Genomic DNA, 288,358 nt, shown 5'->3' with positions numbered 1-288,358 from the left:
ACAAAAAAATATGATTTTAAATAGTATTCTGGCAATCTATTTCCTTTCTGTCAAAAACTGCAGTCTCTTTTAAGATGTGCCAATATTTTATTTCCTGCTAGCATCATCAGAGCTATATTAATAGCTATATTAATATCAGCCATGCCCCAATAAACAGAGCCAAGCCTCCAGCATGTCATTAGTAATTGCTCATTGACTACAGACATGTAAACTGCAGTAAGTCAGGCTGATATATTGCAATTCAGCCAACATGTCTTGAAAGCTAACATGTCTGCAGCATTCCCACTAGAATCTATGTATATAGAAATTAAAGCAGGGTGGGTTGACAAACAAGTGTATCAGCTGATACTCATTCATGTGCTTTCCCCATGGGGCAACATTTTCACAAAATACACAAAAGTATGCAATTTTAGTTAGATATGTGCATTTTAGTCGTCCTTCTTAGCTAAATGTTAATTGCAGTTTAGAAACATTGGGTTCTGTGACTTTTCATAGACGGTAGGTCTATTTAAATGGACCACACAAATAAATGAAACACATCAGTAAATGAAGAATGCACCAGGCAGTTAAAGCAAGTAATATACTATATTGTTAGGTTTCAAAAAGACCTCCAATATTTCTGATGCTAATCACCAAGAATCAAATGTAAAAGTGAACATAAAGCAGTGTGTTGGTTAATTGTATCTTCTGCATGAACATCAGTTCAATACAAAGGGAAGGGAACAGGAGTGCAATTCTGAATTCACTACGTTTCAGTCTAACACATAATGGCATTTTCTGAACTGGGCTGAACAATGAAAAATATGGTCCAAGCTTGAGGTTTCGTTTTAAATTCAGAAAAGTAGAAAATAAAAAAACACAGTATTTTCTCATGTTGTGTGTTGCAGTAGAACCCAGTGCCACACAATTTTTTTATTCATTAAAACTGGAGAATAACATCACTGGTGATGATGCTGATAGCAACCAATCAGCAATTCGATTTGAACATTCACCTACAAATAAGAAAACAAAAGCAAAGATCTGATTGGTTGCTATAAGTTACATCACCTGTGAAATTTGTCTCCAGTGTTACTAAATATGCCTCTTAGTGTCAAACAATTGCATTTTAGTTTGAGCAGCCACTTTACCTGAATTTCTGCCGTCATGTTCTCTATTTGACTTTGCTGATTATCTATGACCTATTGAAATCAAAAAAAGAAAGATTATGCCATATTATTCTCATTTCCAACCATATTATTCCTATTTCTCACTGACAGTAGCAGTCAGATTCTATTACTGCAAAGGACAGGGTGCACAGATACATTCTGGTCGGCTGAAAAAATACTGGCAGAGAAAATTCCATGTGTACAATGAGCTTAAGGGTGGTGGCACATGGGGAGTTTAGTCGGCAAATACAAGATTCCTCTGCGCTCAACCCATTATCAATATATTTAAGACAGCGACATTTTGTGCATACTGCTACTGAAAAATGCCTTACCCTTTAAACAAAACAGGGATTGTTTGTCCATATATTGCACTATATAAAAGCTGGCCAACTACGTCAAAGTATATTGCAATATATATGTCGCTGTCTTAAATATATTGATAATGGGTTGAGTGCAGAGGAATCTTGTATTTGTCTATGTTTTTTGTGGTCACACCCTCATTGCACCCCCGCCTAATGATTTTAAAAACTAGTGGTGAGCACAACTTTCCCCTGTTTGTTATAGTTATACAGGAGCAGTGACCAGCTCCATGTTGTAGCTCCCACCCCCTCCAACTACAGTCAGGTGATCCCACTGGTGTCTAATAAAAGGGCAGCCAAGTTTGGGAGTTTTACTTTGAAAGCAGCTAGTAAGTTGCAGGTAAAACGTATTCGTCCCTTTTATAAAATGTATAATGAAACCATAGAATTCTTAATGAATCAGATGAAAATTGAGCATAGGACTGGCCAGATATGGGATGACTTTGACGTAGTTGGCCATCTTAAATATATTGCAATATATGGACAAACAATCCCTGTTTTGTTTAAAGGGTAAGGCATTTTTCAGTAGCAGTATGCACAAAATGTCGCTGTCTTAAATATATTGATAATGGGTTGAGTGCAGAGGAATCTTGTATTTGTCTATGTTTTTTGTGGTCACACCCTCATTGCACCCCCGCCTAATGATTTTAAAAACTAGTGGTGAGCACAACTTTCCCCTGTTTGTTAGAGTTTAGTCGGCAAGCAACAAATCTATGTTACTGCGTGCGACTAATCTCCCCGAAATGGCTTCCTGCCTAAAGAATGCGAATTGCCAGCGGGAAGGCATTTGGGGTAATTAGTCGCCCGCAGGAGAGAAGATTTGTCACTTGGCGACTAATCTCTCCATTGTACACCCTAAGAATGTAGGGTTGGAATATAACAGCACATTGGGGAAACAAGGAGTGTTTTCAACAGAGCTAAATAAATGTCTACTATGCCATTCATTAAATCATAAAAACTGATTTTATGCAAAACATTTCTTTAATCATGTCCCTTTAAGCCATTCTCATACTTTTGGATATGTTTTTCAGAGGGGGCATGAAAGCAACCATGGGGAGCACAGAACCAGCTCAACTAGGGGAGGGGTCAAAAAGTGAAAATCACAAGCTGCACAACGTGGCTCAACTGTGTTATGTATTACAGAGGTCCACCACCAAAATCGCCAGATTTTTGGATAATGAAAGAATGTAATTTGAAGCAACTTTCTAATACACATTCATTAAAAACTTAATAGTTTTAAAGTTATTTGTAAACCTAATTGCTAGTGAAAGAAATATTTGTTTATCCCTGTGTGTTATCGGAGTCTGACTCTTAAAACAGTGTAACAGGGGTAAGTTTTCCAACTTTTTTATCAGCTTTAAGGCTATGACACACAGAGCTCTTTCCCATAGGTGACAATACCTAAAAATGCCTTATCATCCGTCAGTATTGGATCGCTACATGTAAAAGTGTGTTACATATAACAATGCCAATGCCGAGGGATGGCAAAGTATTTTTAGGTGCTTTGTCACCTATGGGACAGGCAAATTCACACTGGAGACAAATCGCTCTGTGTCATTGCCCTTAATCACCTGGCTTGCAACATTGTTTTAGGCATTATTTACAGAGAATGTACATAACAGACATCTGCTACTTTCAGTTGAAATTATAAGTGCAAATCATTTTAAAACCACTGAAAATGTATAATGAATGTATAATGAATGTATAGTAGAATAAAATATATTTTTTCTTTCACTGAATGGAGATGTCCTTCAGTATGATGTAGACCTTGATATACAGAGATAATTTGCAATTGGTCTTCAGTTTTTATTTATTTATTTTTCCAGTTAAAGAACATTTTTACCCAACAGGTGCCCTTTAAGTTGTTTGTTCAGCAGCTCTCCATTTTGGTATCTCAGCAGCAATCTGGTTGCTAGTGTCTTATTTACCCAGCAAGGGCCTGTCCTAATAGCAGTATCGCTGTGTGCCAGTGTTTTTCTCACTATCCCTGATTGGTTTAGAGGTAACCGATTCCTCTCTCACTGGTCACCAGGGAGCTCCTATTCCGGAGGGCCAGGGTATGCGAGGAAGACTTTTCATTTCTACTTAATTACCCTAGCAACCAGACAGTGGTTTAAATTAGAGACTGGAATATGAATGGGAGAAGGTCTAAATCGTAAGATGTGTAATAATAATGAACAATAAAATTGCAGCCTCAGAAAGCAATAGTATTTTTTGGCTTCCAGGGTCAGTGATCCCCCTTTGAAAGCTAGAAAGAAGCAGGCAAAGAAAAGTTACTAGGAATAGGACGTTCTACAAAATACTAAAAATTAACATATACGTGAACCACCCCCTTAAAGGTAAAATAGATATGTTGGGAAAAATAAAAAAAAAATCTAATATAGTTAGTTAGCCAAAAATATCATCTATAAAGGCTGGAGTTACTGGATGTGTAATATAACAGAACTCAACTTCCTGCTTTGTAGCTCTCTAACTCTGAGTTAGTCAGCAACTTTAAGGGGGGTCACATGGGACATAACCTTTCAGTGAGTTTGCAATTGATCCTTAGCATGCAAGTCACATTCAAAAGCAACAGATATGACCCATGTGCCCCCCCCCCAAGTCAATGATTGATTACTGCTTGGTGACCAATTAGTGGAAACCAAGAGAGCTGCAAAGCAGGAAGTAGTGTTCTGTTATGTTAGACATCCAGTCACTGCAGCCTTTATATATTACATTTCTGAATAACGAATTATTTTGGAAATGTATTTTATTTTGCACAGCCTATCGATTTATCCAGTTTTTATACTGACCAATTGCTTTAATAACTAAGTGGTTATGTTACACGTGGAGTTTTTAGCCACTGATGTTGATATGGTCTCTCGTGTGCAGTAATTGACAAGAATGGCATCTGCCTGGAGTTAAGCACACAGGGTAGAGTTTGACAATAAAAGTGTGCATTTTCTGACCAGTTTGTCTAGTGGAGATACACCATGTGTAACATAGCCCAAAGCTATGGCTCATCCAGCTTTGTGTCATTGCAACTGCTATATCTGTTGAGCTGTGTGCTGTGACTAAGCCATATGGCACAGTCCTCCTTAGATACCACAACATGCAATGTCAGAAACACAGTGACAGCTCAGATTTCTCAATACATATCACTGCCAATTTAGAGAAACTTTGATTCCCACTTTAGGAAAGCAACAGAAAATGAAAGAGAGAGAGAACTAAATAGCAGGCAGTGAAAAAAATTAATGGTTAAGAAAAAGGGAAAAAAACAAAAGATGAAAATTATCAAGAGGATAAGATTAGAGGATAAGGCCATGAGATGGGGAAAGCAGAGCAGACGAGGATGCAAAAATATTTGAGAATGCGTAAGTCGGATAACCTGAATAAAGAGAGGAAAGAAAAAACAAAAAACAAAAACATTAGAACTAAAAAACTGAGGAGATATACAGATAGCAAAACAGAAAGAGGACATCAGAATGGTTCATGAGACAATGTGAATGGTGCACAGAGAACAGAGGGGATTCATTTGGTTTTTAGAGAATCAAGAACTCTCAGCAGTATACATTTTATTCTCCCTTTATTCTTTTCCCATGCACCCTTCTCTCTTCACCCTTATTGTTCCCTTCCCTATATTCCCTTTTTCCTTTCTCTTTCTGAGACCAAAAGAGCATTTGCTAATATTATCACTGCTTTTGTTTGTGGCTAGATTTGTATGTATGTGTCATGTGCTGGGGGCCTAGATAAATGACAAAGAGAAGTTTGAGAAAAAGGTTGGAAACTGCTTTAAGATGCCAGCTCCAGACAGGTCCAGGCAGACAACTACCTACAGTTATATAGATGTTGACAGCAGATAAAAAGCATTCACAGTTCGAAGAACAAGTAAATGTAAAAGTCAGCAAGAGAGGTGCGCTAATTAACCTTATAACTCCTTAAACACAGGCACCTAAAATGAAAAGAAACTACACATAGAGTAGTACGTTCGGCTCTTCCTAGAAATAACTTTGATGTTAGAACTACTCACAATCGTGATCCTCAAACAAGAGCGTGTAGAGTATTCTTTTTAAGCAGGGTATATACGATGTTGTAGCGTGCGATGTTTCTGAAGGAAAAGAGACGCTACAGATGGTGAAGAATCGTTAGAGATCCGACTTAGACCCTGCGGGTCCTAAGGACTTACCAGACTGCCGTCAGAAGAGAGCGTTGGAAGACAGATCGCTCGATGCCAACGTGTTTCCCAGGCGCTGTTAAGACACCGTTCCCTGAGTTCAGGCAGCCTTGCTCACCCGCTGCGCGTCCGCAAACTCTGCTGTTTCTCGTCCCACAGTCAGTCAGCTCGCCTCCGGTGCCGTGCCGTTATAAATCTATAACAAACTTTTATTTCATTAATACAAGGGCCTTTGTATTAATGAAATAAAAGTTTGTTATAGATTTAATCCCCTTTCCAATCACTTATTTAACCTTCGCACGGCACCGGAGGCGAGCTGACTGACTGTGGGACGAGAAACAGCAGAGTTTGCGGACGCGCAGCGGGTGAGCAAGGCTGCCTGAACTCAGGGAACGGTGTCTTAACAGCGCCTGGGAAACACGTTGGCATCGAGCGATCTCTTTGCGAGTCTTCCAACGCTCTCTTCTGACGGCAGTCTGGACGGCAGTTTCTTTTCATTTTAGGTGCCTGTGTTTAAGGAGTTATAAGGTTAATTAGCGCACCTCTCTTGCTGACTTTTATTACTCACAGTGGAAGTGTGGATCCACTATTTTTTGGTGCTGCTTTCCCTGACCCTACTATTCGTGCAACAGCGCAGCCTTCACTCAATTTTCTTTGTTCAAGTAAATGTAAAGATCTGGCAATTCATATTCATCTATTTTTTATACTTTCAAACAAATGCCTGGTTGCTATGGTCTGTTAGTCTGGCAAACAGGTAACAGTGACAAATAGCAGAACGGCTGACCAAAGTGATGGGCAAATATAGTTTATAATTCTGAATGTTACAGTTTCTTTTGCTTGTTTCTTATATTAGACTGTAACAACTGCCCTTTACTGTTACAATGGATACTTGCTGCCTTTGATTTTTAGAGTTTTCTGCAAAGAACCAATACTGGGGGCGGGGACTTACACACATCAGATTCCTAAAAAACACTTGAATTGTGTCATCCCTAACCTGGCCAAACCCAACCCTGCCCACTACGCAGGGATGATTTATATACCCATGCCTGACTGTCACTCTCTAATGTCACAAAGGGGGAAGGGAGGGCATACATAAATAATAGACAAAATGTTCACTGGAACTATGTAGATATCATAGAAGTAGAATCAGATTGTAATGTCAGAAAAGTGCCCCAGTACATTTATTTCTAGATTAATTTCCAGAGTTTTGTGCTAACCTTATTAGCTCGCTCGTTCTGCTCTCTGAGACGGTCATTTTCATTCTGTATCTGTGCGGTATCCAACATTGGGAGTCGTACACCATCCTCAAGACATTTCTGTACTTTTTGCTGCAAGCTGGTGAGAGGCAGAAAACAACTATATTCATCTTCTAACCAAGGTCAACAACTGTTTATGCAGAATTTATGAATTTGCCAATTTATGGTGACAGCAATCTAATTCATGACGATTCCCTGACTATATATATTATAGTGCTAAATATATTAAGTATATATTTATATAGCATATATTAAGTGCTAAATATTTGTTGCCATACATTATATGTTGCTCTATAGAAGTACATAATACACATTAAAACTAACAAAAAGTACAAAATATCACACAGAACCAGCCAGAGTGTGCTGATGAGTAGGGAGTGGTGAAGTTTACTGTTTCACCAGTGGCAAAGATTTTCTCATACACATTTTTTGCACCAGAATATACAGCATTATTAGAATTTCTTCATGCTTTTTTTTGACCAAAAAAGAGGAAATAATCACCCAACTGATTCCAGTGCATTTGATACAAGAAAAAATATCCTTTAATATTTAAAGGGATCCTGTCATTGGAAAACATGTTTTTTTCAAAATGCATCAGTTAATAGTGCTATTCCAGCAGAAATCCATTTCTCAAAAGAGCAAACAGATTTTTTTATATTCAATTTTGAAATCTGACATGCGGCTAGACATTTTGTCAATTTCCCAGCTGCCCCTTGTCATGTGACTTGTGCCTGCACTTTAGGAGAGAAATGCTTTCTGGCAGGCAGCTGTTTTTCCTTCTCAATGTAACTGAATGTGTCTCAGTGAGACATGGGTTTTTACTATTGAGTGTTGTTCTTAGATCTACCAGGCAGCTGTTATCTTGTGTTAGGGAGCTGCTATTTGGTTACCTTCCCATTGTTCTTTTGTTTGGCTGCTGGGGGGGAAAAGGGAGGGGGGTGATATCACTCCAACTTGCAGTACAGCAGTAAAGAGTGATTGAAGTTTATCAGAGCACAAGTCAGAATACATAAAAATCTGTTTGCTCTTTTGAGAAATGGATTTCAGTGCAGAATTTGGCTGGGGCAGCACTATTAACTGATTCATTTTGAAAAAAAATTATATTTCCCATGACAGTATCCCTTTAACATTTGGAAAATTTAGCAATTTTGAAATTTTTTTTGCTTAAAGGAGAACTAAACCCCTTCGGCGCTAAAATCCCTCCCCCCTCCCCTGTGTTGCCCCCCTTCCTCCTCCCCCCAGGCCTACCTCCCCCATCCTGGCAAATGCTCCTAAATTGCTACTTACCCCTCAGCGCAGGTCCTGTCCATGGAGTTCACAGGCGCCATTTTCTCCCGTGCGGTCTTCTTTCTGGATTGCCCGGCGTTTGGCGGCGCAAGCAAAGTAGGAGCATTTGCCGGTTCAGCTCTACTGCACATGCAACGAAAGTCATAAAGTTTGCGAGAAAAGAAATCGGAAAACTTTGTGACTTTCAGCAAAGTTCGCAATCCAGGAAGAAGACCGCACAGGAGAAGATGCCGTCTATGAACTACATGGACAGGACCTGCGCCGAGGGGTAAGTAGCAACTTAGGGGCATTTGCCCAGGGTGGGGGAGGTAGGCCAGGGGGGAGGAGGGAGGGGGGGGCAACACAGGGGAGACTTCTCCTTTAAGTACTAGGGGCAGTTTCTACTACTGATGAAAATCCAGAGTGTAATCACAAAAATATGTAAAGAATTACAATATGAGTAAATTCATAGGATATGGTCATCACATAATCAACTATTTTTTTTTTTTACTATTTAAAAATTTATCTGTTGTTATACTACAGGTATGGGATCCATTATCTGCAAACCCACTATCCAGAAAGCTCTGAATTACAGAAAGGCTGTCTCCCATAGATTCCATTATAATCAAATAATCCAAATTTTTTAAAATTATTTCCTTTTTCTCTGTAACAAATTGGAAGCAAAACCAGCCTATTGGGTTTAATTTATGTTTACATGATTTTTTTGAAGATCTAAACTACGGAAATATCCGTTATCCGGGAAACTCCAGGTCCCGAGCATTCTGGATAACAGGTCCCATACCTGTAGTTGAAATAGTGGTTTGAACCGAGATATTCTTATACATAGATTTAAGATTTTGCTTGCCCACCTCAGCCAATAATTCCAAGATCTCTAATTGTTATTTATAATATATTACATGCATCTAAATTTAGTATGTTGTTTAATGAAAATTAACCTTCAAGATAACAGATTGTGTGTCACCTTGTGATACAGATGCGATCATCATTAATGTATATCTAAGATCGTGCTCATAAACAAAACATGACTTCTGCCATGTGAATTGCATCTGAACAATTACAAGTACATAACACCCTTTTCTACAGTTATGACTACAGGATACAAAAAGATTCTGCTTATGTCTTGTCCATACCTCTGAACAGTCATCACCAGATCTTTCTCCCTTTGCTTCTGGCACTCTGTCTGGGCTTCTTTTTCTTGACACTGAGTCCTTGACTCACTGAGGAGCTTCTCGAGGTTCTTCGTGGTTTCTTTTAACTGTTTGTTCTCTTCTTCAACTACCTGCAGCTTTAAATGTAAACATTGTGGTTATTGGATAATGACATTGCACTGTGTAAATACAACAGAATTCATATCTGTTTTCAGGTATAAAATGGCAAAGAATGATAACACATAGGAAGGTTAGTTTAGACAGTTAGGTCGCGTCTGACTCAACCACTGGCCTATCTGAGAAGTCTGAAGACATTGGGGGTCATTTATCAACACTGGGCAAATTTGCCCATGGGCAGTATCCCATGGCAACCAATCAGATTGCTGCATTCATTGTCCTACTTGCTGGTTTCAAAAAGCTAATTACTGATTGGTTGCTATAGCTAACTGCCCATGGGCAAATTTGCCCAGTGTTGATAAATGAGCCCCACTGCCTAATCTAGAAGTCTTGTGAATTCACAAAACAAAATTGTTTTGGAGAAAGACGTTTTATGCTCCCTTGCTATGAAAAAAATTCATTCCATATGCTCAATTTAAATGATATAGGCCAAAAGATTATTTAAACAACATGGTTCTGACGAATCCCCTTCCCAGCATTCATATACTAGTTATACACTGAACAAGATAGAACAATTGTACAATAGAACACAACCAAACTGCACTTAGAACTCACATAAAGAAATCAATTATTTTGTTAAAGGGGACCCATCACCCAAAAGAATTATTCAAAATCCTATTTTATCACATTAGTCAAGCAAAATGAACTTTAATTACACTATATAAATTATTTGAATCTTGGTTCCCTCAGTCTGGGAATTCATAATTATAGCAAGCAGGAGGAGCCATTTTGTGGACACTGTTATTAAGACAAGTCTTGCATCATCTCAGAATCTTGTAGTTGCACCAGAATGGGGGACCTGATGTCCATCCCCTGGCACTGGTTACACAATTCAACAGTGAAGAGTACTGGGGAATGTGTGGAGAGCAGTGACATCTAGTAAGCGCTGAATGGAAAGTGAAAGTATGAGCTTACAACAGCTATAAATGCTTTAATAAAAAATAGAAATTGGATTTCATGTTTAATTTGAAAAGGACTTTTATTATACAGCTTTTTGTGTCTGGGTGACAGGTCCACTTTAAAATACTCCTAAATATTAATTAATGAATAACTGCAGACATTCTTAAAATTTCTAAGAAAAAAATAAATACTGAGTGTGTGGCATTTTTCTACAAAACTGTATCTAGTACCAGTTTACGTTATACCTTATTAAACTGCTCTCTGGGCTTTTTATAGAATGACTTACCCGCTGACTCTGTTTCTGTACATCATCGAGGGTAGGCAGGTCAGCCAAATATTTCTCTAGGGTCTCGATTCTTCTCTGCTTCTCTCGGTTTAGTTCACTCTCTTTCTGGCATTTTTTTCTTAGGCTGTTGATATACTTATCCCTTGTTTTAATCTAAAAAAGTGAATATTAATAAATGAATAAACCATCATACAAGTATGCAAAGTATTCAATGTATTTATTTTGGAATTAGCAGCCAGAATTCTCTGGGTTGAACAGGAGATTGGGGGCTTTAGCTGTATATGAAGGACTAGTTCTCTAACAGGCAACATCACATTTCTCACCCCTTGGGATGGAAGCCTTTCTATCCCAAGGGGTAAGAAATGTGACTGACAGACTGACAGAAGCTGCCAACAAAGGCTCCAAGTAAGATTATTTTACTGAATACTTGACTGGCCTGAATACATGAGAAAAAAGCTGAAATCAACCTTTCCTTTTAACCAACAATAGAATCCAAGAAATAGCAGCAGTATTTGTAAATGATCAAGAGACTTTCTTTTTACAGGTACATCTTTTCTTTGTGTAATCAAGTGCAGCCATCAAGCTCAGAGTTCTATAGGAAATCATTTTAATCAAGACCACAAAAGAACAGGCAATTTTATACCCGGAGTTCAGAAATATTACTTCCTGAAAAATCAGATTTTTTTTCGCAAGTTAGAAAATCAAGTCCAAGCACTGAAAGTGCCTGTGACTGTCTGAGGGTCTATATATTTCCTGCTGTCCATTGCTTTGGCAAGAAGCAGCATTGTATAATGTAGAAATGAAAGTAAAAATTCATAAGCCTCTTTACCTTCTCCTCAAGCTTCTTGATATCTTCACTGGTTTTACTGGTGCTCTGGTTCAGAAGCTCATGATGCTGAACAATTTCTGTCTGTGCACAAGCAAGTTTCCTCTCTGTATCTTCTTGATCTGTAAAATGTAGCCTTGTTCTTTCTTGGGAAGGGTGATGTACAAATTTACCATTTTCCTTCAAGATAGATAAGGAAAGATAAGGAAAACATTATTTACATTTCTTTTTAAATTGAGGTCTGATATGGTGAATTAAAATTAATTAAGCATAACAGTTTTCCACCTGAATGCAACACACAAATATTTAACACACAAAACCTACTTTCTGCAATACTCAGTACAGCAGGTTTAATTGGGGAGCCCAGTAGTATAATACAAGTATGCAATCTATTGGGGAGGCTTGGGGACCTGGTGGTTTCAAAATAATGTTTTTTTATGTAATTCGGATCTCCAAGTCTACTTAAAGGAAAACTATACCACCAAAATGAATACTTGAGCAACAGATATCAAATTTAGTGGCATAGTAAAGAATCTGACCAAACTGGAATATATATTTAAGTACATTTTGCCCTTTTACATCTCTTGCCTTGAGCCACCATTTCGTGATGGTCTGTGTGTTGCCTCAGAGATCACCTGACCAGAAATACTACAACTAACAGGAAGAAGTGTGGAAGCAAAAGACAGAACTCCTGTCTGTATATTGGCTCATGACCTAACAAGTATAGTTTGTTTGGTGTGTTTGTGTACACCGTGAATCATACGATCCCAGGGGATGGCCCTTATTTTTTAAAATGGCAATTTTCTATTTATGATTCCCCAATGGCACATACTGCTAAAAAAGTATATTATTATGAAAATGGTTTATTTATATGAAGCAGGGTTTTACATAGGAGCTGTTTTATGCAATATATTTTTATAGAGACCTACATTGTTTGAGGGGTATAGTTTTTCTTTAAAAAAAAATGCACACATTAAATAAGATTGTTTTCACCAATATGGATTCTTGCAGCTTAGTTAGGCTCAAGTACAAGGTACTGTTTCACTATTACAGAGAAAAGGAAATAATTAAGAACATTAAGTTTATTTGCCTAAAATGGACTCTATGGGAAAAGACCTTCCTGTAATTCAGCTCTTTCTGGACATCGGAAACCATCCATGGATGTTGTCAGATGTTTCCAGTAATTCATAACTGGAATAAATGTGTCCATGACAATTCAAGTGGGCTTGATAGATTTTGTGTGCTTTGCTGAGGTTTAATCAAGCTAAAGGTCTGCAATCTGAATCAAAAGTAGGGATGCACCGAATCCGAAATTCGGTTCGGGATTTGGCCAGGATTCTGCCTTTTTCAGCAGGATTCGGATTCGGCCGAATCCTTCTGCCTGGCCAAACCGAATCCGAATCCTCATTTGCATATGCAAATTAGGGGCGGAAGGGAAATTGCGTGACTTTTTGTCAGAAAACAAGTAAAAAATGTTTTCCCCTTCCCACACCCTAATTTGCATATGCAAATTAGGGTTCGGATTCGGTTCGGTATTCGGCCGAATCTTTCGTGAAGGATTCGGGGATTCGGCCGAACCCCCGATTCGGTGCATCCCTAATCAAAAGTAAAAAAAAATACTGAAAATGGGCTAGTTCCAAGATGACCCATTTAAACCACGCACTTTGATACTCGTAAGAATGTGCCGTTATATATTTGTAAAAAGTGATCAGATCAAGTGCCGGCAAATGAAACTTAGGCTATATTTGTACCCTTGATCCTCCATGAATGTTATGGAATTAGCTGTCATCTGTATAAAATCCTGTTAAAGATCTTGCTTGTTCCAGCAGCTTGATGCTGCCATTGTTTATTACAGCCAAGTCCTATGAAAGGTATAATTAACACGCGTAATGCATAACCTTGTATTTATCTGCATTGAATCCTATCTTCCAAATTGCTGTCAATTTGCCCAGATTCTCCCACACCAATACATATCTCTTTTACTTCAGTTTGGGCCACCTCCAAAATCAGAGCCAAGCCAATAGTAAATATACTTGCATTCTAAATGCTTTCTTTTCCACAAATTATTATATAGTGCAAACCTTATTTATTGGAAGCTATGGAAACCATTTTTAAATTCTAAAAAGAAGGAATCATACCAGGGAGTTTTTTTTAAGTAATCCTGACCCATACTGGTAATAATTTGTATTTTTCCAATATTATTAAAGAGATTTCCACCATTTGAGTCAGTAACTGTTGTTGAACAAGTATGCTAACGCAGTGTACTGTGTAAGACACAATGGGTCTTATTTATCAAAATCCAAATTGTTCTGATTATTTAATAAAAAAAAATTCCGACCAAACTAGAATCTACAATTGGACCTTATTTGTTATTAAAAAAAGCATAACTTCAGCGATTAGGAATATGGAGCACACAGGTGGTTTGGAAAAATCACGCCTTCTTTATTGAAAAAGTAATAGTAAAATCATCCGTGCAGTACATATGTGGACATGACCTCCCCCACACTTTACGCGTTTCGTGGCATCTCGCCACTTCCTCAGAAGCTTCTGAGGAAGTGGCGAGATGCCACGAAACGCGTAAAGTGTGGGGGAGGTCATGTCCACATATGTACTGCACGGATGATTTTACTATTACTTTTTCAATAAAGAAGGCGTGATTTTTCCAAACCACCTGTGTGCTCCATATTCCTAATCGCTGAAGTTATGTACAATACGTCTGGATCCGGGGACGCTTTATATGTTGTAGCACTGGTGGAATAGGACCCGTGGATGTAAGAGGGTGAGTGCGTGCGGATTTAAATTCACATTATTAAAAAAAGCACAATTTAATCAGAGCGGGGATAATTGAAAAAATTTAGTTAAAATCCGAATCTCTTGTTTTTTTTGGAGGTTTTTCCTGAAAAGCCCAAATTTTTCAGATTTTTCCCCCTCAATGTCTGAAATAGCCGGATTTTAGGACTAATTCCAGCAGAGACCACAGAAACTTTCAAATAGAATAGGGACTTTTCCCATTGATTTATAAACAACCATTTAATCAGAATAGGGACAAACATTTCGGATTTTTTTCCTAGTCAGATTTATGGGATAATTCCAGCGGAGACCACATAAACTTCCAAATAGGATAGGGAATCTCACATTGACTTATATATATGCCCGATTTTCAGAGTTTGACTTTTTCCATCCTCGTGTATAATAAATCTCGAATTTTTTTTTAGAGTTTTTGGCATTCGGACTTTACTAAATAACCCCCATTATGTTATACAATGCACCTTCATTCAAAGCTGGGACATGATATCTTAACATATTAACACCAGCAGAAGAGTAGCTCTGAGGTTACCTTGCGATGATGCATAACAAAATCTTCTCCATTCACAGCAGGACCCATGATGGCCTGGTTAGCTTGAGAATCATTGCTTCTGAGAGCCTGCTGTAGGTGACAGATCTGCTGCTTCTGCCTGCAACAATGAGACTGTTTAATCACATAAGACATGGCTCCCAGGACACAGCACAAATCATATCTCACAGAGGGGGATATTCACAAAACTTTCTTGATTTACAAGTATGAAAATTAAATGACTGGGTTAGCAACCAAACATATTTTTTAACATAGGCTCCTTACTCCCCTCAAAAGCCCAGGATTAATGCTCAGTGGACAAGCTCTGACCCTTTTCGGAGTGATACCACTGTGCTGGGCAAATCAGCCAGGCACTGGTATGTGAACTGTGTGAGGCTCTGACAGGCTTAAGATACTGTTTAATAAATGCCTTATATACCATTAGCCCACTGGAAACCCCCCGCACAGTGATAAAAACAAGAAAACAGATTTTTGTTGCATATAAAGTAGTATACTTTTCATATGTTCTCCCTAATGCTCAGTTAATGTTAGGCAACTCTAATGAGTTCTATGTCAGAGCCGGCTGACAGATTCTGGCCAACTCCATCCCTGCCACCCCTCCATACACCTGTAAGGAGGGTGTGGCTTACATGAGGTATGATTTTGGTGAATTTGCACAAATAAATGCCTGAACTGAGTAAACATGCATTTCTGTTTTAGAATAGAAGCTAGCTCTGCCAGATCTAATCTCCCTTTCTCCCACAAGCCACCAGACCCCATCCTCCTTTCCCGCACAACCAGCCGCCAGACCCCATCCAATTTTCCCCTGCAGCCAAAGGCCAGACCGGATCTCCCTTTACTCCGCAACCAACTTCCAAACCAGATCCCCTTTGCCCCGCAACCAACTGCCAGACCTGATCCCTCCTTCAACTGCAACCAGCTGCCGGACCTGACCCCCCTATCACCACACAACCAACCACCAGATCTGATCCCCTTTCCTCCGCAACCAGCCACTAGACCCAATAACACTTTCCCCCAACAACAAGCCGCAACTAGACCCTAATTCCCCTTTCCCCTAACAAGAAGCGACTTCCTCATATCCACAGTTTGCTGCAACTGCCGCTCCCCTTTGTCAAGTGCTCCGTGCAGGGAGGGCGCAGACAAAGTTATACAAAGTTTGGAACTTAGGAACTATTTTCTCCACCCAAATGGCACCCCCCCTCAAGTTGCACCCTAGGCACCTGCCTACCCCTAGTTCTGGCCCTGACCCACGTTACCTTCTTTCCACAGTGCTGCATAATATTCCATACCTCCCAACTGTCCCTTTTTCGGAGGGACAGTGCCTCTTTTGACAGCTCAACCCGCAGTCCCTCATTTGTACTGGAAAGTCCCTCTTTTCTCTGCACTGAACAGCCAGAAAAAGAAACAAAGTTTCTCACTTAAAGGAGAAGGAAAGCTACAGAGGCATTTTATTGCCAATAGATTAGCTGCAATAGTGCAAGCTAGAATGCTATATTTATTCTGTAGAATGTTTAACCATACCTGAGTAAAAAGCTCTAGAAACTCTCTGTTTAGAATAGGAGCTGCAGTATTAATGTGGTGTGACATCACTTCCTGCCTGAGTCTCTCCCTGCTCTGGGCTCAGATTACAGTAGAGAAGGGAGGGGTGGGGGGAGAGGAGCAAACTGAGCATGCTCTTGCCCAGGGCAATGAGGTTTAAGCTGAAGGCAGGAAGTCTGATACAGAAGCCCATGTGTACACAATAGAAGTAAAGAAATGCAGTATTTCTTTTGACAGGGGACTCAGAGCAACATTACTTTGGGGGTTTACTGGTATATTTAGATGGACCTTTCTGATAAGGCTTACTTAGTTTTAACCTTTCCTTCTCCTTTAATTGGCTTTTAGCAGAGAGCCCAGAACAACTAACAGGTGCAAATAAGATACTTTGTAAAATATTGGAGACACAAAAACACAGTTTAGATAAGGAGAAATATTTTCAAACTTTCATAACCTGCCAAATTTTGTAAAACAAACATGGTAATTAGGGGGTGTGGCCACAGAAAGGGGTGTGGTCAAAAATTGCTGCACTACGTGCGGAAAAAATTTTTTTGTCCCTCTTTTTACTTCCAAAATGTTGGGAGGTATGATATTCTGGTACCTTACAAAGAATGCACTGAATATTGAGTCTTCTATATATACACCCAAAACCCAGACCTTTACTAAAGGTTTGGTCAAAGCCAATTCTTGCATTTACATTTACTTACTTACACATTTTAATCCGATTATGCCATGTTATAGTGCTGGTTAAATGAAGGTGTTAGTTCAACAAACAACTGAAAATATTTTCTAGAGGATTCCATTCCATCTCAAAATATACAATACAAATAATATTACACCAGGAATAAAGCAGCTGATTCAAGTGCAAATTTGTAAATATCAGGATTTTGCAATATTTTTAGCACACATACAGTGTTCTCTATATTAATATACAATTGCATCCCAAAAATAAGATATCTGCTGCCACCTTATGGTAAACATTGGAAAATGTCAATCTTACAAATACCAGAAAACAAGCCACAAACCAGCATTATGCTATGGGCTGCATCACATTTCCACCAAAACTCATAATAATGGGCTTGCACAGTTGGCATGCATTCAGCAGTCCAGTATCTAGACATATCCTACTGAAGAGAGTTTATATCAAATTGTACTTAGTGAACATGGAAAATAAAATTTGATTTCAGATTAAACTAAATTATAGATTTCTGCAGACTTGAGCAATTGATATGTACTAAAAGAGGCATCTCTCCAAAATTGCAAAAAAAAAACTGGGGGCCATGTTAAATCAGGTTTAGAATAATGCAGAGTAATATTATTGGGCTCAAGTGTTAAATGTACTATTTGCTACTGCTTCTTCTGGTACAAATTTTAGACAAATAGGGGGGTTACTTATCAAATGGATTTGTGAGGTTTTTGAAACCTCTAATAAACTCACAAATTTAATGTTTTCTTATTCATGGAAAAACTTGAATGTAAAAAACTCGAATCAGTATAATCAGGGTGAAACCCCCAAATACTCAAATTTATTGTGTTCTCTGCAAAAAAAACCCCCTCAAATCAATAGTTCTTGAGCACAAACCACAGAAAAACCCAAACATTATGAAGGCTACAAACATCTTCAGATGAGGGACCTCTACCGTTGAGTCTACATGACCTCGACAGGTTTTAGCTAGTGTATTTTCAGTAATGTATATTTAATAAAAAAAACACCTGAAGTAAAAAAAACACAAATTTAGTAACAAACAAAGCTGAATGTAGTGCCAAGCTCCCATATATAGCATGTATTCCGAATTTCTTAATGACTGGGTATAGTTAATTCCATTAGTAAGCAGGTAGCATGGCCGTCCACAGATAGGGGCAAGGGGGCACTTGCCCCTCCCTGGACTTGTACCTCATAATAAAGGATATTCTCTTTTGCTGTATGTATATATATATATATATATATATATATATATATATATATATATATATATATGCCTATTCTACAGTCTGGTTTAGCTCGGTCCCTTCCCTCTGTGAGAAGCTTCCTGCTCCTCAACTGTGCGAGGAATGAGAGAATCACAGAAGAGAATCTGTCTTGATGAAGCGACTTTTTTTTCCCAGAGTGTGAATCTGTTGTGTTTTGCCTACAACCATTGTCCCAGTGCATTTGCCACAAAGCAATTTAACCCCTACAGTTTCTTGCCCTGGTGCTCTTTTGTATCCCCCACCTATCCATGGCCTCACTCTATTCACTGTCCACTTTTACCCTTTCCCTTCTCATTCTGCTGAGTTACCCCCACACTCACCTCTCTGTCTCTAATAACTCTATGCCTCACTCTATATATTTGTTTAGATAGAAATAGCTATAATTATAAGATTTTTGCACATCAACCTTCTCTCCTGCTCCTTTCCTGTATCCACCTCATTGTTTCTTTTTGGATGACTTATCTTTTAACCCTTCTGGCACTTTGGAAACAAAGCAGCTTTTCCCTAGACTGAAATAGAATGTATAAATATAGATTCTATACTAGTGACATTTTGTTGTGCACAGCCTCTTCCTACTGTTGCTCTACTTGTCTGCTCATAATTAAGGGCAGCTGAGCCCGAAACGCGTCAAGCAGGAGATGCAGCGTGTATTTTAACATGGCCTAATAAAGATTTCTACTTTTAACCGATGGTCCGGTGTGCTGAATCTCTCTTTTCCTTCATCTTTGCGCTATACGGCGTGGGACGCCGAAGTTCCTGCACCCATACCTGGATATATCTTGCCGGCTTCTTTTGAATTTACTAATTTGCGGTGAGTCGGAGCGGTTTATTTCTTCTTATCACTAATAGAATGGCAATGTTATACATGTGCAACTGCTTTATATATTTATATATGGGTACAAGTAATTTGTGTAATATTTTTATTTCTTGTCCCCCTGGAAATTTTTCTCCGGACGCCCATGGCAGGTAGGTGTTTTTATTCCCCCTAGTCTACAATACACAGCCTGTAATTTGGTAAGTGATTTTGTTTCAGACCAGATCAGACTACATGCATTTGCAGCTTCTTCAAGCATACATACACTTTTCCAGCCACACCAGACAGAAAAGAATTCAGACACAAATCTCCTAGTCTTTTTATAATGACTATAAAAGACTTTGGGAAATGTCCCAATAAATTCTGTGCATCTGCACACACAACCAGTGCAGCGTCTCTCTGCTTAATAATGTCTCCCACAACTAAACACACACTGAAAATGCAAGCACAAAGCCAAGTGATTTGAGTAGTCATCACTGTATCAAAAGAGGGTAGAGAACTAACACTTGTGGTAGATAACAGTTCATTAATTTCAAGTGGACAGGCTCCTGGGTGTAAGAGACCCCCCCCCCACCACTACAAAGACTAACCAGTCCATAAATGCTCTGCCTTTTGGGGGATTTAATGTTTAGAGCTGTGGCACACGGGCAGATAGTTAGGTCCTTAAATATTTGGACAGAGACAACTTTTGGTTCTTTACATTATCACAATAAATTTTAAATGAAACCACTCAGCTGTAGTTGAACTGCAGACTTTCAGCTTTAATTTAGTGGGTTGAACAAAAAGATTGCATAAAAATGTGAGGAACTAAAGCCTTTCTTTTAACACAATCACTTCATTTCAGGGCCTTAAAAGTAATTGGACAAATTAAAAAACTGAAAATAAAATGTTCATTTCTAATACTTGGTTGAATTGCTGGCAATGACAGCCTGAAGTCTTGAACTCATGGACATCACCAGATTCTGAGTTTCCTCCTATTAAATGCTCTGCCAGGCCTTTACAGTTGCTGTTTGTGGGCCTTTCTGTCCGAAGTATAGTCTTCAACAAGTGAAATGCATGCTCAATTGGATTCAGATCAGGTGACTGACTTGGCCATTCAAGAATATTCCACTTTGTTGTGTTAAAGGAATAGTTCAGTGTGAAAATAAAACTGGGTAAAAAGATAGGCTGTGCAAAATAAAAAATGTTTCTAATATAGTTAGTTAGCCAAAAATGTAATGTATAAAGGCTGAAGTGAACAGATGTCTAATAAAACAGCCAGAATCCAACTTCCTGCTTTTCAGCTCTATAACGCTGAGTTAGTCAGCGACTTGAAGGGGGGCCACATGGTACATTTCTGTTCAGTGAGTTTGTAATTGACCCTCAGCATTCAGCTCAGATTCAAAAGCAACAGATATGACCCATGTGGCCCCCCCTCAAGTCTCTGATTGGTTACTGCCTGGTAACCAGGGTAACCAGTCAGTGTAAACCAAGAGAGCTGAAAAGCAGGAAGTAGTTTCTGACTGACTTGTTATACATCAAATCACTTCAGCCTTTATACATTGCATTTTTGGCTAACTAACTATATTAGAAACATTTTTTATTTTGCACAGCCTATCTATTTACCCAGTTTTTATTTTTACACTGAACAATTCCTTTAATAAATTCCTGGGTTGCTGTATGTTTTGAAACGCCTCCCAATCAATTTGACTGCATTTAGCTGGATTCGAGCAGACAGTATGTCTCTGAACACCTCAGAATTCATTCGGCTGCTTCTGTCCTGTCACATAATCGATAAACATTAGTGTCCCAGTGCCACTGGCAGCCATGCACGCCCAAGCCATCACACTGCCTCCACCATGTTTTATAAAGATGTGGTATGCTTTGGATCATGAGCCTTCTCCATACTTTTTTCTTGCCATCATTCTGGTAGAGGTTGATCTTGGTTTCATCTGTCCAAAGAATATTTTTCCAGAACTGTGCTGGCTTTTTAAAATGTTTTTTTTTTTTTTTTTAGCAAAGTCCAATCTAGCCTTTCTATTCTTGATGCTTATGAGTGGCTTGTACCTTGCAGTGCACCCTCGGTATTTACTTTCATGCAGACTTCTCTTTAGGGTAGACTTGGATATCGATATGCCTACCTCCTGGAGAGTGTTGTTAACTTGTTTGGCTTTTGTGAAGGGGCTTTTCTTCACCATGGAAATGATTCTGCGGTCACTGTCTTCAGTGGACGCCCAGGTCTTTTTGTGTTGCTGAGTTCACCAGTGCTTTCTTTCTCAGGATGTACCAAACTAGATTTTGGAACTCCCAATATTGTAGCAATTTCTCGGATGGGTTTTTTCAGCTTTAGGGTAAGGTAATACTGGAAGATTCGGGGAGATTTAGTCACCCGGCGACTAATCACCTCTTCTTTGGGGCGATTAATAATGACATAACAAAGGAATTGCCCACACCTGCCCAGAAAATAGCCTTTGATCCAATTTTCCAATTGCTTCTGAGCCCCTGAAATGAAGTGATTGTGTTGAAAAAAGGATTTAGTTCCTCGCATTTTTATGCAATCTTTTTGTTCACCCCACTGAAAGTCTGCAGTTCAACTGTATCTGAGTTGCTTCATTTAAAATTCATTGTGGTAATGTACACAACCAAAAGTAGAATAAAGTTGTCTCTGTCCAAATATTTATGGACCTAACTGTATAAACTGCTGACAGATTAAGTTGGCAGCACATTTTGCAGTGTATGGGGCCCTTCAACGGGCTTCCCTGATCGGTTTTGACTTTCGGCCAGATGTCAATCGGACGGTTTTAAAAATCCTGTTGGATCGAGGACAGCATTGTTTGTTAATGTGGTCCTCGATCCGACCGCCCATATTCTTCTCGTTGTGATCCAATTGTTGAGCCCACGATCAGATCAGCCTGTTATAGGGAGAGGTCCACTCGTTTAGTGACGTTCCCAAATAAGCTGATCTCCCTATGTATGGCCAGTCAATCTGATAACACTCTACTTCTGTAGATGAGGAGTCACCTCTATTGCTACACTTGAGGGGACAATACCCTGTTGGAGACAACTCACAGCAACAAATGCAGCAACAGGAAGAGATCTAAAAGGCTACACGTTCCTCAACCATTAAGGGTAGGGACACACTGGGCGATTTGGGGAGATTTAGTCGCCTGGCGACTAATCGCCGCGACTTTTCTCCCCGAATGCCTCTCCTCACTCTGCGCCTGGCTAAAATGAAAAATCGCCTGCGCTAATCACACGCGGCGATTCGTTTTCCGAAGTCGCCCGAAGTTTCCTCGTGAGGCAACTTCGGGCGATTTCGGAAAACGAATCGCCGTGTGTGATTAGCGCCGGCGACTTTTCATTTTATCCAGGCGCAGAGTGAGGAGAGGCATTCGGGGAGAAAAGTCGCGGCGATTAGTCGCCAGGCGACTAAATCTCCCCAAATCGCCCAGTGTGTCCCTACCCTAAAGGGTTGTTATGCTGTGGTGAGTTGGGATTAGTACTGGTATAGTTCCAAATTACAGGAAGGTTATTACCTATAGACTACATTATAATTAAATAACTCACATTTTAAAAAAATATTTCCTTTTTCTATGTAATAATAAAACAGTTCCTTGATCTTAACTAAGATATAATTAATCCTTACTGGAGGCAAAACAATCCTATTGGGTTTATTCAATATTTTAAATTATTTTTAAGTAGACTTAAGGTATGGAGATCCAAATAATAGAAACATCCCTTTTCCAGAAAACCCTAGGTCCCAAGCATTTTGGATAACAGGCTGCATACCTGTACAGGTTTATACCTATGCTGATTATTTTTCAGGCCCCCAAAATGTCTAGAGATTGACCTATTTTACTAATATATATTGAAATTGTATATGAATTAAGGACTTTATGTGGCCCCTATACATCCTCGGCCCCTCAGCAGCCACAGGGTCAGCTTCCTCTATAGTTATGCCCCTGCTGCTTTCTTTCTAAGGCGATGATAACATAATAAGGGGACTTTGAAAGGTTATGACTGTGGCCAGCCAATTTTGGACAAAGGCAGTGCAGGTCAAAGCAAAACTGGAAGATGATTTAGTAAGACCTTTAGGGTAGAACTACATGGGCGACTTCGGTGCCTTTCCAGCGGATTAGACGCGCTGCGCCAAAACGCAGGCATCAAATCATATGCGTCTACATCCGACAGTCGTGTCGGATGAACGATGCAACACCATCCAACATTGCTATTGCTTACCTTATTCTCCGTCACATCCGTTTTGACCCGTGCATTTGGAGCATTGTGTCGGTTCTGCCGGAAACGCACCGAACTCGCCCATGTAGTCTACCCTTACAGAAACTAATGGAGGCAGTATTTATTTGAAGTCAAAGGAGAAATGTTAACTATCAATTCACCTACACGTTCTAACTCACTCTAGCCTGTTAAATAGCTGCCTGGTACAGTAAGTGGCTTGAACTCTAGGCTACATTGTGTGCATTTTGAATGACTTGTCTTTCTGTTGAATGCACCACTCACTATTGGAGGACTGTTTATTGATTTTCTATATAAAACTACTTGCCTCAGTGTATAATTCAAGTACAGCGTGCAAGGTCATGAAATCAACCTACCATGACTGGAAAAAAAAACCCCAATAATCCAGCAAGCAATGCGTACTGTCGTTTGCTCTAATCCTGCTGTACCGGGGCGCCCAACAAAGGAATGCTTTATAAGAAGGGCTTTGCTTTGTAATGTGTGCACATACAAATATAGCTCTATACACAGCAGCTGGGAGCCGCTAATCCACATCCTAACCATTAAGGATGACAGTTGTGTTTGATTAAAGAAACCATGATTGCATAAGAAATAATGTGGTATAACCTGCAAATGCATTCATATGTTTCAGAAATTATTTTTCCATCACAACAGCTTGTAAGTCACCTCAACTGCAAGCCCAAAGCATAATATTCATGCAGCTAAATGAACTAAAACTGAACTGCAAGCTGCTCAATACAAAAGAGAATGTGTGTATAGCTAGATAAGAGATAATTCCCCCTGAATTAGGAGAGGTTGCAAGATTGGGTTGAACAACAAGTTGAGAGAGAAATAATATGATATTAAGGATAAACATTAGGAGATGTAAAGAACAGTCCTGATTCTTTATAAACTTCTCTATCAGCAAATATAACAGTAATTCCGAAATGTATGCACATCATCAGTGGAAATTTTATTTCCACATACATATTTAAGGGATACTCTCATGGGAAAACTTTTTTTTTTTTTTCAAAATGCATCAGTTAGTAGTGCTGATCCAGCAGACTAATGCACTGAAATCCCTTTTTGAAAAGAGCAAACTGATTTTTTATATTTAATTTTAAAAACGGTCATGGGGCTAGACATATTGTCAGTTTCCCAGGTGCCCCCAGTCATGTGACTTGTGCTCTGATAAAATTCAGTCACTCTTTACAGCTGTACTGTAAGCTGGAGTGATGTCACCCCTCCCTTCCCCTCTCCCAGCAGCCCATCAGCAGAACAATGGGAAGGTAACCAGATAACAGCTCCCTGGTACATATAAGAACATCACTCAATAGTAAAAACCCATGCCCTACTGCAACTCCTTCAGTTACATTATGTAGGAGAAACAATAGCCTGTCAGAAAGCAGTTATATAGTGCAGCACTGGCTCTTTCTGAAAGCACATGACCAGGAAAAATGACCTGAGATGGCTGCCTACACACAAATATATAAAAAAAAATTACACTTGTTGGATTAGAAGTGAAATTTTATATGGTAGAGTGAATTATTTGCAGTGTAAACAATGTAATTTAGGAATAAAAACTACACCATAAAAATCATGACAGAATCCCTTTAACCTTTACCACGTCTGTTAATCATCTGGCTTTTGCTACACTGCTTCAGGAGTCAGCCAGAAGTGCAGAGAATATAAATAACTAGCTTTCATGTTCACATTTATAACGAGGAAACACATTTCATAAATATTACAACACACCTTTTAAATACACATCAAAATCCTTCACAAAATCCTTCACACACAGTACCAGAATTAACTTCAGATCCATCAGAGGCCTGTGGAGTAGTTATGGTCTAGTAGATACGACCCTCCACTGGAATTTTAAGGCCCACAGAGCCTTCTTTGACAACCTTTTTTTTAACCCAACACATTCTACAGCACATTCACTTTCTCATATGTTTTTTTCTCAAATAACAGGCAGTAGAGTTCATGCTCCCAATAATATTTCAAATAATGTCTGTACATGCCCTAGCAAATTCACCAATATTTTGTAACTGAGTTATAGAGGGATGACTTACAACAACAGTATCTAATGTCCCAGTGAGCTGTCTCAGCTTCTGTATTTTGGAAATGGCCAGATCAGTTTTTATACAAGTGAATAGGAACTCTCGAGCAACCCGAAGCTGTGGATCACATCCCTTGGCTGCTCCCATTAGAATATCCTATGATTAGAGGGATCTTTGTCTTTTAAGCATCAATAGACACTTAAAATATTTTAAGAGGTTAGGCTTGATCTTATATAGTTCAAAGTCTGTTTGGGGTTTTTTTTTTGCATAAACAAGTAGGAATGTGAAACAGTAGCTGCATATAACATTCATTCAGGATTAGCATTAACATTTTTGTTCAGGAGCAGTAGCTGAATAGATTAAAAGAAAGCTGCATGAAAACCAATCAATTTAATAACAGGTATGTTTCTATCCTGATTCATTTGTGTAGCTTGCTGCCAAAAAGAAGAGATAGAGAAAAGTTAGATAAGGATGATCTATTCCACAGACTAAGGCAGCATGAATGCCACTGAAATGTTCTTTTCATATAAAGGATATCCACGAAGGACAATAAGACAAAGGGAAAGGCCTTCTCTGCACTTTTATATCAATGATCACAAGTCAATGAATGATTCTCTACTGAAAAATACAAGCCAGCTCCAGCACAAGTGCCCAATGCTTTTATTCATTTTACCAGTATAGTGCATTCCAAGTCCCTGTGTCATCAGCTTGCTCTAACCTATGCTGGATAGAATATATATATATATATATATATATATATATATATATATATATATATATATATATATATATATATATATATATATATATATATATACACTGCAACACTGAATATGTGTCTGGAACTGGAACTGAACCTTTAATTCAGCATTCATCAAATATGGATGTAAAAAGTGCAGTACTAAATGAAAACCGAGTAAGAATTTAGGTAGTATAGAGTTAAAGGGAAGCTAAAGTCTAAAATAGAATAATGCTAGAAATGCTGTATTTTGTATACTAAACATGAACTTGAATGCTGCTTAGGGATCGTCATAAATTATCAAAACAGTACATGTCAATAATATCTGCCATAGAAGCTGACACAGCAGACTGATTAATAATCAGAATATGCAGACTGCACTGGGTCCTGTGTTGTCCAGTAATCTAATATGGATTTTATAGTGTTTAATGAATACAAACTTTCTCCAACTCTCCAGAACCAGTAGCTGCACCAAAAAAAAAAAATCCGCCAAATAGTATCCCAGTTTATCTGTATAAATCTGGCTCCATGATCTTTGTCCCTGCAGCTGGAGTTGGAAACATTAAAAATTATATAAAGTCAAAAATAAAATACAATTTTTATTTTATTAACTGAAAAAGAAACCTATCCCCTATATACTTCAATTAAAAAATCTGCACAGTTTTTTTATAAGAAACCTTACTGTATGCAGTGAAATTTTCCCTTCTTTTACTTGCTCTGACATGAATCATGAATCTCTAAATGATTGCCGGCTGTTCTACAGGGAAACAAACAAAGCTGCGCATTGAAAGTATGATCTGCAGCAGTCAGAGCAAGTAAATGAAGGGAGAATTTCACTGCATACAGTAAGGTTGCTTATAAAAACGGTAGACATTTTTTAATTAAAGTATATTGGACATAGGTTTCTTTTTCATTCATCAGTAAAAATGGGATTTTAATGTTTTGCCTATCCATCCCCTTTAAGTACTTTGTCACTAACACCACAACACAAGACATTCAGTACAAAGAAGTCCATAAAAATATAATCTTAGACATGAGTAACAAAACATATAATTGTAAAAAAGCACAGAAGGGGATGCAAAAAAATGAATGCTAGTAAGGAATATCTCCTATGTGATAACCAGCATGTAAGAGATCATACACAAAGGGTTTGCTATGATTTTAATGACAGACCGACAGAGGTTAAAAGTATTATACAGCAGCTACTTCCTGAAAGAAAATAGTCCGTTCTCAGGAAAAAAAGGCGACATTGTTACCTCGCCTTAAAAAGATAGAAACGTACAGCCTGATCTGCTACGGATAAAAAGCCAGAAGCTCCCCTGAGGCCAGTGCTATTTACAAGAGGTTTAGATCACATGCCTAGATATTTGGCATAATTTATACCAGTATGGAATGTTTCTCCAAATAAATACTGAGCACCTCATGACTGGAATACTTAGGCAAAATATTCCCAAATCTAATAATCTTTCCCAGATTAAGAAAATCTATCTTTCTAGCCAAATTATGTCACAGTATAGGGGAGTTATAAACAAGAAGTTCCTTTTGTGGGGGTGCAGCAGTGGAGAACCTCCTCCCCACTCCTGTTCAAAAACCCTTTAAACCTAGATGCTGTCAATAGGGAGTTGTATATATAGGGCTGTCATAATGAGCTCTACTGAAAATATTTGTGACAGTGTGCAAGGCACCTGTGCTCTAATCAACAACTCCAAAACATACATGGTAACACCCAATCCAATTATGCCCTCTAAAGACAGCAATAAGCATATACAATTTAATGCTGCCATAACTATTGATCTCTATATTATACATATTGTTCTTCTAAAAAATGTGTTGGAATTGGGCCCATAGGAAACCTGTCCATGCACAAATGTGGTCATTAGGCTGGTTAAAAATGCACCATCTGCCATGAAATTAACTTATCTTAGAAGTGTTTATACGCAGTGGAGTAAAATAGGGAACGAAGGAGGGGTTTATTTATCAAGGGTCAAGTTTGTGAGTTTTTTTTTTCTGCTTCGAATAAACTCACAACTCAAATGTTTGCTTATTTATGAAAAAACCCAAATGTAAAAAACTTGATTGAATGCAATCGAGGGGGGGGGGACCTTGAATTGATCGAGTTATAGGCTAAAAAAACTCGAAAATCTCGAATTTATAGAGATTTCGAGCGAAAACCACCATAAAAAGCCCAAAAACTATGAAAGCAAAAAACATCTTCAAATGGTTCAAGGGACCTGCCATTGGGTTCTATATGACCTCAACAGGTTTTTTTAAATCTCAAAAATGTTGATTGTTTTTTAATCCTGAAAAACTTGAGTCTTTATTGAAACCAAAGACAACTTGACCTTTAATAAATACCATCCATAATCTACAGCTGGGCAAATGAATGAATGAGATACAGATGGATATTCACTGCCTAAAAGGCAATAAAAACTATGATTCTAAAGACTATGACAGCCCATTTCAGCACACATTAAAGAAGGTGTAAAACGGGGTGTGAAATATTTTCTTGCCATTGTTGAAATAGTTTTACTACAGAGGCATCAAGTCTGTGCGCACATACTTCCTGAAGATGTCAATCTCAAAGGGAATTAAATGTCATTTCAGAATCAGTACATACTTACCAGCTACCCAGTTTACAATGGTTTCCTTTCATCGAGTGCAGAAAGGGAAACAGAAGTTCTAAAATGGAAATTCACTGTGTGCAAGGATTTGGAATCTAATGTATCAATACACCGGAATGCAGGTGTTGCAGCCTCACAAGCACAAACCTTCCTATATGATATTACCATGTCAATGTATCAACCTCCAGTATAAAATTTATTTAATTATAAATATGTTCTGGTTGGCTGGTAAAAATGTTAATTTCTATGTTCTTCTACTTAACATTTAAATGCATACCGAAAATATTCTTATATGTATAAAAAGGATCGATGCTTATATTTCTAAGATTGTGAATCCCACATGTAATAAAAGGCAAAACGTTTGCCTAGGTGCAGTAACACTTGCTTTTAAACAGTAAATGCTACTTGCTGATTGGTTTCTATACAATAGGTGACTTTGTACCACTCTAAGCAGACAGGGGCCTCATTATCCACTCTGTGTATCTAAGAGCTAAGGACAAGTTAAGTGTTTATCATTGGGAGGAAGTTGAGCTTTTACTATATTCACTATATGTTTCATATTTATTCTACTGTGCATGTGCACAACCAGACAGGCTCAAGGGACCCCTAGGACAAAAGATCAAATGGCTATGCATGGACCTATAGAATAGTACCCTGGGTCAACGTTATTTTTAAGCAAAAAAGGAGTGCATGCCCAAAGCCTAAAGATGGTAAATATAATCAATTGACACAACCTGTACAATCAGTGACATTTGTAGCTTGTTGCTTGAAAAAACAATGAGCAAACAGAAAAATCTGACTCAAGCTTAAAATATTGAGAATGCAACAGTAGCCAATATAGCTGGTTGCTTTTAAATTGTTTAATTCCCAACTGTGAAAAGTTTGCTTTCAACATACATTGGGTGCACCTTTCTATTTTATTCTGCCTTTCTGAGCAGTATGGTCTTCATCAACATGCCATCGACAACACAAGGTTTGCAAACAGACTTTAATAGTGTGCTGTACATCAGTGCAACACTGGACAAAACCAAATTCCAATCAAAGTCTAATCTTTTAAAAAAAAATCTGTCCCATGGGCTCTAAACCCTATAAAGCAATGTTGTCTTACTTCTGTGGTACCAAGGGATTGATATTTTTTGGCCTATGTGGTGGAGGGCCGATAATAGAAGCCAGTGTTGACCACTCCCTTTTTTAAGCCACATCCACTTTAAACCACAACCATCTTATCAAAAGAAATGTTAAGAAGATACCCACATTAATGGTGGTTTTACCCCTAGGAATTGGTGCTTGAATTTGTTTCAAGCTACATGTTACATTTTTCCCTATACATGTGTGGCACGCCTTTCACCAATGGCAAATGGCAAAAATGCGTGTCAGGGTAATTTTTGAGGAATCAATTGTTTGGCGGATCAAAATTGTTTTTAATTATTTGTTTTTAAGATTTTTTTTTACTGACTGATATAATGGTTTGGTAACAGTAGGCATCGGTCTCTTGTCTCCAAAGGCCATCGATTTGATGTTTTATAGGTTTTCTTCTCTGCCCAATAGTGATAGGGAAGGAAACAATAATGATAATGAAATTTAAATCCATGGTCCTCTAATAAATTAAATATATATAGTAGATGCACTTTGCACAGATTATAATAACTAAAACAAAGGGTTGCAATCTAATTCACCTAAATTTATTTCACTCAAATCTTATCTTGGGAGTTCCACAATAAAAACTACTGAGAAATCCACTTTTTCCCCATTTCCACAGCAACTGCAGGTCCAAAGCAGTAAAAAATAAAGACGCCATTTTTTTAGTCTGACATTTTAGAGAATATTTGCTTTTGAAACACAATTAGTTCTCTGTAATGGGTTATATCTGAGATTTGATGCATTATGCTAATGCAAGCATTACCTATAATTAACCAGGTCATAAATAGGTCATGCATGTTTCACCAACGAAAATTTTCTTTTGGGTGTAAATTATTTTACAGTACTATAGATTTTTCCCTAAGTAAGTCGAACCTACAGTACACCAAAGCTAAGGAAGAGAAAATGTATCACTGCACTGTTTGCATCCTGGCACAGTCATATAGGTATTCTTTCTGACTCCAGAACCTTTATATGCGAAGCATTAACGTAAACTTCAACAGTGAGTTTACTACATCCTTAATATTTACTAATTTGTATGTTGCTTCACTACACTATGCGCCAAAACAATATAAGTAACACCCAAGGCTCATATAGTGGGATTCCTTCACACTGGGTTGTATATTACAGAAGGCTTCTGGGTTCTAGTTCACTGTACTCACTGTTTGTACTCACTTTGACTTTATAATTAAAGAAGAATGTTAGCACACTCTTCCTAGAGATAGGTTAAGGATTGCATTGAAAAAAAATCTTGCAACATTTTCAACATGCAGTCATGGAGAATTTTTTATTTGCAGAATATACCTCTAAATATACTTTAAATTTGAAAAGCTGAATTATGATATCCTATACCAGTTCTAACACTTATTTGAAAGAAAAAAGAACCTTACCTGTCAATTACAATCTCCTTCTGACGCAATAGTCCTTCCTTAATTTTCATCAGGGATTCCCACTTCGAGACATCCTGACTTAACGGCATGGTTGTACATGCTGTTCGAGAAGAGCAGGTCCCCACCTGGTAAAACACACATTTGTACTGTTATTGCTGGGGAGCACTTAGGTTGCCATGGCATATGTTAATAAATTCAGTGTGTATTATTGCACTGTATGAGAAACTTTCCTCATACCTATTACAGTGTCACCATTTAAGTATGAAAATTCTAAATAGAGAGAAATGCTGCATTGTACATTGATTGTATCAGGCAAAGCTATAATACAGTGCTGCACAACTTCTGTGGTACCGAGGGCTGGAATTTTTCTGGCCTACATGAATAACACAACACCCCCTCCCCCCTAGCACATGATTAAACACCTTAGGGGCCCTTAACAATAATTTTCAAATGCTAACAAACCCCCAGAACAAATTCCAGGCGTATGTTCCACAGGCAGAGCAGGGCACACACAGGCAGAGTATGACACATTGGGAGCATAGGGAAGGCAGAGTATGGCACACACAGGGAGCATAGGGCAGGCAGAGTAAAGGTGGCCATACACGGAGAGATCCTCTCGTTTGGCAATGTCGCCAAATGAGTGGATCTCTCCCCGATATGCCCATCTTGAGGTGGGCAATATAGGGCTGATCCGAACGTGGGCCCTAGGTCACAACGATCGGATCCTAACGATGGCTAACAGGCGGTCGGATCACAGGGCCGCATTTTGTCAAATGACCAGGGGCAGCTGGGAAATTGACAAAATGTCTAGCCCCATGTCAGATTTCAAAATTGAATATAAAAAAATCTGTTTGCTCTTTTGAGAAATGGATTTCAGTCCAGAATTCTACTGGAGCAGCACTATTAACTGATGTGTTTTGTAAAAAACATGTTTTCCCATGACAGTATCCCTTTAAGGGCTATGGACTACCAAGTGCTACTTTCCCTAATAGGGCAAAAATCATTAAAAAAAATCCTTTCCCGTTTTCAGACTACATATATATATGGCACTAGAGGGAAACAATTTATATATGCGTCCATTTTCACCCCTAAGATGTGTGTTACACATATGAGGCCTCATTTGGACACTCCAGACAAAACAATCTTTAACCAGGGGAAAAACTTCCAGTACACAAAGCATTGCATCTAATAGTAAAATAAACACTTGGAGGCGGCAGGTTTGGTCCCTGGTCGTTCTCCACAAGCATACAATAATATCCCATTCACTGGCATCAATCCCAACATTTCACATAAGTATGTAATTATATGTATTAAATACATGGGTTCTGTTCATAGATAATATTTTTGTAGTAAGGAGCCAACAAATCCATACAGTACTGCAGAATAAGTTGGAACACTTATTATTTGATGATTACAATTTCCTGGACAGAAGGGTAAAACCATGCCTACATACAGTATATGCATAGCTATGTGCATCTTGTAAATTAAATACAATAAATATAGAAAGTGACATTTGGACAGCTATGTCAGCTTGCACAATTTCTCCCAATAAAAAAATAAAAACAGAAAATTACAGATAAATTAGGACGTCTGATGTTCTGCCAAACACTTTTGAGGAACAAAAAGTAAAACCTGAGAAATGTACATGACTTTTAATCCAAAACCCACACACAGTGAATTGTTTTAATCTGTCAAAGTAGATGAAATGTCATGGGTATTTATTGAAACCAGCAAAATGAAAACGGGATGTGGAAAATAATAAAAATGTCTTTCTTGCAGTGTGAAAACAGACCAAGTAAATTGACTGATACAAATGCTTACAACGGTCAGATTGGCGATTTTAACACATGGGCACCCACCCCAAATCCTACTAATTCCATATCATAGTTTATGTACTTATGATTCAAAGAAGAATAGAAGATCATAAAGATGCAGACAGTAACATTCAAAGAAGATTTTTTTTAGTACAGGTATGGGACCTGTTATCCAGAATGCTCAGGAACTGGGGTTTTCCAGATAACGGATCTTTCCGTAATTTGGGTCTTCATGCCTTTAGTCTACTAGAAATTCATTTAAACATTAAATAAACCCAATAGGCTGGTTTTGCTTCCAATAAGGATTAATTATATCTTAGTTGGCATCAAGTACAAGCTACTGTTTTATTATTACAGAGAAAAAGGAAATCATTTTTTAAAATTTGGATTGTTTGGATAAAATGAAGTCTATGGGAGACAGCCATTCTGTAATTTGGAGCTTTCTGGATATTGGGTTTCCGGATAAGTGATCCTATACCTGTATAGTGTTCTTTGTTAGTATGGAGTATAATTTTTCTTACAGATAAAAGAAGAGAATGAGGCCTGTTTATATGATCACTGGCTTGTATTTATAGGAAAGGCTTTGCAGAAAACTTATTAGGTGACAAGTTGCAAAATGCCTTAATGCAAGAAGTATAATGAGCGATAACAGAATGATGTATGTGCAGTGCTGTGCTTGCTCTGTACCTGCAAACCTCTGAGACATTCTATTACGTCTTAATTATCTATACAAAGGCGGCTGTTTTAAGGAGGCAAACCAAACACTCAAATAATGTTTCCACTGTTCTAGTCCAAGAATTTTTTTTTTCAGTAGCGGAAGAGTGGAGTAAGTGTAAGTCTATAAATACCTTCCAAATAATGCCCTGTACATTGCATGCCTGTGAGTGATGAATGTTCCCAACTGGTTGCCTTCAAATCTCTGAATGACGCGATGACAGAGACCAGGTGGTCCAATATAGTAGGAGACATTTTGGTAACCTTAAATTATCACAGCATTATTATTCTCTTACAATGTAATGGTGGAAACAATAAGCTTTACAGATAATTTTTAAGTTGTTGTTTACTACTTATTCTGACAATAAACATTACCATACAAGCTATCAATACAGACATACAGTGATTCACAACATCATGTACACATTTAAGTAGTACAGATCATCTCTTCTGTTTATGGGTGATGTACAGCCCACAAAGCAGGCCTGGGAAGACCGGAAGAGGCTGGAGGGATAGGGCCATGACCGGATGAGGAAGAGAAAACCCGGAAGGCAGCGCAAGGGATTGTGGGGGATATAGTTTTAGGGAGGCGGCGGGTAAATAGTGTAGTCAAAAGGCTGGAGCGGGAAAGAAGTCGGCGCCATTTTGAAAGGACTGCCCGCCCACCCGCCCCTTTTGGTAGGTGGGGAAGAGAGGGTTAAAGCAAACAAGTCGCAGCCGCTTAGGAGGGTAGGTGGTGGAATTGGAGAAGGGAGTATGTATGGTATGTATGTATGTACTAGGGGTGTGGTCATTGGCAACGGTTAAGAGGGGAAGGTCAAAACAAGGGGCCTAGCCTCAGAATGTGGATAGGTCCAGTAGCAAGTGGATCTTCATAGGAGCAGCCTTCAGCGGCTAGGGGTGGAGATCCCGCTGGACATTGGTTATAATGTTAACGTTTGAAATGTTAAATATATGTGATTGTTAACTTGTGTGTAAATAAAAGTTGCTGGGGCCTTTCCAATCCGTTAAAGAAGTGTCCAGTTGTCTATTTAATTGTAAAGGGGAAGTGTGTTGGGAAGAGGGTCCAAGACTTGACGATACTCAGGTCAAGTGCTGCATAAGAGGAGGCTTTCGCGTGAGTGTTGCACTAGCTACAAACAAGTTGCTTGCAAAACACTATTTGCAAAGTGTCAGATGGAACAGAAGGCCTACTGAAACAAATGCAACCATGCAGAAAAACTTATACAAGGTACAAACCTATAGAAACCTATTTCTGTCTAGAACCTGTGCCTGCCTTTGATTCCTGACATGATAACAGTTTCATGGAAGCTGAAGGGTTAAAAAGATCCATTGTGGCAGCTTCCATGTAAACACTTCTAACTGGCAAGAACATAAATTACTGGTTGATGTCATGTTTCTACTGTTGGAAAGAAACCTATGTCTGAACTCCAGAAGCAGTATATGCTGAATCACAAATGTCACAGGGGCACTGTTGTCCCATTATAGATTGTTAATGTTACCAATTTAGATCTAATAAACAACAAAAAATGGAGCACTCCAAGTGTGATACTAGTAAACAATTTATTTCACTTTTAAAAATACACTTACAATGTATTAGTAGAGTAGATTGAATATATAATAAAATCCCCTTCCGCCTAAAAACATATTTCTCGCTCACACAGTGCTTCCATTAGAGGTCAAGGGATATTGCACATAACTCGTATTAAACACATCTATTAACTATTTAAATAACCAAGTCATGCTGGTGTGACACAGCAGTCATCTGACTTGGCACGAAAGCCCCACTGGATGTTTTTAGTGCACTGTTTGGAGTTTGGAGGTTGTGGCACAAGGGTACACTTCGTGTGAATGTAGCACAGAATAATGGGGATATCAAATGGGAATTGAAAACTGATAATGGGAATTGTTTTTATAGATTTATAAATGCTTGGTTGATCCAAATTAAAGCCCTAAAACTTTTAAAAGGCCTCAGAGAAGAAAGGAGAGTGTCAAAAACATGGACACCCTACAACCTACTAACGAAGAGGCCAAATAATAGGCGCTACAGGTTTCTATAACCAAGACTGGTCCGATGTATGCATGTACAGCTATGGGACCCATTATCCAGAAACTCATTATTCAGAAAGCTCCTAATTAAGTAAAGACTCTCTCCCATAGACTCCATTTTATCAAAATAATACACATTTTTAAAGATTTCCTTTTTCTCTGTAATAATAAAACATTACCTTGTATTTGATCCAACTGGTCTCATAACTGTACATATATGTGGGTTCGCGCACACTCGAGCTTTCTATGCATGTTATCTACAGTTTTTACCTGGTACATATGTTATCATTCACAGAAGCAATCTAAAGCCTTAATTGCATTTAGCTCCACAGGAATAATTGCTTCTACCCTTGCATAGCCGTCTTGTCAAATACAGTGCAATATGATATAAATCAGGCTATGTAAAGGCACCAGTTTGTGCAAGGTGTGTGAGCTAGTACATTATAAATACAACCATTATTAATGTGTGTAGAGAAGAAGCAGGGGCTGTGATGTGATTCTTACTGAACTGTTGAAAAGTAATTCCGATTAGCTTATGCCAAAATGCTTTATTTACTTATCATATAGCAATAAAATAGTTCTCAAAGACATTTCTGAGCACCAAACACCTTTTCTTTTGAAGCAAAGAGCAACAGGTCAGTGTTATCTGCAGATGCAGATAAATAAACACAGACTGCTATGTTTAGAACCACTTATGTTCTAGTGGTCATATTATCTGTCCATTACCACAAACACCCCTTATTTTAATGCTCCTTTGTGAACAGCACTTCACTTGAAAAATGTTTTGTTTTACTCTTAAGATTACAGTCAGTGCTGGATTTTGGAATTCAAAAGTCCTGCAGAGGGACCAGTTAGTTCTAGGGTGGTCACTGCAGCATAAGATCTGGGATATTATCAGAGATGATGGCAAAACAGGTGCTTGCAAAAGAACCATGGGGTACTAAATCATCATTCCTAGGGCCCCATTTTAGACATATATTTATAGAACTCCAACAAGCCAAAAGGGTCCACACTCGCAGGTCTTATGTAGAAAGAATTAGGTCATTTTATTAGTCGAGACCTAATTCTTTCTACATAAGACCTGCAAGTGCAGAACCTTTTTGGCTTGTCGGATCTGTTACTATCACATTGGACTGCATCCAGGCACCCTACATTCTCATACAAACTGCCGGCAGATTAATGGTCTGCTTTAAAGAGTCCAATATGTTAAATCTTTGCAGGAATTACAGAAGTGCCTACTACTAGACTCCGTTTTATGCAAATAATCTAAATTTTATACTTGATCCAAACTAAGATATAATTAATCCTTATTTGAAGCAAAATCAGCCTATTGGGTTTATTTAATGTTTACATGATTTTCTAGTACACATAGTATGAAGATCGAAATTACGGAAAGATCCATTATCTGGAAAACTTCAGGTCCTGAGCATTCTGGATAACAGGTCCTGTACCTGTACATAAATTGGCAGGATACTTAACCTTTTTCTCTTGAGACCCATATTTTTCTAATGAGTCTGGCAAGCCACAAAATAGTTTAGAATCAGTTGTTTTTAATGCTGCATGTAATATCTATTGTAGGAATAGTTTTTACTATATTTAAGAGGATAGTGTAGGTCCCAACCTAAAGATTAAGAATGTCTGCTCTACTGTCCATGCTTTAATAACTAAATGCTATTTCCGATACACTTTATCTTACATTTCTTTTTGCAGTGTCTAGTTTGAAATATCAAAGCCCAATATAGTCAGAATTTTCAAAATGACTATAGTATATTGCTCGATTATGTAAAAGGAAAATCTGGCCAATGACAGATGGCGTTTTTCAATAATTAAAGTCCTATATGTTTGTAAGAAATAAAAAAATATATATTATGGCTATGATTGCTAAAAGCACCATATCATTTTTAAGTGTAACATTTCTGCAAAGTCACACAAATTAACCCGGGCTGACAATAATAAACAGGTTAATTGATGGATGAAAGTTTCAGTAAAAAAATGTAGTACTAGCAGTTTCCTAGTGTATTTTGCAAAGATTTGCACTGTTTTCTGCATTTGAATACAATATTCTTCTGGCTTTGTTTATGCTACATGATGGTACAGTAACAGTGAGTGAATTGTGATCAGCATGCAGGATGAGATAAATCAGCACTGAGTTTTTACAATGACCATGACCTTGGCTGAGTGTAAAATCTTTTATCTCTCTCGAATTTGTCTTTACTTCGTCTGTCACTCACAACATGTCACAAAGCAGTGCTAATCTCTCCCCTTTCCTGGAAGATTTTATTGTCAAAAGTGGCAGATACCACACATATACTGCTACCTCTGCACCGCAAGGAACGTTTAAAGGGGAAAAATTAGAAAACATACTAATTAGGAAACAATACACTTAAGGGAAATTGCTATTTAAGTAAGTGTGTGTTGAGTTGATTGGTTGTTTGGGTGAATATTGTAAGGCTGTGAATGAGCATGTGACAATAATGGATCAGGGTTTTGTTTTCACCCTTAACTGGCCATGCAATGAGTGATCAGGCACTATAGCAAATTAGGTCAATTTATCTGCTACTCCAATGTTTATGAGGCACCTTTGACAGACTGTAATCTGATCCCATTGCATTCCAGTTAATCTCTCCAGACAGAATTCCAGTCTGCTGATGCTTCCCTTAAAGTGGAAATATGCTTCCTCCCCCTTTTTGACATTAACTCATTCAAGGGGTATGTTTGTACATCTAATCTGTGCATGTCTGTGTTAAAACAGATATTTATGTTCATGGAGGTTCCAACGGTGTTTATGCCACATAAACCTTACTAAATTAACTCATATATATTTCTGGATATATTTTTGGGATGCACCGAATCCAGGATTCTGTTCGGTATTTTGCCTGGATTCGGCCATTTCCAGCAGGATTCGGATTTGGCCGAATCGAATCCTTAAAGTCATGTGAGTTTTTGTCACACAAAAAAAAAGTGAATTTTCACACTTCATTCCTTCCCGTTTCTAATTTGCATATGCAAATTAGGTTTCAGATTCATTTCTGTATTCAGCCGAATCTTCCACAATGGATTCAGGGGGATTTAAAATAGTGGATTCGGTGCATACCTAGTATATTTTCCCCTTAAGCTATTGAAGGAGGTCCTCAGACTGTAATAAACTAGACTGGCCAGAGAGACAATATGGGGCTCATTTATAAACACTGGGCAAATTTGCACCTGGGCAGTTACCTAAGGCAACCAAACAGTTACTTTTTTTCAGCCAAGGCAAATAGAAAAATTATATTTAAGATCTGATTGTTGCCATGTGTTACTGCCCTAGTGCAAATTTGCCCAATGTTTATAAACATTGGGCAAATTTGTAGTAAAACCTCTCATTTTTAGATTTAAGACAATGTTGTAAAGTACCAGGTTTCTTAACCTTTGGTTTCCTAAGTCCCAGCATGCTTCTATACAAAATCAAGTAATAAAGTCATGCCGGTAGTCATGGTTCTGCAACATCTAAGGACCGGCAGTTAGAGCACTGGTGTGCAAAATGGTCTTTTTCATAATATTTAGCTTATAGCAGGTTATGGGTTATGCTTAACCTCAGGCTGAACTGCAGCAACCATAACCATTACCATTACATAGATACAAGCCAGGTGACTGAACAAAATCTAAATCCGAGTTCTTGAATGTAATGAATATGCATAGCAAGCAAACCTATATCTTGTTAGAATTTTGAAACCACACTAAAATGACTAAAATGCAGAATGGAAGCACAGATAACATTTAGTAGGAAAAATAACCTCTTCCAAAACTAAACTTAATATGTGGCAAACTTCTGCTTCTATTTTCAGGACAGTCATTTGTCAGAATATAAATCACTGCAAAACCTGCAAATAGTGTCTTTATAATTTCTTAAGAGGGTTTAAAACTTTTTTTCTGTTTTTCGTGTGTTTCATAACATATGTGGTACCTACAGTGGATCTGCTTATATATAAAGCATAAAAAAAAGTATATATATTGAAAAAAGTTAAAACATAATGTCAACATAAATGACAACCGTCTACCAACGTGATGTATGATAGATTAAGACAACCATGGGCTCATGGGTCCAAGTTTTCCAAATGACAGGATCACTGCTTGGGGGGGGGGCTCTATTCGGGGGTTGCATACACAATAAATAAAGATCATGGGACTTGAAATCACTCCATGTGCAATTGACTTAAAGGGCCACTATTATAGCTTCATTTTTAGATTTTCCCTATGGATTGGGCTAAATGAAATATAAAGGGATGAGTAAATAAGCCAAGCTTCTATGAAAGTTATGGTACCACAACTTTGTAGTTTTAACCTAGTAGCAACTGTGTCTTTTGCAGATTGGCCAAAAGTTTACTTTTTACATCTCACCTGCTCCCTATTGTGTTTGCCAAGAATTCATACAGAACAGGGGGTTATAACACAATGTCATTAGGGATGAAAACACCAGCTTTCCTATATTTTCATGTTTTTTTTCCCTATTAATAACAATACTGTAAAGCATCCAGGCCAATTCGGTAAAATACCGGCTAGGTTAGAGTCACTTTTTGAGCTTAAAGAGCCCATTAGAAACTTGTTTCCTTCCTAGCACTAATTAATTTTTCCTTTCTGGTTAGAAATAGAGGCCCTGTCTTGCTCTACAACTTGGGGTTTAGATATACACAGAAGAACACTTGCCTTAAAGAGGCATTGCAGTTGTAGATTGTACTTGAAAATGTTCTAGATATCTATTGCATTTGCCAAGAGCTCAAACAGTCCAGAGGGTGATGACACAAGGTTATTAGGGATGTCACTTTTTCTGGAAAAAAATACTGTTCTTACCATAACACATCTAGGCCAGCCAAGATGGTAAAATATATGCTAGGTGGCAACTAGGGTTGCCACCCAGCGGTATAGTACTGGCCTAGCCGGTAAAACACCTGCCAAAGCCAGGCCGGTATTACAAATTTACCGTCAATGTAGTTGCCGGTAATATGTAATACCCTTAAAAAAGCCCTTGGCCTGCCCCCAATTCACTCAGAACTTACTTTTTTTTTTCAGCCTCCTAGCAATCATGTGTGTTGCCCCACCCCCTTTTGTGGCATACTGTGTGACTCCGGGCCCTTTTGCATCAAAGATCGCCCCTTTTGTCCTTGCCCCCCACCGGCAGGTAAAGTTTTTCAGAAAAGTTGGCAACCCTAGTGGCCAGTAATATGATTTGTGTTGATGCCAAGGAAATATATATACAGTATGTATAGGTACTACTCCAAAATAATTAATAATTCAAAATCAAATATTAAAATTAATCATGGAGAGTATACTCACAATTCACCCCAGTCCTAGGGTGTAGGTCCAAGACAACATTTCAAAAAAGGAAAATGTGAGTATCCCCAAAAATAATGAAACAATCCATTAAAAAACTGAAAAATGTATTAGGACATAAGAGCAAGACCTAACACGTTTCGTGCCTGCTGGGGCACTTACTCATAGGTTGCACTTACTCATAACCCTAGTGGCCACCCTTGATGTGATTGGGCTTGGCCATCTAAAAATGGTCATAAATGGAACTTTCAATAGCAAGGATAATGGTCAAGGTTTTTCTATAGCCTTTAGATATAAATACCATAGAACTATGCCTCCGCATTCCCCAGAATGAAGCTCAAATCTGCAAACTATAATGTTTAAGGGTATGGGTTCCTTTAAATGAAGATTTAGGAACAGATTTTAAAAATAAAAAGTTTGCAGTCACACAAAGGTTTCTAGCACTTAATTTGGTATCAGAAATGAACATCATGTATGAGAAATGCCAAGAATATATCATTTAGAAAAGAAATGTATTTACACAATGATCTTCTAACTAGCATATTGATGGCTAAATGTACAGAAGCAGGCTGTGTACTTTTAATAGGAAAATTTCAAGAACAGACCAAAGAATCTCCTTTAAAGGACATGTAAAACGCCAGTCATGCCCTTCTTCCATGCTAAAAATGTAGTAAACCCCACAGAACTCAATTACATTTACCACTATGCAGAAATGTCCTTGTAGCTTCATTTGAAAACAAGTTAGGATTCCCCTATCTGAGTGTGTCTGTCATAGTACATATCTGTGACTCAGGGTACAGACTTGGACTCTCCACTGTGTAAAAATGAACTTTAGTTGTTGTTTCTGTAGTTGTATTCCCCAAGGTACTTACAATATTACAGACAAAAGTTTTGCTTTATAAATAAGCTGTAAAAATAAATAGTACAGGTATAGGATCCGTTATCTAGAAACCAGTTATCAGGAAAGCGCTGAATTACGGAAAGGCCGTCTGCCATAGACATTTTATCCAAATAATCAAGATATCCTTTTTCTCTGTAATAATAAAACAGTACCTTGCTTTTCACCCAAACTAAGATATACAGTAATTAATCCTTATAGGAAGCAAAACCAGCCTTATTTAAATTGGGGTTATTTAATGTTTAAATGATTTTCTAGTAGCCTTAAGGTATGAAGCTCTGACTTACAGAAAGATCCATTATCAGTAGTACCCTAAGTTCTGGATAACAGGTCCCATACCTGTAGTTGTAATTCAAGAAAAGTTTTAAGATTACACTCTGAACAGCACTGGTGCCAAACCTGTGTACCTCGTACAGTGTATTCATGTGCTGATCATATACCCAGTGCTGTATCTGGGTCCTGTGCTGACCTAAGCAATGGGCTGCCAACCACCCCTTTCCCTGACTAATCAGAGCATGCATAGTACAATCTGTAAGTAAGGTAATTAAGATGTCGCTTCCTGCCAATAACTTTTGGTTTTATTGTAGCAAGTCAGGTTGCAGATACAATTGCTTCTCAGTCTATCTGATAAGACCCTCACAGGACTTTACTCTGTATGCCTGCCATTATACAGCTTTTAAAAAGCTTATAAGGCATTTTAAATGAATGAAAGAGATACAAAATATTTCGTGCACCTGATAAGATGTGTCGATATATTTATCAGTCTATGTAGGGTTACAAGGTTACAATGCTTACTAAGACAATACATATATATGGTATGGGATCCATTATCCGGAAACCATTCAAAAAGCTCTGAATTACAGAAAGGCCACTAGCCATAGACTCCCTTTTAATTAAATAATTCATTAAATAATTCAGATTTTTAAAACTGATTGTAATAAAAAAAAAGTAACTTGGGCTTGATCTAAACTTAGATATAATTAATCATGTTTACAATTAATTATGTGGCAAAACAATCCTATTGGGTTTATTTAAGGTTTAAATTAATTTTGAGCAGACAATTTGTGTAGATCCAAATTACAGAAAGAACCCTTATCTGGAAACTCCCAGGTACTAAGCTGGATAAAAGGACCCATATATTTTTTTAGGACTGAGAGAATCTATGATGAAAAAAAAAAACACCAAAGAATGAAGATAAGTTCCTTCCACACATCTTTCAATGTCACTCTTTATCTGACCTTACCAGGCAGTAACCAATCAGTGACTTGAGAGGTGGGGGCATGGATCATAATTGTTTGCTTTTGGATCTGACCCGCATGCTAAGGATCAATTGCAAACTCACTGGACAGTCCCATGTGAAGGAAGTAGTGTTCTGTTCTGTCAGACATCTGCTCATTCCAGCCGTTATAGATGACATTTTTGGCTAACTAACTATATTAGAATTTTTTTTTATTTTGCACATCTTATATATTTGCTCAGTTTTTATTTTTACACTGAACTGTTCCTTTAACAAGTGCTGTACAGTAGTGATGTATGTTCTGACAACATGAGAACTTGTATAGACCCTAACCCACTTTTTCTCAACCAGGCTTGATCCACTAGGGTGCCTTATAGACTGTTCCCAACCATATCTGGCATCAGGGCGGTTTATAACAAAGAGATAGGCAGAAGCAGTGGGGATAATGCCCTCTACAGCACTGAGGGGCCCGAAAATTTCAACCCTTTGGGCCCACGAACTTGCCAAATGGGGTTAAAGGTTCCTGCAGTCTATGCCCTACACCTTGCACCCGATAAAAACCAAATGCAAGGTGCAGAGTACAGTGCTGTTGGGCAGGAGGCAGCCCTGTATTTAATGCCTTGCCAGTACACTTTAAACTGTAAGTTAAATCATACAAATTGCAAAGCAGTGTATCTCAGGATACCAGCTGTACCAGCTGTACTGCAAGAAGGGCATTTTTACAGGAATAAGGATCATCAGCCCTTTCCAGTTATTCACTAAAATACCAATCAATACTCTGTTCCTTCCTACTAATTGTACACAGTTTCTAAGGACAGACCCATCACTGCTGTAGGGTGGTAAAGGTTTCCTAGTGATGTTATTTAATGACAGATGCTTCTATCTACTATACACCTTCTACACTATCCATATGCCTGAAATTCCTAAAGACTAATGGCCCTAACTATGCCTGAAACAGCAGTCATCTCATTTTCTGTTTAATGTACTAGCATTAATGAATTTTCCTTTTTAGGGAAGGTATGAAAAGAAAGCTTTGAGCGGACATTATTTTAGGACTAGGACTCATTGTCACATCTGCACAGAGCTATTCTGCCAAACATGCAGACTTTCAAGTGAAAATGAAATTGTAACAAAGCATGAAAGACAAACAAAGGGGTATTTTGATCACATTCATATTTAAGTATTCCATTAAAATGGTCATAATATTAAATTATCGTATTTAATTGCTTTAAATATAATTTAAATATCTTATTTTCAGTGCCATTATAAATTTAGAATAGGATCCATGCGATCTCCCATAGACGCTATTTTATCCAAATAATCAACATTTTTCAAAATGATTTCCTTTTTCTCTGTAATAATAAAACAGTAGCTTGTACTTGATCCCAACTAAGATAGAATTAATCCTTACTGGAAGCAAAAACAGCATATTGGGTATATTTAATGTATAATTGATTTTCTAGTAGACAAAGTATGAAGATCCAAATTACGGAAAGATCCATTATCCGGAAAACCCTAGGTCCCTAGCATTCTGGATATATTGATAGTTTTCTCTGTCACTCTTCTTATTAGATTTATCACAGCCCTCTCAGCCAGCAGATAGAGAATGCTGAATTTGTCAGGAATCTTGCAGAAAAATTCCTCTGATATTTATCCTGTGTGTACCATAAGGCAAGATAGGACTGCCGTTTCAAAACTAGAAAGGCAGAAGAGACAGACACATTAATAATGAGATATACTACAACTACAAAAGGACACGAAGGAGCAAGAATTTGACATTGTTATTAGTGATTTGAGAAAAAAAACAGGAAATTGTTAACGTGGATATACTTTAGTTTGAAAGTTTGAATAATTGGGGGGGGCAAAAATGTTAACAAAAAAACTTTAATGTAAAAGCTAGGGTGCTGATTTACTAACATTCTGATTTTTTTTTCCACAAATAATACTTTTTCTCTTAAAGGGATACTGTCATGGGAAAAAAATTTTTTTTCAAAATTAATCAGTAAATAGTGATGCTCCAGCAGAATTCTGCACTGAAATTGTCAGTTTCCCAGCTGCCCCAAGTCATGTGACTTGTGCTCTGATAAACTTCAATCACTCTTTACTGTTGTACTGCAAGTTAGAGTGATATCACCCCACTCCCTTTTTCCCCCCAGCAGCCAAAAAAAGAACAATGGGAAGGTAACCAGATAGCAGCTCCCTAACACAAGATAACAGCTGCCTGGTAGATCTAAGAACAACACTCAATAGTAAAAACCCATGTCCCACTGAGACACATTCAGTTACATTGAGAAGGAAAAACAGCAGCCTGCCAGAAAGCATTTCTCTCCTAAAGTGCAGGCACAAGTCACATGACTGGGGGCAGCTGGGAAATTGACAAAATGTCTAGCCCCATGTCAGATTTCAAAGTTGAATATAAAAAAATCTGTTTGCTCTTTTTTTTCCCATGACAGAATCCCTTTAATTTTTTTTTAAACATTTCTCTAAAACTAAAAAAATTGAGATTTATGAAGTGTAAAGACCAAGAAAATTCTAATACAAAACTTCAGCAAGTAAAAGCAGTTGAGGTCCTATAGAAGCCAATGAGAGCTGCGCTGATCTTATTGGACATTTTATTAAGCCTATCAGAGTTTTAGATGTTTTTGGAAATTCATTTGATGGTAATTGTCCTAACAACTTGAATTTTTAGAGGTTTTCATACTTCTTAGAGCATTGTTCAGCATCTTCTTTTCTGTTTGTACTTTTTATAATCTTTAAATAACTTTCCTGACATTTGTGGTTTTAGAGAAAATGAGTTTAATAATGGTTTCAAAGCTTGAATACCACTAAAATTCAAACTTTAATAAATGGGCCTCCCATTTTTTATGGAAGTCAGAGGGAACTCTCTTTAGGGTTGCCACCTGGTCAGTATTTCCCCAGCCTAGCTGGTAAATTTGTAATCATTTGTCGTTCCACTCAGCCCATCCCACACCCAACCTGCCCCCTGCTCTGAGGTCGCCCTTGTCTTCTTCTGTACCTCCCTCACCCACCAATTCACCAAATTTCTTTGCTGTCCCTTTTGCATCATAACCCCGCCCTTCCTGCATCACAGCTCCAGCCCTTGCTGTACCACCCCTCCCCCATTCCCTTACTGGTATTTTGTCCTAAGAAAGGTGGAAATTCTATTTATCTCTGAAGATTTAAAGCATTTTTATTTAATATATGTTTCTCCAGTGTATTAGTTGAGATGTTTAGCCTCTCTAAAATTGGCTGGAACAATGCCATTTTCCAAAATGGCAGATTACTCCCTGGAGCAATTACCACCACCTACCAAGATTTCTGTAATGTAATTAGACCTGACAGATCTCTTAGATTTCATATATCCAGACATAAGCAGTCTATCTTGGTGGGTGAGACTTCTAATTAGACTGACAATAAAACACTGCCAAGGAGCGGCCACTATTCAGAGGATGTTGGGATAAATACAGCAGGGGTACAATAATGGTTAAGTTGTTGCTCCCTATATCCATACACAGCTTATAAATAATGGCTGCTAGCAAGAAATACATTATATTTTCCCTGGCAAAATAAAGCTTTTTTCACACAATTGTGACAATACATGTATCGGCAAAGTCAGCTTTTTATAAGAAACAATTCTTCTATCGTTTGTAGCAGAGCAGACACAGAAGTCTGTAACAAAAACAAAACTCTCCATGTCAACAGGAAAATTACTATCTGCAGATTTATCAGTGGTGCCAAATAATTTGAACATTTCCTCTCCAGCTAGTATTATCTTATGTGCTGTTTTTATTCTAAAACATTTATCCAGAGCAAGTAATAATGTAAACAATAGTTGAATTGCATTCTTAGAACTCGGCATAAAAGAAAAAGCCCATTTGTTTATGGGAAGAGCACTTGCAGGCACTATGGTTTATCAGTTCATCACAATCTAAAGGAATGCTTGTTTAATTCTAAAGAAGGAAACCACAGCCAATCTTAACAAGAAACTGCAGAATACTTTCCATATATCAGGAGCCCTGCCTCTCAATGCAAGTCTTCTTCCAACCACCCCTCACGCTCTCAATTCCACACCTCCTCAATTGTTGCAATAAACTGAGCGACAGCCCCAGCCCTGCCACTGAGCTCAAGGCAAGCTGCTGAACACTTCCCACTGCAAAACTCCATATACTAATAAACTTTCAATAAGGTAAGCCATCTGCACTATGAGACATGACTTTTTAACTATTAAGCTTTGTACAATGGCATGTGGATTTATGCAGTTTTATCCTGATGCATTCATTTCAGTCTTCTACTAAAATTTGTCATCTAATTTATATTAAAGTTATATGGGTACATTTTGATTTGCAGTATTAGGAACTGAAAGTTTAAGCTAAGAAAGTTTAACATTTAGGGTTATTTGCCATATAATATTTAGCTGAATGCCATATAATATTTAGCTGAATGACATACAGACAACTCTGTCCCAAGAGGACTATACAAAGTTTTTAATAGGCAGTTTCCAGAATTCTTGGGTGTTCTGGATGGGCTCTTTGACATCTATAGAACAGTATATAAAGTAAAGTATATATATTATAACAAATTACTGTTATTTATAGTAAGTAACAGAATACATTTCTCAAATGTGTTTCAGGCAAAACGACAAAACCTAGAAATAATTTGCCCATTCAGGAAATTATGGGATTGAAATAAAGACGTAAAAAATGATCAATAAATGTTGGGGGCAAGCAGAATATCATGGAAGGTCCCTGGTGTAGCCAGTAAATATAGTATACGGGTGAACAGTTTTATAAAAAGATACAGCATTTTAAATACAAACAGGAACCCACCAGTCCCCCCATGCCTAGAGCTTCAGACATATTATTTTAAGGCAGCTGAATGCAAACAAACAGTGGAAATAGTCATGTATTTCTAAGGCTGGGAAGCATTTCTGTGATAGCATGGGGAGGTCAGGATGTTAATGAGAGAGGTTCTCAGAGGCATTTAGTCTGAAAACAAAGCCAAAAGTACTGGAAGGAACTGTATTTGAGGCATTAAAGCACAAATAGAAAAAGCAGGTGGAAATATTTTAGTAGCATGTAGCAAATTGAAAAGCATGTCTGAGTGCCATAGCTTGTATTTCAGTATCATAAGGACAAAAAGTGACCCCCACATTCCAACATTTTGGGGACTACTCAATTTTATAATTGTACAACATGTTCCCTGGTTGCCTGGCAGAGTATCTGGGATTCAAGTTAAAGAGCAGGACTCTACCCAATACTCAAATGGTTAAACCCATCTTTAGAACTGTATTCAAATGGTGAATTCTAACTTTCACCCATTGATAAATACAATTCTAAAAATCCCATAGGAATGAATAGAAGTACCTGTATGTGAATTTTTATTTATTTAGATCTAAACTCACATTTTGATAAATCTGCCCCATCTTACGAGTATAAAATAATTCAAATGTTGCTTTTACATGACAAGTAAGGCCAACTTTGGGTAATCTAAAGACCTACAGAGGTTGACTGAACTATTTGCACCCACAATCATGAAATATTTTACTTTAAAGGGAGTGTGTTGTTTGTGAAATTCTTGGTCAAACAGCAGTTAAAACCTAATAACATAATCCTCTTGTTTACCAGCAATAATTTCAAGAGCCAGGTGGAGTAAGGGAATATGGGCCATATTTCAGAGTACAAGCTATCTCACACAACAAACAGCACAAATACTTTCAATAATTTCTCCATAGGTGACCTTTTCTAAAGCCAATATGATCTTTAGCATACCCAATAATGTTTAGTAAACTATGAAGGGGCATTCTTACATCAGCCTTGTGAAATTCCTTGGAACAGTTTCCAGATTTAAAAAAGAAATAGTGGAAAGTGAAACAGACCCATAGAAGGCATTCAGCACCAATACAGGGTATTCTGTCAAGTTGAGCCACTCATCTAATGATGCCATCTTATTAAAGGGTTAACCCACCACCTGTATGAGGTACTTCAATAATTTTGAATGAATTGAACAAATTCAGTGTAATACAAGAATTAAAAGAAGAAAAGCATTTGCATGTATACTATCAGAAATAATGTTTAAAGGGGTTGTTCACCTTTAAATGTATAGCTTTTGAATAGAGTCACATAATTCAATAACTAAAAATGAAGGCCAATTGAAAAGTTGCTTAGAATTATCCATTCTATAACATACTAAAATTTAACTTAAAGTTGAACCACCCCTAATTGATTGCATTTTCAATCATATGGTTATATCTACCACCTACTGTTGATAATTAGCATGCTTTATAAGTGGGTCTACTGCAATCTTTTTAAAACACCAACTCAAATGGGCAATGATCTTTTGTCTCGCTCACACATTTTACTGTTTATACCAACAGTTGCTCTGATGAGTGGTCAAATAACCATAACAAAAGTGAGAATGCTTGCTAGAAAAAAAAAAAATTCTAAATATATATTATTGAATTTGTACAATAAGCCCAGGGCCCATCTCCTTCCATACACTCTTAGCCCAGTTGCACAACAGGTACACTTTGTGGTCACTGTAAGCAGCATGAAATACATCAGGGTTGCCAGATTGGTGGTTTTCCAGCCAAATTGGGCTACTAATTTAAAGCCCAGGTGGGATTTGAAAGTACAGACTAACCAAGGTACGGATTTGGACTACTTTTTGGCTGGTTTGTACTTTGGAAAACAGGCAAAGTTTTTTTTCTTGCCCTAATGTGTCAAAGCCTCATTCTCCTAATGCATGTTGGGTAATGTAGTTTTTGTTTAACAATTTGACGACTGCCAAGTTTAACATAAGACTACAATACCCAGCATGCAATGTGACTGACTTGTGTAGAAGTCAGGATTTACCAGATTTAGGACTCTTTACCCCAGTCTCACATTCTCCCGTTTTCTGGTGACTTTCCTTTCAGACAATTTGGGGGCAAACCAAAATGTTTAGAGGTTGAACTGTTTTACCAATATTTAATGAGATTGTATATGTATTAGGGCATTATGGAGCCCTGATACCTCCTGCTCCACCTTTGTAGTTACTCCCCTGATGACAGGTGAATGAAATTTTCACATATAATTTCATTTTTAGACTTTTATTCACTGCACATATTGTGCTATTTTTTGGGCTACTTTTGAGTGCCTCTTGGCTAGTTTTGGGCTGGTTTTTAAAAATTAGACCTGGCAACCCTGAAATACAAATATGTGTTCATTCATGTGAACTGAATCAACCACAACCTGTTTACCTGAATGAATAAAATAACTTCTTTTGATCAAGTGAAATGCTGAAATGCCTCCTTGGCTTTACCAAGCAATAACTTTTGAATGACTCATTGCTCAGGCAAGGATTTTGCATATCAAAAAAGGCAACAACAACTCCATAACTCACCAATACAACATCCATTAAAATGGGATACCAATTTACTTTTGGTATCCTTCACACCACGGCTGTCCAGCAGGAGGCCCATGGCCTAGATGTAGTCCTCTAAGACTAGTGATGTTTTTCTCCATGGACATGTTTGTATAGGCCTGTAATATAATAGGGCTCAAAATAGTTCATATGGAATAACTAGACTATTAATTATTTATGAAGATGGGCATTACATTTGTAGAGCAAACCCTGTAGAACAGTTTATCAGCCAGTCTTGATTTTGTTTTTGTGTGTGGTGTTTAAATTGTTTAGGTTTTGGTTCTACACTGGTTCAGCTGGAAGCTTTGGAAACAAAACGGTTCTCTTATTATTATTATTAATAATAATAATAATAATAATCATTACGGATTTTGTATTCCTTGTTTGCCATGTTAAAATACTTAAGAGGATGCAAACTCATCCTCTTTCCTAGTACAACATGCACTGGAGGATTTCTTTTTTCTTTAAGCCTTTCTACACATTAAAAAATCCTACGTCCCTGAAAAAGCTCTTGGTACTGTTTCTGATGCAGGAGCATACAGGACACATTAGTACCAAGCAAGGGGCCACAGACACTGCGGTTGCCTGCTAGAATTATCATCGTTTTTGTTCCTCTTCAGTTTCACTGTACAGTCAGCCACATAAGGAAGGTTTATCACTATGGTGTCAAGCAGCCTGCTAATATATAGTGCAGACCACTGCATATCTATAAACACAGCATTATATACCTCTGGTTTGTATCTCTCCATACTATTACCGTTAAAACCCCAGTCATAACTGGAATGTTTAACAGTTCAGACCAACTGAGTTTTCTTAACCTAATATGGAATGTAAAATCAAGCACCAGTATCTTACAAAAAGACAAATTCAAAACCAAATATTAACCTTAAGGCAAAATAACATGTAGAAAAATAAATATGAAAAGTACAAAAATAAGGCGCCGATATGTCTGTTATTAAATACAGTGAAACCTCAATTTTACATACCCTGATTTTAAGTTAATCCTCATTTTACACTTTTTTTTAGGTTCCACAACATATATAATGAATTTCCCTGATATTACAACATTTTTATTTCTGGTCACCTAAAAAATGTAAAATGGGGTTCTACTGTAACATTACATGTGTGTATTATTGCATGTGGCATGAATGGCAACCAATCCACAGTTAGAGTTCACTCATTTTATGCTATTAAAATAAAAGCAAATATGATTGTTAACTTGTTTAAGAAAGTGTTCCTGTTTTTACAGGAATAATTCTGTTGAATGTTTAACTGGTTACTTGAATCCTTCTATATACTGTAGGTATTAGCTCTGTAATAGACCGTGAGAGAGCGAGATCGCTGGAAGGCTTGTGAAATGTACATATACTTTGACTCTCTGAGAAATGCCTGTTTTTTTAGGATCTTTAGGGGCTTTTATGTTCTCTAATGTGCTAATGTATATATTTTACATTATTCAAAGCTGCATGAACATTTCAGTTACTGAAACCAGATGGTCTGAAAAATAACAAAGATAAAAAAAATATTAACAACCTAAAATAGCACATTTTTATGGTTCCTGCAGTGGCCATAAAGTGTGGAGTTTGCATGGAGCAGTGATGCTTAGTAGTTTGCATGATTTACTTGCATTTTGAGGTCCTAACTCTTCACTCTATTGCTTACCTAGCTGAAATTGAGGGAGAAGATTAAGGCCATTTCTTTCCTCTGACACGGACACCGCTTTCTCTCTGTCTGCACTGCACTATAATCTGTCACCTGCACCTCTCTGTCCTTTTGTGTAGCCATGGAGAAGGTCCAGCACATAACCCGCTCGGCAATGAGGAGAGCCTCAAACATTGAGGTCAACCCACAGACCCGGCAAAACCTGCAGGAGCTTTTTGTCAACTTCTCTCTGATTCTTATATGCCTGTTGCTCATCTGTATAATTGTCATGCTTCTCTGAGGCTTGCTACTATGTACAAGAAGGACAGACTATACATGTGCCTACTGGAAGGGATTGGCACTCACCACTGTAAAGATGTGGCACTATTTATAAGCTTGCACAATGGCTAATCTTCCAATTGTGTATGTAGTGTACTATATGATTGTTTCTGTGTTTTATTTCTAATCGTAAATTGCATATACAGTAGCTGAATATCCAGATATATTTATACAGATAGCATACTCTTGTCATTATCAGGTATCCTGGAAACATGAATAGCCCTGCTGTCTGTTACTTGTATTTTGTCTTCACAATGTTCATCATCATGGTGTGTGAACACTAAAATAAAACCATGATCACACCACTGAATATTAATTTTCTAAGCACAGAGTTGCGCAAACCTTTCCACAGAATTTACATCTAACAGACTATATTTAAGGCATTTTATTGTAGGTATTTTAACAAAACACATCCAACATATCACCGTCCCACAGGCCACATCTAAAGGCAAGCTGTCTGTTTTTTTGTTTGTGCAACAAGATGCAAGGCTTTGGTTCTATTGTGGCCATACACGGGCAGATTAAAGCTGCCGATATCGGTCCTTTAGACCAATTTGGCATCTTATCTGCCCATGTATGGGACTTCTGACGGGTCTTCCCAATCTATATCTGGCCACGATATCGATCGGGAAGGTTTAATTTTTCAGGCGACCGACTCGTCGGAGCCTATTGCTCCTCGTTGTAATCCGTGTAGGGCCGAATATTCAGAATATAGCCCTGCGTTGGTGGGCATATCGGGAAAGATCCACTTGTTTGTCAATGACGCCAAACGAGTGGATCTTATAGTGTATGTCCGGCTTTAGTGTTGGTGGTGATGTCATCAATAAATCTGTAAAATTAAAGGGGTGGTTCACATTTAAATAAACTTTATTATATTATAAAATGGCCAATTCTAAGAAACTATGCAATTGGTCTTTATTATTAATTTTTTATAGTTTATAGTTTCTTAATTATTTGTCTTTTTCTGTTTACTCTTTCCAGCTTTCATATAGGGGTCACTGACCTCATCCAAAAAACAAACGCTCTGTAAGGCTACAAATTATTTGTTATTGCTAATAACACAGACAATTCATGAAAAGGCACTGCCCTTTTGGAGACATCTTACACAGACTTGTTGTGCTTCATTCTACACTTTTGTTCAGTTGTTTTATACCAACAAAATTATTTTATTGGAACATTTGCAAAAAAACATTAATTATGAAACTAAAGACAAGTTTTAGATGCAACGTTCCTACACGGGCATCTATTTTGAGCCAAGTACTGTATACAACAATATTAAAAGGTCATGGCACTATTAAGTATGATATGTAATTTGGACCATTCTAGCATTCATGCAAATAGGCCATAATTCATTTTGTGCTGGAGTATTTGAAGTCAACACTATGCTATGTAAATCATCTTAAACTGGCACAGCTGTTATAACAAATCCTAACAAAGGTCTGTAACCACAACAAGTGTACCTTCCTGATGTCACTACAAAACTGCCCTTAAACTGTTTTTTGTGCATTACAATGAAATTGGTTGACTTACCAATTCATTATCGTGTGACGTATGCTACACTACTATGTAAGAGGGTCCTAAAAATCTTGCATAACAAAATATAACAGTCACTCTGCAACATAATACATTAGTATATTGAACTTTCTTATAAATCATGGGGAAAACTATTCAAATTTTACAGTTATTTTACAATTCTTAGAGCACAAGGAAAGTCTCACCATAAATGTTGACAAAATGCATAAAAAGCAAACTAAAATCTCTTAGCCAGTGCCTATATTTTGCACAATAGTCCCTGAAAATCTAAGAACTGGCAGCTTTCACAGATTAGAAGGATGTCATTCCAATGAGTGATGCCATCAGGACTATGACCTAGACCAGTGCTGCCCAACTTCTTTGGTACCGAGGGCTGAAATTTTTCTGGCCTACATAGTGGAGGGCCGATAATGGAAGCCAGTGTTAACCACTCCCTGTTTTAAACCACACCTACTTTAAACCACACCCATGTTACCACAAAATCATGTCCACTTTAATTGTGCTAGCACACCAAAAAACCAAATGGTTGGTGCTCACTGCAGGAATATCACTTATCACTCATATATGAAAAAAGTTGTCATATTAAGACATACCCTTAAATCCATATGCCTCCTCTTCTCCTTGGATAACACAGCACAGCAGAGTATGTCACACACAGGCAGACAGATTTCAGGGAATACAATATAGCGATAAGCGGACTACTGTTAGGCAAAGTGTAGGTTTGGGGCTTTTCTTGTCCTTTAATCCAAGTTTAGAATACTCCAGCTGTGGAATGTTTGGGAACTGTCAAGAAGCGATATACCTGGCCTTTCTTTCCACCAAGTTTTAGATAAACTAAACAGTAAGATAATGTTTAGCACTGCTGCGGGGTAATCTCAGGTTCAATTCCAGCCAGGGCACTATCTGAGCTCCCTAGCTGAGTGTGTATGTGACCCCTCTTGTTTGTGTTGTTTTCTGGGTACTTCCTCCCCCTCCCTCCAAAAATATGCAGGCACGTTAATTGGCTCCTGATAGAATTGTCAATAGTATGTGTGAATGCAACAGAAATGTTAGACGTGTGAAAATGGTGGTGCTATATTAAGTAGATAAAAAAAAAATATATATATATATATAAACTGTCGGTATTATAATGAAAGCAATCACCCCCTTGATAAAGATATTAGAAGTTATATTGACCTTTTACTTCTTTAACTGTGTCTCTCCATGGAGATCTCAATTATCATTATTACACACAGTAGGGGACACTTATGCTTTCAATATAAATAGCAGAGGATTGCAGAACACTTTACAGCTCACTACAGTAATAATAATGGTGAAATGCCAATCAGAATCAAACAGCCTAGACCTTTAATACTGAGGGTGTTTGAGTTTTTCTGAGTTGAATGGTAGCACAGATATTAGCCCTATTAATCAGGTGTAATGTTTTGTAGTCTAGTGTAAATTATGTGTTTTTTTCATGGTGTAAAATTACATTTCAGGTATGACATTTACTTCACTTATTAAACGAAACTAAGAATAATCCTAATATACTCTCTGAATCAGTTCTTGACACCACCATCTATTTTACTTGTCTAACATTAATGACTGTTTTAAAGCTTCTATAAACTCATTGATCTGGTGAGCAGCAAGCAATGGATATCATATTTTATATCTTAAATCTATTATATCTAGAATATTTATTATTTCTGACTCAAATTGCATCCCAAATTGAATCTTGAACTTTTTTCTCAGTGAATTGAATCTGGCTCATAATATGAACTCTAAATCCCCTCTGGGAAAACCCTAACTCTCCTGTCTCAGTAAAACCTAAACACTATCTTTAACACCACTGGGTAAAACCTATACCCATAACTTGGACCCTAAAACCAGTTTTGTAAACCCTGTGTAACCATTCCCTCTCAAGCAGCAGGTCTCCTGTAGTATGGGCTATTTTCAGTATATATGGCATGTGGAATACAGAATGATCAAAAAAGGTGGTCTCTCTCCATTTAACAAATTACAGACATAAATCAGAGTATGGTCATTTTGTTTACATTTCAGTTAACAAGTCCAACCATTATGGCCTTATTAAGATTAGGCAGGATTTCTCTCTGTCATAACGATTAAGAAAATGTGCCAGTTTAAAAGTTCACTTCACAAAAATATTGTGTTTACTGCCATGGTAACTGATTAAGGAAGCCATATACAGGCTTGGAAAGCAGTAAAAATTCCCTTTTTTGAACTTCGCTGGCATGCTTTCTTGTCACGCCAAGTAATGGTGGGCCCCTGGTTTATCCTTGCTAAACAGGCAAATTTAATTCCTTGCTCCATTCCCCAACACAAAGAGAAAGCACAACTGTTTTTGTTAAAACATGGGGGTATGTTAAACAGAGACTAAAACAGTCAGGCCAAGAATTTTCTGAACAGGTGTGTGATCACATGTGGCACACTAATCTTTCACTTTTTATATGATCACACTAGAGAATCTATGAAGGGAAAAAAAGTTCCTTAAAGCAAACATAAGGCAAATTTGTGCATATACAGAAATAGCTTCAACCACCATTGTAAGAACACGAGGATTACTGCTGTTATCACAGGGAGAATAATGGAAACATGAGATTTTAAAAGCATTTAAGTTATCAAGAGGAAAAATGTGCAAGGTAAAGAATAAGTGATTTCTAACTTTAAAAAAGTTTTTTTTATCCTAAATCTCAGTGCCTTGTGTAACTATAAGTATGTATGTATGGTGGTGATTATATATTTCCTTCTCCTCTAAATGGAAACTACCCCTCAAATAATTGAATAATAACTCCACCATATTTAAAACACTGATTTATATAAATAAAGCTTTTTTATGAAATGTAAATGTCTTGTAGTATGTACCACTGTATAATGCAATATTGAAACACTGCCATTATAAAGTATATCCTTTTAGCTCTGTGCTTACACACAAATCAAGGACATATATGTAAGGGGTACACAATTGGTGTGAATGTTACTGTACTGGAATGTGTGAGAGTGATGTGAAATTAATGTTATAAATCTGTGGTTATAAAGAAATGTGAATAATTGTAATGTGTTAGAATGGCCATTGGGTGGTAATAGTGCTAAAGCAATGTAAGTTTAGTTGTAGTTTACACCCCAGCCACTAGAGTGCACCAGGTATAAAAAGGGAGGACATATCCCAGATTGGGTTATTCTTCTCCTGGACATCGGCAGGATCAGGTGAGGGTCTCTAGTAAGAAGTACTAGGTACTTCAGCTAGATAGGGTGGTAGCTAGCATGGGTAGCCCAGACCCCAATGAGGAGTAGTGGCCTAGGGGCCTTGGCTAAGCCAAGATAGGGCAGAAGTGACAGTTTAGGGTCGGTGGAAACATCCTGAAGCAGGGACCAGAAAAATCCCTATCTGAAGTAGGGCAGAGGGGCATAGAGCATATGCCAGACTGCTAGGACTGGAAGGTGGCACCTTGGAAAATTCCTATCCGGAGTAGGGCAGGGGGGGGGGTGTAGAGCGTACGCCAGGCTGCTAGGACTAAAAAGTGGTGCAAGGTCCTGGAAAGGGATGTGTCTATGGCAACTGGGGTTGTATTTTTCACTATTGGAATGGTTTACATGGCTGTTCTTTCAGACCATATACATTTCCATTAAATATATTTTTCTCATAGGCTGAAGAAAAGAAGAAAAGCCAAAGCAGGACTACACTACACAGCACAACAGACATGGATCTTGCCAACAATAGAGGCCTCAACCTCATGCTCAATTTCTTGCTGATTGTGATGATGCTCCTGCTATTGTTCATTTTGGTAAAGCTCTTGTAAGATCCGTCCTCTATACTGTTCTTGGAAAAAGAACAACTCCAGAGATAATAATGACAAATGGAAAGAACTGCAATTCCTTTATCCCTCATGGGACATAAATACTACATTTTCCATTCTGAATACAACTTGCTTTTATCACACACTAACTTGAGAGAGATGTACATAATTTCAAGTGATTGAAAGAGGAAAATGGTTTTCACAAAGCAACTAGTTACTTTTAACACATTTGCTGGACTTCTTGAAGCAATACATATTTAGGATAATCTTATGCTGTATACTCATATATACATATATATTCTGTCTTGTATCATCTAAAACAGTATGGGATCCACTTGCCAGATGCTATTATGAATAGTGTGCTAGGACATAAAATATATTTACTACTAGCACAGATTGCTATTATATATATAATAAGAATCTTTTAGGGATCATGCATAACGATCTCTAAAAGTATATATGGTACAGGTATGGAATCAGTAATGGACCTTTCTGTAATTTGGATCTTTATAGTCTACTATAAAATCATGTAAACATTAAATAAACCCAATAGGTTGGTTTAGCTTCTAATAAGGATTAATTATATCTTAGTTTGGATCAAGTACAAGGTACTGTTTTATTATTACAGAGAAAAACCTTGATTATTTGGATAAAATGGAGATTGTGGGAGGCACCATTTCTGTAATTCAGAGCTTTCTGAATAATGGGTTTCCGGATAATGGATCCCATACCTGCATATATCGAATTATGTGAAATTAGAATATTGGAAGTCACTTGGTTTCATGACCATAGAAAGGCACACGCCAATTGCTTTTAAACAGGTCATGGAACCAAAAGTATATTAGAAGTCCTGTCCAGTAGAATTGGTAGTAAATTGTAGAATATTCCATTAAACCTGTAGCCGGCATATTGTCCTCTTGAGAAGTAGCCATGGCAGCATATGCACAAATGATAAAAAAATGCCCCTTTGCTTGATACAAATCCAAGTCTAATTGTCCTAAATACAGCTTCTTCAAGACACGTTTCAGTGATAATTTACTGCAGTTGTACACCAGCTCTGTTGCATACCACAATCACTTTAGCCTCGCACCCAGTTACCTGTAAAATGAGTCTTTAAGCACTTTTACACAAGGTTTTTTTTCCAAGGTATTATTCAATTTTATGTAAAGGAATGCACACAGCAACTGCATTATTTATTGGTCTCGAGGAGGATTCTTCATTTTATCTAAATGCCCAGCAATGGCAGTTGTGGATTATCCTTGCCATTATTACTAAGTAATGTACACTTTTAAATAAAAATGCGTAGATTTTTGGTAGTCAAGAAAAATCAATCATGGTTACAGACGGAATGATACAGAGACTGGGACAGACCAGTGGATCTTCTGTTTTGCAAACGCACTGTTCCTGTAAATAAAAATCTTTTGTATGTACCCTACATTGTGCACTGAATATGTATATAGATATCCACTATAAAGTCTACTACTTTCAAAATGCTGTGATTTCTCACACACATGCATACATCCCAACTGTCCCGTTTTTAGAGGGACAGTCAATTTGTACTGGAAAGTCCAGTTTTTCTCTGCACTGAACAGCCAGAACAGCCAGAAAAAGAAACAAAGTTTCTAACTTAATTGGCTTTTGGCAGAGAGCCCAGAACAGCCACAACAATTCAATTGTATCTAGATAAGCAAATAAGTAATTGTAACAATATAAGATAACAGGTCCCTTGGGAAAATTTAGACTCAGAGCTAAAAGGGCAATCCACCTTCATTAGCAAAACTGTAATAACTTTTAGAACATGCAAAATTTTGTAAAATAAACATGGTAATTACGGGGTGTGGCCACAAAAACGGTTGTGGTCAAATAAAATTCACAAGGTTCAAAACAGTGCAGGACCACACACACCCTGTAGAAGATAAGAGACGCCTGGTGCACAAGGTAGAGGCTCGGCCACCTCACAACAGGATACAAATCAGCAAAATCTGGAATTCTTCCAAATTTTTTATTATAAAACGGATTGCAAATGCAACGTTTCGGGGAATAAAAATCCCCTTTGTCAAGCATGCAACGAAACGTTGCATTTGCAATCCGTTTTATAATAAAAAAATTGGAAGAATTCCTGTAGTCCTGTGTGCCATCTGATTTTGCAAATAAAATTCACCACACTACACGTGGCAACTTTTTTGTCCCTCTTTTTATTTCAAAATGTTGGGAGATATGCACATCAGTCAAGGGTTGTCATCTGTCCGGTTTTGACCCGGACAGCCTGGTATTTTGAAGGGCTGCCCATGTCCCTTGATTGACACGCATCATAGCCCCGCCCCCTGACAGAGCAGACACTCCCAGCTACGTCAGGGCCCTCACCCCCCTGAGGTCACGGCCCCGCCCCCTGCCCGGTCTCCACCGTTGCAAAAGGAGGCAACCCTACATGAGTCAGAGCCTTCGGTGTTTTCATCATTTGGCAAAGCATGTGTAATTTGCTCTAGTGTTTATAAAAGGTCTGTCCCCATGAAAAGATGAATCAACGCTAAAGGCTAAAAAATATTTTAGTGCTTTCAGTGTTCATTTAGAGTTGCCTCCACCCCCACTGATACAGACCCAATAATAACATGTGATCAGTTCAGTTCAAAACCAGAACAAAAATCCCTGTCTAGCTAGAAAGTTTGGAATATATTTAAAAAAATTAACATGCAACAACAACTGAATGCCTTTTTATTTACCTTTTTTAATTATTATTTCATTTAGTGACCACTACAACATGGATTCCTACATTATCTCCGTTCTTTGTAGTTGATCACATATTGCCTCTGACATGAGCACTCTTGCTTGTACTCTTATTACGGTTTTGGAGATAGCTGGGAATTCTTTTGGAATCCTAAATTTATAATGTTCCTGGCTGCTGACTGAACATCAGTATATTTGCAAGACCGTTTTGTTTATACTTTACTCCGGCGGGGGAAGAAATTGTAAACTCTAGAAACAACATCTAATCAGTTAAGCGTTTAAATGTATTGCCTCTATTTAAACAGAGCATAAGTAGAAAAATAAAGCAAAAATATTTTTTTGGGGGGGGCTAGAGGTACTTCACAGACCCTGAGGAGTTGTATAACCAGATACATATGCATGATTATTAATAACAAATATGTAATCTTTCTGGTAACCCCTACATTACAGGAAAGCCTGAATGTGCATCTATGTGATGTAAATAAAAAGCCTGGTGCACAGTACATTCATCTAACAGCACTGTCTAGAACATAGATCCACCTTTTCTACATTATAATCAATACATATACAGGTATGGGATCCATTATTCAGAAACCCGTTTTCCAGAAAGCTCTCTCATAGACTCGAATAATTCTAATTTTTAAAAATGATTTCCTTTTCCCCTGTAATAATAAAAACAGTACCTTGTACCGGATTCCAACTAAGATATCATAATCTTTATTTGAATAAAAACACTCCTAGTGGGTTTATTTAATGTTTCAATTATTATTTTTTTTGTAGACTTAATGTATAGCGATCCAAATGACGGAAAGACCACTTATCGGGAAGAACCCAGGTCCCGAGCATTCTGGATAATGGGTCTCATACCCATTTTACAATACTAATATTAAATATTACTAATATAAATATTTGGCTGGTCTCACCTAAGCGCCTGTTGCTTTTTATAAATATTTAAAATTTTGTTGTAATAAAATTGCAGTATCCCCATAAGCAAACAAAAATATACCCCAGTGTCATCCTTGGGTTGATCCTTCTTCCTAGTCCATTAAGCCCCGAAAGGGAACGGAGAAGCCACTGCCACAGTTCAGGAACCTTTTATCTAACCTTTGGCATAAAACTTATCAGTTGCAACTTAGAGTTTAACCACAAGGTGGCAGTATGTTATTGACTTGCTTTGGCTAAGGAGCATCTAGAACAAACATTTTTTTTAGAAAGAATATGCGCCCACCATAATGCTGTTCTGTTAAGATGAATATTTGTAAATATACAACTACATATAATGTAAATCTGAAATCTGAACAGTACTTCCCATTTGAAACAGCCTCTTCTATTAACTGTTCTGAAAAATAGTGGGATAATGTGTCAACTGAAAGTGGTCACTGTTCTATATTCTTTAAAACAACAAACAATAAACCAAAAAATTGTGGAATTTCCAGTTTCCGTATTGTATGCATGTAAGAAAGTGATTAGGAAGTTCTGTAACCAATGAAGTACCATAAGTTATCAGCACAATAGGTAGGTTACTCATTTTAGAGATTTATATGTGTTTGGCTATATACTTTTTTAACCTCAAAAAGGATAGGCTATAAAGATTTTTGATCTGATTAATGCAGACCTGTCATCCAGACATAAACAGCTGTATAATAAAAGTCCTTTTCAAATTGAACATGAAACATACATTATTTTTTCCTTTAAAATATCCATACCAAACAAATTTAAAAATCTCAGCTGCCAATCATAGTGCCTGCCCCCTGGGTGACAACGGGGGTGGGGTGGTGATGTTGGGGGCAGAACGGATGACACTAGGGGTTGGGGGGACGTAGGGAGTGCAACTGATGACTTGGCAATCAGCGATTGGCTGAACGCCATGTCATTCATTTTCCTAATTTGTAAATCCATACAGGCACTTTTCACCCAGGCAGCTCTTCCAAAAACCAGGCTGTCCGGTGAAATCTGGACAGGTGACAACCCTAATGGCATGTGCATCAGGTCTTCCATTCTGACATATAAACAAGATTTTGAAAAAATGCAGTGTCTAAAAAATGGCTGCTGCCTGCTTTCTATGATTGTGAATTCCAAAACTCAAAGAAACAAGATATAATTTATATAGTGTAAGTAAATGTTATTTTGCTTGACTAACATTATACCATAGGATTTGGAATTATTTCTTAGGGTGACAGGTCCCCTTTAAAAACAGGATCCAGTCATTTAAAGGTGAAGCTTTGATTAAAACATATTTCAGGTAAAATTAACTAAAAATTGGGTTTAAAACTTATTCAACAAAAAGTGGTTTTGGGAAAAGAATTACCACGTTGAAATTAGCTTTTCTTCTGTGTATAAGCGCAAATTATATTTCACTTTAAAAGATTACCCAAAATTACTAGGGAAAGAAAAATATGAAAGTACAATTGCCATAACTTGCCACATGATGGCAGTATACAGCAATTTTACATGCATACCTGTGGCTGGGCTGTTTCCTGTTGAAGATGTTCCTGTGGCTGCCAGTTAGATGTAACACATGTATCACCAGTCAGCCTGCAGTCCTGGATATTAGCATGTAGCTGATCTGTGAGCCACATCTGAGTCCTCACAGAGGACTGAATAGGAACTCCACCTTGGTATGCATAATGGCTATATTTTTGCCCATATGGTTCACTAAGAGAAGATGGTTTACTTTCAGGTAAGGCACTATAGGTCATGTCCAAAGTATGTCTTTGACTTGATACAGCTGAAGAAGCAAGTGTTTTGCTGTTACAGGCATTGTACTTGTATTTACAATCAATTCCCATATAATGCCTTTTGTCTGAGTCTTTATCATCTAACTTCAGCTGCTCCATGCTGTGATGTAGGCAGGTTGTCCGGTGCCTGCAAGAGTGCTGAGACATGGTGCTGTCTCGACCAACATGTTCAAGGCTATGTCTAGAGCCATCTTTCTCTGCATGGCTGTCCGCAGTCAGACCATCAGGTACACTAAGCTTAGACAACGAAGACCACTTTTTCATTGGTCTTGAGTCTTTCATATCAAGAGAAGCATCAGTAGATAATCCATAATGTCTGTGCCCACCAGGCAAAGCGTAATTGCTATTCCAACAGGAAGAGTCCAGCCTGTTCTCTCTAGTTCTGGACAGTGAAGACCTGAGAGTAGAGGTTATACCATGTGCTGCAGGCAGGGGGCCCAAGGGGTATGTACTTTTGTATGTCGATGAACTGCTGGAAGTAGGATGATCTGTAAGGAGAACAGAAACACATTAAGGCCCATAAATAATAGGGTGATATAGAGATCACAGCACTGCCTAATTTCTGCACTCACTTGGGAAAAATAAAAGGAGAAGGTGGGAGTTCATCCATATGGAATAAGGAGCCATACCATTGTTAGAACTACAAATCATTGCAGGTAAAACACAGACTATGTAATTGTGCGAGCATGACTTTGTATTTTTTTTGTGCTTACTTGATTGCAGTGTTTAAAGGAAACTATACCTCCAAAATGAATACTTAAGCAACAGTTTATATCATATTAAGTGGCATATTAAAGAATCTTATCAAACTGGAATATATATTTAAGTAAACATTGCCCATTTACTTCTCTTGCCTTGAACCTCCATTTCGTGATGGTCTGTGTGCTGCCTCAGAGATCACCTGACCAGAAATACTACAAATCTAACTGTAACAGGAAGAAGTGTGGAAGCAAAAGACACATTGGCTCATGTGACCTAACATGTATAGTTTGTTTGGTATGTTCGTGTGCCCTTATTTTTTAAATTTTCTATTTATGATTACCCAATGGCACATACTACTAAAAAAGTATTAATATAAAAATGGTTTATTTACATGAAGCAGGGTTTTACATATGAGCTGTTTTTATGCAATATATTTTTATAGAGACCTACATTGTTTGAGGAGTACAGTTTCCTTTAACCTGCAGCAATTCTCCGTACCCACAATCACAAGGATTTTTCTAGTATTTTGGCACCACGACAAAACGATATGTATCCGGAAACCAGTTATCCTGAAAGCTCTGAATTACAGGGAGGCCACCTGTAATTCCTGTAATTTCATTTTTGGAATTTTCCTTATTGGAAACAAAACCAGCCAAGTGGGTTTGTTTTTATAAATGTTTAAATGATTTTCTAGTAGACTTAAGGTTGGAGATCCAAATTACACAAAGATCCTTTATTGAGAAAACCCCAGGTCCCAAGTATTCTGGATAACAGGTCCCACATCTGTACTAAATAACATTTAAGCATTAAAAAACATCAACCCTAAGCTTAATGACATGTCATAACATCTGTATATGCAACAAACAGCAAATATTTTAACCCTTCAAGTGCCACAGATAGAATCTACATTCTGTAGATAAAAGTACCACAGAAGTTAGATTCTACGGTCTGCAGCAGTTCCGGGTTGGGATCGGAGCAGCTTTTCAAGCTCTATATTGAGAGCTCTAAATCTTATTCCAGCAGTGGAAATACACAAAAACTCAGGCAGACTTAGAAAGCTCAGTTGTAGTTTTGCTAGGTAAACTACCCCCCCCCCCCCAGGAAATTCCCCTAAAATTAGAGAACACAAAATATTCAAAAGAAACGTCTGACGCTAACTGAATGAGAAATTCTGCTGGGACTTAGGGTTAATGCTTTCCCTTCCCAAATATTATTGTTTTTGTATTGTTAGGTACTAAAAAGCAATAAACATGCACCTATGAGGGGGAAAAAAACATTAACCCTTTAAGTGCCAGCAGAATTTCACATTTTGGTTACGCGAAATGCCAGCCGTTTTTGAAACATTTTGTGCTCTCTCACTTTAGGGGCATTTTCTGAGGGGAAACCTATAGTTTACCTAGGAAAACTATACATTGTTTTTTTCGGTAGAAACTGAGCTTTCTAAATCTGCCTGAGTTTTCATGTATTTCCACCTGTGCAAAAAAATTTATAGTGCTAAATACCAAAAAAAAATGAAAAATTACCATTTTTCATCGTATATCAATTTATACCAGAAAAATATTTCATTTTATGGATGAAAATCCAACTGATTTGGAAAGCCTTATGTCTCTCGAACGTGCCAATACCAGATATGTATAGTTTTAGGGAGATTTAGGACTTCTGTACCTCAAAAACTCCCGGCAGTATATTGCCGAATTTTGAAAGCACTAAGGCAGAAAACGGCATGCTTTAGATTCCAAGGCAAAAACTCCTGAAACCGTAGGTTTACCCCAGAAAACCATACATTTTTGAAAAGTACACATTCTGCCGATTACAAAATGGGTAACTATGTCTCTCTAATCCCAACTACCAAACATAAAAGCTTGTCTGAACATAGCGGTTTTTCAAAAAAAAATTCAAAATTCTGAAAAATCATTGCAAAGGTTTTATTTTGCTGCTCCGCATATCCCAAACTATATTAGGTACCAAGAAAAAGCACCTGAAATATGATTGCCAGGGGTCCACTGAACAGTTTGATACCCATTATGCATAGGTTTACCAAAGTATCTGGCATTTAGAGACACCAATATGAAGTTAGCACATCCAAATTGATCAGGACTTTACTTCAGCTACTGAGAAATCAACACATTGACTGCATTTTTTGTGGGGTAAAAACACAGAAATATATGTTTACCCCCCAAACCCATATATTTTTGGAAAGTACACATTCTACAGAATCTAAAATGGGTACCCATGCCTTTCTGCTCCAAACTACTGAGTCGCAAGGCTTTCCCAAAATTGTCGGTTTTGGTGAAATATGTGAAAATTGCCTCAAACCTTCAACTTCCCAGCACCATATCACCCATGTATCATTATGTACTAAGAAAAAGCACCCTAAATATGATTGCCAGGGTTCCTCTGAACATTTTGGTGGCCATTGTTCATAGGTTTACCAAAGTATCTGGCATTTAGAGGCCCCAAAATGAAGTTAGCGCATACAAACAGTCCCGTGGGTAACTTCAGCTAATGAAAAATCAAACACATTGACTGCATTTTTGTGGGGTAAAAACACAGAAATATATGTTTACCCCCAAAACCCATATATTTTTGGAAAGTACACATTCTACTGAATCTAAAATGGGTACCCATGCCTTTCTGCTCCAAACTACTGAGTCGCAAGGCTTTCCCACAATTGTCAGTTTTGGTGAAATATGTGAAAATTGCCTCAAACCTTCAACTTCTCAGCACCATATCACCCATGTATCGTTACACACCAAGAAAAAGCACCCTAAATATGATTGCCAGGGTTCCTCCAAACAGTTTGGTGGCCATTGTTCATAGGTTTACCAAAGTATCTGGCATTTAGAGGCCCCAAAATGAAGTTAGCGCATACAAACAGTCCCGTGGGTAACTTCAGCTAATGAAAAATCAACACATTGACTGCATTTTTGTGGGGTAAAAACACAGAAATATATGTTTACCCCCAAAACCCATATATTTTTGGAAAGTACACATTCTACCGAATCTAAAATGGGTACCCATGCCTTTCTGCTCCAAACTACTGAGTCGCAAGGCTTTCCCACAATTGTCGGTTTTGGTGAAATATCTGAAAATTGCCTCAAAGCTTCAACTTCTCAGCACCATATCACCCATGTATCGTTACGCACCAAGAAAAAGCACCCTAAATATGATTGCCAGGGTTCCTCCAAACAGTTTGGTGGCCATTGTTCATAGGTTTACCAAAGTATCTGGCATTTAGAGGCCCCAAAATGAAGTTAGCGCATACAAACAGTCCCGTGGGTAACTTCAGCTAATGAAAAATCAACACATTGACTGCATTTTTGTGGGGTAAAAACACAGAAATATATGTTTACCCCCAAAGCCCATATATTTTTGGAAAGTACACATTCTACCGAATCTAAAATGGGTACCCATGCCCTTCTGCTCCAAACTACTGAGTCGCAAGGCTTTCCCACAATTGTCGGTTTTGGTGAAATATCTGAAAATTGCCTCAAAGCTTCAACTTCTCAGCACCATATCACCCATGTATCGTTACGCACCAAGAAAAAGCACCCTAAATATGATTGCCAGGGTTCCTCCAAACAGTTTGGTGGCCATTGTTCATAAGTTTACCAAAGTATCTGGCATTTAGAGGCCCCAAAATGAAGTTAGCGCATACAAACAGTTCTGTGGGTAACTTCAGCTAATGAAAAATCAACACATTGACTGCATTTTTGTGGGGTAAAAACACAGAAATATATGTTTGCCCCCCAAAACCCATATAGTTTTGGAAAGTACACATTCTACCGAATCTAAAATGGGTACCCATGCCTTTCTGCTCCAAACTACTGAGTCGCAAGGCTTTCCCACAATTGTCGGTTTTGGTGAAATATCTGAAAATTGCCTCAAAGCTTCAACTTCTCAGCACCATATCACCCATGTATCGTTACGCACCAAGAAAAAGCACCCTAAATATGATTGCCAGGGTTCCTCCAAACAGTTTGGTGGCCATTGTTCATAGGTTTACCAAAGTATCTGGCATTTAGAGGCCCCAAAATGAAGTTAGCGCATACAAACAGTCCCGTGGGTAACTTCAGCTAATGAAAAATCAACACATTGACTGCATTTTTGTGGGGTAAAAACACAGAAATATATGTTTACCCCCAAAGCCCATATATTTTTGGAAAGTACACATTCTACCGAATCTAAAATGGGTACCCATGCCCTTCTGCTCCAAACTACTGAGTCGCAAGGCTTTCCCACAATTGTCGGTTTTGGTGAAATATCTGAAAATTGCCTCAAAGCTTCAACTTCTCAGCACCATATCACCCATGTATCGTTACGCACCAAGAAAAAGCACCCTAAATATGATTGCCAGGGTTCCTCCAAACAGTTTGGTGGCCATTGTTCATAAGTTTACCAAAGTATCTGGCATTTAGAGGCCCCAAAATGAAGTTAGCGCATACAAACAGTTCTGTGGGTAACTTCAGCTAATGAAAAATCAACACATTGACTGCATTTTTGCGGGGTAAAAACACAGAAATATATGTTTGCCCCCCAAAACCCATATAGTTTTGGAAAGTACACATTCTACCGAATCTAAAATGGGTACCCATGCCTTTCTGCTCCAAACTACTGAGTCGCAAGGCTTTCCCACAATTGTCGGTTTTGGTGAAATATCTGAAAATTGCCTCAAAGCTTCAACTTCTCAGCACCATATCACCCATGTATCGTTATGCACCAAGAAAAAGCACCCTAAATATGATTGCCAGGGTTCCTCCGAACAGTTTGGTGGCCATTGTTCATAGGTTTACCAAAGTATCTGGCATTTAGAGGCCTCAAAATGAAGTTAGTGCATACAAATAGTCCTGTGGGTAACTTCAGCTAATGAAAGATCAACACATTAACTGCATTTTTTGTGGGGTAAAAACACAGAAATATATGTTTACCCCCCAAACCCATACATTTTTGGAAAGTACACATTCTACAGAATCTAAAATGGGTACCCATGCCTTATTGCTCCAAACTACTGAGTCGCAAGGCTTTCCCAAAGTTGTCGGTTTTGGTGAAATATCTGAAAATTGCCTCAATGCTTCAACTATCCAGCATCATATCACCCATGTATCATTACGTATCACAAAAAAGCACCCAAATTGTGATTGCCAGGGGTCCTCCAAACAGTTTGGTGCCCACTGTGCATAGGTTTACCAAAGTATATGGCATTTAGAGGCCCCAAAATGAAGTTAGCACATACAAATTGTCCTGTGGGTAACGTCAGCTAATGAAAAATCAGCACATTGTCTGCATTTTTGTGGGGTAAAAACACAGAAATATATGTTTACCCCCCAAACCCATACATTTTTGGAAAGTACACATTCTACAGAATCTAAAATGGGTACCCATGCCTTTCTGCTCCAAACTACTGAGTCGCAAGGCTTTGCCAAATTTGGCGGTTTTGGTGAAATATCTGAAAATTGCCTCAAAGCTTCAACTTTCCAGCAACGTATTGTCCATGTATCATTACCAGCATAAAGCATCCTAAATATAAACATAGGGGTCTACTAAATAGTTTGATGCCCAATGTGCATAGATATACCAAACTATGTGGCGCACAGAGACCCCCAAATGACAATATGTATAGACATTTTCACGGCTGACGCGCTGGCTGCTGCAACATAACCACCTGGTGTGTGTATTATGCGACATTAGACCACCTAACAGTACAGAGACCCCAGAAAACCATATATTTTCAGAAAGTACACATTCTGACGAATCCAATATGGGTAAATAAGTGTTTCTACTACAAACTGCCAAACTGCAAAGCAATGCTGAACATAACGTTTTTTATCAAATTTCTGAAAATCGTCACAAAGCTTGAATTTTACCCCATTATATGCCCCACATTTCGTAACTTATCAGCATAAAACATCCTAAATATGAACGCCAGGGGTCTACTGAACACTTTGATGCCCAATATGCATAGATATACCAAACTATGTGGCGCACAGAGACCCCCAAATGACAATACTGTATATACATTTTCACGGCTGACGCGCTGGCTGCTGCAATATAAGCACCTGGTGTGTGTATTATGCGACATTAGACCCCCCTAACAGTACAGAGACCCCAGAAAACCATATATTTTCAGAAAGTACACATTCTGACGAATCCAATATGGGTAAATAAGTGTTTCTACTACAAACTGCCAAACTGCAAAGCAATGCTGAACATAACGTTTTTTATCAAATTTCTGAAAATCGTCACAAAGCTTGAATTTTACCCCATTATATGCCCCACATTTCGTAACTTATCAGCATAAAACATCCTAAATATGAACGCCAGGGGTCTACTGAACACTTTGATGCCCAATATGCATAGATATACCAAACTATGTGGCGCACAGAGACCCCCAAATGACAATACTGTATATACATTTTCACGGCTGACGCGCTGGCTGCTGCAATATAAGCACCTGGTGTGTGTATTATGCGACATTAGACCCCCCTAACAGTACAGAGACCCCAGAAAACCATATATTTTCAGAAAGTACACATTCTGACGAATCCAATATGGGTAAATAAGTGTTTCTACTACAAACTGCCAAACTGCAAAGCAATGCTGAACATAACGGTTTTTATCAAATTTCTGAAAATCATCACAAAGCTTGAATTTTACCCCATTATATGCTCCACGTTTCGTAACGTATCAGCATAAAACATCCTAAATATGAACGCCAGGGGTCTACTGAACACTTTGATGCCCAATATGCATAGATATACCAAACTATGTGGCGCACAGAGACCCCCAAATGACAATAGTGTATATACATTTTCACGGCTGACGCGCTGGCTGCTGCAATATAAGCACCTGGTGTGTGTATTATGCAACATTAGACCCCCCTAACAGTACAGAGACCCCAGAAAACCATATATTTTCAGAAAGTACACATTCTGACGAATCCAATATGGGTAAATAAGTGTTTCTACTGCAAACTGCCAAACTGCAAAGCAATGCTGAACATAACGGTTTTTATCAAATTTCTGAAAATCGTCACAAAGCTTGAATTTTACCCCATTATATGCCCCACATTTCGTAACTTATCAGCATAAAACATCCTAAATATGAACGCCAGGGGTCTACTGAACACTTTGATGCCCAATATGCATAGATATACCAAACTATGTGGCGCACAGAGACCCCCAAATGACAATACTGTATATACATTTTCACAGCTGACGCGCTGGCTGCTGCAATATAAGCACCTGGTGTGTGTATTATGCGACATTAGACCCCCCTAACAGTACAGAGACCCCAGAAAACCATATATTTTTAGAAAGTACACATTCTGACAAATCCAATATGGGTAAATATGTGTTTCTACTGCATACTGCCAAACTGCAAAGCAATGCTGAACATAACGGTTTTTATCAAATTTCTGAAAATCGTCAGAAAGCTTGAATTTTACCCCATTATATGCCCCACATTTCGTAACGTATCAGCATAAAACATCCTAAATATGAACGCCAGGGGTCTACTGAATACTTTGATGCCCAATATGTATAGATATACCAAACTATGTGGCGCACAGAGACCCCCAAATGAATCTATAGCAGACAAAATTTCCATGGGCAAAACGAAGTAACATAGAACTGAGCCAAATGGTATAAAATCAGTAAAATCCAACAAAACCACAAAAATCAATGGCTTTTTTTTTTAGCCTAATGTAATTAACGGTCAGAATCAAAGTTTGATTATTTTAGCATAGCTAAATAGGTTTTACAGATAGAAATAAGCGAACAACACCTACGCAAAGCTGAAAATGAAATAAAATGGCTAAACATGCAATAAAATGGCTAAAAATGTACAAATATCACTGAAATTGCAATATAATCACCGAAATAACATACAAAAGGTATTGCGCGGTGCAATTAGCAAATACGCTATTCGCAATGGCAATAAAACAGTTTTTACAGGCAAAAATACAGACGATGCGATAAAAGAAAATAAAAACACACAAAATAGCGTATGTGTGTGTACAACAGGCAAATTGTGTGTTGTATGCGTGTTGTTTGCATGTGCAAGTGTGTGCAAGCATGTGTAAGGGCTGTAAATATATGTGACCCCCCCTGATCCCCCAAAATTGAATGTATGTGTGTGTAAGTGTGAATATAAGTGGGAATGTAAGTGTATTAGTACAATAGGTGTGTGTGGGTGTGTGTTTGTGTGTATGTGTGTGTGGGGGGGGGCACTAACCTGGGGTGGCAGGCTGTAGGTTGTCCAGGAGGGCTGCATGATGAGCTGGAATCGTCTTCATTGCTGGATCTGGTGAGTGGGCGGTGCTGTAGGGCTAGGAAGCACAGGCAGCAGCAGGGCACCTAGATTTCATTGTGCCTGCTGCTGCCTTGGGGCCCCTGGGCAATCGCGCCTCAGGGGCCACTCGTTCCCCGCTTCTGCTCGTTGCCTAGGGGCTGGGGGACGAGTATGAACGGAGCGAGCGGCTTTTTTAGCCGCTCCTCCGTTCAAAAAAAGCAGGCAGCAGGCAAACAGCAGCAGAGCACGTTTATTTTGCGTGTCTGCTGCTGCATTGGGGCCCCTGGGCGATCGCGACCCAGGGGCCCATTTTCCCTACGTAGGCTCGTTGCCTAGGGGAAGGGTAAGCTGGCAGGGACACTAAGAACGGAGCGAGCGGCTCGTAAAGCCGCTCCTCCGTTCTGAAAGTGCAGGCAGCAGCAGGGCACATATGCTGCACGTGCCTGCTGCTGCCTTGGGGCCCCTGGGCGATCGCGACCCAGGGGCCACTTGTTCCCCGCCTAGGCTCGTTGCCTAGGGGCTGGGGAACAAGCAGGAACGGAGCGAGCGGCTTTACAAACCGCTCCTCCGTTCCCAAATCTGCAAATGCTGCAGAACGTAGAATCTACGTTCTGTGGCATTTCAAGTTACTTTGCTACAGAACGTAGATTCTACGTTCTGTGGCATTTAAAGGGTTAAAACATTTTTTTTTGTTTTTATTTATACGGGTACTAGGTTTCTTAGCATTGAGTGGGTACGGTACTTTCTTATTATTACAGGTATGGGACCTGTTATCCAGAATGCTCCAGACCGGGGTTTTCCAGATAAGAGATCTTTAATTTGGATCTTCATACCTTAAGTCTACTAGAAAAATCATGTAAACATTAAATAATCCCAATAGGCTCTTTTTTCTTCCAATAAGGATTAATTAGACCCTAGCATGGATCAAGCACAAGGTACTATTTTATTTTTATAGAGAAAATAATATTTGTATAAAATGGAATTCATGGGAGATGGCCCTTCCATAATTCGGGTCTTTCTGGTTAACGGGTTTCCCGATAATAGATCCCAATCCTGTCCAGAATATCAGAAAGCATCAGTTAAACATTAATTAATTTGAATTTATTAATTTTTTGAATGATTGAAGCTATTTATCACTGTTCATGACCCATTAGGACAAATTTTTAAAAACTGCACTGGTCTTGTGTATGTTGAGTGCAAAGTTAATGGCCACTTCTTTCTCTTTCCCAAAAGCTAAAAACTTCCAAACCTCGGCTGAACAATGCAGATCCAGCACAGAGATTTTCCATGGCTGACAGATGAGAGGATTAAACACACAACAGCTGGTCCATGTGGGGCAAGAACACTTTGCAAGCCTCCCACAGCTGATCACCTCATCTGACTTTGGCAAAAGGTCTGTCGATAGTTTGCTGTTGCACAATAATACAATAAAAATTGCACACATTCCTCATAAGGAGAGTTACAGAGCACAGAACCATCTGCTAACCATTTCATTTCCAGGAGCATCTGTGGGAAGTTGTAATTTCCCAAGGTGCATTAGGGGCCATTCTGCAGAGACATTATAACTAATTGTGCTAACATACACTGGAATTAGGGTCACTATCTCATACAGTTATAAGATCCATTATCCAGAAAGCTCTGAATTACAGACTCCATTTTATCAAATAATAATTCAACTTTTAAAAAATGATTTCCTTTTTTTTTCTGCAATAATAAAACAGTAGCTTGTACTTGATCCAAATTAAAATATAATAAATCCTCTATTGGCTTTATTAACATTTAAATGATTTTTTTAGAAGACTAAAGGTATGAAGATCTAAATTATGGAAAGGCCCCTTATCCAGAAAACCCCAGGTCCCGAGCACTCTGGATAACAGGTCCCATACCAGTAGTAACTTACAAATTGCTTCCTTCTGTTAAATCATTAACGGCAGTACATTTAAAAAAAGAAAACAAAGAATATGCTTAACAAAACACACAACGTTCTCAGCACCAAAAAACGGCAGGGGAGTGCAGGAGTAAACGCGCTGAATTCTTTTCAATGCGACTGTACTCACACAGACGCATTTAAGCGGCGAATGCAGGTTGGGACACAGCATGTTGCATTTTACCTGCGTTCGGTGCTTACATGTGTCTGTGTGAGTACAGCCGCATTGAAAAGAATTCAGCGTGCCTACTCCTGCGCTCCCCTGCGGCTGAACGCATAAAACCGGAAAGCAGGGGAGTGCAGCTTCAAACACCCGTGAGTAAGGGCCCTTAGGCATTACGTTGCATGAAGAAGCAGAGTGACCATAACTCTGTGTTTTTGTAATATAAAAACCATGGCAGTTATTTAAATGATTTGCTAATGGAAGTCCAAAAGAAAGGTAAAGATGGCCATAGACGCACAGATAATATCGTACGAATGAATTTTCGTCCGATATTCGTTGCATGTATGGTGGAAAAAGAGCCGACCGATATCGGCAGAAAACTTGGATATCAGCCGGCTTGTCGATCGGGCTGGACGGAAAATTTTGATCGGGTGCCTTTGAAGGGACCCAAACATCGCCCATTGTTAGTGCTGAATCGTCAGATACAGGTAGAATTCTATTGTTTCTTCCCGTATATCTACCTGTATATCCGACGATTCAGCTCTACACGTGTGTATTGAAACAAACGATCTTTCTTGGAAAGATCTTTTCCAAGAAAGATCGTAATTGTTACGTCTATGGCCACCTTAAGTGTATCTTTCTAATAAGGGGACTATTAATCATACTGATACTTTTCCAAATGCTTTATTTTTTAAATTTTTTAAAATAAACGTCACACTGAAAAACGAATTGTGGTAAGTGTTCATTAGGTTGAAAACCTAAATGTCATAATTTTTTTATTCTGTAAAATCAAAGAGCATTTCAAGGGTCTGCAAACCTTTGCATGGCAGTGTAAATTATTTCAGATCCTTACAAACAAATCCATGCACCAAAGTCCTGCAAGGGTCCATTTTTTGGAACCCGTACTCAACCCATAACCTGCAACCTGCAATCCGCAACCCGGACCTGCAACCCACATTCTTACCCGATTGGACCCGCTTTCCGACCCGTAAGTACCTTATACGCAACCCAGACCCGCGACCCACTGACCATCAAGAATCAGGAAGTGCTGTCATTATAAACCGGAAGTGACATCATTGGAAGTAGGCGTGATCAGAAAAAAGGGAGGAAAAATTTGAAGACTCGCGTCTATACCCGCACCAGAAACTTCTACCCGCAACCTGCAGGTTTTTTGCGGGTACCGACCCGCTGCAGGACTCTACCATGCACAACTGTGAATTTTTACTAATTCCACATGACAAATGGCCTTAACCTGACAATGCAAAGATATTTTTTGTGGTCACATTTTTCTGATGCTGTAGCCTTTTTTTAAAGGAGGCTAGCATTCTGTAACTCTTATTTAGGCGTATTTCATTAGAGCTGTGAGCATACAACATTCTGTCTCTGTGTTCATTAATGTCCTCACCTATATATTTTCCAGAATGGAGCTGATCACAGGAATTGCTTAGACACACGCAAATAATGAACTTCTACTTTTATCCCTTTGCTCAATTAAGCCTTCAGTTCCCAGAATTCAAATAAAGAACATGCCTAAATAGCCAGTTCCATCTAAGCCTTATATTCTACAACATACAAATGACCCTGGGGTATAATAAAGAAATAGCTTATGTCCCACTGACTACTCTATTACACTGTAACAAGCTAAGAAGGAATCCAAGTTCATTTACAGACTGACAAAGGCTCAGTGCATTGGACATTTTCCCTGCTACTGCCTCTGTAGAGGCTGGCACAAAAAATGTACTACAAAAGGGTTCATCATATGCCATCTTTGAATCTTTTAGGGTTATCAACAAAAAAAAAATTCTCATAATAATCACTTGTGAAGTTGCTCTCCATTTATTTCCAAACATGGATACACTTACTTAAAATTCTGTCATACAAAAAAGTAAAAAGCTCATAGGCAAACCGAGAGCAATGGACTGTAGGGCAGCATGGCGTGGCTTATGCAATTATCTTTAAAAAGCACAACTTGCAAAACTGGCAGATTACAATAAGCTAGTGCATCCATATCCCATTAGTTTCCATGCATCACTGCTTTTCCTAACCTACCATGGTACCATCCTGTATTCTGATTGCTGTGAAAAAATAGTTAAATGGAACGCCTGTTTTTTTACCAACCTGCACTCATAAAAACCTAATCTGTTGCAAGCACATGTTGATTTTTCCATTAACAACAAATCAAGCTACGCTGGCTGGATGACGAAAAAAAACAATGAAAACTAATAATGCAGCACCTAAAGCTAAATGAATAAAGAGGGTTTTCCGTGATAATATTTGTCTTTGGCAGGGAAGTAAGACCTGTAGCCCGCCTCCAGCTGTATTTACTATACACCAAGCATACACACAGATAAATGGGGAACTGTAGGGGGTTAACAACAACACACAGGTTGATATGAGCTCAGATCAGACAGGGATTTAGGGACATCCTATTTCCAACCTTCCTGCTGTTCTTGCAATACAATTCCCAGGGCAGACTTTGTCAGGTTTAGTTATTCTTGAGAGACTACAGGATAGATGTCCCTAATATAAGCTTGGTAATAAATATCAATATAACATCATTTCATTAACCCTTAGAGACTCATGTGATGATATATGATGCCATTACCATCTGTATTTTATAAAAAAAAAAAGTTTAAAAAAAGTTAGCGGATAAGTTAAAACATTTATTGTAAAAATTCGGAACAGTGGTGTGATTAACTCTAGAGATATACTGCCTCTAGCGGCAATATCTCTTCACAGTCTCACTGTAAAAAGCCTCCTAAGTCTCCATTATTAGCATCACGAGCATTGGAACACCATCCTCTCTTTGATAATAAAGGTATGGGACCAGTTATGCAGAATGCTTGGGACCTGGGGTTTTCCGGATAAGGGATCTTTCAGTAATTTGGGTCTTCATACATTGAGTCTACTAGAAAATCATGTAAACAATAAATAAACCCAATAGGCTGGTTTTGCTTCCAATGAGGATTAATTATATCTTAGTTTGGATCATGTCGAATATACCGTTTTATTATTACAGAGAAAAAGGAAATCATTTTGAAAAAATTGGATTATTTGGATAAAATGGAGTCTAGGGGAGACAGACTTTCTGTAATTCGAGCTTTCTGGATAACAGGTTTCCTGATTCAGATCCCTACCTGCCACAACGTAAGCAAAATCCACACAAACAAAAACTATCCAGAGCATCCATTTTGGCACATCACATGCAACTTTGTCAGATGCAACATTGTGCTTGGCCAAAATGATGCTGGAATTCCAGTAAAGACACTGCATTGTGGGGGAATATGGCAACCAATGGTCACAGAAAAGATCGTAATTGTTACGTGTATGGCCACCTTTATGGTTCTACAGGATCTGCAGCCTTCAAATATCATTAGATGCTAGGCGTTGTAGAGTTTGTCAGCTAAAGTCCACACCAGCAAGAAAACAAGAGTATTGATGCTATAAGCATAAATAAAGATAATAAATAAAACTCTACTATACTTGTGATGATACCGCACTTAACATTTTTAAAAACATAAATGTTAACTACTAGCAACATCGATGGAGCAAGAACCTCTCCCTTGTGTATGTAATTATATACATTATATACATTGTATATAGTTGTCTCTGATCTATTACTGTATTGGACCTTATCTAGAAAGGTTTTTTTGATTTGCTCATCTTAGAAAATAAATTAGAAAAGTAATCTGATATCTCTCTAGTCCAGGCATGTCCAAAGTGCAGCCCGCGGACCAATTGCAGGCCGTTTTCAAATTTACACTGGCCCTCAGCCTCTGTTATGAAATTAATAATAATGTGGACCCCCAACACAATCAGGAATCGTGTAGCCATTATATTTGGGCACATTGGTGAAATGATCTGCCACTATACTGCTGCCTGTGTGCTAAAGGTGTTAGCAATAGACACGTAGTAATGAGCCGCTTTCACATACTTCTTTAGGGCTGAAGGTGCAATAGATGTACTGACGTGCCAGTACAGTAAACTAACAAAGTATGTGAGAGCAGCGCGTCACTACGTGCCAGTATGTGTGTATTGCTAACACCTTCAGCACACAGGCGGCAGTATAGAAAATTGGCAGATCATTTCACTAATAACTAAATATGTGCCCAAATATCACGGCTACTCGATTCCTTGTTTAAATGAGGCGCGGAGAGTAAGTCCAAACAGACTCCACGTCGTAAACGCCGTGTACGCGTCCAACTCCAGGAGTGAATGATCCTGTCAGGCTGAATGGCCCCCACACATTTTCACCTCACCAAATCTGGCCCTCGTTGCAAAAAGTTTGGACACCCCTGCTCTAGTCAGTAGACAGTCAGCCAAAATGACCAGCAGGTGGCAGTACTGTCAAAAAAAATAATGCAGGTATGTGTCCTGTTATCCAGAATGCTCAGACCTGAGTTATTGTCTGGATAGCACATCATTCTGTAATTTGGATCTTCATACCTTAAGACCAGTGATCCCCAACCAGTAGCTTGTGATGTTGCTCCCAGTGGCCTCAAGGCAGGTGCTTATTTTTGAATTCCAGGTTTGGAGGCAAGTTTTGATTGCATAAAAAACAATTGTACTGCCAAAGGAGCCTCAATGTATGTTGATAATCCACATAGGGGCTACTAAATGGCCAATCACAGCCCTTATTTGGCACCCCAGGAACATTTTTCATGCTAGTGTTGCTCCCCAACTCCTTTTACTTCTGAATGTTGCTCACGGGTTCGAAAGGTTGGGGATCCCTGCCTTAAGACTATTAGAAATTCATGTAAACATTAAATAAACCCAAAATTCTGCTTTGGCTTTCAATAAGGATTACTTATATCTTAGTTTGGATCAAGTACATGGTACAGATTTATTATTACAGCTTAGCTCTTACATGTTTAATATTCTTAATCAAAGCAGGGTTAGTGGTCAAAGCCAATCCCTTGCATTGGTTGAATAAAGGTCCCCATAGATGCAAAGATTTTTCTTTGCTGAACGACCGATTTTAGCAAAATCTGACCAATCCGTCAAATTATGGTGAAGTTAGTGGGAATCGAACAATCATACATCTTACGATTTTTCGTCCAACATCTGTCAGAAAATTGATCAGCCAGGTTACAAAAAATAATCGGCACCAGTGCAATCTATATATGTTTGCAGGGCCAAGCAGGAAGCTACCCTCAGTTTTCCTATCAATATCGCCTGAAATGGTCTTTGGTTTTTGAGTGTATGGTTTTCCAAACCAGTAAATTTAATAATATAATTTTACTGGATGATGTACCCTTTCATACAAATTACAAGGATTAGAAGTCATAAAACTCAGTAGAGTCTTCCAACAGTCTTAAGAAATTACAGGCCACAATTTCACTATATTATTTTGCCTCAAGAAGTGTGAAGTTATATATGCATTCCTCTATAACACATATAACAATCTTCTATAACCCTGGTCGAATGGTTAATCTTACACACAGCCAGCCAGTTCATGCAGAAAAAAACCCAAATGGATATTTTACAGAAGAAAAAAAAAAATTAGGCCATAAGAAACATAGAAATGAAAGCATGAAAAGTCCTTATGAAACAAGCCAGCTATACTACACTATGTATCCTAGATGTATGGCATGCAATGTAATTTTAAGGACTTACAGCAAAACTTTGTTTTATGTGTTGCTAAAAGTTGAAATCTCTACACACATCACTTGAAAGAAAAGCAGTCAAGCATAGGCTTTCTATCCTTTAAAACAGTTCTTAGGGCTACTGTTAATTAGCAATTGAACAAAGAGATCTCATGAATAGTAAAATCTTTCCATAGCAATATTGCTCCCTTATGCATTATTCATATTAATTTACTCTCCAACGGGTTACATATGCTCACTTTTTATGTCAAGGCCTAAATTAAGGAAATATTAATGTTGTATATAGTAAATGCTTAAATATTCTGTTTTCTGCAAGGAAATGCAACCAATGCAATGGAATGGCTTTGACCACAAAACCTGCTTTGATTAAGAATATGAAACATGTAAGAGCTAAGCTACTAGAAAGTCATATTTGCCATACTAAAAATGAGACCAAAAAAATGTTGCACAGCATAATGATTAATTTATAGTATTTTCAAGCAGCTGCAAACCAATAGAAGGACAGTAATTAATCATTCTCTGTATTTTTCATCATTTAAAAAAAACTGATGAAAACCTGAAAATAAGCTTGAAACGAGTTATGCACTTATGCACAATGTTTCTATTGTAGGTGAAAACATCACTGTATTGAGAGGGATCCATCCTAGGAGCAAATAAACCCATTTTTGGGTCAGGAACCCATATGTTAAAAATTCCAGCCATAAAGACTTTTAAAGAGGCAATGTACAACTATTTTATATCAGCCCAGTTGTTTGGGTTTAAGCAAAAGTTTAATAAGCTCTCAGAAAGAAACACTGAGAAGTTACTGCTGTAGCTTTTGGTACGGATCAGTGGCTTATAGATAATCAGAAAGATAAGATCCAGTGTCAGACTGGTATGCCAGGGGCCCACCAGAATGCCTAAGACCACGGGCCCACCAGAAAAGCTTACACAGTTGACCCACTGTTCTCTGGAGAATGTTCCCTGTAGTTTACACATAAGATTTTTATATCAGTCCCATTATATTTTGACCTTTGCGATTACATCAGACTTTGTTTTGTTGATCCGACACCATCCTACAAAATCTCTCGTGGAGTTAAGCCCTTAATCATAATTTGCTGGTCAGACACAATAGCATGGTCCCTTAAATAACCTAGGTGGAAGAGAGTTTATATTACAACAGCAACAAATGAAAAACACAGCATTTCATAGTAAGAAATCTTCGCAAATTCACCGTTTGAGAGGTGAGAGAAGCAATCGTGTGATCTAGGATAAATCAAGAAACAGAGTCCTAGAACAGTAACACTACAGTTGTCATAGATTTTAATTGTGCTAACTCCAGTAATTATAGATTCTCACCTTGAAAGCAGAGTCGAACTTGGAAATGATGCGGATATTACAGGGAGTGGAGACACCACAAGACTAGAACAAACACAGCCTGAGGAGGACAGAAGGCCACTTACCAAAAGGGAACATAAAAGATAGATTCAAGAATGAGAGTTGCAGCTAACACTTCTTTAAGCTGTTGGTAAAATAGTTGGCCACTATTTATATTTTGAGTGACTTCCCTATGAATTTCATCTAGGCTAGCCTAAAAGGTCGCTGGAACCAGAACACTGTACCCTGAACTGGGACGTGTAATAACAAGGAGCTCATTTCTGAGACAAAAAATATTTCTAGACAAAGGAAAGCTATAACAACTCTCTGTACCAGCTGGGCAAGAATTTATCATTTAAAACAAGAAAATAGAAATAGGGAAAATGCCCTAGTATCAGGCCCAGACTGGCAATCTGTGGGTTCTGGCAAATGCCAGAGGGGCTGCCATAAGATGCCATAGAAAGTCACTATTTAGTGGACTGGTGGGGAGCTAATTGGGCCTCTCTGTACTTGGAATACCAAGGCCTATTTTGACTCCTAGTCCAGGCCTGCCTGGTATGAACCATAAGATTTATTCAAACAACAAATTGTTTGATTAATTGCAAAGTCACATACAGGAAATAAATGGGTTGCAAGAAAACCCTTTTAGATAAAATGGCATCTTAATTAGAAGAGGCATCTGCTTCCTATTGTGTAGGGGTCTTTGTCTGCAACAGCACTTCTGGTATGAAGTAATTTGGGATCAGGTGTTGGCTTGGCCATTAGGGAGATTTCATTCTCTAGGGTTTTTATTTGAATAGATTCCTCCCTACAGACAGGCTGTGGGAATTGCAAATCTCTTTGTGCATGACGGCAGAAAGCTAGATACGGATTGCCTGTCTAATTCTACCTTCAGTAGGAGTCACAACTTTTTCAGGCAAATTCTGGCTATTATTTGGCTAGTATTTTTCTACTTCAAACCTATTTCTTTATGATATAGCTCAAGAGTACAGTTGTTCTTTTGTATAGTACAGTTCTAATTGTGGGCTTCGCATATGCACAAAAGTGCTAAACTGTTAAGACTACAAAACAAATAGCTAAACAATAACATAACTAGTAATATGCTAACAATACTATAACTTTTTATTAAATTGTTGCATTAAACTAAATAATTTAGTACATTAAATTATTACACAATTATTACACAATGTGTAATAATTATTACACAATGAAAGAAAAAAACTCATAACTCCAATAAAGATTTCTTTTTGAAATATAATATTCCAAAACCTTGTTAACCTGTGTATAAGTATATTTTAGATTAGATTTATTGAAATAGTTAAAGGAAAACTATACCCCTAAAATGAATACTTTTGAGCAACAGATGTTAATTGGCTCACGTGACCCAAAAAGTATGTTTGGTATGTTTGTGTGCACCGTGAATCATGAGACCTTATTTTTTTAAAATGGCAGTTTTCTATTTATGATTACCCAATGGCACACACTACTAAAAAGGTATATTATTATGAAAATGGTTTATTTATATGAAGCAGGGTTTTACATATGAGCTGTTTTATACAATATCTTTTTATAGAGACCTACATTCCCTTTAAGCACCACCAGTAATATTTATTTTCCTATATTTGAGATTTTAATTTCAAATGATTAATTGTTAATTTTACAGGGTGTACAATGCAAAAGATAATCCAGTCCTTCTTCATATATTTTTAAGGAAAAAATGTGACATCACAGTCTGCAATCCCAGTGTCCCAAGTTGCAGCAACAGAATAATTTGTATGCCACACTGGTTACGTAGGGCTCGGTGTGTTGTCTGTATTAGCTGAAATGTAAAATATTTAAATAATGACAATGTGGTTATACTTAAAGGAACAGGGTTCTATAATCTGGATTGCTCTGAATGCAACCGCATGTTGCCCCCACTACTCTTCAATAGTGAACAAAATATCGTCTGCTATAACCATAAATGTTGGGTATGCTTGTAGCCTTCATATTTTGAAGCCTATCAAAAAGATTTTCATATGGTTGATTTTCGATCTTTGTAGAACCTTTCCGAAATGCAAAATTTATCTACATTCTAACCATATTAAAAATCTTTGGAGATGGTTAATAATTAAATAACTGATTTCTTTAGATTAATGATTTTTTAAGAAAACCAACTGAAACTCATTTAAAATACGTTTTTTTTATAAAAAAAAAAAAAATCAGGACTTGGTGTATAAACAAAGGAGACGAGCTACAGCAAAGAGAAATGGAGAGACAAAATGTGTACAAATGACAGTGACAGCACATTAGCTGAACACGCTGTAATTGGCATACGCAATCTAATTCCCTATTATCTCTATTCACTGCAAGCTGTGAAAGTGCAATAACTACTGAATGGAAAGAGAGCATTTATGGCTCTCTTGCAGACACTTCTTGCACATAAATGCTTGCAAGAATTCTCAGACAAACAAAAACAGCAGACGGGAAGGGCCATAGCTAATGTTTGGGTTTGCTTACCCATAAAACTGCAAGATATACCCATATGCATCAAATCTATATGTGCTAAATAATTGAATGTACTTGTATATTAAGCAATGATTTTAACTACTGCTGAATATTCTCTAATAATGCAAAAGACAGACGTGCACTTGAAAAAAGGGATATTAAGGGCAGAGACATACGCGAAAATCTCCCCAACAAATCAGCCATTTAATTCCTAATAAATGATGTTTTGGAGCACAGAGACCTGCAGCTCTCCCCATGAATAAATCACTGCTTGTGTTCAGCGGTACTGTATTCATAAGAGGCAGGAGGCATTTATGGCTGGTGGTAACGATAGGTCTGGCTTGTGCCGCTGATGCTTTGCTCTGCACACCAGCCACCAGGAAAACGTGCACCACGATTAACAAAAAAGCCAGGAGGTTGTGCTGACTATTTTGCACTTTCTATATGACTATATTATACTATTAACCAATTAACACAAACAAAATTCTTTGTGTGTTTTAAAATGTTTAAATTGCAAAATTTTACAGCAAAGTTACATAAGCTATGCTTATTTAATACTAATAATCACACCAGTTTCTATGCAAGTTTTTCAAGTTATACAGCTATTTAATTTCAACTTTTTACTTGTGGCTAATGCATGCTGTATGCATACAATATTTGGCTGCTTTTTTTTCTTAATGTATTTCGTTTTTACACAGCAACAGCGGTATAAAAAAATTACAAATTTTAATTTTACATTGCTTTTATGTCACCTTTATAAATATGTTTTACGTGTGGCAGAAGAACCATGATTAATTACAGTAACATATACTGCAGACTGAAGGAAGATCAGCTTGGCACCAAAACAAGTCTCCTGTACAAGTAGTGTAGAAAACAACATCAGACATTAGGTAACAGGCTACAAATCTACCACAAATACATTTATGAAAAAAATGATGTTACTTCCCACTGGTTAAAAATAAGTCAACTGCACGGCTATTAAATTACTGAGAGATACCACAGCAAAACACTATATTTGCAAGCAGCTTTTCCAAAGTAGAGTTACAAATGGGAAGTTCCTGTCTGTGAAGGGGTCACAGTAGCATCACTGTTACAAGATGAACAGGAAGACTACCTTTGCAGTGTTGCCCTTCTTTTATTTTAATTTTAGGGAATATAGATGCCTAAACTCCTCCTTAGTTGGCTGCTGGCAATGCATGATGGGTAATTCTGACTGATTAATTTACCTGTTTTGGTCTGGAAGAGGATGTGGAGAATTGCAGTTTAAACTGCTGGCGACCCATAGGCTGAAGATCTATGCTACAAAACAGTAGCATATGTTCCTATGGGTTGGGACTCAAAATATTTGTCACCACGGAGTTTATGATAGAATAATGTCATTCTGTTTAATATAGTGATATTTTTCCCAACAAGACATTGCATTTGAAGGTAATATTGTACAACCAAAGTTGATAAAAAGCATTGTGCAGAAATTTATATAAAACAGGGTTTCTTTTAGAAATATTAACGGTTTATGCACTGAAGGGTTAAGTCAATGAGAACATTTTGGCCATTCAGCAGATTAAATGCACTGATTAGGTTTCTGGATTCCAGCATCATAAAGTTAATAAAATATAAATTACTCCCCACAGGAGTAAAGGAATCTGAAACATCCTTGTGGCCTTTTAGGACACAGAAGCAGGTTTTCTCATGTTTCCTAATAGCTACAGTTAGTGCTTCTTATGGTACCATCATGCCAAAGGTGTACTTTCTCTGAATTTGCCGGTAACTACAAATCTTCTATTTAATAGAAAACACACATCAAATGCCAAATGGAAGATTGTGGATTATTTCTTCAATAAAGCAAGCTATTATGCTTTTCCCAAGGGCAAATAACAACAAGGAAAATATTTCCTGTTGAACCCATTAACTGCCAAAACTCCAAAGGTGGTTTGGGGTGCTTCAGTGCTGCATATTTGGAGAATAAAATACACAATGATGAAAGTGCAAAAAATGTCTGTGAAATGACAGTTTCTATGTTCATTTGAATAGACAATACAGCTCAGTGTGCCCTTGGCTGCTCTGAAGGCCTGAAGGCAGATATGCATCCTGTAATCTCGCCAGCTGGGGTCACCACAAAAACTCCATGTAAATATGGAGCACTGATAAGACGACTTTACAAGCATGGGTAAAGCTGGCCATAGACGCACAGATCCAATCGTACGAATTGAGGATCCGTACGATTTTCGGATTGTGTGTTGAGTGTGCCATCATCTTTCGTCTGGCGGAGATCGGTCGTTTGGTTGATCGATCAGGGTTGATTTTGACCGGACCGATCCCGCCGGAGCCCATTGTGCATCATAATCGGATCGTTCGGCCATGCGGCCGAACAATCAATTACCCCCGATATAGCCATGCTCGTTAATGGCATATCAGGGAAAGATTCGCTCGTTTGGCGATGTTGCCAAACGAGCGGATCGTTGCGTCTATGGCCACCTTTATTAGTTTCAGAGGGATCCAGAACCCTTGGGTTCCCCGTACATTGTCTACAGACTAATCCTTGATAATATTTTAGTTGTCCTATAGAACTGTAACGCTTATTTTAAACTATAAGTTAAATAAAATGACTGATTATCTGAGTAAAATATAATATACATTATTTATTGACATTGAATGAAAGAGTGGCTTAAGATGCAAAACAGTCATTGAAATGGTTGAAGTAATGCTTGGTCATCACCAGAAAACTACTTTCACAGTTCTTTGCATTACACAGCACAGAAAGCCAGGCAAGCTGTTATTGTCTTCAAAAATAATGAATATTATTAAAAAAATTGTTTTTATATACTTGGGACATGTTACACACAAACTCACTATAAAATAAAAAGTGTTGCTATACAAAGTGGTACGTGACTGAAAGTAGTGCAATACTGTATACTGCGCTTTCATTCATGCTCATCTGTACACTAAAATGTAATGATCATTTTTTGAATTCCACAAAAGACACACCATTGCAAGCCTTGAACTAACAGCACGCATACTATTTTGCCTAGCACAGCAGGCCTTTGTGTTTCCTCCAGATCCTTGGCAATGGAGCAGTACATTCTTAATCACAGCATTGTGGTTTTATGTCTGGACTGCTGAACTGCTTTTTCAGTTATCAAACAATGCTCTTGGAGATTTAACGCTGTGTATGGAAAACAAATGCTTCATAGCCTCATTCCTTTGTGAGCCATAGTCTCGGTGCTGCAGCAATTCCAAAGTCTCATTTCTTTTCCAGAATTGTTTTGTTTGCATGTAAAAACAGTAAGCTCAGCTGCAAAAAAGTATATCTTCACACAAATGAGGATAGTGGGATTTGTAGCTCACCAACTTTTATTTTCAGACTGGAAGACTAGAGGGAACCTACAACCAACTCACAGTGGTACAGAAACATTAAATAGGGTTCAGAGTTTTCAAAACATGTGGTACTACCAGACAGCGTTTAGTTATAGTTCTTCAAGTGGTGTTAAAGGAAAGTCTGTTTGCACTTGGGGGTGCCAAATGTTAGGCACCCCCAAGTGAATGTATTGACTTACCTGAAACCCTGGGCCAGTACACCTATTGGCAGAAAACTGCACCGGGGTTTTTCTAGCGAATGCCATGGATATCCTATAACGTCTTCTTCTTTCTTCAAATTTCCCAGGGCAGGGTAGCCTGGTCTGTGGGGACTGCTGTATGGCAGTCCTCTTCCAGCTTTAATTTTGCTTGCAGTGGGCTGTTGGTCAAGTGGGAGGGGAAGGGGCGGAACCAGGAAGGATGGTCTGGTGACTGGTGCGTTTACTTCAGAAACTTCAATAGTTTATAAAACAAGCTGCTGTGTAGCCATGGAGGCACCCATTCTAAGCTGAAAAAGAGAAAATCCACAGGATACACAGCAGATAGCAGATAAGCTCTGTAGTATACAATGGGATTGTTCAGAATTTATCTGCTATGTATTGTGTATCCTATGCTTGAATTGCTGCCCCTATGGCTACACAGCAGCTTATAAAATGTAGATGTGTTTCTATAGCAAACCTGCCAGTTTTACTAGTGGAGGGCAACAATGCATTTTATTGTCATTCCTTTAAAATACTTTCATTCTGTTGTGTTACTGTTCCTTTAAATCTGGTTTTACACAAGTTTTGAACAGTTAAATTCTGCTGCAGTATAAGCATATTTAATTTGTATTGTGTACACCAACACTGTAAGAATATGCAAAAAAAATTATTTTCCTAAGGTGCCAATGTGCAAAGCTATCGATCAGATAAGAACTGAAAAAAAGAAAAGAAGAAAATGTGCTTTTTGAAAGAGGCATTACAAAAGTAAGCAATACTATTTAATTTGAAAAACGTGGGACAGTTGACAACAGTCCCCATACACCTGCAATTTCTCCTTAGCAGGATTTGAGGAGTAAAAGGCAAGGAAATTAAAGTGAGATGTTACTTACAGTATATGGGTATATGATACAAAAATTAAGCAAGTAAAGACTAGCATCAAATCCAACTGTCTACCACCCGCTATTAGTATTTTTTGAGTAAAGGAGGTGGTGGCTTGATAAAATCACTTTGTAAAATGAAAGGATGCCATTCTGGAAACAATCTGGGATATCAATTAAATTTGTGATGGGTCTTTGGATGTTGATGGAGTTCAACTCATGCTTGGTTTACCTGCTAAAGCTTGAATGTCTGCTCCTTGAATTTATATTGAGGGTGTATAAAGCAGCTGGAAAATTAAAATCCTGAGGCTGAACATAATTCTTTTTACTACATAGAGACCTATATACAAGCAACTTTTTCAAAATAGTGTAATTCTATTTTTATCAAGAATGATATGCAAGTGCGCAAAATATAGTATAAGGAAACAGACACAAACACTTAATTTAATGCCATAAACCTTGTCTACATTGGGCCAAAAAAATGAATAAAAATATTAGCACATACAATATCAGACAGAAAAGTACTGAAGGGTGAAATGTACCTCATATAACCTCTGGCAAGAGCACTCTCCCAGACAATATCAATAATTCATCAGCTGGATCTTATCCTCTTTCTGACTCTGTCTTTACAATACGTCATATTTATCTGATAAACCATTTGAATATTAGTTGATCTGGTTTTTGATGGTTTGAGAAAAGGCAATGCATTTTCAGCCCTTACTGTTGTAATATGTACAGATATAAACTTTAAAAGAAAAAGTATATATACAGTATATATACACACAATATAAATATTTTTTTTTAGCTTTATATGTAACCTAACAGGATCCCCTACATTATGAACTCTTTACCTGGCTGACACAGTTATGAACTTTGATTTAAAAACAGATTTAGGGTAAAGGGATTTTTTATTTTCTCCGCCGTGCAAGATTACCTTCCAAAAGACTGTCAAAATTCCTGTTGCAATGCTTCTCAACAGCCCACTGAGCATGTGAGTGTTGCAGACACTTTCCAAGATGGTGCCCCCCTGTGACAAGTTTGAAGTCCTGGATCATTGCTGCTATTGAGAAGCTAAAACTTTTTGCTGGTTTAGTACATAAACCATAGCATTTTTAGCCATTAAATTTTAGGGTTTAGTTCCCTTTAAGAATGCATGACTTTTCTGCAACAATATAGGTCACTTTTTTGAAATCAAGAGTGTAAGACAAATTCAGATATAAAGTACCATTGGCAAACGTAATTAAAATAGGAGTCTATACAGTAATATGGCGAAAATAACCTGTGGCAATTTCTCATCGTCCACAAAAAATGTGGGTAAATACCACACCAAATGAAAATCTCTATTTGCATATTCAAATTTAAGATCAATTTAAAAACGTAATAGTTTGTGACCAAAAAATTGTAACTTTCAGTTGTCCACGAGACTTGTCAGATGACTAGAGTCACAATGGATTTGGTGCACCCCTAGCTTTTATTGGGTCTCGGGTGCTATAGGTTCGTTCATGGTGCAAACTTGCCTTTTAAGCTTTCAACCCTTTTTATAAACACAGTAAGGAGTTTTTACTTGATGTGTGCATATGTGTACATACATTATTTTAAACCAACCCCTCACCTTCCAGGCTGTCAGAGCAAGATGTCCCTATACCAGTATCTCCACTGTCAGATGTTATGCTGAGTCTCCGAGTGTGACCTATCCTGCCACTGGGTGAAGCTGCTGAAGAATGCCACAGTGCATCAGAGCCAGAGAGCCACACCGAGGAGAAATCAGAGCCTGAAATACACAAGGAGGGCTTGTTAAAAAGTTTATTCATACTAGATGGAGTTTCAAAAAATTGAAAAACAAAATGCAGTTTATACAAGAATGCTCTTATTCATCATTAAAAATACATGTCAAGAGAATTAGCATACGATAGCAATTATTAAGAATGCAAACAATTTCTGGTAAAAAAAAAAAAACAAACACGACCTTTTGGGCATAATTTATTTGTTACAATAAATTAATTCAAACTAAACCGATAAATAATCCACTTGGATTTCTCTTACAGCTATACAGCCAAATTGATCATTTATGGGACCCCATACACATGATCCAATAATCCCAGGGTTTTCTTCAAGAATGACAAATGTATGAAAGAACATTACTCTGCAGCTATACAGGGGACACTCTACTGGGATAACACAGGCTACAAATTTATTTCAATGCTCAGCACTTTGGAGCAGACCAGTGATATTTTTTTCTGTATCTCTTTAGTAGGGCACACAAAGAATAAATCAGTTTCATGCCACAGCATTATGGGAGGAAAGAGTAATGAGAGGGGACATGAATACGTTTAGGTCAGATGTTGGGACACACACATGAATAGCCCAATTAAAGTAAGATGGCCAGCTGGGCTCAGATCATTGTGGATGTATAGACCTTGCCAGTTCTATTGAAAGCAAACCAATAATCTCCTTTAATTGCTGACGGGGGGGGGGGGGTGCATCTGCAAACCAGAGTTTTGGCTTTGCACAGTCATATCTGATGAAATGCTTAAAATGCTCATCCACACACACCAGTACTAAAACCATTAAGTCAGCGATAACTGAACTCAATTATATGGTCACTTTTTATATGGCTAGCTTAAGGTCCACCTTATTTTTTTTAAAATGAAGGGACTATAACAAACTCTATAAAATGAACCTTTACCTCTTCACTCGGTTTTTTCTCTTTTGCTCCTCTCAAGCACACTACAAAAGGATAGGTCAATTTATAGGCAAATCAGACAAAAATCACACCCTCTCCTAATAATTACTTGTCATGCTCCAGTGGCAATTGAACACCCAACAAAACATGCTGGGTGTGCTCTGTTTAATATTCAAAAGCAGAAAAAACTTATTTTAAGTCATAAAATAGAGGCACACCGAAGAATCTAGGTGCATACCAACCCTTTAAATCAACTTTCTGTGCATGTCTCATTTACCACTGAAGTTTACTTTTCCCGAAGAAGGGAACTTACACCCAAAAGCTTGGGCAATCTATATGTTTGTGATTAAAAAAGTAGGTGATTTTCAGGAGCTGTGTGCAAAATTGAGGGTCATCTGTGACTCCATTCTCCCAGGCCATTCCATGGCTACATGGTTTGCCTACTCTATAGTGACCCCACTGGATGCTGATAAAACTATATGATAAAACAATCATATAGTGATATGCCAGAGACTTCTATTATTACTATCTATTCATGTACCCTGCTTAGTTCCATCTTCTCAGACTTACCGATGAACACAGAATGGGCTAACAAGTATGAAATAGTACCTACGCCTGGATTATTCGCTACCTGACAGATATGCTTTTGCATTTCAGAGATTATGGACATACATATTTCAGAATGACAAAAAAAGTGTTAGTGAAATAAATATAACATTTGCTAAAAGGTGTCAACTGCTATCCCAGGAGCAAAGCTCTCCCACATAGGAGCTAAAAATAACATGGATTCTGAGAAACCAGAGTCAGTGTCTGTGATGATTGTTCTTCTTATTTATATAGAGCTGATATATTCTGCAGCGCTATACTGAGATTATATATCATTCAAATCAGTCTCTGCACTAGTGAAACCTACATTCTAAGGACCCGATCAGCTTCATACACAGTATGATCACTTTTAGCAAGACCAGTTAACCTGCCTGTATGTTTTTGGAAAGTGGAAGGAAAATAAGAGTACCTAGAGAAAAGCCACACAGGAAGAGAACATATAAACTGCTTGCAGATACAGAAATAGTGGTTGATCTAGCTAGATTGTCACACCTCAGTGAATAACAAATTAAAATATGCATAAGATCCTTAGCAGCTACACAACAAGGACGAGTTAACGTAGAGCTTTGTCACTCATGGGAGTTCCCACCTGTTGAAAATACCGTTCCATGCAAAAGAATGGGGATCAGAATGGGGATACAGTGTAAATAAAACTGTAAAAAGGCATTTTGGGGAATAGGGATCAAAATTACTAATAATTACTGGGGATCCCTTATTTAGAAAATTCCAAGCATTCCAGATAACACAAACACAAGCAAAGCAAGACAAAAACATACATTTTAAATTACAAAGCACCCACTGAGAAGGTATTGCAAACTGTTAAAAAAAATCAGTTAAAAAATGAGCCCAAAGCATGTAGAAAAACTGTAAGCCAAGCAAGCAATAGTTGGCATTCAGAGAAACCCTTTGTGTACCCTCCACCTGAGTTACAATGCAAACAACAGATGATAAATAGAGGCTATCAAGGATCTTTCCCCACGCGCTCTGCCAGTATGGCACTGCCTGGTACAGAGATGTGCAGATTCTCAGCTGCTGAAATTCTAAATGTGACAGCTGGAAGGACCTCCAGGCTAATAAACAGAGTGGCAGACAGTTACTAGTGCAGCCAATATAGCACATTATTACATAAGTGCCTTTATTTATTTTCCAGCTTCTCTGGTCTGGTCATAATTGCATTGTATATACAAAACATCTGAATGAGAATTGATGTTATAATAAAGACTGCAGATATTGACTGCACAGATGCAGTTGAGGGGGCAAAGTGGAAACACTAAGAAGCAAATTTGCCTGGAAAATCAGAAAGAGGGAGAAAAAGTTCTGCTGCACCCATTTTGTGGCCACACCCCCTAAATACCATGTCCATTTTACAAAATTTCACAGGTTATGGAAAGTTTGAACACATTTCGGGGGGGTTATAGGGCTATGTTTTATGTGTTATTACTGTTTTGCTAAAAAGGTGAATTAATTGCCCTTTAAGCTCAAAATCTCAATTCTCCCAAGAGACCTGTGCATCTTAAATAGTTAGAATTGTATCTTTGCTTATCTTAAATTGTTATTAATGTATATAAGTACAGGGGATGAGTATTCTGGGCTCTCTTCCAAAAAGCCTCTTGTTTATTTAAGTTTTGGAAACTTGCTATCTTTTTCTGGCGTCAGTGCAGCCAACAGAAACTACCAAAAAATCCCAAAGCCAAAGATGTTTATTTTTGAAGGCAAATACTTCAGAATCAATATATATATATATATATATATATATATATATATATATATATATATATATATATATATATATATATATATATATATATATTGGGGGACCCGTCACCCAAAAAAAATGATTCAAAATCCTATTTTATCACATTAGTCAAGCAAAATGAACTTTAATTACACTATATAAATTATCTGAATCTTGCTTCCTTCAGTCTAGGATTTCAAAATTATAGCAAGCAGGCAGGAGCCATTAAAAAAAAAAAAAAAAAAAAAGCAAATGGCCTGAACACAAAAACTGCCTTTGAAGAATTTAAACACAGAAAAGATTTCAGGATGAAACACACAGTGCTCCTTCTTCAGATCTGACACGGAGAGATGAATGTAATGAAGTAATGAATATAATGTAAGTAATAGTAATGTCGGACCTACGAGCTGCGTGCATCCAACACGACACAACTGTCAAATGAAGATGCATCGCTCGCATCCGATAGTTGTGTCAGATACATGCAGCTTGTAGGTCCGACATTCCTATTACGTCTCGTCTCATCACGTCGGATCTGAAGAAGGCACACCGTGTGTTTCAGCCCTTAGAGAGAGGAATACCAGGGTTGCCAACTGGTACATATTTTACTAGCCTAGCTGGTAAAATTATGCTTGATGTCAAATATAGATAGAGGGGATAAAAGGCTAAAAATATACAGTGTATGGTAGCAACCCTACAAGGGACAGAGTCTACATGAACAAGGAATATTTGGAAGGTGGCTGTTTTAAAGAAATAAAGTACACACCGTCCACTTCAGTGCAGGTACACGGAGCGGAGATCAGCCCAAAAATGCCTTTTTTTACATTTTAGGGCCGATCTCCTCTCCATGTACCTTCACCAAAGCGGAAGCTATACTTTTCAGTGCAGATCAATGGAGCTGGAAAGGGAGAGGATCCATAGGCTGAGAGCTGCACAGCCAACGCTCCATGTGCCCAGGCCTATAAAGCTCTTTTACTAGCAATCATATATGATTGCAGCAACAGAATAGAAACAGCTTTAGGATGTTTAGGCTGAAGGTCCCTAACAAACATTTATTTTTTTATAAGAAAACTAGTGTGAGGGCCATAACTGATGACAACACTTTCATCATACTTAAGGGCAAGGGGCACACATTTGCATTGTTGCTCTCTGCCTAAGTTTTTTTTTCTTTGCAGGCTCAAGAAGCAGATCTGCTCCATGCCCCACCTCCACTGATCTGCACAGCTTATGCTTGCGTGCAGGCACACACAGTAGAGCAGTGAGTAGAGCTGGGGCAAGTAGTGGATCCACTTCTCACAGCCTGCAAAAATAATCCATCACTTCATGTGCCCTTGGCCTAATAAAATGAGCTCAGTTTGCACTAACCCAAAGCAATTAATAAAAAGTTTGCTTTTAAACAAGCAACCAGTACATGCTACCTGCTGATTGGTTACGGAACTGAACCTGGCCAAAATTAGCATCAGCGTTTGTGTCAGCAGTTCAGCACTTTCCTAGCACTGCCATTCTGTAATTCATATTAGAAGCTTAAACTATCCCACTGAGCCGGCTTAGCTCTGTTAATGTCACCCCACCCCCCAGGGTGTTTTCTTGAAGGAGCATCATGAAACTGACAGGAAAAACTAAGGACATTGTAACATATGGTGTTTTTTCTGCTGATTTTTTTTTAATTGCATCCACCTGTCACTGTGCACAAGGGGCAGCTTTTGGCCAGAAAATGCTCAGGAGTGCATTTTCAGGACAAAATCCACCACACGAGCATAGTGCCAGGTGCATGTCATTCATGTCAGTACTGCAAAAAGGTGGCAGTTGACAGTTTCTCTGAGAAAATGCCACACATGAGATTGCCCACAGAAAAGATCTGTGGAAAGCTAGCCCTAGTCCTAATCTGCAAGTAGATCCAAAGACATACTAACAGAAGTCAGAAAAAGCCTCAAGCAGGAAAATTACACTGAACATTTATTCTTCAATATTGGTATTCGAGGCCTTAATTGGTCTCACATTGTGATCCAGGAAAGAGCTCACCATCTTGGATTTTGCCAATGACACTAAATATACTCACTGTGCTCTGGGCAGTTGTTAAAATTAAAATTTAGGAGTCACGGCAAATAATAAAGCAAAAAACAGTGTTTTGAACCATGATAATGACATTGGATGTTAACTATATATATTCACTCTCTTTCTCCTGATATTAATTATTACCAATACAAATTATTTAATTATGAGTCACAGTAAATCAGTCTCCATGCTCAGGAAATTGACAGCATTACAGAGAATCAGCAGAAAACAACATGGAAAGCTACTGTGGGAATCTTCAAAGGCACAGGTTTTCACTGTGGATGCCTTGGGCTAGTACAGAACCCAAAAACATAATGTGCAGAATTTCTTGCCTACTTCTTTGTTAAAGGGGACCCGTCACCCAAAAAAAATGATTCAAAATCCTATTTTATCACATTAGTCAAGCAAAATGAACTTTAATTACACTATATAAATTATCTGAATCTTGCTTCCTTCAGTCTAGGATTTCAAAATTATAGCAAGCAGGCAGGAGCCATTTTGTGGACACTGTTATTAAGGCAAGTCTTGCATCATCTCAGAATCTTGTTTGTGCACCAGAATGGGGGACCTGAAGTCCATCCCCATGCCCTGGTTACACAATTAAATGGTAAAGAGAACGGGGGAATATGTGGAGAGCAGTGACATCTAGGAAGTGCTGAATGGAAAGTGAAAGTAATTGTTTGCCCCGCCTCTATGCCCAGGGCATAGAGGAGTGGCAGACAATATTTGATTGACAGCGGAGATTTTTAAATGAGCTTACAACAGCGAATGTGAATGCTTTAATAAAAAATAGAAATTGGATTTGGTTTAATTTGAAAAGGACTTTAATTATACAGATTTTTGTGTCTGGGTGACAGGTCCACTTTAAAGGGGTTGTTCACCTTCAAACAACTAGTTGTTTTCAGATAGATGAGCAGATATAACGACTTTTTCCAATTACTTTCTATTTTCTGTGTCACTGTTTTTTTCTAATATTGATGTGTAAAGTGTCATTTTTCACCTTCTTAGGCTCTCGCCACACAGGCAGATTCGGGGAGATTAGGAGCCAGGGGACTGCCCGTGTGGCCAGACCCTAAAACAGCTCTGGAAGGGGGTGGTTGTCGCCCTTGGAAACTGTTTTAAATTATACATTTACTTGAAACATTTCTTATCTTTGTCCCTGCTGAGCAGAATCTTTGAGTTTCATTACAGACAGCTGTTAGAATTGATACAATAGTTGCTAATACTCCAGTGATGCTGCTGAGAAATGTATCAACTAATTGTTGCAAAATTGTAACAGTTTAGGGCTAGTCCACACGGGGAGATAGCGACGCGTTTGCGGTCGCGGCGACAAAGCGCCGCGACAGTCGCCGCGACCGGCGCAGGCGACAGTTTTGTATGGGCGCCTATGTAAAAACGCCTGTGCTAACCACACGAGGCGATGCGCTTTTCAACAGTCGCCTGAAAAAGCCTGGCGTTTTTACATAGGCGCCCATACAAAACTGTCGCCTGCGCCGGTCGCGGCGACTGTCGCTGCGCTTTGTCGCCGCGACCGCAAACGCGTCGCTATCTCCCCGTGTGGACTAGCCCTTAGAGTCTGCACCTGAATTACTGAGCTGCCAGACAAACACCAGAGACAGGGACATTCAACTTTAAAATTAGATTTGGAAAAACAGTAAAAAATAAATAATGGAAAGTAATTGAAAAAAGAATTTATTTCTGGGGAACAATCTGAAAACAACTGAACTGAAAAAAGTGTTTGGAAGGTGAACAACCCCTTTAAGTTTTAGTTTTGTTTTAAGAAGCAAACATTTGCAATTAGGTATGTTGCAAGAATTATGGACTAAAGCCCAGAAAATAGATAAGTAAAAAGAGCAGCTAAATTGTTCATATTTTGAATAGATAAAAGAGGAAAAAGGGAAAGCAAACACTGGTATGTATATGCCTAGATACACACTGTGAACATTAATCCTACTTCAGCCCCTTGGGTGAGTTTTAAATACTCAATTCTGTTCTACTGAATGCTAGGATACTGTAATGTGCACAGAAAAGCATACTTTATTTATGCAAGTTTTTGCTCAAAAAGACGGATTTACGGGCTAAACCCAGCACAGACCACCATAACTTCAAATTGAGATAGGTGCCTCTCCCATTGACTTATACAGGAACTCGTCAGGTCTGAGATGGCGGATTTTCTGATTCTGGCTTTTTTCAGCATCTGGGTATAATAAATCTCGAAAAATTTTAGTTTTTTTTTTTTTCAAAAAATTCAAGGTTTAGTAAATAATGCTTAATATCAGGCACTCCTTCCTAAAGCTCCAATGAAAGGCATAGTGTCGACCTTTGTGGAGCTACATGAAGCAGATATTGGTGCAGAACGCAGTATGCATTTTCACTCCAATATCTGCTCAGTGTAGGCCAACACAGACCGACACAGTGCTTTTCAACTGAGCTACAGGAAGGAATGCCTGACAGTGGATCTGCTTTCCTCCGACTGCACACAAAACGCAGCATGAGAAAGGAGGATGATCTGCTGCATGTGTCCATGGCTTATGGATCTGGCCTTCAGACTGGGGAGGGTTTTCACTGTTCGGTTGTCCGTAACTTGTTGTACCGTCGACCGGCATGTCGGTCTGAGTACTTGTTTATTGTATTCCTTTTGTAGAGTTCAAATAAAATCATTATAAAACCCTAAGGCAATTTCTGAACAGTAGACGATAGAATCATAAGCTGTGTTAAGCATTATGCATAATTATCCTACTAACCTGAAAAAAGATTTCTAATGTACTAAAGTATGTCAAAACTACAAAAGCATGGGATACTATTGATTATGATTGCATGGTGGTCTACATAAATATACAGCATTTTCTATGTTACAAGACATAAAATAAAAAAAAATTCTAAAGTATTATTGAAAGCAAATATGGAAAAGGAACGGCACTGATGTATTCGTACAGCACGACCCATTACATATTGTGATGTGTCTTTAAAGCTAAAGTATAAAACATATTACTTATCCACAAGAAAGAGAAACACTATGTTTAGTGCGCACAAGGCAAAATCCAGATCTTTATATATTGTACAAACTGCAGGGTAAAATCATCTCCTACACATGGTTTCGATTAAGAGCTTGGAAGGAGTTGCTCATTACATCATATTTCTCCCACTACCCCCTCCCTCCCCAGTCCATGTGTTGTGTATTACATCCCACTATCTCCCAAGAGAAAAGTCCAGTGCAAGTCAAACTACTAGATAAGGTAATACAATGCACCATTAACTAGTTACAGAGCTGTTATAAATAACAATTAAGTTTTAGACAAAAATAAAATTCAACCTAGGCAGCATTTCTTCGTTGTTTATGGCTTTTGAATTATAAGCCTTTCTATTCTGGCTTTTTCTGATCTTCAGACGAAAAATAGTATCTGGTTGTTGGGTGACTCTCGCAATCAAAAACAGATAGACCACAAACTTTCAGTTTTACTCTTATTGCTTATCTTTCTATTCAGGTCCTTATTCTTCTATTCTTAACTAGTCATCACTGCTGCTTGGTTGCTAGGGAGCAGAAAAAAGCACCAATTGCAGATTGTATTATAATAGTATTGTGTTTATCACATTAAAAGCTTTTTAACATGTCTTTAACATTTCAATAATTGGTCACCTTATTTTATTGGTTTGAAAGGATTTATATAAGGGATGCACCGAATACAGGATTCAGTTCGGGATTCAGCCAGGATTCTGCCTTTTTCAGCAGGATTCCGATTTGGCCGAATCCTTCTGCCCAGCTGAACCGGATCCTAATTTGCATATGCAAATGAGGGACGTGGAGGGGAGGGAAAAGTAAAAAATATTTTCCTCTTCCCATCCCTAATTTGCATGAGTTAATTTGCATATGCAAATTATGATTCAGTTTGGCGGGGCAAATTAGAATTTGGATTTGGTATTTGGCCGCATTTTTCGCGAAGGATTCGGGGGTTTGGCTGAATCCAAAATAGTGGATTCGGTGCATCCCTAATTTATTGTTATTGTGCTCCCTTTTCTTAACCTACTCACTAACTTTTTTTTTTCAAATATACCTCTTCTTTATCCTGCAATCCTATTTTCTAAATTAATCTCAGCATCCTCCTTTGCAGGCACCATTTTCGATTGCCTTCTGTGCATGAGCGAGTTCTTCTGCTCACTGACCCTAGCAAGAGAGAAGACTTTTAGCCCATGTCACCATTGCAACCGCTTGAATCAGTTGCTATTGGTGCAAGATGAAGAGAAGACAGGCATTACAGGGGTCATTGTTTAGGAGTGTTAAAAGCTTACTCAAGTATTGGACACTTGATACTATTGTTTAGATAAGCATTAGTTATTTTCCTGAGCCGAGAGCCAATGCAAATGAATCCATCTCATTGAGATATTCTAAATAGTCAAGGGACCCCGCTGAAGTCGCCAGCATCTCTGCTTTAATATATAAAGTTCAACATATGTCAACTGTAACATGTCATCTAAAGTTATTACTATCATTGTTGTAGCTCGTCTCTCTCCCACTTCTGACAGCATGTCTGGAGGGGGGGGAGATGAGTTCATTTCATTATCTTTCTCTTCTCTGTTTTCCTCTGTTTGGAAATACCTGACGACACTGCTTGATTGTAAAACCATTTTCTCTTCTTGGAAAATCAATAAAAAACTATTGAAAGAAAAGCTTACTCAAAATTTTCATTTATGCGCATGTGCCGGTTCATTTTAGTACCTAGTAGGCATGCTCCTGGTCTTGGGGGCATTTTTACTAACACTGGAGAAATATCTCTGGAGATCTCCAGAGATGTTGCTCATGGAAACCAGTCAGCAATCAGTAATGTAATTGTTAAATGACACCTACTATAGCACTGGGCAACAACAAAATACCCAGAATCCTAAGAATTCTCCTCCGATGTGGGCTTGGGCACTTCACTATTTGGAAATGTTAAAAAAATGTAACTCATCATTTAAGGCCATTTAAAGTACTGTGTCAGGACATCCTACATGAATATACATATGAATATATAAAATGTAATAAGATTCTAGGAAACTACAGACTGGGTTACTTCTTTAGTGAACTTAACTTCTAACGAGACGACAAAGAACAATGAACACACACACAGCAGAAACATCCAGCTGCAAATAGCTATTAAATCACACATGGTCCCCATTTCTACTACATTTAATTGCTCACCCGTTGAAATTCAGAACGAAACCTGGTCAGTTTGTTTAGTTTTAAAGCTGAAACTAAGCTGCTATTGGTGGGTGAGAGGGCATGTGCCAAATAGTAGCCAGTTGTTATTTGGAAAGGAAATTATGTTGGATTCTTTTGCCTACTGTAGAAACACTGAATATTCATTGACTGCTGCAGTAGAGTCTTTGTTACAGAACACATGAATTTTCAAGGCTGTCTGTAGGGATGTGGAATCATTTATAGCTCAATATTACTTTGCGGCACTGTACTATTTTTAAGTGTTTTCAAAAAGTGTCCTAAGCAAAAAATCCTGGAATTTTCTCGTATTCCTGTTTGTAGACCATCCTGGCCCAGTATTCCCATTTTCAAAACTGATGCAGTGAATGGGGCTTATGCGGAATATAATTTTTACAGTTTTCTTTTAAATAGGAAATATCTATTTTTTTTTCAATTACTTGCTCTAAATAAGGCACCATTTGTAAATGAAAGCTACATTCTACTTCCTGATATCAAAGAGCAAAGTAAAATTAAAACAGTCCATTGAGAAGCCTCTGTATAAACGCACTGACACACGGGATGTTTCATTGGCCGATGGGAAAGCGTTTCAGCAGCAGTGGGAAATTTAATCTTTAGGGCCATGTGTTAGGCCCCAAACAGCTACTCTTTATTTCTCAGTAAACTGCTGGCTTGTTAAAAGAAATATGGAAAAACTATGTCCAGCATCATCCCTATTCAATCAAGCAATGTTGAAAAAGCAGATGGGCACCAAAGTTGGTAAAAAAAAGAAATTTACTTTTGTTGTCAGCATATGTTTACACTAGCTTACTTAGCATTGTACAGAGAAATTACTTACCCTTACAAAAAAAACTTTTTTTTGTTAAATTTTTGTTAAACAGTGGAAAAAAAGGCATTGCTATATATGGCAGCTATATGGATAATGAGTTTCCACACATACATTATGTATGCAATGGGGAAAATGCTCTTCTGTTTGCAACAGAGAAATGTATTTTACATTAATGGCTACTCATTTACACATGACATTTAAAGACAGGAACCCCGTAAAGAGGCACTATGTATTTCAGAACAAGATATCAGTATTCTGTCACAATGAGTGATGAATATATATTTAAGAAAGGTGAGGAACAAAATTCCATTAACAAAAGCTTGAAAAACAGAATTATTTTGCACCACATTTTATGGGGATCCCATGGATAAATGCCTTAGGTCTAAGTCTTGGACTAATTTGCCCATAAAAAGGTTGCAATGAGTGAATACCGCCAATAAAAACAGATGCCAAGTTTAATTGCTGTGGGGGATTCACCTTACTGCATTACTAGCATATAGAATTATGTGCAGGGTATAGTAACCCAAAGATACAGCTTAATAAAAAAAACCATGAATGAAGAAGAAATGAATGTCAGGCTATATAAATAATGTTTTGGGTGTAACAGTAACACCAAACAGAAAAGTAACACCAAAAATGAATGTTTTGAAAATATCATGTACTGTTGCCCTGCGCTGGTAAATCTGTTTGCTTTAGAAACACTACTATAGTTCATATAAACAAGCTGCTGTGAAGCAATGCCGAAAATTGTAAAAAAGGCTATTTGACACAGGTTAAATAGTGGATAACAGCTGGGTTGCCTAAGGCACCCGACCAGCTTGTCCCGGCACTGCTTAAGGGTCAGGCCACACAGGGCGTTTTGGGAGATTTGGTCGCCTGGCGACTAATCGCCTCGTTTTTGCAGCGGCCCAAACGCCTTCCCTGAATATGTGCTGGCCTAAATGAAAAAACGCCGGCGCTAATCACATGCGGCGATTCATTTTCCGAAGTCGCCCGAAGTTTCCTTGTGAAGCAACTTCGGGCGGCTCCGGAAAACGAACCGTGATTAGCGCCGGCAGTTTTTTTTTTCATTTTAGCCGGCGCAGGAACAGGGAAAGCGTTTGGGGAGATTGGTCGCCGCAAAAACGAGGCGATTAGTCGCCAGGCAACCAAATCTCCCCAAAACGCCCTGTGTGGACTTACCCTAAGAGTCCAAACATTTGTTAGCGCATTAGGTATGTTGCTGAGCATCCACATTCATTTTCATAGTACAAAAGAGTCATCATAGCAATGTATATATTTTAAATAGTTCATCCAGGGTCGGACTGGGAGCTATAATTACAAGTTTGTAATTTTAGCAGCATCTGGTTGCTAGGGTCTGGTTAACCTTAGCGACCAGGCAGTCTTTTAAATGACAGACTGGAATATGAATAGGAGATAGTTACATCAGGTTGAAAAAAGACAAAGTCCATCAAGTTCAACCCCTCCAAGTCCATCAAGTTCAACCCCTCCAGCATCCATTCACACCCCCCTCCATACTTACATAAATAATATACACCCATACCTATACTAAATATACCTATACCTGCCATTCTTAAAGGCATTAACTGAATCAACCATCACAACATCACCCTGCAGTGCATTCCACAACTTCACTGTCCTGACTGTGAAGAACCACCTACGTTGCTTCAAATGAAATACATGAAAAGAACCATAAGGAATAACAGTAACAGTATAAGTAACAGTATAAGTAAAAATAATGATACAATTGTAAGCTCACAGAGCAATCGTTTTTTTGAAAACTGTAAAGATGTAGAAAAGGAAGTCAAATAATTTGAAAACTATAATAAATAAATAATGAAGACCAACTGCAAAGTTGCTAGGAATAAGACATTACAGTTTATAATGAAATTATCATCATCAGTTTACTCTCTTATACTCATACAGAAAATAAGTGATTCCTTTTATTGGCTAAATAGATTATAAAAGCATAAAATGTAGGATGTATAGCAGTTCCATGTCATATATAGAACTTTATATTGGTATCATAAAAATTATGAATATTAGCAAATTCTTAAAATTTTAGATACCTTTTTGTTTAAAATTGCTACCAGTCAGAACTATTCCTTATGCTCAGGTACAGATGAATTTGTAAATCACATTGGTGAAACAAAGAGGTAATTGTTCCCTCCCCTTTCACATTTAGATGAATTAACAGCCTTCTTTTGAACCAAACATTTGCGAAGAATTCATGTGGACATTAAAGCTCCTTAAATGCATTATATTATTAAACATGCTACAAAAAAAATGTTTAGACTTAAAGTTTTGAATAGCAGCCATATGACAGTATACTGTTGCAGCACCATAATCATTCAGAAATCTCAAATAACATTGTATAAAATCTAGGTGCAGTTATACTGATGCTACACTATTGCTCCACATTTAATAAACAAATCCACTGTATAATACAACCATAGCTGCTTGGTTTATTCCAGACAGGCAGGCAAAGCAGTGAAAGAACTGCATGACCTCTCTAATTGCAAGCCTCATTTGCTTCCCTGACCACTTTTATACATCTCAGTATAATGATTACAAGCCCCTCACCCCAGTAATACAGCTTGTTTCAGGGGCAAAAATACATAAATATTTCATGGAAAATAATATTTAGCTTTTCTTTTCAGTTACTGTATAAAAAAATGCCCTTCCTTGATAATTCATATTGATTATAGTTCTAAAGGTACATGGTTAATAAACATATCAAATGAATGCCTAAAAGAGGAGCGCTTGGCCAAACAGAATGTTACTCAATTACAGGTCTATATTTTTAGACCCCATAGCGGGGAAAAACTTTAATTGTACCTTGCATCTCACCCACCACCACGAAAAGGAAGATACTGGCAAAATTAAACTTTATTTATTACTCTTTATTTACTTTTAGGGGCTGATTTACTAAAACTCAAATTAATCTCAGTTTTTTGTGACAAAATTGAGCATCAATTCATATTGTACGCCTGAAGCTCTGAAAACTCGATTTTATCGAATTTTCGTTGTGGAAAATCGACTTTCCGGATTACCGGACGAAAACCCTGACTTTTTCAGATTATCCAGAGTAGATCACAATGTCAAGAAACAACTTCAGGGACATCTTCCATTGACTTCTACATGACCTCGAAGGTTTGAGATTTCGTATTTTCGGATTTATAGCAGCTTTGTAGTTTGATAAATCTCTAAAAATTTTAGTTTTTAAATTCCAACCCCGCCTACAAACCTCGACCAGAAAAAAAATCGAGGTTTAACTAAATCTAAATTAATATCACTTATCTGTTGAGTAATTGTTTAAATAAAATTCGAATACTATGATAATATTAGGGAGGGGCAATATGTGGACTTAACTGGAATCTAGTGCTAAGCACATTAAGAACTTCTGGCAGATCATGTTTGGGCACGACTGGCCTGAACTATGAATTCTGTTATTGTTTATATTTTAGATCCATGTGAGCAGTGGCACTTTGAACTCAGGAAGCCTGCAGTTATATCAGAGAAAAGCTTGCCAAGTTAAACTTTTGAGCATGGAAACAAAAACCTAGGGTATGGGTTCAGTTCGCACCTTCTCTGAATAAAATTTTTGTCATAATTAACTAAATGTAGCCTATTCTAACACTGGTTATTCTGCCAAAAGAGACACTTAGACATATTTACAGTAAATTGACAGATTATCATAAAAAAATATAGTATGAGTATGATTGTATATTTAAAGAACCAATAACATGAAAAAAGAATGGATTTTCAATTTTCCAACCTTCCCTATCGATATCGTGGCCAGATATCGATCGGGAAGACCCGTCGGAAGCCCCCATACACGGGCAGATAAGCTGTCAAATCAGTCCAAACGACCGATACCGGCAGCTTTATCTGCCCGTGTATGGCCACCATTAGAAACTGCATGTTTGCTTCAGAGGTCAGATCATAGGCTACATAAATAAACTCCTGTGTAACCAGGGGCAGCACTTCAAGTTGAAATACGGCTATAGAACACAAGTTGACAAAGCAAATAGCAGATAAGCTGTGTAAAATAAAATGTTTAGTAATTAACCAGGGACATAAACTTTCATTAAATGGGTGTTCACCTTTGAGTTAACTTTTCGTATGATGTAGTGGCTAATATTGTGAGACAATTTGCATTAAGTTTTCATTTTTTATTATTTGTTGTTTTTTAGTTATTTAGCTTTTTATTCAGCAGCTCTCCAGTTTGCAATTTCAGTAATCTGGTTACTAGGGTCCAAATTACCTAAGCAACCATGAATTGATTTGAATATGAATATGTGAGGTCCTGAATAGAAAGGAGTAATAAAAAGCAGCAATAACTACAAATGTGTACCGGTAGCTTTACTGAGCAGTTATTTTATAGATGTGGGCAGTGATCTCCATTTGAAAGCTGGAAAGAGTCAGAAGAAAAAGGTAAATCATAAAAAAATGATAAAAATTAAATAATGCAGACCAATTGAAAAATTGCTTAGAATAAGTTATAAGTTTTATAACATACCAAAAGTTAACTTAAAGGTGAACCCCCCCCTTTAATGACTCACTACAGAATTGTAGACCTTTCTGATATATACATAAAAGGATGTTTCTTGCCAAGAAATTTTATTTGAAGGCGTTGGTAGGAACTATAAAATCTTTACATGTAAAAATATATTTTTACTTGTTATTACTGATACTTTAATATTATAAATGGAATCATGCAGCTAGATATTATTACAAGCTGGCCACTCATATGGAAAATGCACTCATCAAAAAAAAATCAGGTCAGTGGTCTGCCAATTTTAGTTTTGGTCAACTCTGATGTGTCACACCAAAGGATGCAACATCAGTCACAGATGGATAATACACAGAACTAATGGCAGTTTATTATGCTTATGCTACACATATTTTCTTATTCACTGCATCTTTTGCACACTAACAGTGGTGCAGATGAAAGAAGCAGTTTCTTGCTGTCTGCACAAAGTTCAGTTGGTGGTTATCTGGTGTGGTTGTTGAGCCTCACAATTTGTCAAGCCTGTGTCAGAAGGAAATGCAAATCTGTTTATGTGATGTGGGCCAGGGGAGCCACGCCATTTAAGAAACTTGCCTCAGACAGCAGCACCAATAATTATCAGGGACGGCAAAACTGCTGCTCCTGTAACTTTAAAGGAGCTAAACTAAACTAATGAAAACCCCTACCCTCCATAGTCCCCCCCCTGCACAGGTGTGAATGGCCCCAAGTCTTTAACTACCCCGCGATACAGAGTCAGCGCATCTTCACTGCTTCAGGAGTCTACAGTAAGTAGGTGGCGTATCGGCGCATGTGCAGTTGCAGCAATTTTCCGGTCCAGAACAACTGTGCAAGCGCCGACAGCCACCGAAATTGCAGAAGGAACCCAAAGATTCCCGGAGCGGAGATTTCCGGCTTTCCGTGCTAGCCTCCTGGACCCCTCCGCCAACGTTGTGGGTGGCAGCATCAGCAAGCTGCCTCAGGTGTTAGAGGGGACAGGATCGCCCCTGTGCAGGGCAAGTTTTTTCTGCAAGTGAATACTTTTTAACACAGATTTCTCAAACATGATCCTTGTCTTACACAGCAAAAAAACAAACAAATAAAATAATATATATATATATATATATATATATATATATATATATATACATACATATTTTATTTTGTTTAATTCACAAACTCATAATTATTCAAAATTTAGCAAGAGAGTCTCACTTATAGCTATGCAGAAACAGGTGTTATATAGAGCTTTAAAATGCCCCAATGCTGCTATGTAGACAAAGGCAAAAATAGTGAGCAAGCTTCTAATGCTTTTATATGCAGCATGCAACTACAATGTGCAGTCTTTTTTTATTATTATGCTATGGTTTTACCATCCAAAGTAAACTTACACAACATATATGCTCCCATGTGTCATAAAAGGTACAGAATTTGCTTTCCCTTTAAAAGCTTTATTTATGTGAAGTGTTATTATTAGTTATAGTCACAAGCCAAGCACATGAAATGATGCATATTTTCCACAACTGAAGTTTAGTTGTGTTTTGCAATGAGTGATAGGTCCCCACTTCCTGTCTCTGAGCAGCACTTCCTGTACTCAAATCAGTGACTGTTCTCATAAGAAAACATTTATTCAGAGAACAAGCACTCCCCAACAAGGCATTTGAATGAGCTAGCAAGACAAATAGCAATGCTTGTCTCAAATCTTATTGCATACAACATACAAGTACTAATTAGATCCGTTTTCATGGAGTCACAAACCAGGATCAGAAAACAGCATTATTACAGAAACATTTTCTCCTCATTCAGTTGTGTAATAATTCTTGGAATAGTAGCACCACGTACAATTTTACACTAGAAAACAACATTCCAATGTGCAGTAAATGGAATGTGCTATATGGTTTGCTGTGCATTTCTTTGCAAGCCCAGCTAGAATAGGCAGCTGAGAGTATTTTTGGTTAAATTCAGATCCAGACCAGACAGACCTAGCTAAGGGCTCTTACTGACGAGCGGTTGAAGCTGCGCTCCCCTGCGTTCCGTTTTTCAGCGTTCAGCCGCAGCGGAGCGCAGGAATAGACGCATTTAGCATTTTTCAATGGGGCTGTACTCACACAGGCACGTGTAGGCGCCAAACGCAGGAAAAAATACAGCATGTTGCGTCTCAACCTGCGTTCGGCGCCTACACGTGCCTGTGTGAGTACAGCCCCATTGAAAAATGCTAAATGCGTCTATTCCTGCGCTCCGCTGCAGCTGAACGCTGAAAAACGGCACGCAGGGGAGCGCAGCTTCAACCGCTCGTCAGTAAGAGCCCTAAAAGAAGCCAGTATTTCTGCCAGGTGAGACATGCTTTACAATTTGTGGACATAGGTGAACTATCCCTAATTTTAAAAATACCTTTAACATTTTTAATGGTATCCTGGATTACTGGAAAACCATGATGTATTACCATGTTTTTGCTGACTACAATTTATTTTCAGTCTTTTCTTACCTGCTGCTTTTAAAATATTGTACTATGTGGCTCCTTATTGATACAATATTTGATTCTAACAACTTTTAAACTTTGAGCTTACACCTTTGATACCCACTCCAAAACTGTTTTCAAAAAGGAGGGCAAATATTCCATTGACTGAAAGGTTTTTATAATACATTAAAATGCATGCTATTTGGAATTTAAATGAACGCTGTACAGCTCCATTTTTTAAGACCTTAATTTATGCCTAAAAGCTACAGTTTAAGCACTTAATTTATTCAGTGTTTATCAGTTTAACAAGGTGCAGCTTCACACCCAAGGTCTAAGGGAATATCACTGCACATGCTTCAGATTTTCGGGGAACAAGTAGTGATAAACTAGTAGGTGATAGGATAAAGCGGTAACAAAGTCAGTAGCCAACACACAGCATGCAGCCCCTCCCATTTCCTTGCAAGGAACGTGGTTTCCCATTCAGTTGCTAAAGATACATTAACTGCTTAACAAAGGTAACATTATTCTCATTCATTAACTCTTTCACAAGACCCCTTGTCCCGAGTCGCACAGTAAGTAAAATATTAATTAAACATGTAACAGCAAAGCTGCTAGAGGAGATCATGTAACCAGAGAAAATAGTGAGCAAAAAGCAGCAAATGTTGCCATGACGCTCAGCAAATGTGCATCTCTCTAACACACACAGCTCAATTGGCAAACATTTCCCCCGGGTTAATAAGGAGTAGCATGGAAACAATCGGCAGCACATTATGCCCCTGCATGGTCACATTTCATTACCGTTAAAATCTTGTATTTCTGTGTCTTATCATTGTAAGCCCCTATTTGTATTATTTAAAATAAACACTGCATCCCAGGAAACAGGAGACATTCGATGAAAGGAAATAGGGAGATACTGCTTCCAGTGTTAAAAAAATCTGAACTCAAGTCTTGGCAAATGGCTTCAGTAAATGTGTCACCCAACTTATAGTGCTACTAGGCCAAATTAACCATGATTCATGCTTGCACTCAACTTCCTTGAGGTAAGTCACAGCCTACTATCAAACAGCCATAAAACAATTAATCCCTTATGGTTGTGATCGAAAAATGGACTGTGTTATTTTTCAGTTTCAGTTAATACTTTAAAGGGAACATAACAGTGAAAGTAACAGAGCTTAATAGCCAAACCCTGTCTGATATAGGCGCAGAATAACTGCCAAGCATCTTAACCTACAAAAATTCCAAACTATTTCTATGATCAAACCTTCCCAGAATGTGAAAATAAATAGTCTTTCTTAGGTAAAACCATGATATGAGTGTTTAAATGCAATGCTCATTTGTGACCTCGATCTGTAACACTCCTATGTTATCTGTCAGATCTAGTCAGTACATTGTGCCTTGAAAGCTTAGTAGTTCTAAATCCTTATTGCCAGATAATGCTATTAGGCACACACTGGGCTAAGGGAATGGTCGGTTGTAATGAGGTTACTGGATATTAGAAAGACACTTAACATATTTGTCTTACAGCACTCTACAGGCCTTATGTAGCCACATTCCACTGGATTTTTATCCTGTAACATTGGACAATTGCAGGTGCAGGGCAATGAAAGATGCACTACTTTTATGAGTAGTTTAGTGATATAAGTTTGCCTCACATCACTTATGTATGCCCTTCATTCCACCACTAATTACAAAATGCAACAAAAGGCAGAAGTGGGTACTCATTTGAAAAAGTGATGCCAGATGGAGCAACCAAAATAAATTTCCCCAAGTATTATTACCCAAACGGGATTTTAATAATAATTGTATTAAACAGAAACTAAAGCTGAAAGCCATCTTAAAAATGAATCTGCAATTTCCCAAAATATCATTATTATTTATGAGCAGTATAAAGTCTTTGCTTTATCCAAGAAGGATGCCAATTCTCCTAAAAATAATATTTTAATTTTAAATTCTGTAGGAAGTTAGCTGCCCTGGCCTCCTAAAGTAAGGCTACTGGATATTATTCTCAGATACAATAAAGTTACTAATGGAATTCTTCATAGTCTGCTTCTGCATAGAACCACAACTGATTTCCAGCATTAAAGTTCCCCAAAGAAATTATAACTTTTTAAATAAATTGTGGAATATTCACAGACAATTAAGTTGTTTTGGCACAGCGGTACCAAAAAGGTGGATTAGCATCTACTAGAACATCTGAAGCTGGTGACCAGATCATAGTGGTTCAGCACTGTCAACAAATAGCATGAATAGATCAGACTACTGGGTATTTATCATTATTCAAATTTTACAACATTGACTTCAGAAATGCATATTGTTAATTGAAATACAGTGTTATTTTCTCTGAATCTAAGGCAGTGCTTCCTAGCCTTATTCTTATGGGACCATAATTAAGTCTGGAGGTTTCTAATGTTGAATAGAAATGTTATTGTATTAAATATGTGCATGAAATCCCACAAACAGAATGGGGCCCATTCCCTGGTTCCTGATCTACAGGTTAAGTATTTTTTGGGGTAATGCAATAGGGTGACATGTTCCACTGTGTTACAGCACCTTCACTGAAAGCCCCACACCAAATTTTCACTTGAAGTTGACCCCACGCCAGCAAAGAGGAAGCTTTTTCCCCATACATATTAAATATGCGCATGAAACCCCACAAACAGAATGGGGCCCATTCCCTGGTTCCTGACCTACAGGTTAAGTATTTTTTGGGTAATGGAATAGGGTGACATGTTCCACTGTGTTGCAGCACCTACACGGACAGCCCCACACCAGATTTTCACTTGAAGTTGACCCCACGTCAGCAAAGAGGAAGCTTTTTCCCCATATTTTCTTTAAACATAAATTTGTTTATTGGCTGGAACCTCTATGTGACCAATCAGCATGTATGTTTGTTGTTCTTTTAGTGGCTCATGAGAAATAGAGAGATGTAAGTTTGTGCATACCATGTAACAGAAAGTGCATTTATATAATGTACAGCCCTGATACTTTACCTACTGTATGTTGCAAATTCCCCATAGCAATTCCTTACACAAAACACCCCCTAGCACTGTGTGTGGTTGAACGGCCCTTACAATGTCTCTCAGTGTTTATGTATAGGAGCTGATCCTATACCTCCTGCTTCTAAAGACTGGTCCACTCTCTTAGTGACTGGGTTAGTGGTGGCAGTGCTACATGACAGAAGGCGAGTAAGGGTAGGTTAGCTGAGAGGCAGAGTTAATGGCATGGTAGAGGCAATGGCATTTTCAGTTTACCTGCGGGATAGCTGTTAAATCCGGATCCGTAATCTGTGATCATCCTCCCCCACATACCTGCGTGGGAGAGCGTCCCAATGGGGTATTTAATAAAGGAGTCAGATGCAGGGCAAATCCACGGTATTAATCCGGGGGAGGACAAGGTGATGACTTTGTAGTAAGGGCTCGCTGATCAGACCTGAAGTTTACACTCTGGATCACGTGTTTTCAAAAAATCCCCATCCGCTATTGGCCATGGTCGCTCCCCAATGCTTCTTCCTTTGTCCGGGGCCCGGTGCTTTCAGTCCGGTTTCCAAGCTTGACTGCTGTTGGCAGCAAGGGGTGGGAGAAGGGGAGGGAAGGGAAAGGGAAAGGAGGAGCCAAGGCTGAAACCAGAGACTATTCACTCTGACTCAACAACACCCACGGCAGCCTTAAGGGGGCACCCACATTATCTGGCAGCTCTTCCAAGCCTGTATATTGTATTCCCTCCTACCTTGCAAAATAGGTGCCATTTCTGAAACCCGTTTCTAAAACTCCTGTCATCAGCCCAGCCCCAAACAGAGGCAGAAGGCTAAAGGGGGATTCTGTGAATAGGTGAGGAACAAGTATAAACTGTCACATGCTTGTGTCTTGCAGTCAGTATAGGAGCCAAGCAGATGTGAAATACAGAGACTGACTGCAAGGGATTGTCACGATTTGAAAACCAAAAGAACACAAGGGATATGTGTAATTCTCTCCTGCTTCAGTTTTGTTTGCCAGGGGGCCGATTGGACCAATTCCACCACGGCAGGACCCAGGAGCAGCTTTTCCTTCCTCGGTCACACACTGTGACAGATGCTTGGCCCAATCACCTCACTGACTTCAATCTGGGGCCCTCCTCCTGCCTGTGATCTTCTGGAGTGAGAGGAGAGCAAGCTGGCACACAGCAGATAAGCCAAAGTGCTGCAGACTCACTCACACTGATTTGAAATTGCCGCCCACTGTTTCCTTCAGCATGGACTCTGGAAAAACTGGGAAGGCAAGCTGGTGGCTGGCTACTTTCCATATCCCCCCTTTCCTGAACTGTGTGCTGGGAGAATAGTGCTAAGAACGTCAGCTTTTTTACTCAATCTATCTGTTAATTGACTCTCCCACTTCCCACAAGCACTGCCTTTATCAAGACTCCTGCAGGCATTTGGCTTCTCCCACTGTGACCATTAGCCCTTTCCTTGCTGTCATCAGCCATTTTTAGGGTAGCGGCAGACGGGGAGATTAGTTGCCCAGCTTCAAATTTCCCTTACTTTGGGCGACTAATCTCCTGAAATGCCTTCCTGCCAGCAAGAATACGAATCGCCGGTGGGATGGCATCCGAATCACTTCAGACTTCTGAAGTTTCCTTGTGTGGCAGCTTCAGGCTACTTAGGAAATATATGCCTTCCCACCAGCGATTCATATTCTTGCCGGTAGGAAGGCATTTGGGGAGATTAGTCGCCCGAAGTAGGGGATATTTGTCGCTGGATGACTAATCTCTCTGTCTGCCACTACCCTAAAGCTCTCAAAGTGTAATATTTATTTCTGAGTTCTGGGGTTTTAATACACAAAATAATCTCTGTGCCATCCTGCTATGAGTGCTGGGGTATTTATACATGACATAGTCTCTGTGCCATCCTGCTATGAGTTCTGGAGTATTTATATATGAAATGGACTCTGAGTTCTGGGGTATTTATATATGAAATAGTCTCTGTGCCATTTAAGTTCTGGAGTATTAATACATTAAATTGCCAATGTGTGACCCCTCTGTGCCATCCTGCTATGAGTTCTGTGGAGGTATTTATACATATATTTGCTACTTTGCCATCCTGCTCTGAGTGCTGAGGGTATACAGAAAATACAGGGTTAAAGATCTTACTTAGTACAAAGTTGATCCAAAGACTGGTCCAATGGCATCTTGGAGTCAGGAAGGAATTTTTTGAAGCCTTTAGTTTTTTCCTTCTTTTGGATCAACTAGCAGTTACGCAGGTTTCACTTAAACCAAAAGGTTGCATGTGTGTCTTTTATCAACCTAAATTACTATGTTTATTTACTTATTATTGTTTGTATTTCCTGAAAATGTGGTCAAAGCACATGGTAAAATAGGTGGAGTCTAAAGGGCTTGGTTATAACAAATGGGTGTGGCCAAAAATTTGCAGAGGCGCGCCTTCAGTCATTCTCTTCTTAGCCCCCTCAGCCCAAAAAAATCCTCTGCTGCCTATGGGTGGATTACTTATGGCTTCTAAATGATCTGACCGGGGGCTGAAAAGGCTGATATTGACTGACCCATATCTATAGTCAGGGCCAAACCCCACAATCACCTGCTCCCTGTGATTTGTTACTGAATTGTTGGTAACCTTCTCAGTTGAAAGCATTCAGGTATATAACAAATTACCTCAGAAAGAGGTAAAGCTTGGAGTAAAATCAGGAGTGTGGCAAGGAGGATGCAGCATGGTCAGGATACTATGGATTGCAAATTATTGCGCTTTTATTTTTTGCCCAGATCTAATTAACTATCGATGGTAATGCCACACACTTGATGAAACATCTTCTACTGGATCTATAGCCATGAAAGTGGTTCCCCTGGTGTCTCTTATACACAAGTATACCCCTTACTCAAGAATAGACGTCATGTTCCAATATACTGACTGCAGTCAGAACAGTACAATTCTAGATGGTGTAGCTATCAAGGCTACTTCTGGCTATGAAGCTGGAAGGGGTATGTGACCAAAATTCTTGCAGGACAGTAACTATTGTAAAGGGGCCACATATTTGGCTAATCAATATGTATTGTTTTGAATGACTGTGGGCATTGCATATAAGATGTATGCATTAGAGGTGTGCGGGTCAGGAAAAACTGGACCCGCACTGGACCCTAACCCACAAAATGTTTCCATTGTAGGACCTGCACCCAACCATACCCATGTCTTCTCGCTCCGTATGCTACTTCTGTGCATGCCTCTGGTTTCAAGACAGGGAATCTTCAGGGGCAGAGAAGATGTGTACTTTCCCAGCTTGACCTGCACCCAACCCTAACCCTTAATGATTGGCTAAACCTGAACCTGCCCAACCTGTCACCAACCCATGGGTCAATGGGTTTCTGGTCAGCTTGCACATCACTAATATGTGTGCCTGGTTGAGTAACCTGTAAACCTGTAGAACTTTAGAAACCAGTCTGAGTAGACAAGTGACATCCCAAGCCAAAAGTCAACTAGGAACACATCTGAGAATGTTATTAACCATTGTCATGTTATTTGTAGACCATGGCTATTTTTTTTACAGTTGTAGGGAAGCATAGGCTTAACAGTCCCTATGGTTGGAAATCCACATCAAGTGCTATTCCCCTTGTTGCTAGGAACAAGCCTTTGTTTTTAAGTTATCTTATTAAAATTATATATATTTGTTATTGGCTCATAGACTTAGTGACCACTTCCTGTCACACTTTAATATAGTGATTGGAAAGAGATGGGTCTAGGGACCTAAGATAGAGAGCTATATCTAGGAAGGGTAGCCTTGTGCTGCAAGGATTGATAGCTGGAGCTGGAGGCATAACTCATTTGAAGGGAAAGGACTGCAGTGTTGAAGATATTCAGGTTTAGTGTATTACTCCCTAAACAATTAGTCTGGACGGGAGTCAAACCACTAACTGGTAACCTAAAGGTGTATATTAAATCTAGAGATGCAACAAGTCCTATTTTTAAGGATTCAGTCAAATCACAAATACTTCACACAGGATTCGATCGATTACTAGACTGAATCTGAATCCTTTCCCTTGTGACAGCAAACAGGTTTTCAGCAGGAAAGAAATGACACTTGTGTGTAGGGTTTGGTTTGGACAGACTCTTGGATTCAGCTGAATCCAAATCCTGCCGCAAAAAGCTGGGATTCAACCGAATCCTGGATTCAGTGCAGCCCTACTTAAATCTATCTGGCGTCTCAACAGTGGTGTCACATTGCCAAACTGTGACTGTATCTGACCAACAGGGTTTACTCACCATATCAGATGAGATAGATAAACATATAACTACCTCATGTCCTCATCTGATACTGTGACTAAACCCTGTTGTGCCTTTGCCAATATACCCCTTTGTTTTGAATTCAAGAACCTCTGGCATTCTATTTGTGTTCTTCGCAGCAGAGAGGTGTAGCTGAGCAACAACCTCACCCTTCACTTAGCGAGGGCCTGTCTGGGAAGAGGAGTCCAGTGTGACCATGTTCTACCATGAGTAGCAGGAAAAGGCATTTTGGGTCAAGATAGGGTTACATAATATTCAAGAAAGGAACACATTGTGTAACGGCAACAAATCTGACGCAAGAGGCTCCAAGACTAACATATTGGACACTGTCATTTCTCTGTACTCAAGAGTCTTCTGACCAGTGTCCAGCTGTTTCCTTCCTTCATTCTGTCCTCTAGGCCAGTACTTGGCAGCTTGTTTGTAGCAGTGTTTATTGGCAGCAGACCTATTCCTTCCTGACCTTTACAGCACAAAGTATCTGACATCAGCATATTAAGTCTGTGGAGTATATGCTGAGAGCTGCAGCCCATTCTGCTCCCTTGTTCCCCAAGTCTCTGGAAGAAAATATCTAAAGTAATACTCTGCAATGCTTTGCAACTGAGAATAGAAAATATATTTATGGCATACTTCAATTGGTCCTCAAAATAGTCTTATCCCTATCATCTGAAAATCAGTTTATGGTTTTAGTCTATTCTTCATGTGCTAAAAGTATGTTGCCGACATCCATTACTCATTCACTAAAGCATTTCTTCCTAACAATACATCCCACTTCCCAAACCTCTGGCCAATTGTGTTTGGCCTGAGAAAAATGACAACTTCCTACACTAACTGAAACAAAATAGAACCATTTTATTTACTCCTTTAAGAGCCAAAATAAAAATAAAAGGAATGCCCATATTATCAAAGTAATTTAATCTGTTTTAAACCACTTCATGATTTTGGAATAGTTTATTGCATTTTACCTGCTCAGTTTTTTCCACACACAAGACAGAACATCCAAACACCTGCAACTGCTCCCTATTGATGTCAGTGGGAATCACGTGCACTTGCTCATGCTGGCTTTTTCACGATTCTTATTGGCAGCATTTGCAGACAAACAAACTCAATTTCAGCCATCTGAGCATTAAAAGGTATATTGGTCAAAGCCCCTGGAATAGCTACATGTGCTTTAATTCCAATGGTTGGTCTGACCTTTGAGCAGCTTGCTATCATGGCCACAACCTTCTGAATGTAACACAAAACACTTACCCTGTGGCATGACATACAGTATGTATGTATTATTTCATATACTAAAGCCCTGCATAATTTGTCAGAACTAAGTCAATAATAATAATAATATATAGTCCTGCTTTGTAACCATACTGATATTTCATGTAGCATTAAATAAGATCAGATTTGCTGGGTGTGTCTTATCTAATCTACATACTGAACTGTTCAGTGATGGGTGTAAGGCAACGGATTTAGATAAAGGCAGGTCGAGAATCAGCCTCTACACTCGAATCAGCCTGGGTGCAGGCACACTTTCGAATTTCGGCAACAAAATGCATACTCACAAGTTTAGCACTGAAATGCCAGGTCATTGCAGTGGTTGTAGGTACAGGTACAAAAGAGAGCTGTTTTGAGCATAGAGCTTATTTTAAGCCTAAGTTTATCCACAGCCTGGCTGTGTGGCAATGGCCTAAGGCAAATTCCAGACAGGGCTGAAAATCGGCCTGATAATAATAAATAAAATACACAAGCCAAGAATCAGTCCCTACACTGGCATTAGCCTCTTGTATTGCCTGCACAATTGCATCCGCCCAGGTGCAGGCACACGCAGCAGATTTAGGCATAGTCAAATGGCCAAGATTGGTTTTAGTTAAATGAAGATATATTTATGAAAGAGAAAGGCAATATAGGTGCAACAATTTCAGGTTACCATAGTAGCAATATACATTTTGGTTATATAATTCATAAGGCAAGATTTCCACAAGCAGGACAAAGACCTGAGAAAATATCATCACCACAAGCAGTGATTCCGATGTATTTTATTTCTTCTGGCTAGAAAGATTGACTACAGACAGATATGACTGATAAGTTTTTATGAAGTGTAGTGCTATATAAAAAATTAAAGGATATTCTTAAAATAGATGGTAATGTTATATGGCCATAGTGGTAGACTGAGTGTTAGATGAGATAAACCCCTAAATAGTCCAGTAAAATGATTAGAAGCAAGGTCAGGCACCGAGAAGAAGCGCAAGCAATGCTAAGCAGCACTGGTCAATTGTCAGCGAGCCAAAAACGCAGGCAAGGAGAATAACTTGAAAGTATAAAAGAATCATTGAGGCTATAAAAGGCTACAAAAATCACAATCACACAAAGAAAGTCAAGTGCAGCATGACCTGGTGAACATTGAGCGGGTTGTGATTTCACAAGTTGCTGTCCTCACAATGAGACAGACATTGCATGCTTATTGGGTAGTGCTGTGTATAACATTCACTGTATTATGTGCTTGAGCAAAGGGAATAATTCTTAATACTTACAAATATGACGTTTAAGAGTCATGCAACAGCCACTTTCTCCATGGCATTCTGACATGGCATTGCGGTTGTCTATGGCGCTATATGAGAAATGGGAAAGTGATATGCGGATATGCACATGCATCAAATTACTGTGTGGTTTGAGAAATTCCATTTTTTTTCAGGGAAAATCGTATAGCAGTAGCATTAGCAGAAAAGCTTTTACAGATGGTGATGAAAAGGACCCAAGTGAATTAATTTTGGTTGAAAGGATTGGGAGGGTTGTCACCTGTCCAGCACCCTGGACAGCAGCCATTCAAGATTTGCAAATCTACTTTTCTTAGCTGTAAGGGTATTATACGCATTCTGTCCAAGTGTACAGATATTTCAGGATACTAAACTAAATAATATAAAGCTTACTCTGTAATAAGACATTTGTAAATTAGCTGAAATTCTTAAAGTGGATTTGAAATTACATTAAAATAATTAAAAACACATGTGCATTGCTAATCATTTATACATAAGCATATTCTTATTTTGTCCTCCAAAAGGTAACATAGCAGGTTAAAAGGGTTTTAATTTAACTACATCTTATTTGGTGTCACATTGATAAAAAAAACCAAAACCTGATATCTCCAGAAATACTGTCTCAACCAACAAAACAGTTACCCATGGAAACCTTCCAAACACAAGCCATGGTATGTTGTGTCCTTGTTAAAATGTTGGCTGCAGGAAGCTGGTAACATCTTGCTCATGCTAATCAGCTAGGATAAATAAGATAGGTCTGTGCACCACAGCCCAATTACTTATGATAAGCAAAAAAGGTGCAAACACAGGAAGAAAACCCAGTATATATGCTGGCAACAATCTCCACTAGGATTGTGGAAATGAAGCCTGTAATAAGAACCTGTACAAAGACAATCTTTATTGTTATTATAAAAATATACAATTGCATAATATTCAATATAAACAGTCGCAATCAAAATGTCAAAACAGATGTACAATTAGATTATTGAATATCTCAGAATTAGAGCCTCCTGTAGAAAAACACAAATACCAGTCTGAAAAATGAAAGACAGTCTAAGGGCAAAGAGAACAGGAATGGGGTGACCCCATCCTCATGCTAATTTGCAATGCAATGTTTAAGGTTTGCCCAGAATCGAATAAACCTAGACATTTTACACATTTACACTACAAAATTCTACATTATCTCTCTCAAAGGGTAATCTGGTGCAGGTAACCTATGTCTGTCCACATGGAATTAAATAGCTTTTATGTACATGAATAGTGCAGATGATTTGTTTGCCTGTCAAGGGCTAATTAAAAGGTGAGGCTTTATTATAATTGGGGATATTTCCCTATCTCTTGACCTTTGTAATTTTAACATAGCTTTTCTGACTACTGTGTGACCACTGGGCTCTTTGTCGTGCTTTCAGATTTAAGAAAGATATTTTCATGGCAGAGACTATCTTTCTTTACAGCATGAATAACATTACTACTCCCACATGCTTCTCAATGTGCCTTTTATGCTATTTGTGGCATTACAGCCATTCCCAAGTATTCAGAAATAGCTTCACTCAGACAGCCAGTCACGCTGCTGTTTGTTTACTGCTGTTACAATTAGAACAGGAACTTTTTATAGGATAACACTTTCCTAAAACATTCATGATAATCACCATTTGGCAAAAGTTGGCTTTTTCCATTTCAGTATTTGTTTGTATCTGTTGAAATCGAATACGGTATTTATCACTACATAAACAATCATCCCGTAAGACAACTGTTGTGGTTTTCACTTGTAGTACCATTTGATAAAAGATTCATAGTCATAATAGGGGGCAGCTTTATTAAGGGCTGAATAGTAAATTCGAATTCTCAAATTGTTTTTTTGGGAGCAGATTTATTAAAGGACAAATAGTAAATTGGATTTGGAATTTTTGAAATTGTTTTTTTTTTGGTCAAAACTCTCAAATTAGAATTGGGAATAAAAAACTCAATTAGAATTTTAATTTGAAATCGAAAATTGAGATTTATCAAACCTTGACCCTTGGAACAATTAGAATTCAATTATTCGCTACCTAAAACCTGCCGAGTTCATGTATAAGTCAATGTGAGAGGTCCAGTGACCCATTTGAAGATGTTAATAGCCCTCCTGACATTTCAGTTTTTTTCTGAGAAAAAACTTGATTTGAGTTTAGTCAAATTTGATTTGAGTTTTCGGGTAAGTAATATTCGTTCTAGTTTTGGATGTTTACATTTCTTCTTAAGTAACCTTCCAATCAAATTTCGAGTATATTCAAATTTATTAGAGTAAAAAAAAAAAATTCACACGAAATTCGACCTTTTTAATCCCCGAATTTGAATGTAAATTTGAATGTGAGATTGATCACACCTTGACCATGGAAACAGTCCTAATTCGAAAATGTATAACCAAATCCTGCCGAGTTCGAACTAGATTTAAATTTGATGGAATATTAGACATTCTAATTTTTTCAAGTTGTAAGTATATTCAAATTTATTAGAGTAAAAAAAATTCACGTAATTTCGAAATTCGACTTTTGATATATCTGCCCATAGGTGTGTGTCGATTGTGCAAGGCTTCATTTATTTACAATGATAACTACTCAATATAACAAAAGGCTCAAAAGCTAATACATTAAAGGGCAGTTTACAAAACTCATTATTCTCAAAAACCCTTTCTTTTCTGACCTGCCATAAAACTTTACAGTTAGGGGTACATTTGTTATACCTCATTTTTTTCTGGTAGAGGTTTTTAGGGGGAAAAATCTAACTTGCAATTTTTAAAGATTTATTATACCCCATAGCTGCTAAAAATCCGAATCTGAAGATATGTCATCTCAAAGCTGTCAAGGTCACGTAAAAGTCAATGGCAAATATCTCTGAATTTGTTTCTTGATATTGTGAACTGTGCTGGATAATCCAAAAAAGTTGGGATTTTAGTCCAATAATCCAAAAAAGCAGGGGCGTAACTATAGAGGAAGCAGACCCTGCGCCTGCAGGGGGGCCCAGGAGGTATAGGGGCCCCACGAGGCCCCAATTCATATGCAATTTCAATAAATAATGGTAAAACAAGTCAACTGCTAAAAATTTTGGGGGCCTGAAAAATAATTTGCTGTGGGGCCCAGTAATATCTAGTTACGCCACTGCAAAAAAGTAGAGTTTTGTCAGCGAAAATTTGATAAAATCGATTTTGTTATAACACTTTGTCACTAGAATTTTTTTCTAGAAATATTATTGATGGTTTTGTTTTCATAAAAAAAAAATAGATTAATTTAAGTATAGTTTTAGTATATCAATCCCTTAGGGGCAGATTTATCAAAGATCGAATTTCGAAGTGAAATATACTTCGAAATTTCACCATCGAATGGCTATACTTCGACTTTGAATATCGAAGTCTAATTTTTTTTAACGAATTTGACCGTTTTGCGGTCGAAGTAAAATCGTTTGATCGAACGTTTAAATCGTTCTAATCGAACGATTCGAATGATTTCAGCGATTGATCGAACAATTTTACTTCAACTACAAAAAACATAGGAAAATGCATTAGAAGGTCCCCATAGGCTAACAAAGCACTTCGGCAGGTTTAATTTGGCGAACTATTGAAGTCGAAGTTTTTTAAAGAGACAGTACTTCGATTATCGAATGGTTGACTATTCTAATGATTTTACTTCAAATCAAAGTCGAAGTCGTAGTAGCCTATTCGATGGTCGAAGTACCCAAAAATTTACTTCGAAATTCAAACTTTATGAACTTCGAAAATTCACTCGAATCCACTTCAACCCTTGATAAATCTGACAAAACCAGACTATTGGGTTTATTTAATGTTTAAATTATTTTCTAGTAGACTGAAGTTATGAAGATCCAAATAACGGAAAGATCCATTATCCGGAAAGCCCCAGGTCCAGAAAATTCTGGATTAAAGGTCCCATACATGCGTGTGTGTGTGTGTGTATATATATATGTGTATATATGTGTTTTACATTTTCAGCATTTTCCAATAACTCCAACTGTAAATTACTTGTTTCATAAGCAACTGAGACTTGTAAAAATGTGTGTTGAAGAGTTACTAAGCACAGTACTGAGAAATATGTTTCCAAATGAGAATGAAAAAAAATGGGTCAGATTTTGCATTAGAAAGTTATAGAGCATTCAAAGGACTTTGAAGAGTACATTGCCTGGGGCTCATACCGAATGGTAAACAATGTCCCAGTCTTCCTTCCTCTCTGGGCTTCATTACAGCTATTGAGTGAACATTTCAGTCACTTTAGATATCTATAGCCCATAGCAAACAACAAAAACACACTGAAAACTGGATGTACTGTACTCATACAGAACTAATCCTCTAGCAATAAATAAATGGTTTATCATTTTCCCCCCTAAACAATATTTCTTGTGTTGAATGAATGAGTGTGCTGATATTTATTGTGTGCGTGTGCATTTGTGTGCACTCACAATCCCTCTTTAACAGAAATAGGTCAACACTGTTAAGACGCAAATATATTAATATTTGCGTGTTAACAGTATTGACCTATTTCTAAAAAGAGGTATTGTTAGTATGAAGTGCACACAAATACACGCACACAATAAACCTCACCATCTGTGATAGTAAGAGTGACATTCCCAAATGACAGTTCTAAATAAACTATATTGGCTGACTGCTTATATTTCACATAAAAGGAAGTATTTTAGTATAAAACAAATTGTTGTAGCTGACTTACAAAGATAGTTGCTAAATTGCACCAGTGCAATTATCTTTAGCAACCAATTAGATCTTTGTTATCATTTTCTAACCACAGGTAGATTTATTCAAAACGAATTGCTGATTGGTTGCTTTGTGTCAGGGAGCCGGGAGGTCCCTCCAGGGAGGTAGTAAGGATCGAGGAGGAAGCCCTCTTGAGGGAGCAAGGTCGCGGTGTCCAAAGGGTTAATCAAAAGAGTAGTCAGGATCCAGGCAAGAGTTCAAAGGCAGGCAGAATATTAGCAAAGTCCAAAAGTCCAGGCAAGAGGTCAGCAACAAACAGGAACAAGATATATCTTCAACAAGGCAGACAGGAAACCCAGGAAACTTCGCAGGAATGAATCCTATACTTGGGCGCCATTCTGGCGTCTTGGTAAGGCTTTTATATTTGAATTTGGCGCCACTCTGACGTCATCGGCGTCCTTGCGCTGACGTCATCGCGCCGGCGCCGCTACCCACGTGGCGGCCATGGGCGCCGCCATTTTGGAAGCGACGCCGGCAGGGAAGGACGCGCCGCCCGGAGCTCCTGGACCTGCTCCGGGCGGCGATCGTGACACTTTGGGCAACTACTGCATTTATGCAATTTAGCAGATATGTTACTAATGTTGCCAAATGAGTGGATCCCTCCCCGATATGCCCACCTTGAGGGGGGCGATATTGGACTGATCTGATCACGGACCCTAGGGCCCAATGATCAGACCATAATTCAGGAGTACGGGCGGTCAAATCGTGGGACTGCATCAAAGAACAGATGCGGTCTGCGATCCAACAGGATTTTTAGCCATGCTCAATTGACATCTGGCCGATTTTCGGGCCCGATTTAGATCGGGGAAGCCCATCTGAGGGCCCCATACACAGGCTAATAAGCAGCCGACTCAGTCTGTCAGCAGCTTTTATCGGCCCGTGTATAGCCACCTTTACTATGTGTCTATGAAGATTGGATAAGAGATAACCCTTATCCATTTTTATCAACACAAAGAGCTCTACAGTATGGTTTTAATTGAACTTTTTACTTATTATGTGCCTATTTTGTCATTTATCTTCACTGGTAGCTGTTGGTCCAGGTAGCACACCTGAGGATCATGTCTACTTCAGTAAGCACAGATCAATTCTTCACTTCATCTTCACTAAGATTATTCTTTGCCATGGTCATGTGCCCTGGTACCTAAAGCTCCCCATAGACGCGACGATTCTTCTTGCCGAACGACCGATTTTAGGGAAGTTCAACCAATCCTTTGAAATTATCGTGCGGTTAGTGGGATTCTAACGATCGTACATCTTACGATTTTTCAGCCGACATCTGTCAGGAAATTGATCAGCCAGGTCAAAAAATCTTTGTCGGCCCCAGTGCAATCTATTTATGTTTGCAGGGTCAAGCAGGCAGCTCCCCTTTGTTTTCCTGGCAAATTGGTCTTTTTAGTTGATGGTAAATTCGTACGATCGTACGATCGTTCTGAGAAGATCGTGGTCTCACGATCAGGATCTGATCTTTTAAAAATCTTAACATCTATGGCCAGCTTTAAAGTGGCCCTGCCCCAATCACCATCTATTCCACAGTAAGGCCCATCCTATAAGCATACCGTAAATATGGACCATGGAGAGGTATGTATCTGGGTCCTATTTAAGTGATTTTTATAAAGAACAGTAAGCCTATAGCACATGTGGCAATTTCCTGCTTAACATGACTTCCTATTTAAAAAATAGTTGTTTTTGCAAAATTATTTTACTCATTTTATTTTGATCAAGACACAAATCCAAGTTCCTAAAGATGAGTGGGATTTATACAGTTCCAAGATTTATCATCTATCTATCTATCTATCTATTTATCTATCATCTATCTATCTATCTATCTATCATCTATCTATCTGTAAAAGGTATATATGTATCAACAACTTGTCATAACAATGAAAACATTTCAGTTACAGTATATTCAGCATTTTGGTTAGGTCAGTTTGATTAAATCAAAATGTTAATTGTTTTAAACAGCAGCTAGGCCATTTTGTATTACTTTGACAGCATGCTTCCAGTTTGAGGAGTGCTCCCTTACAAAATCGACATAAATGTGTATTTAATACATTGTGATCCTGTGTAAGAATTACGTATGCTTATATGTAGATTTCTGTTTATATAGTGCCATCACACTTATACATGGTGAATAGAATGTTATTACATTTTGATAAATATACATATTAATTAATAAGTAGGTCACTGCATTGAAGGATGGGTATGTAATAGCGGTCATTTACCAAGACCAAGACAGCTATATTGTAACTTAGTGCTTATTCAGGCAGCACTTCCCTGGTCTGGCTGCATAAGATGCAGACCGCAGCATCAAGGGGCACAACATGTCAACCCTGTCCTTGCCTGCAGCCTCTTCAGTGCCCTAACATCTGAATAACGCACAATTTAGGGGACCAATAGGGGCAGAATGCAGGACCCCTCATGAATATAACACTGGGGTTAAGCACTGTAACGTTTGGGGGCAATTAAACTTGTCTGGGTCCTCCATGGGGGGGGGGTCTCAAAGCTTCCAAGCCCCTAAGCCACACACATTAATTACTCATACATACTGATTACTCCTTAATTTACTTTAAAAAATGGGTGCTGAGTGGTGGCAGGGAGCTGGAAGCATAAAACAGACCCCGCAACTGTCTGGCTCCCCTTCCCCCAGCAGTCAAGTTATCTGCTGTATGTTAGTTACACCATTGCTGCTGTATGCAGGTAGTGTTGTATTCATAAGTGTAGTCACAGATCTCTGTGCTCCAAAAAGGCAATAATTCAGAAACAGGGGAAGGCAGTGTCCAAAGTGCAAAAAAATGTGGCTGATTGCACACTGCCCTCCTCACAGTAAATGACCCCTAATCAGTGTTCTGCTAGCCGGGAGCAGGCCTAGACTGTGGGTTCTGGCAAATGCCAGAAGGGCTGCTGTAAGTTTCCATAGACAGTCACTATTTATTGGGCTGATGGGGGGCTGCTTGGGCCTCTGTGTACTTGAAATGCCAGGCACTATTGTGAATCCCAGTCCAGGCCTAGACTGGGAGCGCAGTTTGAATAGGTCTGGTTCCTCAATATTTACAAAACAACAGTTTAAAAGCAAATATCTCATTGGTTGCTACACATTGCAAGACTTGGTAACCTATAATAATAACAAATGATCTAATAAAATATTGAAACAGGAACAGACATCTAAAAATGATAGGGATGCACCGAATCCAGGATTTGGTTTGGGATTCGGCCTTTTTCAGCAGGATTCGGATTCTGCGAATCCTTTTGCCCGGCCAAACCGAATCTGAATCCTAATTTGCATATGCAAATTAGGGACAGGGAGGGAAATCGCATGACTTTTTGTCTCAAAACTAGGAAGTAAAAAATGTTTTCCCCTTCCCACCCCTAAATTGCATATACATATGCAAATTAGGATTCGGTTCGGTATTCGGCTGAATCTTTCATGAAGGATTCGGGGGTTCGGCAGAATCCGAAATAGTGGATTTGGTACATCCCTAAAAATTTTATTAAAGGGATGTAGTGTTTGAGGTGAATAGATGTTTCTGTTATGCTGTTAAAAGCAAAGCACTCCTAGAAAAGAACATATCTTGATCTCCCAGGCTTTTCTTGACCTTGTCCATTAGCAGTGCACGTCATGTACCCTGATGCATTATGTTATATTTAATACCACCCAAGGGAACAAAACAAGAACACATCAGCAGAAGGAAGGTTTCATTATTATACCTGTCAGCATAGAGCAGTCACTATGTACAATTATGTACATACTTGTATCATCATACGTTTATAGCTGAAATAAAAATATGCCTGCTACCCATTCATGTAAAATAAATAAACATCAGAAAAGCAACACACACATGATGTGTTTTTAAAGGAAAAGTATACCCCCCTCTTTGACATGAACTCACTCAGTTTATAAAGGAGAATATCTGAACGGCCAAAAATAAATAACAGAGAAGCTGAAGCTTATTGCTTTGTTACTATTTAGTCGATATTAGTTTGATCAAGAGCAAGCAAACACTTACAAATATTGATTTTATACTGACAAAAAGATGTAATAGTAGGCTCATTGTTGAGGGCACAGGGCACATTCTATGTGTTTCACAACTTGAAAGTTTAACCCTTTACATTTAATGGAGACATATAGGATTTGTAAACAAAAACCTAATTTTGCTGGCAATAATACATAGTGCTAGTTTTACTTGGGGCTAAAAAAATAATATTATCTTTAAAAATGGCCCCTTTATTGGTGCTCCCTATAGATCTGCTACAGTCGCAGTCTATGTTTCAAATAAGAGTTAGGGGACAGCCAATTACAGCCCTGCAGTCACACAGGCTTCAGTTCCCCATCAGGTCAGCCTAGGTGCTGATTGGTTCCTATCCTATAGTGCAGTGTGCTGAGTGTCGCTGGCTCCCCTGCACAGCTAGCACAGATGGTCAAGGCTAGTTGGGTTTTGGGAGAATTTTTCAATAATTCAGCCCCAAGCACATATTTTATTAAGCACATTCCTTCTATAGTCAGAGGAGTATCATGCACTAGCAGATTCTTATTTTTACACAATTTGTCTCCTTTAAGAATTTCATATGTCTACATTTTGAATTGTGTAAAATGTAGGCACTAATTTAGTTGTGATATTCTGTACATTAGGGGTCATTTATGATCCCAGTGGATGCAAGTGCAAGAGGAAATACTTGTGCCCCTCTGTGTGCTGCACTGTACTTGATGAAGAATCCAGCACTCAGTGGCAAGCACAGCATCTGAAGGAGCAGCTAGCCCTGCTCCTGCTCTGAATGACGCACAAGATATGGACTTGGCAGGAGGCAGTTACCTACATGCCTTCCCCCACCCACCCCTCTAGAATGGAGTGCTGCATAACGCAGACAGCATTCCAATCAGGGCATGCTCAGAGGAGAGTGCGTCAGTGAGCACACAGACCTTTCTAGTTGTACAATGCCACACACAGTGGATAAGGTTTAAAAAATAGCTGATAGCTGGCTACAGTATATGCCCTTTATGTAGGGCAATGTAAATGAGCCCTAACCTGTATGAACATATATGTTCTATAGACTGGAGTTACAGTGTGTGGCTCATTATGTCCAGTCCAATACTGATCCAATGGTGGAACAAAGGGACAAGGTGGGTCAGTTGGGCCGTAGTCCCCAGAATTTTTTAACCCCCAGATGCAGTTATTAATGCAGGTGCACAGGATGCAGCTTCAATTTGTAGAATGCAAATTTAATGGGCTTGACTAAAAGTATATGGTGTTTGGGACAAGTCAGGGTTGTGTCTAAGCATTAAAGCACCGAGTTGATGGTGTATTTTAAAAAAATGGCCTTATTTTTAATTCTGAAAAGTCAGAAGGATGTGGAATCACTGATCACCACTAGAGATTAATTCTACTGCCAATACTGTATTTTATTTAAATATGCACCAAGGTAAGTTATATTGCAACTCCTATTGTTTGCATACATTTATATGGATACCATGGTCAATATAAAGTAGTCACCAGCATTTGAAAATAAACTCCAGGTTTTATATCCATATGAGAAATGCATTGAAATGAGCTAATATGTGCCACAACTTCCACATACCTCACACTTTTTGGTCATAATTCTACCAATACGATGACTGAAGACAGATTAACTAATTACTGGTGATAAAATCATCCAATTACTTCAGTACAGTTTTTAAAAATAAGGCACAGTTCCTGTAAAGATATTTCAAAGAAAGGCAAGTCAAAAACATACACAATATTTGTAAGCTAATGAAAGCTGGTAGCTCTAGTCATCTATAAAGTTAATTGTAAAGACACTAACATTCTAAGCTGTAATGAAATGCATGTTAATGACCAAGCACCAAAAGATTCTCTATTGTGAAAGTATATTCAACGTTCGGTGTACATTACAAGAAAGCAATGTTATTTAGCAACCATGGCAACCTTGAAAAGTTCAAAGAAAGACCATCCAAGTAATGTAATCAGTAGTCAATGACAGCTCATTTATTCTTATTGAAGAGGGCCCCTCTAGTTTGCTGGGGTAAATTTAGAATACTACAGACTAGGGTAGGTATGCAACTGACGTGTATTGACCATATTTTACTCATGCTAATGTTAGTCTCTTGAGCACAACATAAATAACCATAAGCAAGTACCTAGTTGGTTCTATGGAATTATTTTTGGCAACATCATAAGGTGAATAGGCATTTTATGTACAGAATTGAAATTATACATTACAATGTCAAATATATTTGACAATCAACCCTAGGTGCCAGGATGTCGGTGGATGCCAATATTTTTTAGGTGTACCATCATGGTTATTGGGTGTTGAAGTTCTGTATGTGACTGCACATCATAGATGTTAAACCTGCAGCCTTTTAGCTCTTGTAAAACTACAACTCCCAGAATCCTTTGACTCTTTAAGGAAGCAGATTCTATTTACTCAACAAGGAAGGAGGACTGCTGGTTATCATTAAAAGTGAATAGTTTGTAGCTACAACAGATTCACAGAAAAATCTCCCCAAAGCATCACACTATTTCCAAACATTCACCACTTCATAATATAAATTATTAAAAATACATCTGGTAAAAAAAAACAATCTGGCATTATAGTAACAGTGCTTTTAACAATCAAATTATTACAGCCCAGTACTGGAATAATGTAAATGTATCATTTAGAAGATATGTCCAACTGAACAACAAGCTGTTGTGGTTGGGCCATTTGACTGACCTTCCACCTGCTGTACCACAAGGGGTTAAGTCAGAGAAATAGATTTATGATGTTTTAGCTGGTAAGCATATGGCGGGAGCAGGCGCTCACACAGCATGTCTGTTAGCCAGGACACCTGCTAGACTTTCAGCGCCAGAAACACTTTAAATATAAAACTAAAATGTGCACCCAAAATGACAAAATAGAAAAATGTCTAATCTTACCTGGCTTCTGCATCCTTGCTGCTGAGCTGTTTTGCTCACTCTTTGCTTACTTGCAAGTGGCAGGAAACAGCAATGTTCATTGCAGAGGTAACAGAACCCTTTACAGAGGTCTGAAAATAGTGTCAGCTCTTTTTTTTTCTAACCAGGCTGCCGCATGCTGTAGTTTCCCGGTTTGAGCTCTGTGCTTGTGAGCAACAGACAGTTCTAACAGAAACTGACAGCAGGGGAACTACAGACGTAGTTATCATTTATGCAAATGTTATTGGTAGTTGTCTGTTAGAAACATTGCTTTTCTGCGAGCCTCAGCTCTGCAATTACATGTCAGGAAAAGTACTGCTACATTTTTTTAAAACCTCATTAATCATTTAACCTTTTTTCTGTATTTTGTGGTGAAGTTCATACCACTGCAAGTTTTGACAAAACTATTGAGATTCAAGATTATATTGGTTTAGTCTACTGTTATCCAGAATGCTCGGGACCTGGTGTTTTCTGGATAACGGATCTTTCCGTAATTTGTGTCTTCATGCCAAAAGTCTACTAGAAATTCATTTAAACATTAAATAAACCCAATAGGCCGGTTTTGCTTCCAATAGGAATTAATTATATCTTAGTTGGGATCAAGTACAAGCCACTGTTTTATTATTACAGAGAAAAAGGAAATCAATTTTAAAAATTTGGATTATTTGGATAAAATGGAGTCTATGGGAGACATTCCGTAATTTGGAGCTTTCTGGATATCGGGTTTCCGGATAAGGGATCCGTACAGGGAAATCATATGGCAGTGGAAAAGGACAACATATAACTTTCACTTTAATGCAGCATTCTAGCTGGCAGGCTTACCAGTGTATTCTTAGCAATAGCCTCCTACCTTATTCCTATTTACAGTGCCAAATATTGCATTTCAGTCAGTGTCATAACTAAATATTACTGGGCCCCACAGCAATTTTTTTTTGCAGGCCCCCAAAGAGTCTGGAAGTTGATCTGTTTTACCAATATTTATTGAAATTGTATATGAATTAGGGCCTCATGGGGTCCGATACCTCCTGGGCCCCACTGCAGCCGCAGGGTCTGCTTCCTCTATAGTTACACCCCTTTCAGTTGTATTGCTTCATGTCCAATCTTTTCTCTGTCTGGTGCAGCTACTATGTTAGGTTTGTACCAGGTGTATGACTAGCAGCTGTTGCTGCATGAAAAATGGAAAAAACATGATAAATTCCTATCACCGATGTACCAGAGCCCTAAAATATTTGGACACCTGTAACCTTTTTTGCAATTAGAGTAATGAGCTTTCTAATGAATAAGGCATGACCCTGATAAATTTATAAAACCTATAGCAAAATGGTTGAGCTTCAGCTGGTTTAACAGAAGCGTTTCAGCTTAGGAAGAGATTTTAAATCTATAGGCTTCTTTGTAGGTTCTGAATCTCTACAGAATTTACAAAAGACTAGGGGGTGAAGGAGGTGTGGGGGGCTCTAAGGCAGCAACCCTGGTGGGCCCTGGGCCCCCAGTCCATCCCTGCTGGCAGCAAAGACACTTTTGCTCTGTGAGACTACAGTTTTATATTTATTGTTAATTTTTAGTGTGTGTCTTTGTATTCATGCCTCTCCCATTCATCTTCCAGTCTCTCATTCAAATTCCTGCCTGGTTGCTAGGGTAAATTGGACCATAGCAACCAGATGGCTGCTGAAATCCCAAACTGGAGAGCTGCTGAACAAAAAGCTAAATAATTAAACTACAAAAAAATAAAACATGCAAATTATCACAGAATACCAGTCCACATCATACTAAAAGTTAATTTAAAGGTGAACAACCCTTTACTAATATATGCAAAATTATTTGTGAGATGTATCTTAGCTGTATCTCACTTGTGATACTGCTAATTTTTGGCCAGCACCACAAAGCGACCATGAACGTGCCCAACTAGGAGGATATTGGCAGGATTACCATCTGATAAAACGTGCCAGAGATTACTAAGGATTTCTTAGAAAAGCAATGGACAGGCCTGGATTAGTGGGAAGGTCACATAAAGGCCCAAGCATGCACACTACTCTATAGAAACTTGGGATTTTATTTAGAATCAAAGAATGATGTTCTTCTAAGGGCCCACCAGAAAACTTCAGACCGCAGACCTACTCTTCAAATTTTTCCCACTATTCTCTTTTCTTCACATACTGGAATCTATGCTGCCTCTTTGTTTCCATACAGAAATAGGAAATGACCATAAAACAGGCCAAATGGTTATGAGCAGCACTGACAGCTGGGCCCACCAGGATATCCACCTGGTTTCCTGGTGGACCAGATCCACTGTGTGTGTCTGACAGCCAATGAAATCGATGCAAGTGCAGCCAGCCAACAGCGCATTACATGACATCACAACATCATATTTTAATGGTGTTTCATTTTTGGGCTCTCAGAATCCTTATGTCCACTTACACTTTTATGTATTATTTATTCATTTACTCATTTATTATAGACATTGCAGCACAATATCATGCACAAAAACTGGACTTCTTAGTGTACCATACATTAAGCACTATGTAGTACCCCTAGTACAGTGCAAGGCACAGAGAACATTTTGTTAGCATTGTACTTAACACTAACACATGGACAACCATAGGCCACCCACATATATACACATTACCTGGCAAGTCCAATTTTGTCAATTCAAGAGATTTAGTTCCTATCAGCATTTGGCTAGGACTGACAGTATAATGTGAGCCTTCCCAAAGAGTAAAATAAATCAGGCAGGGGAGCAGATAGCATCTGTCTCTTGCATCCTCCTTATGGATGCATTCAGTGGTTCAATGTGGCACAGTGAGTACAAACACTATAGAAAATAATGGGCTGCACTGACTTGTGTGTTCCCCTGCGGTGGAGCACATTCCCACACGGGAATGCAGGTAAAACACTCGTGTGAAAAAGCCTTAAAGAAGCTCTGGGTTGAGAACACTGGTATTCTAAGTGGCTTAAGAGTATCTAAAACAGTAAAGGCTCTGTCTGTGCATAGGTCCTACAAGAATGATTGAACTAAAACATTTTTAATGCCCAGCTCATTTGTGTCTTGTGAGTATATAGTAAAGCACAAGTAACTTTCTATTTTATTGCAGCATAATCTTGAGAATAAGGTTTGAGTGTTGCCTAAGCCCTACCAGCTCGCTGGCAAGCAAGGTAAAACTATTGCTCTGGCTGACAGCCAAAAATGATTGCTCTTTGAGGCTACAGTTTTATTGTTACTTGTTACTTTTTATTACTTATTTTTTTTACATTGAAACCCTCTTATATTTATCTTCCAGTCTCACACCACTCCCTGGCTGCTAGCAACTAGACACAGCACAGGGGCCTCCTAATATTATTGGGCCTCTGTGCTGTCAAACCCACTACAATTGAACCAGGGCCTAAAGTGAGTTTAACCCTTTCACTGCCGGCCAATTTAGTAACTTGCAAACTTTTATTGGCAGTTTTTGAACATAAAGGGAGGAATGTAATATGCTTCCTATTGCAAAAACGTTTGCAAGGACTCTTGTACCCGTTAGCGACCATGTCTGAGCTATTTTTGACTAATTAACAAGTTCAACAAAACTCCAAAGCAGGTGTTAAAGGTTCGCAATGCACAATTAAGATTAGCAATGCAATAAAATCATAACAAAGAATATTACATTGCAACAGGCGAATTTTTATTGGCAAAGTTTTGCTCTTCGCAAATTTATTACATTTTCCCCTTAGTACTCTTTTACTTTAGGAGCTTTCCTGGAAGGGACTTAAAGGAGAAGGAAACCCCCAGGGCGCTAAACCCCTCCCCCCCTCCCCTGTTCTGCCCCCCCTCCCTCCTCCCCCCTGGCCTACCTGTCCCCCTGGGCAAATGCCCCTAACTTTTTACTCACCCCTCTGCGCAGGTCCTGTCCACGGAGTACGCAGTCGCCATCTTCTCCCACGCGCGTCTTCTTCCTGCTCTGATCGGCGTTTTCTGGCGCATGCGCAGTAGGAACAGGTACCGGTACGGCTCTACTGCGCATGCGCCGAATGTCACGAATGTCACGTGACATTCGGCGCAAGAGCGGCTTTTTGCCACCCCTTGTAACTGGCCGCTCGCTGCCGCCTGAGGCAAGGGTTTCACCTTGCCTCATGGCAGAAACGGCCCTGTTCGGGTGCTCTCCTACTTTTATTCCAGTCTCTTATTCAAATCAATGCATGGTTGCTAGGGTATTTTGGATCCTAACAACCAGATTGCAAACTTGAGAGTTGCCGAATAAGAAGCTAAATAACTCAAAACCACAAATAATAAAAACTGAAAACCAATTGCAAATTGACTCAGAATATCACTCTCTACATCATACTAAAAGTTAACTAAAAGGTGAACAATCCCTTAAAAAACACTGATAATGAAAAATTTTAATAGAAAATGTTGGCTTCATATCTCTCTTTCCAAATCTAATGCTTTCTTTCTCAATGCAAACAGTCTGACTAGAACTGGAAATTAGCTATTTTTGTCTGTTCATGTGGTCTCTCTGAATTATCACAGGGGTTGAACTAGGTGAAGATCTGTTTTCATCCTGGCTAAGTATGTAACACTGTAATTTGAGTACGGGATTAATGGAGCTTTTAATATTCCAAGAAGCGGTTTGTACAGTACAAATGAACAGCAAGCAGTAAACATTGTATAAAATTGCAATTAAGTTACTGGAACATGGTCGATTTAGAGAACATATTCAGTGCTTGGAACATTCTGTTAGCTTGGGTATGACGTCAAGCTCTGTGTTTGTTGTGTTGCACACTTTACTCTACTTATTCAATATGTGTGACGTGCTAAAAGGGAGATGATAAAAGCTTGTTGGTGCAGTGCATCAATTGGAGACAGCAAAACGATGTTCCCCAGTCAAGCAACAATAAATCACAACTTTTTGGTATCAACATTTTTGTAGACAATAATTATTCTATTAGTTTTCTATATCTGTATTTTTTAAATTACGTAACTTAATGTTTCATAACCCCCCCAATTTGGTATTTCAGCAGCAATCTCATTGCAAGGGTCCAATTTACCCTAATAACCAGGCAATGGTTTAAAAAGAAAGCTACTGTATGTAATAAAAAGTAACAACAACAGGAAAATTATAGCCTCACTGAGAAATGGTTCCTTTTAAGAAGAAAAAAAATGCACTTATCTGAAGAAAAAATTAGCACATCATCACACCTCAACATGTTTAGGGGGCCTATTTACTAACAATTGAATTTCTATTTTTTTCCACAAATCTCTAAAAATCTTGGTTTTTCTACATCTCTGTAAAACACAAAGTGTAAAAACCAGAAAAACTTTGCCAGATAAGTTGTTGCAGTCCTATAGAAGTCAGTGGTAGCTGTGCTGATTCTATTGGATTACTTTTAATCAATTCAGGCTTTTAGAGGTTTTAGAGGTATTTGTATTTGGTATTTATCATTCAGCACTTTATTTCACTGGTACTTTTTTGATAAATCTTGATATTTTTTAAAATTTCATGGCATTTGTGGTTTTAGTAGAAAGAGTTTATTTGTGGTTTCAAAAACCTCTAAAACAACTAAACTTAGACTGTTGATTGATAAGCCTATAGGTGTCCCTCTTCAGCGCATCAAAATGTGAGCTCACCACAAAAAAACATACCCACTTTCTATTCATTCCTATGGAATTTTTAGAAGCGTAGTTATCAAGTGGTGAGCTCTAACTTTCACCAATTGATAAATATGATTCCGAAAATCCCATAGGAACGAGTACAAAAGTGGGTGAATTTTTCTGTTGTAAACTCTAATCTCACATTTTAAAAAATCTGACCTATAGACTTATGGTAAAGGTTTTGGCATGAATGAGTCTAAATTTGCACTACGAACACTGTGGGGCAGATTTATCAAGGGTCAAAGTGAAAATTTCACCAAAACTGCCAAATTCGACTAGGGAATTGTTAAAATGAGATTTTTTTAAAAATTCAAATTAGATTTTGAAATGTATCATACACTGGCCCTTTAAGAACTTGAATGTGACTATTCTCTACTTTAAACCTGCAGAATTGCTGTTTTAGCCCAATTTGGGCTTGTTTGCAGCCTTCCTGACATTCGATTTTTTATCGGAGAAAAAACTCGAATTGAATTTGATTTGAGTTTGCGGGTCAATCCCATTCACCCGAGTTTCAAAAATGCAAACTTTTAAATAAATTGCAATTGGTCGAACTTCGAGTTCATGTGAGTTTTAAATAACTCCAACGAACCTAAAATTCGACCCTTCATAAATCTGCTCCTTTAAGTTTTTCAATGGTTTGTACCCGTTGGAATACATAGCCAGGTCATTTACTAACAATCAAATTTCGAATTTTTTCACAAATCTTTAAAAATGTGTTGTTTCCTCATTTTTTGAACAAAGCTCTAAAAAATTGAGATGTGTATAAACCATCAAAACCATCAAAACCATCAAAACAAAACTTGGCCAGATAAAAGTTGTTGAAGTCAATGGGAGCTGCATTGATCTTTTTGGACCTCTCTAATCATCTCTAATCATAATTTCATCAGACTCTGGACTTGTTGTCAAAAATGTTGTATTCTGGGTAAAAAAAACAATGGCAAATTACATCCAAAATGGTGCTATGCACACTTCACATTTCGAATAGGGCCATGCAACCTTTCTCCAAAAAAAAAGTTTACAGTTTTCTTAGACAACATTAAAGTTACTTTTTTTAATATATATAAATATACGAATCGGCCCTGCAGTATTTTAAACTGCAAGAGTCACATATTTCTTTAAACTGAGGGCCTGAAGGTATAAATCTGCTTACCGTATATACTCGCGTATAAGCCGAGTTTTTCAGCACCCAAAATGTGCTGAAAAACTCAACCTCGGCTTATACGTGGCGGCCATGGGCGCCGCCATTTTGGGAGCGAACGCCGGCAGGGAAGGACGCGCCGCCCGGAGCTCCTGGACCTGCTCCGGGCGGCGATCGTGACAGTCAGTCACAGACAGTCCTGCTGGGGCCGCGGAAGGAGCGTATAGCAGAAGGAATAAGAGGGAACATTAGGTGGGCCCCCAGGGCCTCGTCAGCCCAGATCCACTCCTGCGGCTGGCAGAGCTGCTTCTTGCCTTCACTCCTTCCTGACCTCCCCCACTCAATAGCAGCTGTAATACCCATGAAGAAGGTAAGCACTGGGGGAGAAGGGGGGACAGAGGGGAATTTGTGGCTGGGGGCCCCGTGCGGGTGGTGGGGAGGTAGTGTGCAGCCTCTGATTCCATAGTTTTCTGTTCCATAGTTTTTGTTACTCCATTTTCTCAAAATTGTCTACAAACTTCTCAATATGATTTTATCTGTTAAATCATTTCTTTTAAATGTAAAAATGAGCTGACTTTTATGTCTCGATATTCACATTTTGAAATCTGACATGGGGCCCCTAGGCTTATACACGAGTCAATACATTTTTCCAGTTTTCTTAGGTAAATTAGGTACCTCGGCTTATACACGGGTCGGCTTATACACGAGTATATACGGTATCTTTTCATTGTAACAGGATTGTTACCTCCTCCAATAACAGACGTGTCTATGCACAGATTATCTCAGAGCTAAACTGTAATGCTGTGTTCTCTGCACACTCAAACAAGACACTTTCCATCCTACCGAGTTCCACATAAAAGTCATCCTTCTTCTTTCCTACTATATTATATGGTTTAGGGTTTGGTTCCTTGTAGCTGGAAACAGGGCGTTTCAGTGGTATTTCAGGAAGTGATTTTGCTTTCTTATGCAATAGCTACACATCTGTCCTTTACTATAAGAAACTGTACATAGCAAGCATTAAGGCAAATAGAATTGGCTTTAACTCTATCACATATCTAGACCTGTTCTGGCCACTATTCATACATACAAAAAAAAGAGATTGATCAATGCACATTTCCTGGGCCATGTTTTATTCTGGGCCAGTGCATACATTTCTAATAATTTCCCATAAAGGCTTTATGAAAATTGCAAAACCATCATGCGTTGGTCCTAACTATTTACCTCTGGGCTGGTGTTTTATTTGTGTTTTTTTTAATATCGGCAATAGCCCCTTGCATGCTTATATGTAAATATGGCCGGGGGGTCCATGTCCATTTGCATAATAGAGGAGCAGTGTTTTCTAATGATGTCCCTACCTGTAATACTGACTCCCATAGCAGACTCTCAGCATCCCTTGGTCAGTCTAGAATTTATATTAGACTGACAATGAGAAAATAATCTGTTTGGTTAATATAGGTTACTGTCCAGGTGCAAACTTGCCCAGTGTTGATAATGGAGCCCCAATGACTTTTATGAAATTGGCAATGGGAAGAGCCAAGCACAACCTCCAATAGCGTGATTAGGACTAAAAATAAATGAAAACTACAGGTATGGGATCCATTATCCAGAACCCATTATCCAGAATGATCCGAATAAAGGAAAGTTTATCTCCCATAGTCTCTGTTTATGTTTTAGCTGTAAAAGAGAATGGAAAGTCGATAGAAATAAAATAAATATCTATAAAATGAATGTAACTTGATTATTGGTATGGTCCCTTTAAGGTGGAAAATTGCCAGTGCTTCCCGGGTCCCATCTGTCAGATTTGAAGTCCCCACTGTCACATATAAAATGGTTCAGTGACTGCAATAAAACCTCACACAATAGTAATATAAATGTTTTATTTGCTTTCAGTATTAATGCAATCTGTATTGTCCCTCAGCCAATTTAGGAATAATGTTATTAAAGGGCATTGGATCATATTAAAACAATATATAATGCACAAGAATAAGATCATGGCTGCAGTTTATAAACATATTTATTCTCTTACAGAAATTCATGATGTAATACTGTCTTGTCTTTAATAGGATTACAGTCTGTTGCTGTCACTTGCTTGTCCTGGGTAGAAATCCTTTAAGCAGTAGTACATTCGCATAAGTGTCACATACATTCTCAGACTAAAAGATACTTAATACATAATCACAAATTTGGAATATAAGAACCATCATATGCAATATTTATTCTATAGCATAGGTTTCAGATGTTTAAAGGAAAACTATACCCCCGAAATGAACACTTAAGCAACAGATATTAAGTGGCATATTAAAGAATCTTATGAAACTGGTATATATATTTAAGTAAATATTGTCCTTTTACTTCTCTTGCCTTGAGCCACCATTTTGTGATGGTCTGTGTGCTGCCTCAGAGATCACCTGACCAGAAATACTACAAGTCTAACTGTAAGTGTTAAAGCAAAAGACAGAACTCTGTCTGTTAATTGGCTCATGTGACCTAACAAGTATGATTTGTTTGTGTGCACAGTGAATCATACAATCCCAGGGGGCGGCCCTTATTTTTTAAAATGGCAGTTTTTTATTTATGATTACCCAATGGCAAATACTACTAGAAATGTATATTATTATGAAAATGGATTATTTACATGAAGCAGGGTTTTACATATGAGCTGTTATGCAATATATTTTTTGTTTGGGGGGTATAGTTTTCCTTTAAACTCCCCTTTTTGGTCCAAAGTTTAGTCTGTGTGCCCCTTACCTTACAGCAGTGTTACAGATAAAATATTATTTTAGCTGTCATAACATACAATATCAGCAAATAGTGATAATTATTATTATTGTTAACATAATAAGGTCCAAAATAGTCTGCAGCGCTACGCATCAAATGTGTGTATATGTTGAACATGTAGATTTAAATACAAAAACAACCAATAACTAGTTTTGCTTTGCCAAAAATATGCAAAACAGTGAAAATTTGCCAAAACGCATTAAAGTCTATGGGTGTCAATTTTGCGGTGAATTTTGCGAAGTTTTCGCTCATCACTACAAATAACCGATAAAAGAGTTAAATATGCATTTTCAGTGGCTTTCCCAGCTACTAGGCCTACCCCTGGACAAAATGCGTGAGTCAAGCTCTTCTCCTGCTCTCCCCGTCCGCGACCTAGTACTGCCGGCTTCCGGTGCCGGAAGTTATAGACTTCCGCTTGCCCCGCCCCTTTTGTGACATCACTGCGGGGCGGGCGTGGGTCTATAAATAAAGGAGAGCAGCGGGCCTGGGTCGGATGCAGGTAGGGATCGGGCGGGTTAGGGTCGGGTGTGGGTTGAGAAATTCTCGACCCGCACATCACTACAAGCTACACCCTATGTTGTGTACAGTGGTAACGGACCTAAACCCAAATTACGAAAGTGATGTCACATGCACGGCTGGTTGTGACGTCACTTCCGGCACACAGCACTTCAGATTTTCTAATGAGAATGCCTAGTACCCCTCAACCCACCGCCAACGCACCCAGCTCCACTGGCGGATTTGTGCAGAAAGTCTCCCATGGCTGCTTTTACATTACATATGATTTGTAATGCTCTTCAGTTTTTGGGGTTTATTTTCAAGGGTTAGTTCACAAGTTAACTTTTTATTGTTCAGCATTCTGCAGTTTGGGATTTCAGCAGCTGTCTGGTTGCTTGTATTAATTTTACCCTAGCAATTAGGCAATGGCTCGAATTAGAGACTATAATATGAAAAGTTGGGGGAGTAAACAGATAAATAATGAAAGGTAGAAATAACAATGCAATTGTAGCCTCAAAGATCAATAGATTTTTGACTGCAATTTTAGAGCTGGAAAGGGGAAGAAGAGAAAGGCAAATAATTCAGAAACTATAGTATTAAATGAAGACCAATGGAAAAGGAGCTAAGAATTTATCAAGGGTCGAATTTGAAAAACGTCGAAATTCGAATTCAAAACGACCAACCGAAATTAAATCAAAGGTTTTTTTTGGCCGAATAAGTCAGTTTTCAATTAAATTAGAATCGTACGTATCGAAGTAATAGCACATTTGAATTGAACGATTCAAAGTTTTTTCCAAATAAAAAGGTAGATTTTTCACCAATTTCAGTCCACAAATTTACTCCAATTAGGTTCTAGGAGATCCCCCATGGGCTAAAACAGTAATTCTGCAGGTTTTAGATGGCGAATGGTTGATGTAGAATTTTTAAAGAGACAGTAGATGATATATTTCGAAATTCGAATTTTTTTTCAAATTCAAATCGAATTTGGACTATTCCTTAGTTGAAGTACGGTACACAAAAATTGCCTCAAAATTCTAATTTTTTTAATTCAAATTTTCACTTCGACCTTTGATAAATCTGCCCCGTAAAGTTAATTTAAAGGCAAACTACCTCTATATACATGGATTTTCTTTGTTAACACATTCCCCTACTCCAGTAAATATTGGTATCAGTCAGTTTTTTATTCTGCAGATTGACTCATGCAGAGGCAACTGTTTCACTGTTTCTGATAATTTCCCGCAGTAACACCCTCCATCAGATTTGTTGTTGCTCAGATCCAAACTACTGTACTGCTGGGTCACTGAACATATACCTATTGCTGAACTCATTGCTTCAATGTTACTGGTTAAAAGTGAGAAGTCCGTTGATGAGAAAATGGCACTGGCCAAGAACTAGTTTTTGAGTATGAATAAAGGAATTTAAAGCAATATTTTTTGGTAGCTGGGGACTATTTTGGGATTGAAAATATTTAAGGCACATATTCCCTCTTTGTTTGTCAAGTATGTATTTGATTTCTGTTTCCACTCAGACCTTGTTGATATAACTTATTTTGCACAGAGAGCCTTATATCTGCACACTTCTTGTATTCATTAGAGTGGGAGCTGCCATCCAAGTTTCTTGCAGGAGCTACTAGATACATTTCTTACACAGATAACAGTGGCTGCCAATGGACAAGCTGCAAAAAATTAAAAGGTTTGCTTAGATTTAGTGAATATTACTTGTAAACACAGCACTTCTCAAACGCGGGAATGTCATTGTTACACTTCGCTAGAAAATCTTTACACATCTAAACGCATTAATTGATACAGATATCAATGAGATGATATACTGTATCATATGGTTGATGGATGAAAGCTATAATTAACCAGTAAAAGACAAAGTGGTTGATTTATTATAAATCATTGTACTGAGTGGTAACAATAGTTGGGGAAAAAAGGACCATCTGGTTATCCAAACTACGAAACCAGACATCTGTGCCAGATCTTACACCAGAGAAAGCATTCCATTAAAGCTGTTATACTGTAGACAACCTTCACAAAAATCTGTATTCCACATCACCTTCAAGACCTTGGGAGCCGAAAAAATCACATTCTTCCCGTATCAAACAAACATTTTCTTACTTCGGTCCACATGACTTGCCTCGCTGGTTACAAATAATAGCTGTTTCTTAGTTTAAGATGCCTGATGTCTCATTTTTCCTTATTGCAGGTATGTCCAGCTGGGTTCCTGCCATGGCCTCAAATAGTGCACATTCCTGATACTTCCACCATCATTCAAACCTGAAGGACAAACCCTGCTCTGTGAAGAAAACATTAATACAAATCATATTAAATCATATATTGTCATATATATTTAAATCATATAAATCATATATTGTAATATAGTAAAAAAAAAACATTAAAGGAACAGTTCAGTGTAAAAATAAAAACTGTATAAATAGATAGATAATGTTTCTAATATAGTTAGTTAGGCAAAAATGTAATGTATAAAGGCTGGCGTTACTGGATGTGTAACATAATAGCCAGAACACTACTTCCTGCTTTTCAGCTCTATAACTCTGAGTTAGTCAGAGACTTGAAGGTGGGCCACATGGGACATAACTGTTCAGTGAGTTTGCAATTGATCCTCAGCATTCAGCCCAGATTCAAAAGCAACAATTATGGCCTATGTGGCCCCCCTCAAGTCTCTGATTGGTTACTGCCTGGTAATCAGTATAAACCAAGAGAGCTGAAAAGCAGGAAGTAGTGTTCTGGCTCGTATGTTACAAATCCAGTCACTCCAGCCTTTATATATTACATTTTTGGCTAACTAACTATATTAGAAACATTTTTTATTTTGCACAGCCTATCTATTTACCCAGTTCTTATTTTTACACTGAACAATTCCTTTAAAGCATCTTAAACATTTCACTTTGTAATACAAATGGATTGTTTTTTTATGTACCTCTCTAAGGTACAGTAATTGGGTAAGTCTCATGTAACAAGACAAGTTCAAGTCCATTTGCTAGCAGGAAGGTCAATAGCCATGCTATCTACAGACCAGAGCTGAAGACAATAGGAAAGTAGCATTTGTTCTCACAGTGGACTGTTTTCAGGCTTTAAGAGGAAATGTTACAACCCGGACACTGTGGGGGTTTACTAGGACATATCTCCATGGGGACACAGGAAGCTGTTTGAGTTTGCCATTGTAAATAACTACATAACTTGTAGTATATAAACTCTTATTGCCACCTTTTTGTTAAAGGAGAACTAAACCCTAAAAATAAACTTGGCATAAATGCTATATTTTATAAACTGAACTTACTGCACCAGCCTAAATTTTCAGCTTCTCAATAGCAGCAATGATTCAGGACTTCAAACTTGTCACAAGGGGGTCACCATCTTGGAAAGTGTCTACAACACTCAACATGATCAGTGGGCTCTGAGCAGCTGAGCTTAGGGGTGGTCACAAATTATCCAGGAGAAAATGAGGTTTGTCATTAATATAAGCAGATGCTACAGGGCTGATTATTAAATTCTGATGCTAATTACACTGGTTTCTGTGCTGCCATGCAGTAATTATCTGTATTAATTACTAATCAGCCTTATATTTTATGTGTACTGTATATTGAGTGGTTCCCTAAGCTCAGTAAGTGACATTAGCACAGAGCAAGTGCAGTGAATCAGCAGAGAAGAAGATGGGGAGCGACTGGCGCATCTTTGGAGGCACAGATCTTTACTGCTTATGGGCTGTGGTTGCCTGGCTTCACAGGGGAGCAAATCCGGCTCTAAAGCTTGGCTTAAATCTTAAGAATAAAACAATTTTGCGGGTATTGATTTTAGCTATTTAGCTTAATACAGACTGAACCCTGCTCACCGTAAACATCGGTTGGTCCAGGTGCAGATTGCCCCGGACACCACTCTTAGATATAGACGCCGGGTTTTCCAAGTCTATTGTGCATATACTCAACGTTGAAAACATAGCTGAAAATCTTACCCTGCAAAGGTAGTGACCCGGGTGCAGCCAGCCCCGAGTCCGTCACTAGGGGGAACGCCAACAGTCAAGTAGAATATTTGGAGGCCACGCACTCCTGGGCATCAAACACAAATCGCTCTTCTCCAGATAGTTAAAAGGTAAATTCTTTATTAAGACAATCAAACAAACAAACTTAGCACCTGAGGCCTCCAAATATTCTACTTGGCTGTGGTTGCCTGGGGCTGATACAAAAACCCCAAACATAATGTAGAACATTTCTTGCTACTTTAGTTAAGCTTTAGTTCTCCTTTAAGAACAGCTGCAGGTAATTGCCTAACTGAGAGCCTACATAAGCCTAATACTACTAACTAATACTACTAACAGTCTGTCTTTCAGACTGACTGAATTTTGCAAAAGCCCCTGTGTATCCTCATTCCCTGCCTTTGTTCCTGTATTATTATTTGGATTCCCTGGATCTGACTCCTGTTATTTGACTCCACCTCTGCCTGCCACCTGGCCTGTGTGTGTGATGGACTCTCCCTTTGCCTGCTGTTTGCTCACCTTGAGCTATTATTACTTCTACATATCTTTTTAAGGTTTTTATTTATATGTTTTGTAAAACTAAACAAAGACAATAAACATTACAGGTACAGTTAGTTGGTGATTGTACAGAGTTATACAGATTTCATTTTAGTGGATTTGCTTAATTAATGCACATATTAACTAGCAAGAAATAGGACAGAAAAGAAACAAGACAGAAAACAGGAGGGGAGCTGCAATACAGTAGAGGACGTATACATGTTGGGTCCCAGCTAAGTAATAATGTAGCATTGGGGCTCATACATTAGGTTCAGCTTCTGGACAGGCTTATAGCCAGGGGCCCCAAACTGCATTAAACTTTTGGAGGCAATGTCTGGCCATATATATGGGAGTCTACTTTTTACTGTGGTAATCCATTCTTTTATTGTGGGAGGATTGGGATTCATCCATTTGATTGCTATTAGCTTATTCCCATAGAACAGTAGGGGTCTGAGGAGGATTCTGGTTTCAACTCTGGGAGCTAGGTCATCTACTAGACCCAACAAGACAGACTTCGGGGGTAGAGTTTCCAGTAGTAGGACTTCATTGAATATGAGTCCTCCAGTCCAAAGAGTCATCATCTATGGAGGGAATATCTATTGCCCATTTGGCTGAAGCTTTTTCAAGTGAGTTGTCGAGGGCTGTTAGAAATACTTTATATACCTTAGACTCAAGTTCTTTTGGGGTTGGGTCCCATAGTCTCTTCTCATGAGGAAGGTTTTTGTTTGAAACCCCACAGAGCCACAAATGAATGGCAAAGCTGGAGGCAGCAGAACAGTATAATATTTGCCTGGTTTAATGTTGCTCTAAGCTGGGCCAGAGTGGGGAAATTACCATCATTAAGAAAAGAAGATTCCCAGATTCGGACAGTAGTGGAAATCTTGTAGCGACAGTAAGTAGAAAAAGTTTGAGTTTCTCCATAGAGGCAAGTGGGGCAATGGCTGGGGAGGGGATTTGGCAAATAGTCTAGCAGACATTGCCCATACTGTTTGTAAATGAGCCCTGCATATGTTTTGTAATTCAACGTATGGAATGAATGTCAGGACCGGTCATTGGCGATGCGCTCCTCTTCGGCGTCGCCATCTTGGAAGTCCATAGCCGACACCGTGGCTCCAAAATTCAGAATAAAAGGATGCCAAGGTCACAGGCTCAATGCCCTATTATAGGAATATCTGAATCGTGTTCCTGGGTTTCCTAAATTACCAAATTACTGTTTCTTGGATTCCTGACCCTCTGCTAGACCCTGATTGTGATTCTTGCTGCCTTCATATTTGAACTCTTGCCTGAACTTGACTACACTTACGCCTGGCTCCTTTGGATACCGCAAACTTGGACTTTAACCCGTAAGCTTCCTCCTTGGTTCGGACTCTCTTTTGGGAGCCGATAGACCCCCTGACAATGTACAAAGCTTTAGGGATTGAAAACATAACCCAAAGCAGCATAAAGCATGGTAGAATAAGAATAGCATATTCTATGGAGCTGCACGCAGAAGGGTTATTTCCGTAGTTATAGGTAACAGTAGGAGCCCTTGAGAACAAACAGTATACATTATTAATTGCACTATTAACAGACTAAGAGGAAATAGAGGACACTTAATTCTTTGCTTACCTCATGCTTTCAGGGCCTTTGTACAATTTATCACTTTAGCTGCAAACTCATATTTCCCTTCCACCTTTCCTCTTCTCAATCAATTGTTATTATTGAAATTAATTTAAAACAAAAATATACTCCCTTTATAAGTAAGGGTTATATTGCATTTATTTTCCCACATGGCACTTTTGCACATGCTGTTTTAGGGCTGTGTTGTGATGTGTTGGTTACAATGTGTACATGGACATCAGATGTAAACCTGCATTTCAACGACTCATATCAATTTGCTCAATATCTGCTTCCATTTTTGCACGATCACAACTGTGGTTGCAGTCTTAATGCGTCTTATGTGCGTTAGACACAAAATCACAGTTTTGAAAAGATAATTTCATCCAATCATAGATGCGTAAGAGTTCATGATACAAAGGAACAGAACTGCCAAATGACTGAAACATGTAACTTGAAAACAAGTAAAAATACAATTGTGGCCTAATGTAGAGAAAGTGTTATGAGTGAAGCACACAACTGACATTCTGAAATACACACTGCAGAGTTGTCTATATGGTTACTTATCCTGCTGTTGTACCATTTACAAGAGAAAAGTGTGTAGAGCCATAGGTGGTATTACATTAACATTCCGAAACTAAGTTTTTGAAAACTACTGTAATGCTGGTGCCAATAGGTGCACTGAAATGCTGGGACTCCAGACTTCAATACAATGTTTGGTTGCCTGACTGTACCTTGAAACTGCTAGGTGCCACATTGTGTCATGAAATGATGGGGTCACACTGTGCCATGAAGTTTCTGGAGGCCACAGTGTGTCATGAAATGCTGGGGACAGACTTTGGAATGAAATTTCTAGGGGCCACATTGTATCCATTAAATATACCAAAAAGAATAACTCCAGCCTTACTTGTGGTGCAATTGAAAGACATTGCTTGCAAGTGTACATTTATTGTGCACGAATTGTTGTGTAATTTTTGGGTGCCAGATATTGCCATAAAAATGCTGCTGCCACTCTATTGCATGAAACACTGGGGCCACAATATATTTCTGTCATGAAATGCTTGTGATAGCATCAGAATTGAGAAATGAACACCCTAATAAGTGAGGTGCTAATCCACTGGAATCAGCCCACTGAACAATCCCAATCCATTTAAAGATTTGTGATCTGGGGCCTCATAACAGGCACAATGCCTGTTAATAGTCAGTGGTGTTAGTACTCTTTTGATAATTCTTCTTAATTTTATTGATGAAACTAAAAAGTCAGCATTTTCTGTATTAACATTTGGGGTTCACATGCTAGGAAGAGCAGTATTTAATTTTTAGTGTGCTGGCCTTCAAAACTGCACTTCTGTACTGCATAACAAAAGCAGATGCTATAAAACATGTCCTTTCATGTGCGGAGCTAAATGGCTGAATGTAAGGTTGCCACCATTCCGGTTTTGACCTGGACAATCCGTTTTTTTGACACACTGGCAGCAGTTGTGATGCACAGTACTTTGCCCAAACCAAACATGGCCTCCCTGCCTCTTCTATTTTACTGCACACATGCCAGTTCAACATCTCTTATTTCCCATGCGCCACCTATTGGACGCTTAACCTAACTGACACTTCTATATATATATCACAATATATGACTCAATGGGGATGTGGCCGTCACTAGTGAAAATTTGCCAGAAATCTCATCCGCAGGGACATCTCCAATTTACTAACAGGCATAGAGGACAATTCTATAGTGAAAGAGACGGTCGCTAGTGCATTTTCGCACCCTTTCGCAAGGTGAATTTTCGCTCAGGCAAATCATCGTTACTCTACAAATTCACTAAAGTTCGAATTTTACAGACCCTTTCGCCAGAGTTTCCTTTGTCCCTGTTTGCGGGAAACTCATAAAAGTTGTAAAAAACGCTGGTGTTATTTCATATTTTAAAGCAGGATTGCCTTCAAAAGTTTTAACTATTAAAGCGCACAAAAAACGCTTCATGCGTTTCATGGACAAAAGCCACTCATCAAAAATACTTTTGAGGAAGTGGCTTTTGTCCAGGAAACGCGTCAAGCGTTAGTTTGTTGTGCGCTCCATTCATGCTTTTTAAGATTTTCTAAATAAATCGATGGTTTTAACACTGCTGGTGTTCCGTGATTGAGGACTTTTTCATACATTTGCCGCAAGTTAAATAAATCACACCGACACTATTTCAATTAATACATTTTTTATTTTATATTTTTTATTAGTAACTGTAGATTGAACTTCCTTTGAGACCTCCAAAATTTACAGGTGATGCAGCAATGGCTGCCACATCTGTAACATTCCTTAAAGGGGACCCGTCACCCAAAAAAACCCATTCCAAATCCTATTTTATCACATTAGTCAAGCAAAATTAACTTTAATTACACTATATAAATTATTTGAATCTTGTTTCCTTCAGTCTGGGAATCATAATTATAACAAGCAGGCAGCAGCCATTTTGTGGACACTGTTATTAAGGCAAGTCTTGTATCATCTCAGAATCTTGTTTGTGCACCAGAATGGGGGACCTGATGTCCATCCCCATGCCCTGGCTACACAATTAAACGCTAAAGAGAACGGGGGAATGTGGGGAGAGCAGTGACATCTAGGAAGTGATGAATGGAAAGTGAAAGTAATTGTCTGCCCCGCCTCTATGCCACTGGCATAGAGGAGGGGCAGACAATATTTGATTGACAGCTGAGATTTTTAAATGAGCTTACAACAGCTATGAATGCTTTAATAAAAAATAGAAATTGGATTTCATGTTTAATTTGGAAAGGACTTTTATTATACAGATTTTTATGTCTGGGTGACAGGTCCACTTTAAAGGTTAAAAAATGGGTTTGTTTCACAGGTTTAAGAGCATATAAACTAGGTGATCACAGAACAGATCACCCAGTGTATGTGCTCTTCTAGCCACACTGCTCAACTCTGGAATGGAGGAACTGTCCCAACTTTTTACCACCTATCAAATTTCTGGGATGGCAAGAGTGTATATGTATATGTGTGTATACTACATGCTTTACGATAGATGAAGCAGGTGTGTATTCTTTTGTATACTATGTGTATACATACATACACTTATGTATACTATTCTATCTTCCATGTGTAGTGCATTGGGTGCATGAATGTACATCTATATATGCTTATATTTATATATACATACGTATGTATATATAAATATATATATATATATATATACTGGGGGTGAGGCACCCTGAGCGTAACTGTGAATCATTATCACAATGCTGTTTTTTTTTAGCAAATAGTGATTGTGCCATATTGATGGAAAATTATCCTTTTTGATCCTTGATTAGAAAGAACACATTTTTTTCCTGTAGGCAAACTGATTAACCGACCCATTGGGTCTGGAGAAGAGACCTACTGCCACACCATGGATTGGCCAGGAAATGGCAAAGAAAACCATCTGGTTATTTCTATTTTAAGATCTCAGACAGCCCATCAGTGCGTATTGTGCCAGCAGAGGGCAGCTGCCTCCCATGAGTCTGAGCAACTGAAGTTATGAACGTGGGGATAATGTACTTCCAATATAGGAATATCTGAAAATGCAAAACTGTGTATTTAGTGCAGCATATACCTTGTATGGTTTCCCAATAATTTACTTACATATACATTTATTATGACTCAGATTGTATAAAGTGAGAGTTCGCCCTTTGATAAACATGCCTTTAAAAATCCCATAAACATGAATGGAGAGTTGCAGAATTTCACACTAATGGACTATGGTGATCTGTAACTTCACTCTTTGACAAATATACCCCATAGTCTCAAAAGGTGCCTTCTTAGCAAGTTAGAAAATACAGGAAAACTGATGATTTTTCCATTGGGAGAGTGTCAGTGGTGGTGATTTCATCCAGTGCATTGCCACAGTTTCTTCCCCATAAAATAACAATCAAAAGTTCTCTGGTGCTGTTGAGTGGTACTACAGAGTCCACTGGGCCTAACAGGCAGACTTTGGGGTCCAGTATCTGTAGAAGATCAAGTTCTTCTCCTCCTATAAATTTCTAGGAGTAGTGTTTATTGTTCCTTAATGGCTCCTGTGAGAGAGAAGTAGTTGTAAATTTGTACATATTGTTATAACCTTGTCACTGTATGTATGTTGCACAATAAACAGAATATTCCTCATAGCAATTTCTGGCCCAACTATTTAGAGTCTGATCATTTATTGCCTGCTTGCAATGATTGATCCCATCTCTCCTAGTGACTGGGTTAGTGTGGGCCAGTTTAGTGCTATATTGTAGATGCATTGCAAGGCGGTATGTTAACAGAGGCACAGTAAATCCTATTATTAATCTGGAATTAAGGCAGTGGCGTCCTTTGCAGTAGGAAGAGTAGAGGGCTGAACCTGATCAAGAGGCCCAACCAGGATCACATTTCTTGCATAACTCCCCAATACAAGATCCCCAGCGTTTCTTGCAGTTTGCCAAATCTGGTCCCCAGGTGGGATAACTCAACCTGGTGGTCTAGTGGTGTGGGGGGGACGCCCGCCACACCGCTCCTCTTCCAATGCACCAGTTAGTTAGGGTGCGCGTGACACACATTCTCCCTATTTATTGACGCATGACGCCAGCGCACAATGGCGCGAAGTTTAAAAGTATTTCAAGTGGCTGAATGTATTTTCTCACTGCCCGTTATAGGTTTTCTCATTGTGAGTTCCTGGTGCCTCTGCGCTGTTTAAGATTCTTTATTCTGTGATCTGATACATGTTTTGACCTCTGCCTGCTACTGACAATTCTGACTTCTTAAATCCCAACCCTGTCTGGTAACCGACTCTTCTGTATCCGAATCCCTTCTGATTGATCTCCTGGTTGACCCTTGCCTGTCTGACTCCGCTTGTACTCTGCCTGCCCCGACTCAGGCCTGATTGACTACGCTTTCTGCCTACGCCTTGTACTGTGACCTTCTGCCCAAAAAAGACTTGTACTTTACCGTTGTGCCCCTTTGCTCGTCAAGAACCTTTTTGCTTGGCACCTCTCTTAATAAGACCTGGCGGCATCCGATTAGCCGAGGGCTCCTCCCGAGGTGAAAGGCAGCTGTTAAAGGCAGAAGCAAGAGCCGAGAACAGGGTGCTTAGCACTGGTTCTGGATTTAGGGTGCCGACCATGACACCAGGCTTGTTTGCTGAAAACAGAGTTGGGAGAGAGTCCAGGAAACGGAGGGCCAAGTCTGAAACAAGACCTCCTTTACTCTGATTAAACCCCCCCCCCACCCATCAGCCTCAAGGTGAGTGCCAGCATAAGGACTGAAGTATATTAAGGGCTCACCAGGACTCCTAGCACCCCCACAGAAGCAGAAGGCTAAAGGGTTTATGTGAGTTCAGCAGTAGTAAAGCAAAAAGTATGAAAGTTTTAGGAGCAACCATTTATTGTGTAACCAGGGCATGGGGATAGACATCAGGTCCCCCATTCTGGTGCACAAACAAGATTTTTGAGATGATGCAAGGCTTGCCTTAATAACTGTGTCCACAAAGTGGCTGCTGTTTATTTTGCTTGACTAACTTGATAAAATAGGATTTAGGATAAGTTTATTGGGTGACAGGTTCCCTTTAAGTGCATTAATGCATCAGTGAGTATAGAGCTTGATAGTGATAGTGTCAGAGCTAGTAACCTTACAGAGACATTTTGCCCAATGTATTCACTAATGGATCATTTTGCTGGATACTGCTTGTGCTATAAGACAGAACATCCCAAACATAGACGCCACAAACTAATGTTGTCCTTGGCTGATGGAAGAAATGGCCCCTCCATTTGTGTACTACCTCGGCCTACGTGCAGACACACGGGGCAGATGTGTTTCCACGACTACATCTTCTCCGTGTATCTGCACCCAGGCCGATGTAGTCATTGCAAATACGGGCACAAGCAGATGCAACAGAGGGGCTCTTTTTCGGCTGTACCCATATGCAGGCCAAGAATCAGCCCTGTGCTGCACAAGCCTATAAGTTGTAAAAAAGACTATGGCTGCTGACTCTAGAGTGGGTCCAAGAGATACTTTGCTCAAGGCAAGTACCTATTGTTTCTACTCCTGTCTGCCACAGCAGTTCACCATCCACTCACTAGCCTTAACCCCCCTCTTACTCACCCCCACTCCACCGATTACCAGCAGATGGCCCCCTTTTTTAAGAGCATAGAATAAATAAGAGCAACAACAGTGGAGTATATTACAAAACTTTTTTTTGTGACCCACTCCAGTTGTGTCCTAGCTATCTGCCTCTTCTACCTACCCCTAGTTCAGGCCTGTATTGACCTTTCCACGAGGACAAGTTTGCTGTGAGACAATTTGTTTTGTGCACTGAAGTCTCAATATCTTGTAAGTGTATTTTGTTGCCCAATAAATCTGAAAAAGACATTGTGGCACTTGGAGTGCTTATCCTTTGTTTTAATTTGTATATACTTCTGCTGGGAAAAGTCTGTGGAAGTGCTAGTGTGGACACTGAGGTTGTTCTGCTGTGGGATTGTTTGTGTATAGGAGTAGCACAGAGTGGCTGGCCAAAAGAGAGTTGTTCAGACTACAGAGCTCTAACATCAGCTGAATAAATCCTTTACATTGTGTGGCTTAGGTAACAGCTTTCATTCTCCTTTAAAATCAAGTGATGTTACCATACTGTCAATGTTACAGACTTAAATAAAAGTGAATGAAGGAGAAAGAAAACAAAATTCTGATTACCAGCTTTTCCCCAGAGGACATTTTGCCAGATGGGTTTTTAGAGCCCCAGGTGCAACAGACTTTAATTGGTTGCATGAATATCCTTATGAGAGACTTGTTTCAGACTCAACTGATCCCTGAATTTCTTGATTTGTACATCTGGGAAAAAGAGAAGAAAAAAAAGATAAAAAAAAAATTTAGGGGGTTATTTATTTAGGTTTGAGTTGTGTTTTCTACAGAAATTTTAGTTTTCGAGTTGGTTTTTTGGTCAAAACTGAAATTTTTGGGTTAAGATTTTTTTTTGATTTTTTTTTCAAGTTTTTTTCTTTAAAATTTTTCAAGATTTATTATACCCTGACCCTGGAAATAGCTCGAATCCAAAAATACACCATCTAAAACCTGTCAAGGTCATGTATGAGTCAATGGCAGAGGTCCCTTGAACCATTAATAGCCTGCATGATGATCATCTTTTTTTTGGAGAGTTTTGCCTGAAAACTCAAATAATTCGAGCAATTCAAGTTTTTTCCCGCAAAAACTTGAGTTTTCAGGTTTCGCAACTCGCGTTTTTTCCATTCAAGTTTTTTCTTTAATAAGATACCATTCGAGTTGTGAGTTCATTCCAGGTACAAAAAAATCTAAAATTTGACCTTTGATAAATAACCCCCTGAGGGTGAGGGTTTTTTGCAAGGAAGTCTCAAAGCGCCAAAACTCACTACCTTTGAACTGTCGAGATTATAGAAACGCAGATGTAATAACATAGTACCGAGAGATCTTCCCTGAGGTGCTTGAGCTGTCAGCCGGCAGGTGGAGCAGCTGCTAAACATTTCCAGCTCCCATGGTCATGAGCAGTCTATCTTTTTCTGTCGTGTAGCTTTTAGCATTATGGGAAGGGCCAGGGAGCAGCCAATCCGGACACACGCTGTTATAGCAACAGAACAGAATGTGGTGTAGTGAAGTAAGATAGGAAAGCAGGGGAGGGGGGAGAACTAATAAATAAAATAGAGAGGAGTTGCTCTCCTTGAAAGTAATCAATGGATTAAATAAAAAAAACAAACAAACAAATAAGCTGCTCTGGAGGAAAGTTTCTCAGGACTGTTGGAAAGGGCTGCAAGGAGCAGTGACAGGGGCTCTGCACAGATAAGCACTGCTGTGTCTTCTCTGCACTCTCACACCATCCTCATTGTTTGAGCGTTTTCCAAAATATGGCAAAGGTTCAGGTGAACAATGTGGTGGTGCTGGATAACCCTTCTCCCTTCTACAATCCTTTCCAGTTTGAAATCACCTTTGAGTGCATAGAGGACCTTTCTGAAGGTGAGTTACAATCAGCTGTTTGTATTGGCAGTGTGCTAAACAGGCATCCTAGTACACAAGAGGTTAAATTAATTCCCATAGGCCTGCTGCTTGGCTGAGAGGCAGAGGAAGAGCAGGCAGTGGCAAGAATAAAATGCCGGCACCTTAACGTAGATGAGCAGGGGAAAACTTGCAGTTGCACTAGCTGGGAGTGTATGGGAATGCTGCTGCTGTGCGCACGCACTAGGAAAGTAAGTTTGAGAGGTGCCCTGGTGGCAGGAGCAGCAGCCATGTTTTGTTTGTGGATAGAGAGGGAGGGGGTCGGGGTAATGAGTGTGAAGCAGACACAGACAATGCAGGACAATGTGATGTGACCTTTGCACTGGAGCTCTCGCCATGCAAACACAGCAAATTCACAATTAGCTGCATTGCATAATGTTGCCTGGAGTGAAAAGCGAGGGCTTGTTTTCTTTTCCTTTATGCAGTTTTGAATTGGATTCATATTAAGTGTGGGCATGTATGATGACAATAAGGATGCTTCTGCATTGTTATTGGGAGGAAAGATGTTTGTTTCTCCTTGCATTCATTTTTTTTAATGTCACAGGTGAAATTGTATTTATAGCCCCTCCCTGTGTTTACTGTGCAATGGGCACAAACAAAAAATAGTAACACGGATATGGTTTGCTGTACAAATCCATGGACTATTACTATTCACTGTCCCAACAACCACAGTAAATAATAACTTGCCATGCCGGCCCAAAATCGTGCGGAATATATCAAAGAGACACAGGATCTTAGAATCAACAAAAGATTTTGGAACATTTTGACAATTATTTATAATCTCAGTTTTTTAAGTATATATATATATATATATATATATATATATATATATATATATATATATATATATATATATATATATATATATATATATATATATATATATATATATATACACACCGTTGCCAAGAAAATGTCACCTTAGAAAGATGTCCAGTTCTCCATGATCAAATCTGTCATCCACAGAAGAACTGTAAGTTAATATAGCCAGCTGCTGTAATGTAAAAAAATGTGGTCAGACATCACGAAATGTTGAGTTTTCTATAAAAATATATCTGCCTGCCTATCGATGTTACCTTACTTTTACTGATGCACAGGCTGGCTTTAAGCCATGGCCCACCCCATTAAAGGGGACCTGTTTCCCAAAAAAAATTATTCAAAATCCTGTTTTATCACATTAGTCAAGCAAAATGAACTTTAATTACACTGTATAAATTATTTGAATCTTGTTTCCTTCAGTCTGGGAACTCATAATTATAGCAAGCAGGCAGGAGCCATTTTATGGACACTGTTATTAAAGGAACAGTAACATCAAAAAATAAAAGTGTTTTAAAGTAATACAAATATAATGCAGTGTTGCCCTGCACTGGTAAAACTGCTGTGTTTGCTTGAGAAACACTACTATTGTTTATATAAATTAACTGCTGTGTAGCAATGGGGTCAGCCATTCAAAGGAGAAAAGGCTCAGGTAACAAAGCAGATACCAAATAAGCTCTGTCTGTCTAATGGTGTTATCTGTTATCCATTAGTTATCCTGTGCCATTTAGCCGTTTTTCAATTTCCGCCATTGCTCCACAGCAGCTTGTTTATATGAACTATAGTAGTGTTTCTGAAGCAAACACATCAGTTTTACCAGTGCAAGGCAACACTACATGATATTTTCATTACTTTAAAATATTTACATTTGTTGGTGTTACTGTTCCTTTAAGACAAGCCTTGTATCATCTCAGAATCTTGTTTGTGCACCAGAATGGGGGACCTGATGTCCATCCCAATGCACTGGCTACACAATTAAACGGGGAAGAGAACGGGGGATATGTGGAGAGCAGTGACCTCTAGGAAGTGCTGAATGGAAAGTTAAAGTAATTGTCTGCCCCGCCTCTATGCCCGGGGCATAGAGGAGTGGCAGACAATATTTGATTGACAGCTGAAATTTTTAAATGAGCTTACAACAGTTATGAATGCTTTAGAAATTCGATTTCATGTTTCATTTGAAAAGGACTACTATTATACAGATTTTTGTGTCTGAGTGACAGGTCCACTTTAAAGTCATCTCTTATGGCAGCAGAAGACTCAGGTCTTCAAGTCACTTTTCAAACTCAGTTTAGGGTTTACTGCAGATACTACTTCCCTATTAAAACTTTGGCATAAAGCATTGTTATAACCTGCTTGAACAATTTACCTTCCAGGAAGCAACTTTTTCTTAAATAGCACATGGTAAACATATAGGGGAAAATGTAATATATGGGGAAATGTAATAAAATGTGCATGTCGCAATGTTCTTCATTAAGCTTTTGCATTGCAAATCTTAATTGCGCATAGCGAACCTTTAATACCGGCTTGAAGGTGTAGAAAACTTTTGGAGCAAAGTTACGTTTTCTGCACACTATCGCAAACTGTAAAATTCGCAATTGCTATCCTACTGTCGTGTGAGGGGCAAAGTGTTCGCAAAGGCAAAATAGTTCACTTTGCAAACATTTATTTGCATTGCGAACAAATTGCAAATGATTTTTTCATTAGCGACCAATATTATATTATCCCCCAAAAATTCCATTAACTCTCAAGGTTGTAAACCTTCAGATGTCATACAAGTTGATCCTGATGGCGGAGCTGTAATAAGGATTATTTAATATCAGCATGTAGAGTTTTATGAAGATTACAAAGATGAGTCAATGGACAAAACCAATATAACTGCTGCCAATAACCTTTCTTGCAAGAAACATATTATTGCAAGGTTTTGTTTTTAAAGGGATACTGTCATTGGAAATTTGTTTCCCCCAAAATGCATCAGTTAATAGTGCTGCTTCAGCAGAATTCTGCACTGAAATCCATTTCTCAAAAGAGCAAACAGATTTTTTTTATATTCAATTTTGAAATTTGACATGGGGCTAGAAATATTGTCAATTTCCCAGCTGCCCCAAGTCATGTGACTTGTGCTCTGATAAACTCCAGTCACTCTTTACTGCTGTACTGCAAGTTAGAGTGATATCACCCCCCCCCTCCCTTTTCCCCCCCAGCAGCCAAACAAAAGAACAATGGGAAGGTAACCAGATAGCAGCTCCCTAACACAACATAACAGGTGCCTGGTAGATCTAAGAACAGCACTCAATAGTAAAAACCCATGTCCCACTGAGACACATTCAGTTACATTGAGAAGGAAAAACAGCAGCCTGCCAGAAAGCATTTCTCTCCAAAAGTGCAGGCACAAGTCACATGACTGGGGGCAGCTGGGAAATTGACAAAATGTCTAGCCCCATGTCAGATTTCAAAATTAAATATAAAAAAATCTGTTTGCTCTTTTGAGAAATGGATTTCAGTGCAGAATTCTGCTGGGGTAGCACTATTAACTGATGTGTTTTGAAAAAAACATGTTTTCCGATGACAGGATCCCTTTAATATTAGTTCTGCATTGGGAATTCATTTTGGCCTAAAAGCCCTGTATCATTTTATAAAATGGAATCACAAATCACAATGATAATCACAAAAAAATGTATTTGTTTTTTTCCTCTCCATGTTCCCAGTAAAATATCAAGTGAGGTAACTGCATAAACAGTAATCGTTTCATACATTTAGTTAATTCATGGCTCTTAGGTTGAGTCCCTATTGTGTATGCACTTGAGCCCTACTGACGTCTGCCACAGAGCAACCTTTTAATTTATACATTTAGGGGCAGATTTATCAAAGGTCAAGGTGTATTTTCAAATGAGAAAAATTAGAAGTTCGAGCTATTTTTTTGTGTACTTCAATTAGGGAATAGTCCAAATTCGATTTGAATTTGAAAAAAATTAAAATATTGAAATTTATCATGTACTGTCTCATATAAAATTTGACTTCAACCATTCTCCATCTTAAACCTGCCGAATTGCTGTTTTAGCCTATGGGGGACCTCCTAGAAACTATTTGGAGTCAATAGAAGATTTTTTTGGGAAAAACTTTGAATCAAATGTACTATTCCTTCGACTCGTACGATTCGAATATGGACCTATTAGATCAAGAATGGACCTATTCGATCAAAAAAATAACTTCTACTTAAATTCGGTTGGTCTTTTTGAATTCAAATTTTGAAGTTTTTTCAATTCGAAATTCAACCCTTGATAAATATGCCCCTTAGCTTGTGGAATATTTCTGCCGCTGCCAAGAAATGCATCAACTAGTTTATCAAATTTAACATTTAGAAAGCCAGTGGCTCAGCTGAAAGAGTTTATATAAAAGGGAGGAAAATTAAGCAATTCAGAAAAGTACTTATTTATGGTATAGGATCTGAAAAAGTGAAGGTGAACTGCCCCTTTAATAAATAAAGTGTGCAGGTGTCCTGGCCAATAACTTTAGGTGGGCTAAAATTAAGTAAGTTTAAATACAGATATCATTATAAAGGTATCTAATAGTTACAGTTAAGAAAATAAGACAGTAGTTCATCAAGTTCAAAATCAACGTTTTCCCCAATGTTATGCGGCAGAGAAAATACCTGTGTGATCCGAAAGGCATTGTAATGTTTTTGTAGAGGATTTTTGTTTACATGGTTTTTTTTTACAGAATATGTTATGTTTATTTATTTATAAATAGTTGCAGAGCAAATTTCCCATTGCTGCTCAATAAACATTATACTTTCCACTAGATTTAGAATGGAAAATTATTTACGTGGGCTCTGCAGAAAGTGAAGAATATGACCAGGTTTTAGACTCAGTATTGGTGGGACCTGTACCTGCAGGACGACATATGTTTGTATTTCAGGTAAGTTGATATTGATTCTGTATAACTTTTTAAAGAAAATATATATACCAATGGTTCCCCTTTAGTCTTTCTGTTATACTGGTTCTTAATTAAATAATGTAGCTTTGGGTAAGCTTTATTCTGTTAGTATATTTGCTCAGGTGATTTATTCTTGATATAGTCAAATGTCTATGGCTGGGATTTTAGTTGTAGATTTGGGGTCTGTTTTAAGGCAGCATCAATGTTTCTTCATCTGAAAGTGCTGGCTGGTAGAGACATGATGGTGTCAGATTTAAGCAGGGAAGGTATGAAAGTAGCAAAATGTAAACATGGATAGGTGATAATCAGACCTACAAAATATATACCTAAAAAAAGTACAAAAATGCTAATCACACAGAAGCAATGTAGATACATATGTCAAGCACTTCTCCCCACTTGAGTGCCATAGCTGCGTTGCTGTCAAACTCAAATCCCCAGTGTACAGAGAGAAATGACGCCTTGCAGATTTAGAACAGAGATAAATGCACTATGTGATAAAAACATCTACTACTTTCAGTGCATAAAGGTCTCTGCACAGTGGTGGTATGTACTGTGTAGGGATGGGCGAATTTTTTCGCCTTGTTTCGCCGAAAAAATGATGCCCATTGTATGGCGTTATGCGTCAAATTAAAAAGACGTGTGTCAAAAATTTACGCCTCGCGACAAAATTTTTTTGATGCCCATAGACTTTAATGGGCGTCGGGACATTTCGCCGGCAGCGAATTTTTGGCGAAGCGCAACGAGTAAAATTCGCCCATCCCTAGTACTGTGTAGTCACAGCTGCAGAGCAGTGACGCAGAGGTTGTGAACTTCATTAACTATGGGAATAATCATGCACAAAAGCATTACAAAACAATTTACATTGGATAAACATCAAGGCCCACTAAATAATCATATCTGGTTCCTAGAGAGTCACATCTTTTGAAGCTAAAGGAAGAATGGATTCAATGTAAAGTCCATTAGTAAATTCTGAAAGATATCAACCTTTCTAACTGCTTTGTTTCCATCACTGTTTAGGCTGATGCCCCCAACCCAGGCCTTATACCAGACGCAGATGCTGTTGGTGTAACAGTGGTGCTTATCACATGCACATACAGAGGGCAAGAGTTTATCAGAGTGGGCTATTATGTTAATAATGAATATACAGAAACAGAACTGCGGGAAAATCCTCCTGTGAAACCAGACTTTTCCAAGGTAAAGAATTCACAAACTACGAGACTAATAGTTTGAAAAACAACAGGCAGGTGATGTTATGTTTATTCTGCATGATAGTATGGCACAGATCAAGAAGTGTCATCTAACCGTGTAGCAATGTGGAGCACAAACATAATACAGTGGCTCTTTACAGATCTTCAGCTATGCCTTTTCTAAAGCAGAAAACAGCTTTTAGTGAATTCACATATATATTTATTTGCAATTAAAGGATATTGTGATACATAAAAAGCTAAAGGTAAAATTACCTAAAAATGTTCTCTCTATTGCAGCTTCAGAGAAACATCTTGGCATCAAATCCTAGAGTAACAAGGTTCCACATAAACTGGGAAGAAAATACAGAGAAACTTGATGACAGTAACCCTCATATGCATCCAGTACTTTCCATAGAGGCCAGACCTTCAGCTTCAAAAGGCTGGCCCATGTCAGAGAACTCTTTAAATGTCATGCTAGAATCCCATATGGACTGCATGTAACTTCCTACATTTAAATCTTTCTACTCTCAACTTACGAAGCCAATGTGAAAAGTGCACTTTGCTACAATATTTTCCAGTGAATAGGACACCAGAAAATATTTCCTTGGAAAAAAACATTTATTAAAGGGTGGAAACAAATGTGAACTAGTGGGGAAAAGTTTTAAAACGTCTATTTTTAATTATTTTTCTTTCTGCTTAAGACAGTTACCAATTAGCTATTTTCCAAACAAGTTATAACATGCAATTGCAGCACATTTTTATATTTATTTGGAGGTGTTTTGTTTTCCTGCTCTTTTGCTGAAATAAATCTATGCTTAATACCATGGACCAAAGTGTTTTGCTTGATGACGACAAGCAAGTAGTCTGTTTAATATTTTTTTCTATAATTTGGCCATTCGATACCATCGGTGTAATAATCTTTGGATGAGGTTCATTTATAGTTTCCCCCACAGATAAAAATATGCAGTTGAACCCCTTTATAAACAAATGTATTCACTCCCTCTGCAAATAAGTTTTGGTGCAACCAACATGCCCTCAGAAGTCACAAAATTAGTTGAACAATTGAAATATCATATGATCTCAAAATAAATACTGTACACCCCTTTATGGAAAATATGAGGATTTATAATCATGTCTAAACAGATAGCATCGTGAAGACCAAGGCAATATCAAAACCTTGAACAAAGCAAGAATGGCTAAACCACGACAGAGAAGGCTGAAAACAAAATCGTGAACAGGTAAGCCAGAGAAGCAAGCAAGAGGCCATTGGTAACTGATGGAAAGATCCACAGCTAAGATGAGAGAACAAGTCTATTGAACTATGACCCAAATGGTCCACAATGCTGAACGTTTTGAAAGAACAGAAGAAAGCCATGATTGGAAAAAAACAATATTAAACTGCATTTGGAATTTCCCAAAAGGAATGTGGAAAACAGTTTTCTGATGGGTGGGTGGAAATCCAACACTGCCTACAACCTTGACAACCCCATCCCCACTGTGGTGGTAACTTCATGTTATGGGACTGGTAAACTGTTTAGATTGAGCGCAAGATGTATGAAGCATAATACAGGGTAATTCTAAAGGGAAACCTATTCAGTCTGCAAGAGACTCGAGACTTGGAAGTTAACCTTCTAGCAGTAACATGAAGCAAAACACACAACCAAAGCTACACTGGAGTAGTTTATAGCAAGAGTCTGATTGAGTTACAATGGCCCAGTCAAAGCCCAGACATCTGATTAAAAATCTGGGGCAATTTAAAAATTGGTCCCATTCAAGCTGGTAAAGCTTCAGCGATTTCAACAAAAATTGCAGGATTTAGATACAGCATGCAAAGTTTGTATGTACTTACCCTAAAAGACTCACAGCTATACGATGTACCAAGTATTGAATTGGACTGAATACAAATGTCTACTTTTAACTTCTATTCCACAATAAAAATTTTGCTTGCCCCTCTATTATCCATGGTGTGTAAATTAAATGGTAACATCCCAATTAAAGGGCATGTAAAGGCCCATTTTTAATTTCTATCTCCAATATACTTTAATTAAAAAATGTGTACCGTTTTTTATAAGAAACCTGACTGTATGCAGTGAAATTCTCCCTTCATTTACTGCTGTGGATAGGAATTGTCATATGGTCCCTAACTGCTGAGCAGGGAAACAATCATACTTATGAACAGCAGGGGGAGCCCCCGCCTTACTTTCCAGCTTTGTTTATGACGATCCTTAAGCAGCCCAGACCACACTGAGCATGTGCACAGTCTTAGTCTTGCAAAGATGTTTAACAAAGTTACAAGATGGTGACCCCCTGTGACCAACTTTGAAAGCATTAATTATTTGTTTGATTAGGCTTGTGGTGCAGTAAGTTCATGTTTATATTTGGTATACAAAATACAGCATTTCTAGCCTTATTCTATTTTAGACTAGGCATGTCCTTTAAATCAATTTAAATTTCAAGTTGTAATATAACAAAATGTGCACTGCACAATTTATTTATAATGAAATAATTTTTGATACTATTTACTAGCTTTCACTACATTCTTTAATGGTATATTGTGTTTAACTAAAGGCTGTATTTTTGATGTCATGTTAATTTGCCAGGAATTGGTTTCACTGCAGGCATAAAAATATATTTCCACCAATTACCCATTCATTTAGAAAGGGCACACTGCAGTGGGGTTTTATTCTTTACATGCATACTGAAATATTACTTGAAAATTTACTCTATTGGACTGCAATGAAAGTCTCATATTATATGCACAACAATAGAACACATCATATTAGAGCAGCAGGGCCCTATAAACAATGGGGCAGATGAAGTTCCCTCTCCATAAAAAAGTTAAAGGCTACCTATCACCCCAGACATTTTTGCCCAATGCTGTTCCATGTGTCTTTGCAGTGACAGAAACCACTATCCACCAGTCACTGCATATGAGGGGTGGATTTGCGACAAAAATAGCACAATTTATGCATTGGCAAGGAGATATTCTCCTGTATTTAAAATGTTGTGTCTTTGTTTTCCTCTAAAAACAGCTTATTCTGCAGTGAGACTTGAGTATTTTGACCATTAATTGTGTTTTATTATTATCTCTAAATTGTTGCACTTAACTTGCCTGTTAAACTATCATTGCTCAGTTCAACTACTAGGTATGTAGAATGCTAATCATATTAAGTGAACACTTTTTTTATTTTATTGAGTTGTGATTTTATTGCATTTTTAGGTCAGCATTGGAAACCAGAATCCAAAAAATAAAATGCAACGACTGCAGTAAGACCATTGTATTGTAAGTAATATATCGGTGTTTGCAGATGACACAAAACTATCCAGCCCAATAAATTCCATCCAGGATGTGTCATCCTTGCAACAGGATCTTGACAAACTGGCAATCTGGGCAGCTAAGTGGCAAATGAGATTCAGGGGCCCATTTACTTAGCTCGAGTGAAGGAATAGAGGAAAAAAAACTTTGAATTTCGAATTTTTTTTTGGCTACTTCGACCATCGAATGGGCTACTTCGACCTTCGACTTCGAACGATTCAAACTAAAAATCGTTAATTAACCCTCGATATTCGACTTTAAGTAAATGTGCCCCTCAATGTTGATAAATGTAAAGTCATGCACCTTGGATGTAAAAATATCCAAGCCACTTCTACCCTTAATGGGACTGCACTAGGCAGATCCATAATGGAAAAGGACCTTGGAGTCCTTGTAGATAATAAATTTGGCTGTAGCAAGCAATGCCAGTCAGCAGGATCAAGGGCAAATAAGGTCTTGGGCTGTATTAAAAGGGGCATAGAGTCACGGGAGGAGGGGGTCATTCTTCCACTGTATAGAGTACTGGTAAGGCCCCATCTAGAATATGCCGTACAGTTTTGGTCTCCATCACTCAAACAGGACATTATTGTATTAGAGAGGGTACAGAGAAGGGCAACTAAGCTGGTGAAAGGTATGGGAAATTTTAGCTATGAGGAAAGACTGGCCAAATTGGGGTTGTTCACGCTGGAGAAGAGGCGCTTAAGGGGTGATATAACTATGTATAAATATATAAGGCAGGGGTGTCCAACCTTTTGGCTTCTCTGGGCCACATTGGAAAATGAAAAATTGTCTGGGGCCACACATGAAATACACAAACACTTTTGATTTGTAAAATTAAGAAAATACACAGAAAATAACTACAATACTAGCTGGTTAACCAGATGGAGCTATACACTGGAATATAGGACACCTGGATATTAAACAGACTTATTATTATATTATTATTATTAACTGGGCAATGAGCAGAGTCCCCCATCCTCCCTACTCCATAGGTCACCACATTGTTACAACCTGGCATAGTAAGCCTGTTCCTAACAAGACGACAGACTGAGATGGTTAATGTGTCTGGACTTAGAGAGCACAAAGTGTTATTTCACTCTCGTTTTCTCTGTATTGCCATATATTTATTTCTTATTTTTCCCTTCTCTTCCTTCTCTCTCCTTCAAGCTGAGCCGCATTCATATCCATCCTGGCCCGCATGTGGGCTGCAGGTTGGACACACCTGATATAAGGGGATCATATAATAATCTCTCTAATGTTTTATTTACTAGGAGGTCTTTCCAGCTGAAACGAGGTCACTCATTCCGATTAGAAGAAAAGAGGTTCTGGCTAAATATCCGGAAAGAGTTTTTTTACAGTGAGAGCTGTGAAGATGTAGAATTCTCTCACTGAATCAATTGTACTGGCTGATACAGTAGATAGCTTTAAGAAGGGGTTGGATGTCTTTTTTTGAGGGAATACAGGATTATGAAAGATAGCTTGAGTTGATCCAGGGACTAGTCCAATTGCCATTTTGGAGTCAGGAAGAATTTTTTTCCCCCTCTGAGGCAAATTCGAGAGACTTCAGATGGGGATCAACTGGCAGTTAGGCAGGGTAAAAAAAAGTTAAAAGGTTGAACTTGATGGACATGTGTTTTTTTTCAACCTAACTTACTATGTTACAATTTTCTCATTTAATTGAATCTGGCCCATTATTGTGTTTGGACAATATGTGGTGTGCATTTGGGTGCATTTTTGTACATCAAAAAAAAAACTGCCACACATGAGGACATTGTGAACATAAAGGGCCGTACACAACCTCGGCAGGACTGAGTGGTGGATATTTTTACTCTGGCTTTTTGTTGCATCTGACTTTAATGAATCTCAAAAAATGAGTTTATTATTCCCCTCACCACATTAGCAAATCATTCTCTATACTAACATTTCCATTAATATCTTTTATTTTTCTTATGATTTAAATGGTATAGCTATAGGAATCTAAATGAAAAGGTTAAATATAAGATGGGACCCAAAATCCAATATAAAACATTACCCTCCCATACAGCTAACCTTAGAAGGGATAAACAAGGAAGCCTGAAGAACTGCCCACACTTAAGCCTTACATCACGTAGGCAGCGCAAAGGAAGCCGGCAGTTTTGAACAGGTGTCAGCAAGTAAGGGGTAAGGGACACATTTATGCAGTAGTGCCCTCATCAGGTTATGGAACGTATGTACTAAATAAAGTATCTGGGTCTTGCCAGATCCAACTCATAGACAGCAGTTCAGTCTGGGAACTGCTCCATTAGAGCCCCAAGGATATGTTAGGGTGGGGGCAACTGCACCATTACACAACATTTTTTACAGTTACTGTGCTAAAAGATGAGTGGGCATGGTCAGTTAGGTTACTTTCCTATGACACGAATGAGGGTGAATTTTCTGTAGTGTTTCTGAGGGAAGAGGGACTGTGTGACATGGGGAAGGAGCAGGTTGGTAGTAGTATTTTGTTCTGTGCGAAAAGGTGTTGGGGAACAATGTGTCACAGGGGAGTATTGTTCTGTACTGAGACATGCTTGGGAGGTGAGTGTTCAGATGCACTGTAGGGCCACTATACCATTATATGGAGGGGGATCACTTTGCCACTGGTGGGTTTACAGAATCTAGTGGGTGCGTTTGTTTTGAGACCTTTTTGGAGATCATCTGTGTATCCTTCCTCCTTCTATGTCTTTTGGCAGGATGGAGTTGGATAAAGGGGCCCCTTGCAGAGAACGTCTGAAAACCCTTGCCTCCTGGGGATAAAGGAGCCAACTTAGTTCTCGGATGAAGGCAGGCCCGAAGACTCTGTTTCATTGGGTGACCTGAAGTTGGGCTTAGCCTTCTGTGCATATTAATGCACAGACACTGACAGCTACACCCAGGGCCAACTCTCCATTTTTCATGCCCAAAGGAGCCTTTCTAACCTAGATTCTTTCACCTGGGCCTAGTTTGCACAAAATCACCGTAATTTTTGGTCAAACTAGGAGAAGAGGATCAGACAGTGGTTGGTACTGTTGACAATCAAAGAAATGTCAGGGAACCTCTGACACCACTATAAAAAAACGCCCTAAAATTAAAGATTAATGTTGTAACCATTATATTCTCCTATTTAAGCCCATAACTTGACACTAAATTGTGAAAAAATATTGCTCTCGTCTTCAAATAAAACACTGGACCGGAATTTAATATAATTTAAATTCTGTTTATAGGTAACTGTAGGTGACAGCTGATGTGGTCCTTACTGCTCTGTGAAACAGGGAAAACCCCTACCAGCATTGGTCTTTAAAGACCTTTTTGCCCCGCAACTTTCAACTGTGGAACAGACAGGAAACAAGCACATGAGACTTAAGCTGGCCACAGACGCAAAGATCCGATCATACGAATCAACGTATGATTGGACTTCCCCATTTTTCGACCTGCCACTAACCATTCCCATCAAATAAAGTACAAAAGAACAGATCAGCCGATGTTCTGCCCCCGACAGCAGTCGTACAATAGTTATGTCTGACAAAGCTAGTGACAGTCTCCCTCTGAAAATCGTACGATCGGCAATACATGCAGAGATATTATCGGCAGGCAACAGAAATTTTTAAACCTGTCCGATCGACCAAACGACTGATCTTCACCGGACGAAAAATGTTGGGACTCTCCACACATGTAGTTTGTACAAAAACTCATTTTTGGTCAACATGGGAGAAGAGGCTCTGATGGTGGCAGGTACTGTTGGCAACTACAAAATGTCTAACCTTCAACGCCTAGAAACTAAAGATCAATGTTGGTACCTATTACATTCTTCTTAATTAGCCCACAGTCCCTAAATTGTGAAAAATTATTTTTTTATATCATCATTGTCTTCATGTAAAACACTGGCCCGGAATTCAAAATAATTGATCGAGTGTTTATGGGTAACAGTGGGCAGGTCTGGACTGGGATTCAAAATAGGCCCTGACATTTCAGGTACAGAGACCCAAACAGACCCCATCCAGCCCAATAAATACAGACTGTCTATGGCACACACACATAGTGAATAGAGTACCCCTATTGTAAAATATAAAGATATTATAAGTCCATATAAGATCATGGAACTCCGAGGTTAAGCTGGCCATAGACGCAAAGATTTGATCGTACGAATCTCCGCTTCATACGATTTTTGGGCCGTGTGTGGAGTGTTCCGTTGATCGGACAGGTTATAAAATTTCTATCAGCTGCTGATAATATCTCTGCATGTACTGCCGATATCAGTGGGAGACTGTCACCAGCTTTTGTCGGACATAACTTTCACACGATTGCTGTTACTATATTTGATCTGAATGGATAGCAGCAGGTTAGGAGATGGCACCAAACAATTGTTTGTGAAGGTAAGTTTGCACGTCTATGACCACCTTTACTTCTAATATCCTCATATTTTCCAACAAGGGGTACTTAATTATAGTACACAAGTTTTAGTGAGACATGTGACAAAATTAACATCACTACTAACCGTTTATAAGTGATGACATCACTAGTCACGGTTTATATAGTGAATAAAGTACCCGCTATTGTAAAATATCAGGATATTATAAGTCACGAGGATATCCATGACAATAATCGGCCTGGTGTTTTTATATAGGTCATGGAACTCAGAGGTGACTTCTAATATTCTTATATTTTACAATAGAGGGTACTTTATTTATTATAATACACAAGTTTAGTGAGTCATGTGACAAAAATGACATCACTACTCACCGTTTATAACTGATGACATCACTAGTCACCGTTTATATATATATATATATATATATAAATAAAACGCACAACAGCCATGAATATTTTTTAAATGATATCCTTATAATACACAAAAGCCATGAATATCTTGTAAATTATATCCTTATAAACGGTGAGTTCTGATGTCATTTCGGTCACATGACTCACTGAAACGTGTGTGTGTTAATAAAGTACCCCCAGTTGTAAATTCTGAGGATATTAGAAGGTTACAGGTCGGAGTTCCATGACCTGTAAAAAAACACTTGGACTTTTTATATGGTCATGAAACTTCTCGTAACTTATAATATCCTTATATTTTACAAGAGGGGGTACTTTATTCATTATATAATACACAAAAGCCATGAATATCCTGTAAATTATATCCTTATAAACGGTGAGTTCTGATGTCATCAGTTATAAACGGTGAGTTCTGATGTCATTTCTGTCACATGACTCATTGAAATTTGTGTATTATAATAAATAAAGTACCCCCAGTTGTAAAATATGAGGATATTAGAAGTTACCTCGGAGTTCCATGACCTGTATAAAAACACTCGGCCTTCGGCCTCGTGTTTTTATATGGTCATGAAACTCCTCGGTAACTTATAATATCCCTATATTTTACAAAAGGGGGTACTTTATTCACTATATAATAGCACAAAAGCCATAGTACCATATAGTACCAGTTTGGGTTTGACTGTCAGTGACAGCTGCTGTAAAACAGATAAAACCCCTGCGGGCACCGCTATTTACAAACACCCTACTGGGCCCAAAACTTACGGAATCTGCACATGCAGGAAAAAGAGTACAAGATTACTTTAGTCAATTTCACCCATTGTCGTTTCATAAATTAACCCTTCTTCGGTTCAGCGCCCCTTGTTTGCACGAAAAGATACTAGTACTGTCAAGGTATGAAACCACTTTTTTCTCTCTGTAACAAAAGCAGGAGGTGCGAGCAGAGATAAAACACATTATGGCTGGACCAAGCGCGGCAATGGCCGCAAACAAGCCACTTGGAATTGAGTTATTATAACTGCTCAAAGCTTACTGATACGTCAGTCTCGCGTGATGAGACTTTGCTGCGGCGGGATTTTCTGAAAGTCAAGGAAGAGGAAACTTGGGGTTATCAGCTGTGCGGAATGTGTAAGTACTATAGTAGCGATGGGTTAGGAAAAGCGGGACTGTGTATTTACGTGGGATAGAGGGTGGACCCCCAGCATATCCAATGCTTGTTCCAGGACGAAAAGTTTGATAAAACTAAATGTTCAGAAAGCGGTGTAGGTGAAGGTCCCCGTCCCCACTTGATGGCCGCTCTGATTGGGGGTCGCTGTGTTACTGCGCAGGACAATATCCATGAAGGGTAGGGGGTAAATGTGCCATTTTGTGGGTTCAGTCTCTTGACATGAGGGGGTGAGGGGATGCTGTGTGATGAAGTGCAGGGGCGAGCTTCACAGTGCTGTGTACATGGGCTGCAGGCTACTGTAGCATTAGAGACGCATATCCTATGCTGGTTGGCACTGTGATTGTAAGACATGCTGTGGTGTCTACTGTGACATGAGATGCTAGGAGAGGCGGGTCTGTGACGTGACGCTCTGGGAGTGGGAGGCTTTTATTGGCCTGTGTGTGGCCCTCTGACATCTGATTTGTTCTTGAGCTGGTGGGGACAGGTTGGGCATTTGGGCGCACAGTGCTTGCTGCAATAAAGATGTGCATTGAGTTGGAAAAAAAGACTGGAATAGGAGAGGCCTAAATAAAAGATAAGTAATAAAAAGTAGCAATAAGTATAAATGTGTAGCCTTACCGGGCATCTGTTTATTATGTGCTCAGTGAACCCCATTTGAAAACGGCAAAGAGTCAGAAGGCGAACAATTCAAAACTATTACAATTAGAATTAACCGTTCCACAACATAGGTGAACCAGCCCTTTAATTTAGGAGCCACCAATTGTAGACTCTACAATCTGCGATTGAAGCATACCTCCCAACTGTCCCAGTTTGAGCAGGACAGTCCCACTTTTGACAGCTCAACCCGCTGTCACAGATTTGTACTGATAAGTCCCTGGTTTCTCTTTGATCTGCTGCACTGAACAGCCAGAAACAGATGCAAAGTTTCTAACTTAATTGCGTATTGGCAGACAGCCCAGAATACTTTGTGACAGTTTGATAAGATAAGAACTTAGACTCACAGCTTAGAGGGCAATTCACCTTCATTTGCAAAACTGTAATAACATATAAAAACCACAGAAATGTGTTCAAACTTTCATAACCTGCCAAATTATGTAAAATGAACATGGTAATTAGGGGGTTTGGCCACAAAAATGGGCGTGGCCAAAAATCGGCGCGCCAAATCTATTTATCCCTCTTTCTGTTTCCTAAATGTTGGGAGGTATGATTAAAGAAATCTACAGTCAGCGATTGGGTGCAGAAGTGGGTCAGTGGATTTACAGCCTTGTCTGCTTGAATGAATGGCTTTTGGGAAACCAGTTTCTGCATCACCCCAACAACCTGGGCCCACATAATAGCCCTCCTGTGTTTCCTGCCAGCCTGCCTGCACTCTGGTAAATTTGATGCATACATCTCAAAAAACTATACGTATTTGTTAGATAGTTCACTTTCCAAATCACTAGCATTTTTATGAGTATTAATATTACATTTGTTATGCATTTCTTTATATTATGAGAAATATGTAATTGTTTTCTTTTAAGTTTTTAGGAATTTAGAATAATATGTCCTTGTTGCAGTGGTGGAATGAAACATCCATTCTAGTAGATTTAGAAAACTATATAGTTTTCCAGTTAAACTAGCAGTGCTCCTAAATTGAGAGCAGAAACTATCTAGTAATACATAATGGGTAATGGCCGTCCAGCTGTTACAGAAGAAAAAATGGCAAAGCCTGTGGCAGTAGGTAGTTGTTCAGGGCTATCTTTTGACATAAAAGCGAATTGGAAAGCAGATGTATACTGCTCCGAGACCGAGACTATACTAGAGAGGTTTGAGCGCATAACAAGATGCATAATGTACATTTTGGTAGAATTTTTGCATGGGGAAAGTTTCCCATTTCCACTAATGGGAAAAGTTTTTTTTGACATTCAGTGGGATTGAACTGGACTCTGTGGAGCTTATTTATTATGCTTTGTAAACTAAAATTTGCAGAAACAATGGTGTAAAAAGCTGTGTAAAATTAATTGGGAATTTATCAAGGTGTGTGTAATTTTGCAACATGCAAACAACAGATTTGCCGCCATTATTATACATTGCTTCCGGGGGAAGTCTTTGTAAGACATGGTGAAGCCGAGCAATGTGTGCTGTATTATCCTGCTGTATTTAACACAGCATAATAAATATGCCCCTATGTGTTGCATACGGCTGCTACCCGTAAAGAGTTTGTTACTGCTTATATAATACTGACATGTCAGAACTTTTTTTGCTAAAGGTAAATGTATATATATCTGATATATGTAAATATATATATCTCTTCTAAATTGATAGTTTATAATGTCCTTATTGCTGTGTAAATGTACAGTAAAATATAACATTGCTAATTCAATACTAATTATTTATCTCTTTTTTTTGTGAGGTAACTTTATGAGGGTCATAGCTTCACCCAAAGACTAATGAAACCGTGACCAAACAAAACCACAAAATGCTGTCTTAGTTTTACCACATGTAACTTTGGAACTCATGCTTAAAGCCACAGTATTTTTTCTTAAATGATTATTAAACATGGCTGAATTAAAAATCCAGAGTGAGGTGCAGAGAGAAGCGAATGGCAAGGCAGCCCTGTACTTACTATGTACTGTATGGCAAGCAGTAAAGGCAGGTTTCCCTCTGCAGATGCAGTTATATAGTTTTGGCTTCATCAACAATTTAGAAAATATTTACTTTTTACAAGAATGAAGGAACAAGTTGAAACAAAACCACCAGGACATTTTTAACTTCTATATATTATTACATTCTCTTTGCAGTTTTATCTAGAGGCTGAATCATGTATCTCGGTTCTGAACAAGTAGCGCTGGTGGGCCAAGTCTTTGAATCCTTTGTGCTGGAGCACCACAAAAATGAGATTGCCCAGATACTTACTGAGAAAGAAGAGCATGCCCACTACTCACTGGTTGTTAATGCCATGACACTTTTTGAAGCAAACATGGAGATTGGAGAGTACTTTAATGCCTTTCCAAATGAAGTTCTGCCCGTCTTTGATAATGCTCTGCGCCGTGCTGCCATGAGCTTTCTTCAGTCTTGTTCAGAAAAATACACATTTCTTATGAAGCAGAATCTTCATGCAAGGATAACAGGTATGCAAGATTGTCTTCTATACACATAGGACTATATTGCCCCTCTCCTGTTTTGACATTTTTGTCGATACACAGACCATGACTGGCCCATGACTGATCAAGAGAATCAATTCATAAAGTTATAGTTCAAAAAACAAGTACCTGCAGCATGCCAGTCACAAGGTTAACCTTTAGTTATAGGATTCACTTTAAGCTGTTTGTGTGTGAGCCAGAGTGTTATATTAACCCATTGCCTAACGCTCCTCATTTCATTACTGTTGTCAAATTTAAAGGACAATGAAAGGTTAAAATTAAGTGTATTGCATAATAGCGTTTTTTTCTTACTTTAATTAGCGCACTGACCTTTTCTCCTAACTTCGCTTCCGCTCTCTATGAAAGCTGCTGTATTGGAAGGCGCTCCATGTTAGTAGGGTGACTAAGCTTAATTCACTATTGTGGCACATGCCCATGCTCTACCTGAGCATTTCTTTCCTCCTTTGCTGACCTGAACTGCATACTAGGAAAACAACATCAAGTTGCTATGCTATGTGCAATCACAGATATACGAGTACTTCAAGGAGAAGATTTATGACCATTTTAGTGACAATTATTTACATTTTGCTTTTCTAGGTCTACCAGTGTGCCCAGAGTTAACCAGAGAGCACATACCACGAACCAGAGATGTGGGGCATTTCCTTTCTGTAACCGGTACAGTAATTCGCACCAGCTTGGTTAAAGTGCTCGAGTATGAGCAAGACTTCATGTGCAACAAGTGTAAGCATGTGGTCACTGTGAAAGCAGACTTTGAGCAGCATTACACATTCAAGCCACCCATCGCTTGCTCAAATGAGGAAGGCTGCAACTCCACCAAATTCACCTGTCTGTCAGATTCATCCTCTCCAGCCAGCTGCAGAGACTATCAAGAGATCAAGATTCAGGAACAGGTAATGCTTCCCCGTACATTTGAATTAACATGTTATGTGCATATAGTCAATATCTTTGCCAACATAATGTAGGTAGGATTTATAGAGACATTTTTAACAACTAATTTTTTCAGAAGTCACCAAGAACATGTTCCATGCATATTTTTTCCTAAAATGGGCTATTGGGATCATACTACACCGTTCAAAAGTGCCTTAGGGTTAATGACTCCTTACTTTCGTTAGATGGTGCGTAATCTTGTAACAAGTACAAGAGTTCAAAAAGCCTGACAATGGGTAGTACTGGATCGATTACCACCCATTTTGCTCAAGTTACCGCCAAGCTGCTCTTACTTTTGTGGGCATAAGAACAGCAGCACTGAGAAGTGCCGGCACACTTTTTTTAGGCTCCCATACTAGCAACCAGGTAGTTTTAGCTAGATTTCAACAACCTACATTAAAAAGAAATATTACATCAGAAATACAACAACATGGCCCCATTGTTGCCCTTTTGATGTGTTTTTTTTGCATTCATTAGAATATAAATAAATGCTTGCATCAATGCCATCATTTGTAGTATTAGTGATTTTTAAAAACATCTGAGAAGTTTTAATTATTATACACCAGAGTCTGGGCACCTAATGTGTGTGTACCCCATTGCAGTAGTCAAGATGTTAGCGGTTTGTCTTTAAGCTAACTGTATCTTTAGAACAATAAATAGAATAATAATCAATTATTGATTGAGCCCACTTGAGTACAAAATATCTGTGCATTTAATTAATTTAAGTTCATTTAGATTAACAGTTTATTGATTTATGAACAGGTTCAAAGGCTATCTGTTGGCAGTATCCCTCGATCAATGATTGTAGTTTTGGAAGATGACCTGGTTGACAGCTGCAAATCTGGTGAGGATTTTTTTCTTCTTTTAATTCTCCTTTCAGTGCCTATAGATATTGACTGTTTTATGGCATTGTTTACTTCTGAGAGCAGTGTGGGCTGCACTTGAGAGTTGAGAAAACAACCTGTCTCTTGTTTCTTTCTGGAATATTGTTAATTTGTTCTTCAGAACACATCCAAGAGCAAATTCAGGGATCTCCTGCTCTCTTTCTACGATACCAGAAAAAATATCAAATAATGTCATTCACCAATTTTTACCCAACAGGAGATGATATAACAGTCTATGGTGTGGTGATGCAGCGGTGGAAACCCCTTTATATAGACATGCGCTGTGACCTGGAAATTGTTTTAAAGGCCAATTACATTTCAGTCAATAATGAGCAACCTTGTGGTGTGGTTATAAATGAAGAAGTACGCAAAGAGTATGAAGATTTCTGGGTGAAGTATAGGAACAACCCTTTAGAAGGTAACCTGGCTATTCAAAAAATATATGAAGTGCAGCAACTTTTCTAATAAACTTTAAAATTGTGAAATGGACTTAGATACCTTTCAAGGCCTGTGTTGTCCTGAAAGCTTTATAATCATCAAGTAGAACTGGTTATAGTGTGCTACACAGTGTAAAGGCTTTTTGCAGCCAGTGAATGCTGTACTCTATTGCAGGGTGAAGTAATACAAATCAATAAAAACAGCAGAACTTTGGTTATTTTGTGACAAGTGAAAACTTTACTTAGGTGTCAAAAGCTTAACTATAAGAAAAACCATAATAAAATGTGTATTTGAAATCTTTAACTGGGGATAATGTGCAATATTGTTTTTTTGTTGTTAAGGTCTGTGTTTAATGTTGCTTCTAAAAATTTGTATGCTACAGGTAGGAATGAAATTCTGGCCAGCCTGTGTCCGCAGGTATTTGGTATGTTTGTAGTGAAGCTGGCAGTGGCCATGGTGCTGGCTGGTGGAGTTCAGAGAATTGATTCTGCTGGAACAAGAGTGAGAGGTTAGTGATGCATTTATTTTCTGTATCAGCCTGTGTGGAAATCCACTGGATTCCATATACAGTTTAATGTTATGCATACAAAGGACCATATGTATCATTGGGCTCTCCTCTCATTATGTTTTACCTCACAGGTGAGTCACATCTTCTGCTAGTTGGAGACCCTGGCACGGGGAAATCACAGTTTCTGAAGTATGCTGTAAAGATTACTCCGAGGTCTGTCCTTACTGCAGGCATTGGATCTACTAGTGCAGGTATGACAGCTATAGCAGAGTGTGTAATTGCTGTACAGGTATGGGACCTGTTATCCAGAATGCTCAGGACCAGGGGTTTTCCAGATAAGGGGTTTTCGGTAATTTGCATCTCCATACCATAAGTCTTCTAAAAAAAATAATTTAAATATTAATTAAACCTAATAGGATTGTTTTGCCTCCAATAAGAATTCATTATAACTTAGTTGGGATCAAGTACAAGGTACTCAATTATTATAACAGAGAAAAAGGAAATAATTTTAAAAAATTGTAATTATTTGATTAAAATGGAGTCTGTGGGAGATTGCCTTTCCGTAATTCGGAGCTTTTTCGATAACTGGTTTCCGGATAATGGATTCCATACCTGTATATGGTTCGTCTTTGTATAAGAGAAATTCCTATCGTGGAACATTTTAACTAACAAACTCTCGATTTATCCGAAGCTCCTCATCTAAGTCACACAACTTGTAGACTTGTAGTCCTACATCCTGTGAACTTTTTGTGGATTTGTTTGTTGTCTTGTTAGATGAATGGAGCACAATGAGTGTTTGTTTTTTCTCTTTTGTCCAGCATATTAAATACTGTCCAGCAATCAAGTACTGGTATGGTATTTGTTATTTAGAAACCTGTTATGATATAAACTCAAGATTATAGTAGTTTCTCGTAGAGTCATTTTTAAGCAAATATTCTTGTAATAATAGACATTTACAAAGGGTGATCCGTGTGGCAGAACGTTACACTAGATTTGATCTAAGATCACTACAAGGTATTTGTAAGGAATACTTACCTTTCCTCCGGTTCAAACCCACGCCATGGACAAGATGGCGAGCCCAGTCTTTCCCCGTGGCACGTTCTGACGCCAATGCATCAAAGCGTGCGCAGTGTCATGATGCCGGAGTGTCAAAATACGCAGTGTCGGCATGCAACGTCAGCGCTTGTTTGGGGCGAAAATCAGCCTATAAAAGACACCAGAACATTACAGACCGTGCCCAATTATAGGTTCTACTTCTTGTGTTCCTGGGTGTGATTTCTGAGATTGTTATTGATTCCTGTGCTTGACCTCGGCCTGTTATATCGACTAAGAACTCTTGCTGCCTGTATTGACCTTTTGCCTGAACTTGACTATTCTTCTTCTTCAACCCTTCGGATACCTTGAACTGTGTTGGACTGTAGCTTCTTCCTAGGTCCGCAAATCCTAGCAGATCCTTCGGGCCTGACAGTATTTATATAAGGAGATGCAGAGCATTTAGAATGATTAAAGATAGAACCCCTCCTTGAAATGATCTCTTTGATTTATTTAAATCAGGAAAACATTTTAGGAATCTTTAAGGCTAGAACAGAGAGTTTTAAGAAAATTTTTATCCTCAGACTATTCGCCTTTTTATTTATGGTATGCCACCACAGTTTTTTTTTTTTTTTTAATTGTTTATAATTACTTTTATATTGGTGAACTTATGCATTTTTATTTTAGATGTTTTTACCCTTTGGTTGCTTTCAGTCTGGGTCTCCGGTGTGAACAGTACAGGGCATTAGGGTGTGAATAATACAGGGGATTACAGTCTAAATGTGAGAGTTAAACAATGCAGGGGCCATTTAATCTCTGAAGTGATACTCTTTAAATTTTACACATGGTAAACAGACACAGCATGCAGACCTTCATGTGGGTGGCCACAAAAAGAGGGTAACTTGTACAGGTATGGAACCTATTATCCAGAATGCTTGGGACCTGGGGTTTCCCGGATAACAGATCTTTCCGTAATGTGGATCTTTGTACTTTGTCTACTAGAAAATCATGTAAAATTTAAATAAACCAATAGGCTGGTTTTGCTTTCAATAAACATTGATTATATCTTAGTTGGGATCAAGTACAAACTACTTTTTTATTACTACAGAGAAAAAGGAAATAACTTTTTAAAAATTTGGATTATTTGGATAAAATTGAGTCTATGGGAGACAGCCTTTCCGCAATTGGGAGCTTTCTGGATAATGGGTTTCTGGATAACAAATCCCATACCTGTATAACTTTGTATGTGACGAATAAAGGTATCTTATCTGTTTTGCTTTTTCTGTAATAAGAGCATACATTAACTATGCTAACGTAAATCCATGTTGATACCAAAACATTCTTATTCTATTTTATTAAAGTGGTGATTCACTTTAGTATGTTTTAGAATGGATAATTCTAAGCAACATTTCAGGGCCTTAATTTTTTGTTTTTGTATAGTTTTTAATTATATTTCTTCTCGAGACTCTTTTCAGCTTTTAAATGGGGGTCACTTACCCCAATTTAAAAAAAAAACAAGTGCTCTATAAGGCTCCAAATGTATTGTTATTGCTACTTTTTATTACTCCTCTTTCTATTCAGGCCCTCCTATTCATGTTTCAGTCTATTACTCAAATCAGTTTATGGTTGCAAGGGTAATTTGGACCCTAGCAACCAGATTGCTGAAATTACTAACTGGCGAGCTGCTAAAAAAGTATCCAAATAATCCAAAAACTTCAAATAACAAAAAATAAAAACCAAGTGCAAATTGTTTCAGAATATCACTCTCTGCATCATATTAAAAGTTAATATAAAGGTAGCTTTAATGCATGGTATTCCACATTACATAAATATTCTTTATCTGAAATCGGCTGGATAATAGATAATGTACCTGTCTAGTCTATTTAAGAATAATTCTGTACGTAGCTGGAAAGTAGCTTGGTAATGCATGTATAGTATGTGCTATACCAAGCTTGAAGTTCTGTAGCTTTTGGGAATCAAAAACAAGCCATAGTGTTGAAACCACAGTAACTGTATTTCATAACAGGTGGAACATTAGAAGTTTCAGCAGCTGTTGGAAAACTAAATTCTCATTGTGCAGAGGAATGCGGGGAAATATATTTCACAGTAAATGTAGATTATCATATTTGGCACTGTGCATCACATTGAGGTTTAACAGCAGGCAATTCCTTGAATATAAGGCACATGTGCAGAGATTGTTGAAAAATGTAGACAACATGGCCCATTATCACTATCTGAATTTCCAAAAATGAATGTAAATGTGCATAAATATCTGATTATACAGATTGAAAGATAATTTCTGTTTCAAAGATAAAGTCCTGTGCTGCATGGACCATTTTCTCACCACAACCCTTAAAGTGATACTGACACTAAAAAACGACCCTTTGAAATATGAATGAACATTAAAAGTTAACTATAGGTCATGTTGATAGTTTCTTGCTGAGAGGTCTGTTTTTGTAAATAATTTTTAGTTGATGTTCCTAAACCTGACTGTTTTGCCAACCTGACTGTCCCATCTCAGCCTGTTTCTCTTGCTGCACAAATATGGCAGCCCCCTCATAGAGGAGGACAGGGAGTCAGATGGATAATGTAAAAGCTTTGAGCAAATACTTTATGGAAAAATTACAGTAGTAAACAAAGCCAATACTATGATAGATGTAAAAATGGTTTCATTTCTGGTGTCAGTATCTCTTTAAGGTTGCTATACACATTACAATTATGATCTTTCCCGAGACCATTGGTCATGGGAAAGATCATTTGTTTTCTCTACTTATGTTAAGAGCTGAATCGTCCTATGCAGTAGAACTAATCTGACAATTCAGCATTGACGTTTTGCCGACGTTTGGGGGCCTTCAAATGTGCCTGATAAAAATTTTCCATCTTGTCTGGTTGACTAGACGACCAATATGCAAGGCTTTTGCTAATATCTGTTGCCTCGTCTCCCACCATACATGCCCCAAATAATATCAGTGTGTGTATGGCTACCTTTAGGCACACAGACAAACTTTTTGTTTTATTGTGGAGTATTGAATTCTTAAATGTGACGTCTCTTTTCCACCACCCACTCTAAAAAAGAGGGACTTACAGGCCCAGAACCCATCACTTCGCTATAGAAAAACTTAAGGGATGGGTTGCATTACACTGTCCACCTAAGGGGTGTTAGAAATGGTTCTTCAGATTAACATGGTTTCCTTTCAGTCCGGGGAATTGAATTGTCTGAAAAATACCTTCTTTTTCAAAGTTCAGATAGTAGTGTTTTTGCACATTTTCTACATGAGCCCAACTGTTATGTCAAAAAGGGGGTACATTTTCCATTACTGTAGCTGGCTTTCCTATACAGGATTAAGTTTTAATGTGCTGTTAGTTGTTGCTGTTAGCTTAGGAACCACGTAATAAAGGTTTCTTTTTTAACAAACCCAATTCTATTATGGCTGGCAGATTCGGGAAGATTTCCTCACAAGGAAACTTCGGGCGATTTCGAAGCGCAGCGAGTGCATTGCCGCAGGCAATTTTTCATTTTAGCAGGGGGAAGGCAGTTCGGGGAGATTGTCGCCCCGAAGAAGAGGCGATTAGTCGCCAGGCGACTAAATCTCCCCGAATCTGCCGTGTGCTAAAGCCCTCAGAAGGAAGTTCAAAAGAAACAAGTGTTAATGTAAACAAAGTGCAGGACCTGATGCTATTTACCACATGATACTAAAAGAGCAAATCACTTTGATTGCTGCACCACTTTACTTATGGTGTGTGTTTTCTCTGTGGATCTGGCCTGTATCTGTGCACGTTGACAGGACTGGAATCCTGCTGTACCCAGTTTTGATTTTGGCTAGAAAGTGAATGTGTGGGCGGAAATCCACTCTTTATATGCACTGATAGGTGGATTCCAGTCCTGTCAATGCTCACAGATAGGAATCAGAGAGGTTGCTTATAGTGTATTTTTGCCGACTTTTTTACATCGGCGGTGAAAACACATTGGAGATTGTTTATAAACACTGGGCAAGTTTGCAACTGGGCAGTAACCCATAGCAACAAACCATGTTTGCTTTCGTTGTTTAACTTCTAGATGATTGAAAAAAAGAATCAATAAATTGTTGCTTTGGGTTACTGCCCAGGTGCAGATTTGCCTGTTGTTTATAAATAACCTCAATGCGTGCCATAGACTTTAATCTCCCAGCATCATTTTATGTCTGACATGGTGCAAACAGATTAGTGACTGCTGATGTGGTGCATCAAGTTTGAAGCTTGAAAACTACAGGCATAGCTTGACTTCTGTGATAGGAATGCTTTTGGAAGCAGTAATAAGATACTGGAATAAACTTCAGATCTTGACTGAGCTTGTGCCAGCATGGTTTTACATGCAATATATATTGACACACAAATGTATACGTCTCTTTGCATAAATGAACAGAAACCTAGCTATTGGGGTTGCAGTGAATGTGATCTACCTTGATTATGCTAAGGTATTTAATACAGATTAGTATTAGTGATTAAATAAAGGAATATTGACCTTGAACACAAATAATCCTAATTTAAACAATGCAAAAAAAAGACAAAAACCTCCATGTTTTTTTCATGTTTTCACCCTTCTACACACATACAGTAGCACCATGGGCACAGGACTTTGCGCTACAGAATGAATTGCAAAGAACTGCACCACCCCCATGAATGCAGTGCTGCTAGCATTTACCTGAGCATGTTAAAACATCCCTTAATATCTGTACTTGGACAAAGAAATGCTTGAAATATAGATCGTAAATATGGTGTTGTTTTTGATTTACAAATACTGCGCAAAGTACTGTAACTCTACTGTATTGCGATATATGTAATTTGCTGCTGTGTGTTTGTTTATTTATATAATTGTCTTTGATGTTGAATGTATTTTCTAGGCTTGACTGTTACTGCAGTGAAAGACTCTGGAGAGTGGAATCTGGAGGCTGGAGCCTTGGTGTTAGCTGATGGAGGCCTGTGCTGCATTGATGAATTTAATAGCATCAAGGAGCATGACAGAACCAGCATCCATGAGGCAATGGAGCAGCAGACCATCAGTGTTGCAAAGGCTGGGTAAAACCTGAAATCTGTCTCTATTTATTTTATCTGTTTGTTCTTTGTATCTGTTGTTATGCCCTTAAAATGCTTCTGAATAGCTAGTAGAACATGGATGTAGTTATGATTCCTAAGCCCCTCTGAATGTCAAATGTGCGTGCTGAAGCAACGGAAATCTAATTCAAATGGATATTCCACGTGCAGCCATTGTTATCTTAGACAAGGAAATCATAGTCTATTTGTGTGTAAAATTTCACAGCTTGGGATGTCATGCCGATTCTGGTAGAACACAGATCAATAATCACAACTCTCTTGTTAAAGTAAAGAGAGTATATAGTAAAATAGAGAGCAGATGTCTGCACACCTCTCAAATGGCGTGGTCTGTATTTATAAATAATTTCGGGTGGTGTAAGAGACACAACGATAGCCTTTCCCTGTATCTCTTACACTTTGTAAGTAACATTATAGCCCCTATTTATAATGTGTCAAGGAAGTAATATGTTCTACTTCAATGCTGTTTTCCATCGATGTAAGATCCATTAGGCTTCCATGCTTTATTATATTTATACCAACTACACCTGTCATAGGCTTCATGTGTTTATATGGAACAGCACTAACAATATTTCAGCAGTTCTTCTGGCAGACATTTGTAAATCATTTTATAACTAATAAGCATATTTGTGTTCAATGGATCTTTCAAGTCATGGGAAGTTGTTCTCAAACCTGTGGTCCTCCAGCTGTTATGATCTGTAAGAGCTAAGACTCCAATCATCCTTATAATAATGGGGTGGATAACATGTCATCGATATACAGATGTGTTGTAAAGTGAAATTACAGCAAAACAAAATTTAATCCCAGTTTAAATGAATAATGACATGGTTATTTGCACCCTCCTGTTAACACATGGCCCTTGTCCGTAAAGGTGTTCGGGGCACTCATACTGAGTTTTAAATGTATTATCATGAGATTTGGAAGGGATACCAAAAACCACTACATAGGTCTGGTGTACATTCTAAAATACAGTCCTATGAAAAAGTTTGGGAACCCCTCTCAACCTGCATAATAATTTACTCCACTTTCAACAAACAAAGATAAGAATGGAATGTCTTTCATTTCCCTGCAACAGGTACTGGGTGTTTTCTCAACAAAGATTTTTAGTGAAGCAGTATTCAGTTGTATGAAATTAAATCAAATGTGAAAAACTGGCTGTGCAAAACTTTGGGTACCCTTGTAATTTTGCTCATTTGAATGCATGTAACTGCTCAATACTGATTACTGGCAACACCAAATTGGTTGGATTAGCTCATTAAGCCTTGAACTTCATAGGCAGGTGTGTCCAATCTTGAGAAAAGGTATTAAGGTGGCCAATTGCAAGTTGTGCTTCTGTTTGACTCTCCCTTGAAGAGTGACAGCATGGGATCCTCTGAAAACAAAGATTGTTCAGTATCCCGGTTTAGGGGAAGGCTACAAAAAGATATCTCAGAGGTTTAAACTATCAACAGTTTCATCTGTAAGGATCAGGAAATGGAAGGCCACAGGAACTTGTGCAGTTTGTATAGACTTTTGCCTGAACCCAGATGTTTGTGGGTGTGTAAATATGCGCCACACTTTATGCAGTCATCCCTGCTGGAATTAATATTTATGCTCTACTTGCATATGTTGTTTCTGCAGCAAAGAAAACCACTGTTTTGTTTTCTAGGTTAGTGTGCAAGCTGAACACTAGGACAACCATTTTGGCAGCAACAAATCCCAAAGGCCAATATGACCCAGACGAATCCATCTCGGTGAATGTAGCCCTTGCTAGCCCTCTGCTCAGCAGATTTGACTTGGTTCTAGTTTTGCTGGATACCAAAAATGAAGACTGGGACCGCATTATTTCTTCGTTTATTTTGGAGAGCAAAGGTACAGTTTATTGTATCATGATTTTCTTCTTCCAAAGAAAGGTAGCTGGAAATCATCATTAGGTGTATCTTATGGTTGTTCAAAAAACCAGTATCACAAACCACTGTGCTAGTTCAGGTACTCGGCACTTTACATGCATCTTCACAATGATGGGAGAGCAGTTTCAGCATTGACTCTCAATGTCTGATACAAAGGGTCACCAAGCTCTGTTCAATAAACACAATTGTATTTACTGTATAAATGGGGGTTAAAATGTACATATGCCTAACTTGCATATCTCAAAAAGGATTACCTGTGACTGTATCAGGCACAATGCACTTACTGCCAGCAGATGGAAGGCTTTATTTACAGGGCTCTTCTGCTAGACGTACAAACAAAGATTGCACCACCATTACAGTGTATAGTAACATAGAAGCTTAGGTTTACCTTTGCCCAGACTACAAGGCTGCCTTCCTCTATAGTTGTTAGAAATCTACTCTTCCCAGCTGCTCTCCTACCAACAGGTTAAGGCAGCGCCAGGAAGGTGCTGCTATGCACTGGGCCCCATGAAAGTTTTTTTGCGAGGAAGGGGGAATTTGTGCTTGGCAAGTTCTTATTACAGGGCTGGAGCCCTTGGATTTTTTACTTTGGAGAAATACAGCATGGACCCTCCAGCAAGGACCAGTGCACACAAGTTATGGCACACACAATAGTTTTTTTGTGTGTGTCCTGTACACTCCACAAACATTAAAGGTTCAGTATAAAAATAAAAAAATGGTATATATAAAAAATGTTTCGAATATAGTTAGTTAGCAAAAAATGTAATGTATAAAGGCTGGAGTGACTGGATGTGTAACATAATAGCCAGAACACTACTTCCTGCTTTTCAGCTCTCTTGCTTTCCACTGATGGTTACCAGGCAGTAATCAATCAGTGAGTTGAGGAAGGGCACATGGGTCATAACTGTTTGCTTTTGACTCTGAGCTGAGCTGAATGCTAAGGATCAACTGCAAACTCACTGTACAATTATGTCCCATGTGGCCCTTTTATAGTCGCTGTCTAACTCGGAGTTAGAGAGCTGAAAAGCAGGAAGTTCTGTTCTGTCTGACATCCAATCACTCCAGCCTTTATTCATTACATTTTTGGTTAACTAACTATATTAGAAACATTTTTTATTTTGCACAGCCTATTCACACAGTTTTTATTTTTATACTTTATTCAGCCTTTTTTTGGGTCACCGTTATACCACAAATTGTGTTGTTACTGAAAATACCCTACCCTTTCTCTATATTACAAAAGATCATATTTTAATTTCTTTTCTTTTATTGTTACAAAGGGCTAATAAATATGGTTTTGGATTTACCTTCCTTATGCTCAGTTTTTGTCCAATGACAGACTGGGCGAGACTGTGCATTTGTTGTCCGCATTATTAGAAGTCTAAAGATCTGCTTATTGCAGACTAGCATGGCACTCTAGCCCAGAATGTGTGCCAATAGACTACATTATACAGAATCTATTATGCTATTTAGGAATTGTTTTATTAGTAGAATAGGTAAATACATATGTTAGCATGTTGTATATATTTTTAAGGCTGCCCTCGTAAATCCGATAAGCTGTGGAGCATGGAGAAGATGAAAACCTATTTCTGTCTTATTAAGAATCTTCAACCCAAAATGTCTCAAGATGCTAATGTTATCCTGGTACGTTATTACCAGCTACAACGGCAAAGCAGTTGCAGGAATGCAGCACGTACTACTATTAGATTGCTAGAAAGTTTGATCCGCCTAGCAGAAGGTAAGGCAATGCAATGTATGCTGATTTACACAAATTAGGTAATGCATTCAAGTAAATAAACAAGTCAGTGATTATATCAGGATGACAGTTCCACAATTTTCATAAAGGTATATTTTCCTTTTAAAAATAACCATCCATGTTATAAAAATGGTGCAATTTGATTCACTCATCCCTTGCCTGTACGTTTGCCTGCCACAGATCATAAATACTAATATGCCGTCTATTCAGGGCCTTTGCATATTCAGGTTGCTCTTTGATGTGATGTGATGCACCATATTTTATTGGCAATAGCAGCATGGCAAAAACATCCCTGAGCCCTGCCAGGCAAGGGGCGAAGTGGATCAAAGTGATAGGGGAGGGGGAACCATTCCCAAACTGTCCCAAAATCTCATACTGCCATCTTGATACTAAAATATGAAAAAAATCTAAAAATAAATATTGCTAATTATTCAAAAATAACAAATAGACATTTTTAACTAATTTATAAATGAATGCATAGCTATACCATATACTTCTGCATTCTGGGCTTCTCTGTACATGGCTCAGGCCTCGCCTACATTCTGTGAAGTTGAGTTGTGTGATATTAAGCAGTGTCTTAATCAGTTAAGCAATAAGGTATCAGCAGTTGATATTCTGCTTTTCCAGCCCATGCTCGGTTAATGTATCGTGATGTTGTGACCACAGAAGATGCCATAACAGTGGTGTCCATAATGGAGTCCTCGATGCAGGTGGGTGGTTTTGATTGCAAATTGGTTCAAAAGGCCTGCTGTTATATATATATATATAAGTTTTATAGAACTGAAACAGCTTGATAGGCACAAAAAATGCTCAACAGCAGGACTTCATTCCTTGCCGTGCATTTATTGTGCCATTTATCATGTTTCAGGGATAACCCTTTAACAAGTGCTTGACGCCTGGTGTCTAGCTCTGATTTATATGCACAGCTCATATCCCATACAGTATGCATTGGGCCACTGACACAGTGAAGAGATCAGACCAATTAGCCGCTCCCAGCTCACCATTCCATGTCTTGTTGGAGAACAGGTTGCCATGGCCTTTCATGGACTCTTCCACCATTAGTACAGGCATCGCCTTATGGTTAACAGCAGAAGTGCTCGAAACACGTAAGGCCTTGGCCCTGTTTACCTATTTTCATACAGTGCTAATAAAGAGAGATATGACCAACTAGGAGCCAGTAAAGTAAGTACCAGGAGGTGCAATTCATCTTCATAACCCCATGACACATTCTTCATAGTCCTGCTTTACCCTCTGGTCCATCCAGCGGCCATTTATACTGTACATTCATTAAAGGGGATTGTTATTCATAGCTTTAAAGCCCTTTCAGTTAATTTCTGGCATAGAAATAGTTTTTTCCAGAATTATTGCTAACTGGTTTCTAAAGCAATAAAGGGAGTCTGTTGGCAACTCCCACTAGGCTTTTTTTCTTAGTGAATGACACAGTCTTCTATTGTTTTATAAATGTATTTGATTTTTGTCATGACGAATGTCTTATTTATTAGGGAGGTGCATTACTTGGCGGTGTCAATGCATTACACACATCCTTTCCAGAAAATCCAAGGGAACAGTATCGGCTTCAGTGCGAGCTCCTATTGGATAAACTTGGGCTTCAGAAATTGCTAGAGGAAGAGCTTCAAAGGCTAGAAAGGTATTTCACTTCTATCTTAGAGCAGGGTCCAGGCTCCTAGTTGTAATATGTTCTAACATCAGATTGTAATGGATCTTCAAGGACTTTATAAATATCCTCTTAATGTTAAACTAGTTTTTATTTTGTTGATTTGTTGCTTATTCCCAGTGTGTCCGATAACTGGCACATAACATCTTGGTTATCTGTGTTTTATAAATTGCTTATTACTGTTTGCATTTCTTGCTTCTAAAAATAGGCAGCAAAGTGAAGATTCCTCTGAGTCTGATCTTGGGGAAAGTGCAACAAACCTCGTTGGACATAAAGTAGTGCACAGTGAGTGTGTCATGGAAGAAACCTTTAGCACTTTTGAAGCTTCTTCTTTGCCAGATGAAACACACCTGGGAGTAACTGGCAGTGCTGCATTCATACAGACTCCTAAGAAAACCATCTCCGATATGACCAAAAGTGATGACACCATTAGGAAGGGTACCATTACACCTGCTGAACAAAACAGAGGTATTAGCACAGATGCCGAGTCCTCTTTAAAACAAGGTAATGCACAACCACTCGCTGGTGGGCATCTCTCTGAAAATAATCTTACAAGATGCACTGATAACAGTCTTGGCTGGTTTGATACACTTCAATCCATTCAGATGTCTCCCATCACCAAACAAAGAGAAGGATGCACAGCTGAAAAGCTTCAACAAGAAGTCCTTCCTGTATCAACAGAAAGTAGCTGCCATCCTGCAGACAAAAAAGTTGTAAATTTAGGAGGGAGGAACAAACTTGAAGTTTTGCAAGCTAGTGGAAGCAGCCCTGGCGGAAATGGAAGGGATTTATCAAATCACACAGTGACTTGTGGAAGCAGCCCTGAGAGAAACAAAAGAGATTTGTCAAATCACATAGTGACTGAGCATGTTTCTAAAAAGTGGCGGAGAATAAATAAAGATTCCCTTTGTGGAAAAAATGTGCCATCTTTCCAGCCTCAGTCTGAAAATACAGATTCGGCTCCAGTCTGCTCCAGTGTTCCTCTGCATAGTACCCCTGATGTTCCCCAGAGAAGGAAAAGAATTATTGCCCAGGTGGAAAAGCAATCGAAAGCAGAAGTGGAGGATCCAGACACAAAAGCACGACTAGCCCAGTTGGCCAAGTTTTCATTTAAGCGACATTCAAAACTGGTGCATTCACCTGCAGGGGATACTGACACAGCATCAAATGCACAGAAACATGATCACCCAGTCCAGAAAATTACACTATCAGAGAAGTTGAACAATTTAGGTAGGACTGTAAATAATGTGGATAAATCAAGCAATTCTGTTAATGGCTCAAAGCAGCAAAAGCATGTAGAGAATACATCCAAACAGACTGTAATAACGCAGAAGAGTAACTTTGAATCGAACACATTAAACGCTCCTGTGCATGAGACAAAGTTGAATGAGGGGTGTGACTCCAGAAAGGTTTCTTCTAGTACACTTGCTAAGTTAGCACGCTTTTCTTTCTCACCTCCTCCTGAAAATCAAGCAGCGGAGACCAGCAAGGAAACCCTGATTTTACCAAGAGCTGTTGCTCCAGGCAGCAAAAGAAAGTGTTTTGAACTGAATCCTTCCACTGATAAAACCACAATGTCAAGTAAATCTCTTTTCTCTACAACAGACTTAGATGATGAAGAGTTAGATGTGGATTGGGAGGCTGAAATAAAAGGAAATCAGAGAATTGCCACATGAAGATGCAGTATGTGTTGTTTGGGTGTTATTTATCGTTATGTACACACGAACAGTGACTAATTGGTCATACAGGTATACCAGTTACAGGGACATTTCAGAAAGTAAATCAAATCATTCTACAACAGCAGGTGGCAGTGTTGAGAATTAGGTCACTCAATTCATTTTATTTTACTTCATAGAATTCCATATTATGTGGTTCATTACTTTACCATTTTTGTTGTATCGTGAACTGTTAACCTTTCTGTAACTGGTTGAAATGATTTCTGTAAAATGTTGTTTTGTGCCTTATGCACGTAAAACTTTTTTTTCCAAATTATACACTGTATTTCTAAAAATGTAGAGGTACTGCTAAAAAAAAAAAAAAAAAAAAAAAAAAAGAAGAAAACACACACATATACACTGTTAAGGGCCCTTACTCATGGGCGTTTGAAACTGCACTCTCCTACGTTCCGCTTTTATGCGTTCAGCCGCAGGGGAGCGCAGGAGTAGACGCGCTGAATTCTTTTCTATGCAGCTGTACTCACACAGACACATGTAAGCGCCGAATGCAGGAAAAATGCAACGTGCTGCGTCCCAACCTGTGTTCGGTGCTTACATGCGTCTGTGTGAGTAGAGCTGCATTGAAAAGAATTCGGCACGTCTTCTCCTGTGCTCCCCTGCGGCTGAACACATAAAACTGGAATGCAGGGGAGCGCTGCTTCAAACGCCAGATCTGCTGGATGTGCTTTTGGTCTGGAACCTTGATTGTGTGCAAAAGCGCGCACATGAGAGCCTGACCAGTAGTATTGGTTATCAATTCATTATTACTTGGGCTGGCAACCTGAAAGCCCACTGGTCAACTCCCCACAACTGTAGAATACAAATTGCTCAAATGAAACTTTCTCCTTTACAACTTGCACTGAGCACTGATGAGCTTGTTTTATGCGCAGAAACAAGAATCTACACATGGCTTTAAAATGTATACAAAAAAATACTGGACTTTGATGCAAAAAAAATGTATAATATATTTTTATAAAATATGTTTAATAGTTTTCTAATTATTGTTAATGTCAAGATTCACCAAGTTTTCTATATAACATTAAGAGGGTTATTTATCAAAGATCAAGTTGATTCTTACCTGAAAAACTATATTTTTCAGTCTAAACTTTTCAGGGTTAAAAAAAAAAAAACTTGAATTTTTCGAGATTGATTATACCCCATAGCTGGAAATAGCTTGAATCCGAAAATACACCAGCTAAAAACCCATTGAGATCGCGTAGAAGTCAGACAGAGGTCCCTTGAACCATTTGAAGACGTTTGTAGCCTTCATGTTCAGTGGATTTGTGCAAAAAATTCAAGCGATTCAAGTTTATTTTTCGCAGAAAAATTGATCAAGTTTTTCACCACTGATTCAAGTCTTTTACATTTGTTGTTTCATAAATTCGAAACCATTTGAGTAAAATCATTCGAGCTATAAAAAACAAACCTAAAACTCTACCTTTGATAAATAACCCCCTAAACCGCACCAGATGTACCACTGTCAAATGTTTACCTGGCTTACTTAAAGGCATACTATAACTTTTTGTATTTACTTTATTCATTTAATTTGAAATAAATAATTTGAAATAAACACATCTCTAAGAACAACAACTTGCAAAATCCACCCAGTTCTATTATGAAGAGTTAGTTAACCTGGAGCTTATTTACAAATATAGGTGCTCAGTTGCACAAGTGCAGTTGCGGATTCTGAGACCTTTTCACTCAGCGTGTGGCCTTATGTAGCAACATCTCTTACAGAGCCCAGACCCATACGAGTTGCTTGTGTTTTTTTCTACAACTCCTCTTGGAGAAAAAGTGCCCCATATATGGCGATGTGACTTATAAATAGTAGATTTTTTCAAGTTGGTTATCAGATTGAATTATTCCTTACACTTTTTATCAAGGGTCGAATTTCGAATTCAACTCCCATAAACTCGATATTATAAAAATCTAATTTTGAAAGCTCTGGTGAATAGGTTCGACCCAAAACTAGAAATTGAATTAGATTTGAAATTTAAAAACTTGATTTGAGTTTTTTCTCTGAAAAAAATTTGAATGTCAGGAAGGCTGCAAACAACTCCAAATTGATCCCTGGACGTCTCCCATTGACTTAAACAACTATTCGGCAGGTTTTAGGTGGCGTATACTCAAATTTGAGTTTTTAAAGGGCCAGTGTATGATAAAACTCAAATCAAATTTTAATTTTTTTGTAAAACTCTAGTTGAATTTGAATAACTCCCTAGTCGAATTTGAAAGTTTGACTATAATAAAATTCGAAAATTCAAAGTTCGAATTTTCCATTCACCCCTTGATAAATCTGCCACTTAGTTGCTCATATTCCCCAAATAAAATACCCAACCTGCAGCCTTTCAGATGTTAAAGACTCGGACAATCACTACAAAACAGCCCTTCTTTGTTAAGACCATAATGAAGAACACTCAAGGCCAGGGTAACCTTGAGGATTATCATTTGTGTTCCAAGCCATACACAGAATAACCCTACTTGAAATCTGATTTGTGTTGCTTGGGTTTACTGTTCAGTCCCATTACCTTATACTTACCTGGCATGTTTCTGGTCCTGCTCACATAAATGTTCCCTTTTTCTCGTAATGCGCCAGTGCTGACTGACAGTCAGGCCCTCTCCTATTCATATTCCAGTCTCTTGTTCTAATCAATACATGGTTACTAGGGTATGTCATACCCTAGCTACCATATTACTGACATTGCAAACCGGAGAGCTGCTGAATAAAAAGCTAAATAACTAAAAAAAAAACACATATAATAAAAAATGGCAACCAATTGTAAATTGTCTCAGAATATCATTCTCTACATCATACTAAAAGTTAATTCACAGGTGAACAACCCCTTTAAGCGTGTTATAGAAAGTCTCACTCATTACACTGTGGCTTTTAAATGATTTGCTGCCTTTTTTTGCCTTCTTCACGCTTTCCAATCTGGGTTACTCAGAAATAACCCATCCCTTTGTGAGGCTACAATTATATAGTTATTGTTACTTTTTAGTTAGTGCAGTTCTCATTACAGTGGTGCAAGTGTAAGCACGTAGAACATGTTTAGATGACTGCTTTCAGAGTAGCACAAGAGACATTTTGCTTGCCATAGTGCCCTAAGAAAGGTTAAGGAATTACAAATACACAGAAATGTGGGTAATTGGCAGTTGTAAGAGAAATGGCTTAAATCCAAAACATATATATGTAGAAATAAGTCGAATCAACTGGACTTGCTGTGTTTTTTCCTTGAAGATGTTTCACCAGTCATCCAACTGGTATTCTCAATTCAGAATGACTTGTAAATAGGATGTTTTTTTTCAGGAATATATACACTGGAATGGTGCTCCAATCATCCTTAGACCTCTATTGTCTGCCACATACAATGCTGTTTTGGCACTTCGCCTATAAGGTTAAATAACACCTCAAAGCTCCAATCTTGCTAATACATTCAACACCTAACTTCATCACATCCTTGTGGATTATGATAATCAGACAATGCTAATTTGAGCAACATTCCAGTGGAATGGGGAATGTGGGGCCCATGAGGTGCCAGTCATAGTGGGCCTTGGACCCCCCCCCCCAGTCAGACACTGGAAATACAGGCCCCTCCCCCACACAAATCCATGAGTAACTATCAATATACAATTTACCAAAGAGTGAAGTCTTTTTATATTCAATCTGCCATGTGTGATTATGACTGAGAATTTTGATACCCTGAAATGGAATGTACGGATTTTTGCCTGAAACATAATGAGGTAACTACCTTTGGGTCCACACAGTTAAGTGGCAGTGACTTTGCTCTTTGTTTCATTTAGATTAAACTAGATGGAGACTTGTCTCCTTATACCAGAGAATATATGTGTGTCCTGGTATTACTTATTGACATTGGCACTCAAAAAACACATCATGCCATGTTATAATTCATGTTGTTTTCCTCTCCGGTACAAAACAGCAGCCAAAACAAATGTTTTCGTGTAAGAAAAATAATTTTATATAAAAGTGACTTCCATAGGAAATAACACACTAGGATTTAGGCTATGACGTTGGTACAAGAGGATTACAATTGGCATATATAGTATATACATACCGATCAGAAGCTTATAGTCTGACTCCAGGCACATTTTATAACCGCAGTCCAATTGTGAAATAAAATGAAACTGAGAGCACAATGACCCTCAGTTATGGCCTTGCATGGATGCCCGTGTTTATAAGGCATTAGGATAACCTCGTCTCATTGTGATGGGATTCATTCGATCACTGGCACAGTAACATGGTGCATTATGGCAATGAAACTATCAAAAGAAGGGGACAGCTGGGTAATGCAGCAATTTTGCTGACTTCACATTGTTTTGCCATCCATTCTAATGTATAACAATGGCTGTGATCACCTTATGGAATGAGAATGTTATTGAAATGGACTAAAATATTACAGTGCATTTGATATTGAAGACAAAAACTTGCTCACAGTGTTTGACAAACAGTGTTCCACGGCAAAGTTTGGTCACATCGGGATTTGTCAAAGTCATGCTTTTACACACAGTCCACGTCTAAGCTGTGCAACAATAGAAATAAATAGAAATACGGTCAAATAGTGTCTCTTAGAAAGTGAAGTATCTGGCAAACCATTCCTGACGCTGAGGGTCTGGAGATGCCACTGGTGAGGTCTCAGTCTGGGGAGGGCTGCATCCCAGAAAGAAAGAGAGAGACGTATTATAGAGCATTAATAGTGGCAGCACAGCATGTGCAGGAGGGTAGAAAGACACACATATTAAGCACACAGAAAGCATTTTAGTCAAAGCAAGTCTGAATGAGAGATGATTCATTTCCAAGTTTATTGTCCCTGTGTGACACCTCTGTACATCCACTCTATTGGAATACATCAGCAGTGCCACTTACACTGCTCTCACTGGGAAAGGCATTTTGTCCTTACTGTAGATTTTGCTGTCCCTCTTTTAAGCCTCCTTTTTAAAGGCGAAGGAAAGTCGTCTTGCACTTGGGGGTGCCAAATGTTAGGCACCCCCAAGTGATTGTATTTACATACCTGTAACCCCGGGCCTGTGCTCCTATCAGCAGAAATCTGCACTGGCCCGTGGTTATTCCAGTGAGCACCACAGAGGGCTTCTCTTCTGGCTTCTTTCTTCAAATTTCCCGGGGCAGACGCATGCACAGTTGAACGAAATAGCCAAATTTTTAGTTAAAGTTTGGCTTTTCGCTCTACTGCGCATGTGCAGCCGTGCGAAGAAAGAGGAAAAGGATTGCTCTGTGGTGCTCAATGTTATAACCCCAGTCCGGTGCAGTTTTCTGCAGATAGGAGCACCGGCCCAGGGTTTCAGGTAAGTCAATACAATCACTTGGGGTGCCTAACATTTGGCATCCCAAAGTGTAAGAAGACTTTCCTTCTCCTTTAAAGAGATGATAGAGCTATGATACTAGGGTCAGAATATACTGATCTGCACCATTGGCAATGTATACTCCTTACTAGGTAGCCCAAACACAAATGGTTTAAAAAAAACCATGGGCTTTCTGTGCAGCAGTGATCATCTAGTTTGCTCTGTTAAAGGAATTGTTCAGTGTAAAAATAAAAACTGTGTAAATAGATAGGCTGTGCAATATAAAAAATGTTTCTAATATAGTTAGTTAGCCAAAAATGTAATGTATAAAGGCTGGAGTGATTTGATGTATAACATGTCAGTCAGAACACTACTTCCTGCTTTTCAGCTCTCTTGGTTTACACTGACTGGTTACCCTGGTTACCAGGCAGTAACCAATCAGAGACTTCAGGGGGCCACATGGGACATATCAGTTGCTTTTGAATCTGAGCTGAATGCTGAGGGTCAATTACAAACTCACTGAACAGAAATGTACCCATGTGGTCCCCCTTCAAGTCGCTGACTAACTCAGAGTTATAGAGCTGAAAAGCAGGAAGTTGGATTCTGGCTGTTTTATTAGACATCTGTTCACTCCAGCCTTTATATATTACATTTTTGGCTAACTAACTATATTAGAAACATTTTTTATTTTGCACAGCCTATCCATTTACACAATTTTTATTTTCACACTGAACTGTTCCTTTAAAGCAATTAATAACATGCTCTAACATACATGTTCTTATATTTATGAAGTTGTCTCTGAAATGATGCCGATCAGGTAAGGGAAAGTATTTCCAGTTCTGATTAAAGGGAATAATAAACATCAAATCACTGGATAAGGTGTCACTGCAGAAAACAAACACACAGGAACAATTAATGGGAAGGTTATATCCATGCAGTTCACATGCATAAGAACATTCTCCTAAGCGTAACAGGTGTGCGATTCTGTATTGGACAGATGGGAAGGAATTGCCAAATATCTTATAATTTAAAGAGGTGGTTCACCTTTAAGTTAACTTTTAGTAGGTTATAGAATGGCTAAATCTAAGCAACTTTTCAATTGGCCATCACTATTTATTTTTGTATGTATGTATATTTTTATTTGTATAGCGCTATTTTTGACGTTTTTTTTTAAATTATTCTGACTTCTGACTCTTTCCAGCTTTCAAATAGGGGTCACTGACCTCATCTAAAAAACAAATGCTCTAATAAGGCTACAAATTTATTGTTATTCTTACTTTTTATTACTCGTATTTCTATTCAGGCCTCTCCTATTCATACACCAATCTCTTATTCAAATAAGTCCATGGTTACTAGGGTAAATTGAACCCTAGATACAAGATTGCTGAGACGGCAAACTGGAGAGCTGCTGAATTAATAGCTAAATAACAAAAAACCACAAAGAATAAAAAAATGAAAACCAATAGTAAATTGTCTCAGACTATCACTCTATACCTGATACTCAAAGCTAATTTAAAGGTGAACAACCCCTTTAAGGTTCTAATTTTGACTGTAAGCTCTGTGGGTTGTGAATTCAATGAGTAACAGAATAGAACATACTTAGTACTGCTTGCTGTTACACGAATGAAGTAAAATAACATCTATATGCAGGGTCAAAACCCCTTGCATCAGGTGACAACAACAAAAAAACATGTTTTTGGACAGTTTAATGAAAGTTATTTTCTTTCTTGTTGTGCATTAATTCTGAACATCCAAGAGTTTGTAGATTAGATCACTTTCCCATGAAAGCTAAAGAAAGGAAACTAAGAACACATCTCTGTCTTCTGCCCACTGTTGGGTTAGCCACATCACATAATCATGCATTAAAAAGATATTTCAAAGAAACATCTGATTAGTTTGATTTCTTTTATTCCTGTTGGTGAACTGTAAATATCAATGGTATTCACATAAACAACAAGGCAATGATGTTTCCTTGCAATTCCCATAAGATTTACATTGGGGGGAAATTAGAGCTGCTAAAAGGGGTGGCATTAGGCATACTATAAATATACCAGTGAATGCTGCAGTGCACAGAAAAGTGAAGATGGAGTTCTATGGCCTAGCAACTACAATGTTAACCTTACTGGAGGTTTTAGAGTAGGTACGATGATTTTACTTTGGTCCTTATCTCTTAGTGGGATTTAGTCAAACAGTTTTATAATGCCTAATAACATATGAAGCAGGCACTCATAATGAAGGCATTCTTCCCCCAGGCAGTTGTAATAAAGTAGAAAAAGTTCATCATGTCCACAGCCTTGCGCGTTTCGTGTTACAAACACGTAGTCATAGGCACGGCCTATATGAATGTTTGTAACACGAAACGCGTAAGGATGTGGACATAATAAACTTTTTCTACTTTATCACAACTGCCTGGAGGAAGAATGCCCTCATTTTGAGTGCCTGCTTTATATGTTTTTTATACGGTTTACTCGCTCCCCGTGCTGAGGGCTCAGGGTGGTGCACTTGGGTCTCTTCCTTTAAGTTGTTAGTAATCACTCTACTATTTAAAGACCCCTTCTCAATCTTCAGTTTTATAACGCCTACAAACATGAGCATGTGCTCATTAAGCATTAATGGACGGTAAGAAGAAGATTCCAGCAACAACAGATTCATTAGAAACTCGTACACCTTTGTTCTGGGGGCAGAAATACAACTGGTGCCAGAATTTAGGTGTTTTTTTTAAATGGTGTGATATTCTGTATACTGTAAATATGCTGCTGTTCTGTCACAGTGATTTAGCTCAATGTTTGCTCATATCCAGGGCAAACTTTGTCTAAACTGGTCTTTGTAAAGATAAATTTGTGCAACTGTGCTGCCATGGATGCAAAATAATTTAGGGATTTCTAGGGTCAGATTGCAATTGAAATAAGATTAACAAACATCTATATATAACAGTATATAAATTAGGAATAAGTTGACTGTAAGTTATTTGAATGCATGCAGAGGGATGCCTTTATACTGAAAACAATTTATATTTCTTGTTAAGAATAAAATACTTCACCATCCAAATTGTAATAGCCTTTATAGCACAGAAGAGCTATAATCTGAGGTAGCTGTTTTTTTTTTTTAAAGTATTGAACTCATGGATGGTGATGTATTTCTGAAAAGTTGGTCTGATGGATTGTGGAGGTCAATTAATGTGCACATACTCAAAGAAATGTGTGGGTGAATATAAGAAACTATAGCCTCTCTCCTTCTGAGTCTCAGGGTATGACACTTAATCCTGGTAACTGTATTGTGTTTACCTTTTATTCATTGCACAGTCTGTACCATTAATGTATTGTCAAATCACACAGGCCTGCATACATAGTACAAGTAGACTGTATAAAAACAATACACATACAGACATGCGGCCATATTTTATACACATTTAGTGATTTAACATATTATCACTAGATGGCGGCCTGAGGGTATAACATAAGCAGTAAAATGAAGTAGGAAATATATCTTAGATAACAATAAGTGCCATTCTTTTGGATATCCAAAGGAAAATTACATCTAAATTAACTTGTTTGGCATTTCCACCCGTAGAGAGCTGTACGTTTCATGTGTTTAAAGGCATGCTAACATGTAACCAACTACATTTCACTATGAACTTAACCACAACATCCCAAAGCATGCCAAAGCTCATTTAAATTCTTTGTCTTTAATTAACAGAAATAGAGCCATTCCAGAACATGCCAAATAAATCATTCCTCTATATTTAACTAAAATATGCAGCTTATTATGGGTAAAGACATGCATGCTTTTAAATGTGCAAGTGCATAAAACAAACACAATGAACATACACTGGCCATAAGAACATTTCAAAAGCAAATGTAAATACTATTAAGCACTTATACAAAAGGAGCTCTAAAAAGAGGTTGCAGCTGCCATTGGCATATATATTTGAGGTTCTGCCAGAAGTCCTGCACTTCCCTGACCAGTCACGGAATGACCAGTGCAGCAGTGCTCACCTCATTAAGGTCTTCACCTCTTTGGGTGGCACGGGCTGTGGAAGTGGCTTGCTGCCGTTGAACTCAATATCGTGGATGGGGGAGTTAGGAATGGGCTCCAGGCGGGTTGGATGTCCATTTCCCATTCCACCAGATTCCAGAGCACTTAGGTTAGGGACACTCACAAACCTGTTTGTGGATTTATCATTCTTCTTCTTTTGCTGTATTAAAAACAACAGATGTGAGGTTTCTACTTTGCAACACTCAGCTGCAGGAATGAATCCTTTCTGCGCATTAAACAAATTTCCATGACATTTATATTCATGAAGATGACAATTTAACAGCATTTATACATCCTAGAGGGAATTTAAAACTCACTTAAGGTAATGGTTGCATCCGATATGTTAAAAAATCATTCCAATCATGTTTTAGTCCATTTTTATTATGGGTTTATTAAACAACCCAAACCATTAACCGTTAATATGTCTCTAAAAATTCCACAGAAATAAAAAGAGTGTAATTCCACTATATTTATCACATATTTATCACAGTAAAAGAGAATTCACAATAGTGAGCGCTCTATGCATTTGATTTTTATTTATGAAAGGGTGAAAATAAATTTAGCTGGTGTTTTCTCCTCTTTCTGACCCTATTCTAACTCTTTGACTGCATTTGATGTACGGTAAGCTCTTTTTGTTCCACTGCACAGGAACATTGGGTTAACTTGTTAACATGTTACCCCATTGGGTTTGGATTTATATTCATAGGTACTGAGATAAACTTGGAACACAATAAGATTAGTCCTTGATCAATTTGTATTGCATTTAGCAATTATCTTTGTTTTTTACCTATTGGTTTACCCATGTTTTGATGTCAAAACATGGTTATAAATTGCTTTTTGCTAACATGTGCATATACCCTAAACAGGTGGAGGTAGACTGAACTTTGCTGTCCATTTGGTAATGATTCCTTTGGAACTTACAAAGTATTTGTAAGAGTGCAGTTTCTTCTCAGATGTGCTTTCCCCACTATCTCACATCTATTGTTGTGAGGTTTGTAGAGTCACCAAAGCTTAGTATTACACTTTTGGTCACTATGATAGATATCACTATGGGGCAGATTTACTAAAACTCTGAAACATTGACCTTTGTCACATTTTTCCCTTGGGGCAGAACTGCAAAATCAGCCTTTAGTAAAACTTCCACAGGGCAGAAATCTCAAGTAGAAAGTAGACTGCACTGTGTTTGTGTAATTCCCTTCCTATTCAAAGTTTTTATGTTGTTGATGGGAATGAGTTTACAGGTATGAGACCTGTTATCCAGAATGCTCAGGAACTGAGGTTTTCCATAAAAAAATCTACTACAAATCATTTAAACATACTGTAAATCGGAACTTTCTGGATAATGGGTCCCATACCTGTACAGACAAAGCCCTTGTGCAAGCTACCACATTGAAATTATTTAAATTAAACTTAAAACTAAATTTAAATAAGATTAATAAAATGTAATTTACTACATTTAAATAAACATTCCATTGAATTGAATGGAAAAGGACAAATTAATCAACAGGCTGAATAAGGCCTGTAATAGATTTACTGGATCCATACCTTTACTAAAGGGTTTATCACCCCAACGTTAGGACTAGCACTGAATACTTTGTTGAAGTTGGTCTCCCGGTTCACTAGCTCTAGCTGGTAAAACTTCTTGTCATCCTGTGGATATATAAATGGTGCCACATTAGCTAATCTTTTCATGCTGTGTGATTTTAAACATCCACAAAATTGCTTTCAAACACCTACTGTATTAATATTTTAAACACAAATTGTCCGTTTAAGAGCGTTCCCATGGTTAATAAAAGATGCAAGCTATAATTCATGAACTGTAGGGCAGTTAAAGATTACTGAATGTTTAAAGCCATTTTCATTTTGTAATTTGTAGGTACAAAAGAAAAGAGAAAGTCTTACAATTAGTTTCTTGATGAGCTGATCCCGCTCGGTTACCATGTCTTTTAGCTCAGAAATTATCTGAAGGTCTTCTGGCCTAGACTCTCTGTTTTGATATTTTTCTTCCATTTCTGTTAACCTTCAAAAGTGGAAAAACATTTACAAGTGAATTATACCCCCCTCACCTCAACTACAAGTAGCACTAGATATTGTTGGTTTTATATTTTTATAAATATTCACTGCAGTGATTTTTGGGATTAGGGAATTCTGCACTGGAAGCTTATTTAAATATATATGGTTATATTTTATTTATAAACAACCAATACATTATACATAGTTATATGGAGTATGTGCAATCATTCACATTGGTCCCTGCCCCAGTGGAGCTTTCAATCTCATTTCCCCATCACAAGCACACCCAATCAGGTCAGTTCCCTTAGGAGCCAATTAACCTAGCAGTAAACATTCAATTGTGAAGGTAAACGTGGAGATAATACACACTCCAAATAGATAGTGCTTTGGCTTAGATCACTCCCATAACCTCAGTTTAATAAGGCATTTATATGGGAGCACGTTTGTTATTCTGAAAAGGTAGACTTTATGATTTTTTTATATGCATGCAATCTATTTTACAGGGGGTTTGCCTGACACATACAGGATTCAGTGATATGGTCCCCAGTGCTGGCTCTGCATCTCAAATAAAACAGTATAGTAAAGATTATAGAGTACGCTTTCACATCTACCCAGACCTCCAGAATTAATCCTAATAGGGGTCATTCTTGCCCCCGAGAGGTGCAAGTGCACTAAGGGGCTCAATCCCTTGTGTACACCTGGATGTTGCACTCTACAGTAAAGAGTACAGCATGAGGCTGTGCAGCTCAGGGCCCAATGCAGAGTAGGAGGCTCGTGTATCTCCCCAGACCTGCCCCTAACACAGGCAGCGTTCCATTCACTGCACAGTCCACAGGTCTTTGTGTTCTGAAATAGAGCACAGAGTCCTGCAGCTATTTGCACAACGCCCCACGCCCCATCCAATTGTAGCCTTTTTTTTGCACTTTGCTCACAGCATGCAGCATTGCACATGAATCATATGATTAAAGGACAAGTCAAACCCAAAATAAAAAATTGCCTAATAAACGAAAACAAGCAAATTTGCCATATCAATTCATTACATATTTTCTATGGTTCTTAAGTTATTTGTAACCGAAAATGTACTGGAAAGTTGCTTAGAATTCTTTTTATTTGACAAATTTCTATTTTGGGGTTGCCTTGCCCTTAAAATAACCTTATGTGACGTACAAAAAAAATTACCACACAATAAATGCAAAATTGGTGTTTTGTGTGAAAAATACTAAACCATGAAATTGAAAAATTAAACACGAGTCCATGTCATGAAACTGTATATCAACAAATCATTTTAAAATGTAGGGTTAATTTCTAAACTATTTGCACTCAAGAAAAGATGCTGGTATAATGGGAAGGACAAGTATGTGTACTCCAGGGCCCAATCACTAATCACTGGACAGGAAAAATACATTGTATCTGTAATATGAAATTGTCTTCTAGTCATATGAGAGTGTCCTGCTAATGACCACAAGCAGTGTCAGACTGGGACACTTAGACCAGGGGCCCACCATAAAACCTTAGACCAGGGGCCCACTCTCAGTACTATTATTCTTCATCTCCTCAATCAACCCCTATTCTCCTTTCATTAAATGCTATTTAGCACCTTTGTTCTCATAGAAATAGGGAATGGCCATGAAACAGGCCAAATGATTAGCAGCATGAGGGCCCACTGACACCGTGGCCCACCGACACTGACCACAAGGAAGTCCCTGCTATATAAAGGAAGTTAATAGAGGGCTCCTTAGTGTTTTGCTTCCTCAGCACTCCTGGCTTGACTATATGCAATACACCTCCTACCCAGTGCTGGAATTGGGGGGATGCCATGCCTCCACTTCTTTATTTTTGTGAAATAGCAACTTTTTTATTGTAATAGCTGAGCTCCTCTCCATTTCTGCATGTAGATAAATTAGAGAGGTTAAAAAGCACAAGGAAATAGAGCATATAGAAGAGATAAAATTTTGCTGGGAGAAAAGTATAGAAGAGATGGAGAAGTGTTAAGTAGCAGATTAAGGAATGGTGAGGGAATGACCTATGTGGGGTAATATAAAATATGCTGGGTTGTGCTGTGTTATGACACACAATACACAGTACTGTGTTTGCAGAAGCTGAATTGGCAACCAAGGAAAGTCATGTGCACAATTTTAATTTTGGGTCCCTACAGACCACATAATTAGGTCAATCTATGCATTCTGGGCATCCCACTGTTCAGACAAAAGAAATAGCAAAATGGCTTTGCTTTAAAGTAGCTGAAGCCAGAAAGTGTTGGTGGGCGAGGCTTATTATAACAGTAGGTATGACTTATAATTGAAGGAGTGGCTTATTTTTAACACATCACGCTACACACGGCACACATAGCATCCCTTCGCTTTTATTCACCCCTCTTCCAGGACTGCTCCTACCCCTCCTGTGTGAAGAGCTCCCAAAATAGTAGTCCCTACGTGGGAGATGTTCTTCAAATGTGTGCAATTCAATTGGTGCATGATGCTAGTAAATATAACTACAAGCAAGAGCAAATGAAATGTGCATGTGATTGCAAATAAGCCCTTATAGTATTTGGAGGCAATGTAGCTGTATAGATAAGTAGTTAAAATAAACAAAGGAAAGGTAGTTATGCTGCTTCAATATCAGTTTCAAGTGAAAGCAGTATTGTTTAAAGTGATATCCAAGTCTATGACAGGGAATTGGCACATATCAGTTATTTCCTAAGCAAGTTAAGGTCAGATTGACCTTTTCATGAAAACTGCTTTACCACAGGGTCCTCCTCACAACAAATGAGAGAAATGTTAGCATGTTAGTCCCAGCTGCAAAAAATGGTTAGGATGATCTACTCACAAATTAATAGGGACAGTTCACCTTAAAAAACAGAGACCCAAGTGTTTCAAAGACTTAAAATCAAGATAGCTGAAGATGCTACAACGTATGTGGAACAGCCTTGGCATTGATACATTTCAATGATTTCTGTTATTCTGACTTCTCACAGCAGGATAGCCAAGCAGTTGTTAGAGTGAGATGTTAGTATTACTTTGATTGGTGTAGTTTAGCTAGGATTAGTTAAAGATATTCCAAAGCATGTCACTCAAACTTACGACTTTTGCAATGCAGAATTTTTTTCCATGAAAAGTGCTTGATTCTTTGTCATTTCTGCAATTAAAATTTGTTTCTCCCTGATGTGGGCCGATGTTAGGTCATTCAGGTCTTCCTTGTGTTTCTTGTTTAAATCTTGTTCGTGTACCCTTTGTTTAAAATTAAATATACATATTTTTAAACATTATTGATGCATTTTCATGAGTGTGATGTCCACAAACACAACTCTAATGGTCATAACTTTGATTTCAGTGAATAGACATGAAGTGTGGCTTTGTAAGGTCTAAAGTAGAATTATATGGAATGTATGTGGAAGTACCTAATCTGCTGGTTGGCTTCACTGCGTACGCAAAGGATCTCCTTTCCTTTAAAGTCCAGCTCCTTGGTTAGCGAGTTCATGTTCTCTTTTAATGCCACCAGCTGCTTGTTAAGTTCAGATGCATGTTGTTCCTGATGCCTCATTTTATCCTGAAGATCTGTTATTTGCCCCAAAAGCTCACACTCCTATCAGTCCAGGCAGCAAAAAGAAAATACATAAAGTTATGCGTGCAGGAAGAACATATCTTTTTTTAATATGACCTGTATTCCCTATTAAATGAGTTTTAGTTAGGTGTTATAGGTGGCTCTGTTTATTAAACTGTCTAACTAACTGTTTCACATTTGGCTTTGCAAATTAGATAGTTGGCTTTGCAATTGATGATAATACTAAATGGAACATCTGTTGAAAAAGGTTTTGGGGGTTATTTATTAAAGTCTGAAGGCAAAAAAACTCAAATATTTTTAGTTTTTTTTTACTATAAAATCCAAATTTCCCACCCTCAAATTTCTTTTAGATTTATTATACCCCGAAGATGCAAAAAGTCTGAATACGAAAATAGTCCAGTTTCAACCTGTCTAGGTTCTGTAGAAGTCAATGGGAGAGGTCCTATTTGCAATTTGAAAATACCTGTCGTACGATAATCCCAACATTTCGGGCTTTTCTGGTGATTCCGCGAAGAATGGGTAGGAAGACTAAGCTCTATAGGAGTGATCTTGAAGCTGTGGCGGTGCAGCTGTTATTGCATTATCATATAAGCATATATCAACAGTCTATAAAATACGATATCAAAGGTATCCGTGAAGCAATACATCCAATGTTGGGAGGAAAGGTCTTTATAGGTACCTAATATAAAACAATAATCTCTCTGAGAAAAGAGATTGCACCTCAAAGGGAAGGGAGGCAGGTATCCTTTACCTCCTTCTCTGTCAATTTACAAACCACGGATATGCTTTATAAGGAGTTAGACATTTGGGGCAATAAACTGGTGATAGGTGTTACAGAAAAACTTAAAAATAAATGGATGACTGTTAAGTGTTGTAAGACAGCATGTGTAGGCTAATGGCACACATAACATTTTATCTGCTGGTATAAAATCAGCACCAGAAAAAAAACAGATCCATGTCACACTCTACTACCTGTCAGTCTACACATGGGGTAGATATTGCCCTAAAAATTTAATTATGAGTGTTTTCTGCCATAAATACACCCCGTGTGCACCGCAACAGTTGCAATTTATTCGTCACTGGATGGTTGCAGAGCCATTCTGACTTTTTTTCCTGCAATTAGCTGTAGAAAAGCAGTCTTTCATAGTAGGATTCTGATAAAGTTCTTACTCAGCAGTTTGCCAGTTTATACATTCACATTTCATGGTTGTTTAGAGTTAGTATTAAGTCCATTATACAAGAAAAAATAAATTATTTTGCAAATACATATAACAATACATAGATAGTGACTGCAGATATATAGTGTTCATATTTTACCTGCCGCCTGTTGATCTCTTTGTGCCTCTCTAGGTTTATTGTAGCTGCATCCATCTCCAGTTGGTGATTGTTCCTTAGAAGGTCAATGGCGGCTGCATGCTGGTGGTTAAGTTCAGAGCGCAGTGATGCTAAAAAAGTATTAGTAATACTATTGTTTTCACTTCTAACCAGATCCAAATTGAATAAAATATAACAATGTAATTAAACTTGGGTAAAAAATCAAAGGGGAAGAAACAATGCATCGGAGAGCAGAAAAGAGTCTCCAGACATGTTAACCCTCCATTTCAACTTGCAACTGTGGTTACTAATTCAGAGAGGTGTTAGAGCTCACTGTCAGTACTCTGTAAAATGTAAGTGTAAATGGCAGCAGATCTAAAATCAAAATGATTTTACTGTACTGAAAAATTCTAAAAGTGATCCCCTCAGGGAGAAGTCCTTCAATTAATGGGGCAGTTCACCTTCAAGTTAACTTTTAGTATGTTATAGAATGTCCTATTATTAGCAACTTTTAGTGATGCACCAGGATCCGGTTCGGGATTCGGCCAGGACTCTGCCTTTTTCAGCAGGATTCGGTCTAATCCTTCTGCCCGGCTGAACTGAATCCTAATTTGCATATGCAAATTAGGGGCGGGGAGCAAAATCACGTGACTTTTTGTCACAATTAAGGAAGTAAAACATGTTTTCCCCTTCCCACCCCTAATTTGTGTAAGCAAATTAGGATTTGTATTCGGTTCGGTATTCATAATTTTTTTATTTTGTCTAATCTTTGAATTATTTGCCTTTCTCATCTGACTTTCCACCTTTCAAATGATGGTCACCAGCAGCAAAATAATTATGCCATGCGAGTCTACAATTTTATTGTTACTTTCTATTACATATCTTCCTATTAAGGCTCTCATCTATTCATATTCCTGTGTCTCTTTCAAACCACTGCCTGGTTGCTAGGTTAAATTGGGCCCTAGCAACCAGATAGCTGCTAAAATTCCAATCTAGGAAGCTGCTGCACAAAAAGGTAAATAATTAAAAAACGGCAAGTAATAAAAATGATGAACAGTTGCAAACTGTCTCAGAATAGCATTCTCTACATTATATTAAAAGTTCATTTAAAATGAACAACCCATTAAAAACCCTTTCCAGTTAACACTGTTGGATGAGGATATCCTTAAAAGTTTGTATTTCCAGGGGCATTATCTGTTGAACACTTCAAGACTGCTGCATGTAATTATATTTTGTGAAAGTGGTATGAATCTCCATTTCTGGTAGACAAATATGAGGTAAAATTGAATTTGTGGGCATGAGATATTAAAAGGTGCTGATGTCAATTTTATTTAACATATTTGAATTATTTTTCTATTATACTTGCTATTAGAATTTGTGTTCAGTGTTACCTAACATTGCTTTTCCCTCATCTTCTAATTCAAAACGCAGAGTCTGAAGTTCTTGCTCCATCTCAAGTCGAAGAACATCCATAACCTGCTTGTGTGCATCCTTTACACTCTGAAGCTCCTCTGAGTATTTTTGATGCAATCGTTCTTCGAGATCCTAAAAGGTATGTTATAATGAACAGCAGCATAGGGAAACCAACCCTTATATTTCTCTGAATTTCTTCAGAAGTCTTTCTCAGGAACATTCTGATTGGCATATTACAAAGAATTGTCATGGCATGCTTATCCTAGTAATCAAATTTAATTAAATGATTTGCAAGGATGGCACATATGGACTAAAGTAATAGATTGCTTGAGTCCGAAAGCTCTTCAATAGGATCCCTGTGCAGGTAATGAAAACACTTTGCCTATCATAGCCCTTAGCACACCAGCACTCACATCTTTGTAAATGAGCCATTTAGACTATAACATACCTAATTATTATATACAAATAAGAAACCTTCCAAATAGTTTGTTAATTGAAAACTAAAAAAACGTTCGTTTTAATAAACTACGACATTGGAAACAATGAAACCTACACAAATTAGAACAATATAATTTAAGTATATAACCAGTGATAAAATGGTGCAGTTCAAATATTGTTTAACTGTACTTTATCAAATGTTACATAGCAGAATGCCCAAATAGTGTGATATAAGTATTGTTTTTTATGTATATACCAATTTTTATAACATTCGATTGAACAGAAATATTTTTTAATTTGCACAAAACATTGAAATTATGATATTTTTATTATTACATGTTCATAGTGGAAGATGCAGCCACTAGATACAACCATCACATTGTCACTTGAAATTGATTTGATATCAGACTTACCTTTTGTTTCTGAGCCTTTGCATCTTCCATAGTCTGGAATGCAATGATGTGAGCTTCTTGAAGGGACGTCTGCCTCTGCTGATGCTCTTCCTCAAGCTCATGAAGCTCCCGAGTGAGACGCTGGCGCTCACTGCTGAATTGCGACTGCAGGTGCTGCAAAGCACTCTGGGACTGGCATATCTGCATCTCTAAGTTCTGTTTAAGAAGTGATATCTACAACACAATGCATATTCAAGTACAATTAAAATGAAAATTAAACATTTATAAAATGTTCACTGCTGTACAGTTCGATACACTTTATCATTTATGTTTTCAGAAATAAATACCTACAGACATTTCCCTGTGTCCAGCTTCAGGTATTGATCTTAACCGTGGGGACAATGAATGATGGTGCACAACGCTGCTCAGCATCAGCACTATTACATCTCAGAATTGTTGCTCCCCAGTGCGTATTGCATGCTGGGACAATTATGGAATGAATCATTCCCTCAAGAAAATACATTGTTACTTCTTGACAAAAATTACCACTACTTAATATATATGTCCCATAAACTTGAAAAAGAATGCACCTAAAAGCGAGTTTACATATAAAAATATAAGTTTCCTCCATGATATTGATCAGGCCAGGCTACCCCCGTCTCTTAGGGGTTAAGAATAGGTTTTGAGGCACAGACCTACAGGTGCCTATTTAAACAATACAGCACTAGCAAAGCCCATTATTGAGGTACAAAGCCTGACATGTTACACATATATGAACGAGCATTATCAGGGTGCTAGCTCACCCTAGTTTCATACTTATCCTTAGTGATCGCAACATCACACAAAATACCAAAAACACAGTTTTAAACTTGTACAGGAAAAGTATGCCACTCCCTGCATCTTTGTCAATAACACACAGCCAGTATGAGTATCCATCTCCCAATCATTCTGGTCACTGGAAATTTACAATTTTGCCTTTTCTTATTAACCAAAGACTACTTGCCAATGGTTAGTATAAGCTGGAGTAGTATAACATAGTATAAGATGGAATATGAGCATTGCCAGAAAACCTGAAAGTCTTCTATAAAAAATAAAAGTACTGGAGGTATTGGAGGTGGGAAAAATTGAGGAAGTTGTAAATGTGACAGGCCATAATCTTTTAAATCACTGCTTTTCATTGAAGATGGATTTCCTCTTGGCATCAAATAAATTCTGACATATAATTCAGAAAAGTAACATTTCCCTGGCTGCATAAACCAACACACGTAAGAAACAAGATTCATTAAATCCTGAAAACATTTACATATTTATGTGTAAATGAGGTGGAATAAACACACAGAACGCCAAACTAAGGACCTTGCTTTTCACAGAGACATGTCAATGATGATTTAAGGAAGACGTAGTTATTTCTAGGTGCACCCCTTTTTTTCAACCAATGTCTTCACATTTGATTGATATGAATACATTCGAGTACTGTATTTGAAGTATTAATGATACAAGTTTAAAAAATATCCAAAAAATAATTTTGCAGCACAACTCTTATTAACGAATTTCTTATAATAAAACTATAGAAGCACACAATTTCAGTAAATTGAGCTGAATGCAGTAATGTCATGCTTTTCTAGCAGGCTCTTATACAGGCACGTAGAGTGGTGTATTATTGCACAGTGAATGCTGCATATGCTATACAAATGGCAAAAATAGAATTTAAAAGCTTGATGGCTGTACTGTATGCTGGTGCTCACAGCAATCAATCTTTCGTAGCCAATCCGCTTCCAGGGATATAGATTTCCAATACTTTTAGTGAAGACGAATTAAAGACGATGCTCTTAATTCTGAATGTACACAAGTGCTGGCAAGTTGTTAGAAGGCAGCAAGCAATTTAGAAACAGGCTGCAGCCAAATAATGATGCGGGCATGCCTTATGTAAATGCTGTAAGTGCAGACGACTTACATTGCTGATGGATTTATGTAAAGCTTCACCCAGACAGTGCCGCTATTTAGGAAAGATCACAAGAATAAAGGGAGACATTCAGAAATCCACAAGATAAAACAATGGGATACAAAAGATGAGGTAAAACACTTTGCAAACAAATATGCCACTATATGTAGGACGGAGAACACAATGTATGGTTAACCCCAACAATCATGATGAACACTTTATTAAAGGGCTAGTTCACCTTTAAATTAACTGTTAGTGTGATGTAGACAGTGAGCACAGTGGCTTACTGCAGCCTTGCCTGAGTTAAATTTCTGACTGTGATGTGTCACTGTGTGGGTTTGCTCTAGTTACTCTTATTTCCTATAAAAAAAAACATAAAAAAGGGTTAATTGGTAGGCTCCACTGAGGTAGGGCTGAATGTGAATGATGAACAATCTCTGTAAAAGAGCTGTGTGAATTTGTTGGTGCTATATAATACTGAGGCAATCTGCAATTAATCTTAATTTTTTTATGGTTTTGAGTTATTTCGCTTTTTGTCCAGAAGCTCTTCAGTTTGAAATTTCAGCAGCTAGTTTACCCTAGCAACAGAAAAGTGGTGTGAATGAGGGACTGGAACATGAATAGGAGAGGGACAGAACCGAACGATAATAAATAAAAACTAAAATGAATAAGAACAGGGCATTCCATAACATACTAAGACTTAACTTAAAGGTGAAATACCCGTTTAATGATAAGACAATTACAGCGCTTTATGCTGTATATTGATGTAAATATTTAAAGCTATACCATATGTTCCCATGCCACTGGAATATCTAGAACAGCAAATAATCATTCATCCTGAATAATGTCATTCTCTCTGGCCTTCAGTCCTCCCAAATGATTTATGTAGACTGTACTGGTATCCATCAATTTGGCTTGTGGGATGATTGGTCAGATACCTGAACAATCGGTCAGTGCATGGCTGCCATGGCACATGTTGTGAGCAATCTGAGGTAGGGATGTAGCGAACGTCGGAAAAAAAGTTCGCGAACATATTCGCGAACTTGCGCAAAAATGCGAGCGGTTCGCGAACGGTTCGCGAACCCCATAGACTTCAATGGGAAGGCGAACTTTAACATCTAGAAAAGACATTTCTGGCCAGAAAAATGATTTTAAAGTTGTTTAAAGGGTGCAACGACCTGGACAGTGGCATGCCAGAGGGGGATCAAGGGCAAAAATGTATCTGAAAAATCTGCCTGTGTGTGCTTGGAAGAGATAGTGTAGGGGGAGAGCTGTTAGTGATTTCAGGGACAGATGATAGTAAGTTTGCTGGCTAGTAATCTGCTTGATACTGCTCTGTATTGGAGGGACAGAAGTCTGCAGGGATTTGAGGGACATTTTAGCTTAGGTAGCTTTGCTGGCTAGTAATCTACTGTTCTCTTTAAACAACTGCCATACGTTGACCTTGTAGGCATTGTTTGCCCAGTTTTTTTGGACGCAGCCACTGAAGCACAGTTGCCATAAAAAATATGCCATATAAATGCTGAAAATAGTAATTTTTCGCCATACGTTGACCTTGTAGACATTGTTTGCCCAGTTTTTTTGGTTGCAGCCACTGAAGCACAGTTGCCAGAAAAAATATGCCATATAAATGCTGAAAATAGTCATTTTTTGCCATACGTTGACCTTGTAGGCATTGTTTGCCCAGTTTTTTTGGTCGCAGCCACTGAAGCACAGTTGCCAGAAAAAATATGCCATATAAATGCTGAAAATAGTAATTTTTTGCCATATACGTTGAGTCAACGTATGGCAAAAAATGACTATTTTCAGCATTTATATGGCATATTTTTTCTGGCCTCTGTGCTTCAGTGGCTGCGGCCAAAAAAACTGGGCAAACAATGCCTACAAGGTCAACGTATACACTACTACAGCGGTGGATACGGATTACGTAAAATATATGAATGCTGCTTGAAAAAAGTCACTCCGGTGTTTTTTCTGGAGACGGTAATATTATGGATATTTAGACAGAATGTGAACAAGGTCACACAGCTAGATGGCGGGTTGAAGAAAACAGTGTGCAAATAATGCCTACAAGGTCAACGTATACACTACTACAGCGGTGGATACGGATTACGTAAAATATATGAATGCTGCTTGAAAAAAGTCACTCCGGTGTTTTTTCTGGAGACGGTAATATTATGGATATTTAGACAGAATGTGAACAAGGTCACACAGCTAGATGGCGGGTTGAAGAAAACAGTGTGCAAATAATGCCTACAGGGCAAATAATGCCTAAAAGGTCAACTTATACACTACTACAGCGGTAGTAAAATAAAAAAAAAATGAATATTAAAAAAAAAAAATTAAAGTTGGTGCTGCTGAACTACTAGGAGCAGCAGATTAGCACACCAGTCCCACTCCCCAACACTGCTAGACTAATAGCACTGGGCTCTTATAGTAGTAGTAGTAGTAGTAGTAAAACAACAAAAAAATAAATAAAAGCAGTCCTTACAAGGACTACTGTTATTGCAGCAGTCAGCAGATGAGATCAGAAGCAGGACAGCTGCCCACTGCAGCTACATACAGAGCACTGCAGTAGAAGGTAGATTACTAGCCAGCAAAGCTACCTAAGCTTAAATGTCCCTCAAACCCCTGCAGACTTCTGTCCCTCCAATAACAGAGCAGTATCAAAACGATTACTAGCCAGCAAACTTTCAACTGTCCCTGAAATCACTAACAGGCAGCAGCTCTCTCCCTACACTATCTCTTCAGCACACACAGGCAGAGTGAAAAAACGCTGCAGGGCTTCGGTTTTTATAGGGAAGGGGAGTGGTCCAGGGGAGAGCTTCCTGATTGGCTGCCATGTACCTGCTGGTCTGGGGTGAGAGGGCAAAAAAAAGCGCCAACAATGGCGAACCCAAAATGGCGAACGTCGCGCGACGTTCGCGAACTTCCGGCGAGCGCGAACACCCGATGTTCGCGCGAACAAGTTCGCCGGCGAACAGTTCGCGACATCTCTAATCTGAGGGTTATTGATTCTAATCTTTGGGCAATATTTACCAAATGTTGAAAAAAAGAAACTGCCATAGTTTGCCAGAGGGAAATTTACAGCTCTCTATTTACTTGTATAGGATTTTATTAGGGCATATTTTCTGCTCTTGACAAATATGTCCACAAAATATACCCCTTTCTCCAAATGTTTTGACCCCAAATGTCCAAAAAACAACTATAAATACAGAATTCACTAAAGTAAGACAGGACATTTTTTATTTGCCAAGAGGGAAATAAAATCACATAAGTACCAAGGGAATACAATTGTAGGTACAAGTAAATATTCCCCCAAACTATACTAAATAAATATTGTTTTTCTGTCATAGATATAAACGTCATATTCTAAAAACCATTTCAGGGGATGAATAACTGGTGGGTGTTTCTGTCTTACTACCAGCTAACTGTTTTCTTATAAAATGATTTGGATATTAACACTGAAACGAGTCCTATTTTTGTCACAGTGGAACAAAAAACGTGTCTTTGTTAATGAAGTTTTAGTATTGTTCTGTTATTATCATTCCTCTATTGTTAGAATAGCACAGTGCATTGTCTATTGTCAGATAGACACATTTAATCATCATGTATTGTACTGGCGAAACAGAAAGCATTGATTCACTGCTATATTGACAGAATAAATATTCTGCTATTCATATGCAAAAGCAACAAAAAATCCTTTGTTGTGTTAATATTGCAGTGACCTGGTTATCTTTTTGCGCCCTAGTGTAACCATTCCTGATATTATGCATCATTCTTGTATGCCCCAGTAGCTATTGGCTCTATTGTTAGTATTGTTATGCACCTGCAAGAATACTTACTCCCAGAGCTCATAAAAAGTGTTTGCAACTCCAATACAATAATAAAAACATATTTACATATGATTATGTAATGAAAAGTTATCCATTAAACATTTTGTTTGCTTTTGACTGATGTTGCCCAAATAAGAGGGGTGCTCTAATAGGTTGAAAAGGAAACACTGTATCAACGCTTCTTCTCCCTAAATATATACCAACAGTACCTCATTATCTCCCTTTCCTAACTTTACTGTTTTCTGTTTCTCTCTCTCTCTTCCCAATATGTTCTGCAAACTAAACAATACCCAGTGTTCAGGGGCTATATAATAAAAAAAACAAAAAATGTAATTGAAATATACCTATGGTGTTAACAGACAGTCTAAAGCAGGGGTCCCCAACCACCGAGCCCAGCGCACAAAAATGAGGCGCGCCCACATTGAGGTGGGCATATCGGGCAATCCGATCGTGAGTCCTAGGGCCCAACTATCACATCAGAATGGAGGCAATACAGGCAGTCAGATTGCGGGACTGCATCAAGGAACAGATGTGACCGCGATCTGACAGAATTTTTTACCCTGCCCGATCGGCATCTGGCCAGATATCGATTGGGGACGCCTGATCGTATGGCCCCACACACGGGCCAACAAGCTTTTATCGGCCCATTTATGGGGGCATATAGGCTCAGATTTCGGGAAAAGACTTCACTGTCTTAGATCAATATGTGAAAAGCTGAAACAGCCTTTATACATCTGTAACCTTGTTATGAGCAATGGTGGGTTCGGACCATATATTGGACCTCAAAAGTGGACTCAAACCGAAAAGCCAGTGCCATAAAAGTATTATGATATACAGCCATCCATAGGCTGATAAAAGTTCTCGAAGCACTTCAGAATAAATCAGCAGTTTATTGGCCCGTGTATGGGGCCTGCCCAACAAATATCAGATATCTCAAGGCCAGGTTAGAAAAACCTTTCAGGCAAGGACCGCATTAGTGCAATGCTGTGATCCTCTCCTGACAGGTTTGCATCAGTATCCGATCTTTGGGATCTTTGGATTAAGGGCCAAATTGGACCCACTGGGTTGGTGGCCAAATTGGGTAAAGATCCACAAAATGAGCAGATCTGTTAAAGCATGGTCAGCTTTAATCCCCGCATCTGTAGGAAAGTTATTGCATGTGTTTATAATTATCATTTGTGCAACGTCACTTTCTAGTTTTTATTCTTCCATGTGCCCTTGTTCTAACATTCTTCTTCTTACATTTTACTTCCTGAACTCTGTTAATTCCTTTAAAAGATCTTGATGTTTCTATCATATCACCTCTCTTGGACCTATTCCTGATATTCTCCACCTAACAGATTCTCTATAATAAATATTTTACTTAGACCTCCAAAACTGGATACAATATACTATTGAACATTGTCTCACCTGTGATAAAACCCTCTGGAGTTATAAATTCAGGGTCCTTTTATTCTGATGCCACTGCTAGAAAAATACCATACAGTGATGCTAGCTCAATATGGATTATTTTACAATATGCCTAATTAAATTTAAAGGAACAGTGTAAAAAAAAGTGTAAAAATAAAAACTGTATAAATAGATAGGCTGTATGAATTGAAAACATTTTCTAATACAGTTAGTTAGACAAAAATGTAATCTATAAAGGCCGGAGTTTGACTGATATCTAACATAACAGAACCCAACTTCCTGATTTTAAGCTCTCTAACTCTTAGTTAGTCAGCGATTTGAAGGGGGGCCACATGGGACATAACTGTTCAGTGAGTTTGCAATTGATCCTCAGCATTTAGCTCAGATTCAAAAGAAACAGTTATGGCCCATGTGGCCTCCCCTCAAGTCACCGATTGGTTACTGCTTAGTCACCAGTGTAACCAGTCAGTGGAAATCAAGAGAGTTGAAAAGCAGGAAGTAGTGTACTGTTCTGTTATGTTAGACATCCAGTCACTCCAGTTTTTAGACATTACATTTTTGGCTAACTAACTATATTAGAAACATTTTTTATTTTGCACAGCCTATCCATTTACCCAGTTTTTATTTCTATACTGTTCTATTCCTTTAAGATCCCAAACTTTCATATAATTTCTTTAAATCGTTTAGCATTTTGCTTACCCCACATGAAGTATTAACTGTGTTGTCCAGATTTTTGTGTCATCTGCAAAAAATCACACCTCATCCTGGATAAAACATGTAACAACATCTATAAATTTATTAAATAGAAATTGGCCTTTTAGGTCCTTTAACCAGCACTGTACAAATTTCACAACGATCAAGTCTAGTCTTGAACTGTAAAGTTTTAGAATCAGCCTACTGTATGGGACACTTTGAAAAGCCTTGCTGAAAATAGAATCTGGCAAAAGCAACTGCTCTACCTTGATCTTGCACTTTTGTACCCCAGTCAGCGTAATAGGGAAATTACTATTATTCGCTTAAAACTCCACCAAACTCCTTAGATTTTTTTCTGAGATTCTATTTAAGCAAGGAAAAAAGATAAAAAAAAAAAAAAAAAGGGTCACATTATTCCATTCTTTTTCTCAACTATCTTAAAAAAGCTACACTTTCATTGATTTCTATAGGATCTTGGTTTTAGTCTTTTGTTCAGTTTTCAAGGTTTTTTTTAAACTTTAATAAATCTTGAATTTTCAAGTATAAAACACTCAAATACATTTGAGACTCTATTTAAGCCACAGGCTTTTCAATCACAAGAAAGAAAAAAAAAGGAATCTTGAACTGAATCTTGAAATTACCCGCTATTCATGTAAGGCTTAGAAGTCTGTAGGTTTTATTATATTCCCTTCTCATAAATAGGTAATACATTAGCTGTTCTACAGTCAATTGTAACCAATCATTTCACTAATGACCAGTTCAATCAATGGTGTTGAAAGGCTGCATGTATTTTCTTCTTTCAACCATTATATTGTGTTCCTAGTTGTATTCATGCTCTACTAAAAATCATCCCTCTCTAACTCTAAGGGGTAAATTTATCAAAGAGTGAAGTTACGCCACTAGAGTGAAATTCCGCAGCTCTCCATTAATTTCTATGGGATTTTGAAAGGTGTATTTATCAATGGGTGAAAGTGAAATTTCACCCTTTGATAAATACGCCTTTAAAAACCCCATAGAAATTAATGGGAAGTGGCGGAATTTCACTCTAGTGGCGGAACTTCACTATTAACTTCACTCTTTGATAAATATACCCCTAAGTCCCTTGGTAAGTTTAAATGTTTTCATCAAAATAATTCTCTCTTCAAAACTGCACCTGTTGAGGTACTAAAATTTTTTCTTATATTTTTTTCAATAAAGCCATGCAACAATGTGTCCTACTTTAAATAGTTAGTATTTTATTAATATGATTTTGTAGATAGGGCCCATAAATAGAAAGCAATGAACAAGTGAAATCTCAGCAATGACCCTATAAACTGGGGTAACCTTTTTGTTTTTGCTGTTTTGCTTTGTAGCTCAGTTGGGTTTGCTCTTCCAACAATTTAATCACTTTTTAAGTTGTCTGAAATGTATACTTCCTTGACGCCTTTCTTCTACTATCATTTATTATTTGCAGATCCCCATGGGAACAAAAATGCATGCTGAATGCAGAAAAAATATGTGTGACACATTGAAATACTATTACAGCACTGACTAATTGACTAACTTAGGGAACACTTGTAAAACATGGATGTAATGGATCAAAACCACAAAAATAGATTTTTAAGATTGGAATCAAGATCACAATATATTTATAATAGTTGTCTCTGACTAAAAAACTAAATGAAAACACACACACAAAGAAAAACTAAAAAAAATGAATCAAACATTGAGGTTATTCTTGTAAAACTTGCAAAAAGGTCAATAACATAATATGAGGTTAACTGTATTGCTATATTAAATAATAAGCATGAATCAAATCATTGCTTGTTTTATATTATTTTTTAGAACGTCCAGTAATTATTTTCCTTTGGAAATCTTTGAGGAATGGATATTTCATCTTTTGATATAACTAGTATTAATTCTTGCTAGGGATGCACTGAATCCACTATTTGGGATTCGGCCGAATCCCCGAATCCTTGGTGAAAGATTCAGCCGAATACCGAACCGAATCCGAATTTGCCTAGGCAAAAAATTATTCTCTCCTAACGAAAAATCATGTGATTTCCCTACTTGGCCCTAATTTACATATGCAAATTAGGATTCGGTTCGGCCAGGCACAAGGATTCGGCCGAATCCGAATCCTGCTGAAAAAGGCTGAATCCTGGCAGATTCCCGAACCGAATCCTGCATTCGGTGCATTCCTAATTCTTGTACACCATAAAGCACCATGTGCTCTATACAGTACCAAGCAGTGTTCAAAAATGTTTCCTAAAATATATTGCAGTCCCATTTAACACATGGCTATTGAGCACATGTTTTCTGCTGTGAGTAGGTTAGGGTGCTACCAATTATTATTGAGTTGCAGGTATTTCTAGATAGCAATTTCAAATTTGTATTTAATGTATACCAAGGCCTGGCAATTTTATCACACACATTCAGAAGCAGTTGAAATTCAAGCCATCAAGGTGTTACAAAAGATTACAGATATTTTTAAAATTGTATTTTCATGTTTAGACTGAAAAATGTTTGAGTTATAAAGAAAACGTTGGCTTCTCATTTCTTATACAGTGCAAATATTGCATATACTGAAATGTATATTTCAGATGTGTGCTCAACATTGCCTCCATAATGTATGATTCACATTTAGCCAGGGGCGATCCTGGTCCCTACGCCGCCTGAGGCAGCAGCAGTTGCTGCTGCCCCCCCCCCTCCCCTGGAAATTCGCTCTTAAAATACCAGGAGCAGCATTTTTGCTGCCCCTGGCACCTAGTGGGGCGCTGCCGCCTGTGGCGACAGCCTCAAATCGCCTCATTGGCCAAGCACCCCTGCATTTAGCAAAGCTTGTAGAGTTTGGCTGGAGGAGATTTTTTTCTCCCAGTAATACTTTAAATGCAGGTCATAACATCAGCTGACTAAAATAAGCAGCCAAAAAATAAAAATACATGACAGCACTGACATATAATATATATGGACTTCTCATTTAGCAGCGGAACAAATGCACAAAATATAAATGTTAAATAATTACTCGTGTTTATAATGCATTGCTAATGTGCATTCGCTGGCATTTTTCTAGCTTTTCCACTGTGTTCTATATATAGTACAAGGGGGTTTAATTCAATGAATAAATGATGCAGTCAAGTAGAAGAAAGTAGTAATATTAATATACACAGTTGAATGCAAAAGATGAATATTAGCAGTTTAATTAGGATTATTCATCTCTAACCCTGTTCAACAAAAGTAACTAATACTGTCCTAGTTTGAATCTCACAATTTATTTCTATAAAGAAATAGATAACACTGTCCTGTATTATTATGTCAAAAGACAACCATGAAAAAAGCCTTTCATGCTACAGATCTATACCTGATCTAGAAGATCTTCCACTTTCTTCTGCCATCCATCCTTGGCTGTGTTCATCTCCCGTTCTTTGATCTGAAGGAGCTGGGCAATTGCAGATTTCTTGTCTTCTGCGTGTTGTAACTTTAGCTCTTCCCGAAGTTTGCTGCACTCTTGTCTAAATAAATAGAAAAAATAAAGACCAAACAAAAACAGTGCTATCAGCCCTTGTCAATTGCCTTATTTATTGTTGGGGAGGGGCTTCTTCCTACCTGAGAGTCTCTGTCCATTTTAATTCTAGGTCACGAGCAACTTTGTCCATCTTTAGTCTCTCTTCCTCCCTCATTGCAGAAAGTATTGCTTCATGCTGCTGTTTTTCTTTCTCCAACTGCCCCTACACAAAAAGCCATCAATCAAACATACTAAATACAGTGGAAAACAAAGGAGTTATTTGTGTACTTCAAGTACAATGTCTTATATGCAAATATAGAAAATACGTCATCTAATATATCACTTACTAATGTATAGTACACAAAGGAGAGAAGGTATAGAGCATACAGCCAGTCCTAAGGTGGACTCAAACAAAGGGTAAAACACAGTCAAATTAAGCTTGCCAAAGGCACAGAAACAAGAAGGAATGTGCACCTTATAATACGATCTTATATAATCACTCCATAGGCTTGTTCCAAAACTATTTGTTACAATCTACTAGCAAAAAAATCCATTATTGCTAACTAGTTAGGACTGCCCACTTTTGGTACCCTGAAAAGAGAGCATTGTGGGTGGCAGTGAATTTAAGTATGAATTTAAGGCTTTCCCAAATAAGCAGCACCACTGCTACTGTGGAAGACACATTTGTTTTAAGACTCACTGCAAGTCCTCAGAGCTTTATACTGGCCAGCTCTGCAGTTTTCTGGATTGTCTCAAGACAACTGTTAAAAAAATCTTCTAGTGCATCTATCAGCAGCTATTGCAGGACCTTTGTACTCTTGGGGCCTAAAGCAATTACCGTGGTTGCCTTGCCACTGAGCTGGCCCTAACAAGGAGGCTAACTGAAGGCCACACAAGGAGACAAGAAATTCCTCAATAATGCAAATTAGGGAATCAACTAACTTCCTCGACCTATAACCTTATATTTATTGAGAGATTGATTATTCTTGCTTGGTTGAAACAATGCCACTTTCCTCTCAGAGGAAATAAGATGTTATCTTTTAAATAGGTGAACAGTAAATTGTGTGAGGCTGCTGATTAGTTGCTATAGATGACTAGATTCATAGAAAACATTGCACCTTTTATTACTTGCAGTTTCTTATACAATACATTGTTGCTGGGGTAATTTGGACCATAGCAACCAGACTGCTGAAATTGCGAACTGGAGAGCTGCTGGAAGGGACTAATACCTATCTGTACAGTATGTTTTTGTGAGCATATGCTCATTTTTAAATAAAACAAATATAGGTATCACTATATTAACTATACTATGTTATGAAACAGGGACACGGTGCAGAAATTCCTTGTGGAAACTATAATCAATACACTGTATTTGGCTACTGCATGGTTGATGGAAAAAAACACCACAAAACTTTTCATGTTATAGCAGCTTATTGATTATTTTTAGTAGATGATTAACATAAAGCTAGTTTGAGAATAATCCTGGCTTGTTAACAAGATGTTTAGCACTTCCTTTGGGACTAATAACAGTCTTTATGAAAGGATCCTTGTGCAAGCTAATATAGTTATAATGAGTTAGACAGTTAAATGTTTTTCTTATCTGTGCAAACAGCACTTTCTCTGCTCAGGCATCAAACATTAAAATTTCCAGTACAAATGTTTTATGCGTTATACAGGGGCTAATGTATTTAACAATTCAGAAAAACTAAGAATACAAAAACAACAAAAAACAGCATAAACTGATGAAAATGTAAAATTGGCTAATGCAAGAATGAATGATACATTGCATGTTATGATGAGTAGACTGTGTCCTTGGTTGATAAAATGTGGAAGTTATCAAGGAACTTGGAAACCCTGAACAACACAAGCCTCATTTACAAACTCAAGAGCAAAACATTAGCTTGCATATAAAACTGGGCATGCAATGGCACTATTCGCAAATTTACTTGTGCCAATACATCCCCCTATCAGCATTGATGAATAATGCCCAGGTGCACCCATGGACACCAGGGAACCTTGCAACTACAGCCAGACGTGATGTAGCATAAAGCCAATACTTCCTTATCCAGAATAACTGACTTATGCCAAGTTAATATGACACAAAGGCCATTAATAAAACTGCACACTAGAAGTGATGCCATTTAAACAGAAATACAAGGGGAAAAGTGTGCTGCACCTTGTGCACAGTTTAACCAAAATGGTTGCTACTTTTACATTGGATTTGGTGCATGGCACCAAGGTTTTGGTGGCCAACATTATGCACTGTGGGTAAAAACATTAAGACTTGCATCTGGAAACTGCACTTTGCACAGTTTATAAACGAGGCTTCAGATCTCTTGGAAGCACAATGCCTTTGTGTTTTAACCATCACCCTGATATCAAGAAAAAAATATTAATACAATGCAATATTTCCTAACTGCAATTAATCATATAGCTCACTTAGTCTGCACTGCAAGTCAAATTGGCTGCAATATTTCAAGTGTCCATGATATAATTAAATACATTTTCATCTGTAGGACATTCAGGCCCTAAAATGAGGCAGAATAAGTAAATATTTTGGGAATAGAGTAAGATATCAACGGGTTACTGCTCTGGTGCAACTTAGCATCTAGCTTTGTAAATCAATTCCACTGTGTGTGTGTATACAATATTTTTTGTACACCACAACTGGTTGTGTGTGCTAGTGTAATAACTACTAGAATGTGAGCCAATAAATTTCCCAAACTCTTAGAAATTCTTGAAATGAATCTACAACTATTTCCCAATATGCTGCCCAAGGAAGCATCTGTCTGCATTGGTAAAATCCCTTTGTATAATTTGTTTTATCTGAAAAAAGAGAACGAAAGTGATGAGCCTCAGAGAAAGGGTGACTACCTTTATTCATAGACTTGGTACCATTACCTAAGTTGGATTGGACACTGTCATGATTCTTATATTTACCAAAAAAGGATATACTGTAGCCTCTAGCAAGTAATGATCACTGAGGTTACAAGACTCCTAAACAAAATGTATCACATTTTGAAAAATATGTGTCTTAAGTCGATAAACTGACCCACAGGTATATTATGTATTATATGTGGTGAATATTATATAAAGCCCTGTAAAAGTGTGTTGGCTGTACATTTCTTCCTAAAAATAGCAGAGCTGATTTCTCACCTGCTAGTATGACCTAGCCTCTGTGTATGTGCTTGGTCAGGTTTATCGATCAGGTCCTTTTATACTGTACTGAATACTTGTCAGGAGTATATAAAGTATATGTTTTCATGACATTGTTGAAGCCTACATAATATTTCCTATGTACCCCTAAATGAGATGATCCTTTGCAAGAAATTAAAGTTATTCTTTATTTGGAATTCAAATATAAAACTTGGACATGTCAAATTTCAGCAATCTTTGGGCAGGCTGTATTACATAATTTTTCAGATTTAAGTAGTATCTTAGAAACACAACCTTACCTGAACGGCAAATAAAGAGTTATTGGTCTCTCTCAGTCTCTCACTAGTGACATCCAACTCTTTCTGAAGTCTGTCCTGAGTATCTTTTAAGCTGGTTATATGACACTCAGCTGAACCAAGCCCTTGCTTGCTTTTTGTCACAAGGTCCTGTAGTTGTACATTCTGTTAAAAGATATCGCAGGTTTTCATGTACAAGGACAATCAATATCCAGTTGCAAAGCATACATTTTCCAGCAAGCCCTAGTCTATAGTCTATATCTGTTGACTTGGGCAACTGTTGTATAGTCTATAAAGAAGATTGTTGGCATATATCTACAGTAGTCACAAGCTGAAAACAACGAATTGTGCATAAACCTTAGTTTTAATTCCATAGATTTATGAAGGTTTCAAGTTGGAAAATACACTGTCCTATGTGACTCAATGAGCAGCTAACTTGTTTTGCACCTGTTTTGTTGCTAAGAAGATAAATGCCAAAGTTAAGACAAATTCAAATAATCTTTTTAGAGGATGCATGAACACATAGATAAATCCTGGAGTCACGTTCGGACAAACACTGCCAATTTAATTTTCCTTTCTACAGCATTGCTCAACATACATGTTTAATATTCTTCTCAAGGAACATGATTGCGGTTATAAATAGCCATATGCAATCTTTATACAAAGGCTAAGAAGCTCAATAGCAGAACTGAAATATATTCTGCAGTGGTTATACTAATATTCAACCAAATGGTCAGTTGAAGAATGGTTGATTGAATGAATAAAGTACAGTTACTGGTCAAACACATTTTAGACAGATCAGGCCATGTTTTTAGAAAGCAGTTGAATGCTTTGTATGGATTTTATAGAAGCTTGGTGGGGGGTGCTTGCCAAATCTGGGGAAGTCAAAGCTTGCAATATATTTATTTTACCAGATTTGCAAATTAACTTGTTGCTAATGCTGAACTTGAACTAGGGACCTGCTTAATCATAACACCTTCTGACATTCAAGCCAGCTGTCAGTGCTCTTTCAGATAAAAAAATAATTTATGTTACTTGCAATTTAACAGTGAGAGGTGAATCACATACATCATGAATTGGTTTGAAATCTCTATTAGTGTTATGCCTAGATGTCCGATGTTTCACTGTAATGCTTTACTGAAATACTGCTTCTGTGTACAACACTTGCACAGTGCACTCTAGAACAAATTCACTGCAATATTTCAGGACATTTCATTTGCTTGTCAAATTCCTTTTTATAGATGTGGGAATTTGTGCAATTAAAAGAGGATTCTCAGAAAGCAGAAGAGGATTAGGTAGGCTTACAGATGTGCAGCTGACGCACATTGCTGGGTTATAAAATATATTTAGTTAATTTAGTCATTACACTTTACCCTTCAGAGTAAATGTTTATATCTGATCAGGATGAGAAACTAAGAAGAATTCTGATATATGTTTTTGTACAAAAGGTACATTAAACTTAAGAAAGACTACAAGATTTATATGATTACCCCGTTTAAAGGGATTGTTGAGCTTCAAACAACTAGTTGTTTTCAGATAGATCAGCAGAAATAACAACTTTTTCCAATTACTTTCTATTTTCTATGTGTGACCGTTTTTCTAATATTGAAGTGTAAAGTGTAATTTTTCACCTTCTAAAGCAGCTCTGGGAGGGGGTCGCCGACCCTGTCAACTGTTCTAAATTGATACATTTAGTTGATACATTTCTTATCTTTGGGTTTCATTACAGGCAGCTGTTAGAATTGATACAATAGTTGCTAATACTCCAGAGATGCTGCTGAGAATTGTATCAACAAAACAGTTTAGAGTTCGAATTACTGAGCTGCCAGACTTAAACACCAGAGACATGAACATTCAACTTTAAACTTAGATTTTGGAAAAACAGTAAAGAATAAATAATAGAAAGTAATTGAAATAAGTCTTTATATCTGGGGAATAATCTAAAAACAACTGAACTGAAAAAAGGTGTTTGGAAGGTGAATAACCCCTTTAAAGAAAAGTTTAAATACTATTATATAAAGGTAAGTTATGAAATACATTTTGTTTATGGCCAATCATTATCTGATTTGTTTGTATTGAGACACTATTTACCTCAAGATTAGCAGTTGTCAGCCTTTCTGTGAGTTCTTCCTTAAGGTTTCCCAGCTGCTGTCTCAACTGGTTGTTACTTTCCTCTAGTTCTGATAATTCCTTTTCAAATTGTTGCTGGAGCTCCTGAATTGACAAGAAATAGAATGCAGAGAGGATTTACAGACACTTTAATTATGGCGTGCCAGGCAGCAGATGTTATTGCATCTTCAACAAGCTTGTTTGTGACAGAATTACAGATAAAAATAAAGGCACAAGAGAACCAGACATTGAAGTCTACATCTATTGACTATATGCACAGAAATGAAGAGCGAGCAGTTTTTACAGATTAAAAAGCAGTACAACTTCTGAAATAATTAGCCAATTAGACTGGGAGCATGAATTAATCGATGCAGGCTGCCATTTGGACAGCCCTGATTGGATCTTAGATTTGTCCCGCGATGACTGCCTCGCTTCCTTCTTACGAGTAGACACTAAGTCCAAAGACTAATTTCTCAGTCTGAGGGAGGCCAGACAGAATTTTCTAGGACTGCAATTTTGTAGGGAGCATTTACATCTTGCCCAGTGAAGCCAAATACACAGTGAAGTCATGTTTGAATTAATTCTTGGCTGTAAACTGGCAATTTCTACATAGCAGTGGCAGATAAAAAATGTACAAGTATAGCAGTGGCAAATAATACATCTACAAGTATAGAAGTGACAGATAATACATCCATAACTATGGCAGTGACAGATAATACATCCACAATAGGGATGGGTGAATTTTTTCACCTTGTTTTGCCGCAAAAATGATGCCCATAGACTTGTATGGTGTCGTGCGTAAAAAAAAAAAAATTGACACCCATAGACTTTAATTGGCGTATGCGACATTTCGCTGTCAGTGAATTTTTGACGAAACGGGTCAAATTCCCTAATCCAAAACTATGCATTGACAGATAATACATCCACAACTATAGAAGTGACAGATAATACATTCACAATTATAGCAGTGACAGATAATACATAGTACAGAAAGTACAACATACAGTAATATGAAACAGTTTGGGAAACCCTATTAATTCTTTGTAGTTTTGTTTACCATTGGCTGAGCTTTCAAAGTAGCAACTGCCTTGTAATATATAACATGCCTTATGGAAACAGTAGTATTTCAGCAGTGACATAAAGTTTATTGGATTAACAGAAAATATGCAATATGCATCATAACAAAATTAGACAGGTGCATAAATGTGGGCACCCCAACAGAGATATTACATCAATACTTAGTTGAGCCTCCTTTTGCAAATGTAACAGCCTCTAGACGCCTCCTATAGCTTTTGATAAGTGTCTGGATTCTGGATGGTGGTATTTTTGACCATTCATCCATACAAAATCTCTCTGGTTCAGTTAAATTTGATGGCTGCCGAGCATCGACCGCCTGCTTCAAATCATCCCATAGATTTTCAATGATATTCAAGTCGGGGGACTGTGACAGCCATTCCAGAATATTGCACTTCTCCCTCTGCCTTTGTAAATTTCGAAGTGTGTTTAGGGTCATTGTCTTGTTGGGATATCCAACCCCTGCGTAACTTCAACTTTGTGACTGATGCTTGAACATTATCCTAAAGAATTAGTTGATATTGGGTTGAATTCATCCGACCCTCGACTTTAACAAGGGCCCCAGTCCCTGAACTAGCCACACAGCCCCACAGCATGGTAGCAGGTGTTTTTCTTGGAAAAAGGTGTTCTTCTTCTGCCATGCAAAGCACTTTTTGTTATGACCAAATAACGTAAATGTTTGTGGAGGGAGTGCAGAAAGGACTTCTTTCTTATCACCCTGCCATACAGATGTTCTTTGTGCAAATTGTGCTGTATTGTAGAACGATATACAGATACACCATCTCCAGCAAGATGTTCTTGCAGGTTTTTGGAGGTGATCTTTGGGTTGTCTGTAACCATTCTTACAATCCTCTGCATATGCCGCTCCTGTATTTTTCTTGGCCTGCCAGACCTGGGTTTTACAGCAACTGTGCCTGTGGCCTTCCATTTCCTGATCACATTCCTAACAGGTGAAACGGACAGTTTAAACCTCTGAGATAGCTTTTTGTAGCCTTCTCCTAAACCATGATACTGAACAATCTTTGTTTTCAGATCTTTTGTGAGTTGCTTTAAGGATCCCATGCTGTCACTCTTCAGAGGAGAGTCACACAGAAGCACAACTTGCAATTGGCCACCTTAAATACATTTTCTCATGATTGGACACACCTGCCTATGAAGTTCAAGGCTTAATGAGCTCATCCAACCAACATGCGCCGTTACATGCATTCAAATTAGCAAAATTACAAGGGTACCCATATTTTTGCACAGCCAGTTATTCACATTTGATTTAATTTCATACAACTGAATACTGCTTCACTAAAAATCTTTGTTCAGAATACACCCCAGTACTCAGATGTTCCTGGGAAATGTAAGACATACCACTGTTATCTTTTTTGTTGAAAGTGGAGTAAATGAGAGGGGTTCCCAAACTTTTTCATATGACTGTAGATTGATATTTAACAGATGTTATTTAATTCTGTGGACATACACAATAATACATTCCAAGGTCAATCTCAAAATAAATATTTTATTTGTAGTTCAGCAAATGGCTGTATCTGCATGTAGTGATCTCCACAATGAATGACTCACAATCTGTAACTTCTTCTTTTCGTTATTTGCAGTGTTTTGAGCTGCCTCAAGTGCTGCTTGATGTTTCAGTGACATCTCCTCTACAATCTTTGCATGAAACTCTTTAAGCTGAACTGTCTCTTCCTCAAATTTGATGCGCAGGTTCATCAGCTCCTTCTCATAGCACTGTCTGTGGGTCTGTTTTGCTTCACTGATCTTCTGTTAAGAATAAGGCAAGAAAATGGTAAAAAAGCTTATTCATGCTTCAAACGAAATTATCACACATTGTGTGGAGATCTCAATAAACCAAAAAAGCTACACAACTGCTGGTATGAATGCCATCTGATGTTTCTTGTTACTTACCATGTTGAACTTTCATCACAACATTACTAAGCAGCAATAGTATACCTTCCTAATGCCTATGATCTATGAAGGCACTTTAATAATCCATAAAGAATTCCTTATAAAGTGATCAGAGTTTATTTTTCTGTAAAAAAAAAAAACTACAGTGGCACTGTATGAGAACATAATAAATACTTCTAGATACTGTTTTACAAAGCTTGGGTATCTTATACAGGTATTGGAACCATTATCCAGAAACCATTTATCCAGAAAGCTATGATTTTTGGAAGGTCATCTCTCATATAGACTCCATTTTAATCAAATAATTAAACCTTTTTTTAAATGATTTCCTTTTTCTCTGTAATAATAAAACAGTACCTTGTACTTGATCCCAACTAAGATAATTAATACTTATTGGAGTTAAAATAATTATATTGGGTTTAATTAAAGTTCAATTGATTTTTAGTTGATAAAGTATGGTGATTTAAATTACAGAAAACCCCAGATCTCAAGCATTCTGGATAACAAGTCACACACCTGTATACATATGTGTGTAAAGTACAAAATACTGTACTTTTCCTTTTTAAATAAATTTAAAAAGGAGTGTGTGTAGGGTTGCCACCTTTTCAAAAAATTTTTACCGGCCAGTGATGAGGGAGGGAACTAAAGGGGTGGGCCGTGACACAAAAGGCACAGAGCCCCAGGTGGGGGTCACAACGCACGATGGCCAGAAGACGAAGAAAAGGTACGTTTCCACCGGAGGACCAAGGGCTTTTGTTAAGGGTATTACAAATTACCGGCAACTACATTAAATACATTTAAAAACGAGATTACCTTAAAAGTCCTCATAAATATTCTTTAGGTAATCTGATTATTAAAACAGTACTTCCTTGGTCACAGCACAATTCATCTTAAACCTTTAATTTGTCCATCAGAACAATTTGTTGGCTTCAGTTCCGGAGAGCTCACAGACCATGCATGTGTTAAAGACTCCAAAGCTTGCTTCCAATTTTGCATTCGGGCAGTATATTTTAGTCCAACAGGAAAAAAATACATTTAATATTAATGGGCAGTTAAGGAGGAAAGAGTGGAAAGTACATGTAACCTTGATAAAAAATAACAACAAAATGTATGCTCTGAAAAAGGGAGCAGTAAGCCAATACACTGTATTGCTGGGGGCAAGGACAACATGTAGCTCTAAAAAGTCACTTCACTTTATCTATCAAAAGAATGTTCTTGAGACATAAGATATTTTGCTGTGAGAGCAAAACTATTAAAAATCCTGCTGAAACTGTAGGAAATCTGCTGAAAATATGAATAGTGGAGGCAGTTGTGAAACTAGCAGGGTCAGTGTGGAAAATAGAATTCACTTTCAAGCACTCAGCAGTCCACAATGTTTCTATGGTGCAAGGCTGATTCTTGGCAGTTGCCTAAGCAAGTAAAGATACAGAATGCTGCAAAAACATAGTAAAAGTGGACCTTCAAACCATTTATTCAGGTCCATTGGCTAAATATATGAATGGTTTGTGGGGGGGGGGTGTTTAGGATCTTTCTGATAGAGAGTCAATTATACATAGAGGTTCCGTATGGCAGTATAAATGAGCCCAACTAAGTCCAACTGTTCCTTCCTTCTACCCGCACTGCTAAGAATGCATGCCAGAAAAGTAAATGGGAAATTCAAATGAGCAATGGAAAGAGTTGAAGACGTATGAAGGAATGAAAAAGAAAAGACAGTCACAGATCCACAACAGCAGAGATTTCTGATCACCTTAATTTATTCTAGACCCCAAACTTTTCTGAAACTTGCCTTTAGTCACAAAGGACAAACACCCAGCCAGCTGAACCTTTACTTGCATACTATTTATTTGGTTCCGAGTTGAAGAAGGGAAAAAAACACTTTTTAATACTGTGCCTTAGGACTATGGCACACAGGGAATTTTACACAAGACCTCATAAAAAAATAGGCAAAAGTGACAAGCTATTTTCAAATCAACCGGGAAGGTTGCCTGCTTGCAGTATATTGGATGTTTAGGACAATCAACCTAGTTCATAAACATAAATTTTAGAATAAAAGAATCCGATACTGTGGGGTTACTACTGTCTGTTTTTTGTTAATTTTTGTTTAGTAAATATACCTCTACACAATCTGATCAACTAATTGAAAGTTATAATAAACTGTGGGAATTATCCTTTGGTTTTGATAAAATCAAATTTGTTGGCAACAACAATGCAGCAGCCTTTAAGGCCTGATGTTGTCTTCTGTCTCCAGTTGGACAGCTCCATCTTACACCAAGCATATTACACCAAATCCTAGCAAATTCTCATTACTGGAAAACAAGCTCATAGATAGTCTATCAAGCAATTCTCATTTGCTCCCCACTACAGGTATTACTTTCAGACTGATTTACAATCATACTTTAAAATCATTACATGATTGTCTGAAAAGAAATATTGATTTTCTTCGGATTTACAGTGACAGTATAGGAAGGCAATGCTGTGGATTTAGATATTGTAGAAGATCTGTGCTTCATACAGACTTCAGACAGTGCTTCCTTTTGGTTGTGAAACAAGGAACTACATTTGGCACTAACACTCTTCATAAAACACACTTATTAATACAAATTTAAATTTGACGGTTTTACTGTGATTGAGTTTTGCATTTTCAATAAGTCTCACAAAAAAGTTCCCTGGTAAAAATCCCAAAATATAATATGGTACAAGTTGTTTAGGCTCCTTTTTTCACTTTGCATAAGACAATTGCTCAATATTGGCATTATAACAGCAAGATCAATAAAACTGTGTCTGTTTCAGGAATCTATACAGTGTATGTCTTTAACCATATTAACCATGCTAATATTCATTCTAGATGAGCTTGAACTAACTCCCAGAATCTCTCAACAGCCAGCTGGATGTACTTATTTGATATGGTCCAAATCTATATGGCCAAACTGTTTTTTAGATGGTTTCCTAACATCATGCATATATTATATAAATACAACACAGCATACTTTCTCTAAAAATTTTTTTTGGGGGGTGAGCCCCTGTAACCTATAGTTACACCAGTATTTTCAAAAACACATAATAATAATAACCTTCTCCAGTGCAAGAATCTGTTGCCTTTGTCGCTCATCCAGGTTTTGGTTTTTGCTCTGTAGCAAAGATCTTTCTTCTTCTAGTCTGGTTATTTTTTCCTTAATTCTGGCTTTTTCTGACTCCAGATCTTGTATGGTAGCTTCTTGTGTCATTTGAGTAGTTTGCAGCATCCCAATGTGACCTAAAAAGATGCACAAATCAGATTTAAGCAACATGTGTGCATTATTTGCCATAAATTAAACTCAATCAACTTAATTGTTGTTTAGAGCTTCATAACCTGGATCACTACACAGGTTTGCTAATAAAAATTATTTCAAATTTAAATAAACCTAATAGGATTGTTTGCCGCCAATATTGATTCATGCAGCTTAGTCTGGATCTGTTACAGACTGTTTTATTAATACAGAGAAAAAGCAACTGTTCCTTAAAATGGACTCAAAGGGATATGGACATGCCAGAATTCAGGGATTTCTAAATAACAGGTATCCAAAGACGGGCCAAATCTATGGCGGGTGCACAGGAGCACAGGAGGAACAGCTTGATGGGGGGAGAGGTGATGAACTTGAGCAGCAAAAAGATAGACAATGGTTGATGCACTGTAGGTGTAGGTGAGCTGCACTAGGGGAAGGCAAGTAGTTGAGAAATATGCCTAGCACCCCAGCCCCCTCATCTAGCTACCCTTAGATTTGGCTCTGTGGGTCTCTGGACAAGGGATCCCATACTTGTACTAAGTAAATGGTGTCAACCTGTATATTTATTGGATTTATTGGAGTAATGCTAGCAGTTATAGCATGTATTAATACGTTTATGGAGTGGTAACAGCCCTTTTCCTCACTCCTGGTACAATTTACCCACCAATTTGTGCCTGTTACTTTGCCACCAATTTAGATTGTAAGCTTTATGGGACAGGGACCTCCTTGCTCCTTCTGTTTCCTAAATTACATATTGAATTTATTAATAATGTCTTCTTAATTGTATTATTCCTTATGTATCTGATTTATGTATTATTTACAATGCACTGCTCTGCATAAGTAAAGCCTCCACTGTTACCATTTGTTTCCATGCAGAACAGACCATAAAAAAAAGCCTTGGACAGAAACCCAGATCCCAAAGTGCAGTGATCCATAGCAACCAATGATATTATTGCTTTCATTTTCTTTTTTCTAGCCCATTTAAAGCTATAAGTATTTAAGTATAAGTCCGTTATTTACGTACTGGCTTTAAGTACAAGTTCTGTAGCTTGCTGCTGTATGCGTTCCCGTGCAGCTGCTAGCTCACTCTCCATGTCATTGTGTTTGCTTAATAAAGACATCTCTCCCTGCTTCACATTTTCCAGCTGCTTCTGAAGAACCTAAGGGAACATGTAAAATTTATGAAATGCACACTATAATGCAACCAAGTGAGAAAAATACTGTTAGAGATGACAAACACCATCATAAAATGCCCTTAACCATAATTTGTCACATATCAAAGCATCCCAGAAACAAACAAGTATGTTGTCTGAACATCTTCCCAGTTACATACGTACATATGCTGCTGATCTGAAACAAAAAGAAAATTACACTAAATAAATAAAATGCATGTATTATTTGTTTTATGTTTTTATCTTTACTCCAGATTTGCCAACTGCTGCTACACAAAATGGAGGTCAAAAGGCAATATTATAAGAAGCAAAAGAGACTCATTGTCAAGTAAAACTCACAGGCTTTTGTAGAATTACAAGAAAAAAGTTAAGTCTCTCCTGTGGCGATATTCGTACAATGTGCTGTAGTATCTGTGCTTCAGTTGCAGTGTGGTACAATTACATAGCCAGAGTCAGAGAAAGAGCATAAGAAGCCTTGAGCTGAGGATAATGCTGGGTGAATTTCACTTGACTGCTGGAAGTATTTGCATTACCATACATAAGAAGAGGGAGGAATATACCAAGCAGTTAAAAAGGCATTATGAAATTAATATTAATCTGGTCATACATGTGGTCCTTGAGTTTCCCTGCCTTGAGTATAAACAAGAATGTCCAGTGCAGAATATGAAGGTACCAATAATTACATTCCCTTTCTAAATAACAAACAAAAGCATAGGACAAAATGATTAAAGGAGTTCACTTTTAAATTAACGTTTCAGTATACAGTACATATACTGTATGTAGACAGTGATATTCTGAGACAATTTGCAATTGGTTATCATGTTCTATGATTTGTGGTTTTTGAGCTATTTAGCTTTTTATTTAGCAGCTCTCCAGTTTGCAATTTCAGCAATCTGGTTGCTGGGGTTCAAATTACCCTAGCAACCGTGCACTGATTTGAATAAAATACCAGAATGTGAATAGGAGAAGGCCTGAATAGAAAAATCAGTAATAAAAATAGTAATAACAATTGATTTACAAATCACATTACAGAGCATTTGTTTTTTTTAGGTGGGGTTTCTATAAAAAAGAAAAAGAAAAAAAATTAAGGCCAATTGAAAGATTGCTTAGAATGAACCACTCTACAACATACTAAATATTATCTCAAAGGTGAATCACCCCTTTAATGAGAAAGCAGCTACTTTACCAACTACAACCACCATAGCATTTACCTGTCTGCAAGAGCGTAAAACAAACCCTTTAACCCTTTGCCAGCCACGCAGGTACTCCATAGGTTATAGCAGGTAAGGGCTCAGACTTTTTCCCCTAAAATCTGTTTATTTGATGGTGTGACAAGTGGAAAGTGTTGATTTTGTTGCATTTTCTGAGATTTTTATTGAATATTCTGTTCTGCGTTGATTTTATTGCACTTTCATTTTTTTCGTTGCTGCTGATTTACTGGTTCTGACTCGATCTTGCTTGTAATTTACATATTCCCTTTGTCTTGCAGTTCATTTGTGTTATTGCTTGATTTTCACTGATTTTTTAGTTATGCGTTTTTTACTTGTTCTATCGTGTTCTTGCTTTTACTTTGCATTTTCACTTTTGTCTTGCAGTTTATTAGTGGTTCTTGATTCAGTGATGTTACTGCATTTGCATTGCTTTTCATTGCTGGTTCTTGTTTGATTTGTAATTTACTTGATTTACTATTGTAAACTTAATTTTATTGAATCTTTAGTTGTACCCACTCGTTAACTGCTCCTTAATTGTTGCATGAATAGTGGTCAGGTATTTTGACCACGAGTAGTTGTTGAATGAATTGTTTTTTTGTGATTGTAAGTTCTTTGGATAGTGAGGTAGGGTTAATGTTCCAGAAAGTTCAGGGGTTTGAGCACATAGCTTTTTGTTTTTTTGTTTTTTTGTTTATCTTCAGTTTTTTTTCTGCCTTGCTGTAGTAGTTGCAGTAGTCTAACAATCTCTCTTTGCATAGTGTGATACAGCTGTCAGCTTTTCTGCCTGTGAACTCACTGATTGCTTGATTTTTTTGTCACTGAATGTGAGCTCTTTAGGTCTCTTCATTTTGTTGAAGAGGTTGCTGCACTGTGCATGGCCCTCTAGCTCAGATGAGTTTAGTGACTCATATTCTGAGTATGTGCCCCCTGAATCAGAAAGTGACTCCTCTACTGATGAGTTACTGCCCTTGAGGAGCCCATGGAGGTAGTGCAGGATGTGGATGATCAGGATGTTGAAGATCAGGAGAGGGTGATAGGGCTGATGCTGCAACTGGAGGAGAGCCTGCTTGGGGGCCTCCTTGTAATTACCCTATAGAGATCCACCCTTTTACTGCAGTCTCTGGTGTTAATGTGGACACCAGTAATTTTGAGCCAATACATTTCACTTATTTTTGACTGAGGCCATTCTACAGGATATAGTTCAGTACACAAATTTGCATGCCAAGCAATATCTTGCCCAAAATCCCCTCCCTATATTTGCTCAAGCTCATGTGTGGCATCCCACTGATATTTCTGAAATGAAGAGGGTCTTGGGACTCATTTTAGCTATGGGTCTCATAAATGCCAATTCTTTGGAGTCCTACTGGGATACCACTACAGTGCTATCCATTCCTGTCTTTTATGCCATGATGCCTAGAAACTGGTATCAGCTACAGCTCCGGTTTCTCCATTTAAAAGACAATTTTACGGTTGTACACCCAAATGATCCTTTCCATGACAGACTGCATAAATTGAGACCGCTACACCAGCTACTTTTTGATTTACGAATGAAAGGACTCACAATTAGACCCCCTGGTTGTCCCCTTGACTTGACTGTCAGTGGCAAAATTGTATGGGAGCTAATTTCTCCATTACTGGGCCACGGTTTCCACTTATATGTGGATAACGTTTACACAAGTATTCACCTCTTTACAGCCCTATATTTATTGGACACCCCAGCCTGTGGAACCATAAATCATACCCAAAAATGATTACCCATGGATTTGCTCAACAAAAAATTGAACTGTGGAGAAACGTATTCCCTATATATGAAATGATGAGCTTCTTGCCATCAAATGTTTTGACAAAAATTGTGCTTATGTTGATGACAATCCATGACGAGTCAATAATTGCAGAACAGAGAGTTGGTAGGCCTCCAAAATCTAAGCCTTTCTGTAGCAAGGAATATAGCAAGTACATGGGTGGTGTTGACAGAACTGACCAACTCCAACATTATTACAATGCCACCCAGAAAACAAAGGCCTTGTACAAGAAAGTTGGCATATACCCGATTCAAATAGACCTTCGAAATTCCTATGTTGTATATAAGGCAGCAGAACCAGGCCCAAAACTGTCCTACTATAAATAACCAGTTGCAGATACTCCCTGCTCTATTGTTTGGTGGTGTAGAGGAGGCAGTGCCTGAGATACCTGCTAGTGACAATATGGCCCATTTGATGGTGAAGCACTTTATAAATATGTTTACACTCCTGGCAAACAAACCTTGCAAGGTGTGCCGTAAAAAAGGTAGAGATATATGGTACTATTGCCCAAAGTGCACTCACAATCCTGGTTATGTTTCAAACCATATTTTGAAATATACCACATTCAGCTGCTCTATTGAAGTGGTTGCAGATTGTTGTGTACTGAATTGGCATCCTGCTTTGTGCAAAATTTATATTCAGGGTTACTCCTAGCATTTTATGTTGTGGTCAATTAGGGATTTTCTTTTACCAAAAATGTTCCTAAGGTTATAGATAGCACTATGGGGTGTAGGCAAGTGAGGTGTTAGGTGACGTACAGGGCACCTAAAATTTATGGTGCATGATGACTCCATGAGATAATTTCATCTTGCCTGCTGATGATTTCATCTCTCTGATGCCACAAAATTTTTATTTTTTAACTGACACCTCATAAGCTCCCCTTTGAGTGCAGTTGCGGAGGCTTTATTTCTGGGCAACAATGTATATTTTACTATTATATTAGGTCTCCCTGGAAACAAAATGGTCAAAAGAAGTTCCACTAAACAGATAAAGGCAAGTAGAATAGTTAGTCGATTTTCAGTATGTTTTTATTACCTGTTTTTGGGCATTTGAAGAGAAATCTAATTTAGAATTGTTTTCCTGTTTCCTTAGGTAATATGCAAAATCTATGTAGAATTTTGCGTATAAGAGGACAGTGCTTACTAATTTGTGAGGGGATTTTTTACAGGTAAACGGAAAGTTAGATTAAAGATATGCAAAGAGTAATCTTAGAACACAGCCTCAGATGTACCTATTGCCCCAGTTTTAGGGTGTTTGATGGCCGCATCTTTAGGTGCACCCATATATAGTGGGTACATTTACCAGGTTTTTTTTAGATGACAATTTTAGGGAGAAATATAACTTTGGACCTTTTGTTTCTCTTTTTTTCAGAACCAGAAAGTTCTACGGAGAACTGCATCCACAATTCTGCATATAGGAAAACAAGGATGACACCACTTTCACGGAATATATAGTTTGTGGGATTATTTTACAGGGGGGTATTTAGACTGAAATACTGCAAGGTGTGCAATTAGAGCGCAGCCCCAAATTTTTTGGAGTCTGCATCTTTACTTGCACCCATAGATGCGGGTTTTATTTTACTCGGTAGAACTTCTTCTTTCATATTTGACTTCATTGAAGATTGAAGTTTTTTTCTTAAATTCACTTTTGACTTTGTGACTGTGATGGTGTTTCAGAAAAAAATAATCCTGAAAAATATTGTTGAGCTTTATGGTGATGTGTGGACAGTGGCTACCGTACATTTAAAAATTTGTGCTCCATGTGTTCTATCATGTTTGTTCCTTTTATTTCATTAACATTTTTTTACACACTTAAGGTGTTATGTAATAAAAGGCTCTAGGTTTTCCCCGGAGCAGTAACCCATAGCAACCAACCTGTTTAAAAGCTATGGGTTACAGCTACTGGATAAACAGTGCCATTTATTACATATCGGGTTAGTTCATAATATCCTTAGCATAGTGCAGAAAATGGTGAACAACTTGTTCCGACCCAAAGGCTGTGCTCCAGAGATTAGAAAACTACAAACAGCTGTTCTGTAATCTATAAAGTATGTTAAATATGACATATTTGTAACTAATGTAACACCCAGTTGGAATATGGTCATTTATATGGTCCTGCTCATTAGAACTTAAAACCTAAGGGGAGAAGGTTTATGAGGCATAAGCATAACCTTCTTTCTTCATCCTACCACTCTATGATATTTTTTTAGCTTCATATCATACAAAAACACTTCTATGTAACAAACTTTACTTGCCATAACAAGTGCCTTATTCTTTATTCTATATTGTGCCAATACTTTTTCATACTTTCTATATAAAACCTTTCAATTATCATATACAGATAGGGTTGCCACCTGTCTGGTTTTGACCCAGACAGCCTGGTTTTTTGAAGCGCTGCCTGGGTCAAAACTGCCTGCCCGGTTTTCCGAATTAGGAAAACTGGGCCGGACTCCCTATGATTGACATGGCGATAGACCAATCGCTGAGTCACAGCCCCACCCCAGATGTCATTGTCCATCCCCTCTATGCCACGGTCCTGCCCCCTATCCAGTCTCCACCGAGCTAAAAGGTGGCAACCGTATATACAGGTATTGTATCAATTATCCAGAAACCTGTTGCTGATTCTGAGGCTGTTAGCCTTAGAAGCACGGGCTGTTTCAAAATAAATATGGATAAGATGCTTAACTGTGTTTGGGACACTGCAAGAAAAAAAAGTCTGTTTAATGTTTCTAAAAATTACTTTGCTTACCTGTATATTGGTTTCAGCTGTATTTAAAGATGCTTGAAGCTTTTGGCCCTTTTCTCTTAGATTCCCAGCTTCTTCTTGTACAACTTGAAATTCAGTTTTGAGAATCCCTAAGTTTTTTTGTAAAAGAGCCTCCTGACTTTGGAAATCTCTCTTTAGCTCTGCTTCTTTCTGTTTACAAGTGTGGAGGCTCTCAGCTGTAAACATTTGGGATCTTTTCAAAGCTTCCACTTCATGCTCATAGAATGCTTGAGCTTTAGTAAATTTTGCTTCATATTCTTCTACTAATATCTTCCTCTCCAGACGCATGTCTTCCATTTTCTTGTTAAGGTCCTCTATTTGTAATAGGTGCATTTCCGCCAATGTTTCTTGCCCCTTGTTTAAAGTTGCATTTTGATTGTGCTGCGCTTTTAACAGTTCTTGGATTTCCAGTCGACTCGTCCTCAGTTCATCGAGAGCAGAACGTTTGTCCTTTTCAAACTGTATTTGAATCTGCATAAAATTACGTATCCTCTCATCAAATTTTTTTCTCATCTCTTCAACCTCTCGGGACATAGTAACAACTCTTTGCACATGTTGTGCTTCTGCGCATAGTTGCATGTCTTCCACTCTATGTTTGTAAACTTCAAACTCGGTCAGTGCTTGATGTTTCATCTTTTTGTGTTCTTCCAATGACTCTTCCAAAGCCTTAACCTTATGTTTGAGATCTGTTTCCTCTGAAACTTTATTCTTGAACAGCAGGATTTTTTCATGTGTCTCTGCAAGGATTTTCTGAATCTCTTCTTCATGAGCTTCCTTGATGGCTTGGATTCCTGATTCATGTTCATCATTTTTTGTGTTTAAGGCATATATGACCTGTGAATTAAAAACGAACAGTTGTTTCAGTGGGGAGAATAAAACAGCAATATTTCTAAAATGCAGAATATTACTTTAAATTAGGGATGCACCAATTCTACTATTTTAAGATTTGGCCAAATCCCGAATTCTGCTGAATACCGAACCAAACTCTAATTTGCATATATAAATTAGCGGGGAAAAGAGAACCGCACACACAGCTCGCAGTTGAATTCCTTGTTTGTATGATGAATTGTCAGGTGATTTTTTAAATTCGGATTTGGTTCGGCCAGGCACTTGGATTTGGCCGAATCCTGATGAAAAAGGCAGAAACCCGAACCAAATCCTAGATTCGGAGCATCCCTACTATAAACTATATTAGTGATGTGTGGGTCGAGTTTCACCCAACCCTAACACGCCCTCCCTGAACCTGCGCCTACCCGCGACTTCAGGCTTAATTTTATAGACCCACCACAGCAATGACGTCACAAAAGGGGCAAGGCGATAAGGTGCACATGTATAAAAAAGGGAAGCGGGCAGACCGGCAGTGCAAGCTGGTGCGAGGTCGGCCCGAACCCGCCCGACCCGAGGGTATCGGGCCGGCCCGCATATCACTAGACTATATATATCACCATAAACTATAAAAAGTGTTTTAATCAACAAAACATTATACTATGTCTATGAATAATATAGCATAAACATTTTATTTTAATATGTTTTAAGCAGAATATAATGTACAATGATAAGGCTTTTATGCTGTCTGCTTCAATATTACCTGTCCCAGATTAGGGCCAGGGCACACGCTGCTATTTCTGGAGATTAGTTGCCCATAGGCAAATCGCTTCTTCTTTGGGCCACTAATCTCCCCAAACTGCCTTCCCTCCGTCTAGAATGTAATTCGCCAGCGGGATGGCAGTCAGAACGCTTTGCCTTTCCGACTGGAAAACTAAGCTCTCCACTGTGTTATACTAGGCATGCTGGTGGAGAAGCCCTGATTACATAATTTTATTGGTGTTTGTCTTTTTTACATATAAATATACAGGTACAGGTTTAGGATAAATTATCCGGAATGCAAGGGATCTAGGGTATTCCATAGAAGAGGTTTCCCATAATTTGGATCACCTTATCTCAAGGCTTCTAAAAACATTTAAACATTAAATAAACCCAATAGTACTGTTTTGCCACCAGTGTGGATTCACGCAGCTTAGTTTCCCTCAAGTACAAGGTATAGTCGTATTATAACAGAGAAAATGGATATCATTTTTAAAAATTTTACTTATTTGCTTGGAATTGACTGTATGGGACAAAGCCTTTCCAGTAATTTGGAGCTTTCTAGGTAAGACATTTTCTGTATAAGGATCCCATAGCTGTAATTTTCCAATTAGATTAATTAGATTTACTTGCACAATGACAGCATTTCATGTACATGCACACAGGTGAATATCAACAGAGATATGCCCATAAAGCTAGTTAGATACTAGTCAATGGCAGGATTCTTTTATTTGCTTTGCAGTTTAGTGCCCTGCGTAATCAGTTTTTAGTTGTGTGCAGGGTATGGCTACTATTAACATAATGTATGTGAAACTGCTTAAAGCTGAAATTCACCTGAATCTCTATAGAGCAACATTTTGTTTTCAGAGAAAAAAAGTCTATTCCATTAGCATAGACTACTGTGTCTTTTAGCATGACCCAGGCGCAGATGAAGAAGTGCAAAGATACAATATTTTTGAATGGGAATATAATTAAGGCTGATACATTATTTAAAATAGATAGATATTTAGCTGCAGATGATTTAGGCTCAGCAAGCAATCAATAGTAATGCACTAGAAAATTATTCACATGATGCTCCTTTATACTGATCAAAGTACCTTCCTTCAGTCATGAATACAATACAGTATCATGCATTAGGATTATAGACAGAATATATGTAAGGTTAACGATAAGGTCACAAGTCATTTGCCATTATTTCCTTTTTTCCATTGTTCCGAAATTATTTTTGTAGCATTGACATTTCAGTTCAGGATATTAACCTTTATCAAAATGATGACCTTTATCTACCCTTTGATTCTACCCTCTGGGACTGTTACTATTACTACAGTATGTGTTTAAATACATACATACAAATATATTTTTTCACTCTGACCCAAAATTAGCAGAAAGTTTTACTCTTCTTTGTTTTACTCTTTCATTGTTTAACACAAACAATGAAAGTTAAATTAACAACGTGCTAACCCTGCCAAAACCCATTTTTCCTTCTAAGTTCATAATGTGAAAATTTCACTTGTTAGAGACTAGAACATCAAGTCATTGAGTCACTGCTGATTTTCTAAGCGATCAAGTTGAATTTTAATCATGCTTTCCTGGCTACTACATTAGCTGCTGCTGCTGGAGCATTACAGATGAGCGGTGATCATACAGTAAAGAAAATGCCAGCAAGTGCACAACTCTGATTACTGTAGCCTTGTAATCCATGTGTCACAATTTCTATTTTTAAATGAAATTATCTTCTTACACTCCTTCAGATGTGGAGCATTTATTTTGCCTGTGACATAATTAAGAATAATCTAAAAGAAGCTTGAATTAATGTAACCCATGCGAGTCATCATGTCATGCATGATGTTACAAATGTATTATCTTGCATATATTTTATATATTTTACCAGATTTTGAAATTTAGCATGTTCTGAATAGATACACAACAACATTGACCTCTCTGCCTGATGTCTGATTTTTTTTCTAGTGTGCGGTGCACAGCGGAAGTGGCCATGATCTACCAATGAAAACAGAGGGGTGTGCTTGTGGGATTTTAGGGTGGGGGTAGTGCCATGAGGGTGTGGGGATAAGACATGGAGATCTGTGATTGCCTGATCGCTGCATTATTTACTACTGAGTCCTGTCAGGTTTCACCCAGACAGCCCTTCCAAAAACCGGGCTGTTCAGGTGAAAACCAGGCTGGTGGCAAAAGTAAATGGCCTCTTATACTGTATTTGATAATAACTTCTATTCAAAACATACAAAAATTTGTTTCAAGGCAAAAAAAAAAATATTTTATTCTTTTTTTAAAGGAAACTATACCCACAAAATGAACACTTAAGCAAAAGATAGTTAACATCATATTAAGTGGCATATTAAAGAATCTTACCAAACTGCTCTTTATATTTAAGTAAATCTTGCCCTTTTACATCTTTCCAAACGGAAATACATATAGATCAGTAAATATTTCAATTTTACATCTTTTGCCTGGAACCACCATTTCGTGATGGTCTGTGTGCTGCCTCAGAGATCACCTGACCAGAAATACTACAACTCTAACTGTAACAGGAAGAAGTGTTGAAGCAAAAGACAGTACTCTGTCTGTTAATTGGCTCATGTGACCTAACATGTATGGTTTGTTGGTATGTTTGTGTGCACAGTGAATCGTACGATCCCAGGGGACGGCCCTTATTTTTTAATATGGCAATTTTCTATTTATGATTACCCAATGGGACATACTACTAGAAAAGTATATTATTATTAAAATGGTTTATTTACATGAAGCAGGCTTTTACATATGAGCTGTTTTATGTGATATATTTTTATAGGGACCTACATTGTTCCGGGGGTATAATAAAGAGGGGTAATTTATAGAGCCAATTATTTTACTCATTCACTTTCATTCCCTAGCCTAATTTATAACATTCTTGAGCTGCAATATGATCCTGGGCTGGACAGCAATCTGATTCCATTCAACTCAGCAGTGCTGCATATAACTAAACAGCTTTGTTTGTGTTTTGTAATCCTGAGATATCCAACATTAGATACTTATATTTGTGTTAACTCTTGGTTTCATTATAAACGCCAAAGGTTTCTATTACTGGGTAGTGTATTTCAGACAGATTGAAAAGCAAACTGTGCCTGATGGCAATATCAAGATCCTATAGCAGAGTGTGTCTACATTACACAATTCAGTACACTATCTAAAACAAATAATTATTATTGTTGCCAATATCCCCAGTTTTATAACATAAACAACTGGACTATTAGTGTCTACTACACAAATAGTACAGTAACGGAGCTGTTTACCCCAATACTAACTTGGTGAGCACCCTGTAGGAGTGGCTAACATATGTCAAATAAAGAAGAAATAGGCAACCAGTTTCAAGGAGTGTGATCAACTCTGATATAATAAACAAAATGAATAGCATTCAAAAACAAAATATACAGAATATTCTTATTCTTAAGATATTAAACACTATAAATAATTTTAGAACGATTGTTGCAAAAAAAACTTATGGTTGTACTTATCTAATAACTATATAAGGATATGAATAGGTCAAACTCATATTCACTTCTCCTGGTTTCTAAGATTTGGAAGGTGCAAGGTGCTTGTATTACAGAGTCCCATCTTGATAGGTGCACATCATCACACACACACACACACACACTTTTACTTAATAACCACTTAAGACAATGTAAATTCATATGGATTCTTAAGGAGTCACCCTGTACCCCCATCCTCCCTCCACCTGGTCACCAGCAATAACAACCTACTCCCTGTTACCTCCACTCAAATTATAGTTAACCTTTTGCCAAGTAAAAGCACTGCAAATGAAAAAACTACGAGAAAATGGGCAGCACCAGCAAGTGTGAGGCGTGAGGTGAAGGGCATGGCAATTCACCTGCCGATTTTTATTTCATGGCCATGAAAAAGAGACGTCATATTTGAGAAAATAGAAACAAACACAACTACCAGGATATTATCTTTTTTTTTCATGCAGATAGTTACTTTCATATGTTTAGTACAGGTATCGGACCTGTTTGGTGTTTTCCAGATTTTGGATTACTTGGTCTACTAAAAAATAATTTAAATATTAAAGGGGACCCACCACCCAAAAAAATTATTCATAATCCTATTTTATCTTTATTAAAAAAGTTCATTTAAAATGAACTTTAATTACACTATATAAATTATTTGAATCTTGTTTCCTTCAGTCTGGGAACTCATAATTATAGCAAGTAGACAGGAGCCAATGTGGACACTGTTATTAACCTTTTAAGTGCCAGCAGAATTTCACATTTTGGTTACGCGAAATGCCAGCCGTTTTTGAAACATTTTGTGCTCTCTCACTTTAGGGGCATTTTCTGAGGGGAAACCTATAGTTTACCTAGGAAAACTATACATTGTTTTTTTCGGTAGAAACTGAGCTTTCTAAATCTGCCTGAGTTTTCATGTATTTCCACCTGTGCAAAAAAATGTATAGTGCTAAATACCAAAAAAAAAAGAAAAATTACCATTTTTCATCGTATATCAATTTATACCAGAAAAATATTTCATTTTACGGAGGAAAATCCAAATGATTTGGAAAGCCTTATGTCTCTCGAACGTGCCAATACCAGATATGTATAGTTTTAGGGAGATTTAGGACTTCTGTACCTCAAAAACTCCCGGCAGTATATTAACGAATTTTGAAAGCACTAAGGCAGAAAACGGCATGCTTTAGATTCCAAGGCAAAAAATCCTGAAACCGTAGGTTTACCCCAGAAAACCATACATTTTTGAAAAGTACACATTCTGCCGATTACAAAATGGGTAACTATGTCTCTCTACTCCCAACTACCAAACATAAAAGCTTGTCTGAACATAGCGGTTTTTCATAAAAAAATTCAAAATTCTAAAAAATCATTTCAAAGGTTTTATTTTGCTGCTCCGCATATCCCAAACTATATTAGGTACCAAGAAAAAGCACCTGAAATATGATTGCCAGGGGTCCACTGAACAGTTTGATACCCATTATGCATAGGTTTACCAAAGTATCTGGCATTTAGAGACACCAATATGAAGTTAGCACATCCAAATTGTTCAGGACTTTACTTCAGCTACTGAGAAATCAACACATTGACTGCATTTTTTGTGGGGTAAAAACACAGAAATATATGTTTACCCCCCAAAACCCATATATTTTTGGAAAGTACACATTCTACTGAAGCTAAAATGGGTACCCATGCCTTTCTGCTCCAAACTACTGAGTCGCAAGGCTTTCCCAAAATTGTCGGTTTTGGTGAAATATCTGAAAATTGCCTCAAACCTTCAGCTTCCCAGCACCATATCGCCCATGTATCATTACGTACTAAGAAAAAGCACCCTAAATATGATTGCCAGGGTTCCTCTGAACATTTTGGTAGTCATTGTTCATAAGTTTACCAAAGTATCTGGCATTTAGAGGCCCCAAAATGAAGTTAGCGCATACAAACAGTCCCATGGGTAACTTCAGCAAATGAAAGATCAACACATTGACTGCATTTTTGTGGGGTAAAAACACAGAAATATATGTTTACCCCCCAAAACCCATATATTTTTGGAAAGTACACATTCTACCGAATCTAAAATGGGTACCCATGCCTTTCTGCTCCAAACTACTGAGTCGCAAGGCTTTCCCACAATTGTCGGTTTTGGTGAAATATCTGAAAATTGCCTCAAAGCTTCAACTTCTCAGCACCATATCACCCATGTATCGTTACGCACCAAGTAAAAGCACCCTAAATATGATTGCCAGGGTTCCTCCAAACAGTTTGGTGGCCATTGTTCATAGGTTTACCAAAGTATCTGGCATTTAGAGGCCCCAAAATGAAGTTAGTGCATACAAATAGTCCTGTGGGTAACTTCAGCTAATGAAAAATCAACACATTGACTGCATTTTTGTGGGGTAAAAACACAGAAATATATGTTTACCCCCCAAACCCATATATTTTTGGAAAGTACACATTCTACTGAATCTAAAATGGGTACCCATGCCTTTCTGCTCCAAACTACTGAGTCGCAAGGCTTTCCCACATTTGTCGGTTTTGGTGAAATATCTGAAAATTGCCTCAAAGCTTCAACTTCTCAGCACCATATCACCCATGTATCGTTATGCACCAAGAAAAAGCACCCTAAATATGATTGCCAGGGTTCCTCCGAACAGTTTGGTGGCCATTGTTCATAGGTTTACCAAAGTAACTGGCATTTAGGGGCCCCAAAATGAAGTTAGCTCATACAAATAGTCCTGTGGGTAACTTCAGCTAATGAAAGAGCAACACATTGACTGCATTTTTGTGGGGTAAAAACACAGAAATATATGTTTACCCCCCAAACCCATACATTTTTGGAAAGTACACATTCTACAGAATCTAAAATGGGTACCCATGCCTTTCTGCTCCAAACTACTGAGTCGCAAGGCTTTCCCACAATTGTCGGTTTTGGTGAAATATCTGAAAATTGCCTCAAAGCTTCAACTTCCCAGCACCATATCACCCATGTGTCATTACGTACTAAGAAAAAGCACCCTAAATATGATTGCCAGGGTTCCTCTGAACATTTTGGTGGCCATTGTTCATAAGTTTACCAAAGTATCTGGCATTTAGAGGCCCCAAAATGAAGTTAGTGCATACAAACAGTCCCGTGGGTAACTTCAGCTAATGAAAAATCAACACATTGACTGCATTTTTGTGGGGTAAAAACACAGAAATATATGTTTACCCCCCAACCCCATATATTTTTGGAAAGTACATATTCTACAGAATCTAAAATGGGTACCCATGCCTTTCTGCTCCAAACTACGCAAGGCTTTGCCAAATTTGGTGGTTTGGGTGAAATATCTGGAAATTGCCTCAAAGCTTCAACTTTCCAGCATCGTATTGTCCATGTATCATTACCAGCATAAAGCATCCTAAAAATAAACATAGGGGTCTACTAAACAGTTTGATGCCCAATGTGCATAGATATACCAAACTATGTGGCGCACAGAGACCCCCAAATGACAATATGTATAGACATTTTCACTGCTGACGCACTGGCTGCTGCAATATAACCACCCGGTGTGTGTATTATGCGACATTAGACCACCTAACAGTACAGAGACCCCAGAAAACCATATATTTTCAGAAAGTACACATTCGGACGAATCCAATATGGGTAAATAAGTGTTTCTACTGCAAACTGCCAAACTGCAAAGCAATGCTGAACGTAACGGTTTTTATCAAATTTCTGAAAATCGTCACAAAGCTTGAATTTTACCCCATTATATGCCCCACATTTCGTAACTTATCAGCATAAAACATCCTAAATATGAACGCCAGGGGTCTACTGAACACTTTGATGCCCAATATGCATAGATATACCAAACTATGTGGCGCACAGAGACCCCCAAATGACAATAGTGTATATAAATTTTCACAGCTGACGCGCTGGCTGCTGCAATATAAGCACCTGGTGTGTGTATTATGCGACATTAGACCCCCCTAACAGTACAGAGACCCCAGAAAACCCTATATTTTCAGAAAGTACACATTCTGACGAATCCAATATGAGTAAATAAGTGTTTCTACTGCAAACTGCCAAACTGCAAAGCAATACTGAACATAACGGTTTTTATCAAATTTCTGAAAATAGTCACAAAGCTTGAATTCTACCCCATTATATGCCACACATTTCGTAACTTATCAGCATAAAACATCCTAAATTTGAACGCCAGGGGTCTACTGAACACTTTGATGCCCAGTATGCATAGATATATCAAACTATGTGGCGCACAGAGACCCCCAAATGACAATAGTGTATATACATTTTCACGGCTGACGCGCTGGCTGCTGCAATATAAGCACCTGGTGTGTGTATTATGCAACATTAGACCCCCCTAACAGTACAGAGACCCCAGAAAACCATATATTTTCAGAAAGTACACATTCTGACGAATCCAATATGGGTAAATAAGTGTTTATACTGCAAACTGCCAAACTGCAAAGCAATGCTGAACATAACGGTTTTTATCAAATTTCTGAAAATCGTCACAAAGCTTGAATTTTACCCCATTATATGCCACACATTTTGTAACGTATCAGCATAAAACATCCTAAATATGAATGCCAGGGGTCTACTGAACACTTTGATGCCCAATATGCATAGATATACCAAACTATGTGGCGCACAGAGACCCCCAAATTACAATAGTGTATATACATTTTCAAGGCTGACGCGCTGGCTGCTGCAATATGAGCACCTGGTGTGTGTATTATGCGACATTAGACCCCCCTAACAGTACAGAGACCCCAGAAAACCATATATTTTCAGAAAGTACACATTCTGACGAATCCAATATGGGTAAATAAGTGTTTCTACTGCAAACTGCCAAACTGCAAATCAATGCTGAACGTAACGGTTTTTATCAAATTTCTGAAAATCGTCACAAAGCTTGAATTTTACCCCATTATATGCCCCACATTTCGTAACTTATCAGCATAAAACATCCTAAATATGAACGCCAGGGGTCTACTGAACACTTTGATGCCCAATACGCATAGATATACCAAACTATGTGGCACACAGAGACCACCAAATGACAATAGTGTATATACATTTTCACGGCTGACGCGCTGGCTGCTGCAATATAAGCACCTGGTGTGTGTATTATGCGACATTAGACCCCCCTAACAGTACAGAGACCCCAGAAAACCATATATTTTCAGAAAGTACACATTCTGACGAATCCAATATGGGTAAATATGTGTTTCTACTGCAAACTGCCAAACTGCAAAGCAATGCTGAACATAACGGTTTTTATCAAATTTCTGAAAATCGTCAGAAAGATTGAATTTTACCCCATTATATGCCACACATTTCGTAACGTATCAGCATAAAACATCCTAAATATGAACGCCAAGGGTCTACTGAACACTTTGATGCCCAATATGCATAGATATACCAAACTATGTGGCGCACAGAGACCACCAAATGACAATAGTGTATATACATTTTCACGGCTGACGCGCTGGCTGCTGCAATATAAGCACCTGGTGTGTGTATTATGCGACATTAGACCCCCCTAACAGTACAGAGACCCCAGAAAACCATATATTTTCAGAAAGTACACATTCTGACGAATCCAATATGGGTAAATATGTGTTTCTACTGCAAACTGCAAAGCAATGCTGAACATAACGGTTTTTATCAAATTTCTGAAAATTGGCAGAAAGCTTGACTTTTACCCCATTATATGCCCCACATTTCGTAACGTATCAGCATAAAACATCCTAAATATGAACACCTGGTGTCTACTGAACACTTTGATGCCCAATATGCATAGATATACCAAACTATGTGGTGCACAGAGACCCCCAAATGGATATATAGTATATAAAATTTACAAGGCAAAACAAAATAAGGCAGTAAAGAGTGAAATGCAAAAAAATCCAATAAAACCACAAAAATCAATGTTTTTTTTTCCAGACTAGTGTTATCGGCCGTCAGAATCACAGTTTGAATATTTTAGCTGGGCCAAACAGGTTCTACGGCTAGAAACAAGTGAACACAACATATGCAGAGCTGAAAATGCAATAAAATGGCTAAAAATTCAATAAAATGGCTAAAAATGCACCAAAATACCCAAAATTGCAATATAATCACCGAAATAACATACAAAAGGTATTGCACAGTACGGTTAGCGAATACGCTATTCGTAATGGCAATAAAACATTTTTTTCAGCCAAAAAAAGAGACGATGCGATAAGAAAAAAAAAAAAAAGCCACAATGCCATGTATGTGCGTGTGCGTGTGTACAAATGGTAAATTACATGTTATGTGTGCGTGTGTGCGTGTGCACATGTGTGTAAGTGCAGTGAGTGTAAGTGACCCCCCCAATCCCCAAAAATGTATGTGTAAGTGTGTGTAAGTGTGAATCTAAGTGTGTATTACTGTAATAAGTGTGTGTTGGTGTGTTTGTGTGTGTAATTGTTGCACTAACCTGAAAAAATCGCTGAAGACTGTTGCAGGCGATCAGGAAGAGCCCCTGGAAGACATCTGCCTCGTGGTTCCAGTCTGTGTGCTGTGGGGGCGGAGATCGACGATCCGGTGCAGGCTGCAGCAGCAGGACACGTAAGTAACACGTGCCTGCTGCTGTTTTTGGGCCCCTGGGCGATCGCGCCCCAGGGGCCACTCGATCCCCTTCTCTGCTCGTTGCCTAGGGGAAGGGGATCGAGCAGGAACGGAGCGAGCGGCTCTAACAGACGCTCCTCCGCTTCTGAACCCGGAAGTGCTGCAGAACGTAGAATCTACGTTCTGTGGCATTTCAAGTACCTTTGCCACAGAACGTAGATTCTACGATCTGTGGCATTTAAAGGGTTAAAGCAAGCCTTGCATCATCTCAGAATCTTGTTTATACACCAGAATGGGGGACCTGATGTCCCTCCCCATGCCCTGGCAACACAATTAAATGGTGAAGAGAACGGGGGAATGTGGGGAGAGCAGCAATTTCTAGGAAGTGCTAAATTGAAAGTAATTGTCTGCCCCGCCTCTATGCCCAGTGCATAGAGGAGGGGCAGACAATATTTGATTGACAGCTAAGATGTTTAAATGAGCTTACAACAGCTATGAATGCTTCAATAAAAATAGAAATTGGATTTCATGTTTAATTTGAAAAAGACTTTTATTATACAGCTTTTTGTGTCTGGGTGACAGGTCAACTTTAAATAATCCCAATAGTTTTGCCTCCACTAAGGATTAATTCTATCCTGATTGGGACCAAGTACAAAGTATGTTTTATTTAGTACGGGAAAAAGGAAATAAAAGTAAATCCTAAAAATGAATATTGCTAAAAATGCCATATTTTATATACAAAAGTTATTGCACCAGCCTAAAGTTTCAGCTTCTCAATTGCAGCAACGACCCAGGACGTCAAACTTATTACAGGGGGTCAACACCTTGGAAAGTGTCTGCGACATTCACATGCTCAGTGGGCTCTGAGTAGCTGTTGAGAAGCTAAGCTTAGGGGTTGTTGCAAATTATCAAGAAGAAAATTAGGTTTGTCTGTAATATAAGATGATGCTACAGGGCTGATTATTAAATTATTAAATTCTGAAACTAGTTGCATTGTAATAATTATCTGTATTAACTACTAATCAGCCCTACAGTGACATTTACATACTATGTGTACTGTACGTTGTGAGTCAGTCCCTAAGCTCAGTAAGTGACAGCACAGAGCATGTGCAGTAAATCAGCAAAAAAGATGGGGAGCTACTGGGGAATCTTTGGAGACACAGATCTTAACTGAGAAAGGAGTGTGGTTGCCTTGGGTTGGTACAGAAGCCCAAAACAAAATTTACAGCAATTCAATCCTTCTTTGGTTGAGCTTTAGTTCTCCTTAAAATCTGAATTATTTGAATATAATGAAGTCTATGGGAGATGGCCTTCCCCTAATTCGGAGCTTTCTTTATAACAGGTTTCTAAATAAGGGATCCTATACCGGTACTGTGAAAGTTGACAAAAGTGTGCCTTTAAAAGTGTGAAGTCTGCATGAAAATATTAAACACAACCAATTTAAATATAGTGAGATGCACTGATGGAACAAAAAATTCATTTGTAATAATTGGTAGATATCTAACAAATGTATACTGACACTCAGAAATTATATTACAAAGTGTAAAAGAAAATGCATATAGGATGAAGGCATTCATTATATCTTTAGTTTTGGTCTTGCTTCATCCTGAGAACTTCATGTACTTCTTGTACTTCTTTTTTCAACATAAATTACCGTTATTATGTCATTGTGTGTAATTGCATTCTGTTTTACTGCTAAAAACTTGATTCCTGTCATTCCGCAGACTTTAAGGTGCCAGCAGATCACTGCAGAATTTCAAATGAATGTGAAAATTGTGCCATTAAAGTGAAGAGAAATGGTTTCGTTCTTATGATATGCCTTAAGCATAAATAGTACTGATAAAAATTCATATCTATTGCTATCTGAAGTTCATATAAATTATCGTCATAACATTTACCTAAGTATGTTGACCTGAAAGCTAGGACAGGTAGGCTGACATAGTAGAAAAATTCTGCATGTAGCACTGCCATCTTATAAACCTTTCTATGGTGTCCCATACCAAATTTATACCTATGCATGTAAATAAGAGTACCATTTTCAGATGTTACACTATTGTGTAGATGTATTAGGAAGAGGGCAAGGAGAAAGTAAGAATACAAATAGCGTTAAACTTTTCTCCAGACCAGTGCATTTTCTTCCTTAAAGGGGGAAAAAACTTTTCTTTACTGTGGTATGCCTAACAGATTGTCAGGGCTGTACTTTCTATGTAGGTGTCTGAGGGCTTTTTGCAGCACCAATGACAGGAGAACCTCCTTTTTTCCTTGATAATTTTAATGACCCCCCAAACTTAAAGAAACAGTTCAGGATAAAAGTAAAACCTGGGTAAACAGATAGGTTGTGCAAAATAAAAATGTCTTGGCGGCTGGAGTGATATCTGAACCTAACTTCCCGATTCTCAGCTCTCTAAGTTAGTCAGAGACTTGAAGGGAGGGGGGGGGGCACATAGACATAACTATTCAGTGAGTTTACAATTGATCCTCAACATGCAGCTCAGATTGAAAAGCAAACAGTTATGATCCATGTGGCCCCCCTCAAGTCATGATTGGTTACTGCCTGCAAAGGAAGTAGTGTTCTGACTATTATGTTAAACATCCAGTCACTCCAGCCTTTATACATTACATTTTTGACTAACTAACTATATTGAAAACATTTTTTATTTTTCACAGCCTATCTATTTACCCAGTTTTTATTTTTATACTGAACGATTCCTTTAACTTCTCAACATCTGCAGTGAACAAACAGAGCATGAGCACTGTCGGTGAAACTCAAAAGATGACCTAACCAAATTCAAGATGGCAAGCTCCTTTGAAAACATAGCTCATTATTGTTAAGTGGCTGCAGAACCTCTAGGCTGGTGCAATAAGATAAATATATAAAATATGGCATTTCTAGCCATATTCATCTTTAGAGTTTTGTTCTTCTTTTATAAAAACTCCAGATAATGCCAATTCACATGGCTTCTTCGGAAGTCATCCTGTTCCTTACCCTCTAACCTGGTCACCCATGGTAACAACCTGCTCCCTGAAATTTGCCCCAAATTATAGTTAACCTCTGCCATTGAAAAATAACTGGAAGTACACATATTACCTGAGAAAACAAACAGTGCTGGCAATAGTGGGGAGTGAGGTCAGGGGTTTGTCATGGGGCATAATGAGCTTGACTGGAGCATGTCCAAGAAGCACTGCAATAAAAAAGTACAGGGAATGGCATCTCGGTCTCAAATACAGATACAATACATATACAAATAACAAGAAACCTTTAACCCCCTTAGATATGAGGGTTTTTTTTTGCCAAGACAAAGGGGGATCATCATGTTCCAGTTGATTTATTTCACAGTCATGAAAAATACATATCCAGCCTACATAGCAGTCATAGTGAGAAAAGAGAATCACATCAGGATATTACCTATTCTCTCTATACAAACAGATTACTATTGTACATTTAAAGGGTGGCCAATTCCAAGCAACTTTTAAATTGGTCTTCATTATTTTTATTTTTTTTTACAATTTTTGATTTTTTTTGCCACTTACTTCTGACTCTTTCCAGCTTTCAAATAAGGTCACTGACCCCATCTAAAAACATATACTCTGTAAAGCTACAGATGTATTGTTATTAATGACTCATCTTGCTATTCAGGCCCTCTCCTATTCATATTTCAGTCTCTTATTCAAATCAATGCATTGTTGCTAGGGTAATTTGAACCCTAATAATCATATTGCTGAAATTGCAGATTGGAGAACTGCTGAATAAAAAGCCAAATAACTCAAAAACCACATATAATAAAAAAAAATTAAAACCAATTGCAATTTGACTCAAAAAAACTCTCTAAATCATACTAAACGTTAACTCAAAGATGAACAACCTGTTTAAAGAAATCCTTTTTTCGTCTATCATTATTCTAAAACCAGATTTAGTATCGATGAAAGTGTGAAAGCATTTTTTATATTCCAAATTTTTTCCAAGTCTTTAGCCTGGAGACAAAAGTTTCTGGTTGCCGGCTTTACCCCTCTCCGATTGGTGTGTGCCCACAGACTTTGCAGCGGACATCCTTAAGACTTGGGCACGCCCCAAATAATTCAGCCTTTTATTGTCCTAAGGGAATGTTCACTTTTATATTAACCTAGTCTAATGAACTCTAAAATTGGTGTTCACTATTTGGTATGATTTTTCAGTTATTAGCAGATTCACTGTGAGGGTTTAGATTATTGTTATTTTAAATTGCTTTTTTTTTTTGCCCTTTCTTGTTAACCATCCATTCTAACTCCCATGTGTCTACTGGGTTGCTAGGTTAATTCTCCCGTAGCAACCGCTTACAGTAGCAGTTAATTCTAAGCCTGAGTGCTGAAGAACAAAAAAAAATACAAAATTAAAAAAGTAAAGACTAATTGCTTCAGAAAATGTTGGTACGGTATAAATACTTGTTAACCATTATCATTGTCTTAGAATAGTGCTGTTCATGTCAAAAAGTGATTCTTTACAGTTTGAAGGTAGAACTATGCCCTACCAAAATAATTTGGACTGTTTACTATTTTAAAAAACCCTCTTAGGGTTATCTTATGGAAGACTTCGTTAAGTATACCACAAAATATTTTAATCGAAATGATGATCTTGGTTACTGTATTGAGGTTATTTTTTCCTTTCAGCATAGAAAGAAACAGCTGCAGGCAATAGATTACGTTGCTGTGCTGTGTGTGAAAGATTAACAAGGAAGCACTATCAAAGGAATTCATTTGGATCCATTCAGCCTTACAGCAATGCTAAGCTGTGTTCAGAGCTACAGCCGTTCTTGCCTTTCCTAAAGCAGCGTTTGCAGTAAACGGTCTTTTCAGGTCATTGTCTTAAGGATTGCCTTATTCCCACAAGATACATAAGTAATGCACTGCACGGTCAACATTTTTCAATTAAATTTATGCGCTGCATCAAAAAAGTTGCCATGTAAGGAAACAGGATTATGTGCTTCTTAAGCAAGAAACACATTCTAGAAATTGTATAGCCACACACATATATATATATATATACATATCCTTTTCAGTCTACCTTCATTTATGATCCGTGAGGTCTACCTTCATTATGTTCTGTGAGTTCAACATATAACAAATAACCAGCAACCAAAAGTTACAGACCATATTAGATTTATAGTCCTGTTTAAAGCAGGCCACATGCAGGAATGTTGTTGAATGAAGACACCTATCAAAGGATAAAGATACCATTCACCTATATCACAACAAAAATCACCACAAAAGTACTCGGCAGCACTATTCCATGTACTGACTTGAGGAGTCTACAATAATGTTCTTATTTCAACCTCTGATGAAAATGCCACATGCAGCACCAAGGTTTACTGAGACCATGACGAATAAGAAACAATACACCCAAAAATTCCTTAATACATGGCTCACATACATATCCTCATTACCTCAACTAACCTGACAATACATATTTTCCAACATAACACCTGGTATGATACTGAACCCTTCGAGATAATCCATTTGTCCATGAGACTGACCATGCTTTTACACAATCTGTTTTCTCCAATTGATCACCAACTAACTCCCCTCCCAGTATCCAACAAGCCAATAGATTGCTAACGAATGATCCAGAACAAGTGCCATGATCTGTGAACCTGACTCCACACCCATGGAAACACAACCCTATCGCCGAGTGTCTTCTTTTCACCTTAACTGAATAGGAGGATATATGAATATATTTCACCTTGTTCCTTTGGTCACAATGTTTTTATTTTTTCTAATAACTTTCATTTTATAACCACCGTTTGAACTTCTTTCTATGTATCTCTGATTTGTTCAAAAACTCAAATAATAACATTTTGGGGACAAAAAATATCAAACAAAAGTCATGATATAAAAGGCACATGTTCCCTTTAGTGATAGTGATGGGTGAATCTGACCCGTTTCGCCAAAAATTTGCAGAAAATAAAAATTCGCTAAAATGCATTGATTTCTATGGGCGACAACATCACCCATTGGAGTTTTTTGGCGTCATTTTCTTGGTGAAAGAATCAATACCTTGCCAGTGACTTACTCTAGCTGCTTTTCAGATGCCCAAAAAATACTGAACAAAAATATTGGCCATAGGCTGGCACAACTAAGTAAAGTGGAGGGCTAATTTTAGAAAATCAGTATTTTGCGATCAAGAGCGTAATAGATGGAAAAAAAATACAGAGATGAATTGCATGAATATGCAAGTCCTGTTAATTTTTCTAGTGCTACTTACAAAAATATGTCATCTCTGTTCCTTCAACTGCTTTTATCCAATTTCATCATGCTTCAATTGCTTCTTTCGTCTTTACACTCCAATCCCTTACCCACAGCTGTCCCTTGGGTCAGCGTGAATGATGACTACAGGATTTCATCTGAAGCCAAGTGTCAGATTTGAGCAATAAGCCTTTGAATGTTCTGTTCTGGATTAGATGCTTTGAATTGCTTTATGGATAGTTAACTAGGACTGGCCAAATACATGGACTGTTAGTTCTGTTTTTTAGTTTCTGCAGAATTTAATAATTCACATTTCATAGAGTAGATGGCCTCCAACTGTGCTCTCAAAAGGAGAATATCCTGAAGCATGTAAAATGTTTCAAGCATATAAAAATCTTTGAAAACCTCTAACACTCAGCTCTAGTTACTGAGATTATAAGGCTACAGCCACACTGGGCTGATTCTTGGCCTGGGTATAAACGCAGGCCAAATCAGCCCCTACACTTTAATCAGCGCTCTTCTGAGTCTGCCCCCAGAGCCACTGAGTTGGGCCAGGTGCAGGCACATGGAACAGATTTCACACCTAAAGTTATGGGAACATGGACATGGCTCTGATACGTGCCCCTGCTCAATTTATTCCTTTTCTGTATTTGAGCTGACCTCTGCTTCTGCTCCTCTGCAAGTGAGCACATGCAAGAGGTTATAATTTAAATCAATGGAGCATGGACACAGAGTGGATCTGCTTCTCTCAGCCTGCAAAATACGCTGGCTGAGAGCAGCAAAGCCACCAGCCTATGTGCCCACAGACTTAGCCACACAGAGCCCTTTCTCTACTGGGGAAAACACACACACGTCATGCTAATTCGCCTAAATGTGCCTATTTCTTTGTGTCTTTGTAACATTCTGAGGTGTTTGGTTTTTCAAAACATTCATCCTAACCTCTTTACCTTCTTTAGCTTTTGTGGTAAATTAGACAAATTGTTTAATTTATAATATCTCACATTGATCTATTTTCCAGAATGCTTGGGACCTGAGATTTTCCGGATAAGGTTTTCTTCTGTAATTTGGAGCACCGCACCTCAAGGCTACAAAGAAATAAACATGAAATTAAACCAGTAGGAATGTTTTGCCACTATTATGGATTTATGCATGTTAGTTACCATTAGGTACAAAATACATGGGGTCAGTTACATTTCCCCTTGGGCTAAGGGGGAGCGAGAGCATACAATCTCTAAGAAGCACTTGCACTACGGGGAAGTTGCACTCTGCTCCTCATGCACAGCATTGAAAACCCATATGGGCAGATGGGGTGCCTACATGCTTCCCCTGGCTTGCCTCTCTTAGATAGAGCACTGTCTGATTGCTCAAGCAGTATGATTATCTACTCTACTCATCATGCTATACATTATGTAAAAAGTATGTTTTAGTGAATTTTATGCCAGAGATGGTACCAGATTTTGTATCAAAATATAAATCATATGTATCTAAGATTAAAATATCAAAGCACTCTTTAACTCCTGTTAAACTTTATGGCAATACAGAACTATGAAATGCAACACAGCGGGCAAAAGACAGCAATATGTAGTAGAGGAGAAGAAACAGCAAGGCCCAAATCCCAAGTGTGGTCACACAAATGCTCAATAACCACTGCTAATGACAAGAACCGGCTACAGCAGAACACTGTCATGCTGGAGCCAACAACTCAGTGATACAGAACAACTGGTACTAGATGTATTTGGGCACATTCAAAAATTACTGCAATTGACCCATTCATTACAGCTGCTCCTTACACTTGTGCATAGTTGTGCTTGGTGTCACTATATCCATCCCAGCCCCTGTTGGTAATCGTGCACAAGTGCATCTATTGAAACGTCTGGCAGCATCAATAGGTACAGTATATTTGCTCCTAAAGAATCATATTCAGATGTTATTTTGATGCATCAGGCACATCACACATTCACATCCATAATTAAGCTTTGAGGAAAACAGGCAAGGGTGGGCAGGGTGATATCAGGGGGTGGGATGGAGGACTTTGGGGGCAGGGCAGTGACATTGGGGGGTGGACCAGATAACATGGCAATTAGAGATTGGCCATGTCATTCACTTCAATATCCTGTCTGGATTTCCTAATTTGGAAATCTGGACAGGCACTTTTCACCCGGGCAGCCCCTCCAAAAACTGGGCTGTCCAGGTGAAATCTGGGCAGGTGGGAGCCTTAGCTCGAATTATGGGGGAAACACTGCATTATGGGTAAAAACATTGCACTCTGCCCATTGATCTTGCATTTGTAAATGAGCCCTGTTGCTTTCCCCCCCAATTCTTAAAGAATATCTAGAACTAGAACATATCTGCGACAAGTATCCCCTTCAGCTTTATCACCAGATTTAGCCGCAAGTATCTGAAGTATCTGGAGATTTTTTCCCGCACTTTTTTATCAACCATGTAGGCTGTCCCCTAGACACAGTTCTTTGGGTGCCTAAAAGGTAAATACTGCCTTGCCTCTGTCTGCTTGGGTTTACTCACCACTCTTTAAAAGCACACAAGAAGGTTAATTGGCTTCTAATAAAATTGACCCTAGTGTGTAAATGTTATAGGGACACATAAATCAAGACCAAATAGGTGTCCCCCTCCTGCCCCCTAACTTGCCTATAATTTATGCTCAAGTTAGGTAGCGTGATGAGGTGCTGCCGAACTAAGGACCGTGTCCTTACCATCTCCAGATGCTGCTCTGCAGAGAAGGTATGATTTTGTATCTGGTGCTCGCGGTGCATTGGGCCCGAGTTCACATTTTTGTAACCCTTAACACTGTTCTGGAAAATAATAAATTACCCCTATTTTGTCTGTTGGAACACTGCTAAATCAATAAAAATGACTGATCTGTTAACAGAACATGAAGGAACGTAACAAATTTTCTTTATACTTTATACCACAAATGCATTGTAATAAGGTGTATTTTGTTTATAATATAATAAAAGTGACTATTTATAACCAAAATTATGTTTTCAATCATTTCTATTCTGAAACCTTTGTTTTTCTGGCTTAATGTGACAGTTAATGTGAAATGACACACTGTGAAATACATGAAAGGCCACTAGCTTTAGGAATACACTGATATTTCTAAAGGAATAGAAAGTCTGTGTCTGTGACAAAGGCTGCTCTCTGGAAAGTAGGTTATCTGTCAGATTTAGAAGGGAAAGGGAAATGAAATCTATATTAAGGCCCTGATCAAAAGGATTCCTTGTATATGAATAGAAAAGAGAGGCAAAAGCTAGTATGTAATAGTAAGTGGAAACATTTTCAACTAAGTTTTTCATCAGAGAAAATATGTATCAGTCATTTATAGTGCAACTTGCATTTGTCTTCACTATTTAAGACTGGTGCAGTATATAATTCAGTGATATACTGCTAACATTTTAGGTACCTTGTTACTCTTCAGAACAGGATTTTTAGATATTGCATATGGTTTGTCAAAGGCAAAAACATCAAAGGTCAATATGTACAGAAGCAAATGAAAGCCATGTAGATTTAAATATGGGGGGTATTTATTAAAACTTAAATTTTTCTTATTATTTTAAAAATAAAAAATCATACGACAATTTGAATTGTGCAACCTCTTCCAATTGTACATCGATGCTCGATATGCTGGCACTCTAAAAATACATTAATTTTTTGTCCCCGAAAACCACAAATTATTTGGATTTTTGAACGAAAACCAGTGTTAAAATGTCCAAAACCCACAGAGATCATGAGGAAAGAAACATCTTCCAATTGCCATATGCCACTGACTTCTACATGACATTGACAGGTTTTAGCTGGAGTATTTTCTGATTCAGATTTTTAGCAGCTTTGGAGCATAATAAATCTCAAAACATTTAAGTTTTTTTTCCCTCTAAAAATTTTCCCCTTAAAAGCTGGACCAGAAAAATTTGAGGCTTAATAAACAGACCCTTAAAGTATGTGTTTATGTGAGCCATTGTGGTTGAAAGATAAGGAAACATTTTTCAGCTGATGTTTTGCAAAGTAAAATCTTCTAAAAGGACAGAAAGAATTATGAATTCATGTACTGTATATCATTTTGCATAACTGTTCCCAAGTCCCACATGACATTAGCCAATGTACTATAATATTTGTACATGTGCAATCAATCTGACAATATGGATTGAACTACTGTAACGATCAATAATGTTCATAGGGAGTATTTTACAGGTTCCAGACAAACAGCTTTCCGGAGGTTTAAAAATATATCTTGCCACTGAGCCAACATTACATAAAAAATCCGATCTTTATAAAAAATAATAAATAAAACTTTAATTATACACTTTTGAAACTACTACTCAATAAAAGAAAAAACATATTATGCTCCAACAGCTTAAGGGTAGTAATATGAAGAAAGTAATTATCTGGCTTTACTATATGAGAGTTATAACCAGTATAAGATAATTCATATTTCATGCTCCCCTAACCATATTATAGTGGACTCCATTTACATGTTTGACTTAGATTTAAAGGGTTACTAGGATAAGCAGCAAAGCACAATTTTACAATACTATATAGAAAAGTGCACACAGGGAGGACAACATTATAATAAATACAGTACAGATATGGGACCTGTTATCCAGAATGCTCAGGACCTGGGTTTTTTTCCAGATAATCTGTCTTTCCATAGTTTGGATCTTCATATCATAAGTCTACTAGAAATCATTTAAACATTAAATAAAACCAAAAGGTTGGTTTTGCCTTAAGTAAGGATTAATTATATCTTAGTTCAGATAACGTACAAAGTACTGTTTTATTATTACAGAGAAAAAATTTAAATTTTTTAAAAATTGGTTTATTTGGATAAATGGAGTCTATGGGAGATGTCCTTCCGGTAATTTGGAGCTTTCTAGATAACAGGTTTCGGGATAATGGATCCCATACCTGTATATATAGATATACAAAGTTTCCATACCATGTGCTAAGAAGCACAGTAGGAAGATGTCTCTGCCCCACAAAACTTAAATTTTTTAGAGGTTTTATTTGGTTTATATATTTGTTTTTTGTTACAAAGATAAACATATAATGAAGAGATAGATAGAAGGTATGGTCAAGTGAGTCATACGTTAGTGCATATACTTTATTGTCTTTGAGTCATCCCTCAGGTGCCATAAACCACATCAAACTTTTTGGGACATTGTCCGGCTATATATGTTAGAAGTTTACAATTTAACAAGAAGGCACAAACAAGAGAACAAAAGTGCACCAAAGTTTGGGCACTGGCCCTTAAGCTCCAAGACTGAACCAGATAATGTTCTAGTGCTCCTAAAAGTAGGAACAGCTTAATTTTGAAGGTTGGAAGAGTGTTCCCTACTGAGGATCCCAAAGATGGAATTCAATGAGGAGGTAAGGAGCAGCAAAACAGAGAGCTTTTGCGATGTTATTAACATCCGGCAATGCCACAAATTTAACAGGTAATGCTCACATTATGCAACCTATGGAGGAGCCCATCCAACCCCAATCTGTATTTCTCACATGCTCATTATTTCCTTGCCAAATGGTTCAGATTCACACTAAAAAAACTGGACTATTTTAAAACAATAATGCCATACAAGTGGTCAGTAGAGATTTTGGCCATGCAGAAATGCTGGAGTGCAATATCTGGCCCACTTACCTGCCTTAGACAACTGTATATGTTGCAACATACTGAGTTTGGAGGGACCCAGTGATGTCAAAACACCTGCATGGACATCAGTTGTGTAAATAAGTGGGGGCAGGGGGTGTAACTGGACCCATACCCACCTCCCTTTAGGGTTCATCAACAGTGATGGTGGCAATCTGTGACAGTGGGTAATTTCAGAGGGGGCTGAGGGATCAGGTAGCAAATTTTGACACAGTCTATGGGTGTCTAGCTCCACAACTGGTGCATGTGAACTTTTCCTGATATGCTCATTCCTCAGTGTCAACTTTCTCTTTAGGCCTTACATCCTGATCCCGACACCCCAGACTAAATCACTGCCTGTGAAACCTTTCCCTGAAGTTGTAATCTTCTCATGGAAAATACTACTTTATGTCCAAAACTGTGCTTAGTGTTGATTTTTAGACCTTCCCACTACAATGAAAAAGGCCACTTACCTCCCAACATTTTGGAAACAGAAAAAATAACAAAAAGATTTGCCATTAGTAGCGTGGCAAATTCTTTTAACCACACTCATTTTTGTGACCATACCCCCTACTTACCATGCTCATTTTCCAAAATGTGGCAGGTTATGGATGTTTAAACACATTTCTTTGTTTTTTATGTGTTATTACAGTTTTGCTAATGAAGGTGGATTGCCCTTTAAGTTATGTAAGTTCTTTTCTTATCTAAAACAGTTACAAAAGTATGTTAAGTATATATCCTGGGCTTTCTGCCAAGAGCCAATTAAGGTAGAAACTTTGTATCTTTGTCTGGCAGTTCGGTGCAGCAGATCAAAGAGAAACTTGGGAAATATCAGTACATATCTGGGACTGCGGGTTGAACTGTCAAAAGCGGGACTGTCTCGCTCAAAATGGGATGGTTGGGAGGTATGACTTACACTTTATGGAATTTAAACGCAAATATTAAGGAAATACTGAAGACTTTATGCACTGGGCCTAATCTACCAATGAGCTAAGAATATGCTGAAACAAAGCATCATACTTCCATTCCATGCATGTAACACCGTACATTGGCCACAGTTGGTCTTTAGGCCAAAATATGATGAACTATCACACTGCCTCCTTTCCAATCTGCCATAAGCAATCTCAACCACAATTTACACTAGCAGTGTTTTTAGACAAATATTGATATATTTATTGCACAGGGATATTACCTACAAAAACCTAATATAATACACCAAAACTGGCTGAAACAGCTGGAAGATCTATCATAGCCACTTGTCACTCTCTTTTATATACATAGCCCCATTGGGCTTATTAATTACCTACACATTCGTTGCAGTGCAAACATAAATAACTGCCAGTATTTTCATAGATGTTTACACTTTGAAATGTTTTCATGTATATTTCAAAATATTAACCTCTAGTTCTGCTTTTATCTGTACCAATCAGGGTGCATGCCCTTCAGTCTGCATCTGTGTTTATTTAAAAGCAAAAATCAATATCCTAGCACCGTCTGTTCTGTCTTATGCCAAAGGGCACAAAATAATGGGCATTTGTCCTTCTAAAGGACATTCCCACAGGAATAATCCCATTTTTTTTAAAATAAAAGTCGTCTTAGCAGATACAGGAATTTGTTATACTGATCAATCCTCTTGGAGTGATGTAACAGTGGCATAGGTGACAGAAGGGTCTCTTCCCTTCACTAGGAGGCAGGTTGGCAATGTAGGAAAAAGGGATGACTACCCTCTGAAACCCCCCTCCCCAGTAGTTTTTTGCTATCTTGCTTCCTAAAGGTAGAAGGCTGGGGAACTGAGCCCTTCCCTTTCTTATTTCATTTAGTTTTGTTTCGCTTTTTATTCAAGCTACACTTGTGTTTAATCTATGCATTTTGGTCACTGTTCTATGTCAGTGGAGAAAACACTATGATGCAGATCCCATTCATCTGAGTTTAAAAAATTTGAATTGTAATTTGGATCTTCATACCTTAAATCTACTAAGAAATCATGTTAACATTAAATAAACCCAATATTCTTCCTATAAGGATTAATTACCGGTATATCTTAGTTTGGATCAAGTACAAGGTTCTGTTTTATTATTACAGTGAAAAAGGGAATCATTTTTAAAAAATTTGAATTATTTGATTATAATGGAGTCTGTATATTTTGCAGTCTATGGGAAATGGCCTTTCTGTAATTTGGAGATAATGGATCCCATACCTGTAATAAAAATTTGGAAGAGAGGTAGGTATGTTACATGACAAAATAAAAAATTCAAAGACATATAAGGACTCATTTATGTCCATAAGCACAGTGGGCATCTTTTGCTTTTCCCTGCTCTAAGATAACGTGCCCTAATAAGCCCAATTTTAATAGTGGGGCCCCCCCATATCATTAGCATTAATTTATTTGGGTAAGCCCTGCTTGTGCTGTATATGACCAACTGCCACTCACAATATTTAAAGTGCTTTAAAATAGAAGGAAAGTCTTTTTCCGCTTGGGGGTGCCAAATGTAAGGCACCCCAAGTGATTTGTATTGACTTACCTGAAACCATATCAGCAGAAAACTGCACCGGCCCGGGGTTCTTTCATCGAGCACCACAAAGTGATCCTCTTTCGTCTTCCTCGTTCTTATAACAGCTGTGGATGCGCAGTAGAACGAAAAGCTGAACTTTAACTAAAAAGTCGGCTATTTTGTTCTACTGCGCATTCATCTGCCCCTGGAAATTTGAAGAAAGAAGAACCTCAGGCTGGTGCAGTTTTATCCTGGCCTGGGGTTTCAGGTAAGTATATACAATCACTTGGGGGTGCCAACTGCCTCCCCGCTGGCTAGAATATAAATCGCCAGCGGGATGGCACTCAGAGCGATTCGCTTTCTGAAGTCGCCCCATGAGGAAACTTCGACAACTTTGGAAAACGAATCGCTCTGAGTGCCATCCCGCTGATTTACATTCGAGCTGGCGGGAAGCCAGGGGATGGCAGTTCAGGGAGATTAGTCGCTCCGAAGAAGAGCAGATTTGTCCAGGCCCAGATATGTGGAGAGGCCACCAAGGCCAGGGCAATTCCTCTAAAACTACACAAATTTGAATTTTGATAAATAGACCTCCCTGTGTCAGTAGTGGTTGCCAACACAAATGAATATGATATACTAAATATACTAGTTTATCCACAGGAGGCGTCTTGATGCTGTCATTACGAACAAATGCTTGTCTACCATGTATTAAATAAATTTCAGTAAGTATGTTCAATACTTATTGCTTGTGTCATTCCACTTTATTACACATAACTTAATTTATGGATTTATTTTATTTGATTAATTAGTATGTGTGGATTACTTGGGTTGTTACCAATATCTGGTGTAAATTTCATGTGAAACCCCATTACAAATATATTTACTGAGAAAAACGTTGACGTGTTCAATACTTATTTTCACTGCTTTATATTCGAGTCCTGCACACAATATAAAGAAAAGCTAAACAAGTTGCTATGGCTGCCATAGGTAATCACGGGGCTCCATTCTCTATTCCCAGGATAGAAAATGCAATGCAAACACAGATTTCCATTTATGTAATTTTTTTTTTGAGTGCAGTTGTAGTTGCACAACTTATGAGCATTTGTTGCACATTCATGAAAGGTATAGTGACACATATTCCAAGCACTGCTGTTTCTTGACCAGCTCCTCCTTATAGCAAATGATGTGTACTGTGTGTATTGAAACAGGGGAACCCTGAAGCTACCATCACCCTACAGGGTTCCAACAGTGCCCATGTGCCTAAAGAATAAGGCACAGAAATAATTTTGACAGCAAGCAATGGAAATTACAGCATCTGAACACTGAAGATTTTAAGTGATATGGCCAAAGTGCAAGCATAACTGCGTTCCTTTAAACCGAACCCCCGGTACCCAAAAATCCCCCCTTAAAGGGGACCCATCACCAAAAAGATTATTCAAAATCCTATGTTATCACATTAGTCAAGCAAATTGAACTTTAATTACAGTATATAAATTATTTGAATCTTGTTTCCTTCAGTCTGGGAATTCATAATTATAGCAAGCAGGCAGGAGCCATTTTGTGGACACTGTTAAGACAAGCCTTGCTTCATCTCAGAATCTTGTTTGTGCACCAGAAGGGGGGACCCAATGTCCATCCCCATGCCCCGGCTACACAATTAAATGGTGAAGAGAACGGGGGAATGTAGAGAGCAGTGACATCTAGGAAGTGCTAAATGGAAGGTGAAAGTAATTGTCTGCCCCCACCTCTATGCCTAGAGGAGGGGCAGACAATATTTGATTGAGAGCTAAGATTTTTAAATGAGCTATGGATGTTTTAATAAAAAATAGAAATTGGATTTAATATTTAATTTGAAAAGGACTTTTATTATATAGCTTTTTGTGTCTGGATGACAGGTGCACTTTAACTGCCTGGCATTGCCCCCCCCCTCAAAATAAAACCCCTTAAAAAAAGAGAAGAGCAGCAGAGCTCCAGGGCACCATTTTCCACTGCTTCGTATTCTTTCGGGACTCAACGCTGACACGAAGTCTGCGGGAACATGTGCAGTTGGGGCCAAGTCATGAACCAGCTTCATGTCCGCCTTGAGTCCAGAAAGTTTACGAAGTGGCAGAAGATGGCGCCCTGGAGCTCTGCTGCTTTGCATTTTAGGGTCAGATTTTTTTAAGGGCTTTTTTTCTTACTAATGCACAGTGTGGGGAAGGAGAGGGGGGCAATGCCAAGGTAAAGGCTTTTTGGTTAATTCATTGGCCTCAATTGCTTCAGGTACATCAGCACTTCATGGATTTGTGGGAAAACATGTTTCATTGTAGGTACTCAATACATTCATAGAAATGGATTATGCAAATGAAAACTCTAGAATTGTCATTTGGCATTATGTCCAGGATGAGATAAAAGGAATGAGCTGAAAATAGCGGATTGTTTATCATCTTTTAATTAAATAATAGACTTGTGATTGCAAAACAAGTTTTTCTATTCAGTGCTTGCCATTATTTATTAAACAATATTTCCCTGCAATCAAACTACTGATAATGGAAGCATTACAAAGGCAAGTCTAATTAATTCTAATTGGTATTCACCACAAATACGGTACAAACCATCTTTATTTCTAAATGCACCCTATAAGGGCAGATGTAGGCTGAACATTCAGTCAGATACTGATTGGGCCAAAGGAAAAAACAGGAATGTATTGATTGTGTTGGGCTGTGTACGACATGGTAGCTGAAATGGGCTGAAATCCAATCTTTAGCTGTCCTGGCTAAACTAGCCAATATTTACATTTATGACAAGTTTTACTTACTACATCTGGGTCACATGTGTTTGCAGATACAGTTACCCTGGTATATACACTCAGGCTACAGTGCAAATGTGTGTTTGCACTGTATGAAGCTGTTGCTCCTCCTGAAAGAAAAGGATAAAGATAAAGCCACTAAACTGTAGTGGGTGCTTAGTTATTCTTTTAAACAAATAGGTTTTATTTTTTATAGTTTTTGAGCTTTAAGTGGGTTATGGGTATGCTTTCTCAACCAATATTTGTCAGTAGTACATAGGAAATCTCATGCTGGATGCAGCCAATTAAAGCAAGAGAAATATGTTAATGACTAACAGCATGGGTGTGTTGGTTGCAGCCTGAAAAAAATAAAATAAAAAAATAAAATAAAATAGAAAAACTATTTGTAATGAAGATTCATTCAACTTCCACTACAATGAAGTTTGCAAACAAGTGAGTTGCCCTGTAAGGACTGGATATATTTGGAGAGAACAAGCTGCGCAGTTTCAATGTAAATTATGAGTTTTATATTTTCTTATATTTTTACAAAATTTAAAGGAAAACTATATGTAAAAGCCTGCTCCATCTAAATAAACCATTTCAATAAAAATATATGGGTAATCGGAAATAGAAAGTTGCCATTTTAAGATCTGCCTTCTAGGATCATACGGATTATTGTTCACAAAACAAGCTAAGGGCACACATACATGTTAGGTCACATCAGCCAATTACTGGTCTTTTGCTTCAACATTTTTTCCTGTTACAGTTAGATCTGCAGTATTTCTGGTCAGGTGATCTCTGAGGGAGCACGTAGACCATCACAAAATGGTGGCTCAAGGCAAAAGATGTAAAATTGAAATATTTACTGATCTATATGTATTTCCGTTTGGTAAGATTCTTTAATAGGCCACTTAATATGACATAAACTGTAGGTTAACTATTCAATCTCACGGTATAGTTTTCCTTTAAGGGACAAGTCAAGTCATGTTCACTGGGGTATGCCAATGTGTTACGAACTGCCAGTGAATATAGCTGCTCACCTTAGATCCCTGTCAGTGCTCCTTTCAGTTGGAAAGTGCACTGGCCAGGAGAACTGGTCCACTGAATATGACTTGATATTTTATTTAATACTTAGCATTTTCTATATTAGGCTAGATCTACTGTAGATCCATTATGAAAATTAAACTGAGAATTTCCCTCAACATATGGCCATGCTTGGCAAAATTATGCCTTTTAAGTCATTTTTAAGGTTTTGTCATCCATCTGTCAATAAAATAAGAGCATTATGAAATAATAAATAAAATAAAATAAAGCATTATAATTTCTGCTGAACGTTAATGCACATATCCTGGTAATTTCCTGCTTCAATATCTAAATGTTGTTTTACTGAAATCACCATGAGAATTGCTAAGACACAAGACTCCCTGCTCCAGAGCTCATTTAATTGAAACATTAGGCCCTTAAGAGCTTATCAGCAGCAAGGAAACCATACCCATGTAATTTATTCAAGAGTAAACTGTCAAACTCAATCAGATCATCCCTTCTATGACAATGTTGTGAAGTGGAATATAAAATTCTATATTGCACATCTGTATGAAATCAGTACAGTAAAAACAACTAACCCTTTCAGTGTCAGAAGTCAGGCACTGATTTTGTTATACCTCTTAAAAAGGACAAGATGCGTGTTTGAATCAGCTGGAAGAGCTCTGCAGCAAAAGGGGTATGCTACACCTTTAGGGACCCTATAAACAGGCACTGAGTGTGCATATATTAAAAAGACATACAGAATACATAAACTGCATTTATACTCCCCTTTTTTTAAATGCAAGTGCTATTCTCTGCACTGTTGGTCTTGACTATATGCACCTCTGAATCCCCAATGGCTCGATATTCTAACATTAACAGGTCTGAGAAGTAAGAGTACAGAAGTGGCAAGTCATTGTAGCAATTGAAGAAGGAGAGCTGATTTCTGCAATGTTGATGCTATAGTCACCCAAGCAGCAAAAGGATATCATAGGAAATGCAGTATACCAGAAATACAGGTGCTATTACATTTAGAAATACCTTTAAAATCATTAAACATTTGCAAATAAAGTATACTGGAAAACTGTTTTTTAAATACATTTTCTTTCTTTTGCAAATAAATAAAATAAAAAAGTTGACAAGTTAGGTTATTTTTTTTATATTTAAAGGGATGGTTGTTTGGCGGATCCTTTTAGTGGTATGTGCAAACAACAGCAAATATACTGCCAGAATCTGAGCCAATTTCACAGAATCAGCTCTTTGGAATGTATTATATTGCTGCTTGGAGATACCTGTGGCTTAATGAGAGTTAAAGAAAGAAAAATAAACAGAGTACACAATAGTACTGTACCTAAAAAATATATAAATACTGTACCTGTACATAAAACTTGAAGCTCTGTGACAAAATGTTTGCAAAAATTATAAACTGTTCTATTAGAGGTAGTAAACCCAATGCAATGACACAGGAATATCAAAATGACAAAAGCCATCAAGTTCAAACCATCTAAATCAGGGGTAAGCAACCCGCGGCTCCGGAGCCTCGTGCGGCTCTTCATCCTGCTTGCTGCGGCTCTTGTCGTTCGTTGCCCTGTCCCCTTCCTTTTATTCAATAAAATTTTCATCATTGGGACCAGAGCAATGGGATTTGGTGTACAGGAAATTTTAAAAACTCATATTTCCTGCGCCGCCCCAGTGTTTCTGAACCAATGTGGGTGTGGTTGGGCAGCATGCCGCCCCCTAAAATCCTGCCACTCTAGGCCCGGGCCTTGTGGCCTCTCCACAAATCCGGGGCCTGCCGGTCTTGCCTGTCACGTCAACTATACAGCCCTCGCACCTGCTGGTGGCTTCTTGAGTGTGCGACCGCGGTGAGCTATCCGTTAGCTTACCGCGGTCGCACACTCGGGAAGCCACCAGCAGGTGCGAGGGCTGTATAGACGTCCCAGGGGTGACAGGCAAGACCGAGTCACAGCAAGATGATTCATCATGGTCCTTACCGCAGTTACTTGTTCCATTATACAGGCAAAAAAAATGTACAGAAGGCAAAGTTATACAATCAGTAAGAATAAAATCCTCTAAACCTGCCCATAAATAGCACTATGATGTAAAATGAATCCATGTCATTTACACTAGCATCTACCAAGGATGATGACATTGATGACATTGTTAAGAATTGAGTCTGCACTTAGAAAGGACATTTTTCCTATGGAAGTTTCAACTGATCTTTGTCGAGCTGGGGTGTATATAATTCAACAAAGTCTTACAGGGGATCTTTCATATGTTTATTGTGTATACGTATTTTTTGACACATTATGATTTATATATAAATAAATACATTTTTATAAAATTCACTCTACATTAAGGGGCTGGTTTATTCTTACCTCAGCTTGTGAAAAAAATCTAAAGTTCAGCACCTCAAACAAGCTGAACTTTTTATTTTCTTCAAAAGCTCACTTGGGAAATAAGCTGATGTAATTTGAGCAGTAAGCACAGATAAGTCCAGGGACTCATGCTTGGTTTTAGTAAATGATTGCTCGGCCAATTATAAATCTGCCCTAAGCCTCTTTGTATATTATTTATTTGATGAATATCTATGTATTTTCCATTTAGAAGCCTCCTGCATTAAGACCAGCATTCGCAAAAACAATTAATTTAATATAAATTACATTTTAAAATTGCACAATTGAGCAATAGCTGTATATTTAATAATTTACAAGGTTTTCCTTTCCCTTTAAGTTAACTGATTTGCTGAAGACAAGTCAATGTCAAATCATATATCTGCCTGGTGAGATGCCTCTAGGCACAATGCTGTGCATCCCTGTGCAGGATGTCAGCCCATACTGTAAAATCATCTGTCATGAAGGCACCTAGTTGTAATCATGCATAAAACAAACACACAGATGCAAAAGGAAGAATATATTTTATAAAAATGAAAAAACATAATGAAACTGTATTCCTTAACATACAGTCTTTTTCATTATTAATGTATGTTCAAAAATATGTATTTAGCATGATATTCTTTGCATGCATACTTACAGTAAGCATGCTTGCAGAATAGCTTGCAATCATATTGAATTAAACAAGATCACTGCCTCAGAGGGTCATAAGTTTGCTCTATCCCTCATTCTCACTCCATGACAGCTATGGGGTTAGGAGTAGGGAAAAGTAAACTGATTTGTGGGAATATTTTTCAATTTAAATGATAATACACATAACTGAGTAGAGGATTTTAAAAAGTCAGTTGGGCATATTCATCAAATATCAAACCGGGGAATCCCATTAAATAAATACAATCATGAACCTAAGAAAGTATTTTTGAACAACTATGATCAGGTGCACATACTTTATGGCACACTGTAAGCATTTCTTTGTAAGAATATATTTGTATGTATGCATGTTTAACTACAATATAGTTAAACATTTGTCTATATATATATATATATATATATATATATAGACAAATACAAGATTCCTCTGCACTCAACCCATTATCAATATATTTAAGACAGAGACATTTTGTGCATACTGCTACTGAAAAATGCCTTACCCTTTAAACAAAACAGGGATTGTTTGTCCATATATTGCAATATATTTAAGATGGCCAACTACGTCAAAGTCATCCCATATCTGGCCAGTCCTATGCTCAATTTTCATCTGATTCATTAAGAATTCTATGGTTTCATTATACATTTTATAAAAGGGACGAATACATTTTACCTGCAACTTACTTGCTGCTTTCAAAGTAAAACTCCCAAACTTGGCTGCCCTTTTATTAGACACCAGTGGGATCACCTGACTATAGTTGGAGAGGGTGGGAGCTACAACATGGAGCTGGTCACTGCTCCTGTAGAACTATTGTATGGACAAACAATCCCTGTTTTGTTTAAAGGGTAAGGCATTTTTCAGTTGCAGTATGCACAAAATGTCTCTGTCTTAAATATATTGATAATGGGTTGAGTGCAGAGGAATCTTGTATTTGTCTATATGTATTTTGTGGTCACACCCTCATTGCACCCCCGCCTAATGATTTTAAAAACTAGTGGTGAGCACAACCTTCCCTTGTTTGTTATATATATATATTATATGTAGGGACCCATGGAGCTGTACACTATATAAAATTACAATTTATAAAAATACACACAAGAAAGACAAGTAACATGATAAATACAATGCAATAAAAATACACAAAGTTCATATAAATATATAGGGCTTATAGGGTTGTTCACCTTTAAGATAACTTTTAGTATGATGTAGAGAGTGATATTCTGAAACAATTTGCAATTGGTTTTCATTTTTTATTATTGAAGGTGTTTGAGTTATTTAGCTTTTTATTCAGAACCTCTCCAATTTGCATCATAAGCAATCTGGTAACTAGGGTAAAAATTACCCTAGCAACCATGCATTTATTTGAATAAGAGACTGGAATATGAATAGGAGAGGGCCTGAATAGAAGTATCAGCAATAAAAAGTAACAATAACAATACATTTGTAGCCTTACAGAGCATTTGTTTTTAGAAGCGAGTCAGCGACTCAAAAGCTGCAAAGAGACAGAAGAAAAGGCAAATAACTATAAAATTATTAAAAATAAAATTTGCTCGAAGGATAGAAAGGCGGCACTCCGGTTAAATGAGAAAGGTGGTTTATTCCAACAGGTCACTGACCAACATCACCTGACGCATTTCGGGAGTAACTCCCTTAATCATAGGCTATATAAAAAATAAACGAAAATCAATTGAAAAGTTGCTTACAATTGGCCTTTATATAACATAATAAAAGTTATTTTAAAGATGAACCACCCCTTTAAGTGCCATGTGGTAATAAAGACATTAGGAAGGAGGTATGTGACTCGTAGAGCTTCCATTCTAAAGCTAGCCATAGACGCAAAGATCCGATCGTATGAATCAAGGATTCGTACGATATTCGGACCATGTGTGGAGAGTCCCGACATTTTTTCTCCTGCGGAGATTGGTCTTTTGGTCAATCGGACAGGTTAAAAAATTTCTGTCGGCTGTGGGTAATATCTCTGCATGTATTGCCGATCGTACGATTTTCAGAGTGAGACTGTCACTAGCTTTGTCGGACAGAACTATTGTACGATTGCAGAGGCAGAACATCAGCTGATCTGTTCTACTACTTCTGAATGGTAAGACTTTGATCTTTATGGTTTGTGGCAGTTCGGAAGATGGGAAAGTCCAATCGTACGTTGATCGGATCTTTGCATCTGTGGTCAGCTTACCGTAAGTGGGCGGATTCCATACAGGCATAAATTATAGAGGTGAAAGTGCACAAGGTAAATGCATTGCCCCTTAAAAGAGAACTAAACCCCCCTACAGTCAAAAGTCCCCACTGGCCCCCTCCCTGCTTTCCCTCTGCACAGTGCTACAGCAGAATATGTGTCCCCTCTAGGAATACTGACCCGCACCTACAGAACAGTGCAGCGGAGCACAGCTGTTTTTCTTATGGGGGGCCCTGACCACCAATTTTTTTTATTAACATGTGGGAACCCTAGCTACCAATGTTTTTTACTGGGTGGTGGACCTGTGGGGTGGAGCAGACCTGTAGGTGGGGCTTGCGGTGGGCGCAGCAAATTTTGTCGTATGGGGCCCTGCGATTTCTGATGGCGGCCCTGTGCGCAGTTGCACTGGGCCACGGTCAGTTGCATATAAAATCATATTCATTAAGGGGGTTATTTACTAAAATCCAAATTTATCTCATATTTTATTTAAAAAACACGTCCAAACTCCGAATTAATTGAATTGCAGAAAAACCAGATTTAAGAGGTTTATAGGCCAAACACAGTTAGTTCAATCAATTTTGACTGTATATGACACATCTTCCTCTGGCAACCACAATGACGCTGGAATTATGGGCAAACACTGCACTGAGGTAAATAACATGGTATTGAGCTCAAAATTGTGCTTGCAGTCATCAATGTCCCTACAGTTAACCATATATTTGCACTGCCAGCATACATTTTTTCCAGCATAAACAACATAAATATAAAACCATAAGCCTATCTGTACTAAACACTTTGAAAAACCCTGGGTAATAAACATGAGTATGAGTATGGAAGTGCTCTATGCATGTCTATGTTTGAACAACAGACTAAAATGTATTAAATGTCTCAATTATGTCTACCTATCAACATGCTGGGACTGGTCCAGTTTGTAGTTAGCATTCCAAAAAGGCAGCCAGGTGAATAAAGCTACTGATAACATCCTCCAATATCCTAGAAAGAAGTGGTATTGTGGGAGCTAAGGCAGCAATAAGAGCACAGAGTCTAAGAGGAAAACATCTTTCCAGTATTCCAGTTGAAGCTAAGATACAAATAAAAATATACATACATACATACATACATACATACATACATACATAAAGACAAAATGTTGGCTACAACTTTTTAGAGTTTATACTCTTCATAGTGCCATTGATAACAGATAACTATGGATTGAATTCCAATATAGAAATAAATAACTGAACAATCAAGGAAAATAAACAAATACCAAAGGATCTCATTCCTAATGGTTTAGGCTAAAGTGACCATGTTAAAATATTAATTTGCCAGGAAATTATTACTTGTTTTAAAGGTAACGCAGACTTCTCTTATAGAGTGAAAATATTCGTATTATGGCTAAAGTGATTCTGCCCAAGTTCTAAATGAAATGTACCAATATGACAGTATTCCCCTAAAAGGCTCAAAGGTAATTAGCATATGGTTCTGTCGAGCATTAAGATAGTCCCTATATAAATATATACACTAATATCCATTATTCTGCAATAAAGTGATGCCTAAGATTCATACCTTGGTCAGCTGTGCTATTTTTTTGCTCATCTTGAGGTGTAGTTCTGCAGTATACTCCATGCTCAGGCTGGCTTGATGTGCCATCACACCAGGAGAGGAGGGCATAAACTTGGCAGCCCCAACAGAAGCCCCTCCGCTGTAATAATTCTGTTGCTGCTGCCAGCTCATTCCAGTCGCCATCTTCACAGTTTTTAATCCCTCTCACCTCCCCCTAAAAATTAGTGAGGGGGTGGGAAATTAGTAATACTCCAGAGACAATAAATCACAAAGGAATATTAATTGAGAAAAAGCAATGAACTGATACGCAGCCTCAGGGTTGTGACTATGCGGAGTGACTGTGGTAAGCACTGCTCTCTCCCCCTCCTGTGTGTGTGTGTGTGTGTGTGTAGCATAGTCTGAGCAAGAGAATCCAATGAAAGAACAGAATGAAAGCGAGGGAGGGTGAGCAAGAGGAGAGGGATGTGTGTTTTTATACTAAATGCCAATATGTACACATTTTGCAACAACGTACTTTAAATAAATTGCAAGAAATATTAATTTTGCATTGCATTAGAAAACATGCCCTATTGCACAGTACTGCACTTTTATATTTAATAGTGGTGCAGCAATTACTGAATTCAGATTGAGATTCTGTCAAATTCCAACACTTTTTTTGCAGGATTCGGCTAAATATAAACCATTATTTGAGTGTTATTTGAGTGTCAAGCTCTGGGGTCAAGCTCTGGGCAACTGAACACAGAAATATTTTGTTTTTTTATAATTTTAAATGTACAATTTACTAGATTCAGGACAAATTAGGAAGCAGCAGGAGCTCATCTACATCTCCTGACTCTATAAACTGTTCCTGTTTTATCAGATGCGAGAAGTGTAGCATTCTCTAGGGTGAAAATATTTGTTAGATAACTTTGCGCCCTTAATGCTCTACCACTCACAACTCTGGGAAACCTAAATTACCCTTTACGTATTCAGAGCATCCCTTCTATTTATAATTCAGGCCCCATGCACCCTTGTGTGTGCATAAAGGTTGCCACCTGTACGGTATTGACCCAAACAGCCTTGGAAATACAAATAGGATGCTTTCTATTAGAAGACAACTCACACAACAATTTTGTCAGCACCTTTTAGGCAATAAACTTGACAGTGGTTTCAAGTCACATGATCGCCACATCCATCCACTTATCCAATACAGGGATGCACTGAATCCAGGATTCTGTTCGGGATTCCTCTGCCCGTCCGAACTGAATCGGAATCCTAATTTGTATATGGGCAGGGAGGGAAATCGCGTGACTTTTTGTGACAAAACAAGGAAGTAAAAAATGTTTTCCCCTTCCCACCCCTAATTTGCATATGCAAATTAGGATTCCGATTCCGTTTGGTATTTGGCCAAAACTTTTGCGAAGGATTCAGGGGTTCGGCCGAATCCAAAATAGTGGATTCGGTGCATCCCTAATCCAATACTCTTCCAATTGAGGGTACCACCAATGGAAATATCTTCTTAATAGCCTTTATTCACTTATGGGTTCTGACCACGTCACCATCAGCTTGATTAAAAAACCGGTATTGGTCTGCAACGTTGCTGGTGCCTGGGTCAAAACCCATAATTGAATAAAGGCTTTTAATAAGATATTTCCTTTGGTGGTGCTCTCAATTGGAAGTGTTTTTTTAAATAGCACATTTAAAGGGCTTGTTTACTCTTGAGTTAACTTTGAGGTATGATGTAGACAGTGATATTCTGAGAACATTTGCAACTGTTAACTTAGAAAGAAAATTGTATTTATTTTTTATAGCCTTTTAATTATTTAAAATTCTTCTGACTCTTTGCACCTTTCAAATGGGGGTCACTGACCCCATAATTGTTATTACTCATCTTTCTATTTGATGGCCACATTCGATGCTGAAAATTGCAAACTGAAGAGCTGCTGAATAAAAAGCTAAATAACTTAAAACCCACAAATCATAACAAATGAAAACCAGTTGCAAAAGTATTGCACTTTACATCATACTAAAAGTTACTCAAAGGTGAAAAAACCCTTTAAAATGTTTGATCATCTGTTGGTTGCTACTTTTAACCATGTGACAATATGACAACCAAGTGACAATATACTTATACATGGGCAACTGTTGTACTTTTGATCTTCCTGCTTCCTTATGTTAAAGTTATAACAAATAAATAAAACATACAAAAAATATATATTGTTATGTCTCTTTTATCCTTTTTACCCTTATTGACTTTGGTTATTAAACATTCATGTATATGAAACAACAACAAAAAAAACAATTATCTTTTTTGTGATATTTATTCTTCCCCAATGGATTTCATTGCAAAAAACAGCAGATATTGTAAATAAGTTTAGATTAACAAACATACTCCCTGAATCTGAAACAAAGCTAATTAAAATTAACAGCATTAGCTTAACAATTTACAGAAACCAGCATCCAAAAAGTCAATTGTGCATGTAGATTTGTACAAAATTTGTTGTGGATACCTCCACTTTTTAAGCACAAAAGTTTGTATTCATACATCTGTCATATGGGCAAATCTGTATTGCGGTTGTTGTTTTTCTGTGCCACAATTAATTTGGTTAATTATAGTTGGACGCTCTGAGGATACTTTTTGGGTATTTTGCCCAAATATCCCCTACAACTGAACTGCCCATACTCTGCATGCCTATAGCTATAATGGCCATAATTAGGATGCAGTACATGGTGGCACCACAGAGCATGGGGGGCTTGGAGCTGAGTGGATGTACTGGTGTGTTTGTGGTACCTTGAAATATGAGATACAACAGAAAGTTAAATAATGAGTTGTTATGTTGTGTGTAGATTATTGGCCTTGTGCATTGTTATTGGCCTTGTGTAGTGTTTCCTTGAAAGACTTATTGAGTGTGACAAAAATATCATATTTTACTTGCATTCTGACATTTTTATAGTTATACTGATGCTATACATAAATAGCGTATCTTCAATATTAAATGTCTTCAATTGTACCAGATGATATCGGTCTACCTTCCTTTATGGTTACGTTTACTTGGCACAGTGTTTTGTATTAGAGTGTTTCAAAGATTTTACACTTAATAAATCTCTTTTTTGAGTTTTAGAGAAATACAATTATTGAAAAAAATTAAATAGCATCACATTTTACAACAGGGAATACATAATATATTACAACGCAACTTTTATAACTGATTACATAATTAACCACTGTTATAAGATATTCATAGTTCATTATTCAAAAGATCTATGGGGATCAGTCATTTGCATAAAGGGTGGTGTTACTGGTGCTAAGCATGTATATGTATGGAGTATGTTACTGCTTCACTGTTTTTCTGATCCAAAGACAATGTCATTAGCTATTACATATTGATGCATTTCACAAAAAAAGCATCCTAGAAAGATCAATTATTATAATAAAAAATATGGCTCAATAAACTGAATAACCCATGGATAATTATTTTATAACATATACAGAAAAAAATAAACTAACTAACTAAACTAAGATGTCAAACAGTAGTAAATTAGTGTACAGTTGCCAATCACTGGGGTGACTAGTCACTAATTGAATGCAGGCAGAGAAAAATCAGATTCAAGCAGATCAGCTCCCCTCTGCCCCTTACTGTAAGTGCACTGACAGTCAGTGCTGGACTGTGCAAAAATCATCCCAGAAATACAAAAATCAAGTGCAAGAAAAGCAAAAGTATGCATTTTTGTAACAAAATCTGCTCCCTGTGTCAGGGTAATGCCGTGCCTGTCAGTGCACTTACAACAAGCGGCAGACAGGAGCAGCAATATGCCATTGGAAAGCCTTTTTCAGATATAAGATCTATTATCTGGAAACCTATTATCCAGAACGCTCCAAATCACGAGAAGGCCATCTCCCATTGTCTCCATTTTAAGCAAATGATTCACATTTTTGAAAAAAATATCTCCTTTTTCTCTGTAATAATAAAACAGAACCAGAAAATATGTTGGCATTTTGTAGCAAGATACAGGTTTCTAAATGCTTAAAAATTAAAAATAAAAATTGTCTGGCAATTCTGATCTGCAAGCAATGCTAACTGCCCACCTTTTATTGTTGCTAGATCCCACACTACATTATGAAGACCCCAGAAAATACATTCTGACAAATTCATAATGGAATCTACTCTAAACTACTAAATTGCAAAGCTTTGCTGAAATTTGTGGTTTTTATGACATTGTGTTTATTGCAATTTGTCATTCTCACACAATGTCTTACAGGAAAAGCCAAAACACCCTAAATATGAACAGTCTATTAAACAGTTAAATGTCCAATATCCATAGATGTAATAAACAATATGGATGTCAGCACTCTAAAACTAAAATATTGCTTATGAATTTTCATAGCTGGTGATACAATACCACTGCACACTGCATGTGTATTATTTGTCAAAAGCCCCCAGGAATTGGAAACTATTTATTTTTGGTAACTGCGCATTCTGATATCCAAAATAGAACTTTCTATAGCAAACTACAAAAAGCAAAGCTATATTAAAAACATGTTAAAGAACAGTAATGCAGGCAATTATTATCCAACACTGTGGTTATCTGTCAAAATAGCCTATCCACTAGTAAACTCCAAAAAACAATTTTTAAGTGAAAATTAGACAAAATGGTAAAATAAAGAAATAAAAAACTACATAAAGTTGTGTGACTGTAGGGGCTCATTTATAAACACTGGGGAAATTTTGCACCAGGGCAGTAACCTGTAGCAACCAGTGATTGACTGCCTTTTTCAGCCAGCTGCAGGTTGAACAATGAAAGCAACCATTTGATAGGTTGCCATGGGTTACTGCCCAGGTGCAAATTGCCCAGTGTGTATAAATGAGCCCCATGCATGTGTATATTTGTAGTGTGCAAAATAAAATTAAGTAAAAAGAGCTAACTTTAGTAAAATGTGTGTCACGCGCGTGTGTGTATGTAAAAGCGTGTAACCCTTTTACCCAGTTGGAGGGCTGCTAGCAGTGTTGGAGGGTCACAGTCTTCCTGCCCACAGCAGGAAGGGTGGGGGCTATGAAAGAGGTTGTATGAAGCTTTCCAAGCAGCAGACACAAGCAATGGTCATGTCGTTGGCAGGGCTGCCCTTTGTATGGCAGGAACAATTTATGCATTTTCTGTCATGTGCAAATCTTTGTGTCTGATTTCATTAAGGTTCTAAGATTTGCACATGACAGGGCAAGTATTGGGCAGAAATAAATTGGTGCTTTTGTGCTTGTATTTTTTGACTTTGCACCGCAACCCAATTGCTGTTTAACCATTTGCATGCCATGCAATATTAAATAATATCATTGAAGTATATAAATTTCTGGGATTTTGTTTGAATTATGGCATAGTTCGCTGCACAAAAATGGTTAATAAATACTGTACTTTCTGAATTCATCCCCAGCAGATTTTTTTTACCCCAAAAGCAGTAAATCAGGGGTGTCCAACCTTTTGGCTTCCCTGAGCCACATTGGAAAAAGAAAAATTGTCTGGGGCCACACATGAAATACACAAACACTTTTGATTTGTAAATAAAATACACAGAAAAGAACTACAATACCAGTTGGATAACCAGATGGAGCTATAAACTGGAATATGGGACACCTGGATATTAAACAGACTTATTATTAAATTATCACGTTTCCTCGGGAACTGAGTAGTGATGGGCGAATTTGCGCCGTTTCGCTTCGCCGAAAAATTCGTGAATTTCGCGCGAAATTCGCGAAACGGCGAAAAATTCGCGAAACGGCGCCGGCGTCTCGTTTTTGACGCCGGTGCCCGTTTTTCCGACGCCGGCGCCCGTTTTTTACGTCCGTTTTTCGGAAAAAAAATTTCTGACGCCGGCGAATTTTTTCCGCGAATTTTCGCGGGAGTTTCGCGAATTTATTCGCTGGCGGCGAATCGCGCAAATTCGCCGCGAATTCGCGCCTGGCGGATAAATTCGCCCATCACTAGAACTGAGCGTTTCAAGCTGGGCCACATTCATATCTATCCTGGGCCACAGGTTGAACACCCCTGCATTAAACCCTTCTATCCTACACTGCATCAGTACCACATAGGGTTGCCGCCTTTTCTGGAAAAAAATACCGGTCTTCCTATAATCTTGCCGTTTTTTCCTATTAATAACATTGGCATCAAGCTTAATTTTTACCGGCCAGGTGGCAACTCTAGTACCACAGTAAAACAAAGAACACTGAAGTAGAGTCCTGCAGCGTGTCAGGTACCTACGGGTAACCAGCAAAAAATGCGAGCACCCCCCGGAATGAGGGGAGGATTTTCAGGTGCGGTTTTAGATGCGGGTCTGCAGGTCAGGTTGTGGGTCTCATCTCAATTTCTTATCTTATGTAATATTGTCTATATTTTACTCCTTTTAAAATTTTACAAACCATGTTTCTGTCCCCCCCACTTTTGAATATGTCACTTCCTGTTTGCAGCAACTTTTCTTCCTGTTTAAAGTGGACGGCAGGTTGTGGGCCGGGTAGCGGATCAAAGTGGGTAAATATGCAGGTTGCGGTTCGGGTCGTGGGCTGCGGGTTCGGGTCTAAGAAATTGGTTCCGCACAGGACTCTACACTGAAGGGTACTAAAGTCCTCAGATAACTGATCCACAAAAATCACATAACATTTTTCTTCCAAAATCAGTTGTTTACAAAAACTAGACACTCCTATACTTTGTACAGAATGTCTTCTATACAGAATATAGCAGAACAAATTTTAGCTACACACACATTTACATTTTGTAACCCTTTAACAACTATTAATAAAAAATATAATAAAAGTATTAATCAGCCATCAATTTAATTTACATATGCAAGCACAAATAAAATAAATGGCTCTTTCTATTTTACAAAGCCCTTTTGAGTGCAATACTTTTTGGAACTTTTGCATAACTTTGGTTATTTAACCCTTTAACCGCCAAGCACGTACGGCGTACGTGCTGGCGGCTCAGGGCTCAGGCTGCCAAGAATGCACCCCGTAAGTTCTCCTGCAGCTGAGCCCTTTTCTCTGCATCTGCAGCTTTTGCCGCCTCTGCAGAGAGTCAGCAGGGAAGACAGCCCCCTGGGCAACGTGGCTAGAGGGCTGTCAAGTCGGATCTGCGACGCAATTGTCGCAAATCCGACTTCAAAGTAGCAGATGCGCAATGTAAGCACTGCTGCTGCTTTCCTTACCTCCTCCACGTCGCACAACCGCCCACTCACTTCCTGCTGCGCATTTACTCTGCTGACATGCTGCCTTGGAGTCCACCTTCAGTTTCTGCGATCCTCCTGCTTCAAAAACGGTAAGTGCATGTTTTTTACATTCTTACCTGCACTTACACATACTTACAGTACATTTATACACACACATTTTAGTAAAGATTGGTATTTTTTATTTTTTTATTTTAGCACAGCCTTTTGTACACTTATTTACACTTATTTACATGAATTTGCACACTCAGACAACTTTTAGAAGTGCAAAAATATGTATACACAAAAACTCACAAACAGGTGTTTGTTTGTTTTTTTTACTTATTCATTGTACCGTTTGTTTTGCCTAAAAACATGTTATTTTGACAGGGTGACTATTGGATAATCGTTTTCGGACACTAATTATACTGTCGGATCAATTATTTTGTTATTTCATTGATTTACACTATTTTTGTGGTTTTATTGCAATTTTATCCCTGCATTATTGTTCCTTGTGTATCTTTAGTATAGTTTTGCTCTTTGGTGCTTTGGTATAGAAAGATTTATTTTACGTAGTTTAATTCGCCAGAATATATGCTTTCCAAAAATATATAGTTTTCTGAGGGTCTTACGGCACATAACGCAAAGTTGGGGCTATCTTTTCTGCAGCTTAGTTGGCAAGTGTGAAAATTCATATGCATGTTTTTCATTTGGAGTCCGTAGACGCCACATACTTTGGTAAATCTATGCATATTGGGCATCAAACTATTCAGTAGACCTCTGACGTCCATATTTAGGGTGATTTTTCTTTGTACGTAAAACATTGTGTGCGATAAATGTGGCAAACTGCAACAATTTTAGCCGCTTTTCAGAAATGTTGTAAAGACCTCTACGTTTAGAAAAGCTTTGCAGTTGGCTAGTTTGGTGTAGAAAGACGTCTTTATCTTTGTTGGATTCGTCAGAATGTGTACTTTCCAAAAATATATGTTTTTGGGGGGTCTTTGCTGTTAGGAGGTCTTGAGGCACATAATATGAAGTCAAGGGTCTATGTCCACAGAAGGCGAATCAGCAGCAGAGAAAAATCATATGCACTATTTTCATTTGAGGTCGGCACATGCCAGCTGCCTTCGCATATCTATGCATATTGGGCATCAAACTGTTCAGTAGACCCTTGGCATCAGTATTTATGGTGTTTTACAATTGTATGTAAGAAATTGAGTGAGATAAATGTGGCCAACTGCAATATTTTTAGGCAATTTTCAGAAATGTAAAAACTGTTGCTTTTATCGCCAAATTTAGGAAAGGCTTGCGACTTGGTACTTTGGAGTACAAAGACATGCATATCTAATTTGGATTCGCGGGAATGTGTACTTTCCGGAAATATATGGTTTTCTGGGGTGAATGTACTTTTTTCTACCTTTGCTCCCCCCCCAAAACTATGTGTATGTGTTGATTTTGCAGTACCTGAAATGACAGACCATATGGGGGTCTTCCTTTTGGGGCCCCTATATGCCACGTGCTTGGGTACACCTATACATATTGGGCATCAAACTGTTCAGAGGACCCTAGGCTTTCATATTTGGGGTGATTTCAGATACCTAAAAGTATGTGGGTGATACGATGCTGCAGGGTAGAAATTTTGAGGTGATTTTTCGAATGTCACCAAAATCACCAAATTATAGAATGGTTTGCAGCTTGGAACTTTGGAGTACAAAGATATGCATACCCAATTTAGATTCGTGGGAATGTGTACTTTCCGAAAATATATGGTTTTCTGGGGTCAACTTACTTTTTTCTACCTTTTCCCCCCCAAAACTATGTGTATGTGTTGATTTTGCAGTACCTGAAATGACAGACCATATGGGGGTCATTCTTTTGGGGCCACTATATGCCACGTTCTTGGGTACACCTATACATATTGGGCATCAAACTATTCAGAGGATCCCAGGCTTTCATATTTGGGGTGATTTCTCTTGATACCTAAAAGAATATGGGCAATTTGATGCTGCAGGATAGAAATTTTGAGGTGATTTTTGGAAATGTCACCAAAATCACCAAATTTAGGAATGGTTTGCGGCTTGGTACTTTGGAGTAGAAAGACATGCATACCCAATTTGGATTCAGGGGAATGTGTACTTTCTGAAAATATATGGTTTTCTGGGGTGAACTTACTTTTTTCTACCTTTGCCGCCTCCCAAAACAATGTAAATGTGTTGATTTTGTAGTACCTGAAATGGCAGAACATATGGGGTGTCTTCATTTTGGGGCCCTTATATGCCACGTGCTTGGGTACACCTATACATATTGGGCATCAAACTGTTCAGGGGACCCCAGGCTTTCATATTTGGGTGATTTATATTGATACATAATAGTATGTTGGAAATACAGTGTTGCAGGTTGGAAGTTTTGAAATGGCACCAAAATTGCCAAATTTAGGAAGGGTTTGGGGCTTAGTGCTTTGGAGTAGAAAGACATGCATACCCAATTTGGATTCTGGGGAATGGGTACTTTCCGAAAATATATGGTTTTCTGGGGTGAATGTACTTTTTTCTAATTCCCCCCCCCAAAACTATGTAAATATGTTGATTTTACAGTATCTGGAATTACAGAACTGATAGCTCAAACGAGGTGTCTACATTTTAGGGCCCCTATATACCACATGCTTAGGTAAACCTATACATATCAGGCATCAAACTGTTCAGTGGACCCTGGGCTTTCATATTTGGGATGTTTTACATTGATACCTAATAATGTGTGGGAGATATGATGCTGTAGAGTGGAAGCTTTGAGGTCATTTTTCAAAAAATTCACCAATTTCTATAAAACTTTATAACTTTAGGAAACAATTGCAACTTGGTAGTTTGGAGTACAAAGATATATTTACCCATTTTTGATTCACCAGAACCTGTTCTTTCTAATAATGGGTAGTTTTCTAGGGTAAACCTACTGTTAGCGGAATGTTTGGCCTTGAAATCAGAAGTATGCTGTTTGGGGAGCGGTGCTTTGGAAATTTGGTAGTGTACTGCTTGTAGATTTTGATCTATACAAGTGAGAAATCTCCATAAAAGTATATATATTTGGTATTGCCGCGTTCAGGAAACATAGACCTTTCTAAATTGGCTGTGTTCTCGTACATAAAATAAATGATGTTTCTGATATATGTGATTGTTCTTTGTGAAACATGATTTTTTTCATTTTATTAGACACTTAGAAGCCTATTTTTTTTTTTACAGAAGTAGAATTACACCAAAATTCTTGCATATTTTGAAAGTTCAGGTTGTCCTGAATAAAACAATATTTTGTTTTCCTGGGTAAACTAAAAGACCACCCCAGGAAAGGCCCTTAAAGTGAAAGAGTGCAAAATATCTAAAAACTGCTTGGCAGTAGATGTTTGCATCTAGGACAAAATGGCTGGCAGGGAAAGGGTTAAGCAGCCAAAAATGTATATTTCCAGAGCAGGGTGCTCCCTTTGGAAGTATCCATACAATAAAATACATTCATATTCAGAGTATACAAAGTTTAGAAAAAGAACATATAAATGTCTGGCCCCCTATGCAAAGTTCCATATGTATGAGTGTAGTTGTAGAGTTTCACTGGAAATGCTCGTCTGGTTCCTGGTCAGAACACACAAGTGATTTCCATGGCATCCCTGCAGCTACACCACAGCACAGCAGGAGGGACACTGACAGTTCCTGGCTCACACAATGCACATATTATACGACAGTAATAGTACAGTACAAGTACATACAAATGGAAGGTGTGAAATAACCTATAGATTATACAAATCCAAAAAGATGGCATGCTCATAGTAAATAGCCATTTACCTTGGTTGTGTGTTCGCTGCCTTGTTGCTAGGGGAGTCTGACTCGGTCTCTAGGAATCATTTGGCAACGCCCCCTGCTTGGGGACGTCACATCCTAGCGTAACCCGATCCCTAGAGCTGCACGGCTGCCTACAGGAGAACAGTGTCTCTTATTTCAGAGGCAGGTGAAGTGAAGCAGGATGAGCCTGTGAAATGTTGCTGCTCTATTGTCGTGGCAAATTTGGGCTTCGGGGGATGTGGTGTTAGTAGTGCAGGCCAATAAAAAATGGCAATGGCTCAAAGGTAGCTGGAGAATTTCTACACGTGCTTTGGTGAGGGGCGGGAAATTAACCCCTGTCCAGTGTTTCCTCGCTCTGAAACGAACAAGCTATGGTGACAGGGCAGCTCACATGGAAACTGTAAGGAAGTATACGCAGTCTTAGCTGACTGAAAATATGCACAATTATGCCATAATGGAGTTACAGATCTTATTGCTGCTTACCTACCTCTCTCCTGATAACACTGCAGCTCTCTGCCAGGTTTCTCCCTGAAACTTTTGTCTCCCGAGCTTCAAAGTATTTTGAATTTCTGCGGTATAGAGTGCCATTAAGTAAAACAAGCACTGGAGAGTGAGTCCCCAATATCAAGGGTACCAAAATGCAAATAGATATCTACACACGAGTTCTGCACTTCACAAAATTGTATAATAAAAGCTTTATTACAACAAAATATGCAGACCCTACAGCCTGGTTGTACATGGTCACATTTTATTTGTCGAACAATATCGATTGTATGTTTTAATGCCACTATATTAAAGTAGGGGAAATAACTAAGACAATGTTCTGACCCAGGGCCGGTCATACCAATTGTGGGACCCCATTGGGGGAGTTTTTTTGTCTGGCACAGGGTTCCAGGGCTGGGTCTGACCCTTAGGTGCCTGTCTAAAGATGGCCATACACGGAGACATCCTCTCGTTTGGTGATGTCGTCAAACGAGCGGATCTCTCCCCGATATGTCCACCTTGAGCTGGGCAATATTGGGATGATCCGATCGTGGGCCCTAGGGCCCAATGATCGGATCCTAACGAATAGTAACGGGTGGTCGGATTGCGGGACCGCATCAACGAACAGATGCGGCCGCGATCCGACGGGATTTTTAGTCCCATCCGACTTTCTCGATCGGGGAAGCCCGTTGGGGGGCCCCACACACGGGCCATTAAGCTGCTGACTCGGTCTGTCGGCAGCTTTTATCGGCCCGTGTATGGCCACCTTTACCCTTAGTCCACATGACTGCTGCCAATCAGGGCTGGGGGAAGACTGGGGACCATGTTCCCTGTGCACCTTTGTTGACTAATGTAGAAATGTGTGCACAGCACCATTGATTATATATAAAAATAAACACATTTCACTCATTACTCAGTTTTAGTTTTTATGGAGTTCAACTTCACAGAGAGAACATGTATTCAATTTCACAGTTCAGTATATGTAAACAGAGTACATTCTTTAAAGGACTACCCTCAAACATTCTTGCTGTATGGTAAATAGTACAGCATACCTCCCAACTGTCCCTTTTTAGGAGTGACAGTCCCTCTTTTGACAGCTCAACTTGCAGTCCCTCATTTGTACTGGAAAGTCCCTATTTTCTCTGCACTGAACAGCCAGAAAAAGAATCAAAGTTTCTCACTTAATTGGCTTTTAGCAGAGAGCACAGAACAGCAAAGGGTTCAAATAAGATACATTGTAACAATTTTAAAACACAAAAAAATAGTTTAGATAAGGAGAAATATTTTCAAACTTTCATAACCTGCCAAATTTTGTAAAATGCACATGGGAATTAGGGGGTGTGGCCACAGAAAGGGCGTGGTCAAAAAAATTCGCTGTTCTGTGTGCGAAACAATTTTTTGTCCCTCTTTTTACTTCCAAAATGTTGGGAGGTATGGTACAGGGGAATGCCAATGATGCCATTTATCAGGGGATCTCTCTGTACAGGCTAGGAGTAAACTGAGGGACAGTTCCTGCAGAATTGTGCTTTGTACAGGGGAATACTTATGCTGCCATAGTTTTATGGTATCTCTCTGCGCTGGCTATGAGGAAACTTAAGGGGCTGTTCCTGCTGAATTGACTGACTAATGACAGCAATAAAAGAGTTAATGGTGTTACTATGGGAGAACAGAATGGAACAAGCCAGATCCCTGCAACATAAAGCTGGCCATAGACGCAACAATCCGACCGTACGAATCGTGGATTCGTACACTTTTCAGACCGTGTGTGGAGAGTCCCGACATTTTTCGTGGAGATCGGTCGTTTGGTCGATCGGACAGGTTAGAAAGTTTCTGTCGGCTGCCGATAATATCTCTGCGTGTATTGCCGATCATACGATTATCAGTGGGAGACTGTCACTAGCTAGGTCGGACATAACTATCGTACGATTGCTGTAAGGGGCAGAACATCTGTTCATCTGTTCTTTAACTACTTTATTTGATCGGAATGGTAAGACTTTGATCTGAATGGTTAGTGGCAGGTCAGGAGATGGGAAAGTCCGATCGTACGTTGATTCGTACGATCGGATCTTTGCATCTATGACCAGCTTAAGTCTTGATAAGGGAAGTGGGGATGCTTTCTAAATAAACAGTGGAAGCTAATAAAAACAAAACAAAGTCTTTACCAGGCAGTAAGCTATCACTGTGTGTGCTCATCATAAAAAAGTTGTGCTTGAGGTAACATTGGTGGGGAAAAACAATTACAAACTAGAAAAAGCTTGTCCTGGCTGCTGCTGGCTCCTTTTATGGTGCGGGCCCCTATTGGCACTGGACCCGATTGGGAGCAATCGGTCCACTCTCCCTAAGGCCGGCACTGTTCTGACGATTTAATTGCCAAACATCAATCGTATGAATGTTGTATCCCGGAAATAGTATTAGCAGTCACCCATGGATATCGTCAGATAGGTAATACATGCAGAGATATTGTTTTCGGACAAAATTATTCTATCCTGTCCAATTGACTAAACGACCGATCTTTGTGGTATGAAAATTGTCTGGATGATCATTTGGAGCCCACACACAATCTGAAAATCATCTAAAGCTTGTTTCGCACAATGTAGCTGCACATCTATGGATTTCATAGCACTTAAACATAGGCAGTCTGTGGTTCTCAATACACACACAGTATTTAAAAACATAAGTCCCTCCCAACAATTAAAAATAAGCAAATCAGATTATAACAATATGTGATTATTCCAATCAAAAGAGACCACTGGAATTATCTGAATACATATTACAGGGTAATCCTGTTAACTCCTTCAGTGTCATAAAAATGAAGTTCAATGAGCTCATTATTACCATTGGGTCACAGTAAAAATATAGTCAATAAGTAAAAGTATAGTTAATAAATAAAGGTCTCTATGTCCTATACCCCACAACAATTCTAAGGAATTAGTACTTATTACAATAAGTTAACTAAGAAAAGTTCTTTAAAACAATCCTATTTAGTGTAACAGGTTATGTTAAAAAGCGTAATTTAAGCCAAGTGGTATGAGTGTGTATAAATAAAAAAATACAAAACACGTCTCTCCTGTATAATACAGAATTCAACATAGAGTCACTTGCACGACAGACCATGTTGTATATATGACTTGGTGATCCTGTGGACTGCACTACATAGGAAAAGCTGCCACGACTTACAGTGAAT

General features: G+C 38.1%; 5 protein-coding genes across 18 annotated transcripts in view; 3 read left to right on the top strand and 2 right to left on the bottom strand.

Moving 5' to 3' along the window:
• The window catches only part of cep85l.L (centrosomal protein 85kDa-like L homeolog), a 136,885-nt gene extending 6,777 nt beyond the window's left edge, over positions 1 to 130,108 (bottom strand). Inside the window, exons 1-10 of one of the 3 annotated variants that reach the window (XM_041562966.1) lie at positions 130,036 to 130,108; positions 90,140 to 90,298; positions 63,287 to 64,053; positions 31,377 to 31,501; positions 14,875 to 14,992; positions 11,541 to 11,717; positions 10,712 to 10,864; positions 9,331 to 9,485; positions 6,875 to 6,992; positions 1,128 to 1,178 (exon numbers count right to left, since the gene is read on the bottom strand). In XM_041562966.1, the coding sequence (XP_041418900.1) occupies positions 1,128 to 1,178; positions 6,875 to 6,992; positions 9,331 to 9,485; positions 10,712 to 10,864; positions 11,541 to 11,717; positions 14,875 to 14,992; positions 31,377 to 31,501; positions 63,287 to 64,053; positions 90,140 to 90,298; positions 130,036 to 130,048 (1,836 nt within the window). In that variant the 5' untranslated portion in view covers positions 130,049 to 130,108. Of the gene's footprint in view, positions 1 to 1,127; positions 1,179 to 6,874; positions 6,993 to 9,330; positions 9,486 to 10,711; positions 10,865 to 11,540; positions 11,718 to 14,874; positions 14,993 to 31,376; positions 31,502 to 63,286; positions 64,054 to 90,139; positions 90,299 to 111,842; positions 112,216 to 130,035 lie in introns of those variants that run through there. The other 2 variants (XM_018263258.2, XM_018263259.2) reach the window with 2 other exon arrangements.
• pln.L (phospholamban L homeolog) lies at positions 47,460 to 59,533 on the top strand. Of its 2 annotated transcripts, none has more exons than XR_001935761.2 (2): positions 47,460 to 47,581; positions 57,954 to 59,533. XR_001935761.2 is itself a non-coding variant. In XM_018263260.2 (2 exons), exon 2 carries the CDS (start codon positions 52,580 to 52,582, stop codon positions 52,736 to 52,738), a length of 159 nt encoding a protein of 52 aa, XP_018118749.1. In that variant the 5' UTR covers positions 47,463 to 47,581; positions 52,463 to 52,579; the 3' UTR covers positions 52,739 to 53,078. The 2 variants fall into 2 exon arrangements, 1 of the variants encoding a protein (XP_018118749.1); XM_018263260.2 differs by lacking the exon at positions 57,954 to 59,533 and adding an exon at positions 52,463 to 53,078 and having other exon boundaries at positions 47,463 to 47,581.
• Positions 130,109 to 153,990: 23,882 nt separating the features above from the next.
• On the top strand, positions 153,991 to 160,993 carry asf1a.L (anti-silencing function 1A histone chaperone L homeolog). Its single transcript, NM_001092980.1, has 4 exons — positions 153,991 to 154,194; positions 158,849 to 158,964; positions 160,000 to 160,176; positions 160,467 to 160,993. Exons 1-4 carry the CDS (start codon positions 154,086 to 154,088, stop codon positions 160,668 to 160,670), a joined length of 606 nt encoding a protein of 201 aa, NP_001086449.1. The 5' UTR covers positions 153,991 to 154,085; the 3' UTR covers positions 160,671 to 160,993.
• Positions 160,994 to 169,322: 8,329 nt separating this feature from the next.
• On the top strand, positions 169,323 to 188,987 carry mcm9.L (minichromosome maintenance 9 homologous recombination repair factor L homeolog). Of its 3 annotated transcripts, none has more exon segments than NM_001091304.1 (13): positions 169,323 to 169,380; positions 172,201 to 172,530; positions 173,140 to 173,453; positions 174,253 to 174,334; positions 174,592 to 174,792; positions 175,195 to 175,320; positions 175,452 to 175,571; positions 181,233 to 181,407; positions 183,089 to 183,291; positions 184,861 to 185,064; positions 185,710 to 185,792; positions 186,585 to 186,730; positions 186,966 to 188,806. In NM_001091304.1, coding segments are annotated over 12 exon segments (3,432 nt in total). In that variant the 5' UTR covers positions 169,323 to 169,380; positions 172,201 to 172,220; the 3' UTR covers positions 188,434 to 188,806.
• Positions 188,988 to 192,425: 3,438 nt separating this feature from the next.
• On the bottom strand, positions 192,426 to 284,811 carry fam184a.L (family with sequence similarity 184 member A L homeolog). 9 transcript variants are annotated; one of them, XM_041562247.1, is made up of 22 exons: positions 284,695 to 284,810; positions 280,874 to 280,972; positions 274,488 to 274,585; positions 273,709 to 273,919; positions 237,062 to 237,913; positions 231,153 to 231,288; positions 229,937 to 230,118; positions 226,524 to 226,721; positions 223,863 to 223,985; positions 221,775 to 221,936; positions 218,421 to 218,542; positions 218,176 to 218,326; positions 208,909 to 208,950; positions 206,976 to 207,188; positions 206,103 to 206,256; positions 204,715 to 204,842; positions 203,234 to 203,418; positions 202,917 to 203,063; positions 199,726 to 199,843; positions 199,369 to 199,473; positions 197,784 to 197,983; positions 192,426 to 193,138 (listed from the first exon to the last, which is right to left on the bottom strand). In XM_041562247.1, exons 4-22 carry the CDS (start codon positions 273,886 to 273,888, stop codon positions 193,057 to 193,059), a joined length of 3,480 nt encoding a protein of 1,159 aa, XP_041418181.1. In that variant the 5' UTR covers positions 273,889 to 273,919; positions 274,488 to 274,585; positions 280,874 to 280,972; positions 284,695 to 284,810; the 3' UTR covers positions 192,426 to 193,056.
• Between the last annotated feature and the right edge of the window lie 3,547 nt (positions 284,812 to 288,358).

This window comes from Xenopus laevis, chromosome 5L, assembly GCF_017654675.1.
Source record: "Xenopus laevis strain J_2021 chromosome 5L, Xenopus_laevis_v10.1, whole genome shotgun sequence".
Lineage (NCBI taxonomy): Eukaryota > Metazoa > Chordata > Amphibia > Anura > Pipidae > Xenopus > Xenopus laevis.
This window is presented reverse-complemented; position numbering and strand designations above follow the sequence as displayed.

Excerpts from the sequence above, each read along its gene's own strand:
- asf1a.L (NM_001092980.1), top strand. The coding sequence starts at position 154,086 with ATGGCAAAGGTTCAGGTGAACAATGTGGTGGTGCTGGATAACCCTTCT. Across the intron at positions 158,965-159,999 it reads GACATATGTTTGTATTTCAG|GCTGATGCCCCCAACCCAGG; the intron begins GTAAGTTGATAT and ends ATCACTGTTTAG. Across the intron at positions 160,177-160,466 it reads TGAAACCAGACTTTTCCAAG|CTTCAGAGAAACATCTTGGC; the intron begins GTAAAGAATTCA and ends TCTCTATTGCAG.
- mcm9.L (XM_018261814.2), top strand. The coding sequence starts at position 172,221 with ATGTATCTCGGTTCTGAACAAGTAGCGCTGGTGGGCCAAGTCTTTGAA. Across the intron at positions 175,321-175,451 it reads TGCTGGAACAAGAGTGAGAG|GTGAGTCACATCTTCTGCTA; the intron begins GTTAGTGATGCA and ends TTTACCTCACAG. Across the intron at positions 183,292-184,860 it reads GTTTATTTTGGAGAGCAAAG|GCTGCCCTCGTAAATCCGAT; the intron begins GTACAGTTTATT and ends TATATTTTTAAG.
- pln.L (XM_018263260.2), top strand. The coding sequence starts at position 52,580 with ATGGAGAAGGTCCAGCACATAACCCGCTCGGCAATGAGGAGAGCCTCA.
- fam184a.L (XM_041562249.1), bottom strand. The coding sequence starts at position 273,888 with ATGGCGACTGGAATGAGCTGGCAGCAGCAACAGAATTATTACAGCGGA. Across the intron at positions 226,722-229,936 it reads AGATTCTTGCACTGGAGAAG|AAGATCAGTGAAGCAAAACA; the intron begins GTTATTATTATT and ends TATTCTTAACAG. Across the intron at positions 207,189-208,908 it reads TACATAAATCCATCAGCAAT|ATATCACTTCTTAAACAGAA; the intron begins GTAAGTCGTCTG and ends ATTGTGTTGTAG.